Source organism: Armigeres subalbatus, chromosome 2 (assembly GCF_024139115.2).
Source record: "Armigeres subalbatus isolate Guangzhou_Male chromosome 2, GZ_Asu_2, whole genome shotgun sequence".
NCBI lineage: Eukaryota > Metazoa > Arthropoda > Insecta > Diptera > Culicidae > Armigeres > Armigeres subalbatus.
In genome coordinates, this window is record NC_085140.1 from 91,037,167 (window position 1) to 91,325,524 (window position 288,358).

At 40.4% G+C, this 288,358-nt stretch overlaps 3 protein-coding genes across 5 annotated transcripts; 2 read left to right on the forward strand and 1 right to left on the reverse strand.

Annotated features, from left to right (window-relative positions):
* The first annotated feature begins 67,317 nt into the window (after positions 1–67,317).
* Positions 67,318–208,662, forward strand: LOC134214698 (retinal homeobox protein Rx). 3 transcript variants are annotated; one of them, XM_062694018.1, is made up of 7 exons: positions 67,318–68,176; positions 68,277–68,390; positions 99,846–100,979; positions 101,856–102,022; positions 206,989–207,154; positions 207,219–207,565; positions 207,622–207,776. In XM_062694018.1, exons 1-7 carry the CDS (start codon positions 67,963–67,965, stop codon positions 207,640–207,642), a joined length of 2,163 nt encoding a protein of 720 aa, XP_062550002.1. In that variant the 5' UTR covers positions 67,318–67,962; the 3' UTR covers positions 207,643–207,776. The 3 variants fall into 3 exon arrangements, with proteins under 3 accessions (XP_062550002.1, XP_062550000.1, XP_062550001.1); XM_062694016.1 differs by having other exon boundaries at positions 207,219–208,662; XM_062694017.1 differs by having other exon boundaries at positions 68,277–68,366; positions 207,219–208,662.
* Positions 208,663–270,180: 61,518 nt separating this feature from the next.
* On the forward strand, positions 270,181–273,676 carry LOC134209898 (actin, muscle). The gene is made up of 3 exons (XM_062685919.1): positions 270,181–270,340; positions 272,381–273,367; positions 273,439–273,676. Exons 1-3 carry the CDS (start codon positions 270,301–270,303, stop codon positions 273,540–273,542), a joined length of 1,131 nt encoding a protein of 376 aa, XP_062541903.1. The 5' UTR covers positions 270,181–270,300; the 3' UTR covers positions 273,543–273,676.
* A 12,068-nt stretch (positions 273,677–285,744) lies between these two features.
* Positions 285,745–286,612, reverse strand: LOC134214701 (serine protease SP24D-like). Its single transcript, XM_062694020.1, has 2 exons — positions 285,998–286,612; positions 285,745–285,923 (listed from the first exon to the last, which is right to left on the reverse strand). The coding sequence occupies exons 1-2, from the start codon at positions 286,604–286,606 to the stop codon at positions 285,771–285,773; spliced, it is 762 nt and encodes a 253-aa protein (XP_062550004.1). The 5' UTR covers positions 286,607–286,612; the 3' UTR covers positions 285,745–285,770.
* Positions 286,613–288,358: the final 1,746 nt, after the last annotated feature.

A 288,358-nucleotide genomic window follows, 5' to 3' on the forward strand; every position in this document is an offset into this window, starting at 1 on the left:
TTAACATGCAGTTACGTTACTGCATATTAAGTTACTACCATTAATATGCATAGTAGCCTGATTTTCTGTTTGATGTTTAGCATGGCACACAAAAGACATGGCAGTCTCAACGCGTATGTAAACATTCAGTATGAATGAACCGGTGAACCGAGAAAATGCGCTCTCTAGTTCAGCCTACTTTGATCTAACTAACGTTTATTTCCTTACGAAAACCGTTTTTTTAAATATATTTTTATGTATTGATTTTTGAGGGATACTTTGTATGGACCACATTTAGAACTTCTAAAGACACATCTTTTTGTTGAAGACCCATGGACCTATCTCGTTTATTTATCAAGTTATAGCCGTTTTTCGATTAAAAACATATTTTTTTCAAAATGAAATAAAACGCTTTGAACAAAAAACGCTCTCTCAGTTTTCCCACCATAAACGCAGAAAAGTGTGAGCTTTCGAATAGAACCAATAGATTGGAAATCGGTTTGCTCCATTTTGAAATATACGCATATGAAAAAAACATGTTTTTCATACAAAAACTCGAATAACTTTTTTGTTATAAGAGATAGATCCATGGTTCTTTAACAAAAATGTGCGTCTTCAAAAGTCCTAAAAGTGCACGGAACAAAGTTTATGCGAGAAATGAATGTATAAAAAGTTATGTGAAGAATACCGATTTTTAGGGACCGCCCTAACGTATTTATTAAAAAGCTCATAACTTGTGAACCATAAGTGATAGAAAAATTGTTTCTTCGGCAAAGTTGCTCAAAATTAATTGCTCTACAACTTTGTGGAACATTTCACAAGTCTTAACCGAAAAATTAAAAAGTTGATATTATGAACTTCTGTAATATAGGTACCACCCTAATTTCACTACATGGAAAAAAATCGTCAAAAAATATGAAATTTTTTTCCCAAAGACACTATATATCTAAAACTAATAGTTTTGGCGCAAACATTTTTGTCTTGCTAGATTCGACTCTGGGACCATTGTGCATTGCTAGCATCTTGGACAATAAATATCGATGATTTTAGTAACATTTGATTCTATGTTAAATAGATTTGAAAAACATTCGAAAAAGACTGGAAATTTAAAATTCGGTGTGTTTTATCTTCAATCCGTTGAATCTCAGAAACGATTGCACTTCGAAAAAAATTGTCGTAAACCTTTTCCATTGGAAATTTAACGTACTTTCATAAAATCGAATTGATAAAAACGTAAAATTTATCTTTCAAACATTTTTGAAAAACCAACTTATTAAAAAAAATTCTAACTTTTTTGTCCATCATGACCCATAGTGCAAAATAATACATATATTATCTGCTACAACATATCAAAAAATAAAAAATATTGAAAAATCAGTTTTTGAGAAAATCGATTTTTAAATTTTATTTTCAATGTTTAAATTTTTTTTCCCATAGCCCCATTGATTACCTAAAACATTGCCAAAGACACCAGAATGATCGAACAAGCCATTTTTAAGTTATATATTTTTTTAAGTGTTCAAGGTGCTTTTGCTTAGGCCCTTGTTAAAAGTTACACCAGAGTTAAAATGGTAAACCAATGATATAGATAATGTTTTTTGGCCATAAAGGAATGTATATTCAAAATTTCAAGGAAATCAAAAAATACAAATATAAATCGACCTTCGATTTCACAGAGAATTGCGCTCTATATAAATAACTGAATAGCAAAATCTGATGTTAGTTTGTTTGATATAGTTGCAAAAATAGCAAAAATAATAACAGACATTGCTCTAGCAAATATCTCACAAATAGCTCATTTTGCTATTATAATAACAAACCAATAGCAAAATATGCGAAGAAAAGAAAATATAAAAAAATATTGATATGTTGAAAATTCAAATGATAAAAGAATAACAAACTTTGCTATGATTACAAGATGTGTTCTTCATTTGCTGTTTCGCTCTTTCTTAGAATAACATATAAATAACTAATTTTACTATTATAACAAAACTTGTTATTGGGATGCCATTTTATGTTATTAATGAATAACATAGGAATAACTAAATCTGATATCATAGCTAAATTTGTTATTATTTTGTTATTTGTTTGTTATTCACCTTTACCCGGGTTTCCGCAAAAAAAATGCTATTAAGTTGCTCTTATAATGGCAAAACAAGTTTTTTTTTTGCTATTCACTCGAACAATTTCTGCTATTATTTTAGTCATTTTAGCAACTATATCAAACAAACTAACAACAGATTTTGCTATTCTGTTATTCATATATTAATGATAAAATTAGTTATTCTTATTGCTTTTTTTCTACCCGGGATGTAACACTATGGGTTTCCAGGCCTTCTGTCATGTAATCGTCTTTGAAGTGACTATATAGTTTTTTCGTTACACCTTGGTGTACGAGAAAGGCCAAAATTACCCGTGAAAATTAAAAAAAAATCAAAGGTCAGAAGATCAAAAGAATCTTCCGTGAAAATTTGAAAGAACTTCCAGAGAGAACTCATAAGTCATTCTATTGATATAGTGAACTCTTCCTTACTCGAACTTCTGTAACTCTATATTTTCCCTTACTCGATGAAATTTAATCCCTTGCATACTGCGAAGTGAGAAGTAAGACATGAGAAATAAGAAAATTTAAGCGAGAAGTCAAAAATGAGTAGAAGAAAGTAAGAATTGAGAAGTGAGAATAGAAACGTGAGAAGTGCAACGTGAACTTTTTTCTTTCTTATTTCCTCTTTCTTCCATTTTCTTTCTTTTTCCCTTTCCCTTATTTCTTTTTCTTTCTTTCCTCTTCTTTCTACTAACTTCCGCTTTTTTCTCTTTTTTCTTCGTTAGAAAGAAATGAGAAGTAAAAAGAAAAAAGTGGGAATTGAGAACGGAGTAGGGAGAAGTGCTAAGTGAGAAAGGAGAAGTGAGCAGTGAGAAAAGAGAAGGGAAAAGTGAAAAATGAGCAGTGAAAACCTAGAAGTGAGAAAAGATAATTTCAAAGCGAGAAGTAAGAAATAAAAAGTGAGAAGTGAGAAGAAGAAAGTGAAAAGTAAGTAGGAAGATGTAAAAAGTGAGAGAGAGAGAAGTGAGAATTGCTAAATTATAAGTGAGGGTGTAAGAAGCAGAGGTAAGTAAGTAAGTGACGTTTTTGACCAAATTGAGTTGACTGGAAAAAAATTTTGGTTCTTGTGCTTTGTGGCAATATGTTGATGTAGTTTCTACGATGTTTTTAAAAAATGGGGAAATTTACAGAAAATTAGTAATTTTTTGAACTTTCATACTATTTGTATGAAGCAAAAGAATATTGAAAAACTTTGCACCCATTTTTCTTAAAACTAACTTTTTGTCACTTACACCCCTTGAAGTTAGTAGTAAGCAGAAAGGAATGAGAGGTTAAAAGTAAGGAGTGAGAGGTGAGAGGTGAGAAGTGAGAAGTTAGATCTGAGAACTAAGAACTGACGACCGAGGAGTGAGAAGTGAGAAATGGGATGTGACTAGTGGGAAGTGAGATATTATATCTGAAAATTATTATATTAATGCTTATTCTTTCCAATTTCCTTCATTCCTCGTTTTGCTCCGTTTGTCCTTCTTCTTTCCTCTTCCTTCTTTCTTCTTCCTTATTTCCTCTTCCTTCTACATTCTTCTTTTTTCGTTTTCCTTTACTCTTTCCCTTATTTATTCTTCTTTCTTTCCTCTTCCTTCTACTTATTCCGTTTTCATTTTTCTTTCTCCTTTATCTTCCTTGTTCTTTTTTCTCCTTCCTTCTTCCTTATTCCTTCGTCTTTTTTCCTGATTCCCTCTTCTTGCATCCCTCTCCTTTCGTCCTTCATTCTTTTTACTTCTTCCTTCATTCTTTTTTTTCTTTCGTCTTACTTGTTTCCTCTTCCTCCTTCTTGTTTATAACTCTCCACTCACTTCTCAATTGTCAGAATCTTGCTTCCCACAGCCCAATTTTCATTCTTCACTTCTCACCCGTTGCTTCTGTTTTCCTTGCTCCTCACATCCTACTTCTCTTGTCGCAATTATCGCATCTCACTTCTCACCACTCACTTCTCATTTCTGACATCCCACTACTCACTTCCAATTTGCTACAGCGCACATCTCACTACTAAGTGCTCATTTCCATTTCTCATTACTGACTTCTCACTACTCACTTCAAACATCTCATTTGTCACTTCTCAGTTTTCACTTTTTACTATTCTTTTCGAAAATCTCACTCCTCCCTTCATTTATTTATTACCAGACTAAGGTTGGAGTGGCCTGTGCAATACATAAAAGTCTCCCTTCACTTAATAAGGAAACAATTTCATTTTACTTAAATGACCCATTCAGCCATATTTATGTTTGATATTTGGGAAAAAATATAAATGTGTTCCCTAAATCGATGGTCCCTTCAATATCGAGTAAGGGAGAGTTCACTGTAATTCAGATTTTTTTTCGCAGATTTCATAAGTATTTTGAATAAAATGAGGTAGAGTGATCTACGCCGAAATCGGACAAAGAAATCAGATCTCCATAAATTTGTCTTCTCAGCCGGCACCAGCACACCAGCAACGGACGTTGCTGTTATTCTCCAAGTCATGAGAACCATTCGCTCGAGCAAGAGTCTTTCCAGCATAAAGTCCATATATTGAGGATTGAGAATGATCTGTCAAAAACACAACGGGACTGCAGAGTCGCGGCGGCACTGCTCAATCACAATCAACGGGTTTCGGAGCAACCTGTGAAACCAAACAGTTATCAAACAACAGTAGGTCGAGTAAGAAGAGCTTTCCGTTTGTAGTTAGGCTTCCTCATGACGTCATGACACCCGAATAAGGTAAGCGTATTGGTAGATTACAAGTAACAGTGGGAGGATTTCTTGGACTTCATTAACCCGGCGCAGTCTGCCTCTGAACTATGGGGGAAAGACAACGTGCTAAGTGGCAAGCGCAGATCTTCCCCCATCCACCGTTATTTGAATGACCGCATTACCTCCAACCCACCGGAGGTGGCCAATGCACTCCGGGAATACTTTTCTACACTGGTATCAGCCGAGTTTCAAAGGCTAATAGCAGAAATTGGTATGAACTAGCCATGCATAAAAGGTAAAACACAAAAAATAATATGAAAAACTCATATGCAAAATACTTAAGGCATAACATGCTAAGGCATTCCAATACCAAATACATCACAAATTATCATTCGTTTGGTATTGAAACATCTAAGCATGTAAAGTTAATGTTTTGTTATTAATTTTGGTACTGATTTTGGTATTTTATCTCTCATGCAAGGCTAGTTCGTAACAGAGTATGGTATCAGTTACAGAATGAGATATTATTGAGTTCATTTCTCCTGCTCGGGTAACACTGCAGAATTTTTTAGCTCCGACGAGGAGACTGGGGCCCTACAAGGATCTGTTCTAGCCGCGACTCCGTTTTTGGTTGCCCATAAATCGTGTCTTCAACTGTAGGAAGCCCACACCGCTAACCCCCCAAAGAATATATACATTTTTGTCACGGCTGATGGCATCCATTGATGGTCAGCCGATGTGTCTCCATTGACCGAGGGCTGTTATTCACGCCTCACTTTAGAGCGGGTAAGAACAGCTACAGATCGAGGATTAATCTCATTAAACCCTATCCAAACCTCAGAGGATTAATAATTGTACCATCCGGTACCACATAGGTAAAGCTGTGATCGACAGCCAACTACTGTATGGAGCTGATTTGCATAGTAAAGAGAATTTAGACCTTTTTCAAGGTTAAGCCAGAAAGCAACCAGAATGCAAGTTACTGCCGGCAAATTAATCTTTTCAATTTTAATAACACAAGCGGTGTTTTGGAGATTCTCAGTGTTGATATTTCTTCTCTACACGAACACACTGAACTTGATGAATTGTATCCTGCGCAAGTCCTCTCCGATGCATATTCATCAAACCACGTGTTTCAGCACTCACCCATACAAATTGTCCTGTGAGTGGTCCAGAACTCATAGCATCTAATGTTCTCAATCGCTCAACACAACCAACCGTTTCTCCCATTGAAGCTCGAGCGCGTGAGTCAATCTCTCTTGTTCTCTTTCACTCTCGAAATTGTTCACATCGATTGCTCGCGCTCGCATCGACCACCATTGATTGGTCCATTAAGATAAAAATGACGCCTATTATCTCGCTGTGGAAGCTCCACCTCTTTTTACGATTTCTTTTCCATTCCCTACACCACTCGCTCAGTGCAAGCTGCTTCTGTCCGGTTTCTTCTTTTCCGAGAGCCGGTCCGGTGTGGTGCGTGCCGTGCTGGCCAGTAATGCCCGTCGAACCAAATCATAGCTTTGCTGCCCATTCCGTCGAGCGAAGTATAACTTAATTTCATAATAACGAATCATCCCATATAATATATGGTTGCGAGATGATTTATCGCCCGATCTCGCTCACTCTCTCTTTTCGCCAGACTTTACCATCGGCGAAGCGGCCCTCCTGCTCTTGGTCCGCAGAAGTGAAGCGGGGATGCTGCTAACGAAGCTAGTCAGCGTTCAAATGGAAGATAATCGAATGAACCGAACCGTTTGAGAGATGTCGGTTGCTGGGACGGATGCGGAACGAGAAGAGGGTTACTTCAGTCTCCGCTGATTGGCTTCGGTCGGGTGGTGGATGCACGCGATCGAAAGAGAAGGGACTCTTGGAGAGCATAACACATACATGGAATTTTGTTTGTTTTCTGCTGCTTGTCTGTTAGCATAAACATATAATTTAATTTCATAAATTTAATTATAGCTCTGGATGCTCGTCGGATGGAACGGGGACGGTTTCCACAGTTGCAGGGATCTGTCGGCGGAGCAGTTTGGTGATTATTTTGTGCTTCTTCTATTTCCTCTGCGTTTCATGGATCTTTATTGGTTTTCGTGAACGGACGGAAACGTGTGCCAGCCACCGACTTGCTGTAGGTCTGTCCACTCCACTGTCTGTCGGATGGTGGATAATGGATACGGAGGATACCGATGGGTGGATACGATTGGTGGAATGGGTGATTGCATGTAAGCGCGCGTGGGGGCGTCCATCATCTCTACTCCATCTTGCGTTCTGCCGGCAATCGCTTGATAGCCGTACCGGGCGGAGTGGAGTTTCACAAGGCTATTCCGGCTGAACAATCATATTGTGATGTTCCCCGCTAAAGTGGATGTTTAATTCTGCAGCATCACTTCCTCTCCGGGATTATCATCTGCAGTGTTGCCGTGATTACGAAGAAAGTGATTACAAAAAAGTTTTCTAGTATACTGCTGCTATAGGGGTACCTGTCATATTGAGTAAGTTATGTGTAGAAAAGAAGAAATCGTATTTTTTTCGCTGTTTAAACTTTAGGTTTCCAGCCTCGTCCCTTTACTACTTTCTAATCTTTGTACTATCTATGTTTCACGTTTCACAAAAACGGTTCCTTCTGAAAGCCTTTCACGTTAAAACAATTCTGAAGCCTCCGCGCCACCTATCAGTGGCCGTTGAGTTCTCTGTATCTTTCATTAGTAGATGTCTGACTATTCATCCTTTCTTCTTCTTATCATTTGCAAGGACGTCGCCAGGATAACTCTCGTCTTAGAACATAGAGCATTAAATAGAATAGAATCCCTTGCTTCCATATAAGATATACTGATTAAAACCAAAGGTAATATCTGCGGTATCGAATGGAATTTGTGCGGCAATAAACACCTAATCCCATCAATCCAATTTGATAACCTTATTGTCCATTGACAGTTACCAGTTGAATAATCTTTAAAAAAAACACGTTTTGTAAATATGCAAACAGTTGGTTTCATCCTGTAATTTTGGGAAGCAATAGAACCTTGTGCAGGTCAGGGTTGAAGGATTGTTAAAATCACGCAAATTTTGTGATTGTCAACATCTACGATGAACTTATTTGAATAAAAAAGCATTCGCAATGGCTTGAGGGACACGCGGGGTTGCTGTCGGCTTAATAGCAAGCATAGTTGACCTGGTAGAACAATTTAACTCATCTCCCACACAATTTGGAGAAGCTAGAACATCTGAGTTGGACTTAATTGGATGGTGAAGTTTTGAAAAGGGCTCTAAGGACTTATATTGGCCCGCTAGGTTACTATCGGTTCGATATCAGGCGTAGTTGACCTGGTAGACCAATTGCACTCAACTCCCTTTCAATTTGGAAAACCTAGAACATCTATTTGAACTGTATTTGGACATCTTGGATTATTATAAGTTCATGTTTCATACGCAGAAACATTTTCATTTACTTAGAGCAACTTCACCACAATCTTTCAGATGCATTGAAAACGTTATGATAGTTCTTGTTGAATTATTTGCACTTATTTCATACAATTGATTTTTTTTTAATAGCCTTGGCTACTGGCTGATACACAGACCATTAAATCGTTAAATATAACCAGTTTTATATATCATAGCCTAAAATTACACTTTTGAGCCACCTAGTTTTCTCAATCATAAAAAGGAAGGAGGGTGCGGAGGAAAGAGTTTGCATGTACATATAAGTATAACTATTCCCCTTGGTTTTGGTAAAAATTCCAAGTAAAACCTTTAAAAACCTCCGAGATACATAGTTTTGAAATTAAAAAGTTTGTCCTGGGCATTTACGGGTTAAAAAGTCACAAGAAAGTCGTTTGTAATTTGGAAAACCATAAGGTGTGTCTGATAGACGGCCGGAAAATGGTTCGCAGTTTGTACAAACACAAGGTGAGTATGAAACTCTAACGGAAAATGATTCACGATCTAGAAAATCCTAAAGCAACTACTACATCGCCAGTTCAGCGATTGATGGAAATCTACCAGCAGGCCAGGTCACGAGACATTTTTCGGCCGGCTTCGTTGATGACCGTTTGGCAATGGGCCGAGATTTACTGTCCTGCAAATCCTTCAAAAATGCCGTGAATATCAGGTCCAAACGCATCATCTGTTTATCGATCTAAAGGCGTCATACGACAGTATAGACCGCGTAGAGCAATTGAAAATCATGGACTAGAACAGCTATTCCGAAAGGCGAGATTGATAAAGGCAACGGTGATTAAGAAAACAGTGATTGGTAGTCGAACTGGAGAGCGACCACCACCATGCAGCTTTTGCAAAATAAAGGGACCCCTATGGTTTGGACAGATCTCGTCAACCTGAGCGACCCGCAAGTTGTTTCCCGGCTCCAAACCGGACATACGCAATTCTCACATAATTTTGGTGGGATCCCCTTTGGTACGTTTTGTGATGTCTGCGATGTCCACAACCTTGTGGAACATTTTTGGTGCCGATGCCCCAAATTTCAGGGTCCCAGAAATGCTTATGATATAGCCGCTAGCCTGTTGTGCCTGTTGTTCAACATTGCGCTAGAAGGTGTCATGCGGAGAGCCGAGTGTAACAGCCGGGGTACGATTTTCAACAGATCCAGTAAATTTATTTGTTTCGCGGATGTCATTGACATTGTCGGCCGAACATTTGCAAAGGTGGCCGAACTGTACACCCGCCTGAAACGTGAAGAAATAAAAGTTGGACTGGTGGTGAATGCGTCAAAGACAAATTACATGCTTGTGGGCGGAACAGAGCGCGACAGGGCCCGCCTGGGAAGCAGTGTTACGATAGACGGGAATACCTTCGAGGTGGTCGAGGAATCCGTCTACCTTGGATCCTTGCTAACGGCTGATAACAATGTTAGTCGTGAAATACCAAGGCGCATCATCTGTGGAAGTCGGGCCTACTACGGGCTCCAGAAGAAACTGCGGTCAAAAAAGATTCGCCACCGCACCAAATGTGTCATGTACAAGACGCTAATAAGACCAGTTGTCCTCTACGGACATGAAACATGGACAATGCTCGAGAATGACTTGCAAGCACTCCGAGTATTGGAGCTATATTGCTTCATGGGCTTTTCAGTCAAACTCAGGGAATAGGACCTACAACACGAGGCACTCGGGCCTTCCTAGAATTCTTCCAAGGTTTTAAGTCTCCATCCCCTAGTTACCGAGCAGCCCGGGAACCATGACCTGAGATCTACGTCCTTTTGTCATCTTTTAATTACAATATTTGTTTTGATTTAATCTCAACAAGCTGCGGTGGAGGCCTCACACCTCCTCAATTGTAAATTGTCGACACAACCCTCTCTGCTCGTTTTTTTGCCCCCTGGGGTTTACCTCAATTATTTATTTATCATCAGACTAAGGCCGGAGTGGCCTGTGCTACACATAAAAGACTTCTCCATTCAGCTCGGTTCATGGCTGCTCTTCGCCAACCACGCAGTCTGCGGAGGATCCGCAAGTCGTCCTCCACCTGATCGATCCACCTTGCCCGCTGTGCACCTCGCCTTCTTGTTCCCGTCGGATCGTTGTCGAGAACCTTTTTCACCGGATTACTGTCCGACATTCTGGCTACGTGCCCGGCCCACCGCAGTCTTCCGATTTTCGCGGTGTGAACGATGGATGGTTCTCCCAACAGCTGATGCAACTCGTGGTTCATTCGCCTCCTCCACGTACCGTCCGCCATCTGCAACCCACCATAGATGGTACGCAACATTTTCCTTTCGAAAACTCCCACTGCGCGTTGGTCCTCCACGAGCATCGTCCAGGTCTCGTGTCCGTAGAGAACTACCGGTCTTATAAGCGTTTTGTAGATAGTCAGTTTGGTACGGCGGCGAACTCTATTCGATCGGAGCGTCTTGCGGAGTCCAAAGTACGTACGATTTCCAGCCACTATGCGTCTCCGAATTTCTCTGCTGGTATCGTTATCGGCGGTCACCAGTGAGCCCAAGTACAGGAATTCTTCAACCACCTTGATTTCGTCACCACCGATACAAACTCGTGGTGGGTGGCTCACATTGACCTCTCTTGAGCCTCTTCCTATCATGTACTTCGTCTTCGACGTGTTGATGACTAGTCCAATCCGTTTAGCTTCGCTTTTCAGTCTGATGTAGGCTTCCTCCATCCTCTCAAGGTTACGTGCCATGATATCAATGTCGTCGGCGAAACCAAATAACTGGACGGACTTCGTGAAAATCGTACCACTCGTGTCAATCCCTGCCCTTCGTATTACTCCCTCCAAAGCGATGTTGAATAGCAGACACGAAAGACCATCACCTTGCCGTAACCCTCTACGGGTTTCGAAGGGACTCGAGAATGCCCCTGAAACTCGAACTACGCACATCACCCGATCCATCGTCGCCTTGATCAACCGTATCAGTTTATCCGGAAATCCGTTTTCTTGCATTAGCTGCCATAGCTGGTCCCGATCGATTGTATCATATGCGGCTTTGAAGTCGATAAATAGATGATGTGTGGGCACGTTGTATTCGCGGCATTTCTGCAATACCTGACGTATGGCGAACAGCTGGTCTGTGGTAGAGCGTTCATCCATAAATCCCGCCTGGTACTGCCCCACGAACTCTCTTGCAATTGGTGTTAGTCGACGGCATAAAATTTGGGAGAGTACCTTGTAGGCGGCGTTCAGCAATGTGATTGCGCGGTAGTTGCTACAATCCAGCTTATCGCCCTTTTTGTAGATGGGACACACGACACCTTCCATCCACTCCTGCGGCAGAACCTCATCCTCCCAAACCTTGGTAATCACCCAGTGCAGCGCTCTAGCCAGTACTTCACCACCGTGTTTAAACAGCTCTCCTGGTAGTTGGTCAACTCCAGGGGCTTTGTTGTTTTCAGCCGGCCGATCTCCTCCTGGATTTCCTGGAGATTCGAGCCGGAAGTCGCATGTGCTGCGCGCGTGCTCCTAGGTTCATTACAATACCGCCACAGTTGTCTGCCATATCGCCATTCAGGTGCTCTTCGTAGTGCTGCCACCACATTTGGATCACCTCACGCTCGTTCGTAAGAAGGTTTCCGTTTATGTCCTTACACATATCGGGCTGTGGCACGTGGCCCTTACGTGAACGGTTCAACTTCTCATAGAACTTTCGTGCGTTATTAGCGCGGTACAGTTCCTCCGTCTCTTCACGGTCTCGATCTTCCTGCTGGCGCTTTTTCCTCCGGAAAATCGAGTTTTGTCTGTTCCGCGCCCGTTTGTATCGTGTCTCGTTCGCCCTCGTGCGGTGTTGCAGCAATCTCGCCCATGCTGCATTCTTCTCCTCAACTAACTGCTCACATTCGCCGTCATACCAGTCGTTTCTCTGATTCGGAGCCACCGTGCCTAGTGCAGCGGTTGCGGTGCTTCCAATGGCGGATCGAATATCTCTCCAGCCATCTTCAAGAAATGCTGCGCCTTTGGGAGTGCCACTTCCAGCTGCTGCGCGCCTTATTGGGCTAGTCTACCGTCTTGTAGCCGCCCAATGTTTAGCAGCGGCGGACGCGTCCGACGCGTGTTGATCACCGTCGAGAGTTTTGAGCGTAGACATACTGCGACGAGGTAGTGGTCGGATTCAATATTCGCACTGCGGTAAGTGCGTACGTTCGTGATGTCGGAGAAGAATTTACCGTCGATTAGAACGTGGTCGATTTGGTTTTCCGTTACTTGATTAGGTGATTTCCATGTGGCCTTGTGGATATTCTTACGGGGGAAGAAAGTGCTTCGGACTACCATTCCGCGGGAGGCTGCAAAGTTTATGCATCGTTGGCCGTTGTCGTTCGATACGGAGTTTACCTCAAACCATTTTTAATATCTCCGAAGAGCAGCGCATCAAACCTTCATCAGCTCCTGCACCACCTGACATCCAGATTTCAGCACACATACAACACTATTAGCCTATGTTCCTTCATCGACCAGCTTTAACCCCAAACTTAATTTTATTTTAATAGTGTAAGCCCAAAAACTTTTATATCTGTCTATGCTAAATCCAGTTTTATGTAGTTTACTTTGTTAGTACTATGAATACCGTGATAAAATTATTAACGCGGACTACCGTGATCAGAAAATCATGGGAACTAAATTCTCAAACAGCTGTTTCTTGGGCGTCTTTTGACCAATTCTTTCACGGATGTCTTACCCATCTCATCTTGTTTCACCTTAACGGTGAGTTATATTTCTAGTGATGCTTACTTTTTCTCTAGAAAAGCGTAAGTAAAAATTTTGTCTTTTTTCCAAAGTATAGTAAATTTTGAATTACACAACATACTTCAGTGTGACCAACATTTACAGAGTTAGACTCCCAAGTGGACACTTTTTGACAAGTTCATTCTGATAAAAAGTGACATGCAAATTTTGACGAATAAAACTACGGAAACTTGTGCCAATGAAAACCTTTCATTTCCATGCTGGTTCCTACAGGCCATGCGTATGATTTGTAACTCGGTTATAGGCAAATCAGATGTTCTAGGTTCTCTAAACTGTTGTGTAATTTAGATCAATTAGCCTACCAAGTCAGTTGAGCTTGATACGACCTGTCATGTCCATACAACTCCCTAGAGACCACGCTTATGATTTTTGTTTCTGAATTACCTAAATCAGATGTTCTAGGTTCTCCAAACTGTTGTGAATTTAAGGTTAATTGACTACAGGGTTTACTACGCCCAATATAGAACCGACAACAATCAATCATGACCACTTCCCTGGGCACACCAGGTTCTCGGGGGGGTTGTACGACACTACCCATAATTCCATTACCAGTAATGCCATTACCCGAAGAACACTACTCCGTTCGCCTTTACCCCGAATGGGGCAATGCTTCCCCTTTCACCAAAACCTTTGAGGAATCCTGACATGACGTCCTGATTTCGTTTGGTATGGCTTTGGTTCCACGTTATTTTGGTTACTTGGTGGAGACGCTTGGTTGAAACCAGTTTCGGCAGGCTGGCCTTGTGATTCGGTTGAGAGGATGTGTGCTGCTTTGAGGCTGTCGATAGAGATAGCTGGCATTTTACCCTAGATCTCGACAACGAACACTTTCTTCTTGCGTCCTAGGGCCCATCATATGGTGGTGTTAGTGGAGGTTTGATTACGCCAACTCTGACAAAAACGTGTGAGCAGGCGGCGAGCTCTTTTTGGATGTACGTCGTTCCGTACGTAACTTCAGCCGATGATGCTTGCAGTTCTGCTCGTAGAGATGATCTCAATCCAAGGAGAACGATCGGCAACGATTCTGTCCACTTAGTATTGGGGTTGGCACATGATCGCGGCTTTTAACTGTCGATGCATTTTCTCGATTTGTCCGTTCGCTTACGGATGGTAGGGCGTCGTCTTTAGATGTGTTATTCCCGAAATTCTCGTCAGTTCCCGGAATAGCTCGGACTCGGTAGTGACTTTGATAGGCACTCCGAAACGTGCGACCCAACCACTAATAAAGGTTCGAGCTACGGTGGCTGCTGTCATATTATCGATGGAGATAACCTCGGGTCAGCGAGAGAACTTGTCTGTTAGTGTTCGAATCCATCAGCTGGTGGAAGGGGTCCAATCAAATCCATGTGCACATGAACAAATCTTTCGTTTGGGGTGGTGATCTGCAGTATTGGTGATTTGTTGTGTCTGCATACTTTTGCTTTTTGACACGGGATGCAATACATGACAATTTTTTTTACAATCCCGCCGGGGATACGGCCACACGGACTCTAGGGTGTGAAATGTTGTGTAGGTTTGGCCCGGAATTCTTTCGGAATGAATGATAGCTGCTGTGGAGATATCGCAATGCATGGTGAGGAAGACAACGGTGATTGCATCGCCTTCAGTATCAAACCGCATCTATGTGGTGGTGATTTTAAATACTGCTGTAACTCTGGATCGTCGTTTTGTCGCTTTGCGATGATGTCGTAATCGATAGTGGTAGTGATCGAAGTAATGCGGCTTAGCATATCAGCAACCTTGTTCGCCTCTCCGGGCACGTGTCGAATGTCGGTTGTATACTCACTGATGAAACTGAGATGACGTTGCTGTGTTGGTGTTGCTCGGTCAGAGCGCTGTTGAAATGCGGCAACGAGAGGTTTGTGATCCGTGTAGATACAGAATTCACGAGCAGTTATCAGATCTTTGAAGTATTTAACCGCTCCATACATAGCAAGAAGTTCTCGATCGTAGGCGCTTGTTTTTTGTTTGGCTTCACTCAGTTTACGTGAGAAGTGCCGATAAAACGTTTTAATTCTTTTGCCGTGGTCAGTCGAGGAAAGTTGGAATATTGTGCGGAGATGCACTTTGTGTTCTTGTTCGTCTGCTGAAGCGATGATGAAATCGTCCACATACGGAAATACAAATTCTAGGTCACCAAGGATTTCATGCAGGTGCCTCTGTAGAGTTTGTCCAACATTCCGTAGGCCAAATGTCATGAATTTTAACTCAAAAAAGTCCAAAAGGAGTTGTTATTGCTGTCTTCGGAATGTTGTTAAAGGTCAATGCATGAAAATATCTTCTTTCCGGGTAGCAGGGAAAAGCCCCTGGGAGTGGAATTCTTTAGAATTCCTTCTCCCAAAGGCATAAAACCTCCTCTTCTTTTCAACATATGTAGTACATCAAATTTGGCACCTTTAGTGAGATTTGTATCTCTTTGAAAAAGGTGCATTATATATTCTATCACTTTACATTTGTGTTAATATGTCTTAACTAATAGAGAAGTATTCAAAACGAGCTGTAGGAAGCGGTTATCGGTGGGCGGTTGGCGTTGGGCGGTTGGTGGTGGGCGGTTGGCGTTGGGCGGTTTGCGGTAGGCGTGTGGCGACAAGCAGCTTGTGGTGGATGTTTGATTGAGGTGGTAGCGTAGCGAGAAGGGCGGCTGATGACGAAAAAAGAACATATGCAGAACTAGTGAATGGTCTTAATGTGACAATTATTTCAAAATTCAGCATGAGTGACTGTATTATATTATGTATTTTTGGATGGTTGTATTCAACAGTTTTGCAGCTTGAAACACTTAAGACTGCGAGATGATTTACACTCCAAAGGTATAGCTCGTTATAGAGTTTACTTCCGCTATAAACGAACTTTCTTCGACCAAATTCAGTATTCGGTCGTCCTAGAACAACACACTTAATTTTCTTTACCGGGATCTCAGCAAAAAGTTGAGCATTTACCGAGATTCACATAGCCGTGCCCCAGCAAACATGTTTTTTTGCCGAGATTAATGTCAAAATTGCTGAAAATCAGCAAAAATTTTGCTGAAAATCAGCTAACAAACGTCATTTTTGCTGAAATATTAGTTTTTTATTTTGCTGATGCACGGCTGTGCGGATTTCTGCCGAGCTGCAGAAATAAAAACTAAGTGTGAAGACTTCCTTCTTGCCTTGATTGTCGGGTACGTATAGAGTTTCAATTTCCCGGCCATTTTTGTTGTTTGTTTGTTTTTGTTGTTGGGATTCGGGATGAACTTGTTCGTATATCCCGGGAAATCCCGGGATCCCGGGATTTTTCGATGTTTCCTTAGAAAACTGTTTTTTTCATTTAAAAACGATTTTATTCAATGTTCAGGGGTAAAGTTCATATTTTAGAAAGGCCAGATAATACAGATTTCAAATTGGAACTCAATTCGATTCTAATTTGAATCGATTCTTTCGAAAAAAAAAACTACTTCAAGAAGCAAATAATATTCACGTTTTTCTCGGAAGGTAGAGTACCCTTTTGGAATATATGATCGCCGAGTCCAAGAAGAAGGGTTCGCTGGCGGTTGAAGTCGGCTTGACTGTTTGCATTGTTTTGAATATGCATTGGGTTTAGACAGTTGCTGAGATTGCATTCAATACCCTAGTGACGAAAGATGGAAGATGCGCAGTAGAATCGTACTGGGCCCATAACCTATTGGATATATGGGAGCCCCCTCACAAAGAAAACACAATACTAGAGTATCCTCCAACCCATGGCAGGCTTTTTTGATACTTTTGCCAAGCTCTTCATAATCTTGAATAGATCGCTTCCTGATCTTGATGTTAATCGTTAATTTATCGCTATAGCCGATAAAGATAATTGTGTTCAACGTAATTGTTTGCTGCGATAAAGATGAATCAACTCAATTATTATCGAAGTTCGAGAATTTAACGTAAATTAACGTAAATTAATTAAAAAGTTGGTATACAATTTTGACAGAAGCCGAAAATTGGACAAATTGATTGTTGATTTTGATTGAAGCGATACACCAAAAAATAGGCACAGCATCGGGGTCGGACCACTTGTACTTACGCATTTGCAGGAAAGTTTGTTGTACGAACGTCGATTGGAAGGACATGAATTGGATCAAGAATTGTTTTGGAGGCAAGAAGCTCAGGAAGACTGACTCAATGTTGGGCGGCGCGAGGAGATTATCAAGGCGAATATCAGCTAGTGTACACAACCTCACTGTACACGGGAGATGGGTAGGAAGCAGGCGCCAAATAGATGTAGCTGATCTTGTACTGTAGATACTTGTCGTTTAATTAATAGAGAGCTGTAGCTGCTGGTAAAAGTATCAGTCAGTCGTGGTATAGGGGAATCTACTATTTTTTGTGAAGGTGATACATTGGCTATCTCCTTCTATTTTCATGTCTGTTCCTTTTCTACTAATTTAATAATAAGATGATATCGATTGCGCATCACAAAGAAACTTGGCTCCGTATACATGCCTAAGCCTACCAAATAAACGAACTTGGAAAAAAATCATGTCTGATGGGAGGTATAAAAATATGATATGAGTTTATTACCTAAGTTGGGTTTGGCGTTCAAAACAAATAACTTTTGTAAGAAGAAAAAATACACTGTTTGCGACCCGGAAATGAAACAGTATTTTTTGTCCCGGGAATCGGGATTTTCGGGATTTCAAAAATAATATCCCGGGAATCGGGAAATCCCGAATTTTCCTAAATCCCGGGATTTTTTGTCCCGGGATGGAAACTCTAGGTACGTATAACTCTTCTCAGGGTAGTATTATGGTGCATTGAGTTATTGTGAAGAATATCCCAAACGTGTATGAGTGTTTGATATGTGTAGAGGGCCTTCAGTGGAAGTATAGAATCATGTGATTCCTTGTAAACGTTGAGAGTTGGGTACAATCGGGGTCTGTCACTTATAAACTTCAGGCATCTATTTTGGGTCACTTGAAGCTCTTTCAATGCTGATTTGCTAGCTGTACCCCAACACGCAACCAGGTATTGAAGCCTCTGGAACAACGCGTGATAAAGCTTCATCAGCCAATTTTTGGGATAAAGCTGGAAATCTTCCTGAAGACTCCACAAGTAGAGCTCTTGCTTTCAAGAGTGTTGACATGTGCAGTCCATTTCATAGTCGAGTCAAGTTCCAAGCCAAGGAATGAATACTCCGTAACCTCTTCAATGATACATCCATGCATCTCCAAAACATCACGTGGGGGAAGACGCTTCCAAGGGGAATGAAAAATCATATACTTTGTTTTGTTAAGGTTGAGCGACAACAAATTCGAGCTGAAGTAGTCATGCAATAGCATAAGGTCTTCCTTGATCAGCCTCTGCAAATTACTGATATGTTCTGCTTCGTAGAACAACGATGTGTCATCCGCAAAAAGTCGGAGTCTTCTTTCAGTGGCAATTTGGAGATACCATTAATGAATAGCCAAAAAAAGAATTGGCCCCAGGTTCCTTGTGGGACACCAGTACTTATTGCCCCAAGTGGGCTATTCATATTTCCGACAGTGACAAATTGAAACCGAATTTTTCAATGATTTTATCCAGTACCGATAAACAGGAAACAGGGCGGTAGTTATTGAGATCTTTGTGACTCCCAGACTTGAAAATAGGAACTACTCGAGCAAGTTTGAGGCACATCGGATATTGACCAGTTTTATCAATTTCGTTGAAGACATCCGTTAGCAACTGAGCAAAGAATTGGTAGGTTTCAACGAAACTAGCTATTATATTATCATGGCCACTTGGTTTTTTGATGTCTAGATTATTGATCAGTATCAAAACTTCATTGTTGGTTGATGGGTAAAGGTAGAGGGAATTTCGATGTGGTTCGAGTGTGCCAAATTTATGGGTGTCAGAATCACTATGAATGCTGATACTATCAGGTTCAGTTAAAATCCGGCCGTTAGTTTCTATTGCTGAAATTTTGTCATTTTTATTGTGCTTTCCTAGGCTACGGTTTATAAATCTCCACGCTGTTTTGGAGTCAACTCTTTCCAACTGTTTATAATAATAGTCTCTTTTACACTGTTCTTTCTTCTGCTGCAGTAATTTTGACGCTCTCTCTATTGCGTTCAGAGCTTGAGAATCTTCGTATGGTCTCCACTTTTCATTTCCCTTGCGCACCATATGCAATGAGCTGGTACTGCAACTTTTGGATGGTTGACATATTCCTTGCTCCATCAAGAATTTAAATTCAGCTTCGCTTCGTTCAATTTGTCTATCGGAAGTCTTCGGGGATGGCAAAAAACCGGTTGACTTGTGGTGATTATGTGGTGAACGGTTTTTACTTGTGTCGCCTGGTGCCGCATATTCAATACGGTAATGTCATGGAATTCTTTTATTATTTCGGCAAGGGGCCGAAGGGGCGACGAAGGCCGATGTTAATAGTGAGACGTTTCGTTCCATACATCGGGATTTATCGGCTTCTATTCGCAGCGAAAAGTTCCCTTGATTTCACTGGATGGAATTTCTCCTTAGGCGAAGGAGGACATTTCCGCACCAGTATCGACTAGGAAAAACTGAGTCGATTTTTGATCGTGGACAAGAAAACGACAGATGTGCATGGGTTGGTTCAGATCAAAGCTTGCTTCTTTTGAGATGGTTGATTCAAACAGTGGTTTGGAATTTTGCGTACAATCAGGTGACTGCACGTACTTAATTTTTTTTTCTTAGCGCACATAACGGTAATTTTCCATCGTAGAAAATGCAGGCAACATTGGGATTATCGCATTTTTGTATTTCGTTTTTCCTTGATTGAGTACCATGACGATAGGGTAACCATGATCGATGATCTACGGTGCCCAGAAGATCGGCTATACGAGCGAGTCCGAGGTCGCTGGCGGTGCTGGAGATTTCCAGAAAGAGCTTGTTCCAATCGTTGTGTTAACGCCTCGATACGTTGCTCCAAATCAATATGCTGCGGAACGCTGGTCGATTGGACTGCCGAAATCTCGTTCCTTGGGGCTTCCATGATTTTGTCGGCTACCTTCGCCTGCCGGGAAAATGCGTTCTTTTTAATAAGGCATCGTCTTCTCTGTTAAGGGGGTTCCATAGTGTAGTCACGGTGTGTCTATGGGGAAGCAATATTTTTCAAAAATCAGTATCTCTGAAACAGCCACCACGTGAAAGTAGATGCTCTCCTCATTCATATAGTGGGTAAACTAAAATGTTTTATCGGGGGATCTAGATTAATTTTTATTTTTTTCATTATTTTTGGTGCAAATTCCATGGAAATCTCAAACGATTTAACCCCCCAAAAATGTATGGAAAGATGACCCCCGATAGAACATTTAAAAAATGCACCTACGTGAAAGAGGGAAACCTATACTTTCGTGTAGTGAGTGTTTTAGAGATACAAACACAAACACACCGTGTAGTTGGCTACATGTTCGCCCTATAAGCGAACGCTCATGGGTTCAATTCCAAGCCCTTCCACCAGGTCCTTGCAGTAACGTATTGGGAATCGTGTCGACACGGCTGCCCGATGATAACCCAAACAACCAAAAGTTCAGATTTTACTTAAATTTGTTTCTAACCGAACCAATTGGTTCACTTTTGGTTCACATTGAGTTCCAAGCACCTTAATGGAACTTCAAGGTTCACTTTTGCGCTCCCACCATACAAAAAACTACTTAAAATGCGAGCTGATTAATCCAAAACATCCCATCTAATCCGAACTTTTGGTTGCTTGGGAACTGACAAATTTTTCATCTTGAAGGCATTCCTCCAATGTAACCGGATGAATGGCAACCGAATGATGAAAGCAACATTTGGATTCACGATATGGACAAATGGACTCAAAATGAAAAAAATAGATTCTGTGTGGATGCTGTACAGCAGAATACCACAGTAGATCAAAAAAGGCATCATCTCCCCTGTTCGCTTTATACCGGGCAAACGCATTTATTTAACAAAGGCATCCCGGGCAGAAATCATGAACAGAATAACAAAACATGATATGGACTTGATTGATATAAGAGATAAAAGAACAGGCAACAATATCAAAAATTTGCACCGAAATATCATTTCAATATCAAGATATGCTATGGATAAGAACAAACTAATGGCACTTGATATTGATCACTTATTACAAATAACATATCTTGATATCCTTATGATATTTTAGTGCAAAATATTGATATTGTCGTCTGATCTTTTATCTCTTATATCAATCATGTCCATATCTCATTTTGCTATCTTATCAACATTTGATATTATTGAGCTATTTGCGTCTACTCGGGATGATCTCCTCTGTGTACCTTATACCGGGCAAACGCGTTCATATAAACGAGGCATTATTTTTGCTCTGTGTGCCTCATAGCGGGAAAACGTGTTCTATTGAAAGACGACTCTCTTGCTCCATTTCGTAGAATAGTTCTTTTCCATGTTATAATGGAGTAGAATGACCGTTTAAGTTAATTTGACGAAAAATCAAAACTGTTGATTAAACAGAATATTTAATGCATTTCACTAAGTAACTCTATTTTTTTATTCTTTGCAAAAGTTGTCATTTAGCGATACATCGATATCTGTTGATGTTAAACATAATAATGGAATACTACAGATTCGAAATGTTTTCGGTGTAATGGCCTTTCGGGGTAATAGATTTCTTTAATAGATTTCGGGGAAATGGTTTTCGAGGTACTGTCCCATGGCCATCGGGTTAATAGCATTCGGAGTAGTTTAGTGGAGCCCTTAGCGGACCTCCGGAACAGGCCAATGTTACCAGATGCCTTCTACAGAGGTTGTCGATAATCTGAACATTCTACAGAGGTAGCTTTTAGAATTCAACGCTTTTTCATGGAGACGTAAGAGTTTCTGGTCATTTAAGCTGATTGATATACACAGATTAATTTTACCGAAAGTTCACCCCAAAACTATAAATTAATTTGTTGTTGCATGTTATGAGAAGAGGCTTATGATTATGAATTAAGAGGATACCTTCACTGAGAAAATCAATTTACAGCAGCTCTAGAGCACAGTGAATGAAAACTCGGTTGATTATTTTCTTTCCCATGTCTATCATCTCGCACTCAGCCGAAGTCGAAGCGGAATGATGAAAATGCCAGCCAAAGTTGATGTTGGTTTCCTACCTAGTGGTGCTTGGTTTTTCCATGATGGAACCGAACGGAGAGGATGGGGCGTCTTTTTCATTCTTTTTGGTAGATTTTCTCCAAAATTGCTGATGGTTCCACTCCGGGGTTTGAATGTGTGCAAGTATATGAATGGATGGAGCAATGCGTACATAAAGTAATGCTGTGGTCTCTAATTGGAGGGTTGAGGCATTGGCGTGCTTCAGGTCCGGCCAAATGAATGAAGCTATTAAAATGGACGAACTGGCATCCTCGGTTTTGTGTTTGGTTTCGGACTGATGGAAGCTGACGTTTTGATTAAGGAAATGAAGTGCAATTAGTGGTAGATGATGGTAGTGGTGGCACTGTAAATAGAGAGCATTTTTTTGTGTCTGCTCATGAGAGGTGGTGTTCGTGGATGATGTACTCTTCAGATGATGATGTTGTAGAAATTCATTTGTCCGACGGTAAATACTGGGTTCGTGCTCATAGCCGTCGGTATCCCAAACACGAATGCATGAAAGTCTTTCCTTATTCCTAATTACTTTGCGTTACTGGCATGCTTTTTTAAATTTGTGTTCTTGTTAGCATTCCAACAGTTATTATTAAATACTTCAAATATTGTTTAAATTAACACGTTTGTGATATTCCCTTGACTGACTATAAAAGCTGTCCCTTTTTCTAAGATTTTTTTTTCATCATTATCTGAGTGAAAATTGGAAATTATGCTAGAGCATACGTTCTTGTCGAATGAACTGACAAACCAAACGTTTACTCAATCTAACGCGCACTAATTAAAATGTTTCTCAGCCAACCAGAGTTTACTTTTCCACACTTTGCGAGTTTCTCGAACGAGGTCTACTACATCGCATTTAAATTTCATTGAATCAAGCATCACATATTTCCTAAAGCTATTTACTACTTGAATCAAACGAAATTATGCAGCCTTGAAAAATGCATTCATGCATTAGCCATTTGAATTGCTTATACAAGTAATTGTTAATAACATGTGTTAATAACCAACATAATTCCAATGAATCATTTATGAAGAATCAAAATTGGATACGAATGGCTTAAACGAACACATTTCGGATACTTGTGAATTAAAAAGTACTTACACGTATTTAATATATCAAATTAAACGATATTCTACAGCGACGCGTGGTGCAACCAAACGATTTATTGTATGCCTTCTTCTTCTTCTTCTTCTTCTTCTTCGTTGGCATTACATCCCCCACTGGGACATTGCCGCCTCGCAGCTTAGTGTTCATTAAGCACTTCCACAGTTATTAACCGCGAGGTTTCTAAGCCAAGTTACCATTTCTCCATTCGTATATCATGAGGCTAGCACGATGATACTTTTATGCCCAGGGAAGTCGAGACAATTTCCAAGCTGAAAATTATCTAGACCGGCACCGGGAATCGAACCCAGCCACCCTCGGCATGGTCTTGCTTTGTAGCCGCGCATCTTACCGCACGGCTAAGGAGGACCCTATGCAGAGATGGTAAAATAATGAACCTTGCAGTTCCCGCAAGCAATTTTCAGCTCGGATGAAGAAAATTTGGCAATTTTCAACTTCTGAATTCTAACTAATTCATAATTTGTAATTTAAAAAATTCTTTCGGATTAGTCATAAAGCACGTTTTAGTTCTCTTTTCGTTGTTCTGTGGAGCAATTTCCCGTCATTGTTGATGTCCGCGCACCGCGTGATATAAATTCATCATTATCGGCTCGGCTAAAAATCCTGGGTTCCATTCGAGATGGCGTTGTCGGTAATTGATTGGAATCAATAAAGCGAAAAACACCCAAATAAAAGGATAATTATCGGCCCGTTCAGTGATAAATGCACCGACTGATTTGCTGTTCGGCTGAAACGGGCCGAGCACCATCGCTTAACGCATTAATGGTTCCGGTCGGGCCGTCCGGTGGAGTAGGATTTGCAATCGAGATCTAATTACGGTCACTCTCGTCGGCTCTAATTGGCAGTTGGTTGAAGCTTATTGCCGCAGTTTCTATGGATCGTGCTTTTTTTTCATGTACACTGAAGCAGAGACACAAATGGCTTCCCGTAATTGTTGGCAGTAATTAACGAGAGAACTAGTGTAATGCTCTGCGGTTTTTGGATTGGTCGAAAATTAAAGAGATGCATGCCGACCGGAACGGAAACTAACGGAAATGGCAAATGATTGGAAAGTTTTGACTATGAATTGAGCAATTAGCAAGAACAAACTGTTTGGTTGTTGTAGTGCTTATTCAATAATTGACAAAAGGTGTTCAAAGATGTACGAGACGAGCCAACCCAGGGCTGAAAGTCTCGGTAATAAAGGCAAAAAAAAGGTTCATAGAATTTCCATGAAACACCAAAAAAATCGTTTTGTTTTTAATACAATATTTAATTGGAGGAAAATGTAAGTCAGTCTAAGCTTAGCAACGCTGACCTAATATTTAATTAGAGGAAATGCATTTCTTTATTCCTATGGTAATGATACATGTCAAACTTTGAGTAAAACATGGCAGCCATTTTTTTTTCCTTTTATATACTCTCGATTATGAAATCGAATAAAAAGCTTTTATTGGTTGTGTAAAGAGCTTTAAATCAATTTCGCGGAATGAATGTGGGCCAGAAGGCTACCATATATACAACTTTATCTGAATTTTACAGATAGGCATGGAAAACGCATGCACATGGTAATGTGTACTCGTATACCTGATGGAATAAAATAGACTACATTGAGTGGCCTTCGAGTTATGATAGAACTGCCTAGAACTGCGCGCTGATTGAAAGTTTACCGGCGGCGACGTAATAGTTCATTTTCAGCCAGCGGCGGCAGAGTGGCAGCCTCACACACACCATTAGTGGTCGGCGTCGGCGTGGGTCAACGTGAACTAGTTTCAAACAGCAACATTTTTCCGGAATTTCTTCAGAATTCATTCAAAGAATTTTTCAGGAAGTTCCTCCAGCAATTCTTCCTGAAGTTCCTTCCAGAATTCCTTCGGAAGTTCCGTCCAGAACTTCTCTGAAAGTTCCTCCATAATTCCCTTTAGAAGTTCTTGTAAGAATTTCTTACAGGAATTCTTCCGAAGGTTCCACCAGAATTTAGTTGGAATGTTCCTCCAGGAATTTATTCGGAAGTTTCTTGAGGAATTTCTCCGGAAGTTTCTCCAGAAATTCCTCCGGAAATTCCCCCGCGAATGCTTCGGAGAGTTTCTCCAAAAGTTTTTTTTTTCGGAATTACTGAACATTCCATAGAAATTTATCCAGCAATTCCTCAGGAAGTTTCTTCTACAGCTGCTCTGAGAATTAATTTGGAATTTGCTCCAGTAATTATTTGGGAAGCTTCTCCAGGAATACCCCGAAAGGATTCTCCAATAATGTTCCCCAGAGCTCCTAACAAATTTCATCGAAATTCCGCCAGCAATACATCAGTTCGTTCCATTTCACTGAGTCGTACTCTGCCTTAAAGTCCATAAACAGATAATGAGTCCGTTGAATTTCCGGAATTTATCAAGGAGGAGTCGCAGAGTAAACATCTGGTCCATTGTTGAAAACCGTTTTGATATTCGCCGACAAAGGTTTCCGCAACCGGGCGCAGTCTGCTAAACAAAATTCGGTTTATACGGCGATACTTAGCATAATTAAGTCTGCGTTCTTTCTTGAGACTTTATTTCAAGCCAGCTCGTATGGATTTCTTCCCCCTTTCAAATCATTTCAATCACTTAGTGTAGTTTTTCATTCAGTCGGCCACTCCCGACTTTTAGTATCTCGGCCAGGATTCCGTCCTTTCTAGCGGCCTTACCGTTCTTTAGCTCTCGTACATTCCTCACTCCACTGCTTTTCCAACATCCTCAATTCTAATTCTTTTTGTTTCCTCTTTGTCCATTCAACAATAACTTTTAGTTTTTTTATTGTTCTCTATTTCTGCGTGTAACCGCCATAACCATGTGGCCTTGGTTTTTCTCATCTGTCGCTGTCGCTTGTGAAGTGCTCACATCAAACCAGCCTTATCGTCCGTTTCCTTATGTGGTAGCAAGCACCTATGTGGCTGTTGTATTGACCGCCTCGTGGATTTGTGGCCACAATGCGTTCGAATTTTCTCCAGTTGGTATCCTTAGATTCTTTCGATGAGCTTTTGAGCGAATTTCTCCGCAACGCCCTCGCCCGACAGTCGCTGTATGTTTAGCCGCTTGGCTCTATTAAGCCTAGCACCAGTGATGCTGGACAGCCTTGTGCGAATCTTACATACCACCAGATAGTGGTCAGAGTCGATATTTGGGCCTCGGAAGATCCTCACATTCATGACATCTGAGAAATGCTGACCGCCATTTGGGTGTAACCAGGTGTTCTTTAAAATAATATGTTTGCGTGCAACATAGATGCTGCAGATAGCCATTTTTCTGGCTACATCAAAATTGACTAGTCTCAGGTTGTTGTCAGTAGTAGTTGCGTGGACCTGTGCGGTTGCGTCACCGATCATGCATTTCACGACCTGTTTTGGGCATTCTCCGTAGGTCTTGTCAAGACTCTCATAGAACTCGTCCTTTACATAATCGCGTTTGTCGTTGGTTGGTGCGTATGCTTATTTGAAGTACTCGTACTGAAAGTAATTCTCAACACGCAGATGCGATCATGTACCAAGCACTACGAAACATCCCCATGTTCCACAGTCTTCCGGTTTTCGCGGTCTGAACGAAGGATGGTTCTCCTAACTTCAGCTCCTTCATGTATCATCCGCCATAGATGGTACGTAGCACTTTTCCTTCGGAAAAACTCCAAGTGCGGTGGACCTCCACGAGCATTATCAGATCTCGTGTCCGTAGAGGACTACTGGTCTGATGAGCGTTTTGTTTGGTATGGCGGCGAACTCTATTCGATCGGAGCGTTATGTGAAGTCCGAAGTACGTACGATTTCCTGCCACGAAATCGTACCACTCGTGTCAATCCCTGCCCTTCCCGAGCAGCACAATTCAGACAAGAATGGTTGCAGCAACTTGATTGTGACTGAATCCGGTCATATATGAGTTGCAGTAGCCTGTGAGCCTATATGTGTGCTGCTAGGGTTCTTATTTCGCCCTCCAAATCGATGTTGAATAGCAGGCACGAAAGACCATCACCTTGCCGTAACCTTCTGCGCGTTTCGGAGGGACTCTAAAATTCCTCTGAAACTCGAACTATGCACATCACCCGATGTTTCGTCGCCTGTATCAGTTTATCCGGAAATCCATGTTCATGCATTAGCTGCCATAGCTGGTCCCGATCGATTGTATCATATGTGGCTTTAAAGTCCATGAATAGATGATGTGTGGGCACGTTGCATTTACGGCATTTCTGCAATACTTGACGTACGGTGAACACCTATAGGTATCTGATAACTAAACTTTCAGGGTCGCTACGTTTCGTCTAGGTGGTTTCAAATAAAACGGCCCACAATAATCCACACCGGTTATTAGAAATTGTCGTCCCGTTGGCTGCTCAATAGGTGTCGGGCTAGTGCGGAAACAATGAATACATTTACGAAGCATGGTGTTGACGACACGCTTTCCATGTATCGGCCAGAACTCTTGTCGTATCTCGCATAGGGTTAATTGAGATCCGCCATGAAAACTGCGATGATGAAAGTGCTGTACAACCTGATGTGTAAACGGATGTTGTCTCGGTAAAACAGCTGGATGCTTGACAGCGTACCCTTCGTTCGAGAAATGTAGCCTTCCTCCTACTCGGATGATTCCCTGTTGGATTTGCCATCGACACATTTCCGCTGCTGTAACGCCTTCAGTTCGACAGAAAATCGTTCAGCTTGTGCAATTCGGGTTAGTGTTATTTTAGCTTATATTTCTTCATGGGAAAGGGCGAGTGTATCCTTCCTATCGTCCCGGTTGCGACAGTTGTACGCAAAGCGACAACAATATGCAACAATCCGCAGAAGATTAGACAACAATGAGTGCAAACTGAATATTTCGTTGGGTGGATCTTCTACTACAACGGTATGAACAACTTTTCGAACTTCCAGCTGTTCGTCAGGAGGGCTTTCGTACTCAGTCCGTTTCGGCCATTCATCTTCATTGTTGCTCAGCCATGGTGGTCCTCGTTTCCACAAATTGCTGCACAGAAAATCGTTTATTGTCATCCCCCGGGACACCAAATCAGCCGGGTTTTCCTTTCCTGATATGTGACGTCAGGGGTTTGTCAGGGGACGTCAGCAGTTTGTATCATCGATACTCTATTAGCTACAAAAGTTTGCCACGAGTTTGGAGGTGCTCGTAGCCAGTGTAGCACAATCGTACCGTCGGACCAGAAAACTGTACGAACATTTCGCATCGATAAAACCTTTGTTGCTTTAGAGTACAAGGCAGCGGCTTCTTTGGCGGCGGATTGCTCAAAACGCGGTAACGTCAAGCGTTTGAGCGGGGCGACGCGCGAATTCAATGCAAGCAACTCAATCCTTACATTTCCTGCTTCATCCAGCGTCCGCACGTACATGCAAGCCCCGTGTGCCAAGGTAGACGCATCAGAAAAGCAGTGAAATTGAATATCCACCCATTTTGAAGCGAAAACGAACCGACTTATTTCTAGTTCGGAGATATTAGTCATCTGAGAGTGGAGTTCCTTCCATTTGCGCTCAATGTGAACTGGAACAGACGTATCCCAATTAGTTTTCAGTAGGGCGAGCTCTTGCATCAGCATTTTGGACATCACAATCACGGGAGATATCAACCCAAGTGGATCAAAAAGTTCGGCAGCTACCTTGTATTGAGTACCTTCGTCCATAGCAATTTGATGCAGCGCTCAGATTGCAAGAAATGACAAAGGTGTTAATCCGTACGTTATTTACTGTCAATAATTCGAAAACCTGTATAGGTTCTTCTGAAGAAAACCGAAAGAAGATGCGTTGTAATCCGGTATCCTCCTCATGTACCCGAACTTGTCTGTACATTTTCTCCACATCTCCAACTGGCGCCACCTCAGAATGTGTGTTTTTTCTTGTTTCGGATAACAGAACGATCGCGCGATCTGCCGAAATATTGTGTTCTGCAATGTGCGGCCGGTAATAAGAGTAGCCATCGAACAAGTAAGTGCAGTGCTTGTTTTAGTCGTGGGGAAAGAAACAAAATATCTATCTTGTGTTCGGAGGCTCATGCGCATGTCGTGCTCGGTCGAAAAAAAGCACGTTTTTCAATAGTTTGTTGTTGCCATAGAGCAAGTGAGTACAGAGTGCTGCGCTTCCGCGCGGTCGTCTAAAACGCGAATCTCCTCAGTTTTCATATGCCACCAGGCGTGCATGTTTTTACTTGAATGAATTCCCGGAGGAAATTCTGGAGAAATTCCCGGAAGAATTTTCAGATGAACCCCCATAGGATCTGCCGATAGAACTACCGGAATAATTCTCGGAGAAAATCCTGCAGGAACTCTTTGGGGAACTATAATTTAATAAATAATAATAATTTAATAAATAATTTTAATAAATTTTCGGTGGAATACCTGGGTCCCTGGATTGTGATCGATGTGGTCGGATTGAATGCGAGTGGGCCAGGAACCCTAAAAATATCATTCCTATCATTGCGTTGTGAAATCATGAAGTTTGATGTGTCGCACGAATCAATTTAGAAAATGGCCATTCCGAAGGTCCTCCGGATTGTGGCCAGATTGAGTCCGAGGGGGGCGGGAACCCTAAAAATATCATTCCCATCATTGCCTTGTAAAATCATGAAGTTTGAGGTGTCGCACGACCTGTTTTGAATCAATTTAGAAAATGGTCGTCCTCCGGATTGTGACCGATATGGCCGGATTGAATCCGAGTGGGCCAGGAACCCCAAATATATCATTCCCATCATTGCTTTGTAAAATAATGAAGTTTGAGTTGTCGCACGATCTATTTTGAATCAATTTAGAAAATGGCCATTCCGTAGGTCTCCGGACTGTGACCGATGTGGCCAGATTGAGTTCGAGTGGGTCAGCAACCCCAAAAATATCATTCCCATCATTGTTTTGTGAAATCATGAAGTTTGAGGTGTCGCACGACCTGTTTTGACTTAAAATTGTAAATGGCCACTTATTCCGGGGATAACTGACCCCAACGGAATCTGGAATAATTCTGGAACCGTACTGTGGATAGCCTCGAAACAGCAGTTTAGATTTTTAAAAGCCCTTAAAAACAGACGTTAGGGATGGAAAGGTTAACTCGTATTAGTGTTATTTCCCATCCCATAGATGGGATCGCTTACCAAAGTGAATCCAGATAAATTATCCTTTGTAACAAAAACGATATCCTATCCCAAGACAATCGTGGAGATGCAGAGGTATACTCGGTCTCTGGTAGCAATCCTTCCATTCCTATATGACCGTAAGTAAAATATTTGAGCCCCCGAAACGTATACATTGAGAATGGGTAGCTAATCCCGTGCCCCATTCATTGTGTTCTCTGTACAATTTCGCAAGATCAGTCAATCACGGAGTAGGAACTACGAATTGTGCGGTCATTATGCTTATGCTCATGCTCAGGAATAATCGAATAAGTCGAAATATTGTGTAAAGGTTCTGAAAAATTTTAAGTGAAGAATCAGATTTTTTTCAATGGAGTGGCCTCAAGAAATATTTTAGTAGTTCAACCAAAAAAAAAAAGTTAAAGAAAAGAAGAAAAAAAGTATAATGAAAATTAAGGGGATGTAAATAATCAGGCTTCGGAATTCTCACTCATATGAATAAAAACCCAGTATTGATCCAAACAGCGGAGTGCAATTTTTCCATATTCTCCTTTGAGCTAGTGTTCTCACCTCACACAATACTTTATCCGGATTGAAAGACGGATAGTAAACTCGTGAGCGCTGGCTTGGCGGATAATTTAAGTTTGGGCCTCCAAATTCTCCACCTCGCCACTTCTCCAGATAAGTTTCAAAAGCATACTCACAAAAATGTAGGTCCACGACGGGATTTGAATTCAAAACAATTTTAAAATGTGTAGAGCGCCCACTGAGCGTCGCGTGAGTGAGTGAGAAATCCGAACCCTGTAAATAATAAATCTTCTTCCTGAAAACACATTGTCCTGAAAAGGACTGTGTGTAATTAATTCTTGAACTTCCTCTCATTTTTTATAGAGGGACCATAAGACCATCTTTGGCAGTGTGTGAGTCTTCGAAGGATGAGCCAGGAGTTCGCTCATCTCTACGGCGAACCCAGTATCCAAAAGGCAGTTGAAGCTGTAAGGGTACGATGGGCAGGGCATGGTGCGAGAATGCTGGACAGAAACCTTGCAAAGACGGACCTAGATGGGCGAACCAAGTACAAAAGTATTTGGTGAGTGTGGGGTCCAACCGTGTATTATGGGTCAAATTTTTGATTCAGTGTTATCTGTGTAGATTGAAACTAAATAAATGAAATGAATGAACTTTTTGCAACATGCGAGTTCAGTGCGAGATTTCTCTTGTTTCGGACAGCAGAACGATGGCGCGATCGGCCGAAATATTGTGTTCTGCTTTTTGCGGCCGGTAATTAAAATCAGTTCAGTGCGAGATTTCTCTTGTTTCGGACAGCAGAACGATGGCGCGATCGGCCGAAATATTGTGTTCTGCTTTGCGCGGCCGGTAATTAAAATCAGTTCAGTGCGAGATTTCTCTTGTTTCGGACAGCAAAACGATGGCGCGATCGGCCGAAATATTGTGTTCTGCTTTTTGCGGCCGGTAAATAAAATCAGTTCAGTGCGAGATTTCTCTTGTTTCGGACAGCAGAACGATGGCGCGATCGGCCGAAATATTGTGTTCTGCTTTTTGCGGCCGGTAATTAAAATCAGTTCAGTGCGAGATTTCTCTTGTTTCGGACAGCAGAACGATTGCGCGATCGGCCGAAAAATTGTGTTTTACATTGCGCGCCCGGTAGGCCGGTAGTTAGTTTGTACTACTTTTCGCGCCCGATTCATGGCTAGGTAGAATCACTGTGTATAATGAATGGCACGGTCGTATCGCTTATCAGAGTGAATCCAGATCCAACGATGCCTACCAATCAACTGATAATCCTTCCTGTGGTTTTTGTGGAGACGCAGAGGTAAACACGGTCTTCAAATAGCAAAAACCACCTACTAATATTCCTTCCTTCTTCCTAACTGACTACAAGGACGTGGCCGGCGCCGTTATTGATCATTTGAATTTTAGAGTCACTGAAACTTGCACACTGAGAATGCTTGAACAATCCCAGTCAATCATTCAGTTGATTCTTTGTGCAATTTCACTGATTCTGGTCAATCACGGAGTAGCAACCATAGATATGTGTAGTCAGTCAAAGCTAAGCTAACTAAGCTAAGCTAAGCTAAATGAACTTTTTGCAACATCCGATTTCTCGTGTTATGAAAATTGATGCGAGTCACAGTTGTGGTGAAAATACGTATCTGCAAAGATATCGAAATAATTGGTGGAATTAAATGGAGTTACTTAACTCGTCTTAGATGGTTGAATACATTCCACTAAAAAGAGCTTAAAATATTTTTTCTCTTAACACTTTCATTCAACTCACTTAGATGATACTGTAGCAAAGACGTGCAAGTTTTTGCAAGTCAAAGGAATTCAACTGAATCGATTAATTCCCTTGCCCAATCTGAACTTAGCATTAGCCACACACACACACACATAGACATACACACTTCACAAGAAACTCCTATTGGTCACTTAGTACTACAGCTGTTGGTAGTGCCCATAGGGTCTTTAAGGGCGCACATGCTAATTGTACGTTGTCTTCATTACACCGGTAATTAGCGTAAGGCACCTAATGGAAAACAGGCACGGGTCCGCCTGGAGGCTTTTATTCCGCTGCAATTAAACCAACCAACAATTCTGTCGAAATGAAATCCCGTGCACCGAATGATCGATTGGGTTCGCTGAAGAAACTTACCGTCCGGCCGGCCGGCCCAGCCAACCAGGCTTACCGGTCAGGGAGAAGAACCTCCGAGCGGAGTGGAAGGAAAATATGATCAGCCAGCAGAGCGGGGTATAATTACGTTATAATCGATTGAGCAACCAGGTCAATCACACCATAAGCCAAAATATATGGTTAAGACCGGACCGCAGGTTGGGCAGACCGAAAATTATTTCTACTTGTTGAATCTTTGCTACTGGGGCCAACACTGCTGATGCGTGAGGTGGTAATTATGAGTGACGGATTGGCTTCAGCGCACAGGCAGGTTCTCCAAGAGGCAGAATTGGAATGCTTTTAATATAATTTGTAGACGTAAAAGGATTTCTAATGATGGGCAATGTACGAGGCTCGTGTAGGGTAAATTTGGAAGGGATATTAAGTAGACTAATTTGAGAAATCACGCAATACCTATACTTCATTTGCGGAGCAAAGGGGCAATTATTGAAGAACAAATTGTTTTGATGTTACTAAGTACATGTTTTTATTGGAACTATATGATGTTGTTCGTGCTGCCAATGAAATAAAATGATTATCAAGCTTCTCTCTTTATAACTAGGAATACCGTAGCCGTGCAATATTTTCGAAATGTTTATTATCTGCCAGGATAAACCACTTTTAATTATGGAAATGAACAAATAACCACTACATTGAAGACAAATCAGTTTCAATGTTTGGAATATTATTTCATTCCTATCGTAATCATAACGAGCCATTCAAAAATTATCACTTGGTTCTGAAATGTGTACGAGAATTGCATGACATAGTCAAAAGTGACATCATTTTGAGGATGTTCGTAGCTTCACGATTATTTCGATAAGTGATCTCGCTTATCCCCAATCTCAAATCGAATCTTGATCATCATTGAATCGAATTACAATGTGTGTATGTACTGTCTAACTGCTATCAATCATCGTCTAATAGTTTCAAATCACTTACAAATAATTCCAACTTCAGCTTCGATAAACCATTTATCCATGCGGCAATAAATAGCTCGAACTCGAACGTCGTTCCGCCACCACCCTTTCCACCCATATTCTTCTCTGACCCCATCGAACGGCAACAACAGTAGTGACAGCGCAGTCCTGGCTCGTGATTCCCAATTAAGTTATTTCATTACGAAAACATTCAATAATGGAGTCGGTTATTTTCTTGACTGTCGTCATCGTTAAGCCATTATTCCCGAGCCGCACCGCCACCACCCGTCCGGGCCTACACACAAAAAGTCAATCCTGCCGATAACATCGCCGCCACCAACAACACCTTCGCTGCCCCATTGATTGGCACGAATGCACTGCACAGTGGCTCAAAATGGGGAAAAGCGGTGTTTGTTAGAAGTAACATGTTCAACGCCTATGGTTTGCTCATGGTAACATGATCTTTCATTTGTGTAACCTGCTGCTGAACCCACTGTGTCATGACGAGACGCTGCTTGACCCATTATGGTGCTCGGTGAATGGCTACAGCTGGTGTGGTTGTAGTCTTTCGAGAATGCAGAGCGCCGCCACAGACAGGAGTTATGCTTGCTGCTACCCACTTCATTAGTTGCGGTTGTGGATGGCAGTCAGTCGGTGATGATGATGACACAATGAGATCAATTGAAATGATTTTTTGACGAGTTTTACCATTGCCTTGCTGTATGTCACGGAGTTTTGGTGATTGAAGTTTGAAACAAATATTTATTTATAATAGTGCCTTTTCTACGTGATAGTAAAAAAATGAAGATTGTTATTGATGCCAAAAAAAAACCTTTTGTTGAACCATGACATACAGATGGGTTTATTCTTATATTTTTTTCAATATGTTTGCTGCTATAGAGACACCGTGTTTGGGGAGATGAGCAACAGGATTGCTTGATTGATGCTTCAAAGGGTCACTAATTGGTTGTTGGGCGCAATTTTATCGTGATTTCATGGTAAATAATGCTCTAGATGAAAAGGCGTTATGATGAAACATAATGATGTCCAATGTCCATCAATGACCCGAACAAGACTTGGCCTTTTACTTCACGCGCTGACTATGAGCTGTTGAATGTATCGGGAATTTTGTACTAGGGAACTGTACTGTCACAAAATCGTCCCCCTCCACCCTAAAACCGTCATTTACGTCATTTTTAGACGAGCCCTTTACAGTTTGTGGGAAAATATCTATGTGAATGCCCACACTTACTAAACTGTCGTAATCTAAAACAGTGACGTATAGGTCATTTTCCAAACATGGTGTTAACGAGTAGCACTCATTGATTTCTTCAACAGAAACATAGAAAACATGCATGTTGCAGTTTGTCGCATACGTCACTTTTTCATATTACAGCAGTACAGGAATATAATAAAATTTCAGAAAATGTTCAGCGACGTCGGCGAAATAATTATTGGTTTGATGACAAGTGTTAAATATCTTGGCTGTGCATACGCACAGCACATGTTTCTAAATGGACTAATTGATATGAATTTAGCGATAAAGAATCCACGTGTCTTGGAGGGACTTGAACCCTGAGCTTTCTACTATCTAGATAGGCGTGATAACCCCTACACAACAAGACCACTTAAAGGTCACGTTTGCGGAAAAGCCATCAGAATCCGAGTACCAACCTCCACCGCGGTTTGCTCTTTTTTGCAAATTGAATATCTTTCGGATGCATGATTTGTCCAATCTTCACATGTGCTTTACTGTTGTATATCCACAGTCAAGCGAGCACACCATGTTTATTATTCGAGAGCGTCGCATGTTGCGGGACCTAAGCTGGTTACGTAATCCGTAAAACGCCCTGCTCGTAGCAGCAATACGTCTTTTCACTTCATGGGAAATTCTTCAACAACTTCAAACACATCCCCATCAAGCAATACATCTGCACCAACACCACTAGGTCTTCCTCTATCTCTACCTGCCACCATGTTCTTCGTCTTGGTAGATTTAATGGTTAAGCCTATTCTCACCGTCTCCCTCTTCAGTGGGACAAAAGCCTCCACTACTGCTCTGTGGTCGATTCCCAGGAGCCCAGGAGCATATGCGACCGTGTGATGAGCCATCAAACGTTGCACGTATCAATATAATCAATTTTTCCGGAAAACCATGTTCAGACACTATCTACCACAGTTTATTTCTTTTCACTGATTGGTACATTTCTTTGAAATCAATCAACAGCTGGTGAGTTTGCAAGTTGTACTCCCTAATTTATCGAGGATCAACCGCTAGCTAAGCACCTGATCCGTCGTTGATTGGCTCTCACGAAAACCTGCCTGGTATTCGTCGACGAAGGACTCCTCAAGGGGTGTCAGTTTGTTAAACAGGATACGCGACATGATTTTGTACGCCGAGTTCAGAAGGGTGATCCCTCTGTAATTGGCACACTCTAGTATGTGCCCTTTCTTATAGATTGGGCATATGAGGCCATCCAACCAACCGGCAGGCAGTTCCTCATCCTCCCATATTTTCTGGATAATGTGGTGGATTGATTGATGCAGCTGCTCACTTCCGTGTTTGAGTAGCTCAACCGGGATCTCGTCCTTCCCAGCCTTCTTAACCTCGTCCAGCGTTGGTGGTTCCACAGCATGACCGTCGCCGACTATGTCCATCCTGCTCCTTAATACACCTTTATTTTCACCGTTCATCAAATCTTCGAAGTGCTCCTTCCACCTGGCTGCCACCATAGTCTTGTCTGTCAGCAAATTCCCCTCTCGGTCATTGCACATGGCGGGCACTGGCGTAGTCTTATGCCGCGCGCCATTGACAGTTGCGTAAAACCTCCGCATATCGTTTCTATCCATGTTCTCCTGCGCTTCAGCTATCACACTCTCTTCGTGTTGCCTTTTTTCTGCGGTGGATTCGTTTCTCTTTTGCCCTTGCTACACTGTACCGCTCTCTGTTGGAACAATTACGAGCCACTAGCATTCGATTCTTAGCAACATTTTTCTCGTCCATTACTCGCTGGCACTCCTTGTCAAACCAACCATTTCGTTGGCGTCGCTGTGCAGTGCCTAACACTTCCTGCGCTGCTGTAGTCACAGCCTCGTAGATATTTTCCCACAATTTGTTGACGTCGCCAGATCCGGTGGCATCTCCTATCCGTTCGCCGTTCGTCCAGCTTCTGATGGTACTGTTCAGCAACTCCTTCAACTGACAAGCGTTGGATATTGAAACGCATCGTTCTGTTGTTTCGTGAATTCGTGACGCTGGAAAGTCGCGCCCGAATTCTTGCAACTACAAGGTAGTGATCCCAGATAATGTTCGGACCTCTGAAGGACCTTATATCTATAAGAGAAATGTCGTACGTCGACCAGCACGTGGTCTATCGTGAGCAAGTGTCTCCACTCGGATGTTGCTAGCTGTGTTTGCGGATATTCTTACGTGCGAAGTAGGTACTGTTTATTGCCATCCCTCTAGCAGCAGCAAAGGTTGCAAGTCGCAGACCATTATCGTTGGTAGCGAAATGAAGGCTTTCTGTATCAATGACAGGGCGAAAGGAAAATTTCTCTTCCGATCTGCACATTTGTATCCCGATGACAATCTTTACATTGTGTGTTGGGCACTCTCCGTAGGCCTTATCAAGGCTGTCATAGAACTCATCCATCATGTCATCAAGCTTATCGTTCGTTGGGGCAAAGATGCTAATCAGTCTATAGTTGAAGAATTTGCAATTCATTCTCAACACGCAAATCGACTTATCGGTCGCTTATCAGCTTCCACCGGATAACACGCTTCATCTGCTTCCCGATCACCATGAAGCCAACTCCTCGTTCTGCTCTGTCACCGCCGCTATATTAGATGTGGTACTTGAATAAAGTCCAGTTCTGGGCCACCGTATTTCTTGGATTGCTGCCACACTCACGCCGACCTTCTGCAGCTCACGAGCCAGGAGCCTAACACGTGCGGGTTCATTCAAAGTTCTCACGTTCTAAGATCCAATCGTTATCCTTTATTCGTTGCTACCTACCGTAGGCTACCTTACCAAGATTGCGCTACCTACATCGCGTTGCAGGGAACGCCTTCTCGATGCTGACACAATGCAGCATGATGTGCACAGTTTTGTTTAGAGTCTCTAGCTGGCACTCGGACGATGATCAGCCGCCCCTAACATGGGGAACAGACGCTGTTGTGAGCCGCTCCTAACATGGAGAACAGACGCTCCATCAGATTTGCACCTCTGGATTGGAGCAAATCCCCCCTTCTCTGTCAGCATACGACCATAGTTCCCACCGGGGTTGGTTACCCAATCTTCGCTAAGGTTGCTCGTATCCCGGCTAGCGCTACGAGGAGGTAAGGATAGGAGTTGCTGGGTAAGAGGCTAAGGACAGCGAAATGGGGTCTATTTTATTCCCCCGATAAGCACATTTGTTGTAGATCGGTTTCTGTAACTGCTATTGGACCGAATGTAGTCATACTGAAGTTGCTGCAACCAAATCAGTCAGAATTGTGCTGCTAGGGCCTTCAGGTACGCGAAGTACCAATGGTACCCCGACCAGTAGATAGTAACAGATTTATATCAGACCTTGTTATTCTGTTACAGCAGTTTTTTATAACAGCGGTTGTTATAAAACATGTACCATTAGTAGTTAAAATAACAAAAATTGTAACAAAATCTCTTCTAGTTTTAACAAAATTATTACTAAATATGTTATTAATTGAACAAAAATATAACTCGTTGTGTTACATAAAAAGTGGTGAAAATAGCTTGTACTATAGCAAATTATGTTCCTGAAAAGATTATGATTATCCATAATGTAGGCAATTAAGTTTGTCCAGCTGGTTTAACTTTGGTTGTAGATTCAAGTTATACTGTAGGTGGTACCTCACTTTTTCTTCCAATCCCTATCTACCAAAAATGTAGGCAATTTTGTTTGGGTAGAAATAAACATAACACATTATGTTATAATCATGTTATGACGATTATAAACATTTTCTTTTATCCATTTTTGACAGAGAATTTATAACAAAATTATTGCAAGTTTTGTTATTTGTAACACGTATTGATATAATTGTGATAAAATTTTGTTATGACTAACTGGTCGGGACGCTTTACCCAGCATTTACCATGCCATGCATAGTTATCGAAATAATGATCCTTAGAACCGGATTGCCCGTTGAAATTCCGTTCTTTTTAGAAACATCCTGTGAAACATTTCTCTGCGCTTGTAAAACAAATTACTCACGTAGACTCCGCCATCGTTGCTGCCAAGAAGAGGGCAAAGGCCTATTGGATTTCGCCAACACGGATTCACGATTGAATAAGATCTCCGTTCCTTCATTGTACTTCTGAGACAATTCATGGTGACTCCGGCTTCTTCGTCTAGCTCCAGCGGATTCACTTGCTTCAACGGATTGAACAGGACACAAGGTGATGAATTGTCTATAAAACGTAATTTGTATTCCAATCCAATTCTTCCATGTTTGGGCTACGCGTTTACAATGCGAGATTTCTATTTCTTCTGCTACTTCTTCTTCTTCTTCTTCTTCGTCACTTGCCTCCCTGAAGTAAAGCTGCTGGTCTTTAGAGGAAATCTGCCTAATCTGCTCGATTAAAGATCCCGTCACTGTCAACTCAAGGAACATCGCATCTTCTGAAATCAAAGCACCAACTGCTACTGCGTCGAGCGAAGGCATCTGCACAACCTCTAATCCAAGATCATGCAGTTACCCGACCAGTAGATAGTAACAGATTTATATCAGACCTTGTTATTCTGTTACAGCAGTTTTTTATAACAGCGGTTGTTATAAAACATGTACCATTAGTAGTTAAAATAACAAAAATTGTAACAAAATCTCTTCTAGTTTTAACAAAATTATTACTAAATATGTTATTAATTGAACAAAAATATAACTCGTTGTGTTACATAAAAAGTGGTGAAAATAGCTTGTACTATAGCAAATTATGTTCCTGAAAAGATTATGATTATCCATAATGTAGGCAATTAAGTTTGTCCAGCTGGTTTAACTTTGGTTGTAGATTCAAGTTATACTGTAGGTGGTACCTCACTTTTTCTTCCAATCCCTATCTACCAAAAATGTAGGCAATTTTGTTTCGGTAGAAATAAACATAACACATTATGTTATAATCATGTTATGACGATTATAAACATTTTCTTTTCTCCATTTTTGACAGAGAATTTATAACAAAATTATTGCAAGTTTTGTTATTTGTAACACGTATTGATATAATTGTGATAAAATTTTGTTATGACTAACTGGTCGGGTATGCATGCTCCAAACGAGGTCAGCAAAACGTACTCCTTGCTTCAGAAATCGTCAAGGTGATTGATGACAGCGGATCAACTCATATAGGGTAAATCACTACTTGGGCCTATGGACCCCATTCCCGGCTCACTGCACAGAAAGCTAATGATTTATACTGTTTAGTAGCCGTAGGTTTATGATTGATCATTTTAAAAAGTCTCCTATTTATCTCGCACAATACTCAATATTTTTCAACCATTTATTTCACTCCTAAGCGATCCAATTATAGAAAATAAAAATGTAGATTTCAAACTTTTGCTCTTCGTTGCAACACCACTGAGCCGAAGTGATTCTTTCCACTTTTACAAAACGGTATCATCAAATAAACACCTACCTGGAAATCGCCACAGTGCTCGATATAAGCATTGCTTCAGGCTGTTTATCACCACACAATAATGCTAAACTCATGCACTTTAATCTTTTCTAATTGTTCGTATCACTAGATTTTATATAAACATATTGGAATACATTTAAAAATGTATCCTCAAACCGAACAAAAAAACACCTCGGCCCAAGAACTTCTAGCTGTACAGTGCTGCCAAAAGGCCATAAGTCTTATTTTAGTATGAAGATAATCCTTCATCGTTAATAGGAAAACTGTCTAATACGTTGAAGCTATCATGTTATTTATAATTTTCTCGATTTCAAAAGGTGGAAAAGATATTGTTTTTAAGTGTTTGGAAGAAATTTGGATGAGTAAATATATCTTCTCAACCAAATAAAAATGATTATGAATAATACCATCTGGCATCTTGTTGTCGTGGAACGTGCATATTTTTGTTTACGTCGCATTTTCTACCGTCCCGTGAGAGAGAATGAGAGTAAGATGTTGAGAGATTGAGTAAAATATTGCGTATGCCGAGGAGATTTGGGGTATGCCGGATAAGCAATCGCCTATGACTGAAATGAGTGCTGCACCATGTTAATTTAAATCAAATAAAAGCTTTTTCAAGCGGTGTTTAGCAAGAATAACTATTTTTGAAGCAGAGGCGAACCCCATCGCAATATTACACGGCCCACAAAATTCAGAAAAGTTGCCCCTAGTCATAAATATCAATTAAATAATGCAGTCGTGCGCATGTTAGGCCGGGAATGGGGTGAGAAACCCTAGCTAGGGCACTGCTAGACTCTGGGAGTGAATTTTGCTTTGTGATGGAATCTATCTCGCTACTTGTGAAGGCAAAACACTACAAAATCGAGTATTGACGACTACACCATCTTAGCTGTATTTTCAGTACTGCCAAAGATAACAATAAATCTTTCGAATGCTTCGTATGACACTTCTGAGGGATTCAGTTAGCCGATCCATCTATGAAGCGATATTCTATGAAGCGAATCCGATTGACATTATCATCGGTGCTGAGTTTTTCTTCGACCTCTTCAATAATTCTGGGCATATTATATTATTATTATTATTGTCTTCATTTAAGAGGCTTTCATTCATTGGCTGGATCGCCTCTGTAGGCATATTATACTTGGTAAATGATGTCATACATTAGTCAACTCCGAATTCGGCTGGATAGTTTCCGTAAAGACATCAAACGGTACTCCTATTGCCTTTTTTCTTTATTTAAGTGATTTTTTAATTTTAAAATTGAGTTCATCACTAGTATAAAAGGGAGCTTTAAGAGCTCCCTTTGCGGGCCAACCTTAAGTCCCGCCAAAGTTGTTCTACGAGCCAACCAAGGGCATCGCCAATTTGCTTTTATTTTAATTAATCCTAATTAATTCTAACACTTTAAAACACAACCTGATGGTATTACATTAAAATCATAGGGATACGGACGATTGACAGTTAAAACGTTGAAATCAAAATAGAGTAGACGAAGACAAGGTTTTGGTTTCACGGGGTTGGTGGGAAACTTTGCCTTCAAGGCTCCTGCTTGTATTTGGTCGTATCTCGATGTGCTGCTGTGGTCCTGATGATGCACTGTTCTCCGGTGGTAACATTTGCCTCTGAAGGATTGAAGTGTGAGGCCATTATCCATAAGATCCTCGCCAAAATTTGCCAATTTACAAGAAATCCTTTGTTTTTCGACCTTTCTTTTTAGGAAAGGATCAGAACGCCACTTTGTAATGTGGCAGTATTCAGATTCCGAAAAATTCGGAAGGAGACTGCTACATCGTGATTTAAATGCTTTTTAACCGATATCCTTCGATGAAGGGAAGAAAAAAATTCGAATACGGATTGGCGTGTCTAGCTGTTGGTTTGGCGAGGTATACTTGTGGATGGGATAGGTCGAAGCCCTCCAGCCGAATCGGAATGATGATCGTTGTTGTGAAGGGCCTCATTCCCGATGCTTGTTGTTATGAGGCTATCAGGGTGTTAAACTCCATAAAATAATCGGGCGTCCTTTAGGAAGCAAAAGATGGCAGCTTCATCGTCTACCAGTGCGTCCCGAATACTACCCGGTTTTCCATAAAGATTTCTGGGGTAGTCGTATTTGGGACACCAACAGATGAAGTGCTCAACACTATTTTTAGTGTCACAAAGATCACAACGAAGGGGGGTCCCGTAGCGTAGTTGGCTACACGTTCGCCTCATAAGCGAATGGTCATGGGTTCGATTCCCAGCCCCTCCACCAAACCCTTGCCAGTCGCCAGAAGCGCAGTCCGTACGGTGGCGTTTTGGGGAACGCGCCTCACCGACACGGCTGCCTAATGACGACTGACAAAATGGTTTCACAAATTGTTTTACTTCGCAGATGAAAACAATCCCTAAATTATCTGGAGCGGAAGCACGCAAAACAAACTCATTCAAAAGTAGTTAGCGAGTCCGTCTGCTTCAATTGCCATAAATTTACATTCCACGAAATTCACCACCGTCCAATCGCTGGTTCGTTATTCATTCATAGTTTCGTCGGAACACCGAATGGAATAATAATTGACCTCTCCGATGAAAGGTGGGCTACGTGTGCTTCAGCAATTGCTCCCCTCGCACCCTCCGCACGCAATGCTAATGTTTCTTCACGCGCCGCTATCCGGAGCAACAGCTTTCATTCCCTTTTGCTGAGGCCCCTTCCGATCCATTAGCGATCCAGTCTAATTTCTACCCGGTCTTGCTGTTGGTTTGCTCTACCTTACCGAATCTTCTGATATTCCCCGGCTGTCCAAGGCTTGCCTTGCACCCCAAAGCATCTCTCTCTCGCACCGCTCCAACAACGCAACAGGAGAACCTCTTCATGAAAATTGAGTAATTGAAATATTATTCCAAGCGATTATGTCGAGCAATTTGATCAATAAAATGAAGGATGTTGATGATTTAGTTTAATTGCACTTTTGTGTTTGTGGTTCAGAGAGAAGGAACAGCATACTGCAGGAACATCAGAAAGATCATTAATATACATACATCTAATATTTTCTTCATTTCAAATCTTTGAAAATTGACAAAATTTGAAAATAAAATCCGTAGTGCATTTATTCTCCAATGCACTCCAATGTTCGGATAAAAATATCAATAAATAATTTAAGAGATAATCAACATCTAAAATGGTATTGGAATTAACTGAAAGATCATGATATTTTATTTTTATTATTTATAAATATTTTGCTGTAATTTCTACCTCATTGATGCACGTTCAATCAGCTACCTAGATAAAACGCAATACCGATAAAAGTGGAAAAACACAGAAAATCAACCATATTGATCTATTGATGGGCTACTCCAATGTATTGAGTTTCCTTATAGAGAAGATGGGTTAAAATGCGCCGGTTTTTTGTCATATTTCTTTCGTTTGATTTTATTATAGTCCGACTGGGGTATTTGTTCTTATTTTCTGGCGAAGTTTTAAAAAAATGAGATATTCAACGGGTTTATTTCTACATTTCCAGATGTTTCGACCCGTACTTTTTTCCTTGAAAAGACCCAATAAACGGCCGAAACGTCGCGAAATGGAGATATAAACCCATTTGAATATCTCGTTTCGTTTTGGTTGCTTAGTTACCACTACGGAGTCAGCTTTTTGTGATTGAATTTGTTAGCTCAGGGGTTGCATTTTGCACCAATTTCCCCCCGGCTGATCGGAACTTCTTCTGGTTTGTACTCTTCTTGAGATTACTGATTTATGCCTCCATGCAGGCTGCCGTTTTCGGCACAGGCACAACTTTTTGTTTTCGCCCGAATTCAAGATCAACGTCTTTCTGTCTAGCAGATTTATTCACGTTCATAGTTTTTGCTCTGCACAATCAGAAGATAATTATGGCGGCAGCACGAATGCAGCTGGAAAAGGCCTCTGGGGTTTATTATTAACGGCGATGGTAATTTACTGAGTAATTTTAGAACTGAATTGCAGATTTATACCAGACTGCGACTTGTGTTGGACAAGAAAATAGAGCAATACGAGTCGAAGGAAATTACTATTTAGACATTATTCCGTGATCGTTTTCACATTACCACAAAACTATACTGCCGCTAACCGCAAGTCGAGCACATCTGTATATGGAAGCCCATATACAGATGTGCTCGACTAGCGGTTAGCGGCAGTGTAGTATTTTCAAGAATCTATCTTTTTTAAATAACAGCTGTTGAGTTTGAACTAGCTTCCTGATTATTTGCAGTAAGTCAGTTTAAAGCTTAATTACTTCAGTATGCTGGGCAACCATCTCAAGGATATTTGCTTTAAGTCACCTACCTGAGGTATGTGTTTGACTGCATTAGTAGTTGCCAACATAATCCATCAATGGACTAAACATCCGGAATAGATTGTTTAAAATTCTAGACAATAATTTTGATTAAGGAATTTCTTCTTCTTCTTCTTCTTCTTTCTTCTTCTTCTTCTAATCTTCTCCTTCTTCTTATTTTCATATTCTTCTTCTTCTTCTCCTTCTTCTTCAATTGCTCTACATTCCAACTGGAACATGGAATGTAGAGAAAATTGATAGTCGAGAATGTTTCCAACCCGAAGCATCCTAGACTTGACCGAGAATCGAACCCGCCATCTCCGGATTGGAAATCCTACGCCTTTGCTCGCAAGGCTGCTGGAGATTGAGGAATACCTTGAATAGAAAATATCCATGACGACATCGTGTTATAAAGGTTATAACAATAAAGGATAAACAATACCAAGCTTAATTCACCGTCCGAAATGTGCCAGATTGTGGTACCGTCAACTGGGGGGAAGATGATCATTGAGGTGAAGATGATCATTTGATGTGTCAGTCAAAAGTGCCAAATTTTTTTATGAAACGGTAGTCAACAATATTCTCCGTTCAAGTAATGTTTCCGCTAGGTAGAAATCCGAGTTTTTCGATTATAATCATGAAAATGTATTTTGTGGAAGAAAGAGAGAGATAGTCATAAATGACGCTATTTTCGTTTCAAATATTGACTTCGTAGACTTCTTTACGTAGTAAATTCAACATTCATACAAATAACCTAGTGGATTTTGACTACTAGGTCATAATGATTTTAGTAGAGCTGTCTTGATCAACTTCACCCCAAACCAGATTACTCAAAAAATGTGTGATAATTTAATTTATTTTAATAAATGCAAACGCATTTCAGAAAACTAAAGTTGTTGATTATTGCAACGTATAGCAGTACATGTTTTGAAAATATTTGTTTCGATTTAAAATGTCAACACACATTGTTATTGCATGTTTTGTCTTAAAAATGATCATCTTTCCCCCAGTTGACGGTATATGTTGCTATGCAGCAGACAATGCTTTTTTTCTTCATTGAGCCGTTTAAAAGTTTATTTATTAAAATTATGTACTACTGGCCTACGAAAGGTCAAGGGGGGAATAATAAAAAAATAAATATTAAAATTGAAAAAATCAAAAATGTTTTAAAAATCCTCAAAATAAACTAATTTTTTTGCCCCCTCAAAATACTATTCATGGGCAAAAAACCGAGGGGGGGGAGACATAATAATTTTTTAGTATTTGTATCGGTCTTATAATATTTTTTATATATATTGTACATGGCATTGACTATGCTTAAACAACAGGAATAACGGTATTCAGTATTCGATTGCATATGAGGGGTCAAAGACGAAGAAGTGAGCCACTGCTGATGACGTCCAGTTGAATTACAATCTAACACTTGTTTGAAGATTTTGTTTTCGCCCCTGTCCAATTTATCATCGCACATATCTATCACCATCATGTTTGAATTGCTTCCTATGCGATACAGTCAAACCTCCATGAGTCGATGTTCTATGACTCGATATCGACTCATGGAAGCAAATTATTGCATACTAAAAAATATGTTCTGGGTTACTGTGATGGTCCCTATAAAGAGCTTTTCAAGGATTTTCTATTCTACATCTCGATATTTCCATGAATCGATGGTCCCTTCAATATCGACTCATGGAGGTTTGACTGTATATGAAATAGGGGCCCTCCTTAGCTGTGCGGTAAGACGCGCGGCTACAAAGCAAGACCATGCTGAGGGTGACTGGGTTCGATTCCCGGTGCCGGTCTAGGCAATTTTCGGATTGGAAATTGTCTCGACTTCCCTGGGCATAAAACTATCATCGTGCTAGCCTCATGATATACAAATGCAAAAATGGTAACCTGGCTTAGAAACCTCGCAGTTAATAACTGTGGAAGTGCTTAATGAACACTAAGCTGCGAGGTGCTATGTCCCAGTGTGGGGATGTAATGCCAATAAGAAGAAGAAGAAGATGAAGCGATATATGAAATAGTCAATATGAGAAATCATTTTCAAGACACTCCCGTATAGTGGCGTCTTGATTCGCAATAAAATTAACATAACCCAATAATTATATTTCACTTGTACCTATATTAAAAATCATCACTACTATCATTACCACCTCTACGCTCTTTGAACACACGTTTACCATACTTATTGTTGGTTTTCCGACAATCGTTAAGGCAGAAACTCTTGAATGTGAGCGTCCCACCGCGCAGTATTGTGATCATTCCTATCCACAGCAACACTTTTCTTCTTGCGGGCGTCTCACTAACGCAGAGAAAGAAATTCTTGAATGCGAGTGTCCCACCACGCGAAATTATGATCATTTATATCCACAATAACAACACCCAACCACTCTTTAATTCGGGCGTCCCACAAATCTAATTTTGAGAGATGTGCACCGTCCTGCGAATTTCTCGTGGAATTCCCAAAGATTTTTTTCTGGAAATTCCGAAGAAATTTCAAAAAAAAAAAATCAAAAAAAAAATTCGTTTTAATAATATTTTTGAAAGAGGAAATGGAAATGCTGTCATTGGAACGAATAAACCATGAGGCCGAAACCCATCTGTTCGAGAGTTATTTAGCTGGAAATGTCATTTGACCGAAAATGTCGTTCGGCCGAACAGGTCATTTGGCCAAAATAGGCCAAATTAGGTGGATAGGCAATTTTACCGAAATGGTCGTTTTCCAGCAAGGCCCACTTGGCCGAAAATCTCATTTGGCTGCAAATTTCATGCAGCCAAAAGTCTCGTTCGTTTGAATGGATCATCTCTAGCATAATATCTTAAGCCGTCGCGTGTCCAAATGGGGGATTGTCTTTCATTGCTCTTTCGCTAATATCTAAGCTAGTTTCACATTTGTTGCAATTTTCCATCTCAGTAAGCGAGACAAAATTATTTTCCAATTCCGAATGTAAATGTTAGTATGGCTTTGTTATTATCGAAAGAGAAAGTAAACAAAAGACTCTTTCTGGACATTCAACATTTTCAAAAATCGGGCGAGATTTGGTCAAAAATTGTAGCTTAGTAGAAAGGGCTAATTTGTTCGATTTGTTCGACATTTTTGGCCATGTTCACCAAAAGACATTTTCGACCTTCAACCGTATGTCTATTTTGGGTAAATCACATGTTCGGCAAACAAAAATTTCAACCAAATGAACATTTCGGTCAAACGGCACATTAGGTTAAATGACCTATATGACCAAACATTTTGTTAGACCAAATTATCTGTTCGGCCAATCTGCCATACCGGCCGAACAACATTTTCAGCAAACTGGCCTGTTAGGGCAAATGACTTCTCAGCTCAAAAGTCTCAAAAGGCCTTTTGTTCGATATGTTGTTGGGACTAAAGAAAGATCCATTAATTACGTAACTATGTCACACTTTTTGTATGAATCATTTAAAAAAATTGTATGAATTGTAGCACTTCGAGCCACCCCTCCCCCCTTTAAGCGTTACGTAATTTATGAATACTCCTTGTCGGGTCGACAACCATATTACCGGTTCAATAAGTACACCCAACCGACGGTTGTTAGATTTTCTAACAATTCTGTATAAGAATCTACTAAAACATGTATAAGAACTGGACATATGCGAAATTGTTAGATTCTTATGCAAAAAATTTAAGCTCGCAAACAAAAATTACAAAATTGTTAGATTCTTATACGATACGTGTATAAGAATCTAACAATTTCGCATATGCCCAGTTCTTATACAGGTTTTGGTAGATTATTATACAGAATTGTTAGAAAATCTAACATCCGCCGGTTGGGTGTACATGAGCGTGCAATAGGGCTTCGACTGCTGCTGCGGCATTATCGAGGATGATGTCCAACAGTTCCAAGGTGTGTGCCAGTAGACGTAGGCTACTGGCAAGCGTTGCCGTATCTATTCTTAGGACGAAAGCTCTGGGGGTAACCAGTTACCTGCGGAAACTGGAGATCACGTACCGTTTAATGTGTCTCAGAGTGATATCTGTCTACCGCACGATATCACACGATGCAGCTTCCGTGATTGCGAGCATGATGCCAGTCGGGCTGGTCACCCGGGAAGACGAGGAGTGTGTTAGAGAGAGCACCCAAGTAAGACTCATACGGGATGAGTACCTGTGTGAGCCTAAATGAGCGAGTGCATTAAGTACTGTCTATCCCCCAGAAGTAATGCTGGGAGGCAGTTCCCGGGAGAACCAGGGTATTAGTAGAGAGGGTAACTCAAGTAACCTTCTGTTGCTTGAGTGGGTTTAGTGGGTCCGGCGGGCTGGCCTTCAGCCTTCGGCGCCAACCCCACTCCCTGAGTGATAATTTCAGGTGTCTGTATGCAGATTTGCCTTCATCCCTCTATAAAAAAAATGATCGGTCGTATGATTTGGCCTTTTTTGTCAAACAATAATTTTGGTCAAACTGCATTTTCGGCCAAATTACCAAATTTAGCCGTATGTTGCTGTCGGTCGTATCACAGGTAGCACACCGAATCAAGTCTTATATAGGTTATTGCAACAAAATCGATCTAAATTGTGCTACTCGAGATGTCCCTCCTGGACCCTGTAGCATAATCAGACTAGTAATATTAGCTGCAAGTTACAAGTCAAAAAATTACAAGTGCTTGTAATGTGTGTTGCATAAAAGTGATTCGCCAACTAATAATATTAGTACTTGTATTATTAGTAAGGTTAAAATGACAAGTCCGTCAGGTTCATTTACCTGTCAAAATTCATCCGACAGTTCACTGTCAATGCGGAGATAAATGATTTGTTTAGGGGTCGTACACTTATTACGTAAGCAATTTTTCTGGGTTTTTTCGACCCCCCTCCTTCCTTGTAAGATTATTTCATACAAATGATTATTTATTTATATGGAGCGTAAGATATTGACCGACCGCCCCTCCCCCCATAAGTGCTTACGTAATATGTGTACGGCCCCTTATGTTTTTCTGCAAGTTTGTGCATAGAATACTGCGATAGGTATACACGGGACACACATTTATTATCGTTCTCTCTGTTAATTTATTGATTCCGCGGGTTAATCCAGTTTCGTGGTATTGGCATTTTTTACAAAGAAAAAGTAATGCACACTGGAGTGATTTTTACGTGGCTTTATAAGCGGATTTTGGGGTTGACATGGGTTTTAATTTGGGCGATTTGTACTTTACTCGAACGTATATTCCATGAAAAATCTAATTTCGCATTTCGCTAGACTCGGTTGACGCGTGTTTTTGAAGCGACTGTTTTCTTCTAACGACTATTTTCTTCATGCAACAACTACTTGTAAATTCTGCTAATATTATTAGTGCGCTTTACTTGTAATATCAGACTTGTAAATTGATACTTGTAGATTCTTTATGCAATGGAAATATACAAGTTACAAGCTACTCTACTAATATTATTAGTAAAACTTCGATTTTGCTACAGGCCCCTGGCCGTATGTCGCCTTAGGCCAAATGAAATTTCCGAAGAATTTCAAAGAAATTTATGTGGAATATCAGCAGAATACTTCTTCGAAATTTAGAAGAATATCTGTTGAAAGTTCTGAGTATTACTCATTGAAAATTCCTAAGGATTTTCCATACAAAAAACAATTTGTTTTGAAAATTTTATGAAATATGGAAAACTTGAATAAAGGTTAAAAAATAGAATTCTCTTTAAAAATTCCTTTCCAAAGCCATCCAAAAGCTTCCCTTGGCAGAATTTCCGGGGGGTATTCATCAATTTTTTCTAGCTAAATTTAAAAGACCCTCCCATTAATGCCTTGAAAATATCCCAAAAATATCCAGACACAAATCTTGGAAAACTCAACAAGTCGAGTCAAGTACGAGACACTGAAGACGGCCTTACTGTTGAGGTCGAAATACGTATCTGTCAAGATACAATTAAGTGGTGGAATTCAATGGGATTGTTTAAACTCGTCTTATGACAGGTGAAACTCAACAAAATATAGCCATGCCGATTCACGCCACCGATACCGCTGGCTAAAATACTTTCCGGTGTGACGCCGAAAACGCCATCGTAACCCATGAATGCGACCATCCCACCATAAAAAAAAATGTGATCATTATCATGCCGATCCACAATAACACCATTCTTTCGCGGGTGCTCCACCAACTAATAACACAATTTTTCTTGCGGGCGTCTGACCACGCAGAATTGCGATAGAGGAAGCAATGCGGACGTCCCACCATGCAAAATGGTGATCATTCCGATCCATAAAAACACCATTCTTCTTGCGGGCGTCCCACTAATACAGAAGAAGAAGCTTTTCAATGAGGAAGTCCCATAATGCGAAATTGTGATCATGCTTATTTATAATAATACCATCATTGAAACTCCTGAATGCGGGCGTCCTATAACGCAGAATTGTGATCATTCCGATAAACAGTGACACCATTCTTCCTGCGGGCGTCTCTCAAACACAAAAGAGGAATATCTTGAATACGGGTTCCCCACTATACAGAGTTGTGGTCATTCCTATCCGATCCACAGTAACAACACTCTTATTCTTTTTTTCATCACAGTTGACCATCCATTTTCAACTGTTTTATCTAAGAGCTTTATTTAGACTTTTCATAGCGCTACTACTGTTACCAATTCGCGAAAATGTAAGCTGTAGCCGTTGAGTACTCTTCGCTAATACCCACTATACTATACCAGCGTATAGTAGCACAGTTTTTACGGTGGAATGCATAATTCGGATTTTGTTGCGTTGATATATAGGGTAGTGAGCTAATTCCCGTCGTAGTAGGTAGTGCTTGGTCTTCAAATCTAATTTATACGCTATCCCAACTACTTACTCTAACTAAGTTGTATGTAACACGTATTTTAGAGTTCCTAGTTTTCATTGTGTACTATTAGCGCATTGAACAAATCATAGTTTATTGAGAATCGGCAAACAAAAACACCCTTCAAAATTTTTAAATTTGTCTTATGAAAATCTGTTTACGTCCATGAGAATTTTCATTCATCCAGTCTAAAATTCGATGGATTGCTGTCAAATAAATCTGTTGGTATTGGTGTGCGATTTCTACAAGTACACCAAATTAGTTTTTTATGCGGTATCATACCGTGTTAAATAAAAATAACATAAATTCAATTAATAATGGCCTGTTCTGAATATGATATGTGTACATTGTGAAACATAGAATAGAATATGTGTATGGAGCATGTTCGCGGTTATCCAAGAAACACCTGAAGTGGAGGCATTCAGATCTTTACGCGTAATCAATGATCTACAGGCTTGTTTTGTAAATGTAATGTACCGGTTGTGGTACATATGATAGAATCTGCATATGGAAGATCTTCACGGTTATCCAAGAAATCCCTGAAGTGAAGACCATCAGGCCTACAGGCCTGTTTTGTAAATGTCATGTACCCATTGTGGTACATATGGTATAATGTTTGATCAGGTCATCGGGTCTACAGGCTTAACCAATGATCCACATGCCTGTTTTGTAAATGTAATGTACCCGTTGTGGTACATATGATATAATGTGCGTATGGAAGATCTTCACGGTTATCCAAGAGATCCCTGAAGTGAAGGCCTTCAGATCTACACGCGCAACCAATGATCTACATGCCTGTTTTGTAAATGTAATGTACCCATTGTGGTACATATGATAGAATCTGCATATGGAAGATCTTCACGGTTATCCAAGAAATCCCTGAAGTGAAGGCCATCAGGTCTACAGGCATAACCAATGATCTACAGGTCTGTTTTGTTAATGTAATGTACCCGTTGTGGTACATATGATATAATATGCGTATGGAAGATCTTCACGGTTATCCAAGAGATCCCTGAAGTAAAGGCCTTCAGGTCTACACGCGTAACCAATGATCTACAGACTTGTTTTGTAAATGTAATGTACCCATTGTGGTACATATGATAGAACCTGCGTATGAAAGATCTTCACGGTTATCCAAGAAATACCGGAAGTGAAGGCCTCCAGGTCGACACGCGTAACCAATGATCTACAGGCCTGTTTTGTGAATGTAATGTACCCATTGTGGTACATATAACAGAATCTGCGTATGAAAGCCGTTCGCGGATATCCAAGAAATACCTGAAGTGGAGGCCTTCAAGTCGACACGCGTAACCAACGATCCAAAGGCCTGATCTGAATATGTAATGTAGCCATTATGAAGTGAGCATGTACTATATTTGAAACCGGAAAATTGATCTTTAGTTCCGCGTTTAGATCGAAAGGCCGTACTCAACGAATTTCTTGGATGACCAAGAACATATGCTGTGAACACATTCTATCCTTTGTACTACAGAAAGCATGTACCATATTTGAAACCGGAAAGCTAACCTTTAGTTACGTGTGTAGATCGAAAGGCCTTACACCAGGGATTTCTTGGATGACCAAGAACATATGTTATGAACGCATTCTGTTCTTTGTACTGCAGAGAGTATGTACCATATTTAAAATCAGAAAATTGATCTTTAGTTACGCGGGAAGATCGAAAGGCCTTCCTCCAGGGATTTCTTGGGTGACCAAGAACATTTGCCTTAGAACACATTCTGTTCTTTGCACTATAAAGAGCATGTACCATATTTGAAACCGGAAAATTGATCTTTAGTTACGCGTGTAGATCAGAAGGCCTTACACATTCTGTTCTTTGTACTACAGAGAGCATGTACCATATTTGAAACCGGAAAACTGATCTTCAGTTACGCGTGTAGATCGAAAGGCCTTACTCCAGAGATTTCTTGGATGACCAAGAACATATGCTGTGAACGCATTCTGTTCTTTGTACTACAGAGAGCATGTTCCATATTTGAAATCGGAAAATTGATCATCTACGTATCCTTTCTCTGTACCACAAGGAGCATGTACCATACTTAAAACAGGACTGCAAATCTTTGTTCCTGAGCTCAAGCCATTTCTTGGATAACTTGATGACTTATCTGTGACTTCATGCAGAATAACTATCATTTCGGTCAATTTTGAAAGTCAAATTTGAAAGTTTATTTCGGTTCCAGTTAACAAAAATTTCCTAGTGCAATCCCATTTCGACCGCATAAAAATGGTTTTGATTATGCTGCCATTCAGTTAAATGCCTCAGTCTGTCAAACAACTAACACACATGCTACGCGTTTCTCGACTATAAACAAGGCGACGAAGAAAATAAATTTCAAACGCTCTAAAGTTTGAAAAAACAGATCATTTGAACGCCTTCCGGTAGTTATTTAAGAATTATTTTTCACTCGAGCAATAAACATTGCTTTAATTTAGTGCGCAGTGAGAAAATTATGTGAAAAAGTGCGGTGAAAATTAGTAAATTACGATGATTTTGGTGACGATGTTGCGCGTCTTCTACAGCAGTGAATGAACAGGATTTTCCTTCGTCGCACGGATAACGTAGAAAATTGTGCAAAAAGTCACAGTCGCAAAGTTAAATTTAACTGTATTTCAAGTAAGTAACACCGGAATGTAATTTAAATGAATGCAGATCGTAGTGTACACTTTTTTATATCTCGTCAGATGATTAGTTTATTATATTAGTTTACGATTCGCGAGTATTTAGTGATTTAGAATTTGATATGACGGATTGACGGATACTGGCGCCATGGACGAATTAACGCATAACCTTTTTGCTTATTTTTTTTAGATATTTCTTAAGCATCCAACGATTTAACTTTTTTTTATGTTGATGACAATACCTGCCGATGATGAGCGTTCGGAAAGATCCAACTAAGGGCCGATGCCCACGTAGCGTGATTTCAAGCTGCGTGCACGCCGCGTCCACGCAAGGTACCCGGCATCAAATGTAGTTGTGCACACGTTTACGTGCAAGGTCATACGACACCGGTGTATAGGGCTCTGCTCGAAAAGTTTCATACCTTTTGGTGGCCGACAGTTTTCTCTGAAACTTCCTTCCGTCCCCGACACTTATTCTCGTGATTGAGACGATCAAAAGCTTTTTCATAGTCAATGAATACCACATAAAGAAACTCTTGAAATACGTTGACCTACTCTGGAACGATACAAAGCGTGACAATTAGGTCCACACATAATCTTCCGGAACAAAATCATGCCTGTTGCCGCCGGAAAGTTGCATCGAACTTTTTCTATATTCGGGTTAGAGTAACTTTGTACATAACTTTGAAAACGGTGTAGAACAACATAATACCTCGCCAGTTACCCAAAACTGTGAGTTTAGCCTTTTTGGACACTTGATACTTAATATTCAACGGGTATTCAATGGTTTAACAGCTTGAAAAAATCGTGCCATTCGCTTGATCAGATGGGTTGAAAACAAATGAAACTGTTCAAGCATTGCGCATTGCTTCCTATCAATGCCCTCCCATTATGATAACACAAACCTCACTTTGCAAACTAATTAATTAAATTAATTAAACTTATTAAATTAAAATTATTTTATAGCCTGTCGGAGAATTATCGTGGTCTATTATGTTCCAGACTACTATAAGCTACATAGATGTCAGGGAGAAAATAAAACTTCATTCCAACCGAGCGTAATTTCAACGAACCTTTATCATCACAAAATTAAACTTTTAACCACATCCCCAAACAACTTCATCAGCACACATTTATAACCATCGACAGGTCCAACGTTCTGTCTATATTCAGCTCCCAACGCTTCAAAATATCATCCTCTCTGGCTTCCCAGCGACTCTCCCTTCTCAAGCATACTCTTGCCATTAAACCAGTATATGTACATCATCCTATCTCTTTACTCGTTATAGCGAATAACATCTCTTTCCCGCACGCTCTAACCTCACCACTTCAATATTAATAAACTTCAAATAATTACATTACCCACAAAATAGCGCGTCTCTCCCTTTGGCAACTCCAACACCGACAGCATCGGCAGCATCACTTCGAGCCAACATTTACCTCACTCAACGAAGCCCATCCACACCTCCCCATACATCACGACGCCGTCGTCGTCGGTTGGAAATTGATTCAGAATTCAGCTGAGCGGCCTCGTCGAGACTATGCAACTGGATGATGATGAATGAACACACCACCGACCACGGCGGCGCCGTAGAGCCCAGCCCACCCCTCGCAGTGCTAATGCGAAGCGAGCTTGCCGCCAGCCAGCAGCCGACGTTGTCGTAGAGTTGGAGGCTTGTCGGTGGTGTTTGTGTGCGCGCACGTGATAACTCCGAACGGCAATCGGTCGGAACAGACTGCGATGAACTCGCCCAATGTTCAAGGTTGGCATTTTGGAGTTTCTTCTGCTAACAGTTACCCGAAGAATCGTAGATTTGATCACCTGTAGTTAAAATAAGATGTTAGTGACGTTATACAACAATACGTAATACAATAGTAATTACGAATTATAGTGATGCCGGTGACTTCGAAATAAGAATGATGTTGGCGAGACATCAAAAGGAAGCACAGGTAGGGGAAGATGCTCCATAACGTCCCCCGAGGCAAAACGACAATCGGGTATTCACTTATATGTACCTTGTTTGAGATAGCCATAACAAAACTAGACGTAAATGTATATGGGTTAGGCGAAAAAAGTGTCAAAATAATAGATGAGAATGCAAGAAAAAACGAAATTTTCCACATTTTGATGACACTACTGACATTTCGGCGAGGTAAAATCACCTAGTGGAACTAACCTACAATGTACTACGCGTCTCCATGCACTGTCCATACCAGAATGCTGATTCGCCGACGCGTGGTGCGTTGTTCCCTAAGAGCTGTCGACTAAAAGGCGTTTTGCCTCATGAGTTTTCCGGCAACGAAATATCACCACTTTTTTTAAATGTGAATTTTATCAATATGATTGATATTTTTTTTCTAATTTCAATATGGCATCAGCTAGTTATATTGTTCAAATTTTGCATGAGGTAGGAACACTCAGTGTACATACCTATCTCTCACGTCGGCCCTTACGAACATGCAAGCGAAGGCGTTGAATTGCCAATTTTAGGATGGCAAGATTAGTTTCGTGATGTTTATCACATAAAGCACTTTTTTTCGATGGCATGTAGATAAAGGCTTGTGATTTTGTTATAGTTGACTTGTTAGTTGATCTTCAATGTGCTGCTAAATAGAAGATCCATCAAATGTTGATGAGATGAGACTATTTCTAGACCAATATTTGGAAAGGGCATAGCAGCCAAAATTTATTCTTTATTTTTCATTCTTATTACGCATACCGGAAACAATCAATTTTGGCTGTTACTAATAATATTAAATTACACGAAAAACATTTGTTCTATTGAATATTGACTTGGTAACATAGTTTAATGGCCAATCAAAGTTGTGGATTTTTATGTATGAGAAATATACTTCTCAATACTTTTTTTTTAAATATGTAATTTTATTTTCATGAAATATTTGTATTTTTAAAACATTTACTTTGAGATGAAAGTATTGTTCATGAAGGTACACTAGGTACAAAAATATGGTGTCACGTTACGCTTATTTAATATGCTTCTAAAATAAGAATAATCGGCTTTCCATTTATGTTCATATACAATATCACAATGGCTCAGGAATCGGAAAATAATTGGAGGTGAAACGGGATATGTCATTGGGTAACTTTCCATACTAAAAAATGAATTCCAATACAAAAAATTGAAAATTTTGTTTGTCATTTTGGACGATTTTTTTCAATCGTTCATTTATTTTAAAGGATCAAGGATCAACGCAGCATATTAATCAGCCTTGTGTTTCAATATAATTTTAGCTCGATTATTAAGCTTGGTAGCCATATGGCTACTGTTTCTGCCTCATACGCAGAAGGTCGTGGATTCAATCCCAGGTCCGTGCCATTCTCCTACTTTTTATCTTTCTCTATATTTCTCATGTTCTAGCAACCGCTAGAACTGGAAATGGACTTCCATACCGTTTCCATTCTTATTCCTATACCTTCAACTTGAGTATTCTAACAGTAATCTGCTAGAATTGTAAATGAACTATAGAGCTCGTTTTCTACATCCATTTCAAAATTCCATCAGTTGCTTACTCCTATCCATCACATTGGCAGCTCGTTACCCAAGACGAACCTCTGCCTCTCGAACTTAACCCGAATTTCCTTCTTTCCTTCGCTTTGAACTTGAATATACAATAAGGAGATCAGTTTACAACATAGCATATCGTTTGTCACATTATTTCAATTTTTGTGCTTTATTGTATACCAAAACATCAACACTATTCTTATAATATTAGACCAAGAGCGTGAAGAATTAAAGTGGAAGTAAATAGTGCACTCAGTGCACGACGCGACGGCTTTTGACATAGACATACACCAATGTCAATAGAAATGTATGAATAAAAGTTGAAAACAGACCTCGTTCCAGTAGAGTAGGTAAACACGGAAACGGTGCACCTTCTATATTTCTAAGCGTCTTAGGTCATCATCACCTTTTGGAATAGTTAATGTAGAAAAAAGGCAACAAAGAATTTTTCAGTAAGGAAAACAACTCACTTCTAGGGGGATCAATCATCTGACCAGGTACTACCAGGTAAGAATCGTTCGATAATTGTATCTCGATTCGAAGCATTGGTAAATGCTACTTTTGAACTTAATTTCCTACATAACATCAAAACACAATGCCAAACATCCGATTGAACTGCATTGTTGGCATTAAATTGGTATTAGTTAGGTTTACATTAAAATGATAACTCAGTCAACACAAAATCGCATATGCTAGCGAATAAGTGTACATGATGGAGGCGATATAGGCGCATTCCTCCATTTGACTGCATGCAAAATGTACGTATATGGCCTCCACTTTGTACACTCATTCGCTATGATATACGATGTTGTGTTTCCAGGGAATTTTGAGTTTATTATCAACCGATTCCAAAATTTGAAAAGTTATCGCCGATTACAACTCGCCTACTTTTCACACCTGAGCAGTGTTGTAAAATGTCATTTGCATTCGTTTGTATAATTTTCCCAGAACTTTTTTCAGAAGGTAGCTATCAATTCATGTTGTATGATGAACTTATAGCGGTTAAATGGGCCTACGACTTTGTCTAACGAGGCTTTGCTGTAAATATGTAATCTGGGGCGTGGGAGGCAAAATGTAATTCAAATGACATTATGTCAAATGACACGTGACATTTTGGAGAGTTTTCACTCTCCAGCCTTTGATGTTATACTTAGAGCAATGTACCCTTGGACAAAAGTATAACCCTACTCAAGCGTTATGAGTACATTCAAAATTATGGAAGAAATTTAGCTTCTAAAGAAAGTTATGAACAAATTAGTCAAATGACATGTAGATGAAATTTTACAAGCCTGCACCTGAGAAGTTATCAAATGATATTTCCAATATTTCTCGGGTACTTATTCAAAAGGACGTATGTGATTTTGTAAACAAAGATTCAAACGTCGATTTGTCCAATCTGATGGCACTCTCACGCAAACCAACACAACAAACAGGTAGCCGAAACCTCCCCCACCTGTCTGTGACGATGGTTTGCGTGGGATTACTATCAGATTGGAATCGACGTTTGAATCTTTGTTTACAAAATCACATACGTCCTTTTGAATAAGTACCCGAGATTTATCGTATGATAATGATTCAGCACAACCCTGGCTGATAGTGTACCGCTGCAACCATCACTGACGCAAACTGGAACAGAGATTAAGCACCCGCCACGAAGTCAGTCTAAAGTCCCGATGGCTCAGTACAGAAAAGCCCATCGTGAAAGCTGGGCTGTCAAAGGCGTTTGGTGGTCATCCTATGGAGGTATTTGCCACAAAAGATACATACTGCGGGCATAGAAAGCTTTCAATTAATATCTAAAGAAATGCTAATAGATTACTATAGTGTTCGAATCTAAAAGATGAATTTGAGTCAGTGTAGAGTTCGCTATAAATTATATGAATCATAACCAACACCAATGTGATTCAATCGAAGAATTATTGTTACAAATATGCAAAACTTATAAAAGATTAAAGAAGCCATAAGAGAGCCTCTTTTGGCTATCAGTCATCGACTTATCAACAAGTGTTTATCATCAGTCTGTTTAGGAAAATGCATAGCAAAACCCATCTATACTGGTATTCTCCACTACACTACTTTGTCCATTCGTTGGTTGCACCTCCCCAGTCGGATACTACAATTTGGCGACGAGACAACCGGACATCAAAGAACTATAGTCGAAAGTAAAGGCTGTCAGTTGTATGGCAGTTCAGTACAAGGACAGAAGGCTTCGCGGTAAGATCGATTCGGGTGTGTTCGACGGGGAAAATCATCAACCTATTAGTTTGCGGAGTGTGAATCATTTGATTTGTTAAAAAGAAAAACTGTGTGGATCAGTGACTGTGGCAAACAAAATTTCTGAGATCCGCCATTTTGCTTGGATGTGTTGGTTCTTATGAAGAAAACCTTTGCTCTATTCTTAATACGACATTCAGCTGAAGAGATAATTGATTAAGAGTTTCTTTTTTCCTATATAATTATTCAGTTGGTCTGGTTGTGTTTGAAATCCGGTGGCGTCCTACGAACACCTGGTCGGGTCATTAAATCGACGTCATTATACACAGTGCCACCAGCGAAATCAATTATCAGCAGTGATGAGTGCAATAGTATGGCGGTTTGCCGAACCATAGAAGTAGGGTTCATGTGGACTTTTTTCATTTTTCCGCTCATACCTTATTACTAATAGTTTATAGCTACTAATGGGTAGAGATAGAATGGATGAGGCACCGATTGTGAGAAAGTACTTAAGAAACTGGTGGCGTTTTTCGCCAGATTTGGCCTACCTGATGTGCTGGTCTTGGATGGTGGTCAATTCAGCTTCATTTATTATTTTCTCGCAAAACAAGGTATCGAGATATTCAATAGCCCTCCTTATCATCCAGCCAGCAACGGTCAGGCGGAAAGATTTGTGAGAACGGTGAAAGACGTGTTGAAGAAATTTGTACTGGATCCGGAGCATTGCGAATTAGATTTAGAAGATCAGATCAACTTATTTTTGATCAATTATAGGAATAACTCATTGACGATGGATGGACATTTTCCATCCGAAAAAGTGTTTGCCTCCAAAGACATTAATTGACCTCCAAATCCAAAAAGGCATTATTAAAAACTTTTAATAAAATCAACCCCTAATGAGGATAATCAAATACAATTTAGTTCTAATAGAATACTGAGAGATCCTCTTGGTGCCAGCCAAAAACCTGTAGCTGCAACCGATGAGCCTAACGAGTTTGTGTGCAATCCAATGGATCGATTAGATAGGTGTGATAGTGACAGCAATAACAATAAAAAAGCAACTTCTGTTGAAAGGAAAAAACCTGCCGACTGGGTGGATCAATCACCACGGCGTTCTAAAAGAGTAAGAAAAGAAAGAAGGGATGATGCTTTTGTATACATTAAGTGATTTGAATTGTTTTTCTGATAACCAATAAGAGTAAACTTGAGAGGAAATATTTTTCCTATCGTATTAGAAAAAAAGTGTTTTGAATAGAAGTTTAGAGTCAAATTGAAGAAAGAATTAACTCATTTCGAGTTTGGATGAGAAACAGCTAAACGGTGGAGGAGTAATAGTGTTCGAATCTAAAAGATGAATTTGAGTCAGTATTATTATTTATTATTTATTCAGACTAAGGCCGAAGTGGCCTGTGCGGTATATAAGAGTCTTCTCCATTCGGCTCGGTCCATGGCTACACGTCGCCAACCACGCAGTCTACGGAGGGTCCTCAAGTCATCTTCCACCTGATCGATCCACCTTGCCCGCTGTGCACCTCGTTTTCTTGTGCGTTGGATCGTTGTCGAGAACTATTTTCACCGCAGTCGTCCGATTTTTGCGGTGTGAACGATGGATGGTTCTCCCAACAGCTGATGCAATTCGTGGTTCATTCGCCTCCTCCACGTACCGTCCGCCATCTGCACCCCACCATAGATGGTGCGCAATTTCTCTGCTGGTATCATTTTCGGTAGTCCCCAGTGAGCCCAAGTACAAAAATTCTTCTACCACCTCGATTTCGTCACCACCGATGCTAACTCGCGGTGGGTGGCTCACATTGTCTTCTCTTGAACCTCTTCCTATCATGTACTTCGTCTTCGACGTGTTGATGACTAGTCCGATCCACTTGGCTTCCCTCTTCAGTCTGATGTAGGCTTCCTCCATCTTCTCAAAGTTACGTGCCATAATATCTATGTCGTCGGCGAAGCCAAAAAGCTGGACGGACTTATTGAAAATTGTACCACTCGTGTTAATCCCTGCTCTTCGTATTACCCCTTCCAAAGCGATGTTGAATAGCAGACACGAAAGACCATCACCTTGCCGTAACCCTCTGCGGGTTTCGAAGGGACTCGAGAATGCCCCTGAAACTCGATCCATCTTCGCTTTGATCAACCGTGTCAGTACATTCAAAGTTAATGAATTATTGGCAGTGGCTAATTTTCTACCCGCCGCTGTCACATCCAGGCGCTATAGTATATGCGCAAAATAGCCAGCAAGAGTTAACCGCCAGAAATTTGTATGGCGAAAGTCATCTAACGCGGGTTTTCTCAAAATAAGAAACTTTTCATGAAAAACTATTTGGTACCGATTATGTAGGAAGGTGTCCGCTACCATGCCTACCAAATATTTTTCTGATGAAAGTGCTTAATTTTGAGAAATCGAACCTTAGATGCCTTTCGCCATACTGATTTCAGAAAGTTAACTCCTAGTGTGCCGCTGTAAGCACGCTCAAAGCAGGCGATTCATTGCCTATATGCCGTGTCAGTTTATCCGTGTTCGTGCATTAGCTGCCATAGCTGGTCCCGATCGATTGTATCATATGCGGCTTTGAAGTCGATTGATGGATGATGTGTGGGCACGTTGTATTTGCAGCATTTCTGCAGTACTTGGCGAATGGCGAACACCTGGTCCGTGGTGGAGCGTTCGCCTATAAAACCCGCCTGGTACTGCCCCACGAACTCTCTTGCAATTGCTGCTAGTCGACGGCATAAAATTTGGGAGAGTACCTTGTAGGCGGCGTTCAGGAATGTGATTGCGCAGTAGTTGCCATAATCCAGCTTATCACTCTTTTTGTAGATGGGACACACGACACCTTCCATCCACTCCTGCGGCAAAACTTCCTCCTCCCAAATCTTGGTAATGACCCAGTGCAGCGCTCTAGCCAGTGCCTCACCACCGTGTTTAAATAGCTCTCCTGGTAGTGGGTCAACCCCAGGGGCTTTGTTGTTCTTCAGCCGGCCAATTTCTTCCTGGACTTCCTGGAGATCCGGAGCCGGTAGAATTATGTCCTGCGCGCGTTTCCCCAGTCAATCACCATACTGCCATCTTCGTCTGCCACATCGCCATTCAGGCGCTCTTCATAGTGCTGCCGCCACCTTTGGATCACCTCACGCTCGTTCGTAAGAAGGTTCTTGTTTATGTCCTTACACATATCAGGCGGTGGCACGTGGCCCTTACGTGAACGGTTCAATTTCTCATAGAACTTTCGTGTGTTATTGGCGCGGTACAGTTGCTCCGTCTTTTCACGGTCTCGATCTTCCTGCTGGCGCTTTTTCCTCCGGAAAAATGAGTTTTGTTTGTTCCGCGCCCGTTTATATCATGCCTCGTTCGCCCTCCTGCGGTTTTGCAGCAATATCGCCCATTCTGCATTCTTCTCTTCTACTAACTGCTCACATTCGCCGTCATACCGGGGGCACTGTGCCAAGTGCAGCGGTTGCGGTGCTACCAATGGCGGGTCGAATATCTCCCCAGCCATCTTCAAGAGATGCTGCGCCTAGCTGCTCTTCCGTTGGGAGTGCCACTTCCAGCTGCTGCGCGTATTCTTGGGCTAGTCTACCGTCTTGTAGCCACCCAATATTAGGCCGCGATGCTCCGACTTCGACGCGTGTTGTACACCGTCGAGAGTTTTGAACGCAGGCATACTGCAACGAGGTAGTGGTCGGATTCAATATTCGCTCTGCGGTAAGTGCGGACGTTCGTGATGTCGGAGAAGAATTTACCGTCGATTAGAACGTGGTCGATTTGGTTTTCCGTTTCTTGGTTAGGTGATCTCCATGTGGCCTTGTGGATATTTCTGCGGGGAAAGAAGGTGCTTCGGACTACCATTCCGCGGGAGGCTGCAAAGTTTATGCATCGTTGGCCGTCATTCGATACGGTGTGCAGACTATCCGGTCCGATGACCGTTCTATACATTTCCTCTCTTCTTACTTATGCGTTCATGTCACCGATGACGATAAAATAAATCCTCATCTTTTATTTTATCTTCGGGAGGATCGAAAGTGGGAAATACTAGAGAACAATAATGTTAAGCTATCTAGCTTTTCCACTTTTCTTCGTGTGTTCATGCACTTTGTAGAGCAATTCTAGAGCATTTGTTATAGCTGAGCATGATATTTAAGACCCTGGGCATGATATTTAAGGCCTCTAACAACACACAACAAAATGTTTCGGTTGAAATTATAATGTTTTTTTGTTGTTGTCAGGCTAAGGCCAAAGTGGCCTGTGCAGTGCATAAAAGTCTTCTCCATTTAGCTCGGTACATGGCTGTAGATGGCCAACCAAGCAGTCTGCGGGGGGTCCGCAAATCGTCGTCCACTTGATCGATCCACCAAACTCACTGTGCACCTCGCCTTCTTGTTCCCGTCGGATTGTTGTCGAGAGCCATTTTCACTGGATTACTCTCCGACATTCTGGCTACGAGCCCGACCCACCGCAGTCTTCCGATTTTCGCGATGTGAGCTATGGATGCAACTCGTGGTTCATTCGCCTCCTCAACGTACCGTCTGTCATATGCACCCCACCATAGATAGTACGCAGCACTTTCCTTTCGAAAACTCTCAGTGCGCATTGGTCCTCCACGAGCATCGTTCAGGTTTCACGCCCGTAGGGAACTACCGTTTTGTAAATAGTCAGTTTGGTACGGCGGTGAAGTAGTGATTCGCTATTATTTGCTATTATTTCGAAAGAGTGGAATTGATTGCCCAACGGAAAGGGCTATTTGAAAGACGACGAATATGTTGTTTGAACAAAGATACAATTTGACAAACAAATGTTAGGTCAAAATCGGCCAAATCACCAGATCGACCGAATGTCTCTGTCGGCTGTATGTCGCTTTTGGGCGAATGATTTATTCGGTCAAATCATTTTCGAACTAATAACCGTTTCAAACAAGCGTTCAATTTGGCCAAATGTGGGTTTTTCGCAGGATGATTATCGGCCAAACGACGAAAAGCGCCATTTGGCAAGGAGTTCGACCGAATATGTAATTTGGCCAAACAAACCATAAGGTCAAAATCCATCTGGCCGAAAATGTCATTTTGCCGAAGAGGACATACGGCCAAAGTTGTCGTTCGGCTGAACTGGTAATTTGAGCATGAGCATGATTGACGCTTCGCGGTTGCTACTTCATTATTGCGTTCGGCTGAACTGGTAATTTGACCGAAATAGTCGTTTGGCCCAATAGGTCATTTGACACCACAGCGATAGACGGCCAAACTATTAATGAAAAATACGTTGACCCTAACAGGCCGTTCGGTCGAATATGTCATCAGGCCGAAAATGCCGTTTTGCCGAAATGGTTTGGCACAAATGCTATTTGGCAAAAAAATGTTGTTTGACCTAACATTTTTACCAAATAACTCGTTCAGAAATTGACATTTGGCCATATGACCTGTTGGGCCAAATGACATTTTCGGGAAAATGGTCCTTACTGTCAAACGATCATTTTGGCAAAACGGCATTTTCGGCCAAACGGCCTGTTAGGGCCCACGTCTTTTTCGGGAAAATTAACAGTTCAGCGGTATGTCGCTTTGGCCAAATATATTTTTCGGCTGAACTGTTTTCGATGTATAACTGTTTCGTCCAAATGTTCATTTCGGCCAAACGCTTTTCGGCCAGATGACTTTCTGCTTAATGTGTTATTTGGCCAAATAGCTCTCCGCCGAATGGTTTTTGACCAAACGACTTTTTAAAAAATCCCATGGATTTAAAAGGACATTAAAAGAGTTTCCTGTAGAAATCTAAAAATTTCCGTTAAAACTCCGAAAAAAATTCCGTTGAAATGAAGTTTTCCGTGATAATTTAAAATCCAAATCCATATTAAATTCCAATGAATTGAGTAAATCCGAAAAATTCTCCGTTGAAATTTTTTGAACAATCCCCCGCGGAAACTCTAGAACATGTTCAATGTAAATACCAGGGAAATTCTCGGAAAAAGGGAGTCAGTATGTTGAATACAATATGCCGAATCGAAATTAGTTGAAAACGATCGTCACGCAACATCATTTACAGAAGACTGTTTGTATTTCCGCGTAGCGCGGCGATGTTGAAATCAATCCAGTAATTTTCCGTATTATTTCCGATGTTACCCGCATTTTTTATTCATAGCCTCTTTTAAATAAATCGAGATTCCAAACGATATACCAAAAATCTTTGATTAGTCCACCTAGCGGTGTTGATGCATTTCTCAAGCTACAGATATGTATTCCGAAAAATACAAGTAAGTGTTTTGCGCATAAGAAATAGTATTTTGGCCATCACTTCTGTGTATTGGTATAGAACACCATGAGTCTCCAAGACTTCTATCAAAAGTTCGGTTTGGTGTGATTTGATTCTATAGCATTTACGTTTTCTTAGTATACAAGAAAGGCAAATTGCACTGCAAACTACGAATAATTGCATTTTAGCGATGATGCTGCGTTATGAAATGCAGCACGTTATATTTATAATATTCAAAGCAAAAAATCTCATACTTAACATTCCACTAGAAAGGAAATATAATGAGGGTTAATTTTACACCTGTTTAATCATAGCATAATGTCCCCGAAGCTAATTTTCGAATGTATGCCTAATTCCTTACTGAAAGTCGACTCCTCATGGTATCGCGTTACGCTGGAATGTGTCATTCCTACGATTTGCATTGATATTTGTTGGATGAGCGTTATGGTTTCAAATAAATGAACATAAACAAAACACTAATTGTTATGATTTACACATGCCAAAGATGTTGTCGTATGCCGTGATATTCATAAATCAATTGAGTCACATTTTGCACCGCAGTGTTCTAAACCACTTCAGATCAATAAACTCTATTTCACACATCATACCACATTTCCGATGATATTGCTCGCATTCATCAGCTGGCAACACTGTCAGCTTCCAATACCAACACTTTCTAGCATCCAAAACAGCTTTCAGCCATGTTTCAAAGCGAATATTTGCCCATGAAAATTCTCATTCACGTTGCTCTTCCATACTATCGAACATCGCATCAAAAATATGCTATTCCATGCTACAACATTGCTATGCTCTCTTCACAACAACTCACACTAACCCACCTCGGTGAGTGCCGCTTCCCAAAATCACCGCTCACTGTTTCAAGGCAGTGTTGGTTCTTCCACCTTGAAGCTTCACCCCATCTTCCGCGCCAGACAGAGCTTGGAAACCATCAAACAGCGACGTGATGGCCAAAGCAGGAGAGCGAGAGCAACTCAACATTCGAGAACCGCCCCATCTCCGCCACACGACACGGCACACGGTGCGACTATGCAATGGTAGCGCGGCTAGGCCTAAGCACACCCAAGGATACGGCGGGCTTAGATGTTGATTTACCTTTCGTGCGTCGAGTTGTGTCTGTTCCGTGGTTCGTTGGTGCTTTGAAAAGCTTTCGACCGCGTAGGTTCGCTCGATTTGGTCGGCGTGTGCAACGATGCTACGCAGTGCCTAGGCTTGTGGAATGCAATCTCACTACGAATGAAAAGTGGATCGTGGAATGTTAGAACCAACCGGTCGTCGGTACTTTGTTTAGAACAGCGCGCACGTGTGATTTGGATGGTTGAAGGAAAAGACGGGTGAATTAGAGTTTTCCGGTTCGGGCTGCGGTGGAAAATCGCGTGAGTCGGTCGTTTGTGTGTTGTTTGCGTGACCGGTATTGGATTTCTGTTTCAGAATCGAACCTGAAGAAAACTGTGAAGTAATGCAAAGCGGAAAACCCACCAACTGGGAATTTAACAAGTGAGCAACAAACAAGAAAGTGATAAATTGCTTACAAGAGTGAAACTAATTAAGCTGCATCCGGAATTTCCAAGAGAGTTTTCATGCCTTACCGGTGACCAGTGCGAAGTCCTTGATGGATTTTAAACGACATATTTAGATATCAAGTGAGAAGCTGACAGTGCAGTAGTGTGAATCATTCGTGTTTTCTTTTTAATTAGACGAAGCAGTGAAGTGTTGTGAGCAACACTCTGTCCAATTGTACAATGGACGTCAAATCACTGTCTGATGTACAGAAGCAAATTTTTCAGAACTTGGTTGAGAAGCTGATCGCACGCAACAAATTTCCCCCGAACGAGGCGGAGGATGTGCAAAAGCTGCTAGAGAATATGCGTGATGCGAAGAATTTCCACAAAATTATGGAAAAGTTGAAAGAGTGCGGTCAGCTGGACCTGGACATCGAGGAAAACTTCCGGGAAGGTACGGTTCGAACCATTCAACATAACATATGACTCGATTACCGCGCTGAGGATCTAATCCCACCCAACTCTAAACTTGCTTTTGTTGTGTCGTTTTGCAGAGAATGGATTTTTCCTCAAAGACACCGCCAAAAAGTTCGGACCCGGCGGCCAAACGCTCACCCCACGGCACACCATCGACGCAATACTAGGTTTGAATAATTGTGAAAATGGAGGTAGGATACTAATGGCGAGATGTTTGCAAAGGCTGCCACTCGAGTGGTGGTTTCTTTGAGGGAGTGGGCATCTTATACTAATACCGGGTTATGGTGCTTGATTTAGTTCATATTATTGTTTGCATTTTCGGTAAAATTGTTAAATTCGATAACTCTAATCTGGAATACAAATTCAGTGAACTAGTTCTATGTAAAAGATACTGAATAATTCCTAACACTAATTAAATGTGACTAACTTACATCCAATTTCACTCCCAGATCTCTGTCGTTTCATTTTTAGATGGAACACACAAGAATGTTTCATGTTTGACATACAGTTGTAAGGTCGTTCTAAGTGAATGATTATAATTTGTAATGAACTTGATTGAGTAGATCGAAAAGTTTTTCAGCAGTCTTAAATAAAAACAAAGTATTATTTTAATCTCACAACTACTAATGTGCATTCTTTCTAATTTTGTGTCCGTCTTTTTGACGTTCTTCTGTGATCATGCTAGGTATAGAAGACTTGGAAATAAAAAAGTTAATAAAGGATCAATTCAAAATTGATTCGAATTTTTCGGAAAATTTCATATGACCACTCCAATTATGCAATTCCGCCATATTTTTTTTTTGTAAACGTTTTTGCAAATTGTACAAAGTTTAATCAGAAAACGTTTTTCAAGACGTTGGAACTCATTATTCATATTTTTCCAAGATCTGTCATCCAGCATGCATTTCGCCATACTTAAGAACAACTATTTTTTAGAAAATAAGTAAAAGGCATGTGGGTGGTCTTTATATATCAAGCGAAAGGTTTTACTTCCTGCTCCTTAGAACAGCTGTGAAAACCACAATAAAATTTGTTAAAATCCTCAAAATTGATTAATCCATAATAGGAACGCATGCACCAGTTGTGGCACTATTCTTAATTTTGGTTCCTTATTTGGCAAATCCCATTGTTTTCTTATGGGATTGGCCAAATAGGGACCACTAGTGCGACAACTGGTGCAAAGGACGTCAAAAATTAAGCAAAATCAATTTTTACAATTATTCTTTGCTTGTTTTGGAGGAGATCAAAGGTGTTATCGTATCATATGAATATGCTTTATCGATATGAACTTGGTTTGCGGTGATTTGATTGGCCGTTTGCCTTATAAAGCACTAGTGCGAAAACTGGTGTTATAGCCACAACTGGTACATCTAGCCTATATTCTTTTTAGGGTGAAAAAAAATTGTAACATCGAAAGTGTGAAAAAAAATTAAAGTTTGTCGTTTATTGGTAGTTTAGTTTGTTTGTTAAGTTTGTCGTTTATTGGTGGTTTTTAGTTTTCGCAATTAGAACTGCCCCTAGAACTCCCCAATTATTTTTCCATAAATTCTTTCAATATTACCATCCACTTGCCAAGAAAACCATCCTCCCAACATGAGAGATCCACCTCTAAGCTTTGCGATTACTTGAGTAAATTCTTGCTGCAGTCCATCAGTTTATGAAAACGAGTTATTTGCCGGCTCTTTGGGTTGCCTAGCTCAAACTCGCTCTCGTATCTCTAAACCAACTATTGTTACCCTAGTAACATTAAAATACTTCTTACGGTTTTATATCATTCTTTAAAAGTAAATCACTATCTTCAAGACCCAAGTAACCATTAGCACTATATTACGCCAAACCGCCATATAGGGCCACTATACGGCTATTTAAAAACTTATAAGCATTAAAGTAGCACTATATGACCGATTTGGCGGAATATAGTGCTTATTGGTTACTTGGGGAGCGTTATAAAACCAAATTGTTACTAGGGATAAATTGTTTTTTTCTGTAAATTCCAGTCATTTATTGATATTTACTTTCCTTGGTAAAGGTTTCTTCTTGATGAAGCTTTGAAGGCTTAAAGCACGAAGGTAATTGCTCACAGTTCTACTATTCAAGTTCAAGTTAAGTATTTCTTCTATCATCCCACGGGACTTCTTAGAAACTTCACATACCACATTACCAATTGAATCTCCTAATAGTAGAAGCATAAGTATTAGAACGCTAGAGGCGCTGTTATCCCATACAGCATTTGTGATCAACATAATTCAATCATAGTAACCCGGATTTTGCATAAATGGTTTGCTCCACGGCATACAAAAAACAAGGCAGGCTCAGCACGTATATAAACATTCAGTTTGAATGTAAACAGGTGTCGTCAGTACTATCTTCATTAAAGCTGAACCGCGACGACGCCATACTTTTGTACTCCATCATGTGACGATAAAATATGCGTCACTCTTGAAATGTCATTTATCAAACGAGCTTACCTTGTTTTTTTGTATATCGTGGGTTTGCTCTGTATATTGAATGTCAAATTTATTATTTTGGTTTGCTAGATCTCAAGTATTAAAATTAGGCTACTGTGATGAAAAACATCTGACAAATAAAGTACCGGTTTGAACTAAACATGTTGATCACAAGATTTGAAGCGCCATTAGTAATCTAATACTTACGCATGTACTCTCCTAATCTTTCAGCAATTTTTCTGAATGTTAAATTCCTTCTATCATCATCAATGATCGATTTACTCATTTTTAGTCTTTGATGTCCTATTTTCTGAACATTTATTTAAAAATAAATGTGGAGTGGGAGTTCAACTTGATTTTGTAATTTATAACAGCTAAATAACAACCTACTTACCCATCTCCACACGCTCAGTATCAGCCTATACCCTTCAAAGAGTTATCCCAGTCCCGTTGAGGATAGATACTGCGACACTAGCTAGTAACCTACACAATTATTTTTTTAGCGGGATATAAGCAAAATGTTAAACTTTTACTGAGATACGCACAGTCGTGCCCCAGCGAACATGTTTTTGCTAAGATTTCTGTCAAAATAGCTGAAATCCAGCAAATAATTTGACGAAAATCAGCTATCAAACGCCATATATACCGTGACACCAGTTTTTATTTTACTGGGCACACGGCTGTGCGAATTTTTGCCAAGCTGCACAAATAAAAACTGAGTGTGTCCGTCCAGTGAAGCACACAAAATCTTCGATAAGATCGTGATAGCTGTTGAACCATTCTTACAGGCAACATCAACGTGGCTTCTGAAGTTCAGGCTATCGATCATCACATCTAAAAGCTTCAAGTTATGCCGTTGGCAAAGCCACAAATCTTAAAGCCAGGAGAAAACTTCAGTCTTAAAAACTGTCATACAAAGCGCTCCATAGATCCCTGTAGGACTCTTACAGTGATAGAAACCCTACTCAGACCCACATTTTGCTGCAAAGCAAATCGTCAGTCCGAATAACTTGGATTTGAGATCCATTTGAATTGACGAATGGATAGTTATTCAAAACACACACGTGAACAGAAAATATCTGTATAAGTCCGTTACAAATATTTAATTAACATTTTGTCCTGCTGGTCTCCGAAAGATCAAGGGGGGGAATTTTATTTTGTTGCCCCCTCAAAATATTTTTTTTTGGAAAAAAAAATCCGAGGGTTCAAATATTTGTATCGGCCTAAATATGTCTTTGTGAGACTGAAAGCCAATAACCCCAAAGCAAGGATGTTAACGATCATTCAGTAATTTGCTTTCGATCATTTAGTAGTTTGTCAATAACACATTCCAGAAGCTGAATTTCAAAATATGTTGTATGGTGAACTTCTAGTGCGAAGGTTTTTCTACAACTTTGCCTAATGGTTCGTTATTAGAATTCAACTAATAACGGAGTTAGAGCGCTAGTTGCCTAAAAACCTTTTCTGATTTTTCAATTTTTTTTAAACAAGTTATATAAAATCCAACCACTACTTTTTTTCCTGATGCTTTAAGAAACATTTTCATATAATTTTTTTTTTTTTCATATGATGAAAATAGTAGAAGTTATATGCCAGTCTTAAATGTTCTTACGGTTTATTATGAATAGATCTATAGCCTTCCTTAGCCGTGCGGTAAGATGCACTGCTACACTGCAAGATCATGCTAAAAGTGGCTGGGTTCGATTCCCGGTCTTGTCTAGGAAATACTCTCATCTTCCCTGGACATAAAGTATCATCGTAGCCTCAAAATATACGAATGCGAAAATGGTAGCTTGGACTAGAAACCTCACAGTTAATAACTATGGAAGTGCTAAATGAACACTAAGCTCCGAGGCGAGGTCAGAGTGGTTGATGTAATGCCAATAAGAAGAAGTATTATTAGATTTAAGAACATAATATCACTCTTCAAATCAACAAAAAATTAAAACTACGAACTAATTCAAATGAGTATTTATGTATGTTCTGCATTTCAAACTTGATTGAACCTCAATGGACTTCTGCATTATGTGACCACTTTTATATGCTCCCACCGTGGCTAACAGTTTACTTGCATACTGTTCGTGATTATCTGGCATTTTGTAGTTTAGGTAGATAGTATATAAATTTCTGTGGATGGCTTCCGTTGTTTGCCCCTGAACTTTGTAAGGCCTCCCTGTGATGTGCTCAATTCAAGAACATGGAATTTCAAAATAATTTTTTTTTCGGTGATTGGTAGCCCGGCTGCTATCCAACTGTAACAAAAAGCTCGTATGGCGTCTGAATAGAAGTCTAATAATGTTACACTAAAACAGCAATCAACTTCCTGTGGTAGACTCTCCAATACCTTGTAATAACCATTGCATTATTTTCCTTTCAAAACACCCCGTTTAACTAAAAGACTTCGGCAGTAACGCCCAGTGAAACCAAGTTGAGCGTGATGAGTTGCGTTGATCTCTGATGTTCAGACTTGTCTGGATGGTTTTTTTTTGCTACAGGGCCGAAGATTTGGTAGGCCAATCCCACCAGCTAATGTAGCGCTGGAGAAGTTTTTGTCTAAAATTGTGTCATAGTCTCCTCCTTCCAGAAAATGATTATGAACACAATTTAAATATAATTCCTTGACCTGTCCAGCGTTAAATTCTGTTTCTATGGTAACAAGTGGTGCAGGGTTGCTGTTTTTGTTAATAAACACGTATGAGATATGCAGTTACACAAGAATTTGCTATCGAAAAATGAAATATATGTTCAGTGTCAACAGTATTTTTAGTATAACTTCTGCTACTTTCATCATATGAAAATTGTTTTTATATGAAAATATTCCTTGAAGTGTCATAAAAAAAATGTGGTGCATGGATTTTATGTAACTTGCTTCGAAAAAATTTAAAAAATCAGAATAAATTTTTAGGTTAAAAATATCCCCTTAAAAAGTAAAAAAGTCAAATTTACACCGATAAAATATTTCAATCGACACGGATCCTTAAACTAGAGGTCAAAAACTATGACCTCTGCTTAACATCCGAGGTGCATTCACTTTGCATAATAGTTGCCTTTAAACATAGCGTGTAACGTCCGTTATGCCGAACGTACATTATGCCTGACGTCCGTTACGCCTAACGTCCATTATGCCTAACGTACTTATGCCAAACGTCCTTATGCCTAACGTACTTATGCCTAACGGTGTATACCCATGCTACCTAGTCATAACAGTGAAACTGCGTTTAACTTTGCAAATGTGAATCCAATGAATAAAAAAAATAATTAAAATCATGTTTAATTTCAAGAAGGATAGATTTTTCAGTATTTGCAAAGTCTCATGGAATCAGATTAGGATACTTTTCTATAATTTCGAAATTAGGTTATTTGAAGAGGTATAGGAGATTGTGAGTTTATTATATTCTGGAAGAATGTTCTCTACAAAATACGAAGAGATTGTTAGGACGTATTCTGAAATAGGAAATCATAAATATTTTATGTAATAAAAAAAACTGAAATACTAGTAGCTTTCAGGAGTTTTAAGAACTCTCTGATCTCTCTGAACTCTGAACTCTCTAAGGAACTAAGAAAGATTATCCACCAATTTTCAAACTAAGACACTATTGGAAAATTACCATCTTCAACATGCAGGCTTAGCGTTGCTTGATTTTGTAATGAGCACGAGTGGTGCTTACATATTGAGTTCAGTATCGGTGAATTCATCTTTAGCGGTAAAGTATATAACAGGCTGGTGAAACATAGTGGTGTATCAAAACAAAAGGAACATGTTTTAAGATCTTTATAATTTATGTTTATTATATTGCTTATTCATCAGTTATTTATATATCCAATAATCACCTCAACTATCTAAGGTGTACCAAAAGTTTTTATCCGCATGTTATTTCCAATTCACCCCTCGCTTTTAGAGGCACCACATTTTCATCTATGTTTACTTGCAGCAAGTACTAAAACATAGTTTTCGAATTTGTTGATCACTTATTTATTAAAATGTGTGCCTTAATGTCAGAGCGTCCATTGTGGCAGACATTTCTGAACTCTACCGTGGTTCTCCTTACCTTAATGTATCTGCCCATTTAGGGTGAAAGGTTCTTGTTTAACAAATACTAATTAGCAATTGACCTTTTTCATGGGTACATGATTTTTTTGTTCGGTTTTTGAGTATGTTGTGTTTATATTACCTTTCTGTTTTCTGCCAGATAAAAGAAAAAAATCTCGATGCCTGTCTTTAAAATATTTTGATGCTCGCCTTCTGCCAACCAAATACAACGTTTTTGAATGTTACTTACTATAACAAAACAAATCTCGCTAACTTTTCAAAAGGACCTAAGTAACATTTTTTTCATGAATTAATTTGAATAGCACAATCAACAGAACAACATGAAAACTTTTGTTTGCAGTATTCAAATTAATTCATGAAAAAAATGTTACTATTGATTGCAGTATTCAAATTAATTCATGATAAAAATGTTACTTAGGTCCTTTTGAAAAGTTAAGCGAGAAATCCTGAAAGGAGGGGGACCTAAGTAACATTTTTCTCATGAATTAATTTGAATAGCGCAATCAACAGAACAATATGAAAGCTAATGATTGCAGAATTCAAATCAATTCATGAAAAAAATGTTACTTAGGTCCTTTTGAAAAGTTAAGCGAGAAATATCCAATAGATTTAAAGGAACCGAAGTAGACTTCATATGAACGACAACGGAGAGCCACCAAAATTTTAATCAAAGCAATCGTGGCAATTTGCCGTCAGTCAAAATACATGTGGTGAACCATCGCAGACAGGAGTGATAGTTTTCCGGTAGACTCCCGCTTGCACATTCCAACAATAAGCTCCACAACCACTTTCAACTCGGTGGATTAAAGGAATATGATTAATTTATGTTTGTTTATGTTTATTTATTTTAACAAAAAAAAATGGAAGAAGGAAAAAACCCCTTTGAATGAATTTATTTAGAATTCTTTCTCAAAAAGGTACAAAACCTCTTCATCTTTTTCATCTTTTCAAAAATCGTTACAAAAAAATGAAAAATAAAATATAAATAAGAAACGATTCATCCGGAAGAAATCCATATCGGAGCCAAGTCATACCAGGACGAAAAACGAAGGGGGTCTATATGATTAATTTATAGACTATCTTTGCCTAGATCAAATAAATTTTAATTTTAAAACAAAGCACAACATCCTCATGACATGCAAAATTCATCAAAGAACCCTCGATACTTTCATTTGGTCGCCTTAGATAGGAAAAGTCACATTGCTCTTTGTTTTATGAGGATCACGATCTTTTGCAGAACTGGTTCTATGTGCTATATAAGGCAGTATAATGTTGTAGAGAATGTTTTGTATTGTCAGCTTCATCATGTTTACTCTTCCAGTTGCGGTACTTTGGCTGTTAGCAATCTTATACCATCTTATACTTTTGCATCAACTGTCAGCACCTTTTTTTTAATAATTCCGCCTACTGTGACAAAAGTTAAAGCAACCGTAAAATAACGCAACTTTGCGCTTGTCTGCGTTTGTGGATTCGTCTCATCGGAGTTGATTTCTTTCCATCAAAAACATTTAGGAATCTTATCTAAGGAAAAAAAATTTTTTTTTAATTTTTCTAAGGTGATTTTGTTTTAGCTCTAGAGTTCATCAATAAGGAGCAAAACATATTATGTCCACATACCTGATTCGATTGATAATATGGCAAAAGAACAGACGGCAATATTATGAGCGGATCATGAAATTAATCAAATTGTCTTCAATTGCAGGAAATTTTTGGGACCAAAGACCCTTTCTTAGGACTATTCTATTTACTAAAATACCGTTACCGACGCCATCATTTCCATTTGATTTTTTGCTCCATTTTCTGTTGCTTTGGACGAAATTGCTTTAAAATCTCTGTAACTGTTTAAAATCGTGGTTCTAAAAAGAACCGTTTAGTGTAATAATGCGCTTTTTCCACGCTACTATGACTATTCGATGATTTTAAACAACAAGAAAACAAAAAGACACATTCATTGCGTTGTTGATCGTGATTGTTCGTAGACCTTATTTATATCAAAAAAGGACCGATTTACTATTATTCATGCGCCTTTCCAAACTTTCCAAACATGGCCAATAAAACGGGCAACTAATCGCTTCTGTGATAATGATTATGGTTTTTTGGTTTAGGAAAATTCAGGGTAAGCTATGATTAACTGACAGAACTTGAGCTCAGTTTTGTGAACATTTTTCTGGCAGATAGACGCAAAAATGATTTGGTGAATCAAGAGTAGAAAATCTTGAAGCTGCTTCAGTATTGGTTACCACATACTCCTAACTAGTAGATGTCCGATTTTCATACAATTATTTATAAAGATTTACTATAGCCCATCAAATAAGTTATAAAAACTTAAATAAGTTTTAAAAACTTGAAGAATGCCAAATTGATAGATTTTTATGCAAAGTGTACATTTGCTTGGCATCTTCTTTTTCTTCGTCTTCAATGGCTCTACATTCCAACTGGAACTTGACCTGCTTTGCAACTTAGTATTCTATTAGTATTTCCTCAGTTATTAATTGAAAGCTTTTCTATGCCCGCCATCGCATGAGTATGTATCTTGTGTGGCAAGTACAATGGATATACTATTCCCAGGGTGTCGAGAATGTTTCCCACACGAAGACACCGTAGACTGGACCGAGAATCGAACTCGCCATCTCCGGATTGACAATCCTACGCCTTTGCTCGCAAGGCTACTGGAGACTCCGCATGTGCTTGGCATATGGCAACGGAAAACATCATCCTGTATGTATTTCAGGATGCAAATATGGATTTGATACGTAATTATAGACAGCATTAATTCGCTGCAAGAAGAAACTTTCTATACCGATCGACTCAGTTCGATGGATTGAGGTGATGTCTGTATGTGCGTATGTATATGTGTGTGGATGCGTATGCACAAAAAAATCTCCCTCATTTTTCAAACAACTACCCTAAATCGATTTGTCGCAAGTGGCAATCGGCATTCAACTTGCGATATTGCCCGCACTTTTTTTCGCACAGATTCGCACAGCCGAGCCCCAGCAAACATGTTTTTTTTTACCGAGATTTCAAAAATCAGCTAACAAACGCCATTGTCGCAAGGAAATCAGTTTTCATTTTGCTGAGCAAGCGGCTGTGCGGATTTTTGCCGAGCTGCAGAATTGAAAACTGAATGTGTATAAGGTTAGAAGTTGCGGTCAAAATACTATTAATCTGTTTTTTTTTCTCAATAATAATAAAGACATGAAGTAAGTGAACTTAAACAAGTACAAGGAATAAATTTGTAGTAAGTAGTAATTTTAATCAGGTTTGGCTTTTATCAAACGGATTCCCCAAGAAATTTGACCAGCCTTCAAAATATTATTCAAGTAAAATATATTAAGCTCTTTTAGTGGATTTTATTATTCAAGTGTTTATTATTTAAGTGTTTATTATTCAAGTGTTTATTAGAAGAAGCTTGTGGTTGCTTTTTGTTAGTTTTCAATTATAGTAGTAGAAATTTGTTAGTGAACTGTTATACTTACAGCGTAACTGTCCAATACTGATATGAAATCCATATCAATATGGGATAGTTATGCTTGCGGCAGCAATAAAACAGTTCTATATTTTGATAAAGCATACATCTGGAAACAGAATGTTCCACTCACTAAACATTAATTCCCGTTCTGAGCCCTGACACAAATCTACTGTTCATTTATTCCCAGGCTAGGATGAGTTACTTCGATTTTTTGACTGAGGAGTTACATGATATATGAACATATATACCAAATTGATTGAATGATTGGGATTAAAAATTAGGGTGCTACGAGACATTTTCTGAAAACCATAAAGAATATACAGTATCTTCCAATGCGACATAATTCCAAGCTATTAAAAATCTCATCCACTTCCATAACAATCCCTAACAATTTTATAGCATAAAATGTCAAGGGGTGCGATATCTGATGCTATGAGTGGGCTAATTGTTTCCAAAGTGCCATCACATTATCATCACCATCGCTATTATGATCAACAGAGACCGCCAGCCATAGCCAAAGAAGCATCGTCAGTGGCAGCAACAGCAGCAGCTGTTTTTGTATTGGCAGAATCCATTCAGTCGGATGGGCAAAGTCTAAATGCTTTCACAAATGGGATGGGAGATTGCGCGCTCTTTCAATAGATAAGCATCCGTCGTCGTACTTCGCAGCTTGTTTTATCGAAACGTTGCCGTTTCGCGCTTCTGCGAGAAATAAGGCTGTAGAAAACGTAACGATCTAACAATAGTCGAGTCCGTGCTCAGTCAATCATCCCATTTCCCATTTCTCGCTGTCGATTCCAATGTTTCGAAATGACTAGCATAATTAAATTTAAATTCCTTTTCACCAGATTACCTCCATTAGGACTTCGATCTTCGACCGAAGGGAGCTTCTTAATCCCGGTGACGTTGATTATGCACTGAGAATTAGGATTGAGGAGAACTAACTCAACGAGAAGCCGCTTTTATCCGACGAGTTGAAGCGGAACGAGAAGAAAATGTTTTTATTGACTGCTAATGAAAATCTTCCAGTGTGGATCAAAACGCGTTTTATTCACGCGTCCATCAGCGTTGTTAATTCCGTAGCGGTTCTACAGAGCCTTTAGAGCTCGTTCGCATTCACCTGTCCAGCTGTCGAACTTTTGAAGCAACCGGGTTTGTGCCTGGAAGAAGAAGTGTGGAGCGTGAAGCAACAGGTCCGCTTTAAAATAAATTAATCAATTTCGCTTGATTGATTTATTAATGCTGCTCTTTAATGAGCGTGAAAGGGAATCCAAATATAATCACTTGAGTTTTTTAAACTCGTCTCACTGCAGCTATGTCCATTTCAAGCAATCGGCTGTAATCTCAAGCTATACGATAGCGTAGATAAATAATTGTGGTTTTCATGCTGTAAATAGCGTATAAAAGCAAACCCCCGTTTCGCAAATAATCGAGTAGCGATAGAAAGAGATTCTTTGAGTGAATTAAGGTAATATTCCGTTAGCTGGAAAGATCATCTCCCATAGTGAAGAATGTCCGTATTTTGCATTCCTAATGCAAACTGGAATATATTTTTTAAAAACTATTCCAAAACCACTAGCTTATGTTAAGAATATACTTCCAAGGTGTCTATTTTTAACATCTCGTAACGGTCAATTGCAATGCAATTCTATTTTGGTGTTGATAATTATTACGATTTAATGAGCCGGTTATCCATCATTCCAAACAACAAAAATCAATCAATACACAGCATTTATGTCAAAAAGCCCCAAACTAGTAATTTGAGTCGAAACCAATAAGTAAATAAACAAACACAATGGAAAGGCGACTCGACATCAAAGGCATTGTAGCGAAAGGTACCAATAAATGGCACCACTCACAAGCGAGTCCGGTCCGGTCTTCACTGGCTGCCACAAATCTTTCACATGAAAGCATCATCGTATTAAATATCACTTAAACCTCAAGCCTTGCAGCAAAGCGGCAGCTAGAATCTGTCCAATCATTGTTTTCCCAAACGAAAACAGACACAAAATTAGATAAATTAAGAGAAGATACAGAGCCGCAATTAGTCGCTCACCGACGACGGCCAGGACGAAGCCAAAACAGAATGACAAGATAGAACCTCAAGCGGCTGCTCCTTGCTTCTCGCTGGAAGCACCAAAAGGAGAATACCCAATGAAGGTTTCAGCCTTTGGGAAGTTGCCAAATGGGAAACTAACTCAATGATGGAATTGCAAAAGACCCTGCCTACATTGTCTTACGATCAGGACAAGCTTTCGCTTTTTATTCCTGGGTTTGCTGATGATTATGAGGTCGATCTACGCTTTTAATTTAATAATCAAGCATGGCTGCAGATTCATGGCCGGCAGCGGAATCGAATTATCGAGAGAATATAGAATCGAGATGTGGACAGAGAAAAAAAAAACGAGTTTGAAACGAGAAGCTGGTTATGTGGTACCGATGGCGATTGGACTGGGGTGCATGGGCTAGTGATGGTGGATTAGCGCGAAAAGACAAACCAGTTTAACCAGGCAGAATAACACCATCATTTGAACCAACCATATTTGGACTCCAGAGGAGTGCTCATTTATTTCTGCCTATATCCATCAAACGTATCATTTTGAAATAAGCGGAAATCTTTTCATATCATTGGTAGAAATCTTCTTCATGTATGATAAAATGTACATCTACCGTGGCGTAGAAAGTTTTTTCTCTACGATGGGTCAACATATTAGAATATACTTTAATTGGGTTCTAGTAAAAAGTAGAATTTAGGTTTGAAAGGGAAAACGAGTTTGCAAAACAATTATTGATAAGAAAATTATGTTGAGCTTTTAGTGAAATGTCTTTACTTGTCATAAAACGAGTTTGTACAATTCCATTTAATTCCACCACTTCATTGTACCTTTGACAGATAAGTCGGGTCAGGAACGAGATACTGAAGACGGCCTTACTGTTGAGGTCGAAATGCATATTTCGTATGCGTATGTCAAAGGTGCATTCAAGTGGAACAAATGGAATATTACGAACTCGTCTTATGACAGGTGAAAATAATTATTAGGGTAACCGTACCCTTAGTGGAGGTAGCACCAATAGTGGAGGTAGTGGGGTTTTAATGAGATTTATCATATTTATACACTTTACGATGCTTTCAGTTGATGCGTCGTGCTTTAAATATCCTGTTAAATGCAACTTACCTTAAGATTTCGCTTGAAAAACTATTGGAAACAATGATTTTCCTTAACAAAATTGACTCCCTTGCACCTATAGTGGTTCAACTGTACCAATAGTGGCGAGTCTCATAAGAAACCAATGGATAGCACCACTATAGGAACCAAAATTAATTTTTACCGCCACTAAAGGAACAGTGTTCCCATAGTGGTGCAAGCAATATTTGGTAATTGTTAATGTTAAATAAAATCTATCTCATTTTTGTTAGCAAATTTATTAGTTTATCTATTGGCAAAGATAATAAAACAGTGAATTTCCCATAATTATCAATTTTCTAAAAATATTTTCTTTTTTGGATCTACTAATACCTCCACTATTGGTACCGTTACCCTATTATTGTCCTTATTAACACGTACGTCCCCAACCCACATTTTACGACAAAACTCAAAATTCAAAACCACGCAGCTCAGCCAATTTCTAACGGCAATCTACTGGAATCGATCACAAAATTCCTATAGTTTTAGGAACCGAGGTCAATTTTTGTGCAATGACCATGGTTTCGGATATATTCCGGGGAGTACTGGGGTTACCTCCCTCCCAGAAAAAATGGTCACTGGCAGATCGGCTTCGAAATCCATCGTGCGACATGTCAAACTTCATGATTTTGCAAAACAAGTACACTGGAGTACATTTCGGCGATTTGAATTGACCATTTTCCGGGAAGTACCCGAAGGAAGCAGAGCCTGGTTCCCTTGGGGAAGTGGCCAATTTTCGTTTACTCTTGGAATCCACCTTGCGGCATGTCAAACTTCATGATTTTGCAAAACAAGTACACTGGAGTACATTTCGGCGACTTTCGATGGAATTGGCCACCCTCCGGGTGCTTCTAGGGCCTGGTTCCCTTGGGAAAGTGGCCAACATACGTTCAATCTTGGAACCCATCTTGCGACATGTCAAACTTCAAGATTTTGCAAAACAAGTACACTGGAGTACATTTCGGCGATTTTCGATCGAATTGACCACCTTCCGGGTACTTCCAGGTAGACCTGTGCGCTGATTGAAATTTTACCGGCGGTGGCGTGATAGATCATTTTCAGCCAGCGGCAGCGGCGTGGCGGCGTCACGCCGTTGGTGATTGGCGGCGGCGTGGATCGGCGTGAACCAGTTTCAAGCGTCCTCCGGAAGTTCCTCCAGGAATTGCTCCGGAAGTTCCTCCGGAAATTCCTCCAGGAATTCATCCGGAAGTTCCTCCAGGAATTCCTTCGGAAGTTCCTCCGGAAGTTCCTCTAGGAACTGCTCCGGAAGCTCGTCCAGGAATTCCTCCGGAAGTTACTCCAGGAATTTCTCCGGAAGTTCCTCCAGGAATTCCTCCGGAAGTTCCTCCAGGAATTCCTCCGGAAGTTCCTCCAGGAATTCCTCCGGAAGTTCCTCCAGGAATTCCTCCAGAAGTTCCTCCAGAAATTCCTCCGGAAGCTCCTCCAGGAATTCCTCCGGAAGTTCCTCCAGGAATTCCTCCGGAAGTTCCTCCAGGAATTCCTCCGGAAGTTCCTCCAGGAATTCCTCCGGAAGTTCCTCCAGGAATTCCTCCGGAAGTTCCTCCAGGAATTCCTCCGGAAGTTCCTCCAGGAATTCCTCCGGAAGTTCCTCCAGGAATTCCTCCGGAAGTTCCTCCAGGAATTCCTCCGGAAGTTCCTCCAGGAATTCCTCCGGAAGTTCCTCCGGGAATTCCTCCGGAAGTTCCTCCGGGAATTCTCCCAGAAGTTCCTCCAGGGATTCCTCCGGAACTTTCCTCCGGAAGTTCCTCCAGGAATTCCTCCGGAAGTTCCTCCAATTCCTCCGGAAGTTCCTCCAAATTCCTCCGGAAGTTCCTCCGGGAATTCCTCCGGAAGTTCCTCCGAATTCCTCCGGAAGTTCCTCCGGGAATTCCTCCGAAGTTCCTCCGAATTCCTCCGGAAGTTCCTCCGAATTCCTCCGGAAGTTCCTCCGGGAATTCCTCCGGAAGTTCCTCCGAATTCCTCCGGAAGTTCCTCCAAATTCCTCCGGAAGTTCCTCCGAATTCCTCCGGAAGTTCCTCCGGAATTCCTCCGGAAGTTCCTCCGGGAATTCCTCCGGAAGTTCCTCCGAATTCCTCCGAAGTTCCTCCGGGAATTCCTCCGGAAGTTCCTCCGAATTCCTCCGGAAGTTCCTTCAAAAAATCCTCCTGAAGTTCCTCCGGGAATTCCTCCGGAAGTTCCTCCGGGAATTCCTCTGGAAGTTCATCCGGGAATTCCTCCGGAAGTTCCTTCGGGAATACCTCCGGAAGTTCCTCCGAAAGTTCCTCCGAAAGTTCCTCCGGAAGTTCCCTCAGGAATTCCTCCGGAAGTTCCCCCAGGAATTCCTCCGGAAGTTCGCCCGGGAAATCCTCCGAAAGTTCCTCCGTTATTTCCTCCGGTAGTTCCCCCGGGAATTCCTTCGGAAGTTTCCCCGAGAATTCCTCCGGAAGTTCCTCCGGGAATTCCTCCTGAAGTTTCCCCAGGAATTCCTCCGGAAGTTTCCCCGGAAATTCCTCCGGAAGTTTCCCCGGGAATTCTTTCGGAAGTTCCTCCGAAATTCCTCCGAAGTTCCTCCGGGAATTCCTCCGGAAGTTCCTCCGGAATTCCTCCGGAAGTTCCTCCGGAATTCCTCCGGAAGTTCCTCCGGGAATTCCTCCGGAAGTTCCTCCGGGAATTCCTCCGGAAGTTCCTCCGGGAATTCCTCCGGAAGTTCCTCCGGGAATTCCTCCGAAGTTCCTCCGAATTCCTCCGGAAGTTCCTCCGAATTCCTCCGGAAGTTCCTCCGGAAATTCCTCCGGAAGTTCCTCCGGAAATTCCTCTCGAAGTTCCTCCGGGAATTCCTCCGGAAGTTCCTCCGGGAATTCCTCCGGAAGTTCCTCCAGAAGTTCCTCCGGAAGTCCCTCCAGAAATTCCTCCAGAAGTTCCTCCGAGAATTCTTCCGGAAGTTCCTCCGGGAATTCCTTCGGAAGTTCCTCCAGGAATTCCTCCGGAAGTTCCTCCGGGAAATCCTCTGGAAGTTCCTCCGGGAATTCCTCCGGAAGTTCCTCCGAAATTCCTCCGGAAGTTCCTCCGAATTCCTCCGGAAGTTCCTCCGGGAATTCCTCCGGAAGTTCCTCCGGAATTCCTCCGGAAGTTCCTCCAAATTCCTCCGGAAGTTCCTCCGGGAATTCCTCCGGAAGTTCCTCCAGAATTCCTCCGGAAGTTCCTCCGGGAATTCCTCCGGAAGTTCCTCCGAATTCCTCCGAAGTTCCTCCGGGAATTCCTCCGGAAGTTCCTCCGAATTCCTCCGGAAGTTCCTCCGGGAATTCCTCCGGAAGTTCCTCCAAATTCCTCCGGAAGTTCCTCCGGAATTCCTCCGGAAGTTCCTCCGGGAAGTTCCTCCGAAGTTACTCCGGGAATTCCTCCGGAAGTTCCTCCGGAATTCCTCCGGAAGTTCCTCCGGGAATTCCTCCGGAAGTTCCTTCGTGAATTCCTCCGGGGATTGCTCCGGGAGTTCCTCCGGGAATTTCTCCGGGCGTTCCTCCGGGAATTTCTCCGGAAGTTCCTCCGGAATTTCTCCGAAGTTCCTCCAAATTCCTCCGGGAATTCCTCCGAAGTTCCTCCGAATTCCTCCGGAAGTTCCTCCAGGAATGCCTCCGGAAGTTCCTCCAGGAACTCCTCCGGAAGTTACTCCGGCAATTCCTCTCGAAGTTCCTCCGAATTCCTCCGGAAGTTCCTCCGGAAGTTCCTCCGGAAGTTCCTCCGGGAATTCCTCCGGAAGTTCCTCCGAATTCCTCCGGAAGTTCCTCGGGAATTCCTCCGGAAGTTCCTCCGGGAATTCCTCCGAAGTTCCTCCGGAATTCCTCCGGAAGTTCCTCCGGGAATTCCTCCGGAAGTTCCTCCGGAATTCCTCCGAAGTTCCTCCGAATTCCTCCGGAAGTTCCTCCGGGAATTCCTCCGGAAGTTCCTCCGAATTCCTCCGGAAGTTCCTCCGGGAATTCCTCCGGAAGTTCCTCCAATTCCTCCGGAAGTTCCTCCGGAGTTCCTCCGGAATTTCTCCGGAAGTTCCTCCGGGAATTTCTCCGGAAGTTCCTCCGAATTCCTCCGGAAGTTCCTCCGGGAATTCCTCCGGGAATTCCTCCGGAAGTTCCTCCGAATTCCTCCGGAAGTTCCTCCGAATTCCTCCGGAAGTTCCTCCGAATTCCTCCGGAAGTTCCTCCGAATTCCTCCGAAGTTCCTCCGGGAATTCCTCCGGAAGTTCCTCCGGGAATTCCTCCGAAGTTCCTCCGAATTCCTCCGGAAGTTCCTCCGGGAATTCCTCCGGAAGTTCCTCCGAAGTTCCTCCGAAGTTCCTCCGGAATTCCTCCGGAAGTTCCTCCGAATTCCTCCGGAAGTTCCTCCGAATTCCTCCGGAAGTTCCTCCGGGAATTCCTCCGGAAGTTCCTCCGAATTCCTCCGGAAGTTCCTCCAAATTCCTCCGGAAGTTCCTCCGGGAATTCCTCCGGAAGTTCCTCCGGGAATTCCTCCGAAGTTCCTCCAAATTCCTCCGAAGTTCCTCCGAATTCCTCCGGAAGTTCCTCCGAATTCCTCCGGAAGTTCCTCCGGGAATTCCTCCGGAAGTTCCTCCGAATTCCTCCGGAAGTTCCTCCGAATTCCTCCGGAAGTTCCTCCGAATTCCTCCGAAGTTCCTCCGGGAATTCCTCCGGAAGTTCCTCCGAATTCCTCCGGAAGTTCCTCCGGGAATTCCTCCGGAAGTTCCTCCGGAATTCCTCCGGAAGTTCCTCCGGGAATTCCTCCGGAAGTTCCTCCGGAATTCCTCCGGAAGTTCCTCCGGGAATTCCTCCGGAAGTTCCTCCGAATTCCTCCGAAGTTCCTCCGGGAATTCCTCCGGAAGTTCCTCCGAATTCCTCCGGAAGTTCCTCCGAATTCCTCCGAAGTTCCTCCGGGAATTCCTCCGGAAGTTCCTCCGGGAATTCCTCCGGAAGTTCCTCCGGAATTCCTCCGGAAGTTCCTCCGAATTCCTCCGAAGTTCCTCTCCGAAGTTCCTCCGAAGTTCCTCCGGAAGTTCCTCCGGGAATTCCTCCGGAAGTTCCTCCGGGAATTCCTCCGGAAGTTCCTCCGGGAATTCCTCCGGAAGTTCCTCCGAATTCCTCCGGAAGTTCCTCCGAATTCCTCCGGAAGTTCCTCCGGGAATTCCTCCGAGAGTTCCTCCGGGAATTCCTCCGGAAGTTCCTCCGGGAATTCCTCCGGAAGTTCCTCCGGGAATTCCTCCGGAAGTTCCTCCGGGAATTCCTCCGGAAGTTCCTCCAGAAGTTCCTCCGGGAATTCCTCCGGAAGTTCCTCCGGGAATTCCTCCGTTCCTCCTCCGTTCCTCCGGAAGTTCCTCCGAATTCCTCCGGAAGTTCCTCCGGGAATTCCTCCGGAAGTTCCTCCGGAAGTTCCTCCGGGAATTCCTCCGGAAGTTCCACCGGGAATTCCTCCGAGAATTCCTCCGGAAGTTCCTCCGGGAACTCCTCCGAGAATTCCTCCGGAAGTTCCGCCGGGAATTCCTCCGGGAATTCCTCCGGAAGTTCCTCTGGGAATTCCTCCGGAAGTTCCTCCGGGAATTCCTCCGGGAATTCCTCCGGAAGTTCCTCCGGGAATTCCTCCGGAAGTTCCTCCGGGAATTCATCCGGAAGTTCCTCCGGGAGCTCCTCCGGAAGTTTCTCCGGGAGCTCCTCCGGAAGTTTTTCCGGAAGTTCCTCCGGGAGTTCCTCTGAGAATTCCTCCGGAAGTTCCTCGGGAATTCCTCCGAAAGTTCCTACGGGAATTCCTCCGAAAATTCCTCCAGGAATTCCTCCGGAAGTTCCTCCAGGAATTCCTCCGGAAGTTCCTCCAGGAATTCCTCCGGAAGTTCCTCCAGGAATTCCTCCGGAAGTTCCTCACGGTACACTTCCTCCGTCTCTTTACGGTCTCCTGCTGGCGCTTTTTCCTCCGGAAAATCGAGTTTTGTCTGTTCCGCGCCCGTTTGTATCGTGCCTCGTTCGCCCTCGTGCGGTGTTGCAGCAATCTCGCCCATGCTGCATTCTTCTTCTCAACTAACTGCTCACATTCGCCGTCATACCAGTCATTTATCTGATCCGAAGCCACCGTGCCTAGTGCAGCGGTTGCGGTGCTTCCAATGGCGGATCGAATATCTCTCCAGCCATCTTCAAGAGATGCTGCGCCTAGCTGCTCTTCCGTTGGGAGTGCCATTTCCAGCTGCTGCGCGTAGTTTGGGGCTAGTCTACCGTCTTGTAGCCGCCCAATGTTTAGCCGTGGCGGACGCCTACGACGCGTGTTGATCACCGTCGAGAGTTTTGAGCGCAGACATACTGCAACGAGGTAGTGGTCGGATTCAATATTCGCACTGCGGTAAGAGCGTACGTTCGTGATGTCGGAGAAGAATTTACCATCGATTAGAACGTGGTCGATTTGGTTTTCCGTTACTTGATTAGGTGATTTCCATGTGGCCTTGTGGATATTTTTGCGGGGAAGAAAGTGCTTCAGACTACCATTCCGCGGGAGGCTGCAAAGTTTATGCATCGTTGGCCGTTGTCGATCGACACGGTATGCAGACTATCCGGTCCGATGACCGGTCTATACATTTTCTCCCTTCCTACCTGAGCGTTCATGTCACCAATGACGATTTTGACGTCCCGCAGTGGGCATCCATCGTATGTCTGCTCCAGCTGCGCATAGAACGCTTCTTTCTCGTTGTCGGATCTCCCTTCGTGTGGGCAGTGCACGTTGATGATGCTATAGTTGAAGAAACGGCCTTTTATCCTCAGCTTGCACATCCTTGCGTTGATTGGCTGCCACCCAATCACCCGTTGGTGCATCTTTCCCAGCACTATGAAGCCGGTTCCCAGCTCGTTGGTGGTGCCACAGCGGGCTCGATGCCCGCTTTTCCACACTTTCTGTCCTGCCCAGCAGATTTCCAACAGCGCTACGACATCGAAGTTGCGGGTATGTTATTCATCGTAGATTATCCTGTCGCAACGTGCGAAGCCTAGTGACTTGCAGCTCCATGTTCCAAGTTTCCAATCGTGATCCTTTATTCGTCGCATAGGTCGTTGCCGATTGTATCGAGTCGCATTATCTCTTATATTGTTCGTTTTGGTTCGTTTTTTTGGTTTTCCAGGCGGCTTATTGGGCTTGCGCAAACCTCCTGTCTCGTCGGAGGGCCGTCGTGCCAGGGCTGTTTAGCGTCCCACCTAACACCAGAACTTGGGCTTGTGCGCTTTGAGCGGTACACGGTCGCTTTGGCGGAGCCTACTTACGGATTCATGCAGCTTTTTTATAGAGGTTTAACAGTGCCCACTGTCATACTCCACCACAACCTAGGCAGGCGCCACAACTCGCTGATGGCCTGGGGAGGGATCGTCAAGCCCTTGGACATAGTCCCTGCTGTCCCTGTCCCACTAATGTATATGAATTGGATTCAAATTGGATCTGTGTTGTACCTATATAGATACGAATTTGGATTGGTTTTTATTTGGATATGGTTTGAACCTAGGATGGATAGGATTTCGATTGCATTTGGATTGGATTTGAATTGGATTTGTAATGGATTTTAATCGGATTTGGATTTGAATTGGATTAAAATTTTGAATTGAATTTGTTATGAATTGGATAGGGTTTGGATTGAATTGAATTTTTATTGGATTTTAATTGAATTCAAAATGGATTTCGATGCAAAAGGATTACATTTGAATTGGATTTGGGTATGGATTGAAATTAGATTAGATTTGAACTAGGTGTAGACTAGATTTGGATAGGAATTTAGATTAATTTTGGATTGGATCTGAAATGATTTTTGATTGGATTTGGATTGAATTTGGATTTCTATTTTATTAGGTATTTTAACAGTTTTACGATTTGATTGTGTTGGAATTTTATTATTTTTCTCATGATTTCAGTTGTCTCATAGTTGTTTTGAATTTTAATTTACTGAGCAACATAAAAAATGTGAAGTAATTGATGCAAATGATATTTTTTCCAAGGATCAAAAATGTATAGCAAAAATGTCAATTTTCGTTTGTTATATACCTGGAGAGTAGAGGAATAATGTAGAAGAATGTAGAATATAGGATAAGGTCTATGAAATTTTGAAAAAATGGCTCTACAGCATTGTGTAAGAAGCAACAATTATATTTCCAATTTTAATATTTATATTTTTCTTTGTTGTTCCAAACATGTAGAGAGCTACCAGGATATACTCTTATGTGAACAGTTTGGAATGATCGTGTTAAAGTGGGAGTGAGATTCAGTTTGCTGAGTATTGTTGAGACTAACGGTCGAGGCTGGAAATTTCGTTCAGGTCACGACAATTACAAATATTTTTTTTTACATTTACTTCCACTATTTAAACTTTTGTGAATCAACATTATGCACATTTCGCACAAACTTTTTCAGTGTTTTGTTATTGACTTCGAGACATTTTTTCCTATTCCAAATCCAAGGGCGGAAACTATGCCACTGCCCTTTAATAATCTAACTCAAAGCAGCATACAAAACATGGCGAAATAATGAACGTCGCAAAAGCAAAACGCCTTCTATGCATAAATTAAAACACACATAAATTTATGCATTTTGATTTCAATATTGAAAATTGACGAAACACGCAAACAATGATTAGATTTATTTCCTCTACGCGCGCCAGAAGTGTGGTTCAGCTTCATCCATATTCTAAGCCCCGTTTCGTTTCCACTGGCGCAGATAGATTCGTGAAGAAAGCATCATCAGCCGAAATGGGCTTACGTCTTAACTCGGGGGTAATTTAGCCTCCGCAACAGAGAGGTGGTATCGATTAAAGGTGAGGATCATTCGGTTTTCCTGCTTTTATCGGCCTGGTGCCACGATGCATTAGGCACCGACCGCAGACAGACTGACCAATTGTCTGACCGAAGGTGGTGCAGTGTGGGCGCGGTGGATATCTTCGAACCGAGAGAGGGCTCCAGAAGCTTCAATTCTTTTCTTTCCATATAGAGCCTCATGAATGGTTGGTCCCGATAATCACTGTTATTTCGAACGCACACTTTTTGCCTGTTTGCGTGCTCAGAAGGTCTAAGGAAAGACTTCTTACCTACCAGCAGCAGCTGCTTGTCTTGGCTCTCGGGCTTGGTCGGTGCTAATTTGAGTGTTGAGCGGTACGCAAATTGATCATTGGCTCCCCTGGGTTGGTGGCGTGGCTGGAGCGGAAATGACAGTTGGAAATCACGGGCACGAGTTCAAATGGAATTCCACTCATGCTGTATATGGGGAAGAAAGGGGCAAAGAAGGTCGGAGGCGACGACAATGGAGCAGTCGATAGTATTCGAACTGAGATTCAATCAAACAATTAGCTAATCTGAAGCAGGAAACAAACTGGAAGAACAAAACTTGATATTGGTTTTGAATTGAGAGAATCTGCAAGATAAACTGGACTGGTATGGCAGAACAGAGCCTATGCTTCGCTGCGTCGCTAAAGACTTGCCATTTTGCAATTGTTCAAACCAATGGAAAGGATGAAGATGAGCAAACGTTTGAAAGCTTTTATGAGATTTAGATGCTTTTTGAAAATGTTGCAAAAAAATTAAATTTTTTGTTTAAATAGATTTTAATAATTTTATGTTTAGTATCAGTTTAGTTTTCCATTTAATCCAACGCATAAGTTTACAGTTTCTGTAACGTTCCCACATAAGAGTTGTATTCAAACTCTGGAAATTGGTAATCCAACAATTTTAAATCTGACAAATTAACATTTCGCAAATTTATCTTCTTTCATTGGAACTTGTGTGAAATGTTCATTGAAAGAGTTATCTTCCAGCACTACCTCTAATAAAGATTGGCAAATATCAAGACGTTCAGAAAAAAATGTAACATTCCTCGCATGTCAACAGCCTATAAGGCTACGGTGTGGAAATTGTTTGCGCTTAACTTTAATAGCTATACTTCCCCGTAATAGTTCCCATTTCCCGTTCCATGCCCACTGAACACCAGCCAACGACGACGACGCGGCAGCACCAAACAATCAACAACGACAAAGAAAACGGAACACCAGGACGTAATGAAAACTTGTTGTCCTGTGCATGTACCCGAATTGCGCACCCTCGTTTCTGATTGAAGGAAAACGTCGCCCATAAGGAAAATCCTAATCTAAATTGCGCTCAAATTCAATTTAATTGAGAGTGATTTACTGCTCATGATTCAGTTGTCGCTATTAATTTCTGAAATGCACACCACTCGGGGTTTGATGCCGTCGTCTGGCCAGCCGTTGTTCCCCTTAGTAGTGGAAGCACCGAGACTTAAAATGCGTGTGATAGATTCTCGCCGGTATCAGGTGACTCCATTAGTCAAGTCATTAGCGCTTGGTCTACGGTCGGCTGACACGCTACAAATAGGGCCAACCAAGCGTTCCATCGATCGGTGGCGACCGACCTCGTCACCGGTCAGTGCGCTCCAGTTCCCACAGCCACAGCTTTTTAACACTCTTATCTAGATCGAACTGTCAATATCGCTAACACCGAGCGGAGTTGGGTCTCACTTTTTAACAACCCCCTTCCCCTCTCCACTTTTCGGGGAAGTACTCAAATCTCGTATTCAAAACCGACAGGATCGAAGAGGATATTTGTCAAGAGATCAAATTAAAGTCAGAATGGTTTTTTTTTTCGCTCGTACTTGTCCCATCGATAAGGGATTAGTGTTGAGTGCATATAGCGACTGTTGTAGCTGCGTTCCGTTTCGAGACGGACGAGCAGGGCAAAAATTATTAAATTATCACCCCCTAAATGGACTAGACAGGTTCTGGACGGGTTTCCCCTTTATGCCCGCACCATGTTGCATCCGAGCGAACCAAATCATTTGATAGACTGTGCTAACGAAGGCACAAATTGAGCTTCGATTAAAATCTACACCCGAGCGTCAGGTCGACTGGCGCTGGGTTTGGGTTTGCATGCCGGCGGCCGGGCGGCAGTTCCCGATTGAACACAGCCAAGATGGAAACCCGAAACCAGTAGACAAAAAAAAATGCTGCTTTTAAATCGAAACATCTTGTCTCTGAAAGTGTTGTCGTTCTGGCAATGGATGGGTTTTGTTGACCGCGAACAGACAGAGAACACTGATAATCCGCTTGTTTTCGATGATGAGATTAGGACAAATTTGTTGCGCCTTTTGTGTGATGGTTACGTTCATGGTTGAGGTTGAGAGAATGAAATGCAGACTAATGAATATTGGAAGACAACTCAGTTTGTAAGTTTAATTTTTAAAATTATTAAGCTCTCTAGGGGGAATGTCATCACTATCGTATGACGTACTATTCCATTGAATTCCACCACGTTTTTATCATTATAGATACGTATTTCGGGCCTCCCTTCGCCGTGTGGCAATATGCACGGCTACAAAGCAACATCATGCTGATGGCGCCTGGGTTCGATTCCCGGTCTGGTCTAGGACATTTTCCCTAGGCATCAAAGTATCATCGTGGTAACTTAAGTTAGAAACCTTAGTTAATATCTGTGGAAGTGCTTAGAGAACACTAAGCGGCGAGGTGGCAATGGATATAAAGCCAATAAGAAAGAGAAGATATGTATTGCGACCTCAATTTTAAGACCGTTTTCAGTGTCTCATACTTGATCTGACTCTCTTTGTATTGATGACAATCATTCCACTGATTTTTCCGTTTTAAATGTAAATAATCATCAGAGGAATGAACCAAAAAAAAAATAAGTTAGAGTAGTACATTCAAAGTTAATTGCCTATATGCCGGGTATTAAGCCGCCCGGAGTGGAAATTAATTACTATGTCTGAAACTTGATTATGCATATGTACAACATGTGATAGATTTAGTTCGGAAAAGGTATTGGAGGGTAACCACCCCTTCGGTGGGGTTTGATCCCACGACCCCAGTTCGCATGACAGGTGCTTTCCCTACTAAGTTAGACTAATTAAAATTTAAAAATTGAAAAATTTAAAAATTTATAAATTTTTAAATTTTAAAATTTAAAAATTTTAAAATTTAAAATTTAAAATTTTAAAATATAAAAATTTAAAAATTTTAAGCTTAAAAAATTTAAAAATATGAAACTTAAAATTTAAAAATTTAAAAATTTTAAGATTTAAAAATTTAAAATTTGAAAAATTAAAAATTTGAAAAATTTTAAAATTTCAAAATTTGAAAGTTTAAAAATTTAAAATTTGAAAAATTAAAAATTTGAAAAATTTTAAAATTTCAAAATTTGAAAGTTTAAAAATTTAAAATTTTAAAAATCTAAAATATCAAAAATTTTAAAACTTTAAATTGTAAAATTTTAAAATTTGATATTCAAAAATTTAAAATTTAAAAATTTTAAAATTTAAAAAATTAAAAATTTAAAGATTTAAAAATTTAAAAATTTAAAAAATTTTAAATTTTAGTAATTTAAAAATTTAAAAATTTAAAAACTAAAAAAATAAAAAATTTAAGAATTTAAAAATCTTAAAAATTTAAAATTTTAAAAAGTAAAAAATTTAAAAATTTAAAAACTAAAAAATTTAAAAATTCAAAAATTTAAAATTTTTTAAATTTTAAAATTTTAAAAATTTAAAAATTTAAAAATTTAAAAATTTTAAAATTCAAAAATTTAAAAATTTAAAAATTTTAAAATTTTAAAATTTAAAAATTTAAAAATTTAAAAATTTTAAAGTTAAAAAAAATATAAACTTAAAATTTTAGAATTTTAAAATTTCAAAATTTTAAAATTTGAAAATTCAATTATTTGGCCGAAACGGTAATTTCGCCGGAAGGGTCATTTCTCCGAAAGGGTCATATGGCCGAAAAGGTCATTAGTCCAAAAAGGTCATTAAGCCGAAATGGCCATTTGGCCGAAAGGGTCATTCGACCGAAAGAGTCTTTTGACCGAAAGGGTCATTTCTCCGAAAGGGTCGTTAGACTGAAAAGGGTCATTTGGCCGAGACGGTTATTTGTCTGAGAGGGTCATTCGGCCGAAAGTTTCGTTTGGCCAAATAGGTCATTTTGCCGAAAAGTTCATTCGAAAAGTGAGAAATTTTAGGAATGATAAAATTTGGCCGAAAGGGTCGTTTGGTCGAAAAGGATCATTTGGCCGAGAGGTTCATTTGGCCGAAAGGGTCGTTTGACCAAATAGGTCATTTTTCCGAATAGTTCATTTGAAAAGTGAGAATTTAGGAACGATAAAATTTGGCCGAAAGGATCATTTGGCCGAAAGGGTTGTTTGACCGAAAGGGTCATTAGGCCGAAAGCGTCATTTGACCGGAAGGGTCTTTGGGCCGAAAGGGTCTTTTCGCTGAAAGGTTCATTTGAAAAGTGAGAATTTAGAAACGATAAAATTTGGCCGAAAGGGTTGTTTGTTCGAAAAGGTCGTTCGGTCGAGAGGGTCGTTTGGTCGAAAGGGTCATTTGGCCGAAAGGGTTGTTTGATCGAAAGGGTCATTAGGCCGAAAGGGTCATTTGACCGGAAGGGTCGTTAGTCGGAAAGGGCCATTTCGCTGAAAGGGTCATTAGGCCGAAAGTGTCATTAAATCGAAAGGGTCATTTGGCTGATAGAGTCATTTGGCCGAAAGCGTCATTAGGCTGAAAGGGTCATTTGGCCGAAAAGGTCATTAGGCCGAAAGGGTCATTTGGCCGGAAGGGTCATTAGGCCGGAAGGGTCATTAGGCTGAAAGGGTCATTTGGCTGAAAGGGTCATTAGGCCGAAAGGGTCATTTGGCGGAAAGGGTCATTAGGCAGAAAGGGTCATTTGGCCGAAATGGTCATTAGGCCGAAAGGGTCATTTCGCTGAAAGGGTCATTAGGCCGAAAAGGTCATTTGGCCGAATGGGTCATTAGGCCGAAGGAGTCATTTGGCCGGAAGGAGTAATTTGGCTGGAAGGGTCATTTGGCCGAAAGGGTCATTTGGCCTGAAATGGTCATTTTGTCTAATAATTCATTTGAAAAGTGATAAATGAGGAGCGAAAAATGAGACGTTTCACTACTCACTCCTCACTCCTCCTCCTGAAAAGTTAGAACCGCAAAGTGAGTAGTGAGAAGTCAAATGATATATTCGGCCAAACAACTTTCGGCCTAATGGCATTCGGCTAAATGGCTTTCGGCCGAATGGGTTTCGGCCAAACGACCCTTCGCCGTTGCGAGCAAATTTGTTAAGAGTAAGAGCCAAAATGAGTGACGCTCCTGTGCGCACAGACACACACAGACATCACCTCAATTCGTCGAACTGAGTCGACTAGTGTCACTAAGAGTCTCCGAGCATTCTATTAAAATTTAATTTTTGGAGCAAAATATTGAAGATCAACAGTTCAAAAATCGGAATACATATTAGAAACATTCAAAATTAATGAATTTTATAACAGCAAGAGCAAGGAATTGAAAAAAAATCATGCTTTATAATTTATATTGAAAGCTGAAAATATTTGAAATTTAAAGAACCAAATGTTCTAAAATTCCAAGTTTAAAAAATTCAAGAGCTTGAGCTTGAGCTTGATTGACTGCTCGTAGTTGCTACTCCATTATGACCAGATCAGCTGTTCTTGCACAGGGAACCAACAGATGTTTGCTTGGGACTAGCACACATCTTCAATGTACAAGTACTGGTGATCTCATTTGTTAGGTCATACTGGCGCCTGCCACGTCAGAATGTAAGTCAATGTAGGGAAGGGGGAGGAAATGATGATGCAATCACTCGCCCACTGCAAGCCGAATATACCTCTGCACTTGCCACGAGTTCATGCGGAATTTGTTGGAATTTTTGGGTTAGGTTGGAGAGGCAGAGGTCCGTCTTGGTTAACGAGCTGCCAATGTGATAGGTAGGAGAAGGTAACTGATGGAATTTCTAATTGGATGTAGGAAACGAGCTCTATAGTTCATTTCCAATTCTAGCAGATTACTGTTAGAATACTCAAGTTGAAGGTATAGGAATAGTAATGGAAACGGTATGGAAGTCCATTTCCAGATACAAAGTAGGAGAATGGAACGGACCTGGGATTGAACCCACGACCTCCTGCGTATGAGGCAGAAGCAGTAGCCATATGACTACCAAGCCCGCTTCATCCAAGTTTAAAAAATTCAAGAATATAAAAAGTTAAAATTCAAAAAATTTAAAGTACAAAAATTAAAAAATTATAAATTTAAAAACTTGAAAATGATAAAAGTTGAAAATTCAAAATTCTTAAATTCAAGAAATTTTAACTCAAAATATAGTCAAACATCCATGAGTCGGTGTTTTATGACTCGATATCGACTCATGGAGGCAAATTAAAAAATATTTTCTGGTTTAGTGTGATGATCCCTTCAAACAGCTTTCCAAGGATTTTCTACTCCACATCTCGATATTTCTATGAGTCGATGGTCCCTTCAATATCGACTCATGGAGGTTTGACTGTAGATTTCAAAATTTTAGAATTCAAAAGTTTGAAAATTTCTAAATTTATCTCAGAATTATTAAAATCTCAGAATATTTAAAATTCTAAAATTTAAAAATTCTATAATTTAAAAACTCGGAAATTTTAAAAATTCAAATTACAGAAATAAAAAGATGAGACAAAAGATATTTTAGTTGTAATGATATGGAAATGCTAATATCATCTTCGGTTCCCTTTGTTCTGCTGTCCGAAACATGTGTGGTACATACCTGTCAAATCGTATGGATTTTCCTTCTTTGACATTTAGCTCCCCTATCCTCGCCAGCAAAAGATGTTCCGGCCAGCGACGACAGCGACAATCTTTATCTAGTAACTAATATATCTTTTGATGAGACACAAAAGATAAAAACTCAAGGTTTTCAAATGCATTAAGGAATACAAAATTTAAAAAATTAAGGATTCAAAAATTTTAGAATTTTAGAATTTGAAAGATCAGAAAGTTCAAATTTTTGATAGAAATTTCTTATACTTAAATTCCAAAATTGCGAATTCCGAAGCTTCCAAAATTTCAAAACCACAAAACAATCTTTATTTTGAAATTTTAAAATTTCAAAATTTATATATTCCGAAATTGGAAATGTATGAGCTCTTAATTGTCAGTTTGATGCGTGTACAGAAATCTAACACGGGAGTAATCATCATGCCGGAAAATCTTATTATGGTGATCAAATAATCCCAGAATGTTGCTAATCAATCATGTTTTGATAAATCGTTTTTTTTTTTGTGATCTAGAATTGGTTTTGCAACAAATGAGCATATTGATATTTTTTGTCACAGCGGAAATTGCACCCGAATTCGTGTTTCAACTCTTTTTCCTTTTAACTGTAATATATTCGAATAATTTAAAATCACATCAGCTCATAACGCTTGGGATGTTTTTGTTTACAATTTTCGATAATTGTTCTAAAACTGTCCGCAGTCCATTTGCACGATACTCAATATTGACCCAAAGGAAGGGTTCAACATCTGGCGCACTCCCTACAAATATGTTGACAAGTATTCCAAAAGGTCGAGCCAACCATGACGTTTTACGTTTCAGCGCACCCTTCACAGTCGGCTGAACCGGTGGACCCGATCTAATCGCAATCGCATCAACGTCGATGAATTAATTATCGCTCCCCTTGCCGGTGCCGTTGAAGTGTGGCCGCCCACCACCATATCCTTGTTTGTGGATCGAGTTTGTGTTGTCGTCGCCGCCGCCGCCACCAATTCAATATGCCAAGGCAGCCCAATCGTAGATCTTGACCGATATGCATACCATTATGACGATTATATTAATTTGGCGCTCGTAATTAAAAGATTAATTGGCTACCACCGCGGCCGGCGGATTTCCCCTCCCCGTTCTTTCCAACGTATTTCTATCAGCAACGATTCCGACCGTTTGGTTCGGTGGAATTGGCTTACGGAGATCAGCAGGACCTGATAACGGACGCCGCACCGCAATCGTCCAATTTATTCCAAAATCTACTGAATTATAATTTTTATTATTAATTATGTGTGAAATGATCGTAGTTTCACAAAAGTGAAACAAATTGAAATGATTTTTTTCGGGTCGGCATAGACATTGTTTGGCTTTCGCCTCATTAAATCGAAGCCGACTCGCGAAGTCGGCGTACAACGATCAACGCTGCTCGATTTGGTTCGGTGAAAAAGTGGATTTTCAAATTAAGGCTATTACTATAATTGAATTAGCTTGAGCCGATGATGGCGGCGATAGAGCTAACCTCGAACAAAGTGTTCCAATTTAAAGGTTATGAGACTTGGAACTAGTTTAAGTTGCTGTTTTTTTGCATGCTTGACTCCAGCCAAGAAATAGAAAGCAATTACCATTTTACGGGCTTGACTCGCTAATTAGGGAGTTGGAGTAGGCACCAGGCATGCATGTTCAGCAATTTTCCCCACGAAAGTTCTAATCTGTTCCAAAACCACCAGTGGTAAGGAAATTGCAAAAATTACTCGTCTTTCCTTCCAGTTGCTGTGCACTCCGGCGATCACATGTGGGGCACTCAATTCCTGCAACAAAGTGTAGCCCATGTGTTACAAAACATATAATAAACCTCAAATTAGTCATAATTTGCTTTCCACGCTACTTTTCGCTAACTGGAATCGCGTGCGGAGCCATCGCCGTCCCCCTTCGGCCTCCGTATACCATAGAACGAAGCCAGGAAATAAATTCCATATCTTGCCATAACAGTAGCAAATCAAAAAGAAAAGTTTTTCCCGAAATTTGCACCCCACTCAGTGTCGGCCACGCACACTGCGGTAGAGTACGTGCTTTTTATTGGGCAAAATGTTTGTGATCTTGAATCCTAAGTTCCAGATAAATGGTTTGCTTTATTGACATCGATCTCAACTTATTAAATTCAAGGACAAAAGCATCAGTCGGAATTTTCATAAGTTTGCTCACAAAAAAACTCTAAAAACTGATAGTATTTTGTCCATCAGAAATGTGGTTCTACACCAGTGCTTCATCAGCAAAAACCGCAGCCATCAGAATGAAAAGGAGCATTTTTGTGATTAACAACTTTTGCTGCTAGCCCGCCGGCATCTTTCCCGCTATCGTTCTGTCGGTCGCCGTGGAATCCTACAATTTTCGGTAGTTATTTATTAGCGTAAAAATGTGTGCCTTAATGGGAATTGTTGCCTTAGTTTGTGAGGCGCTTCCCAGGACACTGTTTTTGGGGGAAACTCTCCCGGTAGAAGAAGTTTGGACATTTTTGACAAATTAATTATCTAGCTTGCATGTTTCGAGGCTCCCGCGAGCTTTGTTTGGTGTAGTTTGTAATTAAATCGTGTCGGAATGATTGTTGTAATTTTGGGGAACATTGCATTGTTGGTTGGCACGGGTTTTCCAGTGGATAAATGTTTCTTTGGTCAATCACTCTCTGGTATTTTGAAACTAAAATTCCGCATCCAGACGAGCCAAACTTTTCTCAGGACGAACGTTCCTGAGGACCAAGAACTAATCGAAGAATCAATCCTTTTTAATATTAATTGAGTCGTAGATAGTAGAAAACATGTTCAAATCCCAAGTCGAATGTTTGTTTTAACGCACCCCATATTTTGTCAATTTCCAATATTTCAGGTGACTCCAGTGACGCCACCGACCTAAGTGCATCGCCGCTCGGCCACATCAAGGTTTGCGACCAGCAACAGATGCTCGCCAAAAGCACCACTCCCTTAACGAACCAATACCTTGGCAGCCCCTCGCCGGACAAGTTCCAGCAGCTGGCCAACTACCAGAATCACATGAAGAGCCTCGACTTCGCTGCCTCGTTGGACTCGGCAGCCCTGGCGGCAGCCGCCGGTCATCATCAGCCTCATCACCCTGCGCTACATCCTCAGCATAATGCACTGCCTTCGCATGCCGAGCTCGAGTACATGAAATCGCTGAAGGAAAACAACAAATATTTTATAGATAGGAACTACCGGGCCTCGCTCGGCTACGGCAATAGCAAGTACGGTGGCGGTGGAGGTCCCGGTTCGGAAGATGGAAGCAGCACGTTGAACGACTATGAGGATGACCTGTCTTCTCCGACAGGGGTTCTGGCAACGAGCGGAGGAAGCCTAAAGCGCAAGTACTCAGACAACGACGATCACCTGCTGGACGGGAACAGCGGAGGAGCGGGTAGTGGCGCGGATAGCAATCAGGTCGAGGGTTCCATTAACAAATACAGCAAGCTGCATGACTCAGCTGATAAATCAATTAAGGCTAATAGTTTCGATTATATGAAGAGTTTCGATGATTTACGAACACGACAGGCGGCGTACGAAGCCGAGCAACAGCTCCAGCAGCATCACCACCAACAACAGCAGCAACAACACCATCAACTTCATCAACAAGCGCTTCATCATCACCATCAGCAGCAGCAAGCGCAACATCAGCAGCATAACACTCAATCGCAGCATCCACTCCAACAGCAACCGCCCCCTCATCAACAACAGCAACAGCAGCCACATCTTGCCTCGGGGTCCTCGTCGGTGCATGGTCCATCGGCGCTGGCCGCCGGCGAGCACAGAACCGATGATTATAGGCTTGGTGCCGTGAGTGGCGGACCCGGTGGCGGCGGCGGAGGTGGTGGTGGCGGCAGCCTCCAGGAAGGCGGTCCGGATAAATTGGGTGAGGACGGCGGTATCAGTTATGCTTCCAGCGAGGAGTTGAACCAAACGACACCGAGCGAGCAGGGCGAGAAAATGGGCTCCGGAAGCGACGATGAAGGTAAGCTGGGGCTGTTACGTTTCGGTTGGGTTTGGATGGCGGGTTCAAATGACGACTAGAGATTTAGAAAATCAAAACATTTGTGACATTAGTTTTTATAGTTTCATCATGAGTAGGGCAAGAGGCCCCAAAAGGGAGGCCCCGGGGCAAAACGCCTTTTGGCCGTAATAAAACTAGACCTAAAACTATGTAGATTAGGCAAAATAAAAGATAGAAAGGTTGGAAAAACCAAAATTTTCCACATTTTGTTTGGCGAGGCAAAATGCCCTAGGGGTACCAACCTACAACGCGTCTCAACGCACTGTCCATACCAGAATGCTGATTCGCCGACGCGTGGTGCTTTGTTCCCAAAGACCTGCCAGCTAGAAGGCGTTTTGACTCATGAATTTTCCGGCAACAAAATATTACCACTTTTTTTGAAATGTGGATAATTGATAATATTGATAATATAATTGAGATTTTCTAGAATTTTTAAATGGCATTAGCTAGCTATAACGTTTATCCGTTGCATAAGGTAAAAAATACCCATGAAAATCGTTACAGCTAAGGCATTAAAGCAGTCTTTGCTTAGTTAGGGCGTATTGTCCCTCCTTCCCCTAACAGCTTCGTTCGACCATTTTTATAAGTGGGAATTGGAAGTTTTGAGATTAAAGGAATATAATTTTTATGGTGCAGTGATAGTCCGCGACCTATTCCATTGGTATAAATGTAAAAAATGGTGCATTATTTTTCAATAAAACAGAAAAAAACTAAAATGAGGTGTTGACACTGAACGAACATCATTGAGGATGTAAAATGCTTAGGCAAAAGTATTCATTTTCAAATTAGCTATTTTGTAAAAAGTACCAACACGAATATTTCCATCTTTTTTTACAGGCGGCGAAGATGGCTGTTCGAAAAAGAAACACCGCCGCAACCGTACCACCTTCACCACCTACCAGCTGCACGAGCTGGAACGAGCCTTCGAAAAATCCCACTACCCGGATGTTTACTCGCGGGAGGAGCTGGCGATGAAAGTTAATCTACCGGAGGTTCGAGTTCAGGTGAGTGCGAATCCTCTTTTTCCCGAGCTGGACTGGTATCGATTTTCTTCATGCTGTTACGCCAAAACACACGTGTGCTGGCGTAGGATTTCGTGCAGTCGCAGCGACTCGTGAGCACGTTTTTATCGTTCCAAGCAAACTTGGCCGAAAGTGGGAGGCAGTTACCTACCGTATAGGAAAAAGGCTAACGTTAAATCCTCACATATGAGCAATCACATGAGCTTCTTCTTTTTGCGGTAGGATCGACGTGTGTGGAAAAAAACGCGAGCTTTGCGCGAAGAGGAGGGCGGGGATCGGGACAGGTAACGAGCGAATGTTTGGTTATTTATATGGTGGGAAAAGGATAAATGAGGGTATTGTGCTCAGTACCATAAGTGAATATAGTTTGTTTGGATTTACATACTTGATTGTACTGTGTGAGGCACCAAACCGCGTGGAACCGTTCGGTGGGTGGGACAGCCGGAAAAATTACTTTTCCGAACATGAAATAAATGATCGCATGAATAATAACGCTTTTGCAGTCGCGTTCGGTTCACCTTTTGATATATGCAGGCTGCAATCTCGTCCGGGCGAATAAACGTAAAATCAATATTGATTATTTGGTCTGCAGAGCCATCGTTACCAGCGGCCCCGATCCACCGGCGGAAATCCAAATCTAAATGCGATGCGGCACCGACACAAATCCGAGCAGGGCAACGCCCAGGAATTCAATCAACGCTGATCAAACCCATTTCCCGTCGTCGTCATCGTCATCTGGAATAGGCCGGCCAGAGATAATTTAAATCGAAATTGATAGTAATTATAATCTTCGCATCGTCAACAAAATACAAATCCGCATGGAAAATCACATTAGAGAGAGAGAGGGAGACTGAACCCCGTAGGTTGTGATGTTTCAACCGACCAAACGACGATGGCGATGTAAAGCAGAGAGAGTGTCAAAAATAGGGGTATGTGGATTTTTATTGGCGAATAGAATTGTTGAGCATTTAGTACAGCCAGTAAAGAGTATGTCAACTGGTCAATGATTTTTACTAACCCGAAATAACAGTTTACTTATCAAATGTGTTAACTGGTAGACTGCCATTATACGCATAACTGTCCCATGTATATAAGGAATTCCTGCAAACATGGGACAAGTATGCATATAACGGCAATAGAGTATGACTACGAATATCTCAATTAACACTTGTCAAGTTCTTTGGAAAAAGAGTCAGTCTGTAGCCTTTCTACTTCCAGGCAATTAATTTCGTCTATTTAAATCAGAGCAGATGGAACCGTTCTCTTTTTTTATTCCTTTCTTTATTTGTTAGGCACTCTGTGTTACCTAACCGCTACTGTGCCGAGATCTACTGTGATATTCTGCTGTTCAGAATCCACACAGAATCCTTTTTGCCTTTCTCGTACACTAAGTGTACGTAAAGGCTATAATATTGCTTCAAAAACAAAATTTTGATAGGAGGCCCGGAGGGCTGACTTTTATGTACCGATCGACTCAGCTCGACGAACTGAGGTGATGTCTGTATGTGTGTATGTATGTATGTGTGTGTGTGTGTATGTGTGTATGTGTACAAATTTTGTAGACACACTTTTTTGAACTTCCCATTGTCCGATTGGCTCGCAACAAGTTGCAGTCGACGCGGAATTTAGTCCCATTGTTTGCTATTGAAAATTAGATCAATAGCTCATCCCAATCTGGAGTTATGGCCATATAAAAAAATATGCGTATAAAAAAATAGCAAAATGTTCTATACTGATTACACCTAGATTCGAACTGCTGACCTCAGGGGTGGAAAGCGCTTGCTGTACCACATAAACATCGGATCACACTTGGTATAAGTAAATATAAGTCGTACAGTATTCATCAAATTGGTATATATTCTTTTCTTTTCAAAGCCACAGAGTTCACTCTGCTAGGGTGACGGTACCAATATTGGAAGTATTATTGAATCAATGAAAGAAAATATGTATTTGATAATTCGAAATTGGTAGTTTTAATGCATTAACTAATAGAGAAACTTTGAATTAGCTAGAAATGAAATTGGATTCATTTCGTCTTGATAATTAATCTAAATTTCTTGGAGGTAAAATGAGCTCCACTATACTGCCGTCGCAAGCATAATCGTCCAATATTGATTTTGCTTGGAAGAAAATATAGAACAGTAACGCTTACGGCGGCAGTATATAGGTAGGAAAGCCAATTTGTTGGGGAAATTATTGTTTTCAATTAGTATTTATAATGGCATAATTACAACGTGTCGTTTCAAATAAAGCAAACGTTCAGTAATGCAATGATGAACAATATTATTAAGAACCCATTGTCTCCACTGAGGGCATGATCGCCCTATAAGTGTTTATTTGGGTAACCTTTAACGAAGAGAAATCTGTTCAATAATTAATAATGTTTCTCTTTACTAAGCGTAATCAGGCTCATTTTTCTATTATTTTTGCTATCATGCGCTCGCATACCCTATATACGAGTGAACTTCTCAAGTGGTATCTTTTTTTGTGGCGTGCAATAAGCGTATGGGAGCGTAGTTGGTTTGCGTGAGGACGCTATGCAAGCACATTTCGGCGGGAGCGAACGGCACTGCATTCGCTTCAGTCGCTTGCCGTCGGATGAATATCGCAGAAGGAAGCATCACCAACACACCGCATTGGCCCTGACGAAAGCGAGTAAACAAAGTGGGGGCCGGATGATGCTTTTTTATTTCACCCGGTAAGGGATATAGGGCGTCAATTTTAAAATGATTGGTAAAACGTTAAAACACATGTTAGCCGAAAATAGTTTAATTTTTCGGGTTCGAAATTTAATTTACTTTTAGATTAGCAAAACGAAAGTCTAATTATTTCGATTAAAAACCATGTGTAGATATGTAGCCTACCATATAGGTGAAGAATTCGGCTATCTGTTGGTGGTGTTGGATTGCGTGGGAGTGCTCTCGGCTCTCAGATTTGACAAATCGATGTTTTAATCTTAAACGCAGAGAAGTCGTTTTAAACATTTTATATTGAGTTATAGAAAATAAAAATTGTTTATAAATATGTTTTTGAAAAATAAAGTGGACCGAACGAGCATCGAACATATACTCTCTGAGTGAGAGCCTAGAACGATACCCCTCAGCTATCTTTGCTTCTTGGTAGAGTGGTGATCGAAGTAGAACAAGTTATACGCAATTTGCACTGATCATCGGCTGCTTGTACATTCGTGCGGCAACGCGCGGGTGCTGTGTTTAGGTTCCGTGGCATATTTAAATCATCTGACGTTGAAAAACATTACGATTGAATTTACATCATGTGCTTTTGTGTATATGTTCATTTAATAATATTCATAATGTTTTGGTGTTCCGGGAAGCAACTTCAGAATCAATTTCAACATTTAATTTGAAACCTCTGTAGGCATTCTTCCTAGCGTTGCAGCAAATAATCCATATTGGCAAAACATGGCTGGCCTAACAATTAATTTGTTAATAAAACAATTTATTTTAGTAAATGGTTTTGATTTTTCTATAAATATTAATTTACTATATTCGTACCTTTTCGCTTGCATACCTTCTATGTGGTTTTTGATAGTTAATCAATTCATGCTATACATAAGTCCCAAATCTTGGACTTCGCTAGACCAATTAATTGGAACATTCATGGTGACAACATATCTGTTTGAAGATTTCAAATAGCACTCGGATTATGTGGAAGAAGCTGAGTTTCGGAAGGATTCGGAGAAAAATTTTCATTCTTGCAAATCAATGGAAATGTATCCAAACTTTTCAACAATCCACGCATATTTTGGATCATGTAGTAATCTAAGTTCGATCATTTAGTTTGTCGATGACTCATTCCGGAGGTTAAATTTCAAAACGTGTTTTATGGTGGACTTCTGGTGCGAATATTTTTCGACAGCTCTGCCCAACAGTTTGTTTTTTTTTTACCTAATAACAGAGTTAAAGCACTAGTGTGTAATAACTTATACTAAATGATAACAACATTATTTTTTTATTGGTCATTATTAGTCAGTATAAGTAAACAAAATGGGGACCGGATGATGCTTTTTTATTTCACCCGGCAAGGGATATAGGGCGTCAATTTTAAAATGATTGTTAAAACGTTAAAACACATTTTAGCCGAAAGTGATTTGATTTTTCGGGTTCGAAATTTAATTTTCTTTTAGATTGGCAACATGAAAGTCTAATTCTTTCGAGTAAAAGACTTGTGTAGTGTAGATATGTAGTCTAACATATAGGTAAATTCTTCGGCTACCTTTTGGTGGTGTTGGATTGCGTGGGAGTGCTCTCGCCTGTCAGATTTGACAAATCGATGTTTTAATCTTTGTTTACAAACGCAGAGAAGTCGTTTTAAAAATTTGGCATTTAGTAAAATAAAAATTGTATAAAACTTATTTGTATTATACCAAAAAATTATGTTTAAAAAAAGAGGGTCAGGATGAGTGCCGAGTGCATCGATGTTTTATGACAAATCGATGTTTTAATCTTAAACGCAGAGAAGTCGTTTTAAAATTTTTTTATTGAGTTATAGAAAATAAAAACTGTTTATAAATAATATGTTTTTGAACAAAAAAAGTGGACCGTACGAACGTCGAACATAGACGCTCTGAGTGAAAGCCTAGAACGATACCCCTAAGCTATCTTTGCTTCTTGGATGAGAGGTGATCGAAGTATAACAGGTTATACGTAATTTGCACTGATCATCGGCTGCTTGTGCATTCGTGCGGCAACGTACCTGGTGCTGTGTTTAGGTTCCGTGGCATATTTAAATCATCTGATGTTGAAAAACATATACGATTGAGTTTACGTTACGTGTGCTTTTGTGTCAATTCATTCAGATATGTCACCTAATATTCATAATGTTTTGGTGTGCAGGGAAGCTACTTCAGACTCAATTTCAACATTTGATTCGAATCCACTGTAATGCATTCTTCCTGGCGTTGCAACAAATAATTCATATTGGCACAGTATATGTAAAACATGGCTGGCCTAACAATTAGTTTGTAAATCAAACAATTTATTTTAGTAAATGGTTTTGTTTTTTATAAATATTAACTTACTATATTCGTACCTTTTCGCTTGCATACCTTCTGTGTGGTTTTGATAGTTAATTAATTCATGCTATACATAAGTCCTAAATCTTGTACTTCGCTAGACCAATTAATTGGAACCCCATTCATAGTGACAACATATCTGTTTGAAGATTTCAAATAGCACTCGGATTATGTGGGAGAAGCTGAGTTTCGGAAGGATTCGGAGAAAATTTTTCTTTTTGGCAAGTCAATGGAAAATGTATCCAAACTTTTCTACAATCCAAACATGTTTTGGATCATGTAGTAATCTAAGTTTGATCATTTAGTTTGTCGATGACTCATACCAGAAGTTAAATTTTAAAACGTGTTTTATGGTGAACTTCTGGTGTGAATATTTTTCGACATTTAACCTCTGGAATGAGTTATTGACAAACTACTAAATGATCGAAAACATCCTTGCTATAATCCATAACAAATTACACTAAGGTAAACAACGATTTTTGATTCCCTGACACATTATTGGCACAAGTATGCTGATTTAGGTAACACCAGCTCTGTCACGAGTAATTTATCAAATTTTGTACAGGAGTTTACCTGTAGATCTGAGTGATATGATAAATAAGTTTAGTTCAGGTCAGTATAATATATACAAAAGCAAATTAAAATGAATCAACTTCAATCAAATCTTCGGTTAATCACTTCGAAATTTTCTCCATATGAAGAAACGCAACCCTAGTATCGAATTTGATCCGACTTAATAAAATCTGAAGAGAAGATTTTATTAAGTCGGATCAAATTCGTAAATTTTAGTTGAAAAGTGGTTAAATATCAATGACAAAAACGGAACTGCTCATCAGCAAAAAATGAATTCTTATCTATATGATGAAGAATCATACTATTCCAGAAGGTGCCAGAAGCCTAAGCTGGATTCTGACTTCAAAACGGGAAACACTCGAAAATTTGTCATTGGCCAAAATTATGGATCATATTACCGAAGTTATGGATCATAATCACGATAAAAATTGCGCAAAATTGTATTTTTTATTAAATGTAGTTTTCTATGGATAATTTTTAAAACATTTATAGGTCATTTGTCATACGCTCATGGGAAAATAGCAGGAATGATATTGTTTTTCTTGATCATGTTTAAAGGTACATCCTTATTTTCCAATTATTTGATTTTTTTTTTAACTTCGTTATGCTTAGTTATGGATCTTAAAATTATTCTTTATGGATAAGCCTGAACTATTTTATGGATTTAAGGTAGCGTTTTATGGAACATTCAGATGTTATTTATGGATCATTGTTGTGCATTTAACGGTACAAAGTAAGGGCTGCCATAAACAAATGTGAAAAATAAGCCCTATTTAGTGTTATATTAGACTTGTATAATATGTTTGTCAACCCTTTTGAACGAGCGAGAAAGGCATCATCACCGCTAGGTGGATTAATCAGGGTTTTAGATTTCCGTTTAGATTTGCCAGTCCAATTTGTTTCTATTGTTTACATTGGTCGAATATACCATTTGGCCGAACAGACCATTAGGCCGAAAGTAATTTGGCCGAAAGGGTCATTTGGCCGAAAAAGTGATTTAGCCGAATGGTCATTTTGCCGAAAGGGTCATTTGGCCGAAGGGATCATATGGCCGAATAGGACATTTGGCTGAATAGGTCATTTGAAAAGTGAGAAATAGGGTGTGGAAAGTAAGACATCTCACTTCCCACTTCTCACTGTGAAAAGTGAGTAGAGCTAAGTGAGAAGTGAGACAGTGAGGAGTGAAAAATTAGGAGTCAGAAGTAAGACGTCTCCATTCTCACTCCATATTTCTCATTTCTCACTGTAAAAAGTGAGAAGCACGAAGTGAGTAGTGAGACATCTCACTACTCACTTTGCACTACTCATTTTTCACAGTGTCTTGTCTTATTTCTCACTCCCTATTTCACACTAAAAAGTGAGAAGCGCGAAGTTAGTAGTGAGACTACCACTTCGCACTTTTTACTTATGCTCACTTATCATCCTCATTATTAAATTCTCAAATGATCTAATCTGACAAATGTTCTATTCGGCCAAATGTTCTCTTCGGCCAAATGTTTTATTCGGCCAAATGTCCTATTCAGCCAAATGACCCTTTCGGCCAAATGACCATTTCGACTAAATTACTTTTTCAGCCAAATGGCCCTTCCGGCCAAATAACTCGGATATTCGGTCAAACTTCCTATTCGGCCAAATATCCTATTCGGCCAAATATCCAAATCGGCCAAATATCCTATTAGGCCAAATGTCCTATTTGGCCAAATGACCCTTTCGGTCAAACGACCCTTTCAGCTAGATGGCTTTCGGCCTAATGGTTTGTTTGGCCTAGTGGCATTTGACCAAATGGCTTTCGGCCAAACGACCATTACCCTTACATATTACAGATATTATTCAGATTTTGAATTGAAAAAATCAACTCATGGAGGAATTTCTAGTACAAACCGAAAAGTTTGTTATACGTTTGAACTGTTTGGACATACGACGTCCAACCTTGTTGGAACACAGGTTAACAATACACACGTAACGTTCTCCGGAAACCGGATTTCTGAGAACAAAAGGCATCTTCAACACATCCAAGCAGCGTATGTTGAATATGTTTCCTCTTCTTTCCGTTACCATATTTTCCGTGTCCACGAGGCGTTTCATTGAAAGCTGGGTGGGCTCGCAGCAGGCTCCATAAGAGAAATCATTTTTGTGCTTTGGGGTATTTTCTTTAAGTTTGGCTATAAGCCGCGTCTCCTCTAACTTCAGCAGACGCTTTAGGCTCCCTTCAATCGTACAACAAAAAAATTTTAGTGTCCGATATTTCATAATGCACGAAAGGCTCTGGTCCGGATCTCTATTGAGATCTATTTTTCGTCAAACTGCCGCCAAGCTATATTCATAAGCACACCAATGTGCTGGTACTTCCGGTTTGTGCACTGTTCAAATATTCTTTTATGCAGGGTGTCTTCCTAGACGCTATCCGCAGTCACTCCAATATCCAGTTTTCTTCGAGCGGTAATGACTGCCAACTTTCCTGTGGATAGTTCCTGATTTGACAAACATTGGATGCTGGGAAAAGACTTATTACATCAAAATAGGCTTGTTCAGCTGAAAAACTAACTTGTTCAGCTTAAATTGTTTGTTGGGATTAGTCATTCGGATTATATCGGTATTGTTTCAAACAATTTCGACAGAATATGTAACCACAAAAATACTCCATTTTTGGATCAAATTCGCTGTATGAAAAGTCATTCCATCCTTCTAAACTGATACACGAAATCGTCCTTTCTGTACATGTTCTCAACGCTTGGCATAACGATATTTTGTAACACTTCCATTTTTTAGCAGAAGGCGTTGATCTTAATGCCATTCTGGATGAAAACAAGCGGTAGCTTGCTGGCACTTGCAAATATCTTTATCACCAAGTGTTCACCACACACGCTCCGACATGTTGTACAACTTTGACTCCACCCCCAGCAAATTTGATTCGGTCGGAGTAAAGTCGGACTGTCTGTGGGCAATAGGTTGGGACAAAATTTTATTTTCACTTCCTGCATGGTTCTGCACGCCTCTTGGGTCCTATAATGCTTGCACGAAATTTCAGATCAATCGGTGAAACTATATTTTAGCGCCGGAGATTTTAATTTTCCATAGGATTTACTATGGGGAAATTTACCTTTACAAAGAAAAAATCCCCAAGGTGTCTCATTATTCTCTAACGATAAATCGATCCAACTACATCATAGGAAATTTTACCAGCAAACTTTCATTGGAAGACCGCAAAGTGATACGACGCTCGTGAAAAATGTTATTTACATAAAACTAATTGCTGTATGAACGCAAGGCTCATTGCACTTTTTGTTCCAGCATCACTGCCGTCTACTGCGTGCTGTTCTTTGCACGAGGCACAACTTTGTGTGGAGGATTCGCTTAGCATGAATGAAAAGCGGGTTACTAGGGATACGTTTAATGGCCTTGCTGTTTGAGTCTTCGTCCTTCTAGGTAGAAGAAATTCAACCAAATTTCAATGAAGGTGTGATTAATAAAAAGAGGCATGTAATGCACACTTTCCACACACACACAATGCAACGAAGCGACTATAGATGCGAGGTATAGGTTGGGGCCTCTCATTCTCAACGTCAATAGTTCGAAGCTGGTCTGAGCGGGAATTTTTTTTTTCGATGCTGGTATTCTTTAGGTAATTCTTCTTATTTTAATTCTATCTTTCGAGAAGCTTTCTGGTATTTCTAAAAGACTGAGATATGATTCTTGTGATACTGATTTCAGAAGAGAATAATTCAATGAAGTTGCTTTGCTTCTTTGATATTTGATTGATATGCCAATAATTAAAATCAAATACTTGAATTATAACTAATTTTCTATTTTTTCAGAGGGTGTTCCTTTGACTTTCATACAAACTTTTCTGCCAGCGGTTTTATTTAAATTATGAAGTGATTATTTATTTATTTAGTTTACATCTAAACAGTAATGATGTTGATAGTTAATAGTTATATTTTAAAATTGTAAAAATAGTTCTCGATATCACCGTTGATGTTGTACACGAATATTTTGAATTCATATATAGGAATGTGACATAAAATAGATTAATAAATATGCTTTAAACCAAAATTTAAAAAAATCACTTGTTTATTAATATACTTGAGACAAAAGAGCCATTTCAAAACATTTTTTCGAATAGATTCATTTTAAATGCTTTCGAACTATTTTCAATTGGTACTTCTATAAGATCGTTGTAATTTAATTTTTTAGTTGCAGAATTATATAATTGATTTCTTTGCTAAATTTGTTTAATTGAATATCCATGATGTGATGTTGATTTAAAATGGGATGTGATGTAAATTTTGATGTGAAAATCATATCTTATAGTATCTAGATTTTTTATATAATCTGTATTAAAGAGATTTCCAACTCGAGGCAAAACAAATCTAGGAATCACCTAAACTGTTTCACAATTCAGAAAGTACACAACTTAGCAAAAAGTGTCTCTAGCCCGGCAGTCTTCGATTTGAATTATCAGCATGTCAATCAAGTATCAACGCAGCAGAGCAAGTTCATTAAATTATTCTCTTCTGAAATCAGTATCACAAGTACAAAGCAAATAGTTGAAAATTCAACGACTTGTAAAATTGCAGCCAATTCCATCAAACGAATTAACATTTGATATTCAATTCAATTTGACTAAGTTTTACCAGCAGGCACAGTTTGAATTTAATACGCTTTTAAGGGACAATAAGATCGGTTGAATATTGCGTTTATTTGCATACTCCAAATATGTGCATAAAAATACATTTAAAATCACATTATATTTTCATCTGTGTATCTTATCTAAATCTTCTAGAAATACCAGAAAGCTTGTCGAGAGTTAGAATTTGGAAATAAGAAGAATTTCCTAAAAAATACCAGCATCGAAAAAAAAATCCCACTCAGACCAGCTTCGAACTATTGACGTCGAGAATGAGAGGCCCCAACCTATACCTAGCATCTATAGTCGCTTCGTTGCATTGTGTGTGGAAAGTGTGCGTTACATGCCTCTTTTTGTTAATCACACCTTCATTGAAATTTGGTTGAATTTCTTCTACCTAGAAGGACGAAGACTCAAACAGCAAGGCCAATAAACGTATCCCTAGTAACCCGCTTTTCATTCATGCTAAGCGAATCCTCCACACAAAGTGGTGCCTCGTGCAAACAACAGCAAGCAGCAGACGGCAGTGATGCTGGAACAAAAAGTGCAATGAGCCTTGCGTTCATACAGCAATTATTTTTATGTAAATAACATTTTTCACGAGCGTCGTATCACTTTGCGGTCTTCCAATGAAAGTTTGCTGGTAAAATTTCCTATGATGTAGTTGGATCGATTTATCGTTAGAGAATAATGGGACACCTTGGGGATTTTTTCTTTGTAAAGGTAAATTTCCCCATAGTAAATCCTATGGAAAATTAAAATCACCGGCGCTAAAATATAGTTTCACCGATTGATCTGAAATTTCGTACATGCATTGTAAGACCCAAAAGGCTTCTGAAAAATATGAGGGAACGAAAATTTATTTTTTTCATACATCCATGTCCCAGGCTAGTGGGCAAGCTGTACGACTGTTGGACAGATGGTTTCAAAGTTATAAAGTTCGTCGGATGAAATCAAAACCGTTTGATTTTGCTCAGACTTCTGATGGGCGGAGTCACATGTTATACACCAAGTTGCATTGTGTGTAGTGTTGTTGTACAACACTGTTTTTTCAACTCTTCTGGTCGAGTACGGAATTGATGTTGTTGCGCACACGGACCATTGTGGCCCACCGGGTGGTCCTCACGAAGATCCGGAATATCCATAAAAATAATCTATTGGAAAATTGTGACCCACACACGGACAATTTGACATGCCGGTCCTATAAAAGATCCGAAACATCCATAAAAATTAACAATTCGTAAATTTCATCGTTGAGCGCCGGGATTTTTTAGAACCATATCTTGTTGAACCCTGATTGTGGAATTGATGTTGTGATCCACACACGGACCATTGTGGGCACAAGTGGCACCAAGCGGGTTACCGGAAGATCCAGAACATGCGTAAAATGGTCAATACTTTAATTTCATCGTAGAGCACCGAGATTTCTTAGAACCATTTGTTGTAGAACCCTGAGTATAGAAATGATGTTGTGACCCACACATGGTCCATTGTAGCCACCGTGTGGACCCATGGAAGATCCGGAACATTCGCAAAAATGGTTGATTCGTAAATTTCCTTTTATTGGCACCTCAATGGAAGTTAATTGTGTCGGTATAATGAAAACACGTCTGTCGTCAGCTGTGGTTTGATAGGAAGTAATTTTATCAAGGCTAATTAAACATTAACTGACATTCGAGCAATGGTTGCTTCGATGCTTTTGCGTTGCAGCTCCAATACTTCTCCTCAATGATGCTCTTCTAGCCCACACTACTGTATCCATAGTTTCTCAAGATGAACTCGAGAGAGTGGTTTAGTCAGCAGGTCGGCCAGCATCTCTTCCGTCGGACAATACAGATGATCAAATTCTAAGCAAAATGGAATTTTGTCGCAATATGTTTGGTCCGATTGCTAAATCCAGCATTTTAAGGCACCTTTGATTGTCTTCATGCATGGTAATGATCGGTTCTTCTTCTCCTAGGTCTTTCAGTAACCGCTGCAGCCATGGTGCTTTCTATGAAGCTTACAAAAGCGCGACAAACGCAGCCTCGGTTGTGGAGAGTGAGACACACGTCTGCTTACGGCACGCCCAGGAAATTGTTCCGCCGTTGTACTTGAACACGAATCTGCTGTTCAATTTGCGATCTTCGCGGTCTTCAGCCCAATCTGCGTCCGTTAATTCGTTTATTCCTGAATCTCCTTCGTCTACATACGTTTCAGCTCCGTCTAATCTTGCTGGGTGGGACAGGAAACCTTCCGACTCATAATGGAAATCGCTGAAGCTATATCTGGACGGGTGTTCACTGCGTTTCTGGTACTGTTTGTTGTCCGGAAGAAGAATGGAATTTTCGTTTTGTTTTCCGTATCCAGTGTTCAAAGGAATGTTCGACGGTTTAGCATCTTCCAGTATACAAGAGATTTCACCAATTCGTCAATGGGTTCGTCAATTCGTCAATCAAGGTTGCCATGGAGAAAGGCCGTCTTCACATCGTACTGCTTGACCATCATTTTTCGTTTCACCGCAACAGACATCAGAGTCCGGAACGTAGTTTGACGGACCACCTGCGCGAACACCTCGTCGTAGTCGGTTCAATAGCGTTGGCTTAAACCTTGAGCTACCAGCCGCGCCTTGTACCGGATTACTTCGTCGTTCTGGTCCCGTTTCATCTTGAAACCCCATTTACAGCCAACAGCCTTCCTTCGGGAAGGTCAACCAGGTCCCAAGTGTCGTTGGAATTGATTGAGTCTATCTCCTCCAACATCGCTTTTTTCCACTGGTTGCTTTGGGAACTGGACATTGCTTCTTTGAAACTCTTCAGCTAGTCATGAACCAGATGTCCAGCAACGTTCGCATACCTGTCAGTTGGCTTACCTCGATTGATCCTTTCAGACCTTCGGATTGGTAGGTCATCTGGTTGATCTTTATTCGGGAGCTCTTCATCCACTAGATCCTCCACCCAACCAGCGGATGGCAGATTTTAATACAGTTCTGCATAAGAACCTTGCAGAAACTGTATAATAATTGGGCATATACAAAATCTGTATTATTTCAATACAATTATTGTATTGAAATAATACAGATTTGTATTATTTTTATACAATATTTGTATAAAAAGCTTACAGAATTGTATATGCCCAGATTTTATACAATAATTGTTTGATTTGTTTTTTGGGTGTCCCATTCATTGTCGTCATCGGGTTGAACTTCGTCTGGTTCGATTTATAATGCACTTCAGAGAAATGTTTGAAGTAATCGCCAATTTATCTATTTTAGTTTCGTCTAATGGTTGGCAGGTATCCAGCAACTCGACATCGCTTTTCACGACTATTTTTCCGCATCTTGGATCGAGTAAACGATACGCTTTCGAAACATCACTGTATTCAACGAACTTTAGCTTTACTGCTTTGCTGTCCAGCTTTGCGCGCTTTTTGTTAGGCACAAGGCAGAATACATCCACTCCAAATCGTTGTACATGCCCCAGCTTGGGTCTCTTACCAACCCATTGTTCATACGGTGTACCGTAGATTTAGCGAGAAAACAGTGGTTTTTGAAGGTAGTTGGCTGTACCAACGGCGTCTCCGCAGAATCGATGATACATGTTGGCATCAATCAGCATACAACGGGCCATTCCCGTTTTGTTGCGGAGTATACAGAGCAGTGAACTGGCCAACAATCCCGTTCCGCTTCAGATACGTCAAGAAATATCTCCGCCCTCCAATTGTTTTCGTCCGCGTTGGTCCTCTGTATATCGGTGTGAACGAGGTCCATCGAGTCGGTCCACTGAATCCCTTCACGTGGGCCAGATCCATGAGCTTCATGGTAGCATCACAATCTCTATCGCCAAACCGCCGATGCCGAACAAATCTCCTTCTAACTCAGCAACTGCACCTATCGTTCCATTTCCATTTCGGATGCTCTTCCAGAGGACCACCCGGTAGCCACAATGGTCCGTGCATGGGTCACAATAATTCCACACTCATGGTTCGACGAGAAATGGTTCTAAAAAAAATTTCGCCGCTCTACGATGAAATTCTCGAATTGACCATTTGTATGAATGTTCCGGATCTTCCAGTGGACTACCGGGTGGTCAAAACGGTCAGTGTGGGGGTCACAACAACAATTTCAATTCAGGTTTCAACATCAATGGGTTTTAACAAAATTTACAATCAAATTTACGAATTGAACTTTATTACAGATGTTCCGGATCTTTCAAGCGACCACCTGGTAGCCACAATGGTACATGTTTGGTCAGAACATCCATTCCGTATTCAAGGTTCGACAAGAGATGATTATAAAAAATCCCACCGCTCTACGATGAGATTTTCATTTCTACGGATGTTCCGGATCTTCCAGGGGACTTCCCAGTGACCCAGTGGCCACAATTGTCCGTGTTTGGTCAAAACATCTATTCCATACTTAAGGTTCGATAAGAATAGGTTTTAAAAAAATCCCGCCGCTCTACGATGAAATTTTCTAATTGACGATTTTTTTTTAATATTCCGGATCATCCAGGGGTTCACCCGGTGCCAACAATAACCCGTGTGTAGTCAAAACATCAATTCCATACTCAGAGTTTGATAACAAAATCTACGTTGAAATTTTCGAATTGACCACTTTTACAGATGTTTCAGATATTCCAGGGGACCACACATCCATGACTATAATCATCCTTCCGTCGATGATCGGATATTCGGTGGGGAAGCAAGAAAACCATCAGCGCAAGGACAAAGTTACCTACTAGGGAAATGACGTTTGCTGATATTATTGTTCGTTGTTGTTTTGGTTTCGCCCGCAGTTGTCGAAGCATCCATTATTCAAAAAAATGAATATTGGACGAGACTTCATTCGAACCATGTGTCGTCTAATGTCCAATCACTACACTTTAAACGCACATCTTTTCAGAGTGGGGCTCTCGGAAAGCAATCTCTGTGTTTGCGGCGAGGATTATCAGGACATTGATCATGTCGTGTGGGCGTGTGAGGGGAATCGCGGATCCAGATCTGCATTAACTGCACATTTCCGAGTCCGAGGGAAACAACCAAAGCCTATTAGAGAAGTGTTGGCGGGCCTCGATCTCGATCGTCCATCAATTTGTGAAAGTTGCTGATGTAAGATCTTAGTCTGCCCATCCCCTTGTCTGTCGTACCCCTTATCGAATGTCTTCCTCTTGTTGTCCATTTGAATGTCTGTCGTTAACCCCTTTCGTATGTCTTCCTCTCATTGTTGGCTCCAAGGAAAATGTTTGTTTGTCCCGTTACAGAAGTGAAACATTCCCAAGAATATCAACTATGTATGACAGGAAAATCAATGCTGACTGACGTTTGCTTGACCAGTTAGTGGTAGCCTCCCACTGATTCTCCGGGAGTTCCGGTACATCCGGTAAAGTGGCCAATTATTAATATTCGTCCCAGAAAGCTGCGATTTTTTCTAAACGGTTTGTGGAGGCATTGTGAGAGAAAAATCAATGAAAGCATCACTAATTGACCCCAGGTGGTCTCCCAGTATTCCTCCGGAAGATCCAGAATATCTGGTAAAGTGGTCAATTATTTAAATTCGTCCCAAAACGCTGCGATTTTTTCTAAACGGTTTGTGAAAGCATTGTCAGAGAAAAATCAATGAAAGCATAACTAATTGATCCCAGGTGGTCTCCCAGTATTCCTCCGGAAGATCCGGAACATCCGGCAAAGTGGTCAATTATTAATATTCGTCCCAGAAAGCTGCGATTTTTTCTAAACGGTTTGTGGAAGCGTTGTGAGAGAAAAATCAATGCAAGCATCACTAATTGACCCCAGGTGGTCTCCCAGTATTCCTCCGGAAGATCCAGAATATTCGGTAAAGTGGTGAATTATTTATATTCGTCCCAAAACGCTGCGATTTTTTCTAAACGGTTGGTGGAAGCATTGTCAGAGAAAAATCAATCCAAGCATTACTAATTGACCCCAGGTGGTCTCCCAGTATTCATTCGGAAGATCCGGAACATCCGGAACATCCGGTAAAGTGGCCAATTATTTAAATTCGTCCCAGAAAGCTGCGATTTTTTCTAAACGGTTTGTGGAAGCATTGTCAGAGAAAAATCAGAGCAAGCATCACTAATTGACCTTAAGTGGTTTCCCAGTGTTCTTCCGGAAGATCCGGAACATCCGGTAAAGTGCTCATTTTTAAATTACGTCCCAGCAAGCTGCGAGTTTTTCTAAAACGTCTGTGGTAGCATTGTGAGAGCAAAATCAATGCAAGCACCACTCATTGACCAGTGGATAATCCAGTGAAGTGGTCATATTTAATGGTTTTATAATGCATCCCAGAAAACTGCGATTTTTCCTATATCGTTTGTACAGGCAAACCTCAATGAGTCGATAATGAAGACTCGTTTAAATATCGAGACGTGGAATAGAGAATCATTGAAAATCTGTTTGAAGGGACCATCACAGTAACCCAGAATATTTTTTTCAATATGGCATATTTTGCCTCCATGAGTCGTTATCGAGTCATAGAACATCAACTCATAGAGGTTTGACTGTAATAGTAATGCCAGAGTTAAATCAATGCGAGCATCTCCCATTGACGCCTGGTGGCCACCTAGTAATCCTCCGGGAGCTTTAGAATATCCGGAGAAGTGGTAAATTTCTGTAATTCAACTCAGAAAGCTGCAACATTCTGAAAATCGCTTGTTGTAAAAATGTCAGAGCTAATTCAATATAACAACCAGTCCTCCTCGGATGGTCCTCTAGAAGTTCTGGAACATTCGGTGAAGCGGTCCATTTTTTTAAATTCGTCTTAGTAATCCTCCCTCGTAAGTTAGATGTAGCAACATGAAAGCAAAATTTCACTGAGTGGTCCTCAGGAATAGACCTATGCGCCCCCACCATCAAAATGAATTGTATGAAAATTTACCACGTCCAAATATTTTTTACAACGCCGATGGCTATTGTAGGCAGTAGGATTATGGATTTCGAACTTTTTTCCAAAAGAGCATTAACAGTAAAGTCAAGTTCAGTTTTCCAGTTTCGTCTAACTCCTGTCAGGAATACATATTTTCCACCATGTTCATATGACATTTTTCCACTTCTAATGATGCAGAATATAATCTCATTTCCGATATAGTTTATAAATCGGAATCACCCAACATTATTTCAAACAATTTTGTAAAAAATTCTTCAGATTCAAATCAGGAATATCTTCGAGAATTTCTTAAGAACGTTGTTAAAAATCCTTCAGGAATTTCGTTATGAATTACTTTCGGAACTCCTTCAGATATTCGCATAAAAATTCTATCGTAAAATCTTTCTGGAAGGAATTTCCGGAGCTATTCCTGGATTTTCTTGAGAATACCTTGAGAAATTTTGGGGAATTTCGAAATGAATCTATAAAGGGAACAATTCTCCACGTAATTTCCGCAGAAATTCCTGGAAATTCCGCAGAAATTGTGGAAGAAAAAGTGGGAGCATTTCTGGGAGTATTTTCAGGTTAACTTCTTTATAATATTGCAAGAGTATTTCCTGAAAATAAATCGTGAACGGTTTTGTGGGTGATTTCAGGGGAATTCCTGAAAGAACTTCTAAAAAATTTCCAAACGGTTTTCTGGCGGAATGCGGAATGCGAAATTTCAGGAAAAAATATCGGAGATCGGAGATAGGTGGGCTTAAAAGAATTCCATGTGTATTTAGAAACGAATTCAGAGGAAATTTCTGTATAATTCTCAAAGTAATTTATGTAGAGATTTTGGGGGATTTCTGGAGTAGGTCCTAGTGGAATTTTCGGACTCCAGTGGAATTTCCGGAGGAATTCCTGCAAAAAATTTCAAGGGGATGTCTTGGAAGAACGGACGGAAAAACATTTGGAGGAATTCCTGGAGAAACTTCCGGTACACTTCCTGAAAAACTCCCGGAGGTATTCCTGGAGGAAATTCTTGAGTAGGGCATGGAGGAACTTCTTAAGGATTTTCCGGAGGAATTTCGAGGGGACTCCGGAAGGAATTCCTAGAGGAACTTCTTGAGGAATTCCTAGAGGAACTTCTTGAGGAATTCCTGGAGAAACTTTCGGAAGCAGTCCTGGAAGGTGAAGGATCTTCCGGAAAAAATCCTGGAAAGAATTTCTGGAGGAACTTCCGAAAAAATTTCTGTAGGAGCTTCCTGAGGAATTTCAGGAAGAGCTTCCGAAGGAATTCCTGGAGGAACTTCCGAAGGAATTCCTGGAGGAACTTTCGAAGGAATTCCTGGAGGAACTTTCGAAGGAATTCCTGGAGGAACTTCCGAAGGAATTCCTGGAGGAACTTCCGAAGGAACTCCTGGAGGAACTTCTGAAGGATTTCCCGGAAGAACTTCCGAAGGAATCCCTGGAGGAACTTCCGAAGGAATTCCTGGAGGAACTTCCGAAGGAATTTCTTGGAGGAACTTCCGATGGAATTCCTGGAGGAACTTCTGAAGGAATTCCTGGAGGAACTTCCGAAGGAATTCCTGGAGGAACTTCCGAAGGAATTCCTGGAGGAACTTCCGAAGGAATTCCTGGAGGAACTTCCGAAGGAATTCCTGGAGGAACTTCCGAAGAAATTCCTGGAGGAACTTCCGAAGGAATTCCTGGAGGAACTTCCGAAGGAATTCCTGGAGGAACTTCCGAAGGAATTCCTGGAGGAACTTCCGAAGGAATTCCTGGAGGAACTTCCGAAGGAATTCCTGGAGGAACTTCCGAAGGAATTCCTGGAGGAACTTCCGAAGGAATTCCTGGAGGAACTTCCGAAGGAATTCCTGGAGGAACTTCCGAAGGAATTCCTGGAGGAACTTCCGAAGGAGTTCCTGGAGGAACTTCCGAAGGAATTCCTGGAGGAACTTCCGAAGGAATTCCTGGAGGAACTTCCGAAGGAATTCCTGGGAGGTCTTCCGAAGGAATTCCTGGAAGGTCTTCCGAAGGAATTCCTGGAAAGTCTTTCGCAAGAATTCCTAGAAGGACTTCCGGAGGAATTCCTACAACTTTGCCACAATCGGCTTAGAAAAAGTCGCAGCTTTTTAGGACGAGATTCAAGAATTGGCCACTTCACCGGATGTCCCGGATCTTCCGGAGGAACAATACGAGGCCACTTGGGATCAATTAGTGATGCTTGCATTGATTTTTCTCTGGCAATGCTCCCTCAAACCGTTTAGAAAAAGTCGCAGCTTCCTGGAGCGAATTTTAAAAATTGACCACTTCATCGGATGTTCCGGAATTTGCGGAGGACCACTGGGAGGCCATCTGGGGTCAATGAGTGATGCTTGCATTGATTTTGCTCTGATAATTCTGCCACAATCGGCTTTGAAAAAGTCGCAGCTTTCTGTGACGAATTTCAAAATTTAACCACTTTACCGGAACAAACTCCCGGAGGACCACTGGGAGAACGCCAAGGGTCAAGCAAGCGTCAATCAGCATTGATTTTTCTGTCATATTGCGATTACGAAGATGATGAACATTTGGCATGTCGCTAGAATGAATAGATGTATTGAGCGGTGACTTCACACGTGGTTCCAGAATCCGGATAATCCGCGGTCTACCTGATGGCCAGGGCACTCCAAAGAGCTAAATTGTCCTCTTTCGCAATGCACTTATCGCCGTGATAAATTTTGTAGAAGGTTCCACCATTCTAAATGTAAAGGATCCGACGATAAATCTTCACGAATATGTTAGTTCCGGAGTGATGCTAAACTTTTCGGAGTGTTGCAATATTCAAAGCAGGTGTTGCAATACTTATTTTTGCGCTTCCATACTTTTGGCGGGTAGTGTACCTCGGCTAAAACTTCAAGCAGTCATGATTGACATAAGGTTGATAGAATCGGTACTTGTGTCGTTTAACATTATGTAGCGTGCACACGCTCAAACACGTTGGACTAACATTGGCTCCGGCCCAATAAAAAGCTTCGGTTACTGCTTTGTTTGGCCGTGTTTGTTAGGCAGTTGTCAGCTCGGTTGGATAAAACCGAAGCAGTTGGATTTTGGTTTGAGTTGTCGAGGGCGGAGTCAAGGTCGCCCGGTCAAGCAGTTTCACCAACATTAACTGCCAGCCCTCGGTTAATCAAGCTTCCACTATGTTCTACCAAAAGAGGCACAAACATTGAATTTATTTGACCAACAATATCACACAATATCACACATGTCCAACCGTAGTGCCAACTTGAACACCATTTATCTAAGCTTATATATTAAGGTTTATGCAATTGAACTACAAATGTTCAAGCATATTAACTACCCATTAGGGTGGTCGGTTTTGACCACTTTTGGTGAAAACCGGTATTTCGGTATTGACGATGTTGATACCGGTAATACCGGTATTGAAGTTTTTTCTGAGGATTTCATTTCAAGTTATGAAAAAGCATTTCATTTCAAAATCCAATCGAGAAATCATTATGTACTGTTGTGTAAAATTAAGATTTAATGACAGTTTTTATATTTTGCGTCCAAAATCTGGCGAAAAATGGAATAAAACCTAAACTATAAATTGGATATAGTTTATTTTGTTGTTTCAATAAAGTTTTCCTGTATTTTTTTGCCTTTCTCGTACACTAAGTGTACGTAAAGGCTATAATATTGCTTCAAAAACAAAATTTTGATAGGAGGCCCGGAGGGCCGATTTTTATATACCGATCGACTCAGCTCGACGAACTGAGGTGATGTCTGTATGTGTGTATGTATGTATGTGTGTGTGTGTGTATGTGTGTATGTGTACAAATTTTGTAGACACACTTTTTTGAACTTCCCATTGTCCGATTGGCTCGCAACAAGTTGCAGTCGACGCGGAATTCAGTCCCATTGTTTGCTATTGAAAATTAGATCAATAGCTCATCGCAATCTGGAGTTATGGCCAAAAAACGTATAAAAAAATAGCAAAATGTTCTATACTGATTACACCTAGATTCGAACTGCTGACCTCTGGGGTGGAAAGCGCTTGCTGTACCACCATACCATCGGATCACACTTAGTATAAGTAAATATAAGTCGTACAGTATTCATCAAATTGGTATATGTTCATTTCTTTTCCAAGCCACAGAGTTCACTGTGCTAGGGTGACGGTACCAATATTGGAAGTATTATTGAATCAATAAAAGAAAATATGTATTTGATAATTCGAAATTGGTAGTTTTAATGCATTAACTAATAGAGAAACTTTGAATTAGCTAGAAATGAAATTGGATTCATTTCGTCTTGATAATTAATCTAAATTTCTTGGAGGTAAAATGAGCTCCACTATACTGCCGTCGCAAGCATAATCGTCCAATATTGATTTTGCTTGGAAGAAAATATAGAACAGTAACGCTTACGGCGGCAGTATATAGGTAGGAAAGCCAATTTGTTGGGGAAATTATTGTTTTCAATTAGTATTTATAATGGCATAATTACAACGTGTCGTTTCAAATAAAGCAAACGTTCAGTAATGCAATGATGAACAATATTATTAAGAACCCATTGTCTCCACTGAGGGCATGATCGCCCTATAAGTGTTTATTTGGGTAACCTTTAACGAAGAGAAATCTGTTCAATAATTAATAATGTTTCTCTTTACTAAGCGTAATCAGGCTCATTTTTTCTATTATTTTGCTATCATGCGCTCGCATACCCTATATACGAGTGAACTTCTCACGTGGTATCTTTTTTGTGGCGTGCAATAAGCGTATGGGAGCGTAGTTGGTTTGCGTGAGGACGCTATGCAAGCACATTTCGGCGGGAGCGAACGGCACTGCATTCGCTTCAGTCGCTTGCCGTCGGATGAATATCGCAGAAGGAAGCATCACCAACACACCGCATTGGCCCTGACGAAAGCGAGTAAACAAAGTGGGGGCCGGATGATGCTTTTTTATTTCACCCGGCAAGGGATATAGGGCGTCAATTTTAAAATGATTGGTAAAACGTTAAAACACATGTTAGCCGAAAATAGTTTAATTTTTCGGGTTCGAAATTTAATTTACTTTTAGATTAGCAAAACGAAAGTCTAATTATTTCGATTAAAAACCATGTGTAGATATGTAGCCTACCATATAGGTGAAGAATTCGGCTATCTGTTGGTGGTGTTGGATTGCGTGGGAGTGCTCTCGGCTCTCAGATTTGACAAATCGATGTTTTAATCTTAAACGCAGAGAAGTCGTTTTAAACATTTTATATTGAGTTATAGGAAATAAAATTGTTTATAAATATGTTTTAAAAAAAAGTGGACCGAACGAGCATCGAACATATACTCTCTGGTGAGAGCCTAGAACGATACCCCTCAGCTATCTTTGCTTCTTGGTAGAGTGGTGATCGAAGTAGAACAAGTTATACGCAATTTGCACTGATCATCGGCTGCTTGTACATTCGTGCGGCAACGCGCAGGTGCTGTGTTTAGGTTCCGTGGCATATTTAAATCATCTGACGTTGAAAAACATTACGATTGAATTTACATCATGTGCTTTTGTGTATATGTTCATTTAATAATATTCATAATGTTTTGGTGTTCCGGGAAGCAACTTCAGAATCAATTTCAACATTTAATTTGAAACCTCTGTAGGCATTCTTCCTAGCGTTGCAGCAAATAATCCATATTGGCAAAACATGGCTGGCCTAACAATTAATTTGTTAATAAAACAATTTATTTTAGTAAATGGTTTTGATTTTTCTATAAATATTAATTTACTATATTCGTACCTTTTCGCTTGCATACCTTCTATGTGGTTTTTGATAGTTAATCAATTCATGCTATACATAAGTCCCAAATCTTGGACTTCGCTAGACCAATTAATTGGAACATTCATGGTGACAACATATCTGTTTGAAGATTTCAAATAGCACTCGGATTATGTGGAAGAAGCTGAGTTTCGGAAGGATTCGGAGAAAAATTTTCATTCTTGCAAATCAATGGAAATGTATCCAAACTTTTCAACAATCCACGCATATTTTGGATCATGTAGTAATCTAAGTTCGATCATTTAGTTTGTCGATGACTCATTCCGGAGGTTAAATTTCAAAACGTGTTTTATGGTGGACTTCTGGTGCGAATATTTTTCGACAGCTCTGCCCAACAGTTTGTTTTTTTTTTTAATTTACCTAATAACAGAGTTAAAGCACTAGTGTGTAATAACTTATACTAAATGATAACAACATTATTTTTTATTGGTCATTATTAGTCAGTATAAGTAAACAAAATGGGGACCGGATGATGCTTTTTTATTTCACCCGGCAAGGGATATAGGGCGCCAATTTTAAAATTATTGTTAAAACGTTAAAACACATTTTAGCCGAAAGTGATTTGATTTTTCGGGTTCGAAATTTAATTTTCTTTTAGATTGGCAACATGAAAGTCTAATTCTTTCGAGTAAAAGACTTGTGTAGTGTAGATGTAGTCTAACATATAGATAAATTCTTCGGCTACCTTTTGGTGGTGTTGGATTGCGTGGGAGTGCTCTCGCCTTTCAGATTTTTCAAATCGATGTTTTAATCTTTGTTTACAAACGCAGAGAAGTCGTTTTAAAAATTTGGCATTTAGTAAAATAAAAATTGTATAAAACTTATTTGTATTATACCAAAAAATTATGTTTAAAAAAAGAGGGTCAGGATGAGTGCCGAGTGCATCGATGTTTTATGACAAATCGATGTTTTAATCTTAAACGCAGAGAAGTCGTTTTAAAATTTTTTTATTGAGTTATAGAAAATAAAACTGTTTATAAATAATATGTTTTGAACAAAAAAGTGGACCGTACAAGCGTCGAACATAGACGCTCTGGTGAAACCTAGAACGATACCCCTCAGCTATCTTTGCTTCTTGGATGAGTGGTGATCGAAGTATAACAGGTTATACGCAATTTGCACTGATCATCGGCTGCTTGTGCATTCGTGCGGCAACGTACCTGGTGCTGTGTTTAGGTTCCGTGGCATATTTAAATCATCTGATGTTGAAAAACATATACGATTGAGTTTACGTTACGTGTGCTTTTGTGTCAATTCATTCAGATATGTCACCTAATATTCATAATGTTTTGGTGTGCAGGGAAGCTACTTCAGACTCAATTTCAACATTTGATTCGAATCCACTGTAATGCATTCTTCCTGGCGTTGCAACAAATAATTCATATTGGCACAGTATATGTAAAACATGGCTGGCCTAACAATTAGTTTGTAAATCAAACAATTTATTTTAGTAAATGGTTTTGTTTTTTTATAAATATTAACTTACTATATTCGTACCTTTTCGCTTGCATACCTTCTGTGTGGTTTTTGATAGTTAATTAATTCATGCTATACATAAAAGTCCTAAATCTTGTACTTCGCTAGACCAATTAATTGGAACCCCATTCATAGTGACAACATATCTGTTTGAAGATTTCAAATAGCACTCGGATTATGTGGGAGAAGTTGAGTTTCGGAAGGATTCGGAGAAATTTTAATCTTTGGGGCAAGTCAATGGAAAATGTATCCAAACTTTTCTACAATCCAAACATGTTTTGGATCATGTAGTAATCTAAGTTTGATCATTTAGTTTGTCGATGACTCATACCAGAAGTTAAATTTTAAAACGTGTTTTATGGTGAACTTCTGGTGTGAATATTTTTCGAAATTTAACCTCTGGAATGAGTTATTGACAAACTACTAAATGATCGAAAACATCCTTGCTATAATCCATAACAAATTACACTAAGGTAAACAACGATTTTTGATTCCCTGACACATTATTGGCACAAGTATGCTGATTTAGGTAACACCAGCTCTGTCACGAGTAATTTATCAAATTTTGTACAGGAGTTTACCTGTAGATCTGAGTGATCTGATAAATAAGTTTAGTTCAGTTCAGTATAATATATACAAAAGCAAATTAAAATGAATCAACTTCAATCAAATCTTCGGTTAATCACTTCGAAATTTTCTCCATATGAAGAAACGCAACCCTAGTATCGAATTTGATCCGACTTAATAAAATCTGAAGAGAAGATTTTATTAAGTCGGATCAAATCGCTAAATTTGAGTTGAAAAGTGGTTAAATATCAATGACAAAAACGGAACTGCTCATCAACAAAAAATGAATTCTTATCTATATGATGAAGAATCATACTATTCCAGAAGGTGCCAGAAGCCTAAGCTGGATTCTGACTTCAAAACGGAAACACTCGAAAATTTGTCATTGGCCAAAATTATGGATCATATTACCGAAGTTATGGATCATAATCACGATAAAATTGCGCAAAATTGTATTTTTATTAAATGTAGTTTTCTATGGATAATTTTTAAAACATTTATAGGTCATTTGTCATACGCTCATGGGAAAATAGCAGGAATGATATTGTTTTCTTGATCATGTTTAAAGGTACATACTTATTTTCCAATTATTTGATTTATTTTTTTAACTTAGTTATGCTTAGTTATGGATCTTAAAATTATTCTTTATGGATAAGCCTGAACTATTTTATGGATTTAAGGTAGCGTTTTATGGAACATTCAGATGTTATTTATGGATCATTGTTGTGCATTTAACGGTACAAAGTAAGGGCTGCCATAAACAAATGTGAAAAATAAGCCCTATTTAGTGTTATATTAGACTTGTATAATATGTTTGTCAACCCTTTTGAACGAGCGAGAAAGGCATCATCACCGCTAGGTGGATTAATCAGGGTTTTTTATTAAATCATGACTATCGCAACCATTCAGTGTTGTATCTTTGGAATTCAATTGTTCAATTTTCCCAGAACTTTTTTCGGAAACTAAATATCAAATAATGAGGTATGACAAACTTGAAGCGCTTAAAGCTGCCTACAACTTTGTATAACAAAACAATTATGTAGATATGTAATCTGAGGCATGACATGACAAATAACATCATGTCAAAATGACATTATGTCAAATGACACGTGTCATTTTGAACAGATTTTACACTCTAGCCTCAAATGCTATGTTTAGAGTAATGTACCCTTGGGCAAAAATACAGAACTACTCCAGCGTTATGAGTACATCAATAATCATAAAGTGAATTTGGCTTCTAAAAAAAAGTTTTGAACAAATTAGTCATGCAGATGACGTTTTACAACACTGCAACCATTATTTATGATTCCAGATTCTAGGAGCGTTATAAATCGACACTCATTTGTCTAAAACATGTAATTCATTTTAGAAAAGGAATTTCTTTTCTGCATTTCTTGGATATCTTAAATATAAAAAAAAGGAAAAGGAATTTCTTTTCTGCATTTCTTGGATATCTTAAATATAAAATATATAAATAATTTGTGGGATTTATTATTATATTTTCTTTTGGTGCTATAAGTGGTCTGAAAAGTAAGAGCACACTAATTACACCATGCGCTTCTAGCCATCCATATAAAAAGTCTTTTATCTACTAAATTTTGATGAAAATTGGAAAAATGGGCCGCTAATACCGGTTTTACCGGTTTTGGTATTACCGGTAAACCACCCTACTACCCATAAATTCATATCAGTCCAATGTAGATAGTAAATCAAACAAACATGGGACTGTTATAAATTTATGGGCAGTTAATATGCTTGAGCGTTTGTAGTTCAATTGCACAAACCTTAATATATATGCTTAGATAGCTGGTGTTCAAGTTGCCACTACGGTTGAACATGTGTGATATTGTTGGTCAAAAAAATTCAGCGTTCGTGCTGCTTTTGGTAAAACATAGTGGAAGCTTGATTAACCAAGGGCTGGAGTCAATGTTGGCGAAACTGCTTTACCGGGTGTACGCTGTATTACATTCACACTACAGCTAGTGTGGAGGAGTGACACTGTTTCGTTTAAGCTGAACATTACTGACGCTGTTACGAAATGGAAGATTATCAAAACTTTGTCCAAAACAAAATTCGTGGTATTATCAACGGACTAAAACTTGCGTGTACGCCATTTGGGTTGTCAGTTGAAAGTTCCACCAAATAATACACAAGTCAATGATAAATGCTTGTATATCTATTTAGATTCTCCTTTTGAAGCACATAGAGCCAGTACATAGTCTTTTAACTCAATCCTTCATCATTGCTAAATATGAGGCGTTTCATGGCCCGATGAGGATCAGCAAAGATCCTTCTGTAGCGACAACGGGACTAATTTTGTAGGAGCCAGTAATCATCTGGCGAAACAGATTCGTGAGGTTCACCATAGGTTTGCCATAAGACGAGTTAGTGTTATCTTATTTAATTCCACCATTTGATTGCAGCTTTACAGATACGTATTTCAACCTCAACCTCAAGCATATCTTCAATGTCGAGGCCAGTGCGAGACACCGAAGGCAGCTTACTGTTTAGATTGAAATAAGTATCTGTAGAGATGACAAAGTGGTGGAATTAAATCCTGACCAACATTTAAAAAGGTCATAAACGCCAAAATGTATTCCTTCTGATTTTGTTGTCTACATATATAACTGTATATGAGAACTCTTCGAGTTTTCAAAAAGTACCACAAATTCAACCGGTCAGCCCAGAATCACAGTTCTTATGCCAAAACAAGCCTTCTGACAAATTTTCAGCTAATTCGGATAAAGTTTCGAGGTTGCTCAAGTCAGTTTAGTGTTTTTGAAGCTATTTTCAACTTTGAAAAAAAAATCTAACAATAGATATAAACGTCAAAAATCATCGCAACAACCTCTTAGTATCAAGTAAAATCAAAGCTTCTTTGCTCGAGCAATTCGTTTGAAGAAATCCTAACGTGCAAATTAATGATAAATGTTCAGCTTCTGATTTTCAAGAATTTAACGGCAAATCGCACATTGGCAATTATAATACACAAATTTCCAGGAAAAAAGATAATATAAAGAGATAAGAGAGGAGAAATAATAATATGATAGATTAGCAATGATATGTAATAAATTAAATAATTTTGTAGGACAACAACTTTTAGGAGAGATAGTATTTTTATGCACTTAAAAGCTTTAAAATCATTTTAACATGGTCAAAACGTGAACGGAACAAATCGCCATGTTCACAAGACTTGTAGAGCACACCAAAAGTTTCCGTTTATAGGTTGTTGCGATGATTTTTGACTTTTATATCTATTGTTAGATTTTTTGCAAAATTGAAAATAGCCCAAAAAACACAAAATCAACTTGAGCCACCTCGAAATTTTATCCGAATTGGCTGAAAGTTTTACAGGAGGCTTATTTTAGCGTAAGAATTGTGATTATGGGCTGACCGGTTGAATTTTTGATACTTTTTGAAAACATAAATAGGTCTACTGTATATGTGGACGAGGAATCAAAAGGAATAAATGTTGGCTGTAACGCCCTTTTCAAATGATGGTCTAGAAATGAAATTGTACTAACTAATTTTTCGACAAGTGAAGATATTCCATCAAACGCGCTTAACATAATTCTGTGTTCAAAAACTATTTAATCTGTTTTTGGTTAAGTATAACCTATGCATAATAATGATATCGCATACCCTTAACAAAAACCAAACGATACTGTCGCTGTTGAGTTTACCAGCGATGCTCAAAACGAGCGAGCTAGCGCTAAAACACGCCTCCCCTTTCTGGTTGATGGTTTGTTTATTCTACTCCCTGCCGGGCAACATCGTCTGATGCATCATCCGAACGCGTACGAACCGTCGAGATCAAGCGCTCAAGGGTGAAGAGGGTAAATTATCCTCTTCAGACCACACTTAATAATAGTCAGTCACAGTTCATATAAAACCAACTCAAACACCCACCCACCCGATATTGCGTAACCCCACCACGGCCGTGTGCGTCAGGTTCACCCTCTCGTCTAAGGCGTTCTCCGTTGGATTTTCACAGTGGGATTAGGAGGAAATAAATCATCATTCTTAAAAAATATTACATTTAAGGTTTAGAGAATTTTATTCAAAATTACAAACGTTTTGACGTTTTATTTTTTTTAGCTAGAATGCGTGATATTTTCATCGAAATACAGGCATCAAAATTAAAATTTTGTTGTTTCGAAATAATTCACAGTTTGCTAAAATAGGGCAGATTGTTATAACGTTTCACTAGATATTTCGCTGTGCACCGCGTGCCATACTGCAAATCGTACTACTGCTGCTGGCCTCTGTGAATGACGGAACCCAGGAGGGGGTGCGCTGGTTTGTAGATTGTCGTAATTGAGTTTTCAATTTACCATCATATGAATACGATTATCGAAGTTGGCGTGAAGTGTTCCCAACTTTGATAAAGCGGCTAAAGAGTAGCGAACGAAGGGAAGTAAAGCTAGATGAGGGGTGATCAAAGAAAGAACGCTAAACGTTGTTTTGGTGATTGCGTTCTGGCGTTGGCGAAACTGTAGGAGGGTGGACGGCAAGCATTCAGTGGGTTATTGAAATTTGTTATAGTTGCGTTTTCGATTATTTCCGGATGAATTTCATTATGACGACGACACACTGGATTGGTGTCAAGTGTACAAAGTCAAAAAAGGCAAACATTGAAAATGCCCATTCTTTTTTTCAAGGTTTTTGAAAGCTACAGCCTTTTGTAATATTGTTAAAATGTTTTGCTTATTCATTGAGCTTCTTCTTGAGAACTCATTCTAGTTGACGATAATTTAAGAGTTCTCAGCACTGCCCGCTGAATCATTTTTTATCCTCTGCTACACCTTTAACGATTCCTAAAATCATCTCCACTAACAAGATTGTATCCTCTCACCTATCGTCTTACGGCCACGTGACACTGACAGCTAGGTTAATTGTAATCCCCCGTTCGATAGACACTCGAAATGCACAAATGCTCTCTAAATCAACCGTTGCTCCGTCTAGGTTTAGATTGCCGGCAATCGTTCGTAGGAAACAGATGTCTGGGCCATCTTCAATGTTTTTTCCGAAGCAAATCGGATTACGATACAAAACAAAAAAAAAAAACAAATAAATCGTGACCCGTGCGTTCGTTCTCGGTTCCGCAGACAACAACCGCACAAAACATTTTATCAATCAGGCACGCGATCGACCTAAACGAGCTCACCGGATTGCGTCCCACATTTTCTCTATCAGTTGTAGCAAGTGTCCAATTAATGACACTCAACATAATTAGTGCTCCAACTTAGGAAATGTGCGATCTGATTTCTTTGATAGGAATCGATTCCCACCTCGGACGGGATTGATAATTTGTAACACTTTGTCGTCGTGATTCGAATAAACAATTCAATAAACAGGTGACAGACATTTTACCGCGTGGTTACCGAGAACGATGGAACCATTTAGCAGGTGTCAAATTTCTCGTTATAGCTTTGATGCCTTATTCATTTTTTTTCTAGAAAAGCTACGATGACACCGTTTGAGAAAAATGATTTAACTACCAGAATGCACGAAATCCAAACGATTCATTTATTTACCTGTGGTATGTTTTTGCATTTTCTGTCTTTCAGTGTTTCTCATTGCGTTTTTATTTGATCTGGGGAATTCATCAAAAAATCTAATTGGTTATCACACGCGCAATTATTGTCAATATTTTAGTAATCTAATTATTTTTGATGGCGTTTTATCTCCCGACTGACGATATACGCCTTATGACATAAGGCTGTGCTAATTTCGGTCGGAAACCCTTCCGGAATCAATCGAAATCCGCCTTGGATTCCGGTTGAAATCTTCCAGTTGGAATCTCTTTCTGGATTTCAGTCGGATTCATTTCCGAATTCCGGTCAAAATCCCTTTCGGATGCCGATCGGAGTCGCCTTCCGGATTCAGGTCGGAATCCCCTTCTGCATTCCGGTCGACGTCACTGTCCGGATTCAAGTCGGAATCCTCGTCCAAATTCTGGTCAAAGTCGCCTTCCGGATTCGGGTCGGAAACCCCTTCCGTATTCCAATCGGAATCCGCTTCCGGATTGCTGTCGGAATTCTCTTCCGGGTTCCAGTCGGATTTTTTGTCTGAATTTCGTTCGGTATCCCTTTCCGAATTCCGGTCGGAATCGAATCCGGATTCCGATCCGAATCCCATTCTGGACTCCTGTCAAAATCCCATTCTTGATTCAGGTCGTAATGTCCTTCCGGACTCCGGTCGGAGTTCCCTTCTGAGTTCCGGTCAGAGTCGCCTTCCGGATTCGGGTCGGAACAGTGACGTCCTTCTGCATTTCGTTCGACGTCACTGTCCGGATTCAAGTCGTAATCCTCGTCCAAATTCCGGTCAGAGTCCCCTTCCAGATCCTTCCGGAACTCCTTTCCGGATTCGGGTCGGAAACCCCTTCCGGATTCCGTTGGAAACCGCTTCCGGATAGCTGTCGGAATTCTCTTCCAAAATCCTGCCGGATCCCCTACCGGATTCCGGTCGGAGTCCGGTCGGAGTCCTCTTCCGGGTTCCGGTCAGAATCCCCTTCCGGATTCTAGTCGGAAACACCTTCCGGATTCCGGTCAGAATCCCCTTCCTGTTCCGTTGGAATTCCCTACCGGATTCCAGTCGGAATCCCCTACCGAATTCCAGTCGAATCCCCTACCGGATTCCGGCCAGAATCCCCTTCCGGATTCCAGTCGGAATCCCCTTCCAGATTCCGGTCAGAATCTCTTCCGGATTCCAGTCGGAATCCCCTACCGGATTCCGGTCGGAATCCCCTACCGGATTCCGGTCGGAATCCCCTTCCGGATTCCAGTCGAAATCCCCTTCCGGATTCCGGTCGGAATCCATTTCCGGATTCTAGTCACAATCTCCTTTCTGATTCTGGTCGTAATCCCCTCCAGATTCTGAAAGGAATCCCCTTCAAGATCCTGGTCAAAATCCGGATTCTGATAAAAATCTCCTCCGAAATCCGATATGAACGCCTCCGGACTCCAGTCTACTTCCTCTGAATTCCAGACCGAATCCAGTTGAAAGTCGGAAACCTCTTCGGATTTATTCAAATATCTTCCGCTGCACAATTGCACAATGAAAGCCATTCATGACACGTAACTGTTTTCAAATTTACAACTGCTGCTTTCCAATCCATTCAAGTCATATTTTCGTTGCATGTTTTGATGACATTTGTCACAATGGTAATGTGTTCGCCACAAACCCTCCCACCTCCCACTAGGATAGGATCGGTGCCGCTAGATTGATGTTTTGCCGCCTGATCTGGTGCGATCCACCCAAAAAACAACCGAAGGAACGTGTTTAAATTTAAATGACTTTTTGAAAAGTTTAAAATTTGCTTTTACCAAGCAGCACAACACGTGAACGAAGTGTCGTTTGTCGTCGTTGGTTCGTTCATTCTCGTTAGTCGATTTGATTTGATTCCGTAATTTAGGTCTCCGTTCGGGGAAATTGAATTATTTTTCCACACGGAAAGTGCGCTTAGATTGCTTTCGATTGGCAAAATGGGAAAACAATATGCGGCACGGGCTGGGAGGATTTGTTCCACAACTCTTTATTACTCAAAGGTTAATTGATATGTCACTGTTGGGACCGACGCTATGCCGCCCTACGTGCTTATCCGTCATATATGGGGCCCGGGATTGCGTGCACTCGGTGCATCCAATTTTGCAAGTGAGCAAACCGATTTGCAATTTCACCTTTCCATCCGCGCACCAACCGCCAATCCCTTCGGAAATTGCACGGTTTGACATGGGATCAATATTGACATGAAATCAATATGCAACATATATCAACCGGGCGATTGAAGTTTGTTACATACTAAGTGGGCGGTGGTTATTTTGGATAAGGTCTGAAGGGGGGTTGGTGAGGAACTCGAAAGTTCCAGTTTTGTGCTCAATTTGTGTGACCTTTACCCGCCCTGCGTTGTCGTCGGTCTGTGCCGGGAAATCAATATTAACTCCAGTTCGCGTTGGGTGATGCTTCAGCCAAGAGCTTGTTACGCATCAGGGGGGAAAAACTTTTTTTCCTCCGTTCAATTTGAAACTAATTTTTTGCTTTTTTGTTGCGCAACAAATCACATCACGTTAGGGGTGGGTTGATGTAATCAAATCAAAAGTTAGAACGATGCTTGCGAAGGAAATATTAGGCGATGAAATTGAATGATGCAAAATATTTTGAGTACATTAGTTTCATTTGAGGGGGTGAAAAAGTATGACAGATGTATTCACAACGAGGTAGTTTGTTATGTCTTATATTGTGGACGATTACAGCGGTGAAAATGATTCAATTTAATATCGCTGCGTTGACTCCCTCAAAACATCATCGTTTATAGATTTTTAAAAGATTGCTGGCCTCATCAGAAGCAACAGCTTAGCAATTGTTTCTTTCATTTGATTGACTATTCCGTATTAAAATTGAAAATCCGAAAATGTTCATCTCCCTTATCTTTTAATCATCAGTACATCAATAATTCAATAGAAAATAAATAATGCAATATAAACTAAAATATTCTTCATTTGTTCATTATTTGCTTCTTCTTTTATTGCAATTATATCCCCCACTGGGACATTGCCGCATCCCAGCTTATTGTTTATTCAGCACTTCCACAGCTATTAACTGCCGAACGTCTCCATCCACCTTAATCCATTGGGTTACAGCGCGCCTTTCCGAGGAATTCTGCAACTACCTCTGGTAAAACTTTAGGGGGTTGGAGGTATACATCTCCTGCCTTTATTTTAACCTTAAACTTCCATACCTACTTTACCCTGTTTCCTTACTCATCTATGTCAGTTATGCCTCAACTCTTAGTGTTCTATCTCCACCGGTAATCAATCTCGACTCCCCCGCGTGAACTGCCAGAATACCTCACCAGAAAACCAGTGAACATAAACGGATTCCACAACAATTTCAGTGATTGAGAACTGCTGTTGAACAAGGTCAATCCCACTATCACTATCAACGTGCTGCAGGAGATGCACTAAACCAAACCATCAGCAACGGATCGGACCCTAGGTGTAGAGTAGCAGTGGCTCACCGAGGTCAGTGCCAACATCTACTAGTCGTTGGTATGTTGGATGGTATACCTTTCACCCAGGTTGCAGTAATTCCCAGTAGTTGCTGTAAGTCTGCAATGACACTTTGCTGTAACCATCATTTCCATCTACCTCCTGATGGGAAGCTGCCAAATCTGAGGAACACGCTGTGAAAGATTTTAAAGAAGCTTCCGATGGCGGCTGTCATCCTGTGTGATGAAAAGGGCTACCAGCGCTCTTGGGATAGTCGTTCCAACAACTTCAGAGGTAATACAGTATTCAACGCAGTTTCGGAGTCCGGTCTCATCGTTCTGAAGTATGGCTCACCCACCTTTCACAAGGGATTACGTGGTCTCAGTAATCAGTTTGTCGTTAGCATCGGATAGGATAATGATCCTCTTGGTGCTTGACAGCCAACCAAAAGAGACGACCCACAGGCCTCGTTGTTTCTACGAGCAGGCTGATTGGAACTCCTTCCAAAGCGAAATAGAACGTGTACTAAACAACATGTCGCCGGCGACAACATTCGAGCTGCCGAACGCTCTGGACAGCAAACAACAACATAACGAAAACCACCTCAACCTCGAGACGAAGAGCACTCCACTTATGGAATCATACGATCAAGAAAGCCGTAAAATCCAGATGCAAAGCGCTTCGTGTCCTGAAGGAGTGTTTCCTTTCCGACAGCTCCGAGCATACGAACCTTCGCTTAACCAGACAGCCCGACACGATTACCAGACCATTCGGGAAACACACAAAAGATCGTGGGATGAGTTTCTGGATGGCATCAGCAGCGAACAATCTACGAACTACATAAGGACAACAAACAAGCCTTTCTACTCGATGATCTCAATTTCACTGTATGCAAGGGAAAGGAATCTTCACGGGTCAGGATAACACCGCCTATCGGATGCTGAAGCGCTTGCCAGCCAGCGAAAGGATGCCTCTTCTTGAGGGTATCAATAAAGAGTGCATGTCCGTGATCAAACAATGGAGAACCAGCACGATAATCTTCATCCCATTCCATAGAGACATGGATCCTTCAATATTGGAGCGTAGCAACGAAGATACTAGAGCGGATAATATGCGGATAGGTTGCTGACTGAGTTTTTCGAGAGTACCGTACCAGTGGACTGGATAAAAGGCAACATACGTTCCGGTTTGGTCTCGCAACTAGCACCTACTTTGCATCGCTTGGTGATGCTCGACAAGGCAATGAAAACTGGTTACCATGAGGAGTTGGCCTCCTCGGACGTATCCAAGGCCCATTACCGAACGTGAATTCCCGGTGTTATAAGAAATCTGAAGCTCTGGGGGTATTTTTCTCCAATTGAGCGATTCCAAGCAACAGCATAAAAATTTAAGAAAATTTTTAATTCATGATTTTCTATTGAGTTGAAACTTTGCACAGTTTTTCAATTTCATCTAAATCGTCATTTTTCGATATCAAATCTTCATATTGAGTCACGACTAACTTTTCAAAAGGGTGTATGTGAAAATGGTTCAAAAATATTTAAAAAGCTGCACAGCAAAAACGGAATGTTCGATTGTTATGATTTTTTCAGCAAAGTTAGACAACTAAATGGTGATTATTAAGAAAATGTGCACAGTAAAAAAAAAATTTTTTTGCCTTTAAAAATATCATTTTTGTCACAAAAACTCAAATATCTCAAAACCCTATCTTTTTTCGAACGTAATTTTTTTAGGGAAAACGGTCCATTATATTAGCTATCTACCATAAAAATTTGGTGATGGTAAACTAATAAACAAAAAAGTTATGACATTTCAAACATTTCACAATTTTCACATATAGTAAACAAAAAAAAATTTCCGTGTATTTTTTTTTTTTTCAAGAATCGCAGTTTGATGCTGATTTTATTGTTAAGGGCCTTGCGTGAGTTAAACAAGTTGTTTGTATGATATTCCATATTTATGTATTCATCGATATTATGTATATTATATGTATAAATATTATATGTATAAATAAATAAAAATGAATTAATATTATCCTAAGTATTAAATTAAATGTGGCAGTTACACAATGTTGTTATAGAAACTCTAAGTGTTGTGGGTTTGAATTTTGGTATGGGTTATGATATCATGAAAACAGTTTATTAATACTTATTTTTTATTTATTTTTATTCAAATTTTTTAAAATATCGAACACTTTTGAATTATTATCAGCACAGTTTGAGTATAGTTTTGCTTTAATTTTATTTTCCGACAATGGAATGAAACAGTGAAATTTTTGGGTTCCTTGGATCGTTTTCGCGTTATTAAATTGCTCGCTGAGCTCTGAAGCCTTTATTTCGTACTCTTCAGTAGTAGTAAAACAAAATGATAATTTGGTTAAATCTTGTTCTTTTCTACGATTTGCCCAATCAAAAAGTTCTTTCGCAGTTTTAATTGGATGCTCACGTTCTTTGGCTAAACTTGCTCTTGTGGCCATGCGCTTTATTGTTCCTCCAATAGCATCACAAGGACCTTTGCCATGTGATGTAGCAAAAAATGCCATTCTGCATCAATTCCGCACATTGCTTTAAATTGACATAGGCCCGAAAAATTCTAACGATTTTTGCACTGCGACGCTGCCCCCCCAGACATGAAATATATCTTTTTGACTTCTTTATGCTTATCAACGCGTAAAAGTTAATCATTTTTCAATGAACAAGTTTACGGATACTGAATCGTGTCTTAAATCTTCGGAAATTATAATAAAACTTAAGTGTTCAATTTGCGTACTTCCATTGAAATAAATAACGAATGGATGAATTGTAGCTTGTTGTACGTTCCAGTGATAGGACTGCACTTCATCTTGCAATACAAAGCTGTAATTTTCAGAAAAATCACAAATTTTCACTTAAAAATTCACCATTTTGTAATGTATTTTTCGTATTTTTTAAAAAGCTGGATTGTTCTGTTTTAATGAAATCGTGAGGGATTAAACTTTCTAATTTCAAGCAAAAATATGACACAAACTCATCTACAGGTTTTACAATAGTTTCTATGTCACACCTATCCGTGGTCACCCATTGCTCAAATGATAACTGATCAATATATTTTTCTTCAAACTCAGCGAATAAAGTATTTTCCAATGATGAAGAATCTGGACAATCCGAACAAGATCGTAGATAGCAATTTGATGTTGTATTTTCACACAAAAGACTACCAGTTAACATTTTAATATCCTTTGTTAAATTGATTCTTTTCAAACTATGTTAAATAAGATTAATATTCTCATGGGTTGTGCACACACACACATTATGTGTTCCTGAATTGGAAAGAAGCTTACATTGCCTTGGCCGAAGGCTTGCAAATGAGGAAAAACCTATTTTAATATTATCGTGAATTTCCTTGAAGCGTGTGTACGCTTCTTTCAAAATCGTCATCATTAATCGTTTTTGGATTGCTTGACGCTTTCCATCTTTTTACTGATACATAATCTTTTGACCAGACATAGCTCGACTTACTTCATCATCTACAAAATATTGAACTACTATTTCTTTTGTCTCATCTGTTAATGCAGTACTAGACCTAGTATTTTTGGTTGAAAGACAGTTATTCTTCAATTGTTTTGCCTCTTTTACTGTATTTCTATTGGTTTTGAACTCATCAATGGCATCCTGAATAGACCACGAACTTGGCAGCATCGACAAAATCAATAATTTTTCTTTCCTTGTCGTGGCTGCATTCGAGAACCTTTCCTTCATATTTATAATTACCTCATCGTAGTCTGTATTTTCCACATCATCAGGTACTAATTTGAAGAGGTTTCTTCGTACAGCTTCGTTTATTTCACGGTATTTTTCTCCGGGTAATAAACGTAGTCCATCTTACTCCATTTAATCGGAGTCACTTTTATCCCAGCTATGCCCTCGTTAAAGCGTTCGATGTTGACCTTTTGGATACACTCATCTTCCGATTGATTTGTTGAAACAGATTTCGCTGATGGTACGGTGGCAAGGCTCTCAGCACTTAATACTTCTGGTAATTCCTCAGTTGTTGTCGATACATCTGGCAATTTCTCAGTTGCTGTAGTTTTCGAACTTCCTGCGCTCTGCTCAACCGATGATATACAGATTGCTCTTTTGTCAACGTTTAGACGGCAGGACGTGCAAATGCGTAAATTTGTATTCAATGTGGACATTGGAGCATAACCAGTCGCTTTCAGTTTATCTATGGTGCTTTCGGTGAGATTTCGTAACTCTTTTGAACACTTTTTTCCATCAAACGGCCTACAACAGTTGAGAAAGCGGCTACTCATGTTGTTCGTAATATTTCAATAAACAAAATCACTTTTAAGTTTTTACTGACTAGTTTGGTGTCATTTGCTTGACTGATTACTATAAGATCTTTAACAACCTTAGTAGTAAGTATTTTTTTGCTTTTTCGTGAGCATTGTCATGGTATGTACCTATCATGCATTTGTTGTTGTTGAAGATACCCGTTTCCTCCCGATCATAAAGTCTATTCTCTAAGAGGTATATTTTTTGCAGGTAAACTATAGACGTACACGTGTATATAAATCTTTGATTTTGCAGCTTTTGTCTTAAAAATAACATTTCTGATATGTTTCTATCAACGTTATTATCAACAGGTTTCAACACTATTAAAAGAATTTTTCGCCAGTCACGTGCAATGAAAATTATGACACTATCAATACTTTTGATCACAACACTGGATCGTGTCTAAGTTTCTTATAGATGCTATGAATAATTAAATCAAAATATCATGAAAACAACTTGTTTAAATCACGTCCCTTAACAATAAAATCTGCATCAAACTGCAATTCTCGAAATAACTTACACAGAAAAAAATTTTTTTTACTAAATGTGAAAATTGTGAAATGTTTGAAATGTCATAACTTTTTTGTTTATTAGTTTACCATCACCAAATTTTTATGGTGGATAGCTAATATAATGGACCGTTTTCCCTAAAAAAATTACGTTCGAAAAAAGATAGGGTTTTGAGATATTTGAGTTTTTGTGACAAAAATGATATTTTTAAAGGCAAAAAAAATTTTTTTTACTGTGCACATTTTCTTAAGAATCACCATTTAGTTGTCTAACTTTGCTGAAAAAATCATAACAATCGAACATTCCGTTTTTGCTGTGCAGCTTTTTAAATATTTTTGAATTATTTTCACATACACCCTTTTGAAAAGTTAGTCGTGACTCAATATGAAGATTTGATATCGAAAAATGACGATTTAGATGAAATTGAAAAACTGTGCAGAGTTTCAAGGGGATCGACTGACATGCCCCCGTGGAATGCCTCAATTCGCAAAATAATATCTCAGATCGTTCCTTTCAAATCCAGCTTATAGCCATATTATCGAGAGACGTGAGGGAGCAAACTGGGGTCTTCCAAAGATCTATTATTGCAGTGAAGCTTTTTCTATTCGAGGAAGAAGTTTTCCCTGAGCCACCGAAGGATATCTTTATTTTGTTATACGCTAACGTCAAACATTTATCGCGATCGAGGAATACCCCGGGTCCCTCAAGAGGCAGTTTCGAACCGCCGCTACACACTTTTTTTTACCAAGATCTCAGAAATCTGTTCAACTTTTACCGAGTTCCGCACAGCCGAGCCCCAGCAAACATAATTTTCGCCGAGGTATATGTCAAAATTGCTGAAAATCGGCAAATAATTTGCCGAAACGGGATATCAGTTTTTTATTTTGCTGGGCACAAGGCTGTGCGGATTTTGCCGAGCTGCAGAAATAAAAACTGAGTGTCTAGTCTACATAGTTACCAAATGGAGAAAAAATCAACCGGTCCTCTGACAAATTCACCAGGGCACATATATGCCGATTAAGGTCACTCCTGACGGAATCCAATTTTCAAAGTACTCGCGTTTTCAAGGGCACATCATTCGATACGGAAGCAACGCACAACTGTCATTTTTATTTTTTCACGCATGCTGCGACGCAGCAAAGCTGAAAAAATAAAAATGACAGTTGTGCGTTGCTTCCGTGTCGAATGGTGTGCTCTTGAAAACGCGAGTACTTTGAAAATTGGATTCCGTCAGGAGTGACCTTAAAGCATCAACTCACTCGCCAGCTTAACCACAACCCCCATCAAGAAGACCGTCAAGCTTTTCAGCGTCACAGTTGGCTGGCACATGACCCTCTAAGACCATTGCAACCAGACCCGAGTTAGACCTGGATTAATATGATCAAAAGTATCTTCCGACGACAGACATGAAGCGACGGCCCAACACGATTCCGAGTGGCCGACAGACGTCAACAGCCAACTTCTCTACGGGTTGGGACTAATAGGCATGTACCTGGATAACTTCCTCTCAATTCTAGCACCCACGTGAAATCGACTATGAACACTTCCCGTTGATACCGGCGAATGCAGCGTGTGCCGAGCCTGGAGTGCTCCCTTTTCGGCACAAGGCCACCGCTGCTCTCTGCTATAAGTAAACTAGCTACATGGAAAGAACGAAAGCCAACAATAACATCCGTAGCTTACGCGATCGAGCCAATAAGGCCCTTAGTAAAATCTGCCAAAAGGAACTAGGTTTGTCAGTCTACGCCGCGTCGCTTAAGACCGAGAAGTTGGCGGAAGCCGGCAAAAATTTAACTTCTCTTAAAAAGGAACCTTATCTAATTTCATATTAACGTAGTGCTGGGATTTTTTTTTTGAAAATAACGATTCCTGCATTCTGCCATTTTTCTTGTTATACGACCATGTCAACTAAGCAGTATTTACTGAAGAAATGATTCTTAGATATTGAGCGATTTCAGAAATAAGAAATATCTACAATAGCTCTATAGCTTGTAATTGAAGGGAAAATGAAGAAAGCTTGAACCTACCGTACCTATTGGACATAGAAATGTTCGTTGACGGCGTAGCTGTTCAACCGTTTCAGGAAGACTTTTTTACGCTGATCTAACGTACAGATTGAGAGTTTTCACTGGATGCTGCCAAAACTAGTACATATAGAAAGAGGCGTTCAAATATTTTTGTCGGATGCCCTAGGCCGCCCAAACTGTTTTGGAGTACATATCCTCGATTTTATCAGAAAATACCTTCCTAGGTCTAAAAGCAAAATATCCTAAGCTGAGATATATGTTCAAAAATATCTTTGTGATAATAAGACATTACATTACCGAGTTTTGGATAAACGTAAACTATTTCAGGTCTCCAAAACGTCCTGGAGTTCAGAACATATGATCTACTCGAAAAAGTCCGGAATTCGTGCATCGCTCAACATACCAACAGGTTCATTTTGCCGATGCTACTTTTATGAGCAACAATTTATTTATTTCACTTCGTCTTCGGCTATGACTGTACAGGCTGATTACAACTTGCATGTCTAGTTGCTCTAATATCAAACATTTAAAAGAAACTCTACTAGCAGTAAAATCACCGTTCAGAAGCGCGAAACATCTATTAAGCGGGTTGTTTTGTCCGAAGGTTGTACGATGGCGTGCAGTCCAACACAGCAAACGCTGACGAGAGCGGCGATCAGGAACGAAGATATTCACCTGCCGTAGTAGATCGGGACAGTCCTATCGTAAGTATGCTAAGTATGTCAAAGGCGAACGTTGTTTGTAGAAATATGCATCGTTTTCGTAGAGACTCCAATCGTATTAGCTGCAGCCGGTTTTTCGTACAGGGCAACCTTATTGGATTGTTCCACGGTAGTCGTCGTAAAGCGAAACGGAGGAAGCAACATTGAACTCTTTCAATTCTAGTGATGTGCGTTTCTTGGTATGGTGCCCAGACTTGCCCAGCCAACATTTCCGTGCATATCCTTGCATCGCTAAATATCCCAGCAGGTTCGTCGAGTTAATAGGATCAATAATGGCTTTTACAAGCTACAGTGTACCGTTGAGTCCATGAGTCGATACTTTAAGGTTCGACATCGAATCGTGAAAGCAAATGATGCCATACTGAAAATAGATAGTTAGATTACTCTGATTGTCCTTTCGAACAATTTTCCAATGATCTTCTGTTGCACATCTTGATATATACTTAACTCAATTGTCCCATCATTGGCGACACATGGAGGGTCGACTGTATTACAAATCCTTTTTAGTTCATATCATATAATCTATCCAATGAACCAACTCACGAATAATGTATGGTATGATATTCCAGTAGGGTATGACTTAAGTTGATATTCATTTTTATACTTACTTATTCAAGCTGCTACATACCTTTTAGGTTTTTTTTCCATGTTCGTTTATATACCTTTTAGGTTCTCCAAAACGTCTTGGAATTCAAAAAGTTCAAATTACTTAATCATCAAAGTCCGTAACGGCAATGGTTCTACTCCCTAAAACAAAAGTCCGCGTCTACACTAGAATGAACATTGCTCAAAACAAACATGTCCTTAATCATTGTGCCTGTTAGATACACTTTAGGTTGAATTCGATAACTTTGTATCCAAGAAAATTGGGTTCACATGATGCGAATATATTGATTGAACTGGGTTGGGTATACGCCGATAATGAGGACATTGCAAAAACCTCGGTTGACCGTGGGCTGAGTTTATTTATTAACAGACTAAGGTCGGAGTGGCCTGTGCTGCACATAAAAGTCTTCTCCATTCAGCTCGGTCCATGGCTGCATTTCGCCAACCACGCAGTCTGCGGAGGGTCCACAAATCGTCCTCTACCTGATCGATCCACCTTGCCCGCTGTGCACCTCGCCTTCTTGTTCCCGTCGGATCATTGTCGAGAACCATTTTCACCGGATTACTGTCATCGACATTTTGGTTACGTGCCCGGCCCACCGCAGTCTTCCGATTCTCGTAGTGTGAACGATAGATGGTTCTCCCAACAGCTGATGCAACTCGTGGTTCATTCGCCTCCTCTACGTACCGTCCGCCATCTGCACCCCACCATAGATGGTACGCAACACTTTCCTTTCGAAAACTCCCAGTGCGCGTTGGTCCTCCACGAGCATCGTCCAGGTCTCGTGTCCGTAGAGAACTACCGGTCTTATAAGCGTTTTGTAGTACGGTACGGTACGGCGGCGAACTCTATTCGATCGGAGCGTCTTGCGGAGTCCAAAATACGTACGATTTCCAGCCACTATGCGTCTCCGAATTTCTCTGCTGGTATCGTTATCGGCGGTCACCAGTGCGCCCAAGTACACGAATTCTTCAACCACCTCGATTTCGTCACCACCGATAGAAACTTATGGTGTGTGGCTTACATTGACCTCTCTTGAGCCTCTCCCTATCATGTACTTCGTCTTCGACGTATTGATGACTAGTCCAATCCGTTTAGCTTCGCTTTTCAGTCTGATGTAGGCTTCCTCCATCCTCTCAAAGTTGCGTGCCATGATATCAATGTCGTCGGCTAAACCAAATAACTGGACGGACTTCGTGAAAATCGTACCACTCATGTCAATCCCTGTCCTTCGTATTACTCCTTCCAAAGCCATGTTGAATAGCAGACACGAAAGACCATCACCTTGCCGTAACCCTCTACGCGTTTCGAAGGGACTCGAGAATGCCCCTGAAACTCGAACTACGCACATCACCCGATCCATCGTCGCCTTGATCAGTTTATCCGGAAATCCGTTTTCGTGCATTAGCTGCCATAGCTGGTCCCGATCGATTGTATCATATGCGGCTTTGAAGTCCATGAATAGATGATGTGTGGGCACGTTGTATTCGCGGCATTTCTGCAATACCTGACGTATGGCGAACACCTGATCTGTGGTAGAGCGTTCACCCATAAATCCCGCCTGGTACTGCCCCACGAACTCTCTTGCAATTGGTGTTAGTCGGCGGCATAAAATTTGGGAAATTTGCGCGCGTGCTCCTAGGTTCATTACCATAACGCCACCGTTGTGTACAATATCGCCATTCAGGTGCTCTTCGTAGTGCTGTCGCCACCTTTGGATCACCTCATCGTTTGTAAGAAGGTTTCCATTTATGTCCTTACACATATCGGGCTGTGGCACGTGGCCCTTACGTGAACGGTTCAACTTCTCATAGAACTTTCGTGCGTTATTAGCGCGGTACAGTTCCTCCGTCTCTCCACGGTCTCGATCTTCTGCTGGCGCTTTTCCTCCGGAAAATCGAGTTTTGTCTGTTCCGCGCCCGTTTGTATCGTGCTTCGTTCGCCCTCGTGCGGTGTTGCAGCAATCTCGCCCATGCTGCGTTCTTCTCCTCAACTAACTGCTCACATTCGCCGTCATACCAGTCGTTTCTCTGAGCTACCGTGCCTAGTGCAGCGGTTGCGGTGCTTCCAATGGCGGATCAAATATCTCTCCAGCCATCTTCAAGAGATGCTGCGCCTAGCTGCTCTTCCGTTGGAAGTGCCACTTCCAGCTGCTGCGCGTAGTCTTGGGCTAGTCTACCGTCTTGTAGCCGCCCAATGTTTAGCCGCGGGGGACGACTCCGACGCGTGTTGTACACCGTCGAGAGTTTTGAGCGCAGACATACTGCAACGAGGTAGTGGTCGCATTTAATATTCGCACTGCGGTAAGTGCGTACGTTCGTGATGTCGGAGAAGAATTTACCGTCGATTAGAACGTGGTCGATTTGGTTTTCCGTTACTTGATTAGGTGATTTCCATGTGGTCTTGTGGATATTCTTGCGGGGGAAGAAAGTGCTTCGGACTACCATTCCGCGGGAGGCTGCAAAGTTTATGCATCGTTGGCCGTTGTCGTTCGATACGGTATGCAGACTATCCGGTCCGATGACCGGTCTATACATTTCCTCCCTTCCTACCTGAGCGTTCATGTCACCGATGACGATTTTGACGTTCCGCAGTGGGCATCCATCGAAAAAAACGAGTAATGTGTGAGTAACATATTGTACTATGACCCAATGCAAATAAAGATTTTTCACACACAAACATTTATTATTTTATGCAGAGTATTAAATCAAGTTCATGTCGGCACAAATCAAGGATAAAATATCAAATAACATATTGTTTTCTCCCCCAGCCCGTAATGAATGCGTGTCTTAAACCGGCATCGGCATTGCACGGTATGATCATACCCACCATATCGCATCGTATTTATAAGCCAAACCCAACAATAAAGAATAATGACAGCAGTAGTCAGGCAGTCAGCAGCAACGCGCACAGTTAAGTTGAGTTGGGTCGGTCTCTTTTTGAAACCGTGCGATGCAAAACCCGCGCGCAATGAAAAGAAGGTCTTAATCGAATTACAATTCAAATTAGTGCGCTTCATTATGATCCAAGCGTGGAGGTCGGTGTCGGACATGTGAAAGCGTTTTTTTTTTTGTCTTCAAGGTGGAGTGCAGTGTTCTTCCTCTACGTGCATGAAGAGAATGGGTATTCATACCCGGCGGTTTGAATTAAAGGAGGAAGTAGTTCTTTCCCGTTTGCTAATATGTTGACGAACGATTCGTCCTAATTTAATAATTGATGGTTTCGTATGAAACGGAATGGAATCGATGTTAATGGATAACAAACGCTGATATCATAAAAGTTTGTTTTCATATGAACAAAACATGCAGTTCCAGTCAAATAGATATCACATAGCATTGATATTCGCCGTGTGTTTCCAATAAAAACCATATTCCGTTTCATATGTGAACGACTTGGAATAAAAGTTGTCATAAAATACCACATTTTATTACTTTCCTAAGTTGGGAATGACTCTCGATTTGGGACGAGTTTTCATGGCTTTGCATGCCATTCTGATAATAATCTTAATTCATAAATTGGTTCCTGCGCATTCCCCCGGCATGTATGATGGTTCTCGGTTTTAGACACACCAAATAAAACTGAATCTAGGCTCTAGCTGACACATAGCACATACATACATATATGATGGGAAACAGCCACTCGACGTCGTCGATTCGTGGTTGCGTGCGATCGTCCTCGGGGTTGAATAAATCTATCAAATTTATCGCCGCGCGGCCAGCAGTGCAAATGCCGGTAAATCGAGTTGACATATATCGAGAATTTATTCGATCATTAAGTATATGGGAATTCATAAAGATAATGTTAAACAACGCTTAGTGCCGAGGAATGTTTTCGCTATTGAATTTTAAGATAACAATATACTGCTCAAGGATTTTTTTTTTCTTTTCGATTAAAACTATTACATCAAGGTCAGACCTTAGTCCGTTGGATGTAGGATCTTTTCTGGTGGAAAAGATTCTCGACTTACTGGACATAGTGCACACAGATCGTATCAGCAGCACACAATACAAATTCGTGCTATGACAGAACTCAGAAGTCTTTTACTAATAAATAATAAGACAGAGATTCAACCCAAGAAAATTCGTTAGAAACTAATTTAGTATAATTTTTTAAGCTCCAGAATGCATGATGTTTTACACTTAATTCCATTCCACTTCAACTATGAAAACGTCTTTGATGTCTTATACACAAGTGAAGAAGTATTAATGAAGTCAATACTCAGAAACCAAATTACGAGACTTGACACATTTGATGGCGGGATTAACTGGAATATTTTCTAACTCGTTTTCCAAACCATGGTCTTATTTGCGTATTTCCAAATCATTGGCACTCCCAGTCATTATCGACCCAACAATTAAAACTTGGTTTCTCAGCTCCCGTAACCCGTGGTTGGCTTTCCCGAAAGCGGTAACTTTTTAGGCAATTTTAATTTGCTTTTTTGTGACGTTTTTTTTTTCTTTTCTTGCGTTCGAGCAAGTTTTCACCCGAAACTTCCGAAACCATTCAGCCACCCATAGTTCGTGATTCTCTCATTTTCCGCACCTCTGCTCAGGTTGGATAACAAACATCACCGTTCCTGCTGACTGGCGGAGTAATCGCGGGGCATGGTTCCCGTTCGGCCAAAAGTGATTTCAATTACCTTTCTCCGTCTGCCATCCTCCCGCTTTGCTCGTGCTGCGACCGGACAGACACTCTTCCAGGAGGCGGCACACCCGGAACGGGACAAGAGCATGAAGCTATTTTTTGATGGTTTAATCAAATTGTGCTTGCGCGCTGTGAAGAAATTACTTTTGCAACACTTTATTTTTCTTGTTACTCCGCTGTTCGTTCGGTCGTTCATTGTCTTGATCCTTCCTGCCTTGATAGACCCCGGCTGGAGGTGGTTCTGTCTCCGTGCTTTTGTCGTTAACGAGGTTTGTTTACCTTCTTTTGCCGTAAATTACAATACGAGGCTTCCACGTTTCCCTCTATGGTTCCAGGTATCTGCAAAGGGATGGGAGATGTGTTTCGTGATAGCCGCTAATAAAATTACAAGCTAATGGAGGTGATATCGTTTCGAGCAATTTGGATACCTACTTACTTTGTGTAACTCTGGTGATGCAATGACAAACAATTTTGTAAAGTGTTCATATTGGCACAATACGGGAAGTAAGGCTAAGTTAAATCAAATGTTTTTTTATTCCCTGAATCGGTTTTAGTGAGTATTCAATTTTACATCAAATGTGCAATCTACATCAATGTACGTGTCGTATCAAAGTTGTGAAATTGCATGCGAGAATTGAGAACATTTAATTTCGATGGAATGTCGCATATCGATAGTGGACATTGTTTGTTAAGTGTGGTTACTTGTGGAAAGTAAATTAGAAGAAATGTTACCAATGGGAAGGAAGAACTGCAGCCCCGCTATATCTCTATAATAAAGATTAAAATCTCACGATTTCACTATCTCGTCGCTTCTTTTTGCTAACATGCGAATCTTTTTATTTGTCTTTGATGAAAGATATGAAAGATTAGTTTTAGATATTAATAATGTTTTTTTTTTCTAAAACCCAGTGTTCTCTACCAAACTCCATATTTCAATGCTTTTATGAAACCTCTCTCAGCTAAATCTAATATGTACTGTGATCTCGACAAAATGAAAATTTTCAGCAATATAACAAACAAATATGCTGATCACTTCGGAAAAAAAGTATTGATGCGAGGATTCTTTAAAATATTGAGTTAGCATACTTTTTAATCTATTGACTCTATGCGAATTCTAAAAATATTTTTAAAAATCATGAGATTTTCATCGGATTTAAACCTTCCAGGACTCGCTTAGTCCTGAATCACTCATGCAGTTTCGCCTCCGTTTTTTCGACTTTTTCGACGTGCCTTTTTCGCTAGTGTTGTACTGCCCATGATCGCATAACGCATAACACGCACATTTTTGTTCATTTTTTTTTTGTTCAAATAGTCTGTGAATCGTTCAGAAAGATCAATTTACTGTATCTAATTCCACAACAGTAAAATAGGCTTTACTATCTTGCTTATCTGTGGTAGGCTGTAAATGATTGAGTTTGTGGGGAGGATTGACGAACGATTTACCAAATCGACCAAAATGTAAATGTTACAAATATGCGATAATGGGCAGTGTACTAGCCTGGGGCTGAAAGCCTTTTAAATAAAGACAGTATGTAATAATAATAATAGAACGGTGCGAGTCCTCAAGGGTTAAGAATTATGTGCAAACCTGAAATTAATATTTCTACTACATTGTTTTGCAGGATTTCAAATCCTTAGACCAGAGGTTCTCAAACTTTTTGTATTGTGACTTAGCTAACAGAATTTCATATTGCTTGCGACCCACCAGGTACAAATTTAAGAAATATGATAAAACTTTTTTTTAATCTTTATTTTTGTGACTTTTAATGGTTATAGTTCATCACATTATTATAAAAACTGTGTTGAGCAAATCGTAATCAATTTATTCTTACTTCTTATCGGGTTTTTTAAAATCTAAGCAATTTTTTGCTCTATTATGGGGTGACTGTAGCTGTGCCGGGAAACTAAAATTTACTTTATTTTTTTTCGTAAGTTTTGAATGGAATTATTATAGGAATTTTTGATATATTTTAAAATTGTAACGAAATCATAGAGATTAGTATTTAATAAACACTAATCTCTACTATTTTTTTTCAAGTCGGCCGCGTGTACGTCGGATACCCAAACTAACTCTAGTTATAAGAAGATTTGCAGAAATTGTAATATGAGTTGTACACAAAAATACGGCTCCGTAACGCCAAATGGCAAATGAGCCTTCCAAATAAACGTAAGATTGAAAAAACATGAAGAATAAAAATTTGATTTTCAAACCAATAAATGTGGAAACATTTTGGAGATCATTATCTTCTCATTCCTAGGTAAAAGATTCAGAAAATTAATTTCCATTACGAAGAACAGACTTGATGCGGTTTATGATTTGATTGTTCGTGATGTTGAATCATTATCATTTGGTTTAAATATGGTCGGGGTTCAACCAAATCACTCCAAGCGCCAATGAAAAATTTTCAAGTTTTTTGCCAAAGTTTTCGTGTAACAGATTTACTTAATCACAAATTGCATCAGGCATCGTTCATCGCCATAGCTGAGGATCTCCTACAATAAATGTACGCATGATTTGATATGAAATACTTTCCATTTTCCATATATAATAACACTTTTCGATTGATTTTCATTTTAACCTTTACCGTAAAATGTGCACTCGGTTCGGTTTGCAGAGTCGTCATGTTCTCCTAAACCGTAAAGGATCCAGCTGCTCATTATCGGACGAATCTACTGGCCGTTGGTTTTAATCGCCAAGAAGAATGCTCCCTCTCGACCAGCCAAGATTTGTTAAGCCAGGGTCTACTAATTATTCCAAGAAGAAAAGACGTAGGTACCATACGGTTCAGAACTACCCACGACGACTGTCCGTGAAGCGGTTGTGAGTCTTTCTTCGTGTTGCGGGGAACCCTAGCTATTGGGACGACCATGGGTTTGCCGGATAGTTTCTTCTTCTGTCCTCAGTTGGTCAGTTATTGTTGGTTGTGGATTTGATTTCAAAGTTTTTCAAACTTAGAATAAAATAGTGTCGATCACTAAGATTCAAATTCATTTTTATCAAAGTTTATAAATTTCATGATTTTTTTTAATAAGTTTATAAAAGTACTTTGTTCGCTGCGGCACCCATAGAACCCGACGTAATCAAACGTTAATTAAACCGTTTTTCAGCAAATGAACTAAACAGAGATTTGCAAAGCCGTGGTCGGTGAAAGAAGTGTGCAGAATATGCAATGATTCCACTTCGACATTTTTGTAGCTTTTGTCAAAACTACGATTCAGAATATCTAAAAAAGTTGCCCCTGCTCGAAATCCAAACTACGCCCATGTCTAGTAGCGAAAAGTAAAAGTGAGTAGTGAAACTCAGAAGTGAGAAACGAGCAAGGAAACGAGATGTTCGAAGTAAGTAGTGAATAGCGAGAAATGAGAAGCGTGCAGTTGGAAGTGAGAGTTGTGTAGTGAGAACTAAGAAATCAGAAGTGACAAGTGAGAAATTAATAGTGTGAAGTTTTTGGTGAGAAATGAGTTAGAATAAGTGTGTCATATCGAACAAGTAAAACAAAGTAGTCGGGTCAATTTGTGCATATGTTATCATCATCAACATTATGACATTTCCGTTCAATTAGTATTAAGAATCATAATCGCTAACATTCCATAACCCAATAACATAACATTGCCTGTAGGCAACCTAGCCTTTAAGTCATCAAGAAAATAAACTTAAGAAATTCTGTACACCAGTCTTTCCATATCAAAAACAGAAGCCCTACAGTGCAAAAACAAGCCGTTCAGTCCATAGCTCGTTCCTCCAAATGGAACAAAGTGAAGGAAATATAATTTTGGCTTCAATTGCCAATTTGGTTAAAGGGAGTGACAGTTCTCAAATGAACTGCTGTCAAAAATTAGGTTACCAATGATGCTGACAGCAAGACTGGCAGCCCTTTGATTTATTTCAAATTTATGGCAAATTCAAATTGAAAAATTTCACACAACGTAGGGTAGAAATAGAACGAAATAATAAAGAATTTAGTTAGTTAGAGTCAAACCGCCAAAAGTGAAGTACTCAATAAAGGTCCCGCAAAATCTGGAAAAGATTTCTTTTAGTTGAAATATAGTTGTGCCCAGTGAGAAGCCCTAAGGTGTCCGGCCGTACTAGTGTGTCCCCGGCCGTTTGCGAATCCCGAAACCCGTTGGAACCTACGATCCTGCCCTATCAGGGAGACTCCAAGTTGTCCGAATAAAAACTGATTTTTCCATTATTAAAGCTGCTGCGCTGCAGTGACAGGGCGGACGCCAAATGTATACTGCGAATGGTAATTTTATTGTTAGCAATATAATGTTATCAACATCATTACTTGATACTTGATGGGCTACAGCTCTTCGATGAACCTACGCCGAATGGAGTATCCTTCTCCACTGGACTCGATCCTGCGCCAATCGCTTCTAGTCGCCCTGAATATTGAGCGCCCTCAGGTCCTCTTCAACTGCAAAAAGCCATCGTGTACGCGGCCTTCCACGAATCCTGCGGTCTCTTCCGGGTTCTCTACTAAATATTATCTTCGCTTGATGTTCTTCCGGCATACGAACAACGTGACCAGCCCACCGTAGTCTGCCGTGTTGAATAAGCTTTATAATATCCAGCCCTTTAAACACCTGGTACAATTCGTGATTCATGCGGCGCCGCCAGATACCGTTCTCCTGTTTATCGCCGAATATTGTTCGCAGCACCTTACGCTCAAAAACTCCGAAAGCTCTCCGATCAGCCTCCTTTAACGTCCATGTTTCATGGCCGTATAAAGCCACCGGAAGAATCAGAGTAGTATACAGCGCGAGTTTTGTTTTCGTTTGCAGACTACGGGACTTAAGCTGGTTACGAAGTCCGTAATAAGCCCTATTTGCAACTGCAATACGCCTTTCTACCTCGCGGGTAACATCATTATCGCACGTCACTAATGTTCCAAGATACACAAATTCTTCTACCACTTCAAACTTTTCACAATCAAGCACCATTTCGCTACCACCACCACTAATGAACCCAAGTTGATTGCCAGCGATTATATACTTCGTTTTGCTGGAATTGATCGTGAGTCCAATCCTCGCTGTCTTCCTCTTAAAAGGCACAAAAGCCTCTTCCACGGCACGGCGATCAATCCCGATAATATCGATATCGTCCGCAAATCCCAGGAGGATATGCGATTTTGTGATAATGGTACCGCTTCTTTGCACACCGGCTCTCCTAATCGCTCCCTCGAGCGCTATATTGAACAGTAGATTCGAGAGTGCATCACCCTGCTTTAATCCATCTAAGGTAACAAATGACGTCGATATTTCATCCGCAAACCCTTACACTTGATTTCGATTGGTCCAACGTTATACGAATCAGCCGTATCAGTTTCGCCGGAAAACCATGTTCAAGCATAATTTGCCATAATTCATTCCGTTTCACTGAATCGTACGCCGCCTTGAAACAGATGATGTGTCTGCAAGTTGTACACCCGGAATTTATCAAGAATTTATCTCAGGGTAAACATTTGATCCGTCGTTGATCGGCCCTCACGAAAACCTGCTTGGTATTCGCCGAGGAAGGACTCTTCAAGCGGTCTGAATCTGTTGAACAGAATACGGGACATAATTTTGTACGCCTAATTAAGGAGAGTTATTCCTCGGTAATTGGCGCACTATAGTCTGTGTCCTAGAGAGGGCAAATGAGGCCGTCCAACCAGCTAGCAGGCATTTCCTTTATTTTCGACATAATATGGTGCAGAACTTCATAAAGCTGCTCACTGCCATGTTTGAGAAGTTCAGCCGGGAGCTGGTCCTTCCCCGCAGCCTTATTGTTTTTCAGCTCTTTAACAGCTTTTTTCTAACCTCATCTAATGTAGGTGACTCCACAGCTTGTCCATCGTCGCTAATATTTATTCTGTTCACCGATGCACCGCCACTTCCTCCATTCAACAAAGTCTCGAAGTGTTGCTTCCACCTGGCAGCCACTTCGGTTTTATCTGTCAGCAAATTCCCTTGTTGGTCGTTGCACATGACGGAAGACGGCGCTGTCTTTCTCCGCATGCCATTGACAGACTCATAAAACCTCCGCATATCGTTCTGTTCCATTTTTTCCTGCGCCTCACTAACAACTTGTTCTTCGTACTCTTTTTTCTTCCTGCGGTGGGTTCGTTTTTCGGCTGCTCTTGCTTCCTTGTGCCGATCTCTATTCGATCGGGTACCCGACACCAACATTCGGCTTCTGGCAACGTTCTTCTCGTCTGTCACTCTCTGACACTCCACATCGAACAAACCCGTCCTGGGCTCTGACCTCTGTGCAGTGCCTACCACTTCTCGTGCTGTTGTGCTCACCGCTCCATGGATCAACTCCCATAGATCGTTGAGGTTGTCGCTAACGTTGAATGCACTTATCCGTTCGTCGAGCTCCTGGCGGTACTCAGCCGATACTCCTTCCGCCGACAATCGCTGGATATTGTAACGCATCGTTCGCTGTGATCTTTCATTCGGTACAGTTGACAACCGTGATCGAATTTTACTGACAACGAGGTAGTGATCAGAGTCAATGTTCGGACCTCTGAATGTCCGCACATCGATAACATCCGAGAAATTTCCATCCAATAAGAAGAAGAAGACTATTGCGAAAAACGGGCGAACAGGCGAATGCAGTGCTTCAACGAATGACGGTCGAACTTTTTCATTGCAGTAAGCGCGTCGACGCATGCTAACACTCAGATGCTACTCCCATCGATACAAACTGGAAGACGTTGATGCGCTTCAATGATGATCAAGGAGTAAAATTCTCGATAAAAAATGCTAAAAATAAGTAACAAACAAAAGATAATTCATTATCCATGCGATAGTTTGTATATTTTAGAAGTGAAACACAAATCATGTCAACATTTGGCTATGTTTATGTCATATTTTGATATTTGATACATTTTTAACCGAAAACTTCACCAAAAACCGAATTATTCTCTAAATCAAGCATCCTATTTATTCATATAAGCGTCATTGTCCTATTTTGTTGCAGTTTGGGACAAACGCTTGTTGCGAGTTGAGTTTGTCCCAATATTTACAAGAGAGGATAATGCTGTTGTGTACTTGACCAGTTGGATCGTAACCCATCGGAATGTGCTTCAGTGTACTAATTTTATAAAGTTATGAAGTATGACATGTCGCAAGATGGCACCAAGATCGAACGAAAAGTGGCCACTTCCCCAAGGGAATCAGGCCCTAGAAGTACCCCAAGGGTGGCCAATTCGATCGAAAATCTCCGAAATGCACTCCACTGTACTTGTTTTGCAAAGTCATGAAGTTTGACATGCGCAAAATGGGTTCCAAGATTGTACGAAAAGTGGCCACTTACCCGGAGGGTGGCTTATTTGATCGAAAATCGCCGAAATGTACTCCACTGTATTTGCCTTGCAAAGTCATGAAGTTTTACATGTCGCAAGATTGAACGAAAAGTGGCCACATCCCCAAAAAATCAGGCCATAGAAATACCGGGAGAGTGTCCAATTCGATCGCAAATCTCCTAAATGTACCCCAGTGTACTTATTTTGGAAAATCATGAAGTTTGACATGTCGTAAAATGGGTTCCAAGATCGAATGAAAGGGGCCACTTCCCCAAGGGAACCCGGCCCTAGAAGTACCTGAAGGGGTGTCCAATTCGATCGAAAATCGTCGTGCACTTGTTTTGCAAAATCATGAAGTTTGACATGTCGCAAGATGAGCTTCAAGATAAGCGTTAGCGTTAGCGTTGTTACGGTATACTTCGTAGATTGGACACTAGTGATACTCATGTTTTTCTTTTTAAATCCCCATCTAGAATGCTATCAGAAATCAAGAAGGGGAGGGACTCATGAATTCAGTCTATCACTAAAATAACAGAAGCATGAGGATCACTACTCCCGGCCACGCCCATCTTTACCCGTAACTAGGGATATAGGTAGGGTAAGATAGGTCAAGGATGTTTGCCTCAAGCTGGCAATTCAACTCATAGTATATTTTGTTTATATGTTTATAATTTAAACTCTTGTTAGCCGGCTGTCGAGTATATACTTATATCTATTCTATTTATTGTTTGTTCATGATTTATCACATCGTGCAATAAGTTGATAATTATACTAATTATTTTTACTCACTTTTGTATGCCGCAATTTTCCTTGATTTACGATTCCTATGTTATGTGTTTTTAATTTAGATTCACGACCGCTGGCTATCGGAGAAGTTGGATAACCACTTTGTCTGTCATTGAAAAAAAAAGTTGGAAAAAAAGATGAAACTAAAAACATTGAATATCAGTATAACAATGAATTGGTGGATATTATGATTATTTTAGTTTATTCGATCAATAATATGTATTTTTTTAAACTTATTTTGCTTTTCTCGCTCCTGCAAGCCTAGCCTATGGTTAGAAAAACAAATGAACGTATTAAGTGAATAACCAGAATAACAGAAATTGGACACCATTATTACTAAAAATTATGCACAATATTAGACTCTTCAAAAAATGGATTGATACGCTGGATTAGGAATTCAACGAACATTCTAATCTGTGCTAAAACATTTTGAGGTGTTTTCGGGGTAAATAACGTTATAATTTTCAACAACTTTAAAAATGATGACCAAAAATCTAACGTCGCAAGATGAGTTCCAAGATTGAACGAAAAGTAGTCATTTCTCCAAGGGAACCAGACCCCGTAAGTACCCAATTCTATCGAAAATCGCCAAAATGCACTCCAGTGTACTTTTTTTGCAAAATCATCAAGTCGCAAGATGGATTTTGAAGTTCATCTGCAAGTGGCTATTTCCTCCGGAAGGTAACCCCAGTACTCCCCGCAATATATTTGAAACCATGGTCATTCCAAAAAAATGTTCCTAAAACTAAAGGAATTTTGTGATCGATTCCGAAAGATTGATTGAAAATCCTCTAGAAACCGGCTAAGCTGCATAGATTTGAATTTTGAGTTTTGCCCTAAAAAAATGTGTAAAAGAACTGAGTTTTGTTTTTATTCGAAACACTTGATAGAAATACATTAAAAATTGAATCATTTGTTTGAGAAACTGCATAAGTCCATTTCACAAAATTTTGAGAAAACAACAAAACACTATTTTTGAACAAATTGGCACAAATTCTTACGATTTCTTCGATACAGATCAATAGTTTTTGTCAAAACTCAACACTGTGGGACACTTCCAGTGCGAAAACTGTAAGCAGTACTCCATAACTTTTCAAAAGGACCCAAGTAACATTTTTTTTTATGAATTAATTTGAATAGCGCAATCAACAAAACAACATGAAAGCTATTGATTGCAGTATTCAAATTAACTCATGAAAAAATTTTTTTACTTAGGTCCTTTTGAAAAGTTAAGCGAGAAATGTTCTTTCGACTAAATGTCCTTACGACCAAATGTCGTTTCGATCAAATGTCTTTTCGACCAGATCTCCTTTCAATCAAGTGTACTTTCGATCAAATGTCCATTCGACCAAACATCCTTTCGTCCAAATGTCATTCGACCAAACGTCACTCGACAAACTGTCACAATAAAGCCCATATATGAGTAAGCTACCACAAACAATTTCATCAACATCTAATAAAGTGGTTAACCACATATCCTCTGTCTCTGTGTTGTTCAGAATTATGTGAACAAGCATTTCAATTCGAAAATAATTATTCGCTCTTCTGGTCTGATGTTCTTCAATTAGCTCTAAAGAGCTAGTCGTAATCGTAAAACATGTCGCACACTCATCAACAAAATGCACTGTTGAATGGTGAGTGACCGTCTTCAAGTAGGTATACGCTAGCATCTCAGTTATCTTCACTCTTCACAGTCCACCACCGACATCGGAGAAGCCATTTTCTTCCACTCACAAATTCACGTGTACAACAATCCCGCGTTCGATATTCTCTCTCTGTCGACCCATACAAAGGCACATTCAAGCCACCCTTCTTGTGTTGTCTTCTGGCTAACTACTGGCAGATGATGATGCAATGGATAAAAGGTAAACCGCAAAGAAGAGATGCGCGTCGCGTTGTTCGTACCACACTCTCCGACCGATCGACCAGCAAAGCCATCCCACTTTTCTCACCCATCAGCCAGCCGGCGGCATCGCATCGTTGGCCGTCAACCAGCGCAGCGCAGCAGGGGTCTATTCTGTGTTGTTTGCAGTGCGTTTGGAAGCTGATTTTCCTGTTTTCAAAAGCAGACAACGTGACTGTCCCGTCGGTCGCGTCGGTGAGAATCTAAAGGTTTTCCCTGTATTTATTCATTGTTTTATTAATCTCGCTTTCTTAAACGATACAGAACATTGTACAATATTTCAGTGGGAATCTTAAAAGTTTATAACAAAACTGAAGTTATTATGCTAGATAAATGATTAAAATACATAGCACCATCCTGCCGTAATCTGGAAAAGTGACGTAACAGCCATTTTACAACATGCATGTTTTCCATTTTTCTGTTAAAGAGCTCGATGAGTAGTACTCGTTAACACTATTTTTGGAAAATGTCGTATACGTCACTTTTTCAGATTACGGCAGCATCGTCGTTACTAATTTAAATTTAAATTCTATGAAAAAATGTTCCAAATATTTGGAAAATATATTCTCAATTCGAAAATCTAAGTACATTGTTTAAGGTATGAGATGTGAACATATATGTAAAAGCATTCTTATTACAAGACAAATCATTTCGTACTAAGACGCAAGATTAGAATTTTATTTGTAGTTCATTCTCTAACGGCCAAACATACCAAAGACATATATAGGAAATTACTTCTCTGTAATTAAATAATACCTTTAGGTAATCAATAACCATTTTTTAACTTACCAAACTCAAATAATCGTGATAGAATCGCTGCACAATTACTTTAAATGATCCAATGATTCTTAGCAGTGTCGAAACAGGCTATAAATCAATCAGAGCTGTTCACATTTCGCATACATATCCTACCTTGTGTTTGCAACTCTAATAAAAAAAACTCTTTTTTCTATTTATCCGACACGGTGTGATGCGAACCATACTGGTAAACACCGTCCATTAAAAGTAATAGCGTCGCCAGTAATTACAGCTAATAACAATGAAACCATCCCGGGCTGGACCGCATACACACAGTCAGTCGCCACGGTTTTACATACATGCAGGATCTTCGTGACTCAATTAGGCGCAATTTACTCCGAAGCCAAACAATGTTTCAAACTTGTTCCGACGGACCACCACCGCATGGTGATTGCAGGCAGCCCCGCGCCAGTCGACAATGAAATTTAATTTAATTTAAAATGAGCTTTGATTTAATTTCTTCAATAACACATTCACACGCTACGGGATGGCGTGGTGGTCTGATGCTTATTTGTGCACGGTCGGTGGTGGGGCGGCTGCCCATGGCTCCAACAAAGAGAACCGGAAAATTGCCAGCAAAACCTCAATTTACCATTATTGCACTACATGTTGCACTTGCACTTCAATTTGGTGGTGCACAGTGGTCTCATATAAATTGTGCCATATATTTGTTAGTAGAGTCAAGAAACTTGTAGATTATAAGATTTTATTATATTTTTCGAATAGTTTATTATTAATATTATGATTGATTTTGAATAGTTTCTGTGTTGAAAAAGCTATTGATGTGAACCTTTTTTTGCAAATGTTCATATTATATTCTGAGCGCACTCGCAAGAGACAGGAACTACTGTGCAAGTGGCTCGTTTAGCGATGCAACTGCACTCCACTCGAAAGAAAGTTTTCCGAATGCAAAAAGCATAATTATGAAAATTGAAAAATGCAATATAAATACATTATTTTCCACTTTTCTCGACGCTTGCGTCTTCATCATCAGATCCTCACCTCAGTGCACCCACAACCAGAATGCAATTCATGCAGCACGCTCTTGTTTGTTTGCCGGTGGCACTAACAAGCGTCCCGTGGAAAAAAGGGATCCACTTTGCCTTAGCCACCGTTGTTGTTGTTGTTGTTGTTATTGCTGGGCACAGGGGTAAGTGGAATCACATGGCTTCGTGCACCAAACAAAGTGCAACTGCACTCAATTCGGTCAACACCACCAATGCAATGCCCGGATGCCGGAGTGGGAAACTTAGTACAGGCCCGCCGATCAACAGCGGCACGAACTGCACACCCAAGACGACACGAAGCGTTATTGTTGTTTATTGCGGCTGACGGGAAGTGGATACGCTGTTCAGGACTTTTTTTCTCTGGCTGTATTGCGGCCTTTCAACGGCCGCGGTCGGAATATTAACAATACTTTCATTATCAATCTTGGCATCAAATTTCCAAGTATTTTGATCGAGTGACCTTATGCTGCTGATGAATTCAGGGAAAAAGGAAAAAAAGAATTTAAAAAAACAGAAACACGGCTTTTGGCCAGAGGTTAACAGCTAGCATGAGACAACGGACAGGACACATACCTAACACCCTGGACCTGTGGACCTGTGGAGAGTATTCCGTATCCCGGGGATCAGAATCGAGCCCACATGTACTTGCGTCTAGACGAATGACGGCGCTAACCGCAAGGCCACGAAGCCCACAAATACTAGCAGACCCGACGTACTTCGTCTCGTCTAAAATTGTTTCTCAGATTTTTTTTACGCTTGCAATTTATTTAGAAAAGAGTTATAAAATGTTCCTCCGACGGGGGATGGGTCTAAAACCACCATAGAAACATTTCTTGCCTTGAAAAACTTTTACATGCTTACATGGGAATAAATCTAAAATCATCATAAGAACCTTACCCGGCCCATAAAACCTCCTGCTTATAAATTTTCAAGCCAATCGGTTCAGTAGTTTCCGAGTCTATAAGGGTCAGACATAAAAAGATGGGATATTAGTTTTTTCAACGAAACTCAAAGATAGATAGGAGGAAAACTGTTGATCAACAATTGTGTGCAAAATCGTATCTTGTTCTGATAGGACTAAGAAGTCAGAGAGTAATCATCAGTTCAGTTGATGAAAAACAAGGAAGCATATTTCCAAACAGTCCGAGTGTTGGAGAGGGAATTGCATTATGATTTGAATTATGTTCATTTTGTCAGTTAAACTTCTTTCCTTAACAAAGTGCCCAAAGATTGCTGGTGGACTATATATTCCGATTATTTGGCGATAGCTTCAAGCGATCAACCTTTCTCATCAATACTCGGAGCATTGCCCATATTCCATTTTTATTAGGTGAACCGACATCAGTAAAATCCTGTCGTTGTTTGTGGTATTGATTTGTTTAGACCGTATTGTATTGTATTGTTTTTAGTTTAGACCGGATAGTCTGCATACCGTATCGAATGACAACGGTCAACGATGCATTAACTTTGCAGCCTCCCGCGGAATGGTAGTCCGAATCACTTTCTTCCCCCACAAGAATATCCACAAGCCCACATGGAAATCACCTAATCAAGTAACGGAAAACCAAATCGCCCAAATCGTAATCGACGGTAAATTCTTCTCCGATATCACGACGTACGCACTTACCGCAGTGCGAATATAGAATCCGACCACTACCTCGTTGCAGTATGTCTGAGCTCAAAACTCTCGACGATGTACAACACGCGTCGGAGATTTCCGCCGCGGCTAAACATTGGGCGGCTACAAGACGTTAGACTAGCCCAAGACTACGCGCAGAAGCTGGAAGTGGCACTCCCAACGGAAGAGCAGCTAGGCGCAGCATCTCTTGAAGATGGCTGGAGAGATATTCGATCCGCCATTATTGGAAGCACCGCAACCGCTGGAGTTGACCAACTACCAGGAGAGCTGTTTAAACATGGTGGTGAGGCACTGGCTAGAGCGCTAAACTGGGTAATTACAAAAGTTTGGGGGGATGAGGTTCTGCCGCAGTAGTGGATGGAAGGTGTCGTGCGTCCCATCTACAAAAAGGATAAGCTGGATTGTAGCAACTACCGCGCAATCACATTGCTGAACGCCGCCTACAAAGGTACTCTCCCAAATTTTATGCCGCCAACTATCACCAATTGCTCGCTCTGAACTGAACGCTCTACCACAGACCAGGTGTTCGCCATACGTCAGGTATTGCAGAAATGCCGCGAATACAACGTGCCCACACATCATCTATTCATCGACTTCAAAGCCGCATATGATACAATTGATCGGGACCAGCTATGGCAGCTAATGCACGAAAACGGATTTCCGGATAAACTGATACGGTTGATCAAGGCGACGATGGATCGGGTGATGTGCGTAGTTTGAGTTTCAGGGGCATTCTCGAGTCCCTCCGAAACGCGCAGAGGGTTACGGCAAGGTGATGGTCTTTCGTGTCTGCTATTCAACATCGCTTTGGAGGGAGTAATACGAAGGGCAGGGATTGGCACGAGTGGTACAATTTTCCCGAAGTCCGTCCAGTTATTTGGTTTCGCCGACGACATTGATATCATGGCACGTAACTTTGAAAGGATGGAGGAAGCCTACATCAGACTGAAAAGTGAAGCTAAACGGATTGGACTAGTCATCAGTCGTCGAAGACGAAGTACATGATAGGAAGAGGCTCAAGAGAGGTCAATGTAAGCCACCCACCACGAGTTTTTATCTAATCGAGGTGGTTGAAGAATTCGTGTACTTGGGCTCACTGGTGACTGCCAATAACGATACCAGCAGAGAAATTCGGAGACGTATCGTGGCAGGAAATCGTACGTACTTTGGATTCCGCAAAACGCTCCGATCGAATAGAGTTCGCCACCGTGCCAAACTGACTATCTACAAAACGCTTATTAGACCGGTAGTTCTCTACGGACACGAGACCTGGACGATGCTTGTGGAGGACCAACGCGCACCGGGAGTATTCGAAAGGAAAGTGCTGCGTACCATCTATGGTGGAGTGCAGATGGCGGACGGTACGTGGAGGAGGCAAATTAACCACGAGTTACATCAGCTGTTGGGAGAACCATCCATCGTTCACATTGCGAAAATCGGAAGACTGTGGTGGGCCGGGCACGTAGCCAGAATGTCGGACAGTAATCCGGTGAAAATTGTTCTCGACAACGATCCGACGGGAACAAGAAGGCGAGGTGCACAGCGAGCAAGGTGGGTCGATCAGGTGGAGGACGATTTGCGGATCCTCTGCAGACTGCTTGGTTTGCGAAGTGCAGCCATGGACCGAGCCGGGTGGAGAAGACTTTTATGTACTGCACAGGCCACTCCAGCCTTAGTCTGGTAATAAATAAAGCTGGTATAAATTTGTGGAACAAAATAGTGACAAAAGAATCAATCCAGATTTGTCTTTCGCGGCCCACCATTGATCAGCCCATGAACCCCCCTCCCCCCTCCCTGGGGTCACGATCCTAAGTTTGGGAACCCATGAGTCAAGCAGATCCTCTGGCAATCTCAACTGGAATCTCGTCAACAATTCTCTTAGAATGATCGACGGAAATGCATGTATGAATAAAAAAAAATCAACAACAATCCTTTCTTGTTTTTTTCCAGGATTGAACTTTCACAAGATATTTCTTCAGCATATCCTTCATGAAATCTTTCCCGGCAGAATTTCTGGGTTTAACAAAGGTTTTAACGATTCATATCAGAATGTCACGAAAAGGAAAGGGCTGTTTGGCATAACAAACCATTAGACCGAAAGTTGTTTGCCCGAATAGGTCATTTGACCGAATAGGTCATTTGGCCGAGCAGGTCATTTGGCCGAATAAGTCGTAAGGCCGAATAGGCCATTTGGCCGAAATATGGACGATTAGATCATTTGACCGAGATAGCCATATGGCCGAATAGGGCATTCGACCGTTATAGGATCCACTTCTCAGTCCTCATTTCTCGCAGTAAAAAGTGTGAAGTGCGAAATGATCATCACTCATCATTTCTCGATTGACTTTTCAAAAGGACCTAAGTAACATTTTTTATGAAATAATTTGAGTACTGCAATCAAAAGATTTCATATTGGTCTGTTGATTGCAATATTCAAATTATTTAATGAAAAAAATGTTACTTAGGTCCTTTTGAAAAGTTAAGCGAGATTTCTCCCTTTTCGCAGTGAGAAGTGAAAAGTAAGAAACAATACGTCTGACTTCTTTTGTCTCACAAATCATTTTTAATTTCTCACTTCCCACTGTGTAAAGAGACACCTCCCTTCTCACTCATCATTTCTTACTTCTTGTTTCATAATTTCCATAGTGAGACGTATGAAATGATTAGTGAAAAATTTCTCACTTCTCTGTGAAACGTGAGAAGAGCAACTTGAGACGCCTCACTTCTCAATTTTTATTTCTCACTTCTCACTTTTAACAGTAGCTCTTTCTCTCAAATGACCATTTATGCCAAATGGTGTTTTCGATTAAATGAACTATATGGACACAATGGGCTATTATTGGTTTTGTTCCGAGCGTAGTTGACGTAGTAGACCGATAGGTCTGAACTAAAGTTTGATTTTGAGGGCTTAGAATATCTAATTAGGGCATATCTAAATTGTAAATCAAACACATGACCCCGACTGCATCACGTTTCCCATCTTCTTTGAAATATTTTAAGGACAATTTCGTCCACGTCTAATTACAGAATGCAGGTGTGTTCATGAGCTGGCGATTGAACAGTGTCTCACATCAAACTGCATGACGGAAAATACGTTGCAGAAAATTAACCATTGGGTATTTCGTTTTCAAAAGTTGGATACAAGTAGTTCAGAGTACATTGTTTACACTGTATTTTTATCGCTGTCAGTTTTTCAAATATTGGACGGCGACACACGAAAAGCAACGTCGTTAATTGATTTTGCGCAAACACCTAGACATTTCGCAATTCTCTCATCGGTACTTCGGAAAACAACTCGGAATCGTGCAGTCAGAGGCAGAGCATGAAATATTCATCTTCCTGAAGCAACTTCACCCTGAATTTTGACAACCGTCGCATGAATATTCAAAACATAGAATGGCTTACTCAGTTTACTTTTTCATATATTCACTCATTTGATTACTACTGAGTACGGTAACTGCGCGCGAACAAAACATAATTAGCCTTGATTATGCTGACATTTGCTGCTAAAAATGCACCTCAATTGAACGTCGAGAAAAGATCTATGTATGTATTTATTTAAAGCTTCAGATATATGTTCAGTTTGTCGGTAATTCAATAATTTATAAAATTTAAATAAATACTCACTGACCCATATTCATTCCGAAAACTGACAGTGCAGAGCCGAATATGAATATGTTTGAAAATGAAGTGACAAAGAAGGCCGATGGGCTTCATAAAAAATAATCGATTATTTAAAGCTCTGGTCAGAGGTGAGTCGTGTGATTAAACATTACTGCGGAGCTTTGAGCATCGAACGGAGAGAAATGCGGTCAGAATGTATGTTCTATTAGAGATTCGGATCATAAGCGAATAGTGGAAACGTTTAAGCTAATAGCTTCGACCAGAAATGTGGCCAAATAGTTTAATCTGTCCAAGTCTTTCGTTCACCGGGAGATACTGCATAGTACAAAGTGCAGAAGGCTCCAAATCATGATGAACGGGCTATTGTTCTTCTTCGCCCAGCCCAATTTTGATGTTCCAGAAGAAGAAAGAAAGCAGAAACATTCAAAGTGTGCCAAGCAAGCAATACATGATTTGGCAAACAATCTGATCATGTGGCAAACGGAGTGCGGAACTTTAAACGGAGAAATCTACCTCAAGGAGTGTTTACAGAAGCATCTGTTTTCATTGTTAAAGAAACACGAGGCCTCAACGATCTTCTGGCTGAATTTAGCTTCGTGCCACCATTCAAATGTTGTCCAGGAGTAATACGAAGCCAACGAGGTCACCTTCGTCACCCAACAACATGAACCTTACCAACGCACCGGAACTAAGGTCAATCGAAAATTTCTGGACTATTCAGGGTAGGCACTACGAAAGCATCCAAAGGAGGGCAAATCTGAGAAAGACATGAAGAAAAAGTTGGTTTCCTCGTGCAGCAGCCAGATTTTGTACAGCACATAATGAGTGGTGCGAGCAAGGTGCGAGAGCATGGTTACGGTATATTAAAGTTGAGTAATATATAATAACTATGCCAGAAGCTGAGGTATATTTTGTTGTCTGAAATTTTGAAAACGATCGGTCAACTAGTTAATTTTCTACAGCGTTTTTTTTGTGATGCAATTTGATGTGCGTCACCTTTTTATTTAAGGCAGGTATACTTCCGTGAATCACATGTAAATTTGGCAGGAAAATACCTGAGATATTGAGTCAAATCCGGATCAAACCCGAACACCATAAGTGTGAGTTTTTTTAACACTGCAGGCAAGTTAAATTACATTAACCATATAAAAACATAGTTATGTACTGTCAACAGTCATTCCCCACATCTTCTCACAAAAAAAAACCCTGCCCTGCATGAAACCATAACGATAACGCAAGCATGCACTTCGTGTCGTACCTACCCCCATCGAGACTCCATGCAAAAAAAAATTGTTTTTGTATCCAGGGTGGTAGGCAAACGGGTAGGTGACCGGGAGCATTAACAAGGCGCTTTGGCTTTTCCGCAGAAGCAGCTGAAAGCCAAAAGTGGAAGCATTTCACCGAGCAGTTGGCTTTTATTGCACCGTACTTAAGATAACATCTCCAAACAGGCCACATTAGTTGAAATAATTAAATTAATTAGTGACCGCCGCATGGGTCGCGTGAGCGCCATATGTGTGTAGGCTGTCGTGAATATTACTTAGGTAGTCGCGATTGTTTGTTTGTGCAGGTGTATGTGTGTGCGCCCGGCAAATGAACCGATAAATTATGATATCCCGGAGCGTGCGGTGTTTATTGTTTTATCAAATCGCGTTTTTATTTTCGCTTGCACGCTTGGTCGACATGTAACTCGATTCCGTAGGTACATTGTTGTAGATTAGAAAAGGCAATTAACTCACTTGCTAGGAAATGATAACGACAAATTTTATTCTCGTTCGAAAGCATTAAACTCGTAAGAACTGAACACTCGACGCATTCAAGTATCAATCAGCTGTCCCGAAAACCGAAGAACGTAATTAGCAAACCCTTTTCACGCCCAACTGCAAACAGACCGTAAACATCAATCTTACTTTGACGGGGATACCGAGCCCGATTCTATTTACTGAGTGAGAGAAAAAAAACAATAAAGCAAGGGGTGATGTGAAGAGCCAAATCGAATCGTGAAGCGTTCTGCTGATCCTCGAGCCTAATCCCTAATAATAATGTGAGAAAACATGTGTTCGATGGTAATTGTCGACGTTGCCGTTACTCAGCGGGTGATCCTTGTACTTACGGAGGAACAAAAAAGAGGGTGTCTAGCCTAGTCAGTTCGTACTTGTTTGGTACGAGCAGCTACGCGTGGTTTCTTTCGGTATAGTAAGCAGTAAACTGTTGAAGAGAAAAAATATGCACTCGTAAATCGTGACAGGATCTATATGTACGAAGAAGACGACATTCCGCTCACTTCCCGTGGAGAAAGTGATAGAGGAATTTTGCGGATTTTTATCAAATCGAATTTCCAGCGGCTCAGTTTCATGGTATCTATAGTTTGATTACGAATGAAAAAAATATTCACCGTTTAAGCCGTAGTTGCATCAAGGAAAGAAAGCAAAAGAATGTTGCAAATTGCCAAAGGATATCAAATTTCCTGTTTTGAACATTTCCTTCGATGAAGAGAAGAGCTGAAAATCGATAAACATGGAAAGTTGAATCCATTTATATGATGGGTGTTCGATGTGGGAATGTTATGTTATCCAAAATATTAATTTATAGATGTTTCACTTATATTAATTTATATTCCTCATGTTTATTTACAGGTATGAATGACGATTTTACTATATGCAACGATATGAGCGACCAAAGCGTGAGTAAACCCAATTCCTTAATTCAAAAGTGTTTCAGGCACTCGTAAGTTCAGTGCGGGTTTATTTAAACATTGAATAGCAGATCTAATCAAGCAATTTATATTCTAAAAAATCACACCACCACTCAACACGGAAGCAACGGATAGCAGTCATTTTCATTATTCCACGCATGTGACGCAGCAAACCTGAACATTATTATATTATTTGATAAACAAATTGATAATAAACAAATTGTCAGTTTTGTGTTGCCTCCGTTTTCTTGGAAATGCGAGAAGTTTCAAATTTGTATTCCGGGAGGTTTGTCCTTAATAAACTTTCGTTCAAACCGTTCAAAGCGGAACATCTTGCAAATGTTGCGCGTCTTATACAAAACGCGTTCAATCGCACGCTAACTCACTGACGCCAAAATACAAAACAAAACAAAATTGGACCTCGCGATATTTTGCTTACTGAGCAGAAACACGATAAAACAGGTACTGACTGAATTTCATTTCGGACGCGCAAAACAAAACAAAATGGGATTGCGTTAACTATCTGCTTGCTGAGCAGAAACGTGATAAAACAGGCACTGTCATTGTAGTTGTACAAGTAAATCATCGAAAATCATAGAAAACAGATTATTCGACTTCCGTCATCTTACGTTTCCACTACAACTTGACCTGTCGTTTAGCTTAGTCATCATCACTTTGTCATTTACATATCTATCATTTAAAACTATCTATGGCTATCATGGAGTTATATCTAATATGGCAACAGAAAAGAAATAAGAAATTTTATCTGATTGAGAAAATGCTGTTTTTTACTATAAGCGATTTTCATGAGTATTTTACCTCTTTTGGTGATTTTCCGATATGGCCAGCCATTGATACAAAAGTATAAACATATACCTAATGAAACGATTTACAAAATTCAATGGAAGTGATGTTGTTCTGTTACTGGAAAAATCTCGGGAACAGAATGCCTCCTATCAGGAATTTCTTAGGGAACTAAGCAGCACGCGTACGCTTTTATTCATTTGAGCATATAACACGTAGAAACACAAGTATCGAAATATGGCCTCGCAAAATATTTGGATGTTAAAATATTTTCACTATGCCTAAGGAACCAATAAACTCTTTTGTCCAATCTATTGTACACTGAACCGAGAATATTTAGAGCTCTCAAGAGATTTGTACTACTACAACTTCTTAGATAGTACTTATAAGATTGATGCTATGACTTATATGGATCAATCAAAATAAAGAAAATCTCGATGTCAGCAGTAAATGACATATTGAATCATTGAAAATCAACCATTCAATATTAGTTTTTATAAGAAACTCTGCTCTGGCCCTTCTTAGCCGTGCGGTAAGACGCGCGGCTACAAAGCAAGACCATGCTGAGGGTGACTGGGTTCGATTCCCGGTGCCGGTCCAGGCATTTTTCGGATTGGAAATTGTCTCGACTTCCCTGGGCATAAAAGTATCATCGTGCTAGCCTCATGATATACGAATGCAAAAATGGTAACCTGGCTTAGAAACCTCGCAGTTAATAACTGTGGAAGTGCTTAATGAACACTAAGCTGCGAGGCGGCTCTGTCCCAGTGTGGGGATGTAATGCCAATAAGAAGAAGAAGAAGAAGCTCTGCATTCAGCGTTTTTGACTATTAGTAACAGTTACTATGTAAGGAATGGTTTCATTCATTGGAACATATTATATTTTGACTCTATGCATCAGACCGACCATATAATTTAGAAAGTGCTGCTCAAGTCAAGAATTAAAGTCTTAAAAGACTGGGAAAAAAGCAATCGTCTAGAATTTGTTTGTTTTTGTTTTCGCATCGACCATCAAATTGAAATTCACCCTCGCGCTAGCTGGTTCTCCCACAACACCCCGAAAAAAAGCCAGGCAATGTAAACAAATAGACGTCTGCCGTCGGTCGGATGGTCGCCCATTCACTGACGTCAACCTTAAAGCGAGCATCGTCTCGTCATGGCCGGCTGAAGTTCAAAGCGTTGTTCGCCCCGAGGTGAAAAGTGCTTCCTTCTTACGGAAGAGCGACGACGTCGACAGAGGAACCGTTGCTTGATAGCAGGCGTACGTCCGTCCCCCCCGGTAGACTTTATTGTGTTTAATTTAACGAATAATTTGACAATTATGAGCCACTTTACACGCTCGGATTGACATTCATATTAAATTTGGGTTTTCCATGCGAGCGGAGATCAAATGGGACGCACAAAGCAGCGGAGAACATAGGAGACCCTTGTGGCAATATGAAAGCCTATTGATCCACGGGATTAGGAATGATTTATGCTGCTCGGCAAAACGGGGAAGTATGGATCTTTTCGCTATTCGGAAGACAAATTACCAAACAATTAAAGCCACTCGATGGAAGCTGGGAAGCTTCACCATTCGATGCGGCCATCAGAAACAGTTTGCAAATTCTCACCGTTCCGAGTGGATTCCCCTAGACGAAACGATCCGCAGGATGATGTCGGCATAAAAATCGTTCATTGCTTCGAGTTCATGTTTTGGTAAAAATATGTTCACCCTTGACCGAGACCGAATCATCCCAAGTCATTTATTCGCAAGCATAACCTCTATTAATGGTTCGAAATCGAAGATTAGTGGGAAAGGGCAGAGCAGAACCTGAAGCCCCGAGTGGAAGATTATATTAATATTTTTCGGACTATAGGAATATGTCTTTTTGATCTACGAACCAATTTAGAGAAAAACTGGATTTCTTCAATGTTGAATGTTGGTTTTTATTTGCTTAAGGCTCAAGAAAAATAGGACGATGAAAAAAGCTTTCCTAATGATTTACCACCGGCGGTGTGTCGTCTGTCTCTTTCCGTCCTTCAGAAAAATGTGATTAAGGTAGTGTAACACCAAGAAACATCACAAACACTCATTCGAAAAATGTGGATTTATGTAGTTGTTTGCTGCCAACTTGTGTTCCCCCTTAAACCAACAAACTAAATTTTCTTGAATTCCTATATATAGTCAGGTAAAAATTGAGGTCCATCTTCATTTTGTGAAGCTTTTAGAATGCTACTTTTGTATATGTAGGGAGATTTGACTCCATTATAGACTAGATAGTTTGTCAGTTTCCAATAAGTTTTAGTTTTTGCAAATGACGAAAAATACGACATGCATCACTTTCAATGAAAGCCTCTTGAAAGGAGGCTTCCGAGCCTCTTGGAAGGAGGCTGCCAAGCCTCTTGAAAGGAGGCTTCCGAGCCTCTTGAAAGGAGGCTTCCGAGCCTCTTGAAAGGAGGCTTCCGAGCCTCTTGAAAGGAGGCTTCCGAGGCTCTTGAAAGGAGGCTTCCGAGGCTCTTGAAAGGAGGCTTCCGAGCCTCTTGAAAGGAGGCTTCCGAGCCTCTTGAAAGGAGGCTTCCGAGCCTCTTGAAAGGAGGCTTCCGAGCCTCTTGAAAGGAGGCTTCCGAGCCTCTTGAAAGGAGGCTTCCGAGGCTCTTGAAAGAAGGCTTCCAAGGCCTCTTGAAAGGAGGCTTCCAAGGCCTCTTGAAAGGAGGCTTCCAAGGCCTCTTGAAAGGAGGCTTCCAGGCCTCTTGAAAGGAGGCTTCCGGGCCTCTTGAAGGAGGCTTCTGAGCCTCTTGAAGGAGGCTGAGCCTCTTGAAAGGAGGCTTGAGCCTCTTGAAAGGAGGCTTCCAGGCCTCTTGAAGGAGGCTTCTGAGCCTCTTGAAAGGAGGCTTCCGAGCCTCTTGAAGGAGGCTTCCGGGCCTCTTGAAGGAGGCTTCCAGGCCTCTTGAAAGGGAGGCTTCCTGAGCCTCTTGAAAGGAGGCTTCCGGGCCTCTTGAAGGAGGCTTCCGGGCCTCTTGAAAGGAGGCTTCCAGGCCTCTTGAAAGGAGGCTTGAGCCTCTTGAAGGAGGCTGAGCCTCTTGAAGGAGGCTTCCAGGCCTCTTGAAGGAGGCTTCGAGCCTCTTGAAGGAGGCTTCCGGGCCTCTTGAAAGGAGGCTTCCAGGCCTCTTGAAAGGAGGCTTGAGCCTCTTGAAGGAGGCTGGGCCTCTTGAAAGGAGGCTGAGCCTCTTGAAAGGAGGCTTCCAGGCCTCTTGAAAGGAGGCTTCCAGGCCTCTTGAAAGGAGGCTTCCTGAGCCTCTTGAAAGGAGGCTTCCGAGCCTCTTGAAAGGAGGCTTCCTGAGCCTCTTGAAGGAGGCTTGAGCCTCTTGAAGGAGGCTTCCAGGCCTCTTGAAAGGAGGCTGAGCCTCTTGAAGGAGGCTTCCAGGCCTCTTGAAAGGAGGCTTCCGAGCCTCTTGAAAGGAGGCTTGAGGCCTCTTGAAAGGAGGCTGAGCCTCTTGAAAGGAGGCTTCCAGGCCTCTTGAAAGGAGGCTGGGCCTCTTGAAAGGAGGCTTCCGGGCCTCTTGAAGGAGGCTTCCAGGCCTCTTGAAAGGAGGCTTCTGAGCCTCTTGAAAGGAGGCTTCCAGGCCTCTTGAAAGGAGGCTTCCGAGCCTCTTGAAAGGAGGCTGAGCCTCTTGAAAGGAGGCTTCCAGGCCTCTTGAAGGAGGCTTCCGAGCCTCTTGAAGGAGGCTTCCAGGCCTCTTGGCAGGAGGCTTCCTGAGCCTCTTGAAAGGAGGCTTCCTGAGCCTCTTGGAAGGAGGCTGAGCCTCTTGGAAGGAGGCTTCCGAGCCTCTTGGAAGGAGGCTTCTGAGCCTCTTGGAGGAGGCTTCCGAGCCTCTTGGAGGAGGCTTCTGAGCCTCTTGGAAGGAGGCTTCCGAGCCTCTTGGAAGGAGGCTTCCAGGCCTCTTGGAAGGAGGCTTCCAGGCCTCTTGGAGGAGGCTTCCAGGCCTCTTGGAAGGAGGCTTCCGAGCCTCTTGGAGGAGGCTTCCAGGCCTCTTGGAAGGAGGCTTCCGGGCCTCTTGAAGGAGGCTTCCTGAGCCTCTTGAAAGGAGGCTTCCGAGCCTCTTGAAAGGAGGCCTGAGCCTCTTGAAAGGAGGCTTCCTGAGCCTCTTGAAAGGAGGCTTCCGAGCCTCTTGAAGGAGGCTTCCGAGCCTCTTGAAGGAGGCTTCCAGGCCTCTTGAAAGGAGGCTTCCAGGCCTCTTGAAAGAATGCTTCCGAGCCTCTTGAAGGAAGGCTTCCAAACCGCTTGAAAGGATGCTTCTGAGCCTCTTGAAGCAGGCTTCCGGGTCTCTTCAAAGGAGACTTCCGAGCCTCTTGAAAGGAGGCTTCCGAGCCTCTTGAAAGGAGGCTTCCGAGCCTCTTGAAAGGAGGCTTCCGAGCCTCTTGAAAGGAGGCTACCGAGCCTCTTGAAACGAGGCTTTCGAGTCCCTATTATCATGTTATATTCGTGTCTTTTTTTTTATTGGTTCAATCACCGTTACTCAATATGGGGTTGATTTATTGATATTTCTTGGTGAACAATAACTATACGTAATTTGTTTTCCTGCTTGACGTTTCGGTCTACTACTTTGTCTCTACCGTCTTCAGACGCATTTCGATCACCGCAGCAATTTCCACCTCGTTGTCTGCTGGGCGATCACGTACGTGGTACGATTTTATTGTCTGTTTCAGTTAAAATATTTCATATAAAACACTTATTCTGCTCAAACATACATTTATTCTGATCTCAATCATAGTTAAAAAGTTCATTTTTTGTATCAATTTGTAAACATCATCATAATTTGATACACTTTCCTCGTCATTCCTTTCTCGGGTATTAGTTTCGCAGTGTAATACGACCCGACCCGGCAACGTGAGTAACGTGTCAAAGGTCGAATGCCTGCAAGGGATGAAACAACACACACGTAAAATCCCACCTAAGCACTTACAAATTGAAACCCTCTAAAAGAAAAAGGGATCAATCGAGCACAATAGCGGATTTGTCATCAAATAAACTGTCGGGCGAGATGGTTCCGAAACATCAAACTTTTCCCTTTCGGCCTCTCGCTCGCTCGCTGGTTCCGTTGTTTGTTCAGCAGATCCCACTGTGACATGATGTAATTAAACACAAAATTGTTTCAGCTTGCGGCAGATCAGTCAGTAGTGGCGCCAAAACTGCAGCCGATGGGCAACGCAAACTGCACAGGCCCGCGTCCTTCAAAGTTCCGAAATGCTTTGTGCCTCACCGAAGAGGAACTCGTTGATTCTGTCCAGTTATTCGTGATCCCTGGCAGCGAGCTTACAATTGTCGGTAGTTAATTGTTCGTAATCCACCGAACAACCATCTCCGGTTACGCTACGCTCGCTGTATTCAATTACGCCGACGAAAGGCAGTGCGATAGCGCAGTGGTTCGGTAAAAGGATGCGTCAAAATTTCCTAATTAGTTGGCGCACTTTTTTCCCCGCGCTTCGCAAGCATATGCGATTCCTACGGCACATGGTTTCCCATTTTCGGAAGAACACTTGAAGTCGAGTTCAAGTAGTTTAAAACACCCGTTCGATTTTTTTTGTTCGTTCTTTTGAACTTCTTTAAAAGGTTTCAGTCCTTTGTAAATACATAAAAATCTGAGAATTAAAAACACGTTCGTTTGTCTATCAAATCCATTTGGAGATCCACACAATCCATTGAAACTCATTGTACCGGTAATTACCTGAATCAGGGAGGAAGGTAATAATAGGGCATAGTCGCTCGGAAAGCCAGACTAGAGTAAATCTCCGGTTTCCTATCAACACTGGTTGATCTTTATTGTTGTGCCATTACGAGCCCATTAGAAGTGAGGATCGCAATTTACGGTTGAGTGCCGCTCTGCAGTACATTAGGGAAGGGAATCTTTTTGCGCTAAGAATGCGAACCAGCGCAGACGGAAGGATTTGATGTTATTCGGTAGATAGACGAAGGGCCGTCTTTTAAAAACATCCGGACAAGATATGTGACAATTGCTGACACTTTTGCTTTGTATTTCATATCAAGTGGGATAGATGCGGATTGTGCACATTGCGAAGGGCGGCACGAACGTATCTCCAAATAAACAGAGAACACATAACGTTGTGTACCATTCAATAAAGTTGCATATTGGTTTTACTTTCACTTTTAATAGTGATCTTTGGTGGAAGTTTTTTATGCAGATCTTTATCTATCGATATATTTGTAGATACTCAGTTTGTATCTTGTCCATACAAATTAAATGCCGAGAGAACAATTATAATCAAACAGCTTTTTCAATACATGTTTTGTTTATGAAGTAACCCTTCAAGCCTACTGAAGAATTCTGAACTCTCATATAATTTATCTTCACCTACGCGATAAATTCGGCATGATGCGGTACACACGCGGCTTCTTTAATCTAGAAATTCTCTCCACATCCGAAGCAGAAATACAATTAATCCATATGCATAATTTTCGCTGGGGAGCCTTATACGGAGCGTCTGAGCCGTAGAAGGAAATCGTACAAGAAAATTATATTGATTACGCTCCGGGCTTTTCCCCTTCCAAATCGTCCCACTATCGGGCACGGCGCAGACAGTCAGTCCACCAGCACAGCGCACCAAATTATCATCTTTTTTAATCGATTTCTACTTTTCCTATAATGCGAGCACACCTCACCCGATCAAAACACATGCGCGCGAACACGTGGATAAAAGAACGCGTTTTATGTTAATTTTAAATTGCTGCTAATTACACCACCATGGGTCTGACGGTGGTGCATTATTGCTGCTTGCCGGAGTACAACCCGTTCACCTTTTTCCCGGTCTTCGCGGCAAGAAGGGAATCCGTCTGTCTTTTCCCAGTCCATGGCAAGGGGTTCACCGAGGAAGAAGGGGTTCCAAATTACACTACGGGAGAGAAATAGAACCATCTGCTGTTTCCTGTTTTGATTCTTCAATGGTGGTGGTTGCTGTTGCTGCTCATGCTAAACTTTTTTTTTCTGTTTTAACATACATCCAGTAAGAGTTAATAACCTTGAACTGTCAAAATCACATTACTTTTGCAGGGGAAATATCGAACGGGTTTGCGCACCCCCGCATGTCACGGTAAGTGTCATCCCGGTAACCAATGGAAAGCAATTTTTCCACGGCGATATGAAGCGTACATGTGCCAGGCAGTAAATCGTTTTTTAATTAACCCTTTGGGAATTCGGAACGTTTCCGATGTCTGCGGCTGCGGCTATTTGACCGCCTGCAAGTTTGTATCTCTATTAGACACGAGTTAATGGGAAGCATGATTTACTCGAACCCCCTTCTCTGCAAGTTTCCGGCTGTTAAAGAAGGGAAGTAAGTTGATCTGCGTCGGGTCGTGTGCTGATGATTGATTCTTTATCCCCCTTGCTCGATTTTTTTTCTAACGGTGCAGGTGGATGATACTGTATATGCTTTTAGCGTCAATTTAGTTTCATCGTGAGGGGTTGAAAAGAGCATCGATAATGTGTGGCGGTTACAATTTATTTGAAACCTATTTGATACATTCCATTCCGTGGGTAAAGAGCGTTAGGGGGAAAATAGTTAAAAACCAATGCCCTGAGTTATTTTCCAATTTTAGATCCAATACATGAATGAGATAGATCCAATACATGAACAACGAGTGTAAAAATGTGTCACGACAATGTAACATAATTGTTTGTAGTGGGATATGATTTGATTTGGATTAGGAGCAATTCTTCCATTGGTACGGACACGGCCACACGAAAATGCGATGATATTGTCAAGTCACAAAGTCACATTGTATGGAGACACTATTAAAATACACTTTTTTTCAAATCAACCTTAAGAACCAGGATGAATGAAATTAAAAACATGCTAATCTTTGAGAAATTCGACGTCTATTTAAGAATAGGTCATATGAACTCTTTTAAAAAGCAGAGAATTAATTTGACCTTCACTATCTCAGAGCTAAACGATGCAATGGAATCAATGGGGAACTGTTCCGATTTCCATCTCAAATTAATTTAAACTTAAAAGAAAGAAATAAAGCATTGGTGTCATCCATTTTTTTTGGTAATGCTCATTGCTGAAAAAAATCATAAAAATCAGAAATAAGTCAAACTGCTAATTATGTCTTTCTTTTGGATACGAGATAAAAAACAGCAAAAATTATCACACAACGGTGTGATTTTTTTTTTTTTGAAAAAATCCATTGTTGATCATTCACAAAATCTTATTCTACAACCTCTTTAGCTTCACCTGATGAGTTTTGGTGCAGCTTTCTCAGACCAGCGCGGCTTGCCATATCCAATTAGGGAAATGGTGGTCTGCTTGTAGATAGCAAGCTTCGCATTTTTGAATTAAATGAGGTAACCCTAAAAATATGGGCTGTAAATGAAAATAAGTGTAAGTAAATGTAACTCATAAGATATATGAAAAATGGAGCTGAAAACTAACGGAACATACGACTCTCCATAAAGTAGGCTGAAATTTTCGTTGGCTTCCGGGCCTCTTGAAAGGAGGCTTCCGGGCCTCTTGAAAGGAGGCTTCCGGGCCTCTTGAAAGGAGGCTTCCGGGCCTCTTGAAAGGAGGCTTCCGGGCCTCTTGAAAGGAGGCTTCCGGGCCTCTTGAAAGGAGGCTTCCGGGCCTCTTGAAAGGAGGCTTCCGGGCCTCTTGAAAGGAGGCTTCCGGGCCTCTTGGAAGGAGGCTTCCGGGCCTCTTGAAAGGAGGCTTCCGGGCCTCTTGAAAGGAGGCTTCCGGGCCTCTACAATCTCTCGAAAAATTTGAGTTTATTAGGTCTAGGCTCGAGTCGTATCTGAACAGCAAAAGAAATAAAATATACAGACGTTGAGGAAAATTTGCCATTAGGACTTTGATTTTTCTTCTTACTGGCATTACATCCCCACACTGGGACAGAGCCGCCTCGCAGCTTAGTGTTCATCAAGCACTTCCACAGTTATTAACTGCGAGGTTTCTAAGCCAGGTTACCATTTTTGCATTCGTATATCATGAGGCTAACACGATGATACTTTTATGCCCAGGGAAGTCGAGACAATTTCTAAAAATTGCCTAGACCGGCACCGGGAATTGAACCCAGCCACTCTCAGCGTGGTCTTGCTTTGTAGCCGCGCGTCTTACCGCACGGCTAAAGAAGGCCCCAATGACTTTGATTACTCTACCTTTTTAGACGATGGAGAAGTTAACTGCGAATTATGACACTGCGAATTTTTTTACAGAACAACATGTGCCCAACGACATTACCACAGGAGACTTATAACATTTCAGTTACACATAGCTTCCGGGCCTCTTGAAAGGAGGCTTCCGGGCCTCTTGAAAGGAGGCTTCCGGGCCTCTTGAAAGGAGGCTTTCTGGCCTCTTGAAAGGAGGCTTCCGGGCCTCTTGAAAGGAGGCTTCCGGGCCTCTTGAAAGGAGGCTTCCGGGCCTCTTGAAAGGAGGCTTCCGGGCCTCTTGAAAGGAGGCTTCCGGGCCTCTTGAAAGGAGGCTTCCGGGCCTCTTGAAAGGAGGCTTCCGGGCCTCTTGAAAGGAGGCTTCCGGGCCTCTTGAAAGGAGGCTTCCGGGCCTCTTGAAAGGAGGCTTCCGGGCCTCTTGAAAGGAGGCTTCCGGGCCTCTTGAAAGGAGGCTTCCGGGCCTCTAGAATCTGTCGAAAAATTTGAGTTTATTAAGTCTGAGCTCGAGTAGTATCTGAACAGCAAAAGAAATAAAATATACAGACGTTGAGGAAAATTTGCCATTAGGACTTTGATTCTTCTTCTTATTGGCATTACATCCCCACAATGGGACAGAGCCGCCTCATAGCTTAGTGTTCATTAAGCACTTCCACAGTTATTAACTGCGAGGTTTCTAAGCCAGGTTACCAGGCATTCGTATATCATGAGGCTAACACGATGATACTTTTATGCCCAGGGAAGTCGAGACAATTTCTAAAAGTGCCTAGACCGGCACCGGGAATCGAACCCAGCCACCCTCAGCATGGTCTTGCTTTGTAGCCGCGCGTCTTACCGCACGGCTAAAGAAGGCCCCAATGACTTTGATTACTCTACCTTTTTAGACGATTGAGAAGTTAACTGCGAATTATGACTCTGCGAATTTTTTTACAGAACAACATGTGCCCAACGACATTACCACAGGAGACTTATAACATTTCATTTACACATAGTTTAGTAAAATGTTTTTGAAACTTGTTCAAAGAGTTCTTAGGCAGTAGAGTAGTTATTTGTGTCAGTTTTGTATTGATTGTATTTTTCTCGTGTCAAACCATTAAAAAAACCATTAAAGATTCTTTAGGAAACATGATGATATGGTCAAATATTTGCAGTGGTTTGCAGTAGTTAATGTTAAATCATTTAAATATTCACCTTTATAAAAATGTAGCTAAAATTTTCAAGGCTATTATGCATAAATCGATTGTTATACAATGCTATACTGCCGCTAACCGCAAGTCGAGCACATCCCAAGTAACATTTTAAGATTTATCATGCTCTATAAGAGGTTTTCATGACCAGTTCCTAATAAAACTAATAACTCCACCAAAACCTCTTCATAACATCATTAAGATAGCCTTCCGGCCTAATGGACCAATCTAGAAGAAGTTATTAAAACCGTATTAAGAGTAGTAATAAAACTGCAATAAAACATTGTATTGAATTTGTTGATACTCTATAAGAGGTTGTCGTGACCATCATAAGAGTATCAATAAAACTGTTTAAATTTCATATTATGGATTTTATTTATTGCCATTCCATTGTCTTTGTTTTTATTTTCACTAGATAACAATGTCCCCTATGTGAAGCTGATGTGTGGAAAATAATGCTTCTGATTCTACTTATGGTTGATGTTGAAAATGAAGCATTATTAAAGTAGTTCATACAACAGAATGACATGCGCAACCAAATTTATCGTGAATATTGAGTTCGTAGAAGCTTAAAATCAACGCGCCTCGAAATTATCAAATAATCACATGAAAATAGGAAATTAAATAATTTTCCAAACTATTAAAAATATTTCAATTTCAAATAGTTTGTAATAAAGTAACCACGGTTCTATCAAAAAACGTCAGGAATAATTTAATTCCATTCACGAATAGTCTATTTGATCGTAATTGATGTATATTTTTTCAATTACGGCTATGACGTTGATCATTGTTTCAACATGGCGACATTCCTTTTTATGAAAACAAAATATCTGGCGATAAATAGCTCAATGGCTTTTGAGATAACCTTAATAATTCTCGCTTAACTTTTCAAAAGGTCCTAAGTAACATTTTTTCATGAATTAATTTGAATAGCGCAATCAACAGACCAATATGAAAGCTTTTGATTGCAGTACTCAAATCAATTCATGAAAAAATATTACTTAAAACTTTTGAAAGTTAAGCGAGAATTCTCCGTGGTTACTGCATGACCGTTTTAAACTTGTTATAAAACTTTGTCGTGATTACACTTCCCTACAACAGATGGCCCTCGGTTCGATAACATGCAGCCTAGTGGCAGAGGCGGGAAGCACTTTTCCATCCTACGGGCAAAGATGCCAAATCTGTGGAAATAAAAGTTCTCGACGGATTTGCGGATTTATTCATTTATCATCAGACTAAGGCCGGAGTGGCCTGTGCTGCACATAAAAGACTTCTCCATTCAGCTCGGTCCATGGCTGCACTTCGCCAACCACGCAGTCTGCGGAGGGTCCGCAAGTCGTCCTCCACCTGATCGATCCACCTTGCCCGCTGTGCACCTCGCCTTCTTGTTCCCGTCGGATCGTTGTCGAGAACCATTGCACCGGATTACTGTCCGACATTCTGGCTACGTGCCCGGCCCACCGCAGTCTTCCGATTTTCGCGGTGTGAACGATGGATGGTTCTCTCAACAGCTGATGCAACTCGGGGTTCATTCGCCTCCTCCACGTACCGTCCGCCATCTGCACCCCACCATAGATGGTACGCAACACTTTCCTTTCGAAAACTCCCAATGCGCGTTGGTCCTCCACGAGCATCGTCCAGGTCTCGTGTCCGTAGATAACTACCGGTCTTATAAGCGTTTTGTAGATAGTCAGTTTGGTACGGCGGCGAACTCTATTCGATAGGAGCGTCTTGCGGAGTCCAAAGTACGTACGATTTCCAGCCACTATGTGTCTCCGAATTTCTCTGCTGGTATCGTTATCGGCGGTCACCAGTGAGCCCAAGTACACGAATTCTTCAACCACCTCGATTTCGTCACCACCGATAGAAACTCGGATCTCTCTTGAGCCTCTTCCTATCATGTACTTCGTCTTCGACGTGTTGATGACTAGTCCAATCCGTTTAGCTTCGCTTTTCAGTCTGATGTAGGCTTCCTCCATCCTCTCAAAGTTACGTGCCATGACATGTCGTCGGCGAAACCAAATAACTGGACGGACTTCGTGAAAATCGTACAACTCGTGTCAATCCCTGCCCTTCGTATTACTCCCTCCAAAGCGATGTTGAATAGCAGACACGAAAGACCATCACCTTGCCGTAACCCTCTACGGGTTTCGAAGGGACTCGAGAATGCCCCTGAAACTCGAACTACGCACATCACCCGATCCATCGTCGCCTTGATCAACCGTATCAGTTTATCCGGAAATCCGTTTTCGTGCATTAGCTGCCATAGCTGGTCCCGATCGATTGTATCATATGCGGCTTTGAAGTTGATAAATAGATGATGTGTGGGCACGTTGTATTCGCGGCATTTCTGCAATACCTGACGTATGGCGAACACCTCTGTACTGTCTGGTCTGTGGTCGAGCGTTCACCCATAAATCCCGCCTGGTACTGCCTCACGAACTCTATTGCAATTGGTGTTAGTCGACGGCATAAGATTTCGGAGAGTACCTTGTAGGTGGCATTCAGAAATGTGATTGCGCGGCAGTTGCTACAATCCAGCTTATCGCCCTTTTGTAGATGGGATACACGACACCTTCCATACACTCCTACGGCAGAACCTCATCCTCCCAAACCTTGGTAATTACCCAGTGCAGCGCTCTAGCCTCACCACCGTGTTTAAACAGATCTCCTGGTGGTTGATCAACTCCAGGGGCTTTGTTGCTTTTTTTAGCCAGCCGATCTCCTCCTGGATTTCCTGGAGATTCGGAGCCGGAAGTCGTATGTCCTGCACGCGTGCTCCTAGGTTCATTTCCATACCTCCATCGTTGTCTGCCACATCGCCATTCAGGTGCTCTTCGTAGTGCTGCCGCCACCTTTGAATCACCTCACACTCGTTCGTAACAAGGTTCCCGTTTATGTCCTTACACATATCGGGCTGTGGCACGTGGCCCTTACGTGAACGGTTCAACTTCTCATAGAACTTTCGTGCATTATTAGCGCGGTACAGTTCCTTCGTCTCTTCACGGTCTCGATCTTCCTGCTGGCGCTTTTTCCTCCGGAAAATCGAGTTTTGTCTGTTCCGCGCCCGTTTGTATCGTGCCTCGTTCGCCCTCGTGCGGTGGCAATCTCGCCCATGCTGCATTCTTCTCCTCAACTAACTGCTCATACCAGTCGTTTCTCTGATCCGGGGCCACCGTGCCTAGTGCAGCGGTTGAGGTGCTTCCAATGGCGATCGAATATCTCTCCAGCCATCTGCTCTTCCGTTGGGAGTGCCACTTCCAGCAGCGTAGTCTTGGGCTAGTCTACCGTCTTGTAGCCGCCCAATGTTAAGCCGCGGCGGACGACTCCGACGCGTGTTGATACGGATTTGCGGATCCGTATAATAAATCTACGAATGTTAGTAATTTCCTGAAATTAGTGAAACTACGAATATATAAAATATTACATATTCGTATTTTTGGCGTAATTCGTAGGAATCAAATATGTGTATACAAGGGCAAATTCTTCACTTTTTTCAGAAACCGGAAACTCGATATCATTGTGAAATAAAATGATTCTTCATCGCATCGGCTTTTCATGAAAAGCCGCAATCCAATTAAGTGCATATATTTAACAGCATTTCATATTTATGTGTCTCATTTCCCAAATCAAAATCAAATCTAACATTATTGTTACAGTTCAATAATTTTCAAATGACCCTGCTCATAGAACATAATTACTATTGACAGAAATCAAATTGTTTTTGACAAACCTTTATTGGTGTTATTGGATAACACCGGAGATTCTTATGACCAGGAGATTTTTCACCTGTCGCTTTTGAGCTTTTTTAAATTTGGGAAATGATAAGCATCTTAAGTTTATCAGAAACCCATGGTACTCACATTATGTCGGTGAAAATATGCTAACCTCATTATGCGTCTTTTTGCGTGATTCACGTATAAGTTATACAGCAACACTGCATTCCAAATTCAACATGGCGAATAGATGCAGTAACGTTGAGTAGTTTTAAAGCAGTGACCCAAACTGGTTTTATGACGCATTTGAAAGCAATAATAAAACTATTTTTAAAACTTCAAAGTTAACAAAAAGTTTGGTTTTAAAACATGGTTTATAAGAGTTTTATGGATATCTCAAGAGTGATATAAAACCTTTGTTCGTTAGCATTGTTTATGACCACCATAAAACAATAGGCTTTAATTATTCCCACAATAAAACCTTATTAAAATTCATATAAAACCCAACGGTCACAGGATTGTTACTTGGGATCTGTATATGGGTCTCTGTATACAGATGTGCTCGACTTGCGGTTAGCGGCAGTATAGTTCTCCACGACTTCTCCTAAATTTCGTTTTTTTAGTTAAGGCTATCAACTTTTTGAATACTTAGTGTGCGGGAAAGAATTTCTTCAACGGTAAAAAGATTGCAAGCTCGCGGGACTGCTAATGATTTATATGTCAAATCATGGCTGTATTTTAAAGCGAGTCCAAGAAGAAGAGCGCTGTTTGAATAATCATCCCTTTTCTTATGAATTATAAACCAACTTTTTTTTCCATTTGTTCGCACTTCCGTTTTTATTCTGTTCATTCATAATTTCCATATCCCATTTCGAGCTGTTGTTGATATGAAAGTTTTACCTTCAAAATCGGATCCAAACAATTGAAATCGCATATTCACAAACACCGTTTTCATTTCTCAATGGTAGCGACAGCCGTCATACTCCGACTTTGATGCCATAATGCAGTTAATTAGGGGTTCTTCAGTGCAAATTCATTGTTGGATCATTAAACAATTAGCTGGATTGGTGAATGGATCACTACCCACATCTCGGCTTTGCAGGAAACGGGGACCATTCAGCCAGTGTGCAGCATTTCTGGGGGTTTCGTAAACAATACTAGAAGTCAATTTTATAAAGGGCTGAATTATTTCATTTAAATATATGAATACTTCCGGCAACGAAGTTTATCCGAAGTTTTGATTTCAAACAGATGTTGGCACATCGGATAACTGTACGTTCTGATTATGCCAGTAGATCTGCAAAGCCAAATTTCAAATATATCAAAAACTCTTACTCCTGTTTCGAGAACAGATTTACTAATTGTAGGCATGCAGCTTCCCCTTTTCTCTGTATCTTATATTGCTAATTCAGAATGGCGTCTTCCCTTCTTCTGTAAAGCGTGCCATCAATCCAAATACAAAACATCTTCAATTAGCCCTATCTGATAGTCCCCCAAGCGTCCCCCAAAAATACATGCAAAGCATCCAGTTTCCGAGCTCTGCTTCACTCGAACCCCGTCAGCGCATGCGTTTCTATCGATCTTTTGCCATCTCAGAGCCAGCAAGCATCCATTCCGCCAGCATCCAGCAACGTTGTTGGCTTCCTACTCTGTAACGGTTTCTCATTCGCTCTGTGCGGTGTGTGCGAGTGTTTCGATTTTCTCCTATTCCTGCCACAGACAACAATGCAATTAGAGTCTGTCCTGCAGAGACTGGCTTCCCAGCAGAGGGCCTCGAACCTTATTAGCTTCGATGTCACCACAGCATGGTATCGCCTTTCGATCCCACCCCCTCCCCGTTCACCGATCTGGGATTTTCCGATCTGATTTGTGAGAGAAATTGGACCGTTGTCGCACCACGTCCCGGAATGAGCAGGCCAGCATCGACGACAAAGCCATTGTCGTCAAACGGAAACAATGTTTACGGGGCTCTGTTTGACAAACTATACCCTGCTCCATGCTGCCAGCAGTTAGTCAGTTGGTAGCATATTGGACCAGTTAGTCCCTGTGCGACACGACCAGGCAGTGTTGTTGATTCGTAAAATAGTTATTAGAGGGTTAATTAAACACTTGGCACGTGTGGACACAAAAGATTGACTTGTTTTCGGGGTGGAAATTTAGCCGGGAAGCGTGCGGTGACGCGTGCCCGTCATTGCTCTCCCGTCAGACTCCCAGGCAATTTGGCCTGCGGCGCCGTCGCATCGGATTCTAAACATGAAAAATGCAAAAGTGTCCAATTTTGGAGAAGCAGGGGTGCGCTACTGTGTTTAACAGTTTGACGACAGAAAAAAAAACCTAATCGATCCACTTATGGACTTATGGATTTCATTCTTGGTACTTTTCCCCGGTGATCCTAACACTTTCTACTGGATGAAAACAGTCCGTATACAGACAGAAAGCACAAGTCACCAACCAGAATACTTAACACTAGATGTGTTTCTTTGTTCTGCTTGGTTTTGTTGATTTTCCACAGTTCGGTTCCCAAAGCGAAAAGATGTTTCCCTCTGTTGCACTGGAACTGAAACCGGTGGGTGAAATAAAAAAAGAAAGACGGATTCAAGAGGAAAATCGTTTATTTTCCCGCACTTGTTTTCCTCCCACGTTCCAAATTAAACAGTCAATTTCGAGCGGCAGTCGCCGTCGTTCACCTTTTGATTTCTGATGTCCTCATAATTAAAGACTAGGTGACGGCTGAGTGCCCTCGAGGGGCACTTTGACAAAAAAGAACGTCGTTGACGACGATGACAGCGAGGATGGGAAACTGGCCGGTGTTGTTTGATGTCGCCAGAGGGTGTCAGGCGGTGCACAAGCAGGAATCAAGCTGTCAGATGCAAATGAGTGCAATTTGGAAGAGTTCGATCTTGATTCAAGTTATGTTTTGAAGTTTTTTAGGACTGGCATTATTCCAATCTGTCTTCTCTTTATTTACAGCCGATTGAAGATAGTCAGTTTTGTATCTCTACGCTTCGATCTTGCCCTTTTTATCTCATCCAAATTTTCCACAGATAGGATTGCTCAAAACACTGCAGTTTTTTGTTCTGCAGAGGGTAAAGCCTAGTTGATCACTATTAAATTTACTAACGATCCACCGTTGTGTTTAAAAGTTATGAAGAAAATGGTACATCGAATGGTACATGTAAGCACCATATAAGGTTGGATTATTTGCAAAATGTGAGAAAGGCAATATCACTACTCGGTGAACAAAGTTTTTTTTTTTCAGATACTTGCTGTGTAATGATTACAATCTTCGATATTTTCCAAGATATTTCAATAAGTAATCGAATTGAATTACACTTTCTGGGAATTAAATTTCCAACGAGCTCACTAGCAACTGTTTGGAAACTGTTTTCGAAGTGCATACGCTGAGAAGTCCCGAACCGAAAAACCACATCGTAACTAAGCAAATGAATTTCCAATTAAACTGGTCGTACCGAAACTAACCTATCCAAATCACGTAACCATGCGTTGTCTCTCCGGGCGTATGAGGGAAGCAAAGCATCATCAACGGCAACGTCCTTCATGTCATCCTCGTGATCAAAACTAACTCCGACTAGAAATTAGTGCCGGTACTGTGCGCATCACAAGGACCCATCCTGGGCACCGCATCAGGAAAACTCTGATTTCATTTAATTAAAGTTCTGTGTAAATACCGATCGAAAAGTTTTAATTACATTTGCATAATAGTTTATCCGAGTGCGATGGAAACCGGCGGTAACCAACCAGCCAACATATATCCATCCCGACGACGGATCCAACGACGAGTCGGCAGTGTCCTGTTGATGGAGCCTCCGACTGATGCCACTGTCGCCGATGTTAGTTTTCTCTATAATCCTAAAAACAGTTCTTGTTTTGCCAGCTCACGCAGTCCTACCTACCCCACCCTTGGATCCCCAATGCCGTTTCGTGTTCAACGGCGTGTGCGTGCGCCACAAGCAAACGGCTTATATTGGAAACTGCGGCGTATCACAACCCGGCGAGTTCCAGCCGTGCTGCAGCACATCCCAGAGGCTAGAGGGAGGCGGTTCAGATATTCCATTAACGTGATTTGTATTTAGTACAAACGGCTTGTAGAAACATTGCCGAGCCAAATTAAATGGAAATGAAATCAAAACCCGTTGACTAAGCAGCACATGGGTATTCGTGTTCTCCATTTGCTGGCACCGTGGATGAGGTTCCAAACGACGATGTCGTTCGGCACCGGTTTCATCGAACTTGAATAAATTTTAATTATGCAAAAAATCAAACGCATTTCGATTGGTGGTGAATAACATCCGGGAAAGTAAAACCGACGACGTCCAGGCCGAGTGTACGAGGTAAAACAAAAACATGGATGAATCTCTTTCACCGGCACAAAACTAACAAACGAGCTAATGTCAGCAGCATTCGACATATCCAGTTCTGGAAAAATTGACAAATTTTGACAGAATTCTATCGACAGTAGGAATAATGGCAATGACGCATGATTGTTTTTTCTCGCGTGAGAGAATGTTCCCATTTGATTTTAGATTCAGGGCGGCTCAAAATAGACGAGGCGTCTCTACAGAAAAAAAATCACTCTAAAGCAGTTTGTTCCTTTCAACCAGTGCTGTAATGGTGATTATTCCATCATGAACGTTTTTATAATGTGTCGCCTTCAAATGAGTGTCGGAACGTATACCTAAGAATATGTCTTAAACAGATTTTCGTTTACTTTTTACATCTCCAACAATTCCAACGCTCAATAAGAATGCTTTTTTGACTGGAGACCAAATATGACCAAGACCTAAGTAGTTTACCGAATTGGAGCCAAACAGGTCGTGCGAAGATTTTTGTTGTTGTTTGCTTATCTTTATCTAAAAGATTTGCAGCCCTAGGCTGGCTCATCTGTGGTCGAGCGAAATAAAGGTAAAATAAGGTTCTTGCAGTTTCGACGAATCTCAAGACCAACCCGGTAATTTCGAAGAATATTCGGAGGGCATATATGGTGGACTTATTCATAATTGAATCTGATCAGCTCGTAGACCAAAAACTAGGTATTCACTGTTTAAGGGCAGCTAGGAATCAATCCGATTATTTCGTCCGGGTGAACATTTTCAAAATTAAATCTAAAGAGGCTAATGAAACTTTATGATTTAGCATTATTAACGAAATAAATTGCACATTATTCGAAATAAATCGATATTTTACCGCTCATAATAAAATCTACTCCTCCGCTCATTTTTAGTCGCAACGAAAAATAAGCCCCAGATAGTCGTCTAAGAAAAAGATACCTCAAGAAAAAAGCTAATTTGACATTTTTGAAGTAGATATTTGGCAGCCACGTGGTGGATTCTGATGGTGAATGCTTTGACAGCACGTGCTATTTGTACTGCGACAAATTTTACACATCTATGAGAGCCTTGAAAAATGATCACGAAAGTTGTAACAAGGCACAATATAACTTAACTTAACAACGGAAAAAGATACATACGATATTCTTAGAGAAAAACATGCATCATGAAAAGCCCCAAAAGTCTGAAGAAGAAGGTGACATTCATGAAAAACCAGAAATAAAATGAGCAGATCAAAACTATTGTATTTCAAGGGACACCCTAATCATAGTAAATGCATCTTTTCTCGTAAACCTTGCAATAGTGTAAAAAGTGAAGATTTTTTATTTATTGTTTTTCACGAATGTCAAAGACTTTTAGGGCTTTTCAAGACGTGTGTTTTTCTTTAATAATATTGTCTGTATCTTTTCCGTTGCTGAGTTATGCCAATTTACTTGAAAAAAATATGACATTAGCCAAATTTGTAGAACTTGAGATAAAAAAAAATTTTACATAATAAAGAATATGATTTGCTCTTTCAATTTTTTGGTTTGCCCCAATCGGAGATATCAACATTTAAAACGAACGTAATTTTGACAGAAAACACAATTTATATGTTTGGTCGTCAAAGGTAATGAGCATTATTTACATATCAAAAGTTGCAGTTTTTCAAACTCTAAAATTCATCCGAGGACAACTTTCCTGGAAAATTGAAAACAGAAAAGTAGATGAAAAAAATATTGATTTTTGAGGGAGATTTCACACTTGCTGGCGGTCCAGAAAATATTCGGTCGAAAGGAAAAAAACTCAAGCATTGTACCGTGGCTTAGTCACTGAAATTCGCGAGGTTGAGTTCCCTAACGTTGATAAAGTTGATTGTCTTAATAACGAGCGTCAATACTTGAGATATTCGATCGTTTTTGCATATCGATTCTTTTGGCAAATATGTAATAGCTGCAGCTATGGGAAATATCACATACCCAAGTGATTATTTTTCCTTGCTTAGAATTGTCACAACGCCACTGTTCTTTTCTGTCATTGCTGATGTTCTATCAATCGTAAGGTCATTTAAGTTTTCGAAGGAGAAAAAAAGTATGGTATAGAAAAGTATGGTAAAGTAAAAGAAAAAAGAATGACCATCGATTCCTCTTATGGAGACAGCCACCTTCGCCACGTTTTTGACGTTAGTATTTTCATCGTTTGCGAGAGAGAAGAATAGCGGCTTTTCACGTAACGTAGCTTTCAAATCTGCTGCGAAAACTTTTACTCTTCGCCGTCTTCCGCGCAAACTAATGATACCTCAAAATGTTGAAGCCATATTTTATTATTTAAGGGGGCATTACAAAGTTTTACCAAGAAAATAATAAAATATTGAGCTTTCAAAGAAAATTCTTTAGAAAGTTTTTCGATTCTATCAATTTGCGCCTTTAATTTCCATTTGATCCGTCCTAAATGAAAATTTAAATTCCTTGAGATTTGAGCCTTTGAAGCTCTATCAACTGGGCCCTTTCAAATTTCATATCTCATAGAATGCTCGGATTCAGATTTTATTCCTTGAATATATCAAAAATTTCCGAACAAATTAAGCAAACCAACCTTTCTTTTTTTAACCTGAACATAAACTACTCTGAGCAATCTTGATTGAAAACGCGATGTTCCACATCAACTTTCTGTGTCTTGCGGTCGCTTAACCTTCCCGGACTCACTTGGTCCTGGATCGCTAACGCAGTCCCGCTTCTGTTGTGAACGAGAAGCGTGCTTTTTTTTGAAAGTGTTGTACTTCCCACAACGGCGCGAGGGTAAAACAATTATTTCAAATTATGTAAAATAGGGACACGGCAGGTATTTTCGTCTGTTCGTCATAGTCTCGAAAACCAATAAAAGAGACGCTTTTTTGTAAAACTCATACGTACCAAATCGTAAGATCAGGAGAAACGTTCTGCTATAGTGGAGTTCTAGCAAATGTACGTTGCTTTCGTTGGTTTTAGCCCCTACGACGATGTACGGAAATACCTGCCGTGTCCCTATTATTTTTCGTTTCGAATTCAAATAAATGGTTTTGCATTTAAAACACACCGTGTTATTTTTCTTATCTTTTGTCTCTTTTTGGGTCGCATATTTTTCTTACACGCCGCGGGCCACAAAAAATGGAGGCGAGGGTCTGGGCAGCCTTATTCAAGGGGGAAAGGTTGTTTGGCCGAAACCCATTCAGCGGAAATCCATTTGACCGAATGCCACTAAGTCGAACAATCCATTGGTTTTCACATCTTTTCTTGAATTCTCCTCAGAGCGAACGAACCCTGGGCCGAAACTCATCTGGCCGAAAGTAATTTGGCCGAATGGGACATCCGGCCGAATAGGACATTTGGTCGAAGAGGACGTTTGGCTGAATAGGACATTTCGCCGAATAGGACATTTGTCCAAATAGGATATATGACCGAATAGGACATTTGGCCGAATAGGACATTTTGTCGAATAGAACATTTGGCCGAATAGGACATTTTGTCGAATAGAACATTTGGCCGAATAGGACATTTGGCTGAATAGGACATTTGGCCGAATAGGACATTTGGCCGAATAGGACATTTGGCCGGATAGGACAATTGGCCGAATGGGACATTTGGCCGAATAGGACATTTGTCCAAATAGGATATATGGCCGAATAGGACATTTTGTCGAATAGAACATTTGGCCGAATAGGACATTTGGCTGGATAGGACATTTGGCCAAACATGACATTTTTCCGAATATGACAATTGTCCGAATAGGACATTTGACCGAATAGGACATTTGGCCGAACAGGACATTTGTCCGAATAGGACATTTTGCCGAATAGGACACTTGGCCGAATATGTCATTTGGCCGGATAGGACATTTGGCCGGATAGGACATTCGGCCGAATGGGACATTTGGCCGAATAGGACAATTGGCCGAATAGGTCATTTTGCCTAAAATGACATTTTTCCGAATATGACATTTTTTCGAATATGACATTTGGCCGAATAGGACATTTGGCTGAATAGGACATTTGGCCGAATAGGACATTTGGCCGAATAGGACAATTGGCCGGATAGGACAATTGGCCGGATAGGACAATTGGCCGAATGGGACATTTGGCCGAATAGGACAATTGGCCGAATAGGACATTTGGCCAAACATGACATTTTTCCGAATAGGACATTTGACCGAATAGGACATTTGGCCGAATAGGACACTTGGCCGAATATGTCATTTGGCCAAACATGACATTTTTCCGAATATGACATTTGGCCGAATAGGACAATAGACCGAATAGGACATTTGGCCGAATAGGACGTTTGGCCGCATAGGTTATTTGGCTGAATAGGACATTTGGCCAAATAGGACATTTGGTCGAATAGGACATTTGGCCGAATAGGACATCTAGCCGAATATGACATGTGGCCGAAAAGGACATTTGGCCAAATATGACATTGGACCGAATAAGACATTTGGACAAATATTACCTTTGGCCGAATAGGACAGACGTCTCACTAATCACTTCTCATTTTTCACTGTGAGAGTGAGAAATGAGTATTGAGAAGTAAAACGTCTTTATTCTCACTGCTCATTTCTCACTTCTCACTGTAAAAAGTGAGAAGTGAGAATTGAGCCGTTTCGCTTCTCACTCCTCATTTCTCACTTTTTACAGTGAGAAGTGAGAAATGAGGAGTGAATAGTGAGACGTCTCACTTCTCACTTCTCACTTTTCACTTTTTACAGTGAGAAGTGAAAAATGAGAAATGAAGACTGAGAAGTGAGACGTCTGAATTTTCATTCCTTATTTTTTACCTTCTCATTGTAAAAAGTGAGAAGCGTGAAGTGAGTAGTGAGACGTCTTACTGAGAAGTAAATAGTAAGATATGCATCCTATTCGACCAAATGTCCGATTCGGCCAAATGTCCTATTCGGCAAAATGTCCTATATGACTAAATGTCCTGTATGGCCAAATGCCTTATTCGGGCCAATGTCCTATTCGGCCAAATGTTTATTCGACCAAACAACTTTGCATGTCAATATTCCGCAAAATAAAAACATTTTTTTTTTAAATTTTTGTATAAGTTGAACCACTATTCCGATCTACTTTGTAGAACAAATTTTTGTTTCTAAAAAATATAGTTTTGGCGTAAAATGAATCTTTCAGCGTGAATCTGAATCCGGGACCATAGGGCATTCCGTATAAAAAATGAGACTAGCAACGTTCTAATGCTGCTTTTTTATGGAGCTGTTAAAAGGTCAAAGAAACACTACGGTGAGTTGTTTCCAATTCTGACAGACATTTGCCGTTAAGCAACATAAGGTCTGAGCCAAGTGAGTAAGGCGATAGAACAACCGATTTTTTCCATAGTTTTATATTCAGCTGATTATTAATTTTGATTAATTTTAGGATTAATTTTGTCAAAAGTAGATTTGAGATCGGTATACACAAATTTTATAGTTTAGCGTGATAAAGGATAGTTGAATCTTGCATCAAAGACATACATCATTGTTGCAACTTTTAAGTTAGTTGAGTTATCAACGCAAAAAAATGGATCATCAACAAACTCAACTGCTGGATACCGAGATTTAGTCGACAGTTTTAGCAGATACTGTTCTATATTTGTAAGAAAAATTTAAATGATGTCGAAACATGCTCTAAACATTAATATTATATCACACCATCTTATGGCCAAGTTATATAAAGATAAATCAACTAAAGCTCTTGCAATTAGTAGAACGAAATCTGCCAAAACCGTGGATTCGATTTGAAAATCCGGCTGTCTCTCTATTATTTTATTTATTTACTCTGACTAAGGCCGGAGTGGTCCGTGCAGTACATAAAAGTCTTCTCCATTCAACTCGGTCCATGGCAGCACGTCGCTATTCACGTTCTCTGCGGAGGGTCCGCCAATCATCTTCCACCTGATCGATCCACCTTGCTCGCTGCGCAGCTCGCCTTTTTGTGCCCGTCAACGAGAACCATTTTCAACGGGTTGTTGTTCGAAATTCGGGGTACGTGCTCGAACCATTGCAGTCATCCGATTTTCGAGGTTTGAACGATGGATGGTTCTCCCAACAGCAACTCGTGGTTCATTCGCCTCCTCCAAGTACCGTCTTCAATCTACACCCCGTCATAGATATTACGCAACACTTTTCTCTCGAAAATTGCAAGTGCGCGTTGGTCCTCCACGAGCATTGTTCAGGTCTCGTGCCCGTAGTGGACTATCGGTCTAATGAGCATTTTGTATATAATCAGTTTGGTACGGCGGCGAACTCTATTCGATCGGAGCGTTTTGCGAAGTCCAAAGTACGTACAGTTTCCTGTTATGATGCGTCTCCGAATTTATTTGCTGGTTTCGTTGTCGCCCATCACCAGTGATCCCATGGGATCAACCACCTCGATTTTGTCACCACAAAGAGAAACTCGTGGTTGGTGGCTTACGTTGTCCGTTCTCTTCTGAGCCTCTTCCTATCATGTACTTCGTCTTCGACGTGTTGATGACTGGTCCGATCCGCTTAGCTTCCCTTTTCAGTCTGGACTTCGTGAAAATCGTACCACTCCTGTCAGTCCCTGCCTTTCGTATTACTCCCTCTAAAGCGGCACGAAAGACCATCACCTTGCCATAACCCTCAGCACGGTTTCAAAGGAACTTGTAAATTCCTCTGAAACTCGAACTACGCACATCACTCGATCCATTGTTGGCTTGGCCAACCGTATCAGTTTAGCCGGAAATCCGTGTTCGTGCATTAGTTGCCATCTCTGATATCGATCGATTTTATTATATGCGGTTTTGAAGTTGCTGAATAGATGATGTGTGGGCTGGGCACGTTGTATTCTCGGTATTTCTGCAATATCTGGCGTACGACAAACACCTGATATGTGGTAGAGCGTCCGCCCATGAACTCCGCCTAGTACTCTCTTGCAGTAGGTGCGAGTCGACGGCATTAAATTTAGGAGAGTACTATTTAGGTGGCGTTCACCAAAGTGATTGCGCAGTAATTTCTGCAATCCTGCTTATCTCGTTTTTTGTGAATGGAACATGACACCTTCCATCCACTTCTGCGGCACAACCTCCTCCTCCCAATCCTGGCGCTTAAGCACCTGCATCACCACCGTATTTTAATAGCTTTTAATAGCACCATCGTTGTCTGCAACATCGCCATCCAACTATCCCACCCAACTATCCCGAATGTCGATTTTCCAGATGTCATCGCCTCGAACGTCATTACCTCAAATAATACAGAACCACGGACGATATTACTCCGATAGACCATTGCACCGAAAACATTTCTGTTGGGAGGACGGTTAGACATTTACCTTCCTTTGTGGGTCTTTGAAGCTATTCTTGAGTGAACTAGATAGCTATTCTAAATATTTCAGTTTCCTAACGTTACACTGCCTGGGGGCCTCCGATAGCCTTGCGAGCAAAAGCATTGGATTGCCAAACCGGAGATGGCGGATTCAATTATCGGTCCGGTCTAGGCTGTTTTCGGGTTGGAAGCCTTCTCGACACGCTGAGCATAAGTTTACTCAATGTACTTGCCACATAAAGGTCTGATTGAGGGAAAAGTGAAGATAACTTCTTTTTTATCAAAGCACGCAACGGTGAAATATGGCTGAATAATTGGTGGCGGTTTTCTTCAATTCACGTATTTGTTTTTTGGCAAAATGATTTTGATTTTGTCCGCAATAAAATTGAAGCTCGCGTTGGTCTGGAATAAGGCAAAGCAAAAGATGAATGATAAGAAAATTATTTTGAGCTTTTTAGTGGAATGTTTTCACTCGAGTCGAGTCAAGTACGAGACACTGAAGACGGCCTTACTGTTGAGGTCGAAATACGTATCTGTCAAGATACAATTAAGTGGTGGAATTCAATGGGATTGTTTAAACTCGTCTTATGACAGGGGAAAAGATGAATTCTTCTTTTAAAGCAAACGTTTTCCCGGAGTATTGTGGAAGAATAATTAATTTGATGTCGACCGAGTAAAATGAGTAAAATGAAACAGCCGAAATTTTCGCAGAGTGTTTGAAAGAGTTGAACTTCGTTTTAATTAACACCTTTCCTTGGAGTAAATCAACAAAAAAGTTTGCATCTTCATCGCACTTTCAGAAATATTTATTTTAATTTTAGGCAGTCATTCCCTCGGAATAAAAAGCCATTTTCGACAAGCATTGCTACACGAGGATATGTTATACAATCTCTCAAAATTGGCAACTGCAACTCTTATAGGTATGTTGAGTCCCATTTGGAGTGATATGAAGCCATTCGGAATAATCACTGAAAGCAATCTATAAAAATTAGAATTTTTGGAAAAGTTACTTTTTTGATAGAAGTTGGGGAGCTATGAGTTGATTAACCGGAACAGTGAATCTATTGCCTTATTTTTTCTTCATTATAAGCTGTATAATTATTGAATCTACTAACGTAAGGTACATGACTGCATCACATCTTGTAATCTTCGCATATGGCCAATCCCCTAATAAATAACGAAGTAAATTCATTGTTGGTGAAGGCAAATTCATTATGGGAAACTTGTTTACTTCCCGTCATTCAACGTCTCGCATCTAGCTCGGAAATTAATCCATAAGGCCCATCACACCGCTTGTCAATCATCTCATTCTCCAGCTCGGGCAAAAAAAAGCCTTAAAAGCTTTTTCAAAATAATTCCGAATGGCTACTTTTTCCGCCCGGCACAGAAAAATGAAAAATCAATTTCGCCGTGGGAAAAACCTCGCATTCGCTTTGACAGCCTCCGAAAGCACATCAACGAGAAAGCCTATGCCACCACGGATCAATCATCGCTGCTAAACGAAGTTCCACAGAGGAAAAAAATCCGCCATTTATTGCTTTGTTTCAGCGAACGCGTACGCATCCGGGATTTTCCCTCGAACCAGCTTCGATCCAGTGTTTCTAAACAGTGTCCCATCAACGTCGGGCACGAAAAAAAGCCCCCTGTTAACGATGCAGGTCATTCTTCAACCACCGGGCAGCAAGGCCTTTTCCACCACAATGATGTATGTACGACTACACGATGGGAAAAATAATAAAATTGAACCAAAATTGAACGCGAATTGGTTCCTTTTTCCGGGCGAGAACGATGACCAACCAGCGCGCGGATGGATGGATGCTTTCTAATGAATTTTCGTTCCTTTCGCAGAGCAGTCAGTGTGTTGCTCTTGCGTGTGGTTTCGCGTTGGCAAAAGACCGCGTTACGGTCGCGATGATAATGGTGGATACGCTTGATGCAATAAAAATCAACCCATGCCTGGCAAAGAGGAATGGTCCCTTTTTCCGACTGGCGACTATTTGAAGGCTGTCCGTCTAACCATTTTTTCATCGTTGGAACATTGGATTGTAGTGCAAAGGGAGAAAAAGTGTCCGACTGGAGGTTCTGGAACAACGTTTGTAATTGAATTCGTCCGGAAATTTGTAACAATTTTGAATACAAGATTTGACATTGTTGAAAAGATTGAGTAAAATGTATGAAGTTTATCTTCCAATGCTGAGAAATTTTACCAAATTTTAATTGAATTTCTATTGTTAATTGGCTAATAACTTTTTTTTATTTACAGTGCTCGTCATTTATAAACAAGTACGCTTAGAATCTTGTCTAACAGGTTCATGTTCGAAATTTGAAATCGGCGGCGTGGAAGTCAAATTAGAGTTAAATCACATTTTGCGACTTTTCAAAGAAGTCATTAGTAAATCACTCCCATGATGCTTCTACGATATTCAGAACACTGTATTGCCTAAGATAACATATGAGTCCTATCTTTGCTAGATTTCCTATTCATATGGGACAAATATGCGATTGTGGGATATTTACTGGTCTCCTAAGCAATTTAATGATCTGTAATTATGATTAATAATCATTATGACTCATGCAAAACATATTTGATTATCATTTTCAAAGACGCGTTTCGATGAAATGATCATCAAGATTTAAAAAGTAGAATTATTTAAATTGATAAAAAAAGTGTTACCTAACGGATATTGAATTGGGAATTGGTAGTACATTTATCGTGACAATTTTATGAAAAACACAATTAATACAGTCACTCCCTCAACAGCAGCCGTGGGAATCAAACCTAACTAGAGATTAATTCCCCCACTTTCTTTCGTCGCTAATGATCTGAATCGTGTCGCATTAGCACCTGTCAATTAGGCACCCATCCGACAACCGAGAGCCTCAAAGTCTCCAAGCAGCTCTCCATCAAACGCGTCAATTAGTGCCATATCTTAGACGCTGCACCTCGTTCCCATTCAAGCATTGCTCAACTGTCACTTCATTCCAACTACTGGCGTCACTTTCAACGGCAACGGCACCGTCGACAACGAACGGATGCTGACCTCTTTTCCGGCGTCCGTACAAATACACTTCACTCTCACGCACACACGCCTCATTAGTGGCCGCCACAGTCGCCTTAATTGCTTTCCTAATCCAATAATTAATCTAATAATTTGTCGCAATTAGTTTGCTCGGTCCACGTTTCTCCGAACGTCACGAGCAGCAGCAACAGCAAGAGCTTTTTCTTTCTCCACGAAAGGAAAAATCGATTCTTCGCAAGGCATAGGAGATTTTCGGAAAAATCATCGCCTTCGACTCACCCTCACCTAATCGTCAGTTGTATGGGGGAGAGAACAAAATGGTGGAACAACCTCTCAGCCGCAGCATCCCCACCCCACAGTTCGTGATCGGAGTTGGAGTCACAGAGAGGGGGTGAAACCTCGACAGAAGATTAAAAGTGAATGGAACATGCTGTGCGGTGCTTATTTTCCTTTTCAGACAGCAATCAAAACATTTATTATGAATGTCGTTTGTGTTTGGGGTGACCGACGACGGCGACGATGACGAAAGGGGGATGGAAATGCGATGCGGAAAACTCCAACAACAGCTCTTCGGTGACTCTGTTTTGGGGCGGTTGGTATGAGAAGGCGGGAGAAAAGTTATCCCAAGAGAGCGAACCCCGTGAGCGTCTGAAGACGAGAAAAGGGGCCAACACGGGAGCCAGTGGGTATGGGATTTCACTTTTGTGTTCCCTAACGAGCGTAGATTGGCTGGCTGGGGTTTTTCGCCCGGAGGAAAAGAATGGACCCGAAAAGCAAGGGAGACGTCGACGGTGACGAAGATCGGGTGGAACAAGCGTGAGCGAGCTTTCTGGCTGTGACAGTTTCGTTAAAAAGAAAATTGGCTTGACAACAACGTCTTCTGGTTAGGTGGTACCTTGATCGCTCGGAACGGCAGGGGTGAGATGTTTGGAAAAATGTTCATTCGTTTTGGAGCGGTTGAAGGGATTGTTATTGAAATTGGATAATCTGATTCCATCAAGTTTGACCACAAGCGTATCCGTTTTTGAACATTAAACGGATTACTAATCGAATGCGTTGAGCCATTTGCAGGTGAATTAGATTTGGGAAACTTTGAGTACGTCAATGATAATTATTATCATCACAATCACTGTCCTTTGATTTTCTAGGCTTAAAGTTGTCTACTATCCATAATTTATTTTCATTTGCTTTTTATTTATTACACCTTCTATATGGAATAAGACACCTTATAGTTTGTAACTAACAATTTGTATAAGTTTCGCATTTTATTTGAAAAAGTTTTTCGCTTGTTCATAAAATGAAACCAAATTTATAAGTTGCAACTAAACTTCGAAAACAATAAAATTATCTCTGACAGTAAATTTTATACCCACCTCATGAAGATGGAGCGACACTAATTTGCAGAATAACAAAAAGTGAGAATAACTACGACAGGATGGGAAAATTCAATTACTCAGCGCTCTAATTGAAAATCAAGTGCCTCCGTTCGTTCACCGCATCTTTGCAATTAGGTGCTAAGAAAAAAGTGGAAATCATTCCTTCTTCCTTGCACCGTTGACCCAGCATGAGAGCTTTATCTCCCACTGTTCGCCAATGATTCTGCTTGCTAAACGCGTTTTTCTTCATTCGTTTCATCACTGTCTCACTCACACCAATCGAGGAAAAAAGCTCGAGAAGAAAGCAAACTTAATGGTTAGAATAATTAATTTAATTCAGAAATTAATTAAGTTTTAATTTACGGGAAAGTGGGTGGCAACCGTCTCGGGTCTATTGGCATATCTCCTTCGCATTCACACTTCTGCCTTCGACAGGGAGTCCACAGCTCTGTCACCCGGAGCATTACTAATTAGAGCAAATGAGGAAACGAGTACGACGAAGCGGCAGTCCCCCGGAGGAGGGAGGTTCCTTTCTGTTTCTCTTATAAATGAATCATCAACTCCACGCCGCCGCACCGCGTTGAAGCTGCACACATTTTCGTCAGCCAGCTCTGGAAGGAGCGACGAGGGAAAAATACGAGGCTAATTGCATTTTAATCTTTTCTCCTTCGTTAATTATATCAGCGGAGAAAGATTCTTTTTGCGCTGCGCTCGGAGATCAGGTTCACGGTGCGAATGTAAAAACTGTTCATGGGTGTAACTGTTTCGATTGCACTTATTCTTACCATGGTACTCAAGTCTTTTACAAAAACCATAAAAAATGAATATTAAATGAATTTTCTTTGACAAATTGGAGAATTAGATAATTGCTGGTTAAAAATACGTGACGTATATTGAACTTGCAACAGGGACGAAAAAACAATTGAAGTGAAACAATTGTTGGATTTTAAACTCACAGTAAAAATCGGATAATCGAAAAAAATAGAGCAGGGAGCTTTGTTTGCAAAAAGTTTGATTTATATGGTTACAGTCCCAGATGTTGGTAAAAAATTAGACGAACAGAACTTCTAAGCAACAAAACCTTCATGGCCAAGCTTCCATAGAAATAATGAGATGTATTCGAATGAAATACTCTTCATACGATAAAAGGCCATCATAGCAAATACAGGATATAGAACCACAAAGACTTCATTGATCATGTCCATTTTGGTTTATTAACGATAGAAACTTTTAGGAAATTAGAACAAAAATCAAGGCCTTTTCGAAGAATATTGCTGTGAAAATGTCAGCCACATCCGTCAAATCTAACCGGATGCTCAACGAGCCTGAAGTTTATATGGGAAAAATCGACTGAATGTATGAGAAAACAGTAGCTTCTGGGAGCAAAAGGCTTTATTTTCAGTTTGTATATGTCTCGAAAAATTGATTTTGAATTTTTTCATATACGTGTGGACCACTTAATAGGCATGGTTCAAGAATATCAACATGATAAGCATCCTCACTTACCATAAAACAAATCAGTATTATACCTCCACAATTGAATGTAATTTTACAGAAACTGTCTAACCAAAAAATCAGCCCAATGCTGATTCATCTCTAAAATAGCGACAATAATTTGGACGAAATGGACATACGCTCGAAAATGTAGTTCGGCCGAATTAGTAATTTGGCCGAATAATAGAGAGTGTGAAAATGTGAATTGAGAAGTAACGAATGAGAAGTGAGACATAAGGAATTGTCTCACATTTCACTCTTTATTTTACACTTCTCACTGTGAAAAGTGGGAAGCGAATAATGAGGAGTGGGAAATGAGAAATCTCAAAAATCTATCTACTTCGCACAGGATATTTCTCGCTGCTTACTGCTTACGGTAGAAGGTAAGAAATGAGAAGTGACAAGTAAAAAGTAAGAAGTGTCATAAGACGAGTTTATACCTTCCCATTTAATTCCACCACTTTATTGGACCTTGACAGATACGTACAAACTCGTCTTATGACAAGTGAAGACATTCCACTAAAAAGCTCAAAATAATTTTCTTAAGTAAGAAGTGACTTGTTGGACGCCTAAATTTTTTTTCTCGTTCCTCACTTGCTATTTCTCAACCCTCGATTGAGATGCGAGAAATAAGACGTAAAAAATGAGTAATAAGAGGTCTCATACCTCACATCTCACTTCTCACATCTTTTTCTCGCATGTTACTTCAATTTCGCACAGTGAGAAGCGAGAATGTGAAGAGTGAGAAGTAAGAACACTTTTTCTCACTTCTTATTTCTCATGTCTCACAAATCTCGATTTTCATTAATCACTTTACATTTTTTACATTCATTATTGTTCAGCTAAATGACATTTTCGGCCATATAAACCATTCATCAAAGACATTTACGGTCCGTTTTAGCGATTTGACCATACGACTTTTTCGATTAAATGACTCGCTCAACCGTATGTCTCATTTGGCTAAATGAAATTTTCGCCAAAATGTTTTCGGCTTTACAACCGTTTTGATTGAAAGTGAAATTCATCCAAATGGAATTCGACCAAAAGCCATTTGCCCGAGGTAGCAAAACAAAATTTCCCTGAAGATTTAGAAATTTTCCATAAAAAAGGGAATTGCCAATAAAGAAATCAGGATATGAGCATTAAATAAATATAAATTTTGTACAAATAATGCGAAATTTCCATAAACAAATAAATGAACACAAAAAATTACAATTTTCCACAAAGAAATTAAAATGTTTCAAGGAAAAAAATACAAAATTTCCCCAAATAAATCAATATAAGCAATTAGCAATTACAAAATTTTCCACTAAATAAATAAAATTCAAAATTTCTCACAAAATAATCAATAAAAAGCAATGAAAAAATAAAGAAAATTTCCATAAAAAGAATACAAAAAAAAACAATAAAACTGATACAATTTTCCATGAGCTTTAAATGCTTCTAAGAAAGGTGTAATGTATGGAAATATGCTTAGTTTTATTGCTTTTTGTATATTTCTTTATGAGGGGCCCACCTTAGCCGTGCGGTAAGACGCGCTGCTACAAAGCAACACCATGCTGAGGGTGGCTGGGTTCGATTCCCGGTGCCGGTTTAGGCAATTTTCGGATTGGAAATTAACTCGACTTCCCTGGGCATTAAAGTATCATCATGCTATCCGCATGATATACGAATGCAGAAATGTTAACTTGACTTAGAAACCTCGCAGTTAATAACTGTGAAAGTGCTTAATAAACACTGAGCTGCGAGGCGGCTCTGTCCCAGTGTGGGGATGTAATGCCAATAAGAAGAAGAAGAAGAAGATGACTTATTCTGCAGAAGGATAAATTTTAAATAAATTGCAGAATAAGTCATTTGGCCGATAATTTTGTTTAGGAGATCAACAGAGAATATAATAATCATTTAAAATGAAATTAACGGTAGGAAATTATTTTTTTATCTTTATAAATGTGTTTTTAAATTAAGACTAAGTTCAACACCGGAAGGAAATCAAAAGTAAGAAATAAAAAGTGGAAAATAAGATGTACGAAATGAGGAGGGCGAAGTTCGAAAAAATTACATATAAGAAGGGGTCCGTGACGTTAGGCATAAGTACGTTAGACATAATGGACGTTTGGCATAATTCTGGCTTCTTTATGACATGGGCTGTTCTGTGGATCATTTTATGTCTAACGTCCATTATGCCTAACGTACTTATGGCTAACGTCTTTATACCTAACGGGGTATACCCGTAAGTAGTGATACTTCTTTATCACATTTCAAATAGTAATACTTCTTTACATTTTATCACATCTCATTCCACTCTTATCACTTCTCACGGTAAGAATGTGAGAAATGAGAAGTGAGTGATGATAAGTAAGAAGTGAGAATTCAGTTGTTTATTTTCAACTTCTCACTCCTTTTTAATTTCTCAATTCTAATTCTAACAGTGAGACGTGGGAAATGAACAGTGAGAGGTGAAAATTGACTCATTTTGTACCCAAGATGAGCCAGCCTAGGACTGCAAGTCTCGTTGATAAAGATATAAAAAAATGTGACTCAATTCACATTTCTTTTTCCATTTTTCTCACTTTTGATATATCACTTCTCACTTTTCAATAATTATTAATTACTACACACTTTTCACATTAATTATTATTGAACCTAATTATATTTTCGGGTATTCGACATTTACAACAGGTTCGGCCTAATGGCTCTTTCTGCCAAACGACCATTTCGGCCAGACGACGTTTTCAACCAAATGATCTGTTCGACAAACGATATTCTCGGTCAAATATCCATTTTTGCTAGACGAGCATTTCGACCAAATGACGAGCTCGGCCGTATGATCCAATAACACTTTCCAGCCAGAAATGCCTGATTCTTCTGCTACTTCTCACTGCTTATTTTTGACATCTCATTGAAAGTGAGAAATTAGAAGTCAGATGTCTCATTTCTTTCTTTTCATATCGTACTAAAATTCTTCAAAGTTTTGAACCCATGAAAATTTTCCAAAAGAAAAGTCGAAAATAGATTTTTTGTTTTTGATGCCAAATGACTTCAAAATGCATGAAACGTCGAAATTTGATTCTAATTAAAAAAATGAAAAATCTATTTTTTTTCTTAAAACATTTTTGGGACTTTCTCAAGAATTTTTTTCGATGTCCCAAAACAGTCGACTTCTTCAAAAATTATATTCTCAAAGTTTCATGCATTTTGAGTCCTTTAGCATTAAATAACAAAAAAAATATTTCCCATTTGTGAGAAAAAAAAAGTTTTGAGCACCCTTAAATCAGTCCTAAGTCCTAAAAATGTTCTAAAAAAAAATCGATTTTTTTATCCATTTTTACCCTTCTTACATCCTAAGAAGGGTATAAAGATCGCTTGAAAAACCGACTTTTTATCCGAGGCTCGGAGACCCAAGTCGTATATACCAATCAACTCAGCTCGACGAACTGAGCACATGTATGTATGTGTGTGTGTGCGTGTGTGCGTATGTGTGTGCGTTACAAAAATGTCACATCAAGATCTCAGCCGTCCGTGGACCGATTTGCACGATTTTAACACTAAACGAAAGCTATGACTTTGTCATTGTACAAGTTTTTTTTTTTTGCAATCGGACATTTGGTTCCAGAGATATGTGAGAAATACAAACATGAAGTGTATTTTCAGAAAACTAACAAAATAATGTCACATGAATATCTCAGCCGTCTGTAAACCAATTTGCATAATTTTATCTTTAAACGAAAGCTATGACTTTGCCATTGAACCCATTGTATTTTGTTTTTGCAATTAGACATTGGGTTCCGGAGATATCTCTGAAATACGAACATAAAGCATTAGACGTATCAACTTCACACATTGGTAAAATATGTCCCATCAAGATCTCAGTCGTCCTTGGACCGATTTGTCATTGAAATATCCCTTTTTTTATTTTGAAATCGTTAAAAGCATGATAATATCAGTTATTTTACATTCAATTGAAGGTCATATGCATAGAAATTGTAATATGCACACACAACCATTCAAAAGTGTAAGAAGGGTTGCGTTCACTGTAGGTGGATTAAGTCGGTATTTTTTTAAATGACATCAGATCTCGACGTTTCATGCATTTATAAGACATTTGGCATGAAAAACAAAAATTCGATTTTCGACTTTTCCTTTGGTTCTCACTTGGGAAAACTTATTTCAAGTTGTGGTCATATTTTGGGGTAATGAAACTTGTCGTTTTTTGAAATGTCGTTTTTTGAAATTCGAAAATGTCATTTTCATTGGCATCCTATTGCACACTTTTCATATTCACTATTCTGCCATAATCTGAAAAACTGACGTATACGCCAAAATACAACATGCATGTTTTCCATTTTTCTGTCGAAAAGTTCGATGAGAACTACTCGTTAACACCATTGTCGGGCTTATTACCCATTCAACAAAAGGCATTTGCGGTCAGTTTGACACGTTTGGCCTTATGACTTTTTGGGTCGAATAACATTTTCGGCCAACTGGCTCTTTCTGCCAAGCGAACATATCGGTATTTCGCACGATATTTTAATCCAAAGGACCTGTTTGGCCAATCGAACGTTAGTGTATGTTTCATTCGGCCAAATGAAAAACAAGCCGTTTTCGGCCGAAACAGTTATTAGGCCGAAAACGGTTTGTTTGTCATATGGCCGAATGAGACATACACAAAGGTCGTCTGACCGAACAGGTCCTTTGGATGAAAATATCGTGCGGCCTAAATGTTCGGTTGGCAGAAAGAGCCAGTTGGCCGAAAATGTTATTCAGCCAAATTCTTGTTTCAAATAATACAAAACCAATAATTGAAGCCCAACACATTGCAACCAATATGACAATGTAAAAATTGATTCTAGATTTATGTTCTCTGCATCGAATTATTCCGAAAATATCTTACATATCAGATTCAAATGTCAAACCTCTGTGGATTGGAATTGAAACAAAAATCAACTACCGGTGGAACCTAAACCTCCACTCTTCCTTTAAGGACAATCCTCACGGAATCCAAAACAGATTTCACTTGCATTTTAAAAGGCACCCTTTTAATACAAAAGCAACGCACAACTGTCATTTTTATGATTCCAGCTTTGCTGCGTCGCAACATACGTGAATTAATAAAAAAGATAGTTGTGCGTTGCTTCCGATTTGAGTGGGGTTCCCTTGAAAATACGAGTGAAATTTGTTTTGGATTCCGAGAAGATGATTCCGATTGAGAAGAAAATTATATTGCGCATTTAGTGGAATGTCTTAAGTGTCTCGTACTTGACTCGGTCTTACTGTTGAGGTTGAAACACGTATCTGTTGAAGGTTCAATAAACTGATGAAATTAAATCGATCTAGTACAAACTCGTCTTAGGACAAGTCAATTTAAAAATTGATAAGATTTCCTTTAGAATTTAGTCCTTTTTAATTAAATTAAAATAGAAATAAATCCTGTTTCCTAAATAAAATCCACCAGATCGAAGTAACTGAAATCAAACAACCAATACTAGTCCTTAAAAGCCTTTACCTGCTAAAATAAAAAAAAATCATTGAAAATCCCTCTCAGCTTAAATTATTTTTTTCAAATACAATTATGTAATTTTCATTCTTATTAAATACATTTACTTCCTGTGTATCATAATTCAAGCTTCCAAATTCAATATTTAAATTGAAGTCAGCCAATAATCTTAGAAGAAAATGTTTTTCATAGATTAACAATACACGTCATCATGCCTCAACGTTCAAAACAAACTTAATTACATTATTCATTTAAACGCCCTTCAATTCGCTGTCTTCTTCACTGGTCGCATTTACGGTTCTTCATTTTTTAATTAAAAATTACGGACTGAAAATTGAATGCTTTCCCGTCGTTTTCCTTACCCAGGACGACACATTTCCGTCCCACTTTCCATAATTATCGCAGCGTCTCTCTTCCTATCAATCGATTACCTACCTTCGCCACAACAACGCGCAATGCTCATGCCGCTTGGTCGCTCCGTCGCGATGACGCTTTTGAAATGTAATTAAACGTTCATAAATGGGGAATAATTTCATTAATTTTTCCTTCACTCTGTTCCGTTTCGCCAGGTTTGGTTCCAGAACCGAAGGGCAAAATGGCGCCGCCAGGAAAAGTCGGAAAGCTTGAGGCTAGGACTGTCCCACTTCTCGCAGCTACCGCACCGGTTATCCTGCAATGGAGCGAATCTCCCCGTGGACCCGTGGCTGTCACCTCCGCTGCTGTCAGCCCTACCCGGTAAGCTACGAGCATTAACTTCCTTCGTGAACTGGTGTACTCATCTGATTCCTTACCATTTTAGGTTTCCTGTCGCATCCTCAGGGTGTCTACCCGAGCTACCTAACGCCACCCCTAAGCCTGAATCCGTCCAACCTGGGCATGACCAATCTGGGCCTGGGGCACCCGAACGGGCCACAAAACCTCAGAATATCACCGCAGAGTATGGCCGCCATGCAGCAGCAAATGAGCGGCCACAGCATGCGCCTTTCTCCGCCTCATCCCAACGGTGCTATCGCCCCGCAGAACCTCTCGATGGCACCGCAGCAGCCGCTTACGCCCCGCCACTCGCCACTTGGTGGTGGTCCAGCAGTGGGCCTCGGAGCCCCTGGACAAACCCATCCGTCCCAGCCACCAACCCAGCTTGGCTCTGTAAATATACCCATAACATCACCCCAAAACCTTTCACTAACGCCACCTGGTTTAAGATCGCCGCAAAGTTTAAGTAGCAGTAGCGCTTCGAACAACAACAACAACAACCCGCTTACGGGCCATCCCCTAAGTCCCAACTCTTCGGCCGCCTCGTCACCCACCTCATCGACGGGATTGAAAATGACCAAGCTGGCCAGTTTGGACCATCAACCCTTACAGGATTGCGGAAGCCCCCTGGATGGCAGTAGTGCCCTAGAGCAACAGCAACATCGTCTTCTGGGGGCTGCTCTCAGTGGGGCTCAAGATGGCACCGGCGGTGGTGCAGGTTCGACCGGAACTGCCCTCAATATGACTGTGAATCACTCCACCGACATGCGGACCAACTCGATAGCGACCCTGCGTATCAAAGCCAAGGAACACTTGGAGAACATCAACAAGGGCATGACTACGATGGTATAATACCCAGTCTCGGTTGGTGATTCCAATAATGACGGTGAAAAAGTTTCCTATCGTGCGCTAGTAGAGGTAAACCTTACTCCCTACTGCTCCTAGCTAAGTTCAAACCATTAAACTACCACTGTATAGCAACAAAATATCGCAAAATGATCTCCCCGACGATGGAAGTACTAAAATAGATAATGACTAATGAGGCATTTTATTAATAAATTATTTTCTAATAAACTCAACTGTAAATAGCATCCCCGCACAAGGCTATCGCTCTTATAGATGTAGATTTGAACCCAAAAGAACGCAAGTAATTTAGGATTAAAGTTAACAAAGTGCTATCTGCGTTGATGTACATATACGAATACAGCAGGCAAAAGCAAAATCTTCCTGTTTTGGACATTTGTAATGATATTATAGAAATTATGCGACGTAAACCAGTGATGAAGAGCAAAGCAGTTGTACATACCAACATAGTGCTATTAGTTTAATTTAACATTTAGGATTGAGCAGGCAGCTGAAAATTTGTTTCCTTGTTTTAGTAAGAAAAATGTAAAAATGTGAATTGAACGCAATGCAAGAAGAGTTTCGCGAATAGGCTGTAAGAAATGCTCCCATTAAATAAATCTTAAAATTGCAAGAACATATGAAAAGTGAGTTATACTCGAACGTCCGAAAATCCGGCCATACACTGTCAATACGTAGGTAGGTATCTGAATGGGTCATTAGAATAATAAATTTCCAAAGAACTTCTAGTTTGCCCAGGTTGCATAAGGCCCACACGCCAAAATGACGAGAAATAAAAAGCAGTAAAATAACCAAAGCTTTACTTACTTATGGGTCTTGTATACCCCGAGGCCGAGGGGTTGCTGTTTTAACATTCAATAATTTGCTTTTGTGGCAGATGAGAACTCGGTATTCCATAGCAACCTACGGTTTGATTGAGGATCAATCAAGGCTCTTGTATTTATCTTGGGGTCAATCCACCTACCTGACTCTCGTCGATTATGACGATGGGAAACAGGATGTGATCGAAATACACAAACTTTCAGAAATGACATTTAAATCTTTTGACTTAAAACAAGAAACTTCTATGTTTTTGTGATCATCTCCAAACCCACGGATCATCCTGCGTTTGTTGATACAAATGTGTTAGTTTTATAAGTTTAAGCGAAAAAACTTTTAAAAATCGGCAAAAAATTATGAATTTGTATGAATTTTCCGAAAAATTTACCAAGTTTGAATCACACGAAGATACTAAGAGACTTAAGATATATGTGTCACAGATATTACGTTATAAACGATGCATTCTTTAAGCGGATGTCGTGGTCAGCATTAAGCATTTCATGCCGAGGTGGTGGTGAACTAGCGTTTCAACTGGTCAGTTGGGTCAGTCAGTACCCGAGCAGGAGAAATTGGCTCAATAATACCTAATTCTGTCATTGATACCATACTCTGTTATGAACTACCCTTGCATAAGATGTAAAATACAAAAAAATTAATATGCACAATACTTCAGACATAACATATTTTGTTATTTCAATACCAAACGCATTACAAATTATCATTTGTTTGGTATTGAAATACCTAAACATGTTATGTCCAAAGTAATTTGCATATTATTTTTGGTATTTTACTTCTTATGCGAGGCTAGTTCATATCAATTTTGTGTTATTTAGGTCGTCGCTCCTGCTCGGACATGAGCGTTTTAGTTCCTTTTCTTCTGCCGAGTACCGTTAACGGGCTTTAGACTTTGACTCCGCTGGTTTTGATTACTCTATCACGCCTTTGGCGTCTCTACCATTGTTTTCTCTAGGTGAGCAGTTCGCACAGATTATTATCGCTGTCGGCGATGATGGCGTTCTTGATGGTGAGTCATTGATCTTCCACGCTGGCTGGTGCCATCCGGCGTACCTGACTGACTCTCCAGTTTTTCCACGAAGGAACTTTCCACCATAACATCTTCTGGTCGGAGTTTGTCGAACCGTCATCATACTCTTTCCTTCTCCCGAGCAATTCGCATAATGATGATCAGATGCGATATCAGCACTTTATTCCATGGTTGAAGTAACTTTCTGCAAAGCCATCACGGGCGTCCTACGTGGCCATGTGAATTGGTCGATGAGGTAAGAGTAAGTAATCCTCCAATCACTATGTCGTTGCTACCTCAGAATTCTTCAGGCAGCTCTTGGTTTTCGCTTCGAGACCATAGCGGTCTATAATGCGCTCATTTAGTTCGAGTTATGGAATTCGTGTTTCGCATTGAAGTCGCCCATACATAGGGTGACCATATGGTATCCTAAAGGAGGAAATGTCCTCCTTTTTCATTAAAAACCAGATGTCCTCTATTTACGCTAAAATGTCCTCCTTTTTGGACATTTTGGAAAAGCAGTTGCATGAATAACTATTGCTGAAGAAATTCTAGTTTAGCAAACAATGATACAACAGAAGTCCATTCTGTAACAAAACATTGTACACGTTTGCGTTACTGGTTTTAATTCTGATTTTTTTTTTTCTTTGAGTTTTGGAATTGAATTAATGTGAATATAGCAAGCGAACGGCTTGAGTTACAGTAATACAGGTGTCAACAATATCAGAAGCATCGGAATTGTGAAAAATGAATTAAGAAAAACATAATGCAAATGTTTCTCAAAATTTTCTTCGAGTAAACACCCATTAAATTGCCTTTTAAACGCATCGCACGGTATGCTTCTTGAATATGTGAGGCAAGGAGCAGCCGCTCATTATGCCTAGAAAGGAATAGAAATACCTAAAACTAATCCGGGTAGTTTTCAGTTTCTTTAGTCTAAATCTAAACAGTTTAGAATTTGTTCAATTGAGAACTTTGTGGTCATACAGTTAACAATATCATTCTAATGGCTTCAACGGTGATTCTCAATGACATTTAAGAAAAAAAATCGCTGTGCAATTGACCTTTCCCGTCAAAAATTGTGTCTAGTTTTATTGTCTCAGTCGATTCTTTGACTTATTCAGGGTCAACTTTCTTGAAGAACCCATATTTTTTAAGCCGCTAAATATTTTAAAAATCAAAAACAGAACCCGACAATACTGCACGTGTAAACTGGCCTGGAAAATTCACCCGATGTTCGTTCAAAATCGTGCAAATGTTAGGCCAATCTTGAAAAACAGCTTTTTTTTGATTTTTGGTTTTAAACAATAAAAACATTTAGAGGCGTCAAAAACTATGGTTTCTTTTCGGAAGTTGATCTTAAATAAAATAAAGAATCGATTGAGCGAATACAAAATTTTGACGGGAAAGGTCTTGCATTCGGTCCTTATAGAACCTAATGTTCGGTCAGTTATTTATTTTTGCAATAAAGTATTCATTATTGTAAACAATGATTCTTGTTCGAATTCTGTGGAATATCGCTGAAAAAGCCAGCATAATAATATTCAACATTTGCTCACTAATGATTTAAAAATTTATTGAAGTTAAAATCTTTTCAATAAAAAGGTGTTGCTGGTAGTTTATAATTAGAAAGTGCTTTATGTAGGCTATAATGAGAATCGGAAACGTTCCATCTGAAGTTAATAAAGTAATCTGTTAATAAAATCTTCTGTTCTTCAATTTTAGAAGATATTGCATTTGCCTCAACTTACAAAAACTTCTTCAAATAGAGTTTAGCGTGCAAAAATCTGACAAATATGACATTCTTAATCATATTAAAAATAAAAATCGATCGATGTTTTTAATGTCCTCCTTTTTCAACCAAATGTCCTCCTTTTTCGCTCAATTTTGGTGAATTGTCCTCCTTTGGAAAAATTGCATATGGTCACCCTAATGGCCCATACAGGTCACCCTTTGGAATTCTATCTATGACGGCATTTATTTGACTGTAGAAATCGCCTGCATCGGTTAGCACCTTAGCGCATAACATTGGATTATAGTAAAGTTTCGAACCCGTGTATCAAATCCGGAAGATTATATTTTTGACGTTTAGTAAAGATTAGATTTAGTAGATTATATTGGCGTTTAGTAAAAAGCCAACCCCACGATGCCAGGAAGCGTGTTCACCTTATAAACCAAAGTATAGCAGAATTTGTTCCGATGGATTAGGATAAAACGAGGTCTTGCAGCTTCGTGCAGTCAACCTTACCACCTCTGTTCATGTTCTACGTTTTGTGTCAAAATTTCAGCGCAATCCGCCAATACCGAACCGAGATATTGAATTTATTCGCGTTATGGACAATTTTTTTCTCATTGTGCGCTGGATGCTATAACAAACGTTGTTGGAGCCACACTTCCTTGGTGAATTGTTGATTCGTTCAAGCTCAAATTTGATACTGCACGATTTTAACTTTATCGCTCAAAAGCAACGCTGCGTGCTTAATTTTTTTGTGAAAATTGTGGGAAGCTAGCACGGAGACTTTAAGATTCCCTAAACACATGCAACGCGAATGTCGCGTCCCTGGATGGCTGTCATCGTGATTCTATCGCTGAGTTGTTGCACGCAAGATCCCATTCGCGCATTCGTGCAAACGCGACAGATATTTGCAGTTGCCCAGTGGTGTTTCACTTGTCATAAGGTTAGTTAGCACTATCCCATTTAATTCCATCACTTGACCGTAACTTTACAGATACGTATTTCGACCTCAAAAGACCGTCTTCAGTTTCTCGTAGTTGAATCGAGTCCATTTCTTTTTCAGCTATGTTTGCTTAGGAGAATCTTTACACAGCACGCAGCGGAACGGATTCAACTGAGCAATACTTTGTAAAATCAAAGGCCGGTTCATTTTTTGTATTTTTTTAATTTGCCTAAAATTTTGCATGAACATTCTTTAAAATCAAAAAACATAATTTGCATTGATATTGAAATGCTAATATCATCTTCCAAACTTGGACGTACATGTTCATGATAGAATTAGAGGCGAAAGTATAGAATTGATAGTTCCGTTAGGATACGGCAGGCATGAAGAATGTTTTTATAGAAGACGATTTGAAAGCGAGCGGACCCGGATAAAAAATATTATTAAAATATCATAAATTTTACTGTTACATCACCAATTAAAACATAGTATTTACCATTGAATGTAATGGAGTTTTAACAATTAAATCACATCAGAAATAATGGTTTTCCACGATAAAACGAATGGTAAATGGGACTTTTACAATAAAAAAGGGGGGTTGTTATGTATCTTTACAATAAAAAATCGAAAATTTTTCATACAAAATTCAGAGCAAAACAATTGATTTTACGGTTCTTCAATGGGATGGTTTCGAAGGACAAAACCATAGAAAACAATGTGCTTCAAATGTTTTCTATAACTTTTTTTATTGTTTTACAGTAAAAATACAATACAATTTGGAATACATTTCACACTAATCTACAATAGAAATACAATAAAATTAGTTGTTTTACGATTTATTTTATTACATAAATTTGAAATTTAATTTGAATTTAAGATTTAGATGTTTTATCCTGTTGTTGAGCGCTCTTCACTTCATAGCTGCTCATTGGGCAGTGTTGCTGGGTGAAGAGTAGTGGTGTTCGTAGTTTAACTATAGTATGGTGGCACTTATTGCGGCTACTGTCTTCCGGCATCCTTTATGGTGCTGATCCCAATTAACCATGCTCTAGAACTTCCGTGGAGATGCGCCTGTGGATGATGAACATTATAAAAGAATGTCAATGTTCTTCGAGAGCACATAGAAAATATAAAAAAAAGTTACCAGTATCAGCTCTTTTAGTCGGTGGGTTTATCATCTGTAATGGAAAACGTTGATGAATAATGGCAAACAGTGGTTTCCAGTGAGCTTCATAGTTCTGAAAGAAACAAGTCAAAATATTAACTCAGATTTGCTTGGTGATAACAATCAAGAACCCCCCGGGAAGTGCTTTACAGATTTCTCCGCATAGTCAGTTAATCGAAATCTTCAGGTGCTAACAACCAGAGTGTAAAATAATAGAACATTTTTGGTGAAGTCCACCGTCCTTCACTTTTCAGCTCACTTCCAGACACATTCATGGTCGACTCTGAACTGTCAATATTCTTGAATATTGATCATTGAATATTTACGCACATTCTACAAATTGATATTGTAGATCCAGTTGAAAACCGAACTGAGGTCTCGCGACAATCGCATTTTCTCCTACTTCCGGATGTCGCAACTGCATCGCGAGTAGTGTGCATCTAGGCAGTAGTCGTGCGCCATAATGCACACCACTTGCAATGCAGTTGCGACATCTGGAAATAGGAGAAAATGCGATTGTCGGGAGAGCCCAGTTCGGTTTTCAACTGGATCTACAATAAATTATCTGAAATCTGAACACGTTTTAAATGAGTAAATTATTAGATCACTTAGAACTGAATTCGATTTTCATCAGCTAGGCACTTTCACCGGTAAACATCAATATAAACAATGCTAATGAATTATTGACAGTGGCTGATTTCCTACTCACCGCTGCTACATCCGGGCGCTATTGTATATGAGCAAATAGCCATAGCCAGCATGAGTTAACTGCCAGAAATTTGTATGGCGAAAGGCATCTAACGTGGGATTTCTCAAAAGTAGGAACTTTTCACGAAAAACTATTTGGTACCAGTTATGTAGAAAGGTGTCCGCAACTACGTCTACCAAATATTTTTTCGATGAAGGTGCTTAATTTTGAGAAATCGAACCTTAGATGCCTTTCGCTATACTGATTTCAGAAAGTTAACTCCTAGTGTGCCGCTGTAAGCATGCTCAAAACAGGTGATTCATTGTTTTTTTTTCTGGATATAGCAAGCACACTCAGTGACAGTCGAATGAATGAGTTGGAAAATGAATATTTCAAGCACTGCTAACAACACTTACAAGTACTTACCATCATTACAAGGCACAGCAGCCAATGATCCACTTGTCAACCACTAGCAGAATTTAAAAGAGCAGGCAACGAAGCGTCCTGCACCGTTAAATTTTTTCATTTTTCCCTAGCCACAAACAAAACATTACACGCTTAAATGGAATTAGTTTTCCACGGAGTAAAAAAAATAAAATTAAAAAAACTTTTTTTTATTAATTTTAATTGTTGTAGAGATACGGTTTTTAACATCTGCAATATAATTTATATATAAAAAAATCAAAATAAATATTTGTTTACTCAACATTAGAAACTATTGTTATTTTATGGTATTCGTTGTTTCTTCATTATAATAAATACTTCAAAAATTAATTTAATTTTTCAGATTTTCATCTTTAAAAATTGATTTTGTTCATCAAAATGGACTAATTAAAAAAATTAGTTAAAAGTTTAATTAACATTAGTGAACCATAATTCTATTATAAAATGTATTGGTGACATTTGGATTTATTGTTCTTTTGAGGTAAATACAATATAGATGTTTTTCAACCGTAAATAATCTACATTAAAAGAACAGTCGATTGTATTGTTCACCATTCAATCTATAATATTCCAATGGATTAAACCATACAAGGTACTGTTAATTTTTATCCGGGAGGGCAATATTTGTGATGGCACATATCACACGACCTTCCTTAAAATGACAACCGTAAGTAAGTACTCCAAATATTGCCCATAAAAGTTTTGCCTAATCGTGTGGCCATATTAATTAAAATTGTGAATTTATTTAATGTGAATGCTAATCTAGTGTGATTACTATCCGTTTATCCAATATGCAAAAATAATTAAGTCCATTCAGCTTTATTGATAATTTATTGAGGAATTGAGATAAGTGGCTAATCGACACAAAGTAATTTTTCCTGCAAGTTTATTGCGTTTATCAGTTGAAGAAGTTTATGAATCTAGCGTAATGTAACTAAAATATGCTACACTGATACACTTTTTTAAAGTAGATAAATATCTCGCAAACCTACACAGAAAAAAATCCGTGGTGAAAACTACTATTTTGTAGACTACGCTCTATTTTTAAAATTACCATGAAATTTCAGTAAATTTTACCATGGTTTCAGAGAAATTCACCACTGTTTCAGTTCATGTGACAACTTCCCGCATGGGCCACAGTTGATATTTACTGCGCGCATGGTAAAATCAAACGGGTTTGTTTTCTGCTGAAAATCGTCGGTGCATATTTTTAAAATAACCCTCGGAATGGTAGTTTTTACTGCAATATTTTTTTGCGTGTAGAAACTACTAATTTTTTCCCTCTCTTATTTTATCAGCCCCAAAATTCATTAGGGGTGATGAAAACAACACAATGTTCTACATTGTCAAAAAAAAAAAAATATCATCAGTTCATAAGAAAATCGATTTGCCTCGGTCCCCCCTATCAAAGGCTATTATATACGAACAGTATGAAACAAAGGCAAGCTCGCTTAACTTTTCAAAAGGACCTAAGTAACATTTTTTTCATGAATTAATTTGAGTACTGCAATCAAAAGCTTTCATGTTTTTCTGTTGATTACGCTATTCAAATTAATTCATGAATAAAATGTTACTTAGGTCCTTTTGAAAAGTTAAGCGAGAAAGCATGTCAGTCAGAAAACCAGTACACGCTAACTTTCGTCTACTCACCGACTGTGTCAAATTGTATTAGGGGAAATGACGGCTTTGGCAGGTTTTGTTCTATTATTGTCAGGGGGTTTTTATGACTGATTATGCTCAAATTTGGCTTAAACATTCTTTGCACATCAAAGAATATTGTGGCCAAATTTTATAAACTTTGGTAGACAAAAACCCCCTGACAATAATAGAACAAAAGCTACCAAAGCCGTCTTTCCCCCTACCACCCCTTTTATTTCTGAAAGAAGTTTTACTCACTTTTGATTAACAGGCAGATAACTCAAAATTTGAATTGTTCCATTCATAACAAAATATAGGGTAAAGTACCCAATAGTGGACCCCCAACCAATAGTGGACCCTCCAGCCATTTTTGCATTATTACAGCACAATGTAAACATTTTGCTATGAAATTCAATCGGGAGAACCTACCTTACTGTTCTATGATTTGATTACATGCATTGGAAATGCTATGGAAAGTAAAAATAGATGATTTTTTACAATTCTATAAAAATAAACACGAGAGTGTCAATCATAGGAATATTTTGGGGGTCCATAATAGGAAGAAGAACGTCTCGAAACGGAACATAAAAATCAAATGAAGTGTCGACTATAGGGAAGCAATTTCCTGTTATGGACCCCCAGGGGGTCTACTATAAGGCGAATTCAGTCAGACTTTAAAATGTTAATTTCAACGAATAACGTCGAGTATTTTCGTGTTTCATGTATGTATCGCGAAGAGGAGATGTAGAGCTTGATATTAGATATTACGCAGAATTAATATTTTGAAAATGTCCACTCCTTATGCCAGGAAGACCAAAATTTCCCTACTAGGGGGTCCACTATTGGGCATTTTACCCTATCTGTGCAAAATATCGCTGCGCAAAAAAAAATTCGGCAATAAAATTTCAGTCAATCGGTGAGTAAATGAAAGTTAGCGTGTGCAAGCAGCTGCTTTAGCAGCGCCACATGGTACGATAGCGTCACACGGTGCAATGAGATATGCTAACCGTGACACGAACTCTGAGCTGTTTCTGCTATCTTCCACCAGAGTGATGAAAAACGGGAAATATGTGGTAACATAATGGAGACAGGGTGGATACAAAAATATTAATGTTTATAAAAATAAATATAGATGAAAAATTATGTTAGAAATTTTAAAAGCTGCGTAAACTGATAATTACATACATTTTATAATAACCATATGAAATGGACAATTAGTCATTCTAAAGGCAAACTGCTTTTTATTGTCCAATATTTACTTGTTACTTGAAAGTAAAGGTACCAACATTGTGATTGTTCCTAAAATATAAAGGAATTTAGTTTCCGTTTCTTTGTGGGTTCATTCAGATGCATTTAAGTTTCTACAATTTTAACAGCATCGACGAAAATACAATCTACTGTTAAAACCCTCAAATTCATACAATGATAATTTCACGCAGAAGTACTAACACTCATCTGAATAACTCAAACTATTGTTACATTTCTTGAATAGTTATAATATTTTTGCATTTCCGATACACAAAATATATATTTATTCAGACTAAGGCCGAAGTGGCCTTTGCGGATACACAAAATATAATGATAAAAGATCATTCTAAAAATGAACTTTCTTTGAAAGTCCCGGAGACCCGCAGTGCAGTATTATATTATCAATTCAGTAGAAAACCGAATTATCCGCCAGCGAAGTTGGATTTTTCTCATAATCCAATCCATAATCTAATTTAGGAAGTGGTGCGCTGTATAGCGCATCACCAAATGAAAACAGCGCACCACTTCCGAAGTTAGATTTATCGTACGGATTGTGGGAAAAATTCAACTTCGCTAATCGCCCATTTCGGTTTTCTACTGAACTGATTTCTATATGTGTAAAATTTAAAGATACACTCTTTAGAAGCATTGGTCGATTTACACGCAAAGGGTTACATTCGACGGAGAATCCTATTCCATTGTTTCCTATTGAAAATTGGCACAAGAAAGGCACCAACTTCCCTAGGTGGATTAAACAGATTTTTTTTCATTAATTCGTGTTCCTATAGAAGTATAGCCTGCCAACTTTAACAAATATCGACCAGACTTCCTGGATTATGCGGGATAGTCCTGGATTCAACACTCGTCCCGCATTGCATGGCGTCCCGGAAAACGTCACGGGAAAACGTTATGATGAATCTGTAAAGTCTGGATAATCTATGGAGTCCGTAGGAAATGGAATGTCGCCTATAAAAAAATAAATAGAAGAACAGAAGACGAAATTGGGAAGTCTAGGTCTACTAAACTCAACTAAACTTTAAGAATAAAGGTGTTAACAATTTTGAAAATCCAAACAGTTTCTGTGATTATTGAAGAATCTAGTCATTCTGAAGGATTAACAAAGTTTGAAAACTCACACCGTTGTTGAAGGCAACACTAGCGGAACAAACACACTTATACGTACCCAACGCAGGAGACGCGGCATGAGTAGGTATTCCAAATCATGCGAGTCCCGGAAGGTGGAATGAAATTTTTTGGAACGTTAAATTATTATAACTTACTAGCTGACCCATCGAACTTCGTCTCGCCAAGGAATTTCCGAATCTATAAAGGTCGGGCAGAAAGAAATTCAGTTTTATGTAGGGGAACTGTTCGGCACTAATATGTTCATGTTCATCCCATCGAATACAAAGCAAAGAAAAGGATTTTGATTTGTTTCTTATTTTTGTGATTTTTTATTTATGCGTACCACCAGTGTTGCTTTTTGTCGATTTCGTGCTCTTTTTTAATAACATAATTTCTGTTGATTTTTTCACTGTAGTTTGTTTGGAGAAGACGTTAGATATGAAAAGGGCCTTTTTTGAGAAAATCTGTAAAATGATTAATCCACCTAAAAGTGAGATAAAAATTTTGCCTTACCATCGAAACCAGATATGAGCCTAGTGTCTTCAGGCAGGAAAGTTGTAGCGGATGGTATTTCAAGCCACTTTGCCAAAGAGACCCCATACCTATGTATTATATAGTACGAGATATTTGACATTTTCTGTGAAAGGTCCCTGAAATCAGTTTTTGAGCATAACTTTTTTTCTATGCTTCAGACAATTTTACCACCTTCTACAAAGTTGTTTGGCTAACAAAAATACACGTTTTTGCAAAACATTGCGAAGCTCTATCTTTTAAAATTGAAAAGTTATTTGAGAAAATGTTTTTTTTAATAGGGGTGTTTTAGAATCGTGTAACTTGTTCCGGCGCAAAATTGCGCAAACAACTTTTTAGTACACTAAAACAGCTGTATGTCTACTCTTATCTCGTGGTTGAAGCTTCTGTTTAGTTACAAGTGAGTGAGCTATTTAGACCCTTCACAGAGCAATCCCATTATCAATAGGAAATCAATCCTTTCTTGAGAAAACAGAACAGTTCAGCCAAGCATCGGAGCCATAGCCACATCCTTGTCTTGTTTCTAGAATATCACCAGTAAAGCTACAAACTCGGGATTTAGCTCTGTCTACAAGACCATTTCAAGCAATAGAATTCAGTTCAGTTCAGTAATAAGAACTTCCATGTGTTCCTCTCACTACCATTGTTCACCAGTTCAAGAAGAGTTAGTACGTATTCAAACCCCTAACTCGATTTTTTCCAGCAGTCAGTTCAGCCTAGGACCGGGTACCGAGCTTTTCTAACTAATTGCTTGAAAAGTTGTTTTCGCTGCATACAGTAGCCTCAAACAAAAGGAATTCTAGTCTTTCAACTGTCTGCAAGGTAACATTAATTATGTTTTATTTCTGAGACTGCTGTTGATAGCGGGGACTAAATAAGATGAATCCCTTATTACCACATCTTATTGCCCTAGCTAAAAAATGGATTAAGCTAGGGCTCTGTTTGGTTGATCTTACACCGTAACACACTACGTCAAAATGATCTACCGTGGGACGGGAAAGCTTCTAATAGAATTTCCGTGTTTATTGAGAACGGCACAGCTGTTTTATCTCCTCGCACTCCGCTTCTTCCAGGCGGCGTTTCTTCTCCTGAAAAGGCAGGTCAGCTGTTTCCACTTCTGCACTCTTCGTCGAACCAATCGTTCCGTCTACTTCGTCCCACATACCCGACGGTGTTCCCTGCTGCGTCGTTAATGGCTACTTTGACTGTATTCCAGCAGCCCTCATGAAGGGCCCCATCGAGCTCACCCTCTTCCGGCAACGCTGGCTCAATATGCTGCGCGTATGCAGTGGCGACATCTGGTCGCATCAATCGCTCTAGGTTGTACCGCGGCCGTCGGTACCGAACATTGTTGATGACGGAAAGTTTTGGGCGCAGTTTAACCATCACCAGATAGTGGTCAGAGTCGATGTTAGCGCCACGATATGTCCTGACGTCGATAATGTCGGAGAAGTGCCATCCATCAATCAGAACCTCCTCCAAAAGCTCTAGGTATTACTTCGAAGTGTGCCCCCGAAAACGCGAGCACTTTGAAACTTGGAATCTGTCAGGAGTGACCTTAAGGAGGAAATACTAAAACAAAAACCGGCTTCCTAAAGTTCTCCAAAAATTTCTTTGTGCATTTTTTCAAGAATTCCTTAGAAATTTCATTAGGGATTTTTTCAAGAATTACTCTGGAAATGCTTTTAGGACAACCGCAGAAATTTTTCCAATGAATTCTTCCGAAAATTTCTTTGAGAATTTCCTTGGAAATTTCTTGAAAAATTCCATAAAGGAATTCCTTCGAATATTCCTTTGAAAATTTCTTTGGAAAGCCGTTAAGGAGTTTCTTTGAGAATATCTTCGGAAATTTCTTCGAAAGTTACTGAGATCAGAGCGTGTTTTCTCTTGTTCCGGACAGCAGAACGATCGCGCGATCTGCCAAAATATTGTATTCTGCATTGTAATAAAGTTAATCGGTAATAAAGTTAATCGGTTCAGTGCGAGTTTTCTCGGAGTAGCTATCGAGCAAGCGTTGCAACTACGCAACTACGATCAATCAATCAAGCTAAGCTAAGGAAACTTCTTCGAAAGTTTCTTTGGAAATTCTTCCATGATTCATTTATTTATTACCAGACTAAGGCCGGAGTGGCCTGTGCAATACATAAAAGTCTTATCCATTCAGCTCGGTCAATGGCTGCACTTCGCCATCCACGTAGTCTGCGGAGGGTCCGCAAATCGCCCTTCACCTGATCGATCCACCTTGCCGCTGTGCACCTAGACTTCTTGTTCCCGTCGGAACGTCATCGAGAACCAATTTCACCGGATTACTGTCCGACATTCTGACAACGTGCCCGGCCCACCGCAATCTTCGGATTTTCACGGTGTGAACGATGAATGGTTCTCCCAACAGCTGTTGAAACTCGTGGTTCATTTACCTCCTCTATGTACCGTCCGCCATCTGCACCCCACCATAGATGGTATGCAGCACTTTTCTTTCGAAAATTCCCAGTGCGCGATCTCCTCCACAAGTATCGTCCAGGTCTCGGGTCCGTAGAGAACTACCTGTCTAATAAGCTTTTTGTAGATAGTCAGTACGGCGGCGAACTCTATTCGATCGGAGCGTTTTGCGGAGTCCAAAGTACGTACGATTTCCTCCCATGATGCGTCCCCGATTTTCTCTCCAGGTATCGTTATCGGCGGTCACCAGTGAGCCCAAGTACACGAATTCTTCAACCACCTCAATTTCGTCACCACCGATAGAAACTCGTGGTGGGTGGCTTACATTGACCTCTCTTGAGCCTCTTCCTATCATGTACTTCGACGTGTTGATGATTAGTCCAAACCGTTTAGCTTCGCTTTTCAGTCTGATGTAGGCTTTCTCCATCCTCTCAAAGTTACGTGCCATAATATCAATGTCGTCGGCGAAACCAAATAAATGAACGGACTTCGTGAAAATCGTACCACTCGTGTCAATCCCTGCCCTTCGTATTACTCCCTCCAAAGCGATGTTGAATAGCAGACACGAAAGACCATCACCTTGCCGTAAGCCTCTGCGCGTTTCGACGGGACTCGAGAATGCCCCTGAAACTCGAACTACGCACATCACCCGATGCATCGTCGCCTTGATCAACCGTAACAGTTTATCCGTAAATCCGTGTTCGTGCAATAGTTGCCATAGCTGGTCCCGATGGATTGTATCATATGCGGCTTTGAAGTCGATAAATAGATGATGAGTGGGCACGTTGTGTTCACGACATTTCTGCAATACCTGACGTAAGGCGAACACCTGGTCCGTAGTGGAGCGTTCGCCCATAAAACCCGCCTGGTACTGTCCCACAAACTCTCTTGCAATTGATGTTAGTCGGTGGCATAAAATTTGGGAGAGTATCTTGTAGGCGGCATTCAGCAATGGGATTGCGCGGTAGTTGCTACAATCCAGCTTATCGCTCTTTTTGTAGATGGGACACACGACACCTTCCATCCACTCATGCGGCAGAAGCCCAGGGAGTGCCAATTGGCATGGGGAGTGTCCCTACTTCGGTAGGGTAGCGCGTGAGCTGCTTCGGCAGGGAGTGAGTGATCTGGTTGTGCTGAGGCAGGAGTGTCATAGCGTGTCACCGCTATTGTCACCTCGAAGCGCAGCAGAAGTCTGAGTATGGACTGCACATGCTGAGGTAGGAGTCGAGGTACCCATCGACACCTCGAGGCATTGCAGCGGAGTGTTAGAGTGAGCACCCGAAAAAGGGTCACATGGAGCGAATGGTCTTTGGAGAAGCTGCTTCGGCGGCAGGGTAGCAGTGGGTTGTACCCACACACCTACAGTTGTGCACATGTGGTGCATGGGGAGTGTCCCTGCTTCGGCAGGGTAGCGTGTGGTCTGCTTCGGCAGTGGTGTGATTGATCTGCTCGTGCTGAGGCAGGAGTGTCGTAGCATAATATCTGTAGGCCCAGGCAGTTACCGCTATTGACACCTCGAGGCATGGCAGCGGAGCGCCCGGGAGAGCATCCAAGTAAGACTCAAATGGAGTGAATGGTGTGCGAGCACCCAAGTCAGTCTCGCGTGGGACGAGTGCCTGTGTGAGCGATAATGAGCGAGTACGCTTAGTACTGCCATCCCCCCAGAAGTAGTACTGCGAGGTAGTTCCTGGGGGAAACGATGGTGGAGCCCAAGGGAGTTTAGTCGGTATTACCGGTATGGTCGAGTCCGACACTCCAGTACACTTCCGTGTGGTAGTTTGGCAACTACAATGCACGTGTACTGGGTTAGTGTGTAAATGCATTCTCCCTTGTAAAAAAAAAAAAAAAATACGGCAGAAGCTCATCCTCCCAAACTCTGGTAATCACCCAGTGCAGCGCTCTAGCCAATGCCTCACTACCGTGTTTAAACAGCTCTCCTTGTAGTTGGTCAACTACAGGGGTTTTGTTGTTTTTCAGCTGGCCGATTTCCTCCTGGATTTCGGAGCCGGAAGTCGCATGTCCTGCGCGCGTGCCCCTAGGTTCATAACCATACCGCCACCGTTGTCTGCCATATCGCCATTCAGGTGCTCTTCGTAGTGCTGCCGCCACCTTTGGATCACCTCACGCTCGTTTGTAACAAGTGTAAACGATATATTGGAATTGAATTTTGAACCCTATTTTGTAGTGTGCTATAAACATATACATATAAATATGAATTAGATCGATGAAGTTGTGAGACGAAACTAATATGAATATGAATTCAGTCCTAATTGTACCCCGAAGGAATAAAGACTAGATTTAAGAATCGGTGCGTTTAACTGGTAGATTCGAAGGTCTTTTTGGGTACGAATGGTCTACAATTTACTGTAGACAGGATAAACTGCGTGCGAAAAGTAAGATTCGAGAAGTCTCGAACGCGAATCGCGAGTGATTGATAATCGCTAAGTAGGTACGGGATCGAAACCCCAAGCCGGTGATATAGACACGCGGTAGAGCGTCGGTGATATTGTGTCCGCCGTGATTGTGCAGATAGACAAAGAGATAGGCGACAATGGATGAACTACGAGCGAAGAATACAGAGTTGCTGGCTAAATTGGAGGAGCTAAAGGCAAAAATCGCGGAGCGGCCGAAGATTGAACCGGGGACAAGTTCGGTGCGAAATACGGAAGTGTCTGGGGAGGCAGGCAGACCAGGTCGTTTCGAGTTGGAAACTTTAGTTAGTGATTTTCATCCAGATGTACCGACTTGTGAATCTGCTGAAAGCTGGTTAGACAATATCGAATCAACTGGCGAGGCCTACGGATGGCACGATATTACTCGTTTATATTGTGCCAGGATGCATCTACAGGGAGCGGCAAGGCTATGGTGGAATGGTGTACAGTCTACGGTGAAAACGTGGGCGACTTTCAAAGCAAAGCTTCGAGAAGCGTTTCCAGATTCGAACGATCCCGTCTCCATTCACGAACAGTTGATGCGGAGAAAGAAGAAATCTGGCGAAACGGTCGAGACCTACTTCTACGATCAAGTGGCTCTAGGCAGAAAGGGAAAATTTGACGATAAAATTATCATCAAATATATTATTGCTGGAATTGAGGATGTGCATCGAGCAAAAGGGGTTACAATATCGATGCCACGTAGTCTGCCTGAGCTGTTAGAACAATTAAAGTGGTTAGACGGCTTGGGTGGTATGCGGTCCAGCTCCAATGATGGCGGGAAACCGACGAAAAATGATAAAGTGTGCTATCGTTGTTCCAAATCGGGCCACATTGCAGATCAATGTATTGAGAAACCAAAGTCCAGAAAATGTTTCCGATGTGGATCAGATCGGCATCTAGCGAAAGAGTGTGCGATTGGAAGGAGTGGAGAATCTTCTCGTCCAGTTAAAGTAATTGCAGTAGATGATGAATTCGAGAAGATAGTATCTGTCGACAATAAGCAGATGATGGCACTCATCGATAGTGGAAGCCGAGTAACTACGATGAAATGTTCATTTTCGCAGAAGTTCGGTAACCGACAACCAGTTGACCTAATGCTCAAAGGATTTGGGGGTCGACGAATCAGAGTGACGGAGAAGGTAGTAGCTGTATTGAAAGTGGATGACATAGAAGAAAATGTGGAGTTTGTAGTTGTGCCGAACTTTGCTCAGGATTTACCTGTAATCGTTGGCAAAGATGTATTGAAACGAGATTCGGTACTCCTAACGAAAAAAGACGGAAAAGTGTGGTTGGCGAAAGGAGAGCGTTGTATAGATGCTGTGAGAGATCCACAAGCTGAGAATATAGTGCACGATGTGTGTTCGATTGTGGCCTACGAACCTATAACGGAAGAAGATTTGAACATGGATGAAGAGAATATGACCAAGAAAGATTTGTTGAAATGTGTAGTGAACAATCGTGATTGCTTTTCAAAATCATACCGTGAGCTAGGGAAGGCCAAGTGTGTTGAACTTGATATAGTCCTACAGGACAATACGCCGGTGTACGAAAAGCCATATAAAATGGAATTCGCGCGAGAAGTAGTGCTGAATAAAATTGTGGATGATCTATTGGAGGCAGGAATCATCGAACCGACGACTTCACCCTATAGTAGTCGTGCCTCGATTGTGCCGAAAAAGGAAGGCGATTATCGAATGGTAATAGATTATCGTTCCCTAAACCACAAAACAGTAAAGGATAGGTTCCCTATGCCGACCATCGAGTATTGTTTGAGCAAATTAACGGGAGGAGAATTTTTTATTACCGTTGATTTGTTCAGTGGGTATTACCAGATACCAGTAGCTGAACAAAGCAGGAAGCTGACGGCGTTTTCAACGATGGATAGTCATTACCAGTTTGTGCGAATGCCGTTTGGGCTCGTAAATGGTTGTGCTGTCTTCCAGCGAGCGATGAACCAGATGATGACGGAATTGAAGGAAGATAAAGTGGTGGCCTACATCGATGATGTGATACTGAACGGCAAAACAGTGAATGAAGTGTTCGAGAAATTTAAACGATTTTTGAATGTTCTTCGCGAGCACGGATTTACGGTGAATCTCAAGAAGAGTCAGTTTTCAAACGTTCGGTGGACTTTCTGGGGTTTGAAGTGTCAAAAAATGGAGTTAAACCAGGAGGCGTGAAAATAGAAGCAGTTGAGAAGTTTCCAGTGCCTAGATCTAAACTAGAAGTGCAACAGTTTCTCGGATTAACTGGATACTTTCGAAGATTCGTGAAAAACTATAGTTTCCGTGCGAATGCATTAGTGAAACTACTACGAGAAGACGTAGAATTTGAATGGCGAGAAGAACAATCGAACGCATTCGAAGACTTAAAAAAGGTGCTTGTATCAAAACCAGTGCTGACTTTGTACGATCCCTCTAGTGATTTTGAAGTTCATACGGATGCGTCAGCAATAGGGCTGGGTGGAATTCTACTGTCGCTCACCGATGAGGGTTGGAAACCAGTGAGCTACTTTAGCCGAAAAACTAGTCAACAGGAAGAAAAATATTTTAGCTACGAGCTGGAAGTCTTGGCTGTAGTAGCCAGTGTAGAACGCTTTCGTCAGTATTTACTGGGAAGATCTTTTAAAGTGGTGACAGATTGCAGTGCAGTGACCCAAACGTTTGCCAAAAAGGAAATCGGTCGCAGGGTGTCTCGATGGATCTTAAAGCTACAAGAATATGATCTTTCTTTCGAACACCGTGCCGGAAGAAAGATGAGTCATGTGGATTCCTTAAGTCGCAACCCGTCTGGTGAAGCGGTAGAAGAAGAGCCAGTGATGTTTCATGTGATGCAGTTGGAAATCGATGACGATGATTTTCTCGTAACAATGCAACGACAGGATCCAAAACTGTTGGCGATAATGGAATCGTTAACACAGCCGGTTCAAAATAATTACGATCGGCAGATACGGCATGATTATGATCTAGTTCGAAATCGATTGATGCGTAAAGTGGACAATGATCGAAAATGAGTGGTGCCCGAACGTGTCAGATGGCGTATTCTGAAAACCTACCATGACGATATGGGACATATGGCCGAAGAAAAAGTGTTGGATAATGTGAAGAAAAAGTTTTGGTTCAAACGAATGCGGCATTACGTGAAAGAGTTTATCAAAGCTTGCCCCAAGTGTGCTTACAACAAGGCGAAAGGTGGACAACCAGAGGGAAAATTGAATCCAATACCGAAGATAGCAGTACCATTTCAAACCATCCATCTCGATCACATCGGCCCGTTTCCCAGATCTGCCAACGGCAATATACATGTGCTAGTATTGGTTGATGGTTATACGAAGTTTACATTTTTAAAGGCAGTACGTTCTACAAGATCAGAGTTGGTAGTAAATACGTTGGTGGACTTAACTGCTATATTCGGAACACCGCAAAGAGTGATCACTGATCGGGGTACATCCTTCACTGCTGGAGTATTCCGAAAATTTTGCGATGCATATGCTATCAAGCACGTGTTGGTGGCAGTTGGCTCTCCGAGAGCGAATGGGCAAGCAGAGCGGGTGAATCGTGTATTGCTGACATCGATCCGCTCGACGCTAGACGAGGATAGAAAATGGGACCAATGCTTACCGTCAATTCAGTGGGCAATCAATCACACTCAGAATGCAACAACAGGTATCTCACCCAGTGAACTGGTGTTTACGTTCAAGCCGAGGGATATAGTTCGCAACGAAATTGTGTTGGTAATCCATGACGAATCGGATAATCACATTGACAACATCGAGGAACTGAGAATGCAAGCAGAGGAAAATATACGCAAAAAACAACGGCAGCAGAAAATGTACTACGACGCGAAAAGGAGAGATGCGAAGGAGTATGTTGAAGGTGATATGGTCTTAGTGGAGAAAGATGCTGTAGTAATTGGAGGAAGCCGAAAACTGGAACCAAAGTTCAAAGGACCGTATATTGTTGCAGAAGTACTGGGGCATGATCGGTACCGTATCCGAGACATACCGGGTGCACAAAGGAAAACGACTTCGTTAAACACGGTGTATGCTGCTGACCGAATGAAGCGATGGTGCGACATGGGAGACCTTGATGGAGGCGATCATAGAACGGAATGATGGGGCATCATTTCTGCAGTGGTGTCAGTTTGTAAACGATATATTGGAATTGAATTTTGAACCCTATTTTGTAGTGTGCTATAAACATATACATATAAATATGAATTAGATCGATGAAGTTGTGAGACGAAACTAATATGAATATGAATTCAGTCCTAATTGTACCCCGAAGGAATAAAGACTAGATTTAAGAATCGGTGCGTTTAACTGGTAGATTCGAAGGTCTTTTTGGGTACGAATGGTCTACACAAGGTTCCTTTCGATCACGAACTGTGCTCATCGTCGTAGCTGCTGTTGAAGCCTAACAGTGCAGCGTGTGTGCGCCTTTTATTTTGTGTCACTTTTGTTATTCACTGTTCTCGCGCCAACTGCTTGCGTTATGTGCATAGCAGTTGGCGCGCTGTGTAAGTCCAATTAGAATTTAAATTTGAATGTTTGTGCACACGTCCCCAATAGTTATAATATGTAATTGCCTTTGCCGTACTAATAGTCGCCTATAAAAGGCGACTCCAATATCAATGTTTTGTACAGTATTCGATATCGTAACCTCCGAGCTGGCACGCTGCCTCTCGGAGGTAATACATCAACAGTAAAAGTCATCAGTTGTTCTTATTCGTCGTCTGGATCCTGGCACATTAGTGCCCTTTGGACCACCCGCGTCACCTTCCGGCCGTAGCGCCATTTTGGACCATCCGCGTCACCTTCCGGCCGTAGAGCCCTTTGGACCGTCAGCGTCAACCTTCCGGCTGTAGTGCCATTTTGGACCATCCGCGTCACCTTCCAGCCGTAGCGCCATTTTGGACCATACGCGTCAACCTTACCGGCCGTAGCGCCATTTTCGTGGACCACGTCGTCCAATTCCGTTGGCCGTAGCCGCCGTATCACCACTCGAATCAACTCATTCAACTGCTCCGTAAGTCAATCACCGGTCATCACATCCATCAACATTCCGGCACCTGCCCTGCAGCAACGAAACTAAGCTCTCCCATGTAAACCATTTCATCGCACTAGTAGGAGCTGCATCGAACGAACAACAGCAGATGAGCCCGCCACAAAGAGGAATTAAAAAATATTCGTTTTTGGGGGGCAGTATGTTCGATCACGAACTGCGCTCACCGTCGTAGCTGCTGTTGAAGCCCAACAGTGCAGCGTGTGAGCTGCTATTCATGTCTATTTTTCGTTGTTCTCTGTTCTCGCGCCAACTGCTTGCGTTATGTGCATATCAGTTGGCGCGCTGTGTAAGTCCCATTAGAATTTAAATTTGAATGTCCCCAATATGTAGTTATATTATGTAATTGCCGTACTTTGCCGTACTAATAGTCGCCTATACTTAAAAGGCGACTCCAAGGTCAATGTTTTGTACAGTATTCGCTACGTAACCTCCGAGCAGGCACGCTGCCTCTCGGAGGCAATAAAATAGATTTTCCGGAGGATTTCCTGAAAGAACTTTCGGAGGAATTGCTGGAGGAACTTCCGGAGGAATTCCTGGAGGAACTTCCGGAGGATTTCCTGGAGGAACTTCCGGAGGAATACCTGGAGGAACTTCCGGGGAAATTCCTGGAGGAACTTCCGGAGAAATTCCTGAAATTTGTATCAGAGCAGTTTCAAGTTCAATCAGAATACTTTAAGCTCCTGATGTGTTTTCATGATGTTTAAGCAGTCCGCTCTCCATATTTTCACCCCTGAATCCGGCCCTGGTTGAAATTTCAGAAGGTCAATTTCAAATTCAAACAGAGTTCTTTGAGATCCTGATGTGTTTTCATGAAGTTTGAGCAGTCGCATGCCCACTGCCCAGTTTTATTTCTATTGGTGATATGGCCTTTGCTTTCCCCAGTTGGACCCCTGAAGCCGGTCCTGGTCAAAATTTCGGAAAGACAATTTGAAGTTCGAGCAGAATTCTTTGAGCTCCTGATGTGTTTTCATGAAGTTTGAGCAGTCGCATGCCCTGTTTCATTGCAATTGGTGATATGACCTCTGCCCTCCCCATTTTCACTCCTAAATCCGGCCCTGGTTGAAATTTCAGAAGATCAATTTCCATTTAAAACAGATTTCTTTGAGCTCCTGATGTGTTTCCATGGTGTTTGAGCAGTCGCATGCCCAGTTCCATTGCTTTTGGTGATATGGCCCTTGCTCTCCCCATTTGGACCCCTCAAGCCGGCCCTGGTCAAAATTACAGAAGGTCAATTTTCAATTCAAACAGAATTCTTTGAGCTCCTGATGTGTTTTCATGAAGTTTGAGCAGTCGCATGCCCAGTTTCATTGCAATTGGTGATGGTCACCCCCATTTCGACCCCTAAATCCGGCCCTGATAAGAATTTCAGAAAGTCAATTTCAATTGAAAATTAAATATTTAAAACTCCTGATTTTTAAATTTGTGCAGCCGCATGCTGATGCAAATTTCATTGTAATTGAATTTTTAGCTCATACTCTACCATTGTAACCCCTGAATGCGGCCCTGAATTCAGTCAATCCTGCCCTACTCAAATCAACACGGTTGTTTCATAAGGGCCAATGTCGCAAACGTAAACAATGCCTTTTCCTGCAAATTCCTCAACAACTAGGACCGCTCCCAACTAACAACCACTTGGAACTGGTGGCGCTCCGCGCCTTCTATCGAACGGAAGTGGAAAATACCGCCAGAAGTCTCTAATCTTCCGGAAATCAGCAGAATAAGTCAATGTTTACGTTTGCGACTTTCGCCCTTTTGAAACAACAATGTCGAAATGGTGAAAACATCGGAATCGACTAAAAATCTTTACAAATATCTGTTTGGGTTGGTTTGATGGGTGATTCGATAAATTTTGGGCATGAACACGTCCAGAATATTGAAGAGATGTTTGAATTATAGAAAAAACACCCCCGCGCACACTTATTTTTAGCAATAACTCGGACCTGAACAAAAAATTTTATTTGAAAATGTTTCAGAGCAAAAATATAGCTATTCCCATTGAGCACAAACGAAACCGCGAGGAATTCCAACGATCAGGTGCTGAATGCGAGCCATTTGAAAAAAATCCGTTCGTCCCGGGTCTTAGAGGGTTAACATAAGAAGTTTTCCTTAATCGTCGCCCGGAGAGTCCACCACAAAAAAATAACTCAACGTAGGGCCGTCCCACCCTGGACGAAACAGTTCCCGTTTATGTCCTTACACATATCGGGCTGTGGCACTTGGCCCTTACGTGAACGGTTCAACTTCTCATAGAATTTTCGTGCGTCATTAGCGCGGTATCCGTCTCTTCACGGTCTCGATCTTCCTGCTGGCGCCTTGTAGCCGACATGGAGCGATCCGTACATAAAGGCGCGTGGCTTAGCGCCACTCCATTAAGGAGACCACGGCCCAAGTTAATTTGCCCGGATGATACTCTCTCAAAGCGAGTCGATTTTAATTTTCCCGATAAGGATTTATGGATCGGTCCAGCCAGCAACAACGAAACGTGCCAAATTGGGTCCACCTTATCTTTCATCCATACCTTATGCAACGTACACACCAGTCAAGCAGTTTGACGAACATTGACTCCGCTCCCAAGAAAACGCTTCGGTTGCTGCTTTGTTTGAACGTGTGTGAAGTTGTTCGAACAATAATTTGACAGTTGGCGGCTCGGTTGGAAAAATTAAAACGGTTTGATTTTGGTTTGAGTTGTCGGGGGCGGAGTCAAGGTTCGCCGAACATGTTTGAGCATTTGTAGTGAAGTTGCACAAACCCCCATATATTTTTTGATGGTTGGTGCTCAAGTTGGCACTTCGGTCGTTCGTGTGTGATATTGTTGGTCGAATAAATTGATTGTTCGTGTCACTGTTGGTAAAACTGGATGGATGTTTGAATAAACGAGAGGTGGAGTTAATGTTAGTCAAACTGCTTGACCGTGTGTACGTTCCATTACAGCCACATCATACATTCAAAGAGTCGGTGAGAGCCCACCAGAACCTAATACACTCTAAGTGGGAGTGCGCCTCTCATCATCGGCAGACTCTCTCCTCTCACCAAAAACCATTAAAAAGCTGAAAGAAACATAAACAACCCACAGTCAAACCAAGCAATGAAAAATAATTTGATTTGTTTCTAATTTTTGTAATTTTTGCCAGCATTGAGCACGCATATTAGCATGTTTGTTTCGCGATGATATCGATATATGTTTAGTGAGATGGAAAAAGAAACAGTTCCCTATTTTATTATGTAATGAAAAGAATTGGGACAGCAGCAATTATGGAAAGAATTCCAAAGAAAAATAAAAAATTGGTGGTTCACTTGCCCCATCGTTCCCCAGCTTAGCTCCGCTAGTAAAGATAACTTCTCCATTGTTCAAAGCACGATCATATTACGGTATTCTAGCAAACAGACTTTTCGATCTTAAACTATTTCGATTATTTTTGCTATAAGGAGTGCTCAAACAAAACGTCCCCACATAGGCTCATTAGCTTAATCCCAGATGCAATAACCAGACATTATAAGCTCCGAGCAAAGATACCGATCAAATGAAAGCTTATTGATCCAAATAAGCTTATCATAATTTCTAAAGGATCGTATCATGTCATGTGTTTATCTTTTCTTTCCATCGGTCATAGCGACATATCTCAAATATAAAAAGCTCCGAGGGTTTCTAACTAATGCGAAACATTTCTTTCCTTTGATTGGCGACAAAGCAAAGCACCCAATATGCTATCCTTCTATATTTCCTGAGCTCCATGATCACTCATGTCACTTATGTAATTAACATAAGAAACATAAATTATTACATTTCACACGCGTACTGTTGTTTTATTACTTGTCACTTGTTCATGCAAGAACAGAGCAGATGTTCATTCATCTTGCAGTACTTTCACGAAAAGTTAGTGCTCTACTGAATCAATTCTCACCATCAACCTTTCTCAGCACACGACTTGGCACGCGATCTCCTATCAAATAAATCTTCCTGGTTTTTGGCGCAGGGCAGGGCCAACACAACAGCCGACAAATCGCCAAAGTAATCATCCCGACAAGCACCGACTATCATCACGTTTCGGTGAGACTGGGCTGGTGATAAAGACCACTGCGAGTACGTACACTTCATTACGAGTGCCCTCCTGAATGGCTGCCAAGTTCGTTCGCGCCGAGTAGAGAATCAGAATGAAAAATCAAATTAAAATTACTCACATCGGATACTGTTTCTTCTTTTGTCCGTTGCTCGCACATACTTTTGGATTCCCCGGTATCTTGTTTCAGGCCTGTTGCCTGATCTCGGTGATCCTGATCTCGAGTGACATTTGGTATGTAGTCTCGAGACATGTTAATTGGTGCGCACTTATCGCATGGTTCACGCCGAGTAGCTTATCGTTGGTTTTGTTATAGGGAAAAGTTATAGGAACAGATCATGCGAACTACAGCCTAGTCTTTTGGTATTACACACGATATATTAGCAGTCTGCCATGAGTGTATGAAACAAAACGTCAGCCAACGATAATAAATAAGATTAATGGCATTCACGACATTTTCATCACCTGTGATTAAGTCGTAATTAAAATTGTTAGCAGCATAGATAATTTTTGCGTAAGCCACAGTATGTAATAAAGAAGCTATTAAATTAAGTAAGTAATGTAAACCTTCTCTTTGGACCTTTTTATTTTGCACGGCGTAAATGCGATATAAAAAGGTAATTCGAATCGAAACTAATCACCTAAGGCACAAATAATGTTTTCGTATAGTTATAATTGTGTTGTAATTCATGGCTTTTTTGGCTATTTTTTTAGTATAAAAAGGTCATAATTCAATTTTTATCGTTCAAAAATAGTAGTATGTAATTTGGCGGATAGAAACCACTATATCGGGGAATAATTTAAAAATATTCACAAATGATTTTGAGCTGGCAATGCTTTCGTTTGGTTTTAGCATGATCGCAGGGTAATCCACCATGTGAATGGTAGAATCAAATGGTTGTTTCAAGAACTTGGCGTACTCCGAAAAATAGTAATTTTTACCACGTTGACCGGAGAGTCATAGTGTTTTAACAATCTACTAAGAGTTCAGGTATTTACATATGACAGCATATGTATTAGTTAAACATAGTTTTTATATATTCATTCGAAGCTAACCTCGTTAGAAAACCGAGTCCTAGCGTCCGATTACTAATCGACTTGCACCTAGTTCGGAAAAAAACAGCAAGAAAGTTGCAAATATTTTTTTCTCAACATTTCTAAACATCACATTCCTGATCACTCCAACCAGCCAGCGTCTATTTTCAGTAATCACAAACGTGGAAACCATCCACAATCGCAGTCTTTACTTTGTGACCTGTTTCATCCAGACGATATCATTGCACAGTGTTTCCTGTGGTTCAAATATTGAGATCATGTAGATCTGACATCTGGAAAATGAATTATTATTCGTAACTAGTAAAATACAATTCAATCTGACACTAATTTAAGGACAAGCCTCCCGGAATCCAAAACTAATTCCTTGTCCTTAAAGTAAAGTGATGAATTTCTATTTAATCATGGTATGCATTCAGATAAGGTATTACGAATCCAAAGAAAACGGAATCAATAGGATCTAGAAAATCTTTTTGAATGAGCATTTTGTTGAATTTTTTTAGCATAATAATTCATAATATGTATGTATAGAATATAAATAACTATAAACAGCCCCTGTTCTGAGAGATACGGTTACCTTTTTTTTTACAGGAATCATGTCTATAACAATGTTTTCGTAACTCTGAACATAGAGAGAAACCTTTCAGAATTGAAAAATTTCCGGTTACAAATTCATTCCTCCGCAAACACTCTGATGAAAACATGAAATACTCATTCCACGTTTTCCGTAATCGAATCCAGACTTACTTACACAAGCACTTGTCTTGTGCACCCTACACAACAACCTGTGCAAAATTGTTGATGAGAGTGAAAGCAAGTGAGGGGTTCCTCCATTAGATGTAAATTTTCCGGCATCGCAAAATGCGAGAAAACACGAAACGGAAGCAATTATTCTGCTGTATTGAATTTTCGAGTCACGGCAATGCTCATCCGATTCATCAAAGAAGAAACTGATCGGTCCCAGTGACTTTGGGTACTATGTGGGTGATTTAAAAATATGCCCAATATCGCTGTTCGAGCTAAGCTACGCTAAGTCAAACACTAAATAATAATTTTTACAGCTCGGTTGATTTATGCGACGCTTGCGCCTGCGTACCGCGTATCTGCCTTTTTAAAGCAATGTTTACACACCTTTGCTCCCGCCGTAAATCGACACATATGAAAATATACGTCCACGTCATGTCAGCGAAAGGAAAACCTTCATCCCGTGTGTGTGGAATGCGCTTATGAAGATTTTTTTTGCTTTCGAAATTTAGCGATGAACATGAGTTTTATTATTGTCCCCACAAGAGGGAAGACTGAATGGCACGTCAAAAACAAAAAGAAGAAGAAATCTGCGGAGGCGAATTAGTGAAACTCTGTTGGCTCTAATTAGCGACGGGTGCGAGTTGAACGAGCTGTTCAATAATTGCAAATCCGAAGGCAATGATCGTTGATGAGCAGTGTGTATGTGTCGGATTGAGTAGTGAAGGACACAAAGGGGTTAAAACAAAAACAAAATTTGAATGAAAATACTTTTTCAGAAACTCGAAAACTGGAACTCATTGTTTTCGCTGATCAAATATCAATGAGTTCAAGTTTAAGACCTTTTTGGTCATCTCAATTGTCTTCTGTCGAGCCATGCACAACTACCAATCAGTGGATGTTAGATTTGTAAAACCTTACAAGCTTTCCTATAATAGCTTTATGGAACCCTATTTTTTTGTATTGGAATTCAGCAATTTCGTAGCTTCTCAAACAGAACTGCGAACGCGTGTTGGGTGTACAATAGAGTGATTCAAATTTTGACTTTTTTGCTCCCCTATGCTTAAACGATGGCATTTGCTATTTTAATAATCGTCCTAAATTTTTAGCTAATTTGGATGTAATTTGACTGAGCACAAGCAATTTGAATCTTGTATGAAAATTACTATGAAAACAGCAACTTTTGCGAAAAACCGTTCCCCATCATTGCCCATTAAGCTCTAAAAATGTATGAATACGTTAGCAATATGGGAAATTCAACAAGGGAAAATATCGTCGTTGTTGCTAAACGATTTGATGCTGGCAACAAAAGTTATTAGGGAAATAGGTACTGAATCGTGGGAAATTCAATTTAACACGTAAAAGAATAACATCAATATCAATAATGAGCATTTTTGTTTTCTTTATAATTTTGCTCACAAAAGTCAGATTGCTTCGCAACAACAAGTGACTTTCAACTAAGGATCTATTCTATGATAGCGATGCGTTAAATATATTCAAATAGATTCCGGGCTGCTTCACGAAACGATCCTTTACTTAAGTGGGAATTCTAATAGTAATTTTCATATAACCTTCAAATGGCACGTGCACAATCAAATTACATCCAAATCAGCTAAAAATTTGAGAGGACTATTAAAATAGCAAAAACAATCGTTTAAGCACAGGGGAGCGAAAAAGTCAAAATTTGAATCACTCTAGTGTACAATCTTCATTTCCTTAATTTCCAGAGTTACAGCTTTTTCCTGTGTTAGGTCTCACGTTGCCGAAGTTACTTAAAAGAACACTATACCTTTCAGGACGCGCACGACTCAGGGTTACAACACGCACAGTCTAACGCGCAGTGTTGTATGTAACAAGTGTGTATTTTCGCATCCGACGCTTTAAATCATGAACAATGTCAGATATCTTCAAACGGGTCTCTTTTTTGTAAACTGCTTTAAATTACACATTTTATAATCCGCCATTGCATTCTCATCTGAGCGCAGGATGATATTACCTTTGATTATGTAAAGATATTGAACCTAATTAAAGAGCGGTCTCAAAGGACATTATCATTTGAACATTTGATGGTGATCCTGATAGCAAAAGAAGTACGGCTTTTATTCACGTAGCGAAAGTGAGCATTTCTCCATTACCACCACTACACTTTGTTTATTGAGCAGATCAGTATTCCATCCAGTGTTAGATAACGTTGTGATTGTCATAAGCAGCGAACAAAGCACCTTTTCTATCTCAGGCGACCAAATAAAATTATCGTGAGCTCTTTGATCAATCTCTTCTCTATATACATAAAAATGAATTTCCGTCTGTCTGAACCTTAAAGACTCCAAAATTACTGAACCGATCAGCGTGAAAATTGGGATGCAGAGGTTTTTGGGGCCGGGGAAGGTTCTTAAGATGGTTCGAGACCCCTCCCCCTTTTGGAAAGGAGGGCTACCATACAAATGAAACAGAAATTTCGGCATATCGCGAGAACTAATCAGAGAAGAAATCAATTTTAGGCGAAACGAAGTTCGTCGGGTCTGCTAGTTTTTCATAAATAGCACTCATGAAAGGATGTTGTACTTTATTTTAATTTAAATTTCTAAATTATTTTAACAGATTCATGCAGCATATAACAATGACTAGTCGATAAATTATTTATAACTAGTTTATTTGTGGACGCAGTAGCGCCCGTGGCAAGTGTTTGCCTTTTTTTTAATATAAACGGTTCATTAATTCATGCATTTAAAAACAAAATTCAACGTCAGTTGTCTGTGATTTTTTCATCAAATGCTGTGTCTGGTTGTCTAAGGTTGTCACTGGTTTTGTTTTTTGCATCTGATAGTAAAAAAGAATTGAAGTGTCAAATATTTTGTTTTTTGTGAGAATTTCCCCACGTGCTGCGTCTGGTTGGCTAGTCACCGGACAGACAAACAGGGCTATTATATTTTTTTCCTTGTCGGGTATTTTTTATCACTGCGACCATTTTTTTGATCTATTGTAATATATTCCCCTTTTTTAGCTATGTCACTATGGCGTATCGCTATTGGGAGTGATCGCCATTGTTTGACTAACAGCTTCTCCCCAACACGGCTCAGCTTTTCGAATGAAATCCACCACCGAATTGGGATTTGTTTTGTTCTACCAAGCTCAAATGGTTCTATAAGCCCATTGGTGAAGAACTTTTGTCTTGTTCGAAAAATTGCCGTACAACGACATAACATATGCTCCGAGTCTTCTTTTTCTATGTCACAGAAGCGACATAGATCATTTTGAAGTTTCCCTATAAGCTTCAAATGATATCGACTCGGACAATGACCTGTAATGAGACCCGTATAAGTGCTTAGGTCTCTTTTAGATAATTCTAAGATGTTGCGAGTCATGGAAACATTTGGAGTGATAAAGCGTTTCGATTGCCTGGCATTAGTTGCGTTCCTAAAATTGGTTTCTATTTTCATAGATTCCCATACCTTCAGCTCCATCTTCTTCTTCTTATTGGCATTACATCCCCACACTGGGACATTGCCGCCTCGCAGCTTAGTGTTCATTATGCGCTTCCACAGTTATTAACTGCGAGGTTTCTAAGCCAGGTTACCATTTTTGCATTCGTATATCATGAGGCTAACACGATGATACTTTTATGCCCAGGGAAGTCGAGACAATACGAACAATACGATTCGTTTCAGCTCCATACGAACAGAAAAAGTTGGTAAGCTGCAAAAAGGTTCCGGTCCTGTAAACCGACTTGATGATCCCGCCAGCATATCGACTTTTTCGTTACCATCTATTTCACAGTGTCCTGGAACCCAATATAGATTGACTTGGATGCGATAAGACAATTTTTGGAGGGACTGAATGCATTCCCAAACTTGTTTTGAAGTGCATATTGCCGACTTTAGAGCATTCAAAGCTGCTTGGCTTGGATATTATGCATGTATTTGAGTGTCTGTAGTTCCTACGCAAACATATTACAGAACACTCTAGAATTGCGTGAACTTCCGCATGGAATACGGATGGCCAACTGCCCATGGAAATCGATATGTCTATCCCAGGGCCAGTAACTCCTACTCCCACTTGGTTGCTCAATTTTGAACCGTCAGTATAAAACGTAATTGATCCTGAACGTTGGTCCTCCATTCAACCATGTATTACGCCCAGGATCAATTACTTTGAACAGTCCATTGAAATTGTACTTTTTCTCCATCCAGTCCTCATTGCTTATTACTAGGGAGTTTATACTGAAGTTTTTTAGAATGCTAAGATGACCCTTAAGGTCACCTCCTAAGAGGTTTTCGGATCTTCTGATCCTCAAGGCAATCTTTTCAGCTTCTAATTGTACAATTTGATGCAGAGGAAGCATGTACAGTAAAGCATTTAGTGCACTCGATAGTGTACTGCTCATTGCACCTGTAATTGAGATAGTCGCTAATCGTTGAAGTTTTTCGAGCTTCATCTGAGCATTCTTCTCTTTCGTCTTTGGCCACCAGACCAACGAACCATAGGTAATTCTTGGTTTACTATAGCTGAATATATCCAATGGATCATTTTCGGCTTAAGTCCCCATTGCCTACCAAAAGTTCGTTTACTTATCTATAGAGCATTTGTCGCTTTATTGATGGCGTGTTCTAGATGCATGTTCCAGTTAAGTTTGCTATCAAGAACTACGCCAAGAAATTTGACTGTATTCGAAAGTTCCAATCGTGTACCTTTCAATATCATGTTGTTTAGTGAGAATTTCCTCCTACGCGTGAAGGGCACAATAGTGGTTTTGGAAGGATTTACACTCAATCCTTCTCTATCGCACCACGTGGAGACATAGTTTAAAGCAGTTTGCATTCTGTTGGCGATAATGTCATTGTATTTGCCTCGTACTATTATGACAATATCGTCAGCGAAACCAATTACTTCGAAGCCCTGGGCAATCAGGTATTTGAAAAGATCATCTACTATTAATGACCACAGTAAAGGTGATAATACCCCTCCTTGTGGGCACCCTTTGATTGCTCTAACACTAATGTGAGATTTTCCAAGGTTAGCTGATATTTCTCTTTTTGTTAACATTTCTTTAATCCAATCTACAATGCATTTATCGAAACCACGATTTGACATTGCCTTTTTTATGGAATTATGAGAAGTGTTGTCAAAAGCTCCCTCTATATCTAAGAAAGCAGCAAGGGAAAGTTTGTAACAACTGCATGTAATGCGGTTACTGATGATTTACCTTCCTGATAAGCGAATTGGTGTTTGCTTAATGGTAGTTGGGTTAAATACGATGACTTGATATGTAAATCTATTATTTTTTCCATTGTTATTATATATAGTATATCATTTAATTCACCGAGTTTAAAGTGGTAATAATAAAGCAGATATTGCACACGTTCATGCCCTGTCACGGAATAAAAATTGGTGAGATTTTTGTAGCATGCCTCTCATCCTTCGCTCTTCTATAGAGACTGAGAAGGGCTGATATGTAACCGAACCAATACACTGAGCCAATATATCATCTCTGAAATAAGTGAATCTGCACTTCGCTCTTCTCAAATACGCTTCCTCCTACTTTCGTATCTGTGCTGGGTGCAATTGACAACCCGACTTGAATCAAATGAAAATCATCCGATTTTCGAACTATGCCCATGACACTCGTTGAATGATTCGCCTTTGTTTACCAAAAAATTGCTCACATCAACCAAGCGTCATCCAAAAAGCGGATGATTATTGTTTTGATTCTGCCCTATTATGAAGTTCATCCGGTTATGATATGAGTTTTATAGCAACTGGAAACGGGTGCTATCCGCGCTGACACCGGCTTCATCGCCATTTGTATTAATTTTCTAATCGAAGAAGCTACACGGGAGTTTGTGTTAGGTTTTTATTCATTAAAATGTTCGAGTAGGAGACTTGTTTAATGCACATGGGATCGGTAAGTTTCTACAGATTTTATGAAATAAAAGTTTACTGTATAAGTAATCTTATTTTCAGGGTGAAATTGTCTATTTGGTGATGGCGAAACACCACCCTAGCATTAGGCGGGAAGGAACGTCCAAGCAACGGTGTTCTTCAGGTTGTTTAGCTGCCTTGGATGGTGTTTAAAGTTCCGGTGACGGCCGATCTAAAATGCAGCTTTTATCAGGTGCTAGTGATAAATTTATATGTTGTGAAACAACCGGTGACAAGCGACTAGACTACGAAGCCCCATTTCTATTTGGTGCTACCGTGCAAACTAACCGACCTAATACTGAAGCATGGATTTTAATAAAGATATCTAAATAAAAACTTCTTTTATTTGAAACCATAAGGTATTCTTTATTTCAGCACATAAAGAGAAACAAAATTTTATATGGAATATATAGTTTTTACTTTCAATTACTGTTTGAGGGTACTTCGAAAAATAATCAACATGTCATTTGATTTCCGTTTGAAAATCAGTCGGTTGTTGGATGATTCGCATATGATGTGTTTCTTCTGGTGTCTGATGCAACGGAATGATTGTCATCCAGAATGGGTATGACGTTCGTTAAGGGGCGGTAGCGAATCAGCAATCAGTCGTCTTAAGGCTGAGGTTTTGGTTCAGTGTAGGTTCTCACCCAATCAAATTTCGCAACCGTTTTGGAATGTGGTTAAAAAAAATTGTGCTAAAATTTGGATGGCAACCGTCATTGAGACTTGAAATAGATTAAATTTACTGAGTACGCATTTGGTCTCTCTTTTTATAAAATCGCTTTACTTTAGGGAATGTCTATAAATAACTTAACGCTTAGATGGAAATTATGAGAAGTGTGACAAGCAATACTAATTTTCTGATGCTACATACTAAAAGTATGTCAAAAGGGGTGAAGGGGCTCAAAACTGCGTTACGTAATTAATGGATCTTTTCTTATGACATTTCGAGATGATTTTTATATAAAAAAAATAGAAGACACGATCACCAATTGGACGTAGGTCCACGTAAAGAGTAAAATATTCAGTTTTGATAAGAAAATTATTTTGAACTTTTAGTGGAGTGTCTGCACAACTTGATTGTAACTTTGGCGGATACGTATTTCGACCTCAACAGTAAGGCCGTCTTCGACCCAAGTACCAGACGCTGAAAACGGCCTTACTGTTGGAGTCGAAATACGTATCTGTTTGTACGTTGTACATCCAACCAGCCGATGGCAGATTTCAATGCAGTTCTGCATAAAAACCTTACAGAAACTAATATTTTGGCATATACAATTTTGGAAGATTTTAATACAATTGTTGTATTGAAATCTCACAGATTTGTATTATTTTACCATTATTTTATTCTTGAAGCAGTATCTATAGTATGGAATAGTTGCTCTGAAAGAACGAATTCATTTTACAGTCACTAACAGGATCAAAACCAAATTTTAAAATAAATTTCATTTTATTGCTACTGACGCCAACGTGAGGCACTCGATAACTTGAAACGTCATCCATGCAAATAAATTTTCGCAGCATCCTCCTCAGACGAGCGCTTACGTTGCTGCCGACCCAAGCTATTATGATTTGTAGTTTGAAGATTTGCACGACAGCACTGGTATCGAACGAACGAAAGGCGAAGGAAGCAAGCCGATGCCAATGGTAGCAGCTTCCGAAGTGGTGGGGCCTAAATCTCGAATTGCAATCGGATACTGACAAGGGAAGGTCCGGTTTTCGCGACATAATCGACAGAACGACTAGAACGAACCATTGAACAGCCAAACATCATAACCATCTTAACATAGAAAGCCGGCGGTGGAAAAACAACGAAAAAAAGCGATAGCTTCGATGGCTGCTACAGGCAGCGGCCCAGAAAAGCTCAGAAAAAACGACGTCAAGGACGACAAGCTATCGAAGCGGAAGGAAATGCGTAAACGTCATTTTCGAGCCAATCGAGACTGAGACCTCCCGTCGGGTGTACTACAACAAACACTCAACGATCACCACCCGCGGGATTCAGACCACCTTCCATGATCCATGCGAAAAAAATATTTGCAGCGTCTCCTTCCGACGAGCCTTTTTACTGCTACCAACTCTAACTTTTTTCCGTCGTCAAGCGGTTATGACAATACGTCTTTCCAATCAGTCATAGCAACCAAACGTTGCGAGATTAGTTAGTTTACCGGTTTTTAACAGTGCCTGGCGAAATTAAAATTTTCAATAGATTGGTACTTTTAACACATTGTTCTTAATAGTTGGGCGAAAAAAAGTTCGTCGATCGATGAATACCAAAATCTCCAAAATCGGTTGAATAATGGCTGAGATATTAGTTCTTACTTCCTGATCACCTCTCATGGCGGTCTCAAATTTGAATCTGCAGAATGACCCCCCCTATCTACCCGAAGTACGTAATCCTACGTCAAAAGCTCTCACTGAATTCTACTCGAAAAATATGGTTAGGTAATATACAAAAAAGATCATTGATTGGTGAAGATGTTGTCTTTCGGTGTTGGCATATATGCTATAGTTAACATAACTGGCTTTTAAGTACCCATCAGCAGAGCATGAAATATTCATCTTCATGAAGCAACTTCGGTCCGAATTTTGACAAACATCGCATGAATATTCAAAACATAGAATGACATAGTCAGACGACTACTCCACAAACTCATTCATTCGACTGTCACTGAGTGTGCTTACTATGTGCAGAAAAAACATAATTAGCATTGTTTATGTTGATGTTTACCGTTGAAAGTGCCTCGCGGATGAAAATCGGATTCAGTTCTATGTGATACATTACTTTACTCGTTTGAAACGTGTTCAGATTTCAGATAATTTATCAATTTGTAAAATGTGCATAAATATTCAATGACTAATATTCAACTGAATATTGACAGTCCAGAGCCGACTATGAATGTGTCTGGAAGTGAGCTGACAAGTGAAGAAAGGTGGAGTTCACCAAAAAAAATCGATTATTTTACACTCTGCCCATCAGTATTTGTAAATCCTTTGTAAAATGCCATTGTAATATTACGTTTGCTTCCTGGTGTTGTTGGTGATGAACGTTGCCGTTACTTTCAAAGCATTCCTGGTGCGCCTGCTGTAGATGGTAGTGATTACCCATGATGATATGTATTATAAGTGCATTGACAATGTGCGCCATGTAAACAACGTATTCTGGCCATAACATCGGAGCCCATAATACCATCCGGCCAACTTTACATAGGAAACAATTGGTAAGCTCATTATAAATTAGGGGTTTTATGTCATTTTTGTTCTAATTTATTCATTTTACATCTAAACAGATAACATTGAACCTACGATTTGGATCCTCAATACGTGGTTCAAGGCCACATCTCTCCACCCTCGATTGCACCCTACGCTCACCAAACCGATTTGTACTTGGCCTGCCCACCTGGCTCACTATGCTTCACTCTTCTTATACCTGCGGGGTCGGAAGCGAACATCATCTTTCCAGGGTTGCTGTAAAGCACGCGTCTCTTGAATACTCCGAGTTCTTGCAAGTCCTCCTTGAAAATGGTACAAGTCTCATGTCCATAGAGGTCTTTTAAGCGTTCTGTACATGATACATTTGGAGCGGGCGTGATTTTTTTTACCGCGATTTCTTCTGGAGCCCGTGATAGGCCCACAGATGTTGTGCCTTTGTATTTCACGACAAACATTATTATCAGTCGATAGCAAGGGCCCAAGGCAGACGGAACCATCGCCCACCTTGAAGGTATCACCGTCTGCTGCCCAGGCAGACCCTGCCTGTCGCGGTCGATTTCGTTCACAAGCGTGTACTTTGTCTTCGATTCACCACCAGGGTAACTTTTATTGTTTCACGTTTTAGTTTTCTTCAAATTTTCGGTAAACAATATCCATATCATCCGCGAAACAAATAAATTGACTGGATCTGTTGAAAAACGTACCCCAGCCCTCCGCAAGACACCTTCTAGTCCATCACATTATCTAAGTCCACGGCGCGATTCCAAAGAACTGAGGTGTATGCTCAAAATCTGCACACTTTTCACATCCAACCAGCAACTGTTAGATTTCCTAACAATTCTGTATAAGAACCTACCAAAACCTTTATAAGAACTGGGCATATGCGAAATAGTTGAATTGTTAAACAAAAATTTAAGTTCTCAAACAATATTTTTATAAGAGTCTAACGAACGATTGTACGACAATACCCCGAATGCTTCTCTTTTCTTTTTGACTGCGGTACAAGGCGATGGGTGTCCAGTTAGCCACGCGAGCAAAGGCGTATGATTGCCCATCCGGAGGTTGCGAGTTCGATTCTCGAGTGTATCCATTGAACGTGCTACACAAGACAGGTAAGCACAGGAATTGCTTTCTTTAAATGAATAAATTTGCTCGGCATGATGAACGCATCTGCCCGGTTTAAAACAGAGGGAATGACTTCTTAAAATGAACATATCTGTCTGGTATAAGACGACGGCGACGGTAGAAGATAATGCCTTCTCCTGATGATAGCATCGCCCGCTTTATGGGAAAGGAAGTGATAATGTCCTCCTCAAATGAATACATTTGCCCGGTATAAGGCAAAGAGGATAGATTGTGCCTTTTTTAAATGAACTCGTTTGTCTGGAATAGAGTGAAAGAATGAGACAATGCCTTTTTTCAATGATCGCGTCTGTCCGGTGTAATGAGAAAGGTCGAGATAATGCTTTCTTTAAATAAACTCGTCTATCCGGTATAAGGCCTTTCGAGAGAGAATATCTGTCCGCAATAAAGCAAGAAGAAGAGACAATTCGTTTACTAAGCAAGTAGTGCGCTTGTGATGTATAATAAAGGATTGATATGGAGCAATTATATGTTTCAAAGCAGCTGCTATACTACACCACACGTATCTAACAAAATGCCAATTTGTTTAACCTTTTGTCTGTGCTCTGGGGTCAATATGACCCCAGGCCACTTTGAGCGGCTGCCATTTTTTTAGTTTTCAACCGATTCTCCTAATTTTTGGTAGTTTGGTAAAACTCGCCGAGATCTGTCTGCAAAATCGCTTGAAAATATGCGCCACAGTGTACTTTTTTCAAAAAACTTACGTTGTCTGTGCTCTGGGGTCAAATTGACCCCAAATTGAAATTGCTATAACTTTTTTAATGTTTGGCCAATTTTGGATTTTTGGGGCTGTTTCGAAAGATAACTTAAATATCTTTAAGGTCGTTACCAAAGATTGACTGTAGGTGGGCGGGTACATCGCGGGGAAGGGTTTTCGTAAAAAAGGTACAAAAACAGTGATTTTTCATGCTTATTTTGCTTATGTCTGAAAATCCTATCCATTTTGAACTGCACCTTTTCAATAAGGTTATGCTAAGGTGTGCTTTGACATGAGGCATTGATTAGTTTAGAGCTTGATCGCTAGGTGGCGGTATATTTGAATTCATTATTTTAGACTACTCAAGTAATTCCGATATATGGAATTCTCCTCAGTGTACATATTCTTATCGCACAAATTTGAAATTTGTAAAGATGACGTCTTTAACAAAGTTCGTCTAGTGGGAATGGACTGTCATGTGACGGAATAAATAATTAGTAAATTTACAAATAGGCGGCGCTAGTGTACTTGCAATATTCTTGCATATTTGAAATATTGCTTTAGCTTGAGATCCCTCATACCTACACCAAAGTTGTATTCGGCAACATTGTTCAGGATGTCCAGGACTACAAAGCGGTGCTCAATATAATGAGCACTTCTTCCAAGATGCGGCGCTAGTGAGCTGTTATATTTGAGTATATTGTTCCATGTGAGATCTGATGTATTTTGGTTTGTAGCATTTTTGGCAAACATGAATGTTGTGGTAGAGTTCATCATAAGTTTTCTTTGCATTCAACCTGCTCCAGCGATGCTGCAAACAATGGAATGTGTTTTAGGTCATCCAAGAAAACCCTGGAATTAAGGCCTTTGGGTCTACATGCGTAACCAAAGATCAGCCAATTCGCCGCCTATTTGCAAAATTCACAATTATTACTTCCGTCACTAGACAGTCCATTCCCACTAGACGACCTTTGATCAAGATGCCATTTTAACAAATTTTAAATTTGTGCGATAAGAATATTTACACTGAGGAGAATTCTATATATCGGAATATCTTGAGAAGTAGTAAAATAATGGATTCAAATATACTACCACCTGGCGGCCAAGTTCTAAACTTATCAACGCCTCATGCCGAAGCACACGCCTTCCTGCATAACCTTTTCAAAAAAGGTGCAGTTCAAAATGGGTAGGATTTTCGGATATAAGTAAAATAATCATGAAAAATCACTGTTTTTGTATCCTTGTTCACTAAAACCCATCCCCGCGATGTACCCGCCCACCAATAGTCAATCTTTGATCACGACCTGAAAGATGATTAAATTATCTTTCGAAACAGCCCCAAAAATCCAAAATCGGCCAAACAATAAAAAAGTTATAGCAATTTCAATTTGGGGTCAATTTGACCCCAGAGCACAGACAACGTAAGTTTTTTTGAGCACAGACAGAAGGTTAATAGCACATTCTGAAAAACGTCATTCCCCCTAACTGCCGCTAACCGCAAGTCGAGCACATCTGTATATGGAGCTCCATATACAGATATGCCTGACTTGCGGTTAGCGGCAGCTAAGGTCAATCTGAAAAAGGTATAATCCATCAAAAGTCATACCGCGAAAGTAACAAACCGCTTAATGCTATATTGAGAAAATGAATTCGGCAAAATGTTTTTCGGTGAAAAATTATACATTCAATACATAGGGACACGGCAGGTATTTCCGTCCATCGTCGTAGGGGCTAAAACCAACGAAAACAACGTACATTTGCTAGAACTCCACTATATCAGGACGTTTCTCCGTAGCTTACGATTTGGTACGAATGAGTTTGGCAAAAAAGTGTCCTTTATATTGGTTTTCGAAACTATGACGAAAAGACGAAAATACCTGCTGTGTCCCTATTGCTTAAGAAGGGATTTTATATATTTTTCCTTACAAATTCGCCTGCATCAAAATGATAGATCAGATTAGTCCTTATTCTCATTCTCAATTCATTCATCTTTGCATTATTTAAAGCTAACGCCTATTTTTTAAGGGCCACATCTACCATTTCCTTACTTCGTGAAAATGCATTTTTTTAAAGAATGAATCACATTCCCGATTATCCTATTTTGGCAGTTACATGTTATTAAAGAACGAATAATTACATTCATTATCTGGTGAAACATCCACTGAAGAAAGGACACATTTACCATTACATTATTCCGAGCGTAATAAAGCTTTTTTGGAAAATCGTGAAAAAATGGTTTTCAAAAAGTACCTGGGCAATACGCCCCACCGTAACCAAAGACGTGTTATAGGCCTTCATTAATATTTTATCTATCCCAGAATAAAAAGGTTACAAATCCTGATGTGCTTGAGATGTGCGTTTTGACCAGTAAAACATATTTTCAAAAATTGTTACATTTTTGAAGATGAAAGCAATTTTATATCATATTGACCACTGAGAAAAGTTATTTTGTTGCCCAACTGAGTGTTCCAGTGCTAGTTTTGCGGACAGTATGCTAGACTCGCTCCAGAATGTTTAGCAAACAAACATTAAAAGTTACATCAAAACTGTTACTTTTTGTATTTTGCTATTTTTTTTCATTATGTAATACAAAAATACTTCCACATTCACATAGTATGATGGTTTTACAAATATTTAAAGGTACTAAATGATTTTTATCCTTAGTTAGTAAGAGTTTTCTAGGAATCAAATTGGGGCTTGGCCAGGTGAGGCGCATTATACCTGTTGGGGAACTGCCTTCTTTCCGCCTTCGATAATTATCGTTCAGCCCTCCAACACTTGACGTTATCTGACCATAACAACACAGGCTAAACTAATCGGTGGATTCTTCTTTTCTCCACCAGCACTATGACTCAAAGCCTGGGAATATGGGACTGTTTTTCTTCCTTGGCCAATTTTTGCTTACAAACTAACACATTAAAAACGGGTTGAAATTGAACGCGCACGGCCTCTACGCTCATCCGTAGCCTTTCTAGTTCTGGTGCACCTAACACCTACCGGTCATCATCTGATCGGGATCGCTCCGTGCGATGATTTGGGTTTCGGTCGGGTCCGACGCCTCTCATGTCCACTCTCATATCTCTCGTTATCAGCCGACATCACGTACAATCATTCTAGGCGACGTACTTGTTAAGCCATACATGCAGGTAAGAAGATCTTTCCATCATCCACTGCTATCCTGTAAACTACGTCGTCGTCGTCCACTGAAACTGCTGCGTCTTGTTTATATCTCAAATCGATACGGTACAAACAGCGATGCAATATAACGATGTGTATAAGGCGCAGACGATCGTTGCTGATTGGGGCTACAATGCAAATTTCTAGCCCCGGTACAGGGTTGTAGTGACTGGGGTGTGATGCTATTTCCAGACAATACCGTCTCTGATATCTTTAAAATTCAACAACACATCTTGGAGGGTCTAGAACATCAAATACTACCAAAGGATATTCAGCTGATAATCTCCAATAACACTCTTGAACCTATCTTTGAACGCTGCTTTTTTCGGGCGCATACAGTCGATTGCAAAGCTGTGTTTGCAAGAGGCACTGGACTTTCTTTTCGGGGAATTGTTCCATTCGGGGAAATGTTACATTCGTGGAATTGTTACTTTCGGGGAAGTTACATTCGGGGAAAATGCATTCGGGAAATTGTCGTACAATCCCCAGAACTTATACAGTTTTTGGTAGGTAATTATACTGAATTGTTAGAAAATCTAACAATCACCGGTAGGGTGCATACAACCCATCCTTACTTTTATCAGTATCGTAAGCTTGCCGTACAGAAAAGATCTGATCCGTAATCAAGCAGCCGGCACAAAGCCAGCTAGATAACCTTCCATTAGCTATCAGTGATTGACGGCGGAAGATGATCTGAGGACTGAGATATCATTTTGCAGACAGCATTTTCGAAATTTTCCGCAATTTTTTTCTCCACGATAGATTACAAACTTCCCACGAAAAAATCAATAAATATCAAAAAAATATGAAAACTTCCATAAAGAAATAGAAAAAAAAAATAAAACTGAGCATTTTCCTGTAGATGATCACTTCTTCAAAAGCATTTAAAGTTCATGGAAAACTTTATCATTTATTTTTTGCTTTTTCTATTTTTTAAAAGAAACTTTCATATTTTTCTGGTGCTTTTTAATGTTTTTTTTGTGGAAAATTTTTATTATTTTAAGGAAAAAATCTTTTTGTGGAATTGTTTATTGCTTAATTTTGATTTATTTATGAAAATTTTGTATTTTTCCGTGGAACATTTTGATTTCTTTATGGATTTTTTTATAATTCCAATTTTTACTTTGAAAAGTGCTAATTTATTTTTGTTTTTGGAAAATGTTTAACTGTTTGTGGAAATTTTATATTTGTTTATTGCTCATACCTGGATTTCTTTATTGACAATTTCTTATTTTTTTATGGAAATTTCTAACTCTTCATGGAAATTTTATTTTGCTGCCACATACCAGGTGAAGCCTTTCTTATAGATGAAGTATATGAACCCTTCCTTCTACTCTTCTGGTAACTGTTCTGATCCTAGAATCTGACTAGGGTAAAACGTCCTATCTTTGTGGTATGTCCTGTGTAAGCGACAGTGTTAAAATAGTCCATTCTGGATATAATATAGCATTAAAAACAATTGTGGATACGCTAAAACTCTTCGAATTAACGACTAGAACAGCTTTTGTTTGACATCATTCCGTTCAAAATGATGAAAAATAAACATTTTTATTAAAAAATTGAATCCTTTGAGTCTATTATTGCAATAGTGCTAAGGACTTATTATTGTGGTATCGCTCTCCATAAGAATTTCCTGCAATACCGCAACAATACGACTGATCTTTAAAAAATATCGCAACGATAGGCAACTGCGTCCTATTATTGCAAAAGTTTGTTTTTATTGTGATAAAAACAAAACAACATAAGTTCAACACAATTGACGTAATATTTAAGAAACTATAGTTAACGAGCAACCTATTCGACTACAGCAATATGCAATAAGACTAACAGGTAATTTTTAAAAAGAATTTTGAAATTGATTTTGTTGACACGGTTCTTAACCCCTCCATAATGAAGGATTTACCCTATCAGCCTGCGCAGACAATTGACAAGCTTTTCCGGGCCTATCTTGATTAGTTTAGCTCTGACATTATTTTTACCAGCTGATTTATTGTTCTTGAGCTGTTGGATTGCATCCTTGACTTTTCTCAAAGTGGGGGCTCGTGTCACGAAGCATTTGTGGGATGCGTTGAGTTTCTGATAAAAAAATGCGTGTTTCCTGGTAACGGTACAGCTGTTCCATCTCCTTATACTTCGTTTCTTCCAGGCGAAGCTTCTTTTCCTGAAAAAGCTATCTCATATCTCTGCTATCTCCGTTTCCAACTATGTATAGCGTTCCGCGGTCTGCCAGGTCCCTTGCTGTAGTGCGACCTCCTACATTGTCCTTATCTTCCAGAATCTGTCTGCACTCTTCGTCAAATCAATTCCTCAGTCGACTTCGTCCCAGCAGACCTCAAGAGGTGCCCATCGAGCTCACCCTCTTCCAGCAATGCTGCCTCGAGTTGATGCGTGCATATCTAGTCTAGCCCGCTCTAGTCCGTACATTGTTAATGACGGATAGTTTTGGATGCAGACCACCGGATAGTGGTCAGTTGCATTCAACAGGGGACAAACTCTAAGCGATCACTATTGAATCACGACCGATAAATTATTTTAACCCTTAAAGGCACAAGGCAATTTTTTTTAGAAATCGTCGAAAATATTTTGGACGTGAATAAACATTACATTTATTAACAATAAACAAAATTACATTTATAAAGCTTTTGTTAACGCCAAAGGGTAGGAAATTATTGCTGGTATGTATCACACTAAGGCGAAATGTAACAATTATATCGAGGAAAACTTCACCACTAATAAGTGGATTAATCAAGGTTTTACGTATGTAACAAAGGTGGCATATTTCGTAAAGAGTAATTACAAAAGACAGAAACATAAAAGGCGTTATTTCAAAAGACAAAATTATGCCATTCCTTATTTTAAGTACACATTTGCTGGAGGTAAAGGAGAATATATTTTATTACCTACTACACTGAAATTGGTTTTTACGTGGTGATAGGTACCGTGTTATTCAAAACAGCGTAGAAAGCAAGTAAATCTCAAAATCCGCGTAAAAAAGACCAGCGCAAAAAAAATAAAAGTGACCCAAGTGTAATCAGGTTTTCGGATTTGTCTCACTCTCCCAGTGATTCCCTACCGCCGCTCAGTTGGGGAAGTTTCTGCCTCTATAGCCGAATTTTTTCCACTCTTTTATTTACTTTCTTTAAATAAGTCCTTCGATACGATTACAATTTCGAGCAAACACCAGGCTTCTATCGTTATTCGAAATTCCAAATGGAGTGGCTGATTCTTTCAGGCAAAAGGTCCGAATGATCCACAAGAATCCAACGAAGCAGTAGAGATTTGAGATGAAACTTTTGGATCTTCAATGTCATTTTATCAAACCTCCTACAGGAACAGCGATATTAAACCAAATATATTAAACTACAAAAATACACAACGTAACTAATTGATACTTAAGTATTTGGTATGATTAGAATAAATATTGGGGTTATATTGCATGAAAAACCGGACTGGCAATCCTAGAAAATTCGTTACCCCAAACCGGTCTTCAAATAGGCGCTTATTTGTTACGGTAAGATGATTTACGACCGCTGATAGCTGTTAAATACGTACTGACCACTAACTTTTTGAATGAGGCTGTCGTTTTATTTCATATCCAAACAGCTCATTCGAAGTCTCCGTTGGCCACTGTTTTCCGAATACTATATTCAGTGAGAGTAAAGTTTCAAACGCTCGAGTAGGTGTTTGGAAAATCTCGAGAAGCAATGAAAAACGGTGACGACAATGACGACGACGACTACTTCACGTTCTGGTCGGTCCCAGATTTTGGATTACGTTGTTTCCATGCGTGCCTCGACGAAATGCTTCGCTGTGGGGGTGAAAATGCTGTTTCACATATTATTAGAATTTTACTTTATTAAGTAGCAGCATCGGTGCCGTAAACCTTGAGCTATTTTTAGTGGGCTTTTCTTCTCGGCCAGAAACCGTAGATTATGGCAAAACGAGATCGCTGCCAGCCGCAGGAATCCGATGAGAGATCGGTGGTGGTTTGCTTCAAAGTAGCTCGAATTTTGTTTTGCCGCCCTGGTCTGGGACGGTTTCCATGCAATCGTGAATATTTTCCTCCGCTGCTGGTTGATAAATGCAGGCGCGCGCGATCAGCAGGCAAAGACAGCGCTCCGGGTGAGAGTACTTCGTACCCATCACGCAGAGCTGGTTCGTTCGAAGCCGCTGAAGATTGAGTGCATTCTCGGTTCGACGAATGGTTGGTTACTTCATCGTCCGGCTTGGCATGTTGATTCTGAGCTGTGTTTGTGAGGATGCCGTGTCATGCCATCTTCTCATGGGTCGATATTAGTTGTATGAAAAGTGGATCGCCACTTTGGGAGCACATTTAAATCAAAGGTGTGAATAGCTTCAATAAGGTGTCCGATCTTGTCTTTTTTGGGCACAGACGTTTGTACTGCACTGAATCATAGCTTCGCTATTCTTAGATGGAACGACAAGATCAATTGAGGTGAACGCGAAGCAGAAAGTGCAGGCTGTCCACATAATAAATAGTAATGTTTAGCAAGCATTTTCCAAATACACATTATAGAATAAGTGGTCGAATTACTTTGTGGAAATTTCTGGATGTCTATTATGATTGTTATCTTTTTCAATTTCACATATAAGGGCAATATGTTTACTGCTATTTCAAATGAAAAATTTTTTCCTACAAAAAATACCAATTCAAACTGTCGAATACTGAAAGTGATAACAAGTCTGTCATATGCTCGGAATGGTACTCGCATACGTATCAAAATCTCTAATTTTTACAAAATGTTGATAAGAGGTCTCCTCAATTATGGTTGCTAGCAGTGTTATAAAATATCATATGCATTCGTTTGTATAATTGTCCCAGAACTTTTCACAGGAGTTAGCTATCATTTCATTATGTATGACGAACTTATAGCGCTTAAATGTGCAATTTGCTAGCAACGATCGATCTGTTCTGCTATTGAAGATCGTTCCAACATATCTTTAAATATAAGCAGCGTTGATTCAAATCTACAAATGTTGTCCTGGAAACTGTAGTCTAAAAGTGAGTTATGTAATGGAAGACATCTGCAGTATGGATTCCATTTTCGGCACAGGCTCAAAATATAGCGATAACGAAGTTTTTTACCTTTCTCGTAAACTAAGTTCTACTGAGCATTGGTCTTTTATTTTACTTCTACTCACTCAGCATCAACTGTTTAAACGCGGAACTCTTCCGCGTAGCGTCCCGCCTCAGGACAAAAACATTCTCACCCATCCCAGAGAGCTTTTCATCGCCTCTCATAGTCCTTAGGACATCGACGTAGTTCATACCGTTAATCATGACAATAATTTCCTCTGTCTCTTTTTTTGAGGCGGTCATTGAAAGCTGCCCTTTTTACTCCACGGATAATCCCAACAAACATTGGACACGAGCAGAGTCGCGGCCACGTTCCGAAACGTGGGTAGGAAAAAACTGGATTAACAAATCTATAGCATACTTTTATGGAATTTCAGCGACTTTCTGGGGATCCTATCGGATTTCATAAGATTTTTTCGGACACTCTCAGATAAGTTATAAAACTCCCTATGTCTATTAGGATAATCATTACATTTCCAGACTACATCACTTTTCTTAGTAAATCCTTGATCTATATTTATGTTCATCTACCTTACCGAGTTATCGAAATCTTCTTTTCGTGGTATAGTTTGAATTCATAGGTTTTCTCGGTCTCTAGCAGCAATCATAACTACACACTAACGTTCCGAAATTCTCTGAGCCTCCCTGAACTAGTAGAAATAACTACGTAAGTTTTCAAACCTCTGATAAACTTTAAAACGTATTAATTATATTCTAATAGATCTGAAAAATTGAAATAGTATTGATAGCATTAGATCTTTTAGTTATCCATATGATATGTTCTTACCATAATCATGGGTAGGACAATACAATACATACTTCAAGTGTCCTACCCAGCTTTTTTCATGCGTAGCATGTGAACATGTCCTACTTGTCCCACCCACTCCCGGCACTACTGGGCACAGGTAAAGCGCTTGCATAGCCAGAAATAGAACTAACTTATTTAGCTTAAATTGTTTGTTGGGATGCCCTTCTTAGCCACATCCACATCTTCGCTCCCTCGACCGTACTTCTTGCTGGTTTAAGTTGTTGCCACAATTTTTGTTTAAGTTGTGCTACTCGGGCAGGGTAACGAAGGTACTAATAGTCCATTTCACAGATATGACAGGGAGTCAATAATCGACGTCTCGTTCTGCAGTCAGTTGCTGATGAGAAACATGAGCTGCAGAGTTTGTGAGGACTATACCCATAGTGATCTCAACTAAAGACCCCAAAACATTTTTTGTGGGTATAAATGGTTTGAAAAATAGAATATTCGATACTACCTTCACAGTCTCTATGTTGATCTGAAGTGTGAGAAGTGGGTTGAACGCTCGCTTGCGTCTATGAGAGCGGATACAGTAGCAAATTAAATACAATATGGCTAATCTGAGGCCTTCATAGCAGATTGATTTCTCGTCTGATGCCACTAGGTCGAACTCAGGATCAAATTGATGACTAATCTGAGGCCTTCATAGCAGATTGACCTCTCGTCTGATGCCACGAGGTCGAACGCAGGATCAAATTAAGTACAATATGACTAATCTGAGGCGTTCATAGCAGATTGATCTCTCAGCTAAGGCCACGAGGGTGGACGCAGCATGTTCTAAGCTTCTTTTCTTTTCTCCTCTTCAAGGGAAATAACAAGGAAAGTATTTTTGTAAGAATATAGTGTCTTGAACAAGAAAATCATCCAGGAAAAGCTTGTTAGTCGTCGACTAACCGTGACCCCCCACTACAACAGGACTGCCATAGTGATCACCAGGTGATCCGGTATAGTGTTGGAGCACGAATGTCGATGGTACGACAAGAGTAAGGACTAGCAGGCGAAGATCGAAAACCGAGGACTACGATAAGGATCTTTTTATCGAAGCATTTCGAGCAGACAGCGGCGCTACACATCTTGCCACAGATGAGCTAACGGAAACGCTAGCGAATGCTTGCGATGCGCGGATGCGGAGGAAATTGGAGCCAATGAACAGCCGTTCATGTTACTGGTGGAATGAAACTCTTGCCAACCTTCAACCTTCAGCCGGAAGACTCTTTCAGAGGGCAAGTTCTAAAATGGTCAGAGAGGAGGGCAAGGTAGCTTTCCTAGAGCAGCCTTCAAACGGGAGATTGAACTCAGCAAATCCAACTACTTCAAGGAGTTGTGCTGAAAAGCCAATGGTGAACCTTGGAGCAACGCCTATTGGGTCGTAGAAGCGAAGAGCACAACCAAAAAACAAATCTCACAATTATTGTATAAAACCTTGGCATATACAATTCTGCAGTAATCAACCGCCGGTCGTCATTGTCCCTGAAAAATAAACTTGCTGTCTACAAGCAAATCATCCTCCCTGTGATCGAATATGGCATGCCGGTCTGGGAGAGCTGCGCTAAAACCCACCACCTCAAACTTCAACGGGTCCAAAACAAATTCCTGAGGATGATCCTCAACACCCCTCCCAGGACAAGAACATCCGAGGTCCACCGTCTGGCCGGAATAAAACCTTACATGAACGCTTTGGTGAGTGTAAAAAGAAAAGTTTAGGGTCCGTTGCTTGCATTCGGATCAGGCTCCAATTAGGGCGCTAGTTCCAATCTAGGTTATCAAATTTTTATTGTAAATATTAGTGTACATAGTAGTTAGGTTATCAAATTTTAAAAACACACTAGTGCCTCCTAAAGGCCGTCATGATACATTATATTTTAAAAATTAAGTAATAGCATAATAATAATAATAATAACAATAATTGAAATTGAAGTTGGAGGGCCATGCCGGCCGATCACTGTACATGTATAAAATGATTGTAGAACAAAAAATGATTTAAATAAAGAAGAATTTTACTAATTCTGCAGTATAATTCTTCAATTCTTAATATAAGAAATGTAGCTTTTTATACAGATATTGTACTAAAATTATACAAAATTGTTAGATTTCTCGCTTAACTTTTCAAAAGGACCTAAGTAACATTTTTTCATGAATTAATTTGAGTACTGCAATCAAAAGCTTTCATGTTTTTCTGTTGATTGCGCTATTCAAATTAATTCATGAAAAAAATGTTACTTAGGTTCTTTTGAAAAGTTAAGCGAGATTTCAATTCAACGATTTCATTGAAATCTTCCGAAATTTTATATGCAAAATAATTATGCAGAACTGTATTAAAATCTGCCATCCGCTGGTTGAGTGCATAGGTTCAGCGACACCAGCGGAAATGTGCCCAGACAAACCCAAGATCATCCCGGACGATCCCGCAGCATAGATGGACGACGTGGCCGGCTACACCGTACGAATATGAAGACCGAGTAACCACTGTGGGTATGCAAGTATCCAATGACAAGCTGACATCAGTGGTGAAAGGTATGAAGATGAAGTTTTTAGTAGAAGATTACTTTCCGTATACGTGAAAGGTCCAGAAACGGGTGCTGCTGCCGAAACCAGGAAAACCCCTAGCATCGTACACTACTGGATACACTGGGGAAGCTTGTGAAGAGGATTACCATTAATTGGCTGACTCATTTCGTGGAGGGCGAGACCGGCTTATCGGTAAAGCCGTTTGGATTCCGAAAAGGCAGATCGACGGTGGATGCAATAAGGGTTTCGGCGATGTTTCACAAGGCGACATACTCGGTCCAATGCATTGCAATGGTGTGGAACGTGATGTACAACGGGGTCCTGCGAGTAATGAGACTCACACAACTGAAACTGTGCCTGAAACGAAATTCGTGAAAAAAAAATCACAAAACAAAACTTCGAACAAGTGTGGGATAAAAAATAATGGTCAAAATACTAATTTTATTAGATTTGCTCTCACGTGTTTGAATTTGACGGGGAATCTTGCAATGAGTGTTCACATTTGTGAAAAAATTGAACCAAATCACCTATCGGTGATATTTTAGACTTCCCCTACATGCTTTTTTAACTTTAATGAGAATTTCACTCAGGTATTGCAATATCATCTGAGCACAGGATATCATCTTTGGTTGTGCAAAGATATTATCCCTAACAGAGTGTAAAATAATCGAAAATTTTAGGTGAAGTCCAATTTTCTTCATTTGTCAGTTCACTTCCGACACATTCATAGTCGGCTCTGGACAGTCAATACTCAGTTGAATATTAGTCATTGAATATTTATGCACATTTTACAAATTGATAAATTATCTGAAATCTGAACACGTTTCAAATGAGTAAAGTGATTTATCACACAGGACTGAATCCGATTTTCATCCGCGAGGACCTTTCAACGGTAAACATCAACATAAACAATGCTAATTATGTTTTTTCTGTACATAGTAAACACACTCAGTGACAGTCGAATGAATGAGTTCGTGGAGTAGTCGTCTGACTATGTCATTCTATGTTTTGAATATTCATGCGATGTTTGTCAAAATTCGGACCGAAGTTGCTTCATGAAGATGAATATTTTAAGCTCTGATCCCTAATCAAAGAGCACTCTGGAAAGATATTACCATTTGAGCATTTGATGATGATCCTGATCAAGATGAATACACAGCTAGGTGTCTCAATGTGCTCAATTTATGGACGAGAAGAAGGCGGGGTGAAAAATTCATTTTCGGTGCAAAACATAAACAAACCGGCTGGCTCTCCCATACTAAAATCCAAGATGGCTGAATCGTGAATTTGGCAGATTGGAACACCTAGTGGTGTATTCATCTTGATCCTGATAGCCAGCGCGGTTCGGGGTTTGTTCACGTTGCGATGGCGTTGCTACAACAAAGGAAAGGGGCCGTCCAGAAACCACGTGGTCATATAAGGGGGGAGGGGGGGTTTGGAAAATGACCACGATAAGCCACATGTGGGGAGGGGGGTGTTGTAGTATGAAGCAAATGTAAATAAACAATCCCACATTTTTTTCGTTAGTCAGCAGTTGTGTAGGTTAACCAAAATCCTACAAGATTCCAGTTCGAAAAATGTTACACTTGCCAAGCGGGGTGGCCCAGGGTGGGCCGCATCACGCCGCCGACACTTTTGCATTAGCGTCCGCTACAATTTTGAAAAATGTTCATGTTTGTACAATAATCCAAGAAAAATACTTCATAAGAATTTCTTGTGGATATTCAGGAAAAATCCAGTAAAGAAATTTCCTGGAAAAAATTTGACTTTACTTCATACAATCCTGATAAAGTGCTAGCATCCTGAATGATTTTTAAACAATTCTCTGTGAAAAATTTTGCTTGTAATTTTTGCTTTTGAAAATGCTAATTTATTTTTGTTTTGTGGAAAATTCCTAATTGTTTATGGAAACTTTGCATTGTTTGTAGATTTTTTTTTTATTATAATTACCATGATTTCTTTATTGGAAATTTCCTAATTGTTATGGATTTTTTTAATTTTTTAGGCTGAGTTTTCATTTCAGTCGATATCGTATCTTAGAACATCGACTCATGAAAGGTCTATTGTAGCTTATAAGTAATAAATGAAATGGCATCGGCTAGATGGACCTGCTTGGATGCTTAGCGATGCATGGATACATCGTTCCGGACTTGATTGATCGGGTCGTTTCAAAACTCCGTAATATCATGTCTTAGGACATTTTGTTTCTTGACATGATTTTTGTTACTTTCGAGAATAGCAGTTTGGCCTATGACACTCGAAAAAAAAGTACGGCTTTTTAGTTCTTTCTATACTAGTTTGGAAAACCCTAAATATGTACGTTAAACCCATGTAAAAAAATCGTCTTGAGATGGTTAAATACCAAAATATAACAATAAATTCCAGAATACCAAAAGGAACGTAAAGATATTAAAGACTGTAGATTTAAAATGAAAACTTGCATTTTAAGCCAAAACTGTATAATTCAGGCAAAGGAATATATTAAGGACATTGTGTTATGGTTCTGATTAAAGTCATAGAATCTTGGCATAATGAAGAGAGTTTTGAGATTCTGAATAAAACTGAATAAAGCTCCCGTATGAAGGGGGAGGGAACGGGAGGCATACGGGAGGTTGGCAGAAGGAAGGTCGTGTGATATGTGCCATCACAAATTTGCCCTCCGCTCGCTTTCAAATCGACTTCTATAAAAAACATTCTTCATGCCTGCCGTATCCTAACGGAACTATCAATTCTATACTTTCGCCTCTAATTCTATCATGAACATGTACGTCTAAGTTTGGAAGATGATATTAGCATTTCCATATCATTGTAAATCGTTCAACTTCACATAGAAGTAACACACACAAAATCATTAATTTAGCATATGTTTTAGTTATATGAGGTTTTAAAAAAAATGTACTTGAAAAAAACCACGTGGTCAACGGGGGGGGGGGGAGGGGGGTTCTGCCAAATGACCACAATAAACTACATGGGGGGAGGGGGGTTGAAAATCTTCAAAAATATGACCACGTAGTTTCTGGATGGCCCCAAAGTGAAAAAACTGTTCTCCATGGCGAACATTGCACTTTGTTTACCAAGATCGATATCCCAGCATATCATCAGTATCTTTGCTCAGAAGATCGAATGATGGGATAAATTGCAATGCCGATTGTATTATACCACTAGTTGGTTAAATACAACATTTACTTAATTATGTAGAGAATTGATCAGTGGAAGGGCTTTCTAGGCGGCTACCCGGTTTACTTACACTTACACTTCACTCCATATTCTTCTGATCTGGAGGGAAAACGTTGTTACTGGCGATACCGTTTCTGGTAAGACCTCTTGCCCTCTAGGAACCTTCGACAGATTCTAGAAGAGGAACCGTGCTAAACCTACTGGTCTACTGGTCTATAGCCAACGGTAGCCAAGTCCTCGAGTCCCAGGGTTGATGGAAGTAATGTGAGGTTTTTCGGACTTGTTAAAAATCGGAAGCTTGAAGGTTAGGTTAGAAATAGTGTACTCACGGAAAGTATGGGAGTTGACAATGGCAGACTATCTACAAAGCCAACTTGCTACTCGATGGCGTGCACGAGTTGCCGATAGGAAAAGGGTCTCTAATCGATGTATGTATTAGCCGATGAGTAGCTTGGCTTGACCGTTGGGTCGACGGATGGCGGAGAGACCCGTGCTGGCCGATGACGAAAGTCGCAGGACTCTCCACCGTATCGCTAGGTATGGTAGCTTGTCTTAAATGGAGACTTGGTTTGCTGGTTCGGATCCTCGCCAAATTTGTCGACGGATGACGGAACTCGCGTGTGTTTATTTATCCTAAAGCGATCGGTTTCGGTCTAGCCATCAAAAACTTTGCACGAATTAACTTTTCGGAAGGAATTCTTCGTTCAACTATCTACTTTCACTCCCGAAAACCAAAAGACCACGCCTTCGCATTGTTCGCTTCCCGGTACCTCGATTCAGCCTTCGTCCGCATTCCCATTCGTTCCGTATACCATACCATAGCATCCCTGTTACCAACGGAAGTCTTTATGGTTCTACCAAGCAAATCTCACCCAACTGAGCAAACAGTGTTCTGACCCACCCCTTTTCACTTTGGCAGTTAGTTAAGGCAGTAATACTTGACGGTTACATTGGTAAAGGTAAATAAAACAAAAATTTCATGAGACTACCGATGTACCTTCGAACAATGTTTTTTCCACAGAGAAAAAATCGTCTCATAAATGCACTATGTGTGGACAAGCGGAAACTAGATGGCGATAGTGCATAATAGTCAAACAAAAGTTAACCGTGGTGGCGATCAAACACCTACAAAAAAAATAAGTCCAAAAGGTGGAAAATGAATCATGTGCAGAGTGCAGAGTAATAAGACGTCTGTTTCTCTGTGTTTCATGCGTGAAATGATCGTATTTTGCATTAGTTTTGAAATCGTAGTTTACACAACGTTCTGCTCTACAACGTATCTACCTACTTTTCATTTCGATGCGACCAAAGCAAAGTAAGCGTTTGTCGGGTAAGTAAGAATATTTTTTTGCAATTCCTGATCATAATACAATACTTTTCCATACCAACGAAATTGGTGATCTAATGACAATTATGTAACTCAAATGAGTTGCATAAAATACAATGAAACACTCATTTGGGTACTAATACGAAAAAAGCAGGGGCAGCAGGGCTTGACGATCCCTCCCCAGGCCATCTGCGAGTTGTGGGCCTTGCTTAGGGTGTGGTGGGGATTGACAGTGGGCCTATAAAACGCTGCATGTATTCGCAAGTAGGCCCCACCAAAGTGACCGTGTGCGGCTCAAAGCGCACAAGCCCAAGTCCTGGTGTCAGGTGGGACACAAAAGAGACCTGACACGACGGCCCTCCTCCGAGACAAGAGGCTTGCGCAGGCCCAATTAGCCGCCTGTAAAACCAATAATTACGAGCAATATAAGAGATAATGCGACAATTCGCGGAATTTTTTTTCGAGGTACGACATTCCGCGGAATGCACCTTTTTTCCAAAAGCCATTTCGCGGAATGTACCTTTTCACCGAAAATCATTCCGCGGAATGCCATCTGGCGGAATTCAGTTAGAATAATTACACAGATAAAAATATGTTGTGATTTTAAATGTATTTTCATGCACATATTTGGAGCATGCAAATAAACGTAACATTCAATCGATCTCACTATTCTTTTAAATCGAAATAAATTTAAACGGTGCTTGCTTGTAAAATTCAATCAAATTTACTTGAATAACGAATGTTAATTCGTTTGATGGGATAAGTTACAATTTTACACGTCATTGAATTTTCAAAATTATTTGCTGTGTATCATTCAAATAATAACCGATTTCTGCTTAATTACATGAAATCCGGGCTATTTTTTTGGATTTAATGCAAACCCGAACCTGACCCGTTTCCGAGAATGTTTGCATTCGTAAACCCGTACTTGACCCGAACCGACATAATTTAAATATTTTGGCCCGCACAAATTTTTTCCCCGAAAAATCCAAACTAGATATTTTCTGGTTCTCTTTAAATTAAAAAAAAATGTAAGCCCAAACAACAAATTAGCCTCATAATTAACAAAACTGAATAAAATAATTTTCAGTATTTTATTTCTCAAACCCGTACCCGACCCGAACCCGATATTGTACTAATTTTTCAAACCCGAACCCATTGGGTACGGGTTCGACTCCGGTGAGGGCTTCAAAACCTGAAACCCCACCGTATCTACCGCCCGTTATAAGGCGAAATGAGTTGCTAATGTTTTCTTCCAAAGAACACGTCTTCCTGGTATAAGGCGAAGGGAGGGGTTACGCCTCCTTTAAATGGATGCATTTGTTCGGTATAAGGCGAAAGGAGTTGATAATGCCTTCTTTAAAAGAAGGCGTCTGCCCTGTATAAGGCAAAAACAAGGGTAACGCCTTCTTTAAATGGATGCATCTGCCTGGTATAAGCTGAAAGGAGTTGATAATGCCTTCTCTAAAATAACGCGTCTGTCCGGTATAAGGCGAAGGGAGGGGTAACGCCTTCTTTAAATGGATGCATCTGCCTGGTATAAGGTGAAAGGAGTTGATAATGCCTTCTTTAAAAGAATGCCTCTGCACGATATAAGGCGAAGGCAGGGGTAACGCCTTCTTTTAATGTATGCATCTGCCCGGTAGAAGGCGAAGGGAGGGGTAACGCCTTTTTTAAATGGATGCATCTGCCCGGTATAAGGCGAAAGGAGTTGATAAGGCCTTCTCTAAAAGAACGCGTCTGTTCGATATAAGGCGAAGGGAGGGTTAACGCCTTCTTCAAATGGATGCATCTGCTCGGTATAAGGGGCAATTGAGATTTTGAAAACTACTTCAAAATATTCTGTGAGGCATTCCTTAGCCGTGCGGGAAGATGCGTGACTGCCAAGCAAGACTACGCTGAAAGAGGCTGGGTTCAACTTCTGGCCCGGTCTAGGAAATTTATCGAAAATTTTTTTTTTCGGCTTTTATAAAAGTTTCAATGTGTTAATCTCGTGTTAAACGAATGCAAAACAAAATGGTAACTTGGCTTAGAGACCTCGCAGGTAATAATTGTGGGAATGCTAAATGAATAAAGGCTATTATTAATAATATTCCGCGAAATGGTGCATTCCGCGAAATGGTACATTCCGCCAAAAGTCTTTCTGCGAGAAGGTACAAACCGCTAAATGTCGTACCGCGAAAACGAAAATGAATTCCGCGAAATAGTTTTCGGTGAAATGTTATACAATCGACTCGATATAATCGGCAAAGACCTAGGCGACGAATAAAGGATCTCGATTGGAAGCTTGGAACATGGAGCTGCAAGTCGCTAGGTTTCGCAGGTTGCGACAGGATGATCTACGATGAATTACATCCCCGGAACTTCGACGTCGTGGCGCTGTAGAAGATTTGCTGGACAGGACAGAAAGTGTGGAAAAGCGGGCATCGAGCGGCTACCTTCTATCAAAGCTGTGGCACCACCAACGAGCTAGGAACCGGTGCTGAGCAAGATGCGCCAACGTGTGATTGGGTGACAGCCAATCAACGCAAGGATGAGAAAACTGAGGATAAAAGGCCATTTCTTCAACTATAGCATCTTCAACGTGCACTGTCCACACGAAGGCAGACCCGACGATGACAAAGAAGCGTTCTACGCACCGCTGCTGGAGCAGACATACGACGGACGCCCACTGACGTCAAAATCGTCATCGGCGACATGAACCCATGGTAGGAAGGGAGGATGTGCCAGACGAAGATGGCGGTATGATGATGAACCTGGGAGAACGCGCTTACTTACTTACTTACGGATCCTGTACACCTCCGGTGGTGCAAAGGGCCGACTTGAAAGATCTCCATCCTGAGCGTTGCCCGGCTATCGCTTTAACCTGTTGCCAGGTTAGATTTCGGTCGACTTCTTTTATTTCTTTATTGAGGCTTCGCCGCCATGAGCCTCTGGGTCTGCCTCTGCTGCGATGTCCCGCTGGGTTCCAGTCTAATGCTTGTTTACAGATTTCGTTTCCGCCCCTACGTAGAGTGTGGCCGACCCAGCCCCACTTCCGATCCCGAATTTCTGTTGCTATCGGCCTCTGGTGACAACGACGATGGAGCTCATTGTTTGAGATCCAGTTGTGAGGCCACCAGGCCCGAATTATATACCGCAGGCATCTGTTGATGAACACCTGCAGCCGTTGAGTGTTCTCCACTGATACACACCATGTTTCGCTAGCGTATAAAAGCACAGATTTCACGTTAGAGTTGAAAATTCGTATTTTGGTGCGTTCACTTATCTGCCTGTTTTTCCAGATATTTCTTAAACTCGCAAAGGCAGCCCTTGCTTTCTTGATCCGTGCGCCTATGTCGATCTTGGTACCGCCGTCCGACGCCATTTGGCTACCAAGATATTGGAAGCTTTCAACATTCTCCACTGGTTGCCCGGCTACTGTGAAACTGGAAGGAGTCGCCGTGTTTACATCCAACGATTTGGTTTTGTTGACGTTGATGACTAAACCTGCCGAAGAGGAGCGCTCGGCAAGGTCGTTGAGCTTACTCTGCATATCAGAGCGCCGTTGCGCGAGGAGTGCAACGTCATCAGCCAATTCGAAGTCGTTTAGATGCTCCATGGTTATAGGCTGCCATAACAGCCCGCGGTTTGGTTCACGGTCAATCGCACCTACCAGAATCTCATCGATTACGATCAGGAACAGTAACGGTGATAGGATACATCCTTGCCTCACACCAGCTACGACCCGGATAGGGTCGGACAGGACCCCATTGTGCAGCACTCTACACGAAAAGGCCTCGTACTGTGCTTCGATGAGGCCGATGATTTTCTCAGGAACTCCCTTGCGTCTCAGGGCGCCCCACATATTCTCGTGATTGAGACGGTCGAAAGCTTTTTCGTAGTCAATGAATACCAAGTAAAGGGACTCTTGGAATTCGTTGACCTGCTCCAGAATGAAGCAGAGCGTGACAATATGATCCACACAGGATCTTCCGGCACGGAATCCGGCCTGCTGCCGCCGGAGAGTCGCATCGATCTTCTTATGAATCCGAGCTAGGATAATTTTGCACAGAACTTTGAGAACGGTACATAGCAACATAATGCCTCGCCAGTTATCGCATACAGTCAGGTCATACCGTTTTTGGAGAATGAACCACGAGTGGCATCAGTTATTGGAAGAACCATCCATCGTTCACACCGTGAAAATCGGACGACTGCGGTGGGCCGGGCACGTAGTCAGAATGACGGACAGTAATCCGGTGAAAATGGTTCTCGACAACGATTCGACGGGAACAAGAAGGCGAGGTGCACAGCGGGCAAGGTGGATCGATCAGGTGGAGGACGATTTGCGGACCCTCCGCAGACAGACAGTGCAGCCATGGACCAACCTGAATGGAGAAGACTTTATTATGTACAGCACAGGCCACTCCAGCCTAGTCTGGCAATAAATAAATAATAGTGGTCTAAACAAAAGTCATTCCATAAAACTTCCACGGTTCTACGTAAATTGTAAGCGATTTTAAGGTCTGAATCACCCTGCCTGCCCTACCGGAAGAAATTAATTGAGATTTCATCTGCAGATTAATCAATAACCTATAATCATTATATATGAACCAGAGGGATATCACATCATCGTCCTGTACAGTGTAGCATCAAACTTTTACATAATATACAAAATATTACTTAAGATCTTCTTCTTATTATTATTGGCATTACATCCCCCACTGGGACATTGCCGCCTCGCTGCTTAGTGCTTATTCAGCACTTCCACAGTTATTAACCGCGAGGTTTCTAAGCCAAGTTACCGTTGTTGCATTTGTATATCATGAGGCTAACACGATGATACTTTTATGCCCACTGCTCAGGGAAGTCGAGACAATTTCCAAACCGAAAATTGCCAGGAATCGAACCCAGCCACCCTCAGCATGTTCTCGCATCTTACAAATATCTCAATATTTAAAACAATCAAATCTTTCTAGATTTTGACCCCCAGAAAATGTGTAGAAAACATTAAAAAGATTGCGATATACCTTGTCTAAGAAGTGAGTCTTTATACAGTATTACCGCCAAACGGAAAAAAATCCAAACTATTGCCTCCAAGTTTGGCAATTCTTCAGTAATTCTTCATATACAAGCGCCATCAAGCAGTTGAATTCTAAACATAGCCTGCTTTCATATTGGCTTGTTTCACTCGTGCGATATTGATGAAGATGACAATTTTCTAAATTCCGAAAAATTGCTACATATCTAACACTGTCAAGCGCTTGAGTTTCTATCTTAACCTGTTTTATTATTGGCTCCTACTACCTGAACAACTTTGCACATAACGAATATTCTAAATCTCACAGATTGCGAGATCTAACCTAACAAGTTATCTCTCCTACACTAGCGCCATCAAGCTGATGAATTTCTAAAATAAACGTGCTTTTAAATTGACTTTCACTAACCGAACAACTTTGTTGAAGATTACAACTGTAAATCCTACAGGGTGCGGAATATCTAACCCAACAAATAATTGCTTAGCTAGCGCAACCAAGCGGTTCAAACTACAAAATAATTCTGCTTCCATATTGGACATTACCACCCGAACATTTTTAAGAAGACGATAACTTTATATATCTAACATAGTCCAAAATATCTCACCTAAAAAAAATAGTTCACATTTTAAATCTCACAGTTTGCGATATCTCACCTTAAAAGGATTTTATCTTATGACTGAGCCAGCCTAAATATTAACAAAAAAGTTATCATACACTAGCGCCACCAAACTGTTGAATTTCAAACTAAACTTATCTCTGCAATGATGGTTCTTACCACCTGATCAACTTTGTAAAAAAAACGCTCGTTTTCTAAATCTTATAAATTACAATATATCTGGCCAAACATGGTGGTAAAAACTTTCAACCATCACTCCGTATCATTGTATTCCCGTAGGTTGTCTCAGTAAATTGTCTCGTGGTCACCCCATGTCCATATTTGACTTAGGCAACAAATGGGAGCAAAAAATCTAAAATCCAAATTTCAAATTGTTATAAAAATTTAGCTCTTTATATCTAATTTCGCCTTTTTATAATTTAAGAATACCAGGCGATTTTAGAGTGGCTAAGGGACAATTATCATGTAAACACATTAACATGATTTTCAATATATTTGAGCAGGAACCTTAATTGTCGAAAAGATAAAATAGAAATAGAAACTGATTGTATTGATTGGAAAAGTCATTTAGAAACAATTATACAATCAACAATAGTAAACATGGAAAATCAATTCCGATGACATCAGTCAAATTACACACGTTTTTGATTATTATGCAGGATGGCAACGATATGATGATACATTATCAATAAAACTTAAACTTGTGCAACTTTTCTAAAATTTTCTGTTGTAGTATAACTCGTATTATATTTAATTAGGAAAGCTTTGATCACCGCGTGACTTTATCGAAATTAATGTATTGGCTTTTTCGGTGATAATTATACTACTCAAAGCGAAAGGGAGTAGATAAAAAAAATGAAGATACAGATTCGATTGACACCGCTCAATATCCGGTATTTCATTCAAAATGTATGTCTGTTGGATTTTAAATTTTTGATTTGTTGCAAAGAAGCTTTGGTAGAGCCACTAGGCGATTTATTGAGCGTTTGAACTTGCAAAATTTGTTTTCCCATGCATAGCTTCAGTCAAATGCAGCTGATCGTATACAAATTAGTTATGGAAAAAATCCTTTAAATTTGGAGAGACTGCACATGTAAATCATGTTATCTAGTGAAAGTTGGAGGAAAAAAACTGTTTCCAATGCACAATCATGATTTTCGTCTAGCATGCATACAGGTTTACTGAAATATTTCTTTCCTCAAGAAATTCATTCTTGACTTAGATTTTAACCCCAGGTTTCCAATTTTCTTCAAGTGGTGAGTGACCTCATTAGAATTCCACATGTTACGATTATTTACGTAAAACTTAACAACAATTTTCAAGATCCAATAAAAAAATAAACCAATTTGCACATTATCCTCATCGGATTGAGATACTTTTCTTCGCAGATATTCTAAAACAAGCGCCAATCGATTGCAACAGTGCTTGAATAATCCCAATCTGACCACCTTTCTTTCGAACCGATTGTTATGACAAGCGATCCGGTGGTGGTCGACGGTGTACTCCCCCGCACTCAAAAATTCGACTCGTCGCCGATTTTTTTTTTAGCCAGCGGGCATCTTCTCCGTAACAAGATCTTTCTCTTACTCTCCGGTCGGAATTTTCTCGCCAATTTTGCCTGTGATCGTTCGTAACAACATATTAGGGCAGGATGCGCCACCACACCGCCACGCAACGTTCGCTACGAATGTGTGGGTGCTCGCGCGCATAATCAGATCTTCGGCTACGGAAGGATGAAGACGACAGACAACGGTCGGTGGTGCAATCGACGAGCGAGAGTGCCGTCGGGCGTGGCGACGCGTGTGGGGTGGCGAATTTCCACCAGCACAGCAGCAGCGCCCGATCGTGGAAAAGCTGAGTTTGCTCTCCCTCGCTTCCATATACGGTCTGACTCATAACTGCCGGAGACGACGATGACGGGCCGCAGCGAGATTTGAAGGTGTTTGATGCTGCTGGCTGTTGCTGCTCCGGTGGTGGTTGGTGCCGGGTGCGTCGTACGCGATGTTAAAGGCAACGGCAGCGGCGTTGGCGTCTACCGGGAGGGAGAGTTGGAAAATATGCGGTCTATTTTTAAAAATTTGTGTCTTAAGACAACAGCGAAATCGTGAAGCGTGGAGTTTTGCTGTGTGGAAGATGCGGTGGAAATTCATATTTTTTCCTCGCAGCCGGCTGGTGGGGGCAATGGGGAAGTGTGCAGCGGCGGGGCAGTGAACGTACCAACACAAGTTTGGATCGGGTGGTCGGAAAGCCGAGGCCGCAGCCGAAGGTATAAAAGTGTCCTGCGCCCGTTCCGATCGTTACAGTCTCAAGTGTAGAACTCGTGGTGAACGGACCGTACAACGCGTTGCCTTAAACTTTATCTCCTTCTCTTCCGGTGAAAGGCCTTAGAACAACCCCCAGTCAAAATGTGTGACGATGATGTTGCTGCGTTGGTCGTTGATAACGGTGCGTATCCTGGCGGAGTACTTTTGGATTAGGCGATGCTGAAGTGGCAGTGATTAGTGCAAACTTGATAAAAAGATAATTGATCGAGGACTAAGTAGCACGATGAGGACTTGAGGTTATGCAATGCCTCGTTAAGGCCCAAGTGACCATTAGGCATTAAAAGTGACAAGAGACATGGTGAATACAAAGGACTTGTCATAAATTAGTTGAAATCTCTTATAAGTGCAAAGAGTGGAACCAAATTGTGAAGTTAACAAACGGCATTAGACACTGGGCGTGATAATGCTCTCTGATGTCAACCAAAATAAATAACATTCAGAAAATTTATTGACCCACAAGTGGATTATCTGAATATGAATCTTTAGTTATATTTTTGAATTTGGTATTTTGTGTTCAATTTTGAAATACTATAAGAGTGTAGTGTTTTTATTTTTGAAAATTTACAAATTGATTTGGAACTATTCGGTTTGAATTCAGAACAGCGCCTACATATTTGAAATGTTTGTAACAATTTCATTACTGACAGTACGCCAGTGCTTATTTGCATTCTACAGGAGTGTAGAACTTTATTTTTTTCATTTTTTTTATTGTTTTTATTCAGGAGAGTAGTCCTAGGCTGGCTCGTCTCCGGAAAATTTTCAAAAATAATAGCGAAGTAATTTTGCCACGAATTTATTTCTATTCCCGTGAATAATAGAACAGTTTCGTTATTTGATTTGTAAGATTTGATGGATAGATTGAAACCAAAAGATGATTGTGTTACTATTTCAAAATTTCATGATATGAACGTTCGTTCATTCGTTAAACTCTGTCAGGGGAATTTTTAAGTACATGATCAAATTTGTATTTGTGAGTTTGCAAAAACCATAGAAAAATTTAAATCGGCTATCAAACTATTGGACATTTCCAGTGTTGCTAGGTTTTCAGAAATTTACAAATTATTTAATAATTATAATTTATTAACCAATATTGGTTGATAATATTTTTGCATTTTCAGTAATACAGAAACATTGGTGATTTGTTTTTAGAGGGCCAAAATTTAAATTCATAAGCCTAATTGAATTTTGAACAAGATCAATTATCCATAGGGGAAAAAACGTGTCCCCGTGTGAATATAAATTTCCTGGCATTGTCTACGGAATAGTTACTAATGTAAATATTTTGATTTATATAATTCAGCTATGAAAAACTTATTTTCATAACAAAAACTAACGAAACAAAAAGGTTGCTCAATTGCAGTTCATTGTGCCGAATGTACTGAATAGCACAGTTATCTAATTTTTAATGTAACTACATTTTCAAAAAAAAACTGTTGGGCATTTGCCTAGAAAAAATCTTTTTTTTCGGCAATATAAAACATTATTTTAGGCCAACATTTGAAAAGGTCGTAATAGCCAAAACTTATTCCTTCTGATTCTTTTTCCACATATATAGCTATATATGTAGACGAAGAATCGGAAGGAATAATTTTTGGCTGTTACGCCCTTTTCAAATGTTGGTCTAGATTTAAGTCTCAGACGGCTAGGATCACGGCAGAGTCCAAAAATTGATGTCTCAATAGCTGCCCGAACTCGCGATTTGGGAGCATAAAATCTCAAGAAACAGGTGTTCAACAAATTTAAAAACCTCTTTTTGTACAGCGCAGCATTAATAAAAAAAATGGTTTTCACTGTTTTCTACGTCCTTCTTTTTGAGATTTGGGCCCGTGAAAGCGTGTGGTACGCTTGAAGCTTACTTCTAACGGGTTTCGCCTTAAAGAAGTATTCAGAACATCACTCAGACCAGAAACATACAAAATTCATTGATAAACCATCCGTGCCTAAAATTAACTTACGTAGTTTAAACTATTCGAATATTTTATGTGATGCTCAAAATACATTGACGGACATAAATTTCAAACAATTTGCCGCGTTATTTTTCACGTCACTTTACGTCTCAATTCATTGAGCAACAACTTCAGTGGATCCCCATTCCACCGTCGCACTTATCTCCACACAAAGTCTGACCCCGTGTCCCTCTTTCTCCGTTCATCCCCTATAGGATCCGGTATGTGCAAGGCCGGTTTCGCCGGTGATGACGCCCCACGTGCTGTCTTCCCCTCGATTGTCGGTCGCCCCCGCCACCAGGGTGTGATGGTCGGTATGGGTCAGAAGGACTCGTACGTCGGTGATGAGGCCCAGAGCAAGCGTGGTATCCTCACCCTGAAGTACCCGATCGAGCACGGTATCATCACCAACTGGGATGATATGGAGAAGATCTGGCATCACACCTTCTACAATGAGCTGCGCGTTGCCCCAGAGGAACACCCAGTGCTGCTGACCGAAGCCCCCCTGAACCCCAAGGCTAACCGTGAGAAGATGACTCAGATCATGTTTGAGACCTTCAACTCGCCAGCCATGTACGTCGCCATCCAGGCTGTCCTGTCCCTGTACGCTTCCGGTCGTACCACCGGTATTGTGCTCGACTCTGGTGATGGTGTCTCCCACACTGTCCCCATCTACGAAGGTTACGCTCTGCCACATGCCATCCTCCGTCTGGACTTGGCTGGTCGCGATTTGACTGACTACCTGATGAAGATCCTGACTGAACGTGGCTACTCTTTCACCACCACTGCCGAACGTGAAATCGTTCGTGACATCAAGGAAAAGCTGTGCTACGTCGCTCTGGACTTCGAGCAGGAAATGGCCACCGCCGCTGCCTCCACCTCCCTTGAGAAGTCCTATGAACTTCCTGACGGTCAGGTCATCACCATCGGTAACGAACGTTTCCGTTGCCCAGAAGCCCTGTTCCAGCCTTCCTTCCTGGGTATGGAATCCTGCGGTATCCACGAAACCGTCTACAACTCGATCATGAAGTGCGACGTCGACATCCGTAAGGATCTGTATGCCAACACTGTCATGTCCGGTGGTACCACCATGTACCCAGGTATTGCTGATCGTATGCAGAAGGAAATCACTGCCCTGGCCCCATCCACCATCAAGATCAAGATCATTGCCCCACCAGAGCGTAAATACTCCGTCTGGATCGGTAAGTCACTCAACAATCTCTGCTCAATCCAACAGTACTTAACCAAAATCTCTTCTCTTCTTGCTCAACAGGTGGATCTATCCTGGCTTCCCTGTCCACCTTCCAGCAGATGTGGATCTCCAAGGAGGAATACGACGAATCCGGCCCCGGAATCGTCCACCGCAAGTGCTTCTAAGAAGTTCGCAGCGGACTCCTCCAACCACTACTACTACTACTTCTTGTATTTATCATTCATTCTATCCTTACAACAACTACAACATCAACAGCAGCAACTACAACATCAACAGCGATTTGATCAACAGCAAGAAACGACAACACCGACACATCAACAATTTACACCGACAACAGCAAGGAAACTGCGAAACCACAACCACAATGATACCACAAATATCTTCATCGTGTTTAAGTTTTGTACGGTTTTTTAACTTATACGACATCATCGTCAGTTTTATTATTTTTACGAATTACCCTTTAGTTCATTTTTATTATTATTATAAATGAGAGAAAAACTATTTATTAAACAAAGCTATTGTAAAAAATAATAAAAAATCGAGAGAACACCACAAACTAAAACTTCCAAACGGGTTTTTCGCTTTACATCGAGAAAAAGAAATAAGCAAATCGTCATCAAGTGAAATGAATGGGAATGTGTCGAAAGCTACGCCGAAACTTATTTTTGTTACGATATAATTTAAGTATTTAATAAAAAAAAATGAGACTTAAATTCGCCCCTCCACCAATTTTTCATTGCCCAAAACCAGAACGCCGAATCATCCGATTCGTCGGATGATCTCACGCTCCAAAAAGTCTATTTTCCGCCGACATAATCAGCAAAACTTGAATCGGAATCGCGCGTGAGACCAATTACGAAATCTATCCCCGAATAAACAATCGCCACGAAAACAAAATTCTTTCACAATTTTCCACCCGCCAGGCGTGAATGAATTACCTCATCGCCATCGCACTGCGGCTTTCCAATTTTAGATTGTTTCCCATTTGAACAAAAAAATTTCCACGCAGCGCACGGTTGCACATCACCGAAACATCAATCGCCACGGATCGTGTTCCTCGTGCACGCACGCAGCGCAGCTCCCAATGCTAAGTAGTTCGCAGGAACCTGATTATGGAACTATTTTTAGGTGCGGTCCAGCTTTTGCCAGCAGTAGATCACACACACAGACGGGGCCAGCACATGCGGTCCTCTTTCACACATGTGGGGGTGTAAGAGCCGTTTGTTGAGAGTCACGCACGAGCTAGAACTCCATAAATGGGCATGCAAACGGTGACGACCAAGACGATGACTGGGACTATAGGAACCGGGATTCGGTGGGGTGGGTAGCAGCAGTTGCCACTGCCAGCGGGGATCGAAGAAACGAACAAAACAGAGCATCAGCAAGAAAAAAAAATGTTCAGAAACGAGCGCGAAAATTTTTGTCGCGACCTCGTTCAGTTGGGAAAGTCAGGTCGGTCGGAATGGGAATTTAGAGCAGAAGAGGGTTGTTGAGTCATCCCGATGACTGCCTAAATTATCACACCGCGATGGCATGTGGAAAGTGTCAGGTATGCGGTGCCAAATTAATTATTGGCAGTTGAAGCATTTTTTAATTTTGTATTCGACATTTTCAGTCATCGTAACTAATAAATAGTAATAAATACTTGAATACATTATTGGTCGGGCCACAGTGTTCAACAATGTTATTTCAAATTTATCTTTGCATTCAACTCGTTTCAATGGATATCTGCAATCAACATTATTGTCTTTCTATGTTACAAATCAAACAGCGACAAAGAAGTACGGCAGAAACTCTACATTTATTACCTCGACTAGAATAGAAGTAAAGTACTTCCCTCAAAAAAAAAATCTGTGAGGTTTACGAATTTCAGAGCAATTGTTTGGTTTTGACAAGTTTTGGTCAACAGTTTGATAGATATTGATACAGCATTTTTTGGACTTGTAACTATGATTGAGACGTGGTTTATTCCAAATACCTCAAGAAACTGCATTACCTCATTAACAGCTAACGGAAAATCTATCGCATGCAACACAAACTCATTCTATATGCGCGATCTTCAACGCATTTAAATTGTGAAACTCTGGTAACAGAGTATCACCCAACCGGCGGATGGCAGATTTTAATACAGTTCTGCATAAGAACCTTGCAGAAACTGTATAATAATTGGGCATATACATGGTATATGTATTATTTTAATACAATATTTGTATAAAAAGCCCAGATTTTATACAATAATTGTCAGATTTGTTTTTTGGGTGTAGGCATCCTGCAGTTGTCAGAAGAATGTATCTGGGAAATATAAATATTTATTAATCGTAACGGACAAGTGCTTAGCAACTTGGATTCGTAAGCTTGAGAACAATTATGCTATTTACGAATATTTTCTGAATGCCTACTACATATATGACTTCCACACTTGCAAATTCATGTTGAATAACCTACTTTTACTCCGATTCAGCGTTTTTTCAATTCATACCTATTCCATAATTCGATTGAAGTGAGAAGAATGTAGGCAGAGAAAATAAGTGTGCGTGATTAATATTCAGCTAGATAGTTGGCTACAAAATGTTTCAATTTTTTCTGCCTAAAATGCCAGTTCAAAGTTCTAAAAATATGTCACCAGATTGTTACCGGTATCTCTTTGCACAAACATTTTAAATCTCCAAAGCATTCCTCAACAAATCTAATGAGCTTATTTTTTATTATGTTAAATATGTTATATAGAGAGTACTAAGAAATAACATTTATTAATTATTTATGTAAACTTTATCTGAACTAGAGTTTATAGAGATGTAATTTTTAATAATTTTTTTTTTACTTTTTCAAATAAATCGTCGAAATTGCTCTGTGTTATCTCAGCTATTTCATACTTAATATATTTAGAAGTATTGTACGGGTGAATGGCTGATTGATTCCACAACTCGATTTTTTAGAGAGTTCCTGTATGAATACCATTTCAATTTATTGACATATCCTATCCATTTCACCTGCACATTTTTAAAACCAGAATTTTTCAGCGAAACTTTTATTATCAAAAAAGGAAAGAAAGTGATAATTGTCTACTAGTTTGACTTCAAGCCATCGTAGCTTGAGTATAAGATTCACGTTAGTGGTATAGGTCCCCAAGATTACCACGTTTTCCACGGTTGAAAATGTTACGATTCCATATTATCCCCAGCCGCTGTTTTACAACAGCCGCATACACCCTATGCTATTCGTAATGTAGTATTGCTCTTGCGGTGGATAGCTGAACTACCGCATGATAGCTCGCACTCATTCCACTAGCAGCTTTAGTTCTCCTCAATGCCGCGTCTATGTCGAACGGCACTTCTGTTGAGCAGCACACACGCTAAGCCCGACCCTACTCAAATGTGCATCAAATCCCTTTTTGAAAAAGAGACAACCCATAATTAGAATAAAAGTCTGACGATGTACCCGATAAGAACCGTTTACTCATAAATGGGTACTTTTTCTCTGCTATCTCTACCTCTCTGCAGAGAAATTTACCCATTTTGGGAGAATAAGTGGATATACTCATTTAAATGAGAAAATCCACTCATTCTCCCAAAATGGGTAAATTCTTCAGCATACAGAAACAGATAGAAAAGAAAAAGTATTTCTACCGATTTCTACCGGGTATTTATTTATTTATTTATTTATTTATTTATTTAATGTGTTTATCAACAGGCATCTTACAGCCCAAATGATTTTATATAATGCTATTCAAACTAATACTAAAGCGTACAGGCTCTTAATGGTTCAACAAGTTACAAAATAAACGAAAAGTAGAACTATGTACGAGCGGAGACGAGCCAGCCTCGGGCTGAAAGTCTCTTTAATAAAGACACACAAAAAAAAAAAAACTATGTACGAAGAGCAAACAAATTGGAAAACCTTCGTCTAAGATTAGAACGACTAACACTAAAGTCGAACACTGAAGCCACTCTGTTGAAGATCCTTTGCAATCCAGTAATCGCACCGTGCATGCTGTAGTTGGTGCGTTGGAAAGGTAAACGGAGCATGAGGTTATTTCTCAAAGACCGAGGGGCAACGTTAATGTTCACATGCCCAAGAATCGTTGGACAGTCTAAGCGACTTTGAAGAGCGTCGGCGATGAACAAAGCCCTCGCCGTATTCCTACGCACGTACAGGGGCTCCAGATGTATTAGTTGGCAACGATCGTGGTAACTCGGCAGATGAACAGGGTTTCTCCATGGTAATTTGCGTAGTGCGTAGCGCAAGCACCTGCGTTGTACCGACTCGATTCTCTCAACGCCATTGTTGTAGTTTGGGCTCCAGACTTCAGAACAGTATTCTAAGATGGAGCGCGATAAAGAGCAGTATAACGCTTTCAGGCAGTAGATGTCGCTGAAGTTTTTGGCGATTCTGAAGATGCATCCGAGAGATCGAGAAGCTTTAGCTACAACATACGATACATGCTGTTTAAATGTGAGTTGGGAATCCAAGATAACTCCCAGATCCTTAATATTGTCCACGCGTACGATATCTGCGTTCAACAAACTGTAGCTGAAGTGAATCGGATTTTTTTTCCGCGAAAAGGAAATTACTGAACATTTCTTCGGGTGTACCATCATACGGTTGAGTCTGCACCAATCAGCGAACAATTCAAGCTGCTGTTGGAGAAAGCAACAATCTTCTGTTGAGCGAATTAGACAAAACATCTTGAGGTCGTCAGCGAATGACAATCGTGGTGCCTTCAAAGCTAGAGTACTTCAAAGAAGTACAATAGAAAAAGGAATGGACCCAAGTGGCTACCTTGAGGTATCCCTGATGTTGAAATAAAGCTGGGAGCCTGGTTATCTCCAATGATAACCGCGGTCTTGCGGTCTGTGAGGTATGAACGGAACCAATGTAGGAAGCTACCGTTAATGCCGAACTTGTTCATTTTTGCAATCGCAATGTCGTGATTCACTTTATCGAAAGCAGCGGCCAGGTCCGTGTAAATCACATCGGTTTGCGCACGTTGTACCATACTATTTGTTATAAATGAAGTCAGGCAGAGCAAATTAGTAGCTGTCGATCGCCCAGACGTGAAGCCATGTTGGTCGTTACTGAGAAACGGTTTGCAATGAGCCTCAAGTGGCTCCAAAATAACCAGCTCGAATAATTTGGAAACAGCGTTTAACGAAGTGATTCCGCGGTAGTTATTGATATCGCGTTTGTCGCCCTTCTTGTGAACCGGAAACATGTTTGCAGTTTTCCAGCAAGCTGGAAAAATACCACTATTGATTGATGCTTGGAAGAGGAGAAGTATCGGGGTCACCAGAACGTCCAAATGTCTTTTCAGTAGAACCGAGGGAAAACCGTCGGGTCCCGGAGAGAAGCTACATTTAAGCCGAGAAGAAGCACTGATAACCATCGTTGCATCAATGTCGAAGGCGCCAAGAGTTTGGTTGACGGTCGGAGCAGTAATCACAGCGTTCTCAATTTCCACGGCTGTTAGTACCTCGTTTGAGAACACGCTCGAAAACTTCTCGGAAAAGAGCGATCAAATGTCCTGGGTCGTAGATGCCGTGTTGTCATTGAGCGTCATGGAGGAAGGTAATCCAGATTCCTTGCGTTGCTCGTTGACGTATTGCCAGAAGCGTTTAGGATGCGATTTGAGGTTGCGTTGAATATTAAGCTGATATCGAGAGTAACACTCCTTAGTGGCTCGCTTGTACTCATAATTGAGCCTAACATAATGGTTGGGCAGTGAGACTGAACGATGCTTGGAAAACTGCCGTAAAGCAGCTTTTTAGTAGTTTTCAACCGTCGCAGCGAGCTGGAGTACCATGGAGGACTAACTATCTTACGACAAACTTTCTTTGGAACGTGTTGATCAATGACGTACGCCAAGACATTGCAAAAAGTTTGCGCTCCGATATTCACATCTTCTAGGTCCAGAATGTTACGCCAATCGATGGAAGACAGTAGCTCAGTGATGTTATGATGGTCGGCTTTGCGGAAATCGAAAGATACGGATTCATAAGAGGTATTGAAATCATGCGTCAATCCGAGGTTGACCACGACGAGCAGCGGCGGATGGTGTGCCACTGATTTTACTAGCGGTGCAGGTGCAATCAGTGAAGATGTAGCTGTGCTATGATCACTGATGAAGCAGAGATCAAGGTGACGATTATTCTCGTTGGCGATGGAATTACCTTGAGTTAATGCTGCTGAACTATAACTAGCTTTACGGCTCCGGTGTGTAAAGAAGAATGATCGGTGTCCGGATAAAGATAGCCGTTGGATGAAGTTATCCACGTTATGCTCGGTAGATTAAAATACATACCCCAGAACTATGATTTCATCAAGTGCTGTTGCTATTTCTAGAATATTAAAAAGCGAACTGCAGTGAGCTTCAACATATTCTGTATCCCGGACTCGGTCAGGTGGGATATATAGCGCACACAAAAACAGTTTACGGTCACTAAGTTCGATCGTTATCCAAACCTGCTCGAGGCAGTCCCACGATGATTTTTCGACAGCTTTTGCTTTAAGACTAGAATTCACGGCAATCAGTACACCGCCACCTATTGTTTTACGACTGTTGTTGGAATTTCGATCGCATCGAAAAACCTCGTAAGCAGGACCAAATATCTGGCTGGAAAGCGTGTCATCATTCAGCCAAGTCTCAACGAGAACTATGATATCGAAGCACTGATCAGATGCTGCAAGGCGGTAATCCTCGACCATGGAATTAAAGCCGCCCACATTTTGGTAGTAAAGCAGCAGTCGTTCATGTGGCTTCTGGATCGGATGTGTGGAACTGCAAGCGGCGGACGAATCAATGCGGGAATAATGCGAAACATTGGGGTACTTGCCTGCGCGAGGATTTTGGAAGACCTCCTCACCGACACCATACGCAGGACCAGGACGGCTGCAGGTCGTTGACGGAAAGGGCTCGACTGCGATGGGTGGCTTAGAGGCTTCCATAGAGCTTGCGGCAAGTGTGCGTCCCGGTGACTCGATGCATACAGTACGGTTAGATTCGTCCGGTTGACTGGAAGTCGTAGATATTTCAAAACACGAAGTGTTCGAGAAAGAATTGTACTTGCCTGAATTTGGATTTTGAAGTCCTCTTCACCGACCCCAAACACAGGACTGGGACGGCTGCTGGTCGTCGGCTGGAACGGCTCGACTGTGATGGGGGGGTCCAAGGCTTCCAATAGGCTTCGGGCAGTCGTGCGTCCCAGTTTCCAAAGATGGTTTATTGAGGTGGAATGAAACGGTGGCTGGACGACTATTTGATTATGGATGGTTTGGCTGGAAGTCGTAGATATTTCAGGACACGAAAAGTTCGAATAAGAAAAGTACTTGCCCGTGTTAGGATTTTGGAAGACCTCTTCACCGACCCCAAACACAGGACCGGGACGGCTGCTGGTCGTTGACTGGAATGGCTCGACTGTGATGGGGGGGTCCGAGGCTTCCATTAGACTTTGGGCAGTCGTGCGTCCCAGTTTCCAACGATGGATGGGTGATGCTGTAATTCTTATTGTAGATTCGGCAGGCGAGTGGCTGATCCGTTTTTTTGATTAGGTGCAAAAGGTCGGACACTGTCATCGGGCCAATACCAGGCATCACCGATCACACTTGTGACCGATTTGCAGACCGATACTTTAAACGAAACGAAAGAGAGATCGTCTATGTTCTTGCCGCGAGGGACAAGCTTTGTAACGGTGACTAGAGAAGCATCGACGTTGGAAATCTCAATGGTTCAATTATCTTTGCAGATACGTATTTCGACCTTAAATGTGAGGTCGTCTTCAGTGTCTTGTACTCGACTGACTAAGTCGAGTCAAGTACAAGATACTGAAGACGATCTAACAGTTGAGGTTGAAATACGTATCTGCAAAGATAACAAAACGTAGTGGAATTAAATGGAGAATACTAAACTCGTCTTAGATGGTTGATGTTTTTTATTTATATGGAGCGTAAGAAAATAATCGACCCCATCCTTACCACAACCCTGCAACCCTGCAAAGATGGTGTTCGCTTCCGATCCGGCAGGAACGAGACGGCGTGGAGCGCAGTGAGCGATGTGGACAGACCGGGTGCAAGACAACTTGGCGAGCGTGGGGCACATTCGAGGATGGAGAGATGTGGCCTCGAACCGTGTATTGTGGCGTCAAATTGTTGATTCAGTGTTATCTGTTTAGATGTTAACTAAATAAATTAATGAATGTATCCTTTCCCCGTGAGCCCTTATGTAATTAGTGCACGGGCCTCGCAACCTTCAAAGTGCTCTCAAAAATTCTTAAAATCATACAATTAGCATAAAATTGTGAAAAAAAAGTACGGTTCTTCGAAACTTCCGCATGAATATAAAAATCAGACATGTATTGGCTAAATCGATAGTAACAGAAATTTGAGATCGGAAGTGGGGCTGGGTCGGCCACACTCTACGTAGGGGCGAAAACGAAATGTGTAAACAAGCATTAGACTGGAACCCAGCGGGACATCGCAGCAGAGGCAGACCCAGAGGCTCATGGCGGCGAAGCCTCAATAAAGAAATAAAAGAAGTCGACCGAAATGTAACCTGGCAACAGGTTAAAGCGATAGCTGGACATCGCTCAGGATGGAGATCTTTCAAGTCGGCCCTTTGCACCACAGGAGGTGTACAGGACCCATAAGTAAGTAAGTAAGTTTCTAAAGTAAATTCCGAATGAATTTCTGTAAAAATCTAGAAATTTATATGAAAATTCCATTATGTAGGCATTAGTTTGAAAATACCAATAGTGGATTCTTCTTAACTCCTTTAACAAATCTTTCAGATTTTTTTCCAGGAATTTGATTTGAAAATATCTCCAGCAATTCCTTCATAAAATCCTCCAGTAATTCTTTTGGGAGCTCCTCTGGAAATAATTTACAAAATTATCTCAGTGGTTCATTTAAATACTCCTCCAGGGATTCCTGCGCCAAACCTCACGAAAAGCCTTGGTAAATTTCTTTAAAAATTGTCGCAGGAATTATTCCGGAAAAATCTTGAAGAATGAAATAGAAATCACAATGGAATTTTCAAAGAATTTTCTAAAGGAAATTCAAAACGAATTCTTGAAAAGAATTTCTGAAGAAATCTCGAAAGAATTCCCAATAGAATTTATCAATAAAATTTACGAAGGATTTCAAAAAGACTTTCAACAGGATTTTCAAAAAAGATCCCCAAAAGAATGCTCAAAGTAAATTTCATGCGAATTTTTGAAGGAATCTCCGAAGGTTTAAAGACATTTCTGGAGGAGTTGCTTTAAAAGATCCTGAGGAATGACCGATTCCTAAAAATTCTAGAGTTTCCGAAGGGATTTCTTGAAAAAGTACTGGCAGAATTCTTAAAATATATTCCGAAGAAACTCCTTAATCAATTTCCGAAGAAATTCCTAAAGCAATTTCCAGAGAATTTTTAGATTTCTCCTAAACGAATTTCCGTATTTCTGAAGGAACTTCCGAAGGATTCTACAGAAAACCCTTGAGAAATTCCTTCAAAACTATCTACTTTTCTTTAATAAATTTGTGTCATGAAAGCCTTCCAAAATTCTTTCAGGAAAGTTCCTTTTATGAATTTATTTATAAATTTCTTCGAAAACTGCTTAAATTGCAATGTGTAAATTGCATAAGGAACTCCTTCATTTGTTAAGGAATTGCATCAGAAATTATTTCAGGATTTCTCAAACAAATGTTTCCAGTAATTTCTTCAGAAATCCCTTTCGAATATCTGTGAAGAAATTATTGGAAATTTATTCAAAAATGTATTAGGGAATTCATTTAGAAATACTTTTAGGAATCATTCGGAAATTACTTCAAGAGTTCCTTCAAAAATTTCATCTACAAAATCCTTTAATATTTCCGTTAGAAACCATTGCGAAAATTCCTTTAGGATTTCCTAGTTAATTCTTTAATAAATTTCCACAGAATCTTTCAAGAAAATTTTCGGATTTATTTCGGCAGGAATTTCGTGTGGTTTTATTTGAAGCCAAAGGATTTCCTGGAGAAATTTGCAAAGGTTCCGAAGGGAATAATAAATCAAATAAATGTTCATTTGATTAATAAGACCATCTCGGTGGTCTAGTGGCTACCGCTCCTGCCTTATAAGCAGGAGGTCGTGGGTTCAATTCCAGGCTCGTCCATTTCCTACTTTGTATTTCTATCTTAGTTATTTCTGTGTTTCACGTTCTACCAAAACGATTCCTACTATTATAACCTTCCACACAATCCCAAAACCTCCCGTGGCACCTATGAGAGGTCGTAGAGTTCTCTGCATCTTTCTTAAGTAGGTGTCCAACAAACCATCCTTCCCCTTCCTCAGCATTCGCAAGGACGTGGCCAGGACAGACCTCGACTATTGGAGAGTGCAATGCTTCCATCTAAGAGATAGTGATTAGTCCCAAATCAATATCTGAGGTAACGGATGAAAGTAATGCTACTCTCATACAATAGTCTTGGCTTGTACCACCTACGAATTTGTGCGAATTGCTCAATGCTAATGCTAATGCTAATGCTAATTTGATTAATAAGACCAAATAAAATAAATCCAGCCCTAACAAAAAAATTTAGTGCAAAATCATCTTCAATCACCCATGAAACAAAACACTTTCAATCAATCCCACACCATGACTAACACACCCGGAAAAGCTCACGTTTATTGCATTGCTACGCTCCACCAGTTTCAATCAATATTCACTTGATTTCATCTATTAATGGAACATGAAAAAACTCCGATTTCCCACCAAAACCACTTCCATCGAGGTAAAAGGTAAAAGGACTGTGCTAATCCCCATGAAAGTGCGAATTGTTAATACCGAACACGTTTTGCCGTCATGCCTACCCAACCTAACCGCTCGTCTCATGTGGTACCATGTGGTCGTTCTTTATCATTCCGGTGACACTTTTTTTTTTCGCAGGGTCAACGACAAGGCGAGGGAGATTGTCAGGGGATCATCGTTGAGATTTGTTATTCTTTCATCGAGCACCTATCCTGTCCTGCTGAAGAGGAAAAATGATACAAGGTGGTTTGATTTTACTTGAGTGCAAGTACAATTGTAAGAACACTGTGCATAATCTTAAATGTGGCAAGGGCGGTAATATATCTCGTTTACATCAACACGAATCTGGTACAGTCATGATGGTTGCTATCTGCTTACTAATTGCGAAGAGGAATTCGAGCTAAAATTAATATTAACATTTGTCCTAATTGATTTCAAATGTCATCCCACGTGTACTTACATTGCAAGTGTACTTTCAAATTATTAGATTTATTTAACACACACCTCGACACTTCATGTTCCTCAATTGAAGTTTATGTGCGTCTTCCACTGCCGTCGAGTAGGCGTTCGCCCACATTGAAACCACTTGCCGAAAGGTGTTATGATAGGCACTTGAGAGGACGTTGTGACAAAACACTTCTACCTTTTTCCCTGGATTGCAGTTTCCCGAAAGGCTTTCGGTGTTTTTTCTGTGACACACTGTTAAACTGGAAGATTTTTTTGTTGCAAAAAATGTTAATTCCATTATTGTCCTCAAAAGCGCTTCAAAGGGATGCGTAAGAGGCTTTTGCCGCACGGATGAAAGGTGCCCGAATATGTTTAGCACCATTCAGCCAACCATAATTAGCCAGTAATGGGCGGATTGTGTGAAGCTTTGTACGACACTAATGAGTTAGGAAGTTCGTTCACACTTCATATAAGTGCAAAAGCATTCTGGCGTAAAATTGGACTGCTTCTTCGACAGACTTTAAGATGTTTTACATTAAGCTTTAAAAACTATATAACAACTGATTTAGCGAATCATGCTTTGTAAACAGAAGAGACTAAAAATTCTACAACCATTCTTATATAACTATCATTTATATAAGAAGAGAGGAATATTGAACAAAAACTCATAAAACAGTGATTGCGAGCGTCTTAGGGGAAATGTTACACTTATTAATTAGTGGAAGTAAAAGGAAGAAAATAGTCGTTTAACCGTAATAAAACAGTATTAATATATAGTATTCCATATAGTTTTTCAGAAAAAATCCAAACTCTATCAGTTGTTGTCCAAATATCTGATTATTACACAAATTGTGAAAAAACTCTTTTATACTAAAAGTCTACTTCCGATAAAATTGTACAATTATGCATTGGAAAATAATATTTTTAACCTTTGTCACACGCAAAAAAAAGCGTTCATGAATTCGTGAACTAACGAGTTCACGGTGTATTTTTTCATGAACAACAGTCACGGATTCGGGAATACAGTCACGTTTTCTGGAACGTTCTGGAAAACGTGACTAGTGTTCCCGAATCCATGAATTAAATCACGGTGTATTTTTTGCTGGTTCACGAATTCGGGAACGCTTTTTTTTGCGTGCAATACGATTTTCAATATATTTCATAACATATCATTTCAATTGTCTAATAATCATTTTTATCTAAATGATTTTCAATCCAATCAACAAAATTGGGCACATTGGCATAACCGTCTGGATTGACTCCGCATCCAATACGAGCAAAGTTCGCAACTCCAACCAGTTCATTGTTGACCACGGCTGGGCCGCCAGAGTCCCCCTGGAACCAAATAATTTGCAATCAGTCATGCATCATAAGTTGCAAAGTTAAGCGAATAATGTTTCTATACTTACGCTACACGGACCGTGTGACCCTTCTTCAGTTGCCACTACGCAAATAATTCCAGGATAAGTAATACCAATTTCTTCCGTACATTGCTTCAAAGGAATGGACCTCATTTTAGTGTACTGCAAACGATCGCTCAGCTCATCATTGAATCCGGTTCGTCCCCATCCCGAAATCACCATTTCGGTTCCACCAGGAAGAGGGCTTTTCCGAAGAGGAATCGGTTGCACATTCTCTCCAAACACGAATTTCCGATCCGTTTGCACCAGACCAATGTCGTTGAAGAAATTCCCATAGCCTTCGTGGGGGATCAGTTTCTTCGCTTTCAATAGCTGCCCACCACTTTGATCTTTGTGCTCCAGAACACCGGCCAGCACTTCAAATCGTTTCGGCGGGTATACGTTGTTTCCATCCTTGAGGCAATGCGCTGCCGTGACGACCCACGTCTCGGTCAGTACTGATCCGCCACAGTAGAGCCGTCCATCTTTAAGCAGGGCCACCTGGTGCGGAAATTGATTCTTTTCGGCGAATTGGCCACCGACAATTCGCGATCCATTCGTTACGGAGAGGAAGTGCAAGATGCCTAGGCACAACAACGTTAGATGCACTGGCCACATGATGCAGATTGCTATGGACTGTTTACGATAGCTTTACTTACTAAGTAAATAATGGCTACTTACAGTGCTTTTATAGGTGATGGAAGTTATTACTGATATTTATGAACACTTGAGTTTATTGTTGTTTATAGACAAGTCCCAATATTCTACTCTCTACGATTATCAAGCGTCTTGAATTGCAAGCACTCAAGAAATTATGTAATCAATTATTACCCAACAGCTAAGCTGATGCAATTTATGGTTCATTCGCCTCTTCAATGTGTCGAATTTCACATACACCCTATCTCAATTTTCTCTCGAAGATACGAATTGTGTGAATTGTCAACAACGCCACCAGAGTAGACGAAAATAGCTCAATAATATCGAATGTATTAAGATAGCAAAATAAAATATGGACATGATTGATACAAGAGATCAAAGATCAGACGACAGTATCAATATTTTGTACCAAAATATCATGAGGAGATCAAGTTATGCTTTTTATAAGATGTGATCAATATCATGTACCATTAATTTGTTCTTATCCATGGCATATTTTGATATTTGAATGATATTTCGGTGCAAATTTTTGACATTGTTGCCTGTTCTTTTATTTCTTATATCATTTTAGCACTGGCGCAGTTAAACTGGAGAACGATGGGGCCCGTTTCCCTCCAAATTGAATATTTTCCATGAAATTTTAGTAAGGTACACTGGGGTAAGTGTAAACATCAGCTCGACGAATTGGAATTGTACATTCCTTATGCAACGTACACACCAGTCAAGCAGTTTGACGAACATTGACTCCGCCCCCAAGAAAACGCTTCGGTTGCTGCTTTGTTTGAACGTGTGTGAAGTTGTTCGAACAACCATTTGACAGTTGGCGGCTCGGTTGGAAAAAATTAAAACGGTTTGATTTGGATTTGAGTTGATGATGGATGTTTGAATAAACGAGAGGTGGATTCAATGTTGGTCAAACTGCTTGACCGTGTGTACGTTCCACTACAGTTTTTACCACACCATAACATTGTATACTTCGATGCTCCCACTAATACTATGTTAAAATTTATATAATACATAAACTAACGCTTGAACTGTCATTTTAGGTTTCGCAAAAAGTTAATTTTTGCATTCATAAAATCAATTCTTATTTGCACACATTGTCCCTTTTTCCAGTGAATTTGATTCACAGGTGACCATTATAATACAATTAAACTAACTTTATTCAATTTGTAGTACACCCAAAAAACAAATCTGACAAATATTGTATAAAATCTGGGCATAAACAATTCTGTAAGCTTTTTATACAAATAATGTATTAAAACAATACAAATCTGTATTATTTCAATACAACAATTGTATAAAAATATTCCGAAATTGTATATGCCCAATTATTATACAGTTTCTGTAAGGTTCTTATGCAGAAATCTGCCATCCGCTGGTTGGGTGTAGTTTGTACCATTAGAGCAAATTATTTAAAGATTTCACACTTACCCAAGGAATCAAACACTGCGGGGAAGTGGATAATGTTCTGATCACGCAATTTTTTCCTTCCCTCCAGGGTTTATTTCAATAGCTGTATATCTCTATATGTTCATTTTTTGTTTATCATTTATATATATATATAAGTTAAACGCGAACTCGACTCATCACCCAATTCAATCAACGTAGCAACACCACGCTCACAATCAACGACGCATGCGAACATCGGAACTGCTAAATCAGCAGTTATCAAAACCACCAGTTCAGCAACATCGATCGCGGCGGACCACG

Excerpts from the sequence above, each read along its gene's own strand:
- LOC134214698 (XM_062694016.1), top strand. The coding sequence starts at position 67,963 with ATGGACGTCAAATCACTGTCTGATGTACAGAAGCAAATTTTTCAGAAC. Across the intron at positions 68,391-99,845 it reads GAATAATTGTGAAAATGGAG|GTGACTCCAGTGACGCCACC; the intron begins GTAGGATACTAA and ends CCAATATTTCAG. Across the intron at positions 100,980-101,855 it reads CTCCGGAAGCGACGATGAAG|GCGGCGAAGATGGCTGTTCG; the intron begins GTAAGCTGGGGC and ends CTTTTTTTACAG.
- LOC134209898 (XM_062685919.1), top strand. The coding sequence starts at position 270,301 with ATGTGTGACGATGATGTTGCTGCGTTGGTCGTTGATAACG. Across the intron at positions 270,341-272,380 it reads TGCGTTGGTCGTTGATAACG|GATCCGGTATGTGCAAGGCC; the intron begins GTGCGTATCCTG and ends CATCCCCTATAG. Across the intron at positions 273,368-273,438 it reads TAAATACTCCGTCTGGATCG|GTGGATCTATCCTGGCTTCC; the intron begins GTAAGTCACTCA and ends CTTGCTCAACAG.
- LOC134214701 (XM_062694020.1), bottom strand. The coding sequence starts at position 286,606 with ATGTGGCCAGTGCATCTAACGTTGTTGTGCCTAGGCATCTTGCACTTC. Across the intron at positions 285,924-285,997 it reads GGTCACACGGTCCGTGTAGC|GGGGACTCTGGCGGCCCAGC; the intron begins GTAAGTATAGAA and ends ATTTGGTTCCAG.